Here is a 288,358-nt window from a genome sequence, read left to right as displayed (position 1 = left end):
AGGAAAGCGGGACAGAATACTGATCCCCCTGTGTAAAGGGGTCTCGAAGGAACTCTTCTGGGGGTGGGGCTTGTGTTTGGCCTGGCCTGGGTGGGTCCCTGAGGAGGAGCCTCTCACTCAAAGCTTTGGGGAAACTGAGGCCAGAGGAATGTGTTAAGACACGAGCTGAAATCCGAAGGCTGGACACCTTGGAGGGAAATCAGAATGGGTTGGCTGAGCGGCCGGAAGCAGGGGTCAGGGAGTCAGACAGGAGCCGGTGGTTAGACAGTGGTCCTGGGCAGGGTCTGGGGAACAGCCTCTGTGTGCTGGGAGGGATCCCGGGAGAGCCAGCTGGGCTGAAGGGTCACACACGGAATGGGCAAGTCGGAAAGGGAGCATGGCATTTTCTGAATCCCTTTGTGGATAGATTGTCTGAAATGGTCCAATATGAAGCAAAATGCCTGCGATTTTAGAGTTCAGGTTCCTGGGGGTGTCTGTGTGCGCATGCGTGTGCACATGCGTGCACTCGTGAGAGACAGAAGGAGATTGCTCTCCCAGCCACCACCATCAGCATTCCACTGTAGCTACTAACTGATTTCAGCGCCCACCACTCAAACTCAGGCTCGTCCTCTGAGCCCCGGCCACACTCCTTTCCCATGTCACTCTGAGCACATACACTGCATGTCGTTTATTCCCTGACCAACAGGAGCTTGGCACAGACCCCACTCCATATGCTTCAAGTGCCTCGATACTCATCATAACCTCCTCCCCTGTAAAACCTCAACCAGCCCATCTTGTCTGAGAGCCCCGTAGCGCACAGGTGAGAAGGAAGAGCCGCTTCATTGGTGGTGACTGCTTGTCCTGTCCACACCCGCCACTAAGGGTCCGCATCTTGTGGGCAGAGGCCTCAGAAGCTTGATGGACTGGGTGATTTAATGTGGCCCCAGACCCCAACCACGATGGCTTTAAGGGACACGTTAGAGGGAGATGTCCATTTCTAATAAACGCCCTGGAGGTTCTCTGTTGCATCTCTCAGGAAACTTCTCATATGAGTGTGAAACACAAGGGCTCTCAGACTTTTCAGCCCAGGACCTCCTTTCCCCCAGGAGCCCGCCACTCCCAATACCCGTTCCCACTGGGGCCCTTGAATCAGTTTCCGACACCTTCCTCCCCCTGCCTTTGGTTTTAGAGTTGGAGCTTCACTGAAAACCTCCCCTTTTCATGATAAACTAAGGTAATAATAGGTTTGTAATGGAGAACATGTGCTTTCCATGGTAGGTTTGACTCCAGTGAACAACAAAAGAACTACGTCACCTCCAAAGGAATCTCCTCCTTCTCTGTTTTCTTCCTCGTTGTCTTCTCCTTCATCTTCCCTGCCATCTTCTTCAGCCGTCATCCCAGGGAATGCTCAAGATGGTTCCCCCCCATCTCAGGTGAGTGCCCCTCAGGGCCCTGGGCAGGTGTTAGGAAGGTGGGCTTCCTGTCCTCCGCCCACTTCCACACCGAACTCTGGTTCTTAGCACTCTTAGGTCACCCCAAGTGCAAAGCTGGGGCCAGAGAGATGCTCTGTCAAGAGTCCAGCACGGACCTTCTTCATGTGTCCTTTTCGTGAAAGCTCATCCTGCTGCCTCTCAGCCACCCCTGAGGCCCCAACCACTCGCTTCCTCCCTCCCTCAGCAAACTTTATGGGGTACAGACTCTGGGCAGGACTGTGGGGTGCAGAGGTGCTAGGACATGTGCTCTGCCCTTAAGGACCTCACGGAGGGCGTTGAGGAGCTGCAGCCGAAGGAGGGCAGGCCCAGAACTCAGAGTGCCTTTGGTGGCAGCTGAGAGCCTTGGAAGCACAGCCCCCTTGAATAGAACATGGCATCAGGAGATCTGCCGGGTTGGACTGTTGCCTTCAGAATGAGTTGATCAAGCCTCTGTTACCTGCCAGGCCCTGTTCTAGGCCCTGGCAAGTAGAGTGCACAAGACAGAAAAGTGCTCGCTCCCATGAAGCTGCCACCCATGACCTGCCCTTGGGCTCCCAAGCCCTCTGCAGGGCACAGCCGCTCCTTCTAGAGTCCACTCAGTTCTTCCTTTGCCAAGGGCTGACTTCCTGCATGCTAGAAATGGCTACTTTCTCAACGGTGTGAGGCATGAGTCAGGTTTAGAAGGGTCGTTGGAATGTCCTAAAAGCCATCCTTCTGCCACCACAGCTCCAGCCCAGAAAGGTAACTGTCTCTCCTTACCTTAACAGTCTCCAAGGAAGAAGCCTTGGTTTCTTAGTTGTTGGAGAAACATACCTGTGGGTGGAATATACCCATTACTAGGGACGATGGCTGAGCCAGCCACAGGGGACCTGTCCTTCCCATGTGCCTGGCCACCCACAGGGCCAGGACAGCCCTGCCTCACTGGCCTCAGGCCATGTCAATTCCTTTGCCTTCTCTTCTGGCTTCCTACCCACCTAATCCAGGACCCAGAAAAGCCTATGACCAGTGGTAACATGGGGGCTCCGGACAGATCCCAGCAGGTCCCAAGGCGGCCACTTAGAATGGACAGCGACCCTCTAAAATCATCCTGTGCAGAATTCTTGACTTTCAGTACCCAGATCTGGAGAGAGAAAGGGAGAGGGATGTGGGCTCCGATTTGCCCTCCCCATATAAATAAATGCTGAGAATTTCTAAATCACTGCTGTTTTTTTGCCCATCCCTTCCAGGGGACACCTCACAACCGGCTCCCACAGGTCTCGAGAGGTCATTTCAGTCCTTCCACCCCAATCTTTCTGAGGCGAGCCAGAGCCCAAGGAGCACTCACAGAAATTCCCCTCTATCTGCCTCGTGGCCAAGTGCTGGAGCGGGCAGAATACTGCTTGGTGAGCCCTAGTGGAAATGGCCCCCTGAGTACCCCGCCACCCAGTCCTACAGAGATGGCTTCTGATGGATATCAGGAAGCAGAGGCCCCTCTTGAGGACTCCAGAAGCATCCACAGAGGCCTACACCCCATTGGACGGAAAGACTGGTACTTGCCAGACCAAGAGCTGCCTCCCCCAGCTGGAGAGGACCCAGGAGAAGGGCATACCAGACCCAGGAGGGGAGATGATGGTGGGTCGGAGCCTGCAGAGGGGAAGAAATTGGGCTTAAAGAAGTTGGTGCTCACTCAGGAGCAGAAGACCAGCTTGCTGGATTGGAATGTCTCCATCCCTCAGAGCTTGCGCCTGGAAGAGGGGGCACGACCTCCCCAGAAAAGTGCTGAGAATGGTAGAGGAAGCTGTGTGCAGAAACCAGTCTGCCCCTTGCTGCCCCCTCGGGCAGGGAGAGAGACCCTGCCAGCCCAGAGAGAGACTCAGAAGACGGGAACCCCAGCTGAACGGACTCCAAGGGAGCGAAGTGTGTCCCCACCCAAGTCCCCACTGCGGCTCATAGCAAATGCCATCCGAAGGTCCCTGGGACCCCTCCTCCCCAACTCTGAAGGTGGGAAGAAGGCATGGGCCAAGCCAGAATCAAAGACTTTGCCCACCAGCCAGCCGTACACCTCCACTCGCTCGTTCAGCCTTCGGAAAACCAGCTCCAGTAAAGACGGGGACCAGCAGTCCCCCAGGAGAGACATGGCGAGCAGGGCCTCAGCCTTCTTCTCCATGGGCAGCCCGACTGCCAGGGCTGCCCAGCCCTTGGACTCTAGCCCTCCTGACCCTGCCCTCTGCACCCATCCTTTGCCCAACCGGGCATCCACGATGTTTCCTGCACTCGTGTCCCCACCCTGCAGCAAGATTGAAGACGTCCCCACACTCCTTGAGAAAGTGAGTTTGCAAGAGACCTTCCCAGATCCTTCTAGGGTTCCAAAGAGAAAAACCTCACTCTTTTCCTCCCTCAGACTCAAAGACAAATCTTTTGAGAGTTTCCTCCAGGAATCCAGACAAAGAAAGGACCTTGGGAATGTCTTTAGCAGCCCCCAGAGCAAGGTGCTGCCCGTGGACAGTGCCCAGCCCCTGGAGAAGCTGGTGCAGCCTTACGGTAGTGCCGGGCTGGGCCAGAGGGGCCATCCTCCTCCTCCAGGTGGAGACGCAAGTAAGTGGCTCTTTCCTGACAAAAGTCTACAGTTCATGCTGGCCGGTTAGTTAGCCTTACTGGATTAACAAGCAAGCCCCTTTCACTTCATTTTCCTTCTCAAATTAAATTCTGACAAAAGTAGGAAGACTTGAATTTGAAAAAATCTGAAAAAATTAAATTTGAAATTATATTATAGAAGTTTTGAAAGAGACCAAGAATCAACCATAATTCCACCACTTTCCCACTCATTCTCCGTATGAATATTTTTTACTAAGTTGTACGTAAAATTTGGTATCTTTTTTTAGTCAACATTATATCATAAATATTAAGCTAGTTATCTCATAGTCTACAAAACTGTGATTTCATGGCTGTGGAATATTCTATGTAGTGGGTATGTTATCACTTAATGAACTATTTCTTATAGATATGTGTGTATACGTAAATGACATATATAAATATATTTATATTTTATATAGGGTACTGATGAACAATTTTATGCATATAGCTTTTTCTTTCCTTTAGAATTATCTTTTTTTAGGATAGGTTCCAAGAAATGAGGTTAGTGGGTGAAAAAATGTGAATATTTTTAAGATTCTTAACTTATACTGACAAATTGCTTTTTAAAAGAGAACAGTATGGGCAGAGGATACAGGGACTGTTATTTCTTATAACTACATGTTGTAAATTTCAATCAAAGCAAAGGAAGGGTACCCATTTATACTCTACCACTAATGTATGAGAGTCCCTTTTTCACCATTGTCACTTGCATTGAGTATTTTCTGAATGTTTCTATATTGCTAGTCAAAAAATGACGCCTTGTATTTTTTTATTACTAGCTTAAATATATTTATATGTATTTGGTTACCAATGGAACCTTAGACTTTTTAATATTTAAATCTGATTATAATTTTTTTAATTATGAAATTAATGAATACATCAAAGAATCAGAATAAATCAGCAATACAGAAAAACCTGAAAAAACATGTATAAATTCTCTCACCCCCTCCTCCGCACCAAAGTTTTGGGACATGTCCTTAGTTAAACGCTCCTGTGATTTCTTTTTTGTTGTTGGCATTCGTTTGATTGCTTTAAACAAACTGCAATTCTGCTATTCCTATGGTTGTGCAACTTTTTCTTGGTTTTTTTAACTTTTTATTTCCTTATTTAACTTTTATTTTGAAACTTTAGTTTTCAAGTAAAAAATTACTTCTCTCCTTTGGTGCCTTAATCGAAAAGCTATGTATATTAACATGAGACTTTGTTTCAGCCAAGTTCAGGATAAGCCTGGACAGGCTGGAGCGTAACTGTGCCCTTTATAGCACATCGTAGACTTTAATGTGTTGTGCATTTTTTGATAATACATTCACATGGTTCAAAATAAAAGGGTACAAAAGGCACAAAATGAGTAGTCCTATCTCCCTTCTCTGTCCCTGAGCCATCAGGTCCTAACCCTGGTGACAGATATTATTGTCTGCTTCTTAGGCGTTCTTCCAGACAACATTTATGCATATAAGAGCAAATTTGCATATTGTATTCTTTCCTTCTTTTTTACACAATTGGAGCATGCTAGCAGATCGTATGCACTTTTTGTTGTCCTTTTACTTTTATTTTGGAGATCGTTCTGTATCAGCACATAAAGAGCGGCCCTTTTTGTTTCACAGCTGCACGGTATCCTATTGGGTAGCTGTACCACAATTGACGTGGCCTGTCCCCTTGGATGGAAAGTTTACTTCAAGTCTCTTGCTGGTGCAAACAGTGCTGCCATAATTAGCTGAGGATGTAGGCCGTTGGGTTTACGTGTGAATTTCTCTGTAGGATAAATTCCTAGAAGGGAAATGCAGGAACAACAGACATAGGAATTGTGAATTTTGATAGATATTGCCAAATTGTCCTCCATCAAAGTGATGGCGGTTCCTACTCCCAGGAGCAAAGCGCGAGTGCTCTTTCTGTGCCTGCCTAACCAGTGTGTTACCCCACTTTTTTTTAATCTTTACCAATCTGATAGGTGATTGAGCATCTTTTTAGATATTAAAGAGTCACGCGTATTTGCTTTCTGTGGACTGTTGTTTCTGTCCTTTATCTAGCTTTCTGTTAGGTTGTTGGTATTTTGTTAATGATACATAGGGACTCTATTAAAAGGGAAACGAAGCCCTTTTTTTGGTGGTATGAATTACAAATACTTTTCCCAGTTTCTTGTTTGTCTTTAACTTTGTTAAACTTTGTTTATGGTGGTTTTTGTCAGATAAAATTTTCGTTTTTATACTGTAGTCGTAAGCAATTTTTTATTTTGCAGCTTCCAGGCTTTGTATTGTATATATGAATTCAGAAAGAGCTTCTTCCAAGTTTACAGAAGAATTTTCTTAGTTTATTTTAGTCCCTTGTTTGTTTTTGAGTTTTTTACGTTTAAATATTTACATCAAGAAATTATCCGAGTAGAAATGTGAGATATGGATCCAACTTCTTTTCGTTTAACAAGTCTCCCTGGTTATCCTACAATAATGTAGTGAATAATCCATCTTTCTCCCCTCTTATGTGAAATGACGTCTTTTATCGTATATCGCATTCATGTACTTGGACTGATTTCCATACCATCTATTATATCCTATTGAGTTCTCTGTTATATCTCAGTACCATGCTGTTTTAATTATTTTGCTTTATGTATTTATATCTTTTAAAATTTATATATTTTACTATCTGTAGGACAATTATTCCATTTTTGATCGTCTCTTTCGAAAATTTTCTGGCTCTTCCTGCTTTTTTTTTTTTTTCTTTTAAAGATTTTATTTTTTTCCTTTTTCTCCCAAAAGCCCCCCTGTACATAGTTGTGTATTCTTCGTTGTGGGTTCTTCTAGTTGTGGCACGTGGGACGCCGCCTCAGCGTGGTCTGACGAGCAGTGCCATGTCCCCGCCCAGGATTCGAACTAACGAAACACTGGGCCGCCTGCAGCGGAGTGCGCGAACTCAACCACTCGGCCACGGGGCCAGCCCCCTCTTCCTGCTTTTTTGATATTCTATGCGAACTTAGCATTAACTTGACTATGTACAGAAAAAATCCTGTGAGCACTTAATAAGTTTACAAACTAACTTGGCAAGAATTGACAACCTTATGCTATGAATTGCCTTTCCATTTGCTTTAATCTTTTTTCGTGAGCCTCTGGAATATTCTCAACTTTACATCATATAGGGCTTGCATGTTTATTGTTTATTACTAGGTATGTTAGATTTTGTTGCTGTTGTAAATAAGATCTTTTTCATTTTATCTTCCCACTGTTGTTTGTGTATGAAATTTATTGATTTCTATAGTAGTTTTGCACCTATCCATTTTCCTGAATTTTCTTTGCTTGTAAAAGCTTTTCAGTGGTTTCTCCTGGGTCCTCCCTAAATATACAATCATAACATCTGCAAATAATGACAATTTTCTCTCTTTTTTTAAGCTATGTACCTCTAATTATATGTTTTATTGGTTTCTTTGTATTCCAAAATCTCCAGAACAATATTAAATAAAAGTAGCGATAATGATTTTCTCATTACATTCCTAACCTTAATGAGAATGCATCTTATTAAGGAGAATAATGTTTTCCCACTTAAGCATGATGCTGGCTTCTGGGTTGACCCAGATATGTTTAATCATTTTAAGGAAATAGACATCTAGTCCTATTTTATTAAAAGTATTTTTAATCATGAATGGATATTGAATTTTATCAAACATCATTTCAGCACCTTTGAGATGATTGTATGATTTTTTTCTCCTTAGTTTGATTAATATTATAAATTATATAATAGATTTACTGATATCAAACCATCCTTGTATTGCTGAAATAAATACCACTTGGTTGTGATGTCTTATTATTTTTATATACTTTTCTGCTCTGTTGGCTAATATTTAAGATTTTTGCATCAAATTCATAGGTAAGATTGGCCTTTAGTTCATATATATCACATTTATTTGACTTCTGTATGTGCTGATTACAATAAGTTAGGGTAAACATGTCTCCTTGATTTTCTTATCATGGACAGCTGCATTCTTCTATGTTCGTTAGGAAATGGTGCGACTTCTTTGGCTTGGAATAGAATGGGAGTGTAGATAATGGAATTAGGTTAAGGCTGACCAGCTCTGGAAATACAGTAGTGCCCCCTTATCTGTGGGGCGTGTGTTCCAAGACCGCCAGTGGGTGCCTGAAACTGTGCATAGTACCAAACCCTATAATACCATTTTTTTCCTATACATACATACCTATGATAAAGTTTCATTTATAAATTAGGCACAGCAAGAGATTAACAACAATAACTAAAAATAGAACAATTATAACAGTATACTATAATAAAAGTTATGTGAATGTGATCTTTCTCTCAAAATATCTTATTGTACTGTCCTCCCCCTTGTTGTGATGATGTGAGATGATTCATTGCCTACCTGATGAGATGAAGTGAAATGAATGAGGTAGACATTGTGATGTAACATTAGGCTACTGTCGACCTTCTGACAGTACGCCAGAAGGAGGATCATGGAGCCATGACAATGTTGATGGTTGGATGTTAGGAGCAGACAATGTTTGTGGTTAGGGATCCAACAGAGGAATGATTCATGTCCCAAGGGGGACAGAGTGGGATGGCATGAGATTTCATACCACTACTCAGAACGGGGTGCAATTTAAAACTCATGAACTTTCTGTTTCTGGAATTTTCCATTTAATATTTTTGGACTTCACCTGACTGCAGGTAACCAAAACCATGGAAAGGAAAACCGCAACTAAGGGGGCACTGCTGTGGTGCGTGGGCCATCTCAGAGAAGAGCACTGTGTTGCCCTCAGGTGTTCTCAGGTCAGCTTCCTAAGGATGTAAAGGTTTTACCTACTTTATCAGATTAGGCCTATTCGTTTCCTTTTATTTCCCTGCCTCTGCCCAGCCCACAGAACACACACACACAAACACACACACCCACACACTGACAACTGCTCTCTCCACATTTAACTTGTGAGTGCACACTTCCATGCAATAGAGAGAGAAAACAGTATTCAGATTGAAAGTGACAAACTTTCAAAACTTATTCAAATGGAAATAACCTGGAGTTTATGATCACTTGAATAAAAGCAGGCTGAAATTTAATTTTTCTTATGGTTACAACACAACTTTCCAGGTAAATTAATAGTGTATATAAACTTCTCAGAGTTTGAGTTACTTAGGGGCATAAACTGATTTCAAGCACTTACCAGTGCCCATTTCATACAAATAAAATTTTAATGCTAATTATTATTCTTGCGTATAATTAAACAAGGCACCCTGAGAACCTCTTTTTAATTTTTGTGTAAACTTTTTTATTACGCTATAAAATACGTGAAGTACACAAATATTAAGTACGCAGCTGATGAATTTTTGCAAAGTCCACATTTGTGTCATCACCTCTGAAATCAAGATACAGAACTTTACCAGCACTCAGAAGCTGCCCTCATACTCCCTCCCAAATATACGTGCCACCCAGCAGAAGTGCTTACCATCTGCCTCCTATCTTCTTAGGTTACCTTTGCAGTTTTTCGACTTTATAAAAATTGAATCATTCAGTACTGTGGTAGCAGAATTCTAAGAGGGCCCCATGCTTCCTGTCCCCAGTGTACTTGCCCTGGTTAATCTCGTCCTCTTGAGTATGGTGGGAATGTGAATATGATGGATTTCACTCCTGTGATTACGTTACAGGATTGTGCAAATGTAATTAAGTTCCAAACCAATTGACTTTGAGTTAATCAAAGGGGAGATTACCCTGGGTAGGCCCAACCTAATTGAGTGAGCCCTTAACAAGAACTGGGCCCTTCCTGAAGTCAGAAATTTGAAGGTGAGAAGTACAGGATCCTGCTGGCCTGAAGAAGAAAACTGTTGCATTGTGAGCAGGTCTGTGAACAGGAGGCCTCTAGGAGCTAAGACTGACCTCCAGCTGACAGCAGCAGGAAAATGGAACCATGTCCTGCAACTACCGGGAACTGAATTCTGCCCACAACCTGAATGAACTGAAAGAGAACCCTGAGCTTTAGATGCATCTCCAGCCCAGAGGGCACCTTGGTTGCAGCTTTGCGAGGACCCAGTTGAACCATGCCTGCTCTTCTGACCTATACAACTGTGAGATAATAACTGGGTGCTATTGTAAGCTGCTAAATTTTACTTAGGGGCATAAACTAATTTCAAACACTTACCAGTGCCCATTTTATACAAATAAAATTTGTATAAATTGCTTCCACAACAATAGAAAACTAACACAAGTCTGTACTCTTTTATGCCTGGCTATTTTCACTAAACGCTATGGGAGGGGGCATTCAAGCTGTGATGTGCAGCAGGGGTTCATCTTTCCCATTGCCGCATTTTAGTCCATTGTCTGAATATGCCGCAATTGATTTGTGTGTTCTGTCGCTGGGCACTTAGGTTGTTTTCAGTTGTTTTTATTGTGAGTAATGCTGCTTTGAGCACTCTTATGCATATGCTTTCTGTTGGGTATTGTCAAAGATAAGCAAAGCTGGATACTAGTTAAAGTGGTAAGGACAGATTTTAACTGGTAATATGCTATTGCAATAGGAGAGAGAGTCCAGTGTGAACTGAACTCAGCTCTGATTTTTACAGAGATGGCTGAGTGTTTGACACGAAGAATGAGGGAGTCGGGCGGGGGGTGAGCAGAGGTTCAGTAGATCAGGGAGGTGAAAAATTACAAAGAGCGGTCAATGTAAGAGCTGTGTCTGCTGGCTGGCAGTTATTGGAGGTAGGTTTCTATCCTCCCACAGAGACTGGGAGACAGAGAGCCTGTCCTTCCTGATGATTGGCATTTTAAAGGACTGGCTTTCGGGTTCTCGAGAAAGACAATCCTGAGTGGTAGGAGATACGTATACATCTCAAGGGGACAGAGGGAGGATTCACAATTGTAAGCCCTTTTCAGTAACTGCCCCAGGAAAGGGTGATCTGGGGCCTCTGTCAGGTGTTGGCCAGAACAAACAGTGAATTCTGTTGTCAGCCTTGAGCTTTCTCAGGCCAGTGCTATAAGGGGGGGCGAGGGTCATCTTCGGGATGCAGCCTTGAGCTGCTAGAAACTATGTTAGTGGTTGAGTCTTCTAATGCAGGAAGATGTGGGTGTGCTGAATATTTGTGTTGAGAGCCTGTAGTTTTTATAGGCCAAGGTTGAGGCCGAGTCGAGGAGAGGGCTCCGAGGAGCTTGGCTAGAGTTTGTTCACGGAGAGAGCCTCCGTCTGTGTACTCCTGGGACTGAATTGATGGGTCCTGGGGTAGGTGCGTGTGGTTTACTCTGGTAGATATCGTCAGTTTTCCAAAGCAGTTGTACCAATGTATATCCCCTCCAGGAATACAAGAATACAAGAATACAGGAATACAAGAGCAGGAAACAAGAGCTCCCATTGACCCACATCCTTGCCAACACTTGATAGTCTCAGTTTTGTTTTGTTTTTTGATGTCTCCATTTTCATGGAGATATAATGGTATCTCGTTATGGTTTTAATTGGCATTTACCTGATAATGATGTCACTCTGGTTTTCACATGCCTATTTAGAGATTCTCTTGTAGGACGTCTCTCTCCAAGTCTTCCGCCCACACTTTCACTGTGTAGTCAGCCCTTATTTATGTGTACTCTGTGTGGATTCTGGATATAAGCTTTCTGTCAGATGAGTGTATTGTAAATGTCGTCTCCCACTCTTTGGCTCACTTTTTCAGTCTCTAAAGGAGTCTTTTGATAAACAGAAGTACTTATTTTAATGAAGCCAAGTTTATCAATATTTTCCTTTAATGTTATTGATTTTTGCATCTTGTTTATGAAATCTTTCCCTACGCTGAGGTCATAAAGATGTTGTTCTGCGTTACCTTGTAGAACTGTGCCATCCACTATGGTAGCCGCTGTTTCACACTTGAGATATGACTAGTGTGACTGAGGAACTGAATGTTTAATTTTATTTAGTGTTGATGAATTTAAATTAAAAACTGAAGCATAGTAAAATGTTTTTCTATTAAACAGAACTTTTTGCTTTTGATAGAATTACACCTCACTTTAGCCATTAAAAATTTATCATCTAGGGGCTGGCCTGGGGGCATAGTGGTTGGGTCTGCGTGCTCCGCTTCGGCAGCCCAGGGTTCACAGGTTCGGATCTCAGGCATGGACCTAGCACCACTCATCAAGCCATACTGTGGCAGCATCCCATACGAAATAGAGGAAGATTGCCACAGATGTTAGCTCAGTGATGATCTTCCTCATTAAAAAAAAAAATTACCATCAAAACAGGGATGTTCTATAAGTATAAAATATGCACCAGGTTCTGAAAACTTAGTGTGAATGAAATAATGTAAAATATCTCAATAATTTTTATATTGATTACGTGTTGAAATGATCATATTTTTGAAATTTGGGGCTAAAGAAAATATGTGATTAAGACTAATTTCATCTATTTCTTTTTACATTTTTTGATGTGGCTACTAGAAAATTGTAAATTACATATAGGACCCATATTATCTTTCTATTGGACAACACTGTTATAGAAGCATTATCATTTTACCTTTCACAATTAAGTCTATGACCAAACTAGGATAAGTTTTTGTGTATTCTGTATTTTGTGTATTCTGGTTTTTTCCCACATTGTTATCCAGTCGATTCAGCAGCGTTTATTTAAAAGGCCATCTTTTCCACCCACTTCGTTGTAGTGGTACTTTTGTCATAAATCCGGCGGGTCTGTTTTTGGACCTTCTGTCCTGTTCCAGTGGTTGGTTTGTCTGTCCTTGTACCCGAGTCACCCTGTTTCCATTATGCGGTTTTATGATAAATCTTCATGGTCTGGAGTAGATCCTCCACTTTGTTCTTCTTCAAGATGTCTTGGGTGTTCTCGGCCTTTTGTATTTCCATGTGACTTACAGAATCAATCCATCAATTTCCACAAAATTATTTTCTGGACATTTGATTGGGATTATATTGGATCTATAGATAAATTTGGAGAGAATTAACATCTTTGCAATACTGAGTCTTCAAATCCATGGACATGATAAATCCTTGATGTCTTCTTCAATTTCTGTCAATGTTTTGTAGTTGTAGAGATCTTGCACAATTTTCATGAGATGTATTTCCAGGTATTTGATTGGTTTTCGGGGTACAGTTATAAATGATACAGTTTTTAATTGATTAATGTAGAGACGTTTGATAGCTTTAGGATATTGAGTCTTTCAGTCTAAGAACACACAATAATCCTCCATTTAGGGAGAGCTCTTAAAAATTCTGGATATAAATCCTTTATCGGATACGGGTTTGCAAATATTTTCTCCCAGTTAGTGGTTTGTCTTTTCATTTTCATCACAGCATCTTCTAAAAAAGGAGAAGTTTTTAATGTGATGAAGACAAATATATTAATTTTTTTTCTTTTATGATCTGAGTTATATTTAAGAAATCTTTGCTAAACCCAAAGTCACTAAGAATTTCTCCTATGTTTCCTCCCAGAAGTTTTGTAGTTTTCAGCTTTCAGGCTTAGGTCTATAATCCAATTCTAATTAACTTTTTGTAGTGAATAAAAGTCAACTGTTTTTGCCTATAGACATCCAGTTGTCAGCACTACTCATTAAAAAGATTCTTCTTGGGGCCAGCCCCGTGGCTGAGTGGTTAAGTTTGCTCGCTCTGCTTGGGTGGCCCAGGGTTTCGCCAGTTCAGATCTGGGCGCAGACCTGGCACCGCTCATCAGGCCATGCTGAGGCGGCATCCCACATGCTACAACTAGAAGGACCCGCAACTAAAAATACACAACTGTGTACTGGGGGGCTTTGAGGAGAAAAAGGGAAAATAAAATCTTTAAAAAAAATAAAAAGACTCTTCTTCCTCATTGAGTTATTTTGGCACCTTTATAAACAGTGAGTTGACCGTATATGTGTGGGTTTATCTCTGTGCTCTAATCTGTCCCATTGACCTGTGTATAGGTTTATCCTTACACTAGTAGCATGCTCTCTTGATTACTGTAGCTTTAGAGTAAATCTTGAATTCAGGTAGTGGGAGTCCTCTGATTTTGTTCTTAAAAATGATTTTGGATTCTAGATCTTGTGTTTCCATATAAATTTTAGAATTACCTTGTCAATTTTTACCAAATAAGCCTGCTGGAATTTTGATTGGAATTGTTTTTAATCTATAAATCAATTTGGGAAGAATTGACACCTACTGAGTCTTTCAATCCATAAAGAGGGACTATCTCTGAATTTATTTAGTTTTTCTTTAATTTCTCTTAGGGTTTTTAGTTTTCTCTGTGTGGGTCCTACACTTATTTTATTAAATATATCCTGTAAGTATTGCATTTTTTTGTTACTGTTGTAAATAGAATGGCCTTCTTAATTCTGATTTTCAATTGTTTTCATTGTTGTTTTTTGTTTTCTAAAGATCGGCACCTGAGCTAACATCTGTTGCCAATCTTTTTTAATTTTTTCTTCTCCCCAAAGCCCCCCAGTACACAGTTGTATATTCTAGTTGCAGGTCCTTCTGGCTGTGCTATGTGGGATGCTGCCTCAGCATGGCCTGATGAGCGGTGCCATGTCCACGCCCAGGATCTGAACTGGGGAAACCCTGAGCACCAAAGTGGAGCGCACGGACTTAACCACTCGGCCACAGGGCCAGCCCCGCTCATTGTTAATATATAGAAATACAATTGATTTTTATATTGTGCTTGCTAAACTCATTACTCTCGAGCTTTTTTGTGGGATTTTTCTATGTAGATGATCATGTTGTCTGCAAATAAAGACGGTTTGACGTGTTCCTTTCTGGTTTGTATATCTTATATTTAATTTTCTTGCCTTTTTGTACTGCCTGGGACGTCCTATACAATGCTAAATAGGAGTGGTAAGAGTGTACATCATTGTCTTTTCCCCCAGTTTCAGAGGGATTATATTCCCTTCTATTCCTAGCTTACTATCAGTTTTTATCACGAATAACGATAAATTTGGTCATATGCTTTTCCTACATCTAGTGAGATAATCTTTTTTTTCTTTACTTTAACCAATAATGTACTGAATTACATTGAATTTTTGTATATATTTGAAAATATTAAACCATTATTGTGTTCCTGGAGTAAACCCAACTTGGTCATAATGTATTATCTTTTTATGTGTCAATGTATTGGCTTTGCTAATTGTTTTTAGTAGTTTTACACCTATATTCATGAGAGCTATTGGTCTAAAGTTTTCCTTTCTTGTGATATCCTTGTCAGGTTTTGTTATCAAACTTATGGTAGCCTTGTATCACAAGTTGTGAAATGTTCCACCTTTTTCTATTCTCTGGAAGAGGTTTTTGGTTGTTTGGGGTTTTTTTTAACATTGGTGTTATTTCTTTTTTAAACATTTTGACATAAATGAAGTAATCCAGCCTAGAATTTTCTTTGTAGGATGATTTTAATTATGGATTCAGTTTCTTTAATAGATATATAACTATTCAGATTTTCTATTTCTTCTTATGTCAGTTTTGGTAAGTTGTGTGTTTTTTAATGAATTTGTCTATTTTATCTAAACTTTCAAATTTACCTTCGTAAAATAGTTTATATAATGGCTCCCTTTAATACTCTGTAGGACATTTTGTCCCCAATATTGGTAATTTGTGTTTTCTGTCTCTTTTTTCTTAATAATTCTTCTTGGGGCGTTATCAAATTTATTTGTCTTTTTAAAGACCCAACTTTTGCTTTGTTAATTTTCTATTTTATTTCTGCTTTGCCTTTATTGTCTTTCATAATCTGTTCTTACCTTGATTACTTTCTTCCTTTTAGTGTCGGTAGGTTCAATTGGTGGTTCTTTTTCCGGCTTCTTGAAATAGATCTCAGAGCATTAATTCTCAACTTTTCTTTTGTGTAATGTGTACATTTAAAGCTCTAAATTCCCCTCTCATTACTGCTTTAGTTGCATCTTAGTCATTTTGTTATGCCATGTTTTATCATCTATCACTTTAAATTGGTTTTTTTTATTTGATCTATAGGCTATTAGAAAAATATTGCTTAATTTCTAATCTTTTCGAGATTTTCCAGTTATATTTTTTGTTATTGATTTCTAGCTTAATCTCACTGTTGTCAGATGACATACTATGTATATAACTTCAGTCCTTAGAAACTGGTTGATACTTGTTTTATGGCTTGGCACAGCACCAGTTTAGTAAATGTTCCATGTGCTCTAGAAAAGAATGTATATTCTCTAGTTACTGGTGGTGTTGTTCTATATATACTTATCAATTAGGTCAAACATATTAGTAGCGTTTGCTCAAATCTTCTATGTCCTTACAGGGTGTCACTTGTACTTATGACCAACCAACTATAAATCGGGGTTCCCATGGCCCCTCCTCAGGTTCAATAATTTGCTAGAATGGCACAGAACTCAGGGAAACACTTACGCTTACCAGTTTCTCATAAAGGATGTAATAAAGGGTACAGCCGAACCACCAGATGAAGAGATACGTAGGGCGAGGTCTGGGAGGGTCCCCAGCACAGGAGCTTCTGCCCCGTAGAGGTGGGCTGTACCAGCCTCCCAGCACGTGGGTGTGTTCACCAACCCCAAAGCTCTCTGATTCCTGTGCTTCAGGAGTTTTTATGGCGGCTTTATCACATGGGCATGATCAATTATTAACTCATTTTCCAGCCCCTCTGCTCTCTCCAGAGGACTAGGCCTAGGAACTGCAAGTTCCAAGCTTCATCACCCAGGGAGTTCCGAGGGATTTAGGAACTCTGTGTCGGACGCTCCTTTCACTCACGAAGTGACAAGGGTTGTAGGATCTCTGTGTCAGGAACCAGGAACAAAGACCAAATAGTAGCAGGCACAGGGGACAGAGACCAATATATAGATATATAGAGATATATACAGATATATATATATATATTTCTTATTATTTCACAGTATCTTACATTAAATAGTCAATTAAGTTATAAAGAAGTTAAAAACCATCAAGAAAAATTATGTTATATTTACCGTTTCTGGAGCTCTTCATTCCATCTGGTATATTCCTTCTGCTACAGAACTTCTAACATTTTTTGTATCTATGTCTGCTAACAGTAAATTATCCTAGCTTTTTTTTTCCCTAAACACATTCTTTATCTTTGCTTCCTGTTGAATGGATCATTTCACTGGATATAGAATTATGAATGACAGGCTTTCTTTCAGTATTTTAATGATTTACCCTTGTCTCTTGGCTTATTTAAGTTCTAATGAGATGTCCATGGTCATTCTTATCTTTGTTTCTCTGTATGTAATGTATCATTTTTCTCTGTCTGCTTTTAAGATTTTATCTATATCTCTGGTTTTCAGCAATGTTATTGTCATGAGCCTTTTATGATTTTCTTTTTGTTTGCCCTGCTTGTGGTTTGTTGAGCTCCTTGGAACTGTGGATTGATGTTGTCGTTAGTGCCTTCGAGCTTATTCTGACTCCTAGCGACCCGTGTACAGCAGAATGGAACGCTGTCCAGTCTTTTTGCACCATCCTCTCACCTTCCCGCACTGTATCAGACAATGCTCTGCGGCTATTTGTAGGGTTTTCATGGCCAATTTTTTTGGAAAGTGGGCGGCCAGGTCCTTCTTCCTAGTCTGTCTAGTCTGGAAGCTCCACTGAAACCTGCCCACCATGGGTGACCCTTCTGGTATTGAAACTTTCAGCATCACAGCAACATGCCACTGCCACATATGACAACCGCCAGACTGGTGGCATTCCCTGACCAGGAAACCAACCTGGGCCATAGTGGTGAGAATGCCAAATCTTAACTACTGGACCACCAGGGCTTTTATAATTTTATATGAATTTATAATTTTCATTAAATTTGAGTCATTATCAGCAATATTATGCCAACTACTTTTTCTGTTTCTGTCTCCCCCTATATCCTTCTGGCACTCCAGTCATGTGTATTTTAGATCACTTGATGTTGTCCCAGGTCACTGAGGTTCTGTTCATTTCTTCAGTATTTTTTCTCTGTGCTTCATTTTGGATAGTTTCTGTTGCTATTTTTAATTTCACTGAATATCTTCCTCTGCAGTATTTAATCTACTGTTAAGCTGATCAAGTGAAATTTACATTTCATATTTTGTATTTTTCATTCTTGTAGGTTACATTTGGTTCTTTTTATATATTTTTTTATGTCTGTCTTCATTCTGCTCATGTTTTCTTTTTAAATTCTTGAGCCTATTTATAATAGCTATTTTCAAATCCTTGTCTGCTACTGCCATCGTTTCTGAGTCTGCTTTTATTGGTTGATTTTTCTCTTGATTATCAAACTCATTATCTTGCTTTTTTGCATATCTAGTTATTGTTTACTGGCTGCTAGATTTTGTGACTATTACATCATAGAGTGTCTAGATTTTGGTTCTTCATTTAAAGAATGTTAAATAGGCAATAAAGAATGTTTGGCAGGCAGTCAAGTCATTTGCAGGTCAATTTCTTTCTTTCGGGGCTTGTTTTTAAGCTTTTCAGGTGAGTCTGTAATGACCTTTTCTCTAGGGCTAATTTATCCCTATTACTGAAGTGTAACTCTTCTGTGGTCTCTACTTTAAAGCTCTCAATGTTTGTTCTACTCTCTCTGAGTGGAACTTGAACTTTTCTCAGTCCTGTAAAAGCTTTACCAATTAGTTATCATATAACCCCAGCAGTTATTTGCCCAACCTCATGCAATATCTCTCTATGCATCTATAGTTCATTATTAAGCGATAGACTCCAGGGGACTTCTATGCTTATTTCTTAAGCTCTTCTTTTGCATAGCTCCCTCCTCTCCGGTACTTTCCCTCACACGTTCCAGCTGCCCCAGTTCTCTCAAACTCTGAACTCTGTCTTTTCAACTTGATGAATCTGCTGTGCTGTCTTTAGATCCTTTCTACCTGCACTCTGCCTGGAAAGAGCCTCCAGGCAGAAAGCTGCTCTGATCACAGGGTTTACCTCACTTACTTCAGTTCTCAACTTGATCACAGCTCTGCCCTGCCTGTTGTCCAATGTCTGGAAACAGCTGCTTTGTACATTTTGTCCTGACTTCGAGTTCTTTATGGTGGGAGATCAATCCCAGAATGAGCATCCATTGTGGCCAGACTGGAACCATCCTGCCAAGTTTTTTAAACTTTGCAAATGAAAGGTAGGCTCCTAGAATGGATGGTTCTATGATGGAAGAGGGTAAAGGGGCAGAGATTCAGAGGCAACCCTGTAACTTCATATAATTGTGCCAGAAGTTTAAGAAATGCATTATATTTGGAAACATTTTCTCCTCAATTTCAAAATGAAATTCAATGGAAATATTAGGTTTATTTTTGAGAGTTAGAAAAAGTTTCAACCTTACGTCATTATAGTTCTTCCATAACATGAAGGTTGGCTAGGCAGTTTTACCAATATTGCAGTATTGTTAGTTTGGATCAATGATAATGATGAAGCATTGGCTGCTGACAACATTTATTTAAGCACCTCCCGTGAACCAGGCACTGTGTTGGGCTCTTTATATTGATTATCTTCACCCTTACACAACAAATCTGCAAGTTAGAAATCGCGATCCCCAGAAACATATGGAGGTAAAGTCAATTCCCCAAGCTCACACGGTGAGAAGTAAATACTCAGTGACTGAAGTACTCAGTGGTAATTTAGGGGCTGGAACACGGAAACAATCTCAGCTCGCCACTAACAATGCCTGCTTCTGTAATTATGCTGCTCCCTGATCTGTCTTCACCTGAGCTTTCCCATCTGGCAAATTAAAGAGGAAAACAGTTAACTCCCTCCCCAGAGAGGCTGTGTTATTATATGGATGTTTTGCATTGTTTTGCTTTGAATAACAGCATATGTAAATGTGCTTCTGGAGGTTAAAATTACACTTACTTTTTAAACCTCGGCCTCTCCCACTGAGGCGAATGGTTGAAAATGATGGGGAGGCCAAGGCAGGCTGGAGAGAAGGTTAGTCGCCTTGGGATTGCTTCTCCCCTTTCCTCCCCACCCAACTCATTATTTTTATGCTGGTCTGAGCTGCCACAGCAGAGTAAAGATTAGTAAATTTCCTATCGTGGCGTCCTAGCTGGTTCTGACAGGCAGTGTCCAGAGTGGGTTAATCCAGACATTAATCATTAACTCTGCCTCAGGTTGATGTGTAGGGGCAGATGTTCTTGCTGAGAAGAAGAAAAGCCTCCTGTAGCACCTGAAAGACTTTATTGCACGTGGTCCCCAGCCAGATCACAAAGAGAGTCTAGTTAACACGGGCACTTCACTGCCTCCAACCACCTACCTCTTGTTCAGAGCTTGGCATATGCCCTCAACCTCAGCTCTCCCGCGGGCCCTGCATTGTTGAGCCCTCCCTATCTTAAACCGCCTTTCCTGGCATTTGAATCATCACTTCGATGATGTGATAATATCTGCAAGTTGGGAAAATAAAAGTGGCATTTGTTTAGCCATAATTAATGAAATATTTATGTTGCATGAGACTATGTGATAAAACCTTAGGCTTAGAGCCTTTTGCTTCTGATTACATTTGGGGTTTTTTTTTTTTCTATGACCAGACATTCTGACGCCAGCTCTTTTGCACTGAGCAGATGTCGTGTAGTAAAAATGGGTGCCAGATGCTGTGAGCCGCAGAAGGGCGATTTGTTTAAGAGCTGGCTCTGACTTTTTTGCATTCAATTAGTCTGCAGAACGAACCTTACAAAAGCATCTCGGTACCTCAGCTAACTTCAGACATGTATTTTCGTGATAGATGGCATCTCTGAATGCATTCTCAGCAACACACTGTATAAATGGTGTTTAAGGAATTAATTGATTTCTGCATAATGCCTTTTTAAAAAATATATGAAAAGAGAGCTACACAGCTCTTGGCAGGGACCCAGAAACGTAATTAACGTTTGCCCTTAGGTACTGCCACTTCATGCTCATGGCAGGTGCAGTGAGGGGAGGGCAGGGAGGAAGGGGGGAGGGGTAAAGGGAGAAGGGAGAGGCAGCTTTGGGTCATGAAGCACGAAAAGAAACTATGAGTTCAGTGACCTCTTCTTTTCCCAATTCAGGTCCCAAGCACATCCCGGTGAGAGCGCAGGTGACAGGGGCTGCCTCTTCCCCCTCCTCCAGTACCTCCTCCTCTGCAGATGAAGAATTTGATCCCCAGCCTTCCTTGTGGTCAAAGGTAACAACACTTGGCAAACCAAAGTGGGCCTCGGCTTTCAGGGGCTGTTTACTCTCCAGATTTCAGAGCCAATGTGGGCTCCAGCTGCACTGGTTCCATTAGGAGGATCGCGTTTCATTGCATCTCACAGCAACCACTCTTTCTACCTGGAACACCCCAAGAATTACCTTTTTTAAAAAAACGTTTAGAAGCTTGTCTTTCTCAGAGACTCAAAAGAGGGAGGGGAAAAACACCCCCAGACACATTTACTTGAAACCATTTGGTGACTAAAGCTCTTAAAGTGGGTTTAATATGTGGTCCAACAAGCAAACCATCGAAAAAATTACAACAAGCAGATGCATATTTCCCTGGGGGAAGCACAGCTTCATTTAAGGAGCACTAGAGACAGATTGCATGGAAAATGTTATGTTTATTCTAATCAGGAATACGAAATGAACCATGCAGTTGCATCTAGGCACGGATGCTCCCAGGCTCCCTGCTGCGGAGGGGACTAGCTGTGTGCCAGCTAGGGAGATGGCAAGCCTCCTCTTTGCTTAATGAACGTTAATATTTCTGAGGAACACTTTAAACAACTCCCATATCCGTAGAGGAAAAAACACAAACATTGTTATATGTCTTTAAATGTGTCTGTCACATACACGGAGACACAGATCCCATGGTCAAATCTCCCCATTGTTTTCTTTATCCACTGGGGCTGGAGCATTTTCACTGGGACTAGGGGCTGAATGGCTGGACCTAAAATGCTTCCTGGGTGGACAGAGAAGCAGTTCACTGCTCTGGCAGTGTTTATTTTTTGGAACAGTGAGGATCTGAAGGAAAAGGGAGAAAACCAAATTTATTTACTTAGACTCAACTTTTCCATATCTGGCATTAGGAGCTTTGGCATCTTCTCAAGTCACTCGGGGTTCCAGCTCCCCAGAGCCCAGCTTGGAGCAAGTCAGGAGGGGGCTGGCACATGGCATGAGTGCATGGTATGTGTGTATGTATGTGTGTGTGAGAGAGAGAGAGAATGATAATGAGAGACGGAAAGAATATGTATGGATTTGTAATTTCCAACTGTGGGCATCTCTGATTAGTTTGGTACTCAACACAAATGAATTCTGTGTGTTATGTGGATTTCTGGGGTTTCCTTACTGCCTCCCTCCCTCCCTTTAAATGACTTGGAGTTAATTCTGTCTTCAAATGAATACAGACATTCATCAGCCATTCCAACAGCCATTCCAGTCCTCATGGAGAAAGAAAGCATGGAGCGGCCCAAACACATCGAAATAGCAAGACCATGATATCTAGGGCAAGCCTTGCAAGTAGCTCCTTGTCTTCCTGCCGGCCCAGAGCAGAGCCAGTCATCACTTAAGCTCCCAGCATGGTAAAGCTTGCCCCCTTCACCTGGCTTCCGACGTGGCTGCTCTTATAGGCAGGGAAGCTGGCAAAAGGGTGACTTGTTTACGACTTCCCAAAGGCTCACCCTGAAGGAACGAAGGGAGTTTTTTCCCCTCTGGTTTCTTAATCTCTTCTGTCCCATACAGATATGTCCCCAGCCATGTGGCACAGAGCCCATGTCAGCTCAGATGAACTTTTGTGCAGGAAGCTGGAAACAGGACGTGCACACCCCCACCCCTTCCCTCTGCTCTACCCCATCCCGCTGCCTCTCCTCCCAAACACTGCCTGGATCTGAGACTGGACAGCAGCTTGTCCTCAGTCCTGCCAGATTTCTCCCTTTCTCTGTCCTTTACCTTTTTCTTCCTTAGCCTCTTTCCTTTCTTTCCTGTGTCCTCATTACCAAAACTGAGGATATAAGAACTGTGCCTGGCGCATTGTGAGGCTCTAGGAACATTTGTTAATAAGTCATCCTTCTTTTCTGTGTCAACATCTTTTAATAAAAGGCATTGAAGGAATTCTTTCCTCCTCTAGGTTCTGTTTTACTGATTTTTTTTTTCTGGTTAGGAAGATTGGCTCTGAGCTAACATCTGTTGCCAATCTTCCTCTTTTGGCTTGAGGAAGATTGTCTCTAAGCTAACATCTATTCCAATCTTCCTCTACTTTTATGTGGGATGCCACCACAGCATGGCTTGATGAGCAGTGCTAGGTCTGTGCCTGGGATCTGAACCTGCGAACCCCAGGCCACTGAAGCAGAATGTGTGAACTTAACCACTACACCACCAGGCTGGCCCCTGTTTTGCTGATTCTTGATAAAGCAGTCGGGGTTTGGCAGCTTTGCTACTAAGATGGCATGATGCTGTTGAGGCATCCCCCTTGAAATTGTATTAACTAGTCTTAATTTATGGGGAAAGTTTGACGTTTCTATCAAGCAGAGGTCCTCCCCTGCCCAGGAAAGGCAGAATCAACTAGATGAAATGTGGATGCTGGATTCAGGTTACTGCGCTCACCTTCTGGCTCTGCCAGTTACTATTGTGTCATCTCGGGCAAGTTATTTAACTTCTTTAAGTTTTGATTTCCTTATCTGTAAAATAAGTGTAATTGAGGAATAAATAAGATGATACATGTGAAGTGATCAGTACAGTATCTGGCACAGAGCGCTCAACCAACGCTGGGATTTATTATGTAGCTTCGTACAGTGGAAGCTCAAGAGAGGTTTGTTAAATGAATGAACTGGCTCTCCATATAGATTGAGATAGACAATCCCTGGATAACAACGGCCAGTGATCTCCACCAGGCCCCTCCTCCCAGCCTTTCCAGAAAGGTCCTACTTGCCTAACAGACGGGTTCCCCACCCAGATGGCTGCGAAGCTCGGTTCACAGCGGTGGAGAGTCAATCTGGAAGTCCTCCCCTGGAAATAGAGATGATACGATATGCACTAAGTTGGAGTTCTGAGAGCCAAAATTTCCTTCCAAGGATGAAGGAAAGGATGAAGAGCTTTAGGATTATAGATCCTAAGGAGAATTCTAGAAAAAACAAATTTCATCATTGAGATAAATGTTTTCACCAATGTTTTGTAGACAGTCTAACCCTGAAAGCTGGATGCTTTCCTAAGGAGAGTGACGGTCTCTCCATCAAATGGGTGACAGAATGACAAGGATCCAGAAGCCCTGGAAAGGCGCATCTTTCAAGGCACAATCTCTAACCTCTGTTATGGACCCAGATTCCTCTGGGATCAGTCCTGTTATGGCTATTCCCCACTTGTGGATTTATGGTCCTTTTAATAAGCAAGCATTCAGTTCAACCACAGTTGTTGAAAGCCCAGACACCGGGCTAGCTGTAACAATTTTTAATTCCATATTTGTTTTTCCAGCATTATGAAGTCTCCAGCATGCTCTAATCTTCATCCTAATGTAGAAAATTGATCTGTGTGCTCAGAGAAGGCAAACTCATAATAAAGCTAGCCCAATTTGAACATTTATTTTATACACATAGGAGCTATATGTATACTATATATACTCCTACACACATATATACGTACATATATATATGAAAAATAATATTAGTATAAAATTATAATCATGCTAATTTATAATACAATAATATAATAACCATGGTAATAATATTAAAAATCATGTATTTACTGAATATTTCTCCCATATCTTTTTTAAGTATTCTTCAAAGGGCTTGACCCACCTTATCTCATTTAATCCTTGTTATGTCCCTACAAGGTAGGCGTTAGGTCATTCTCATCGCTCTGAAGACAACCCTGAAGTTCAGAAAGTTGTGTGACGTGCTGAAGCTCACACAGCTCAGCGGAGACTTGATGCCAGCTTTGCATGGCTCCTGGGCCGCGTGCTCAACCATTGTTCTCTGCTGTTTCTCCAATCAGAAGTGTCTCCTGCACTTTCCGCTATGTGGAGCTGGCCCCACCACTACTTCTCCTGGTGTCTAAAACCCGGAAGTGACGCCATCCAGATCTAGATAGCTATTTTAAATGCACCAATTTTGAATGCTCTGTGTTTTATGAGCCCAGGCACACAGAACCCAGTGACATTAATGATGTATTTGTACCAGCAAAGTGAAGTAGAGAAGGGAAGCGATCTTATGTCTCTCTCAAGCCAAGAAAACTTTGAGTTGAATTGTTTAGATATGTTCCTCTATGCCCAGGTTTAATTAGGCAATGTAGACCCAACCTGAGGACTATGTAATGTTGTTAACTGGTTTTCAGGTAGTATCCTTGTGTGTGTGCGTGTGTGTGCATGTGTGTGTGTCCTGGGCTTGTCATCCATGGACTTTATGGAAGCACCTGTACAGAGTATAATTCTTGTATTATTCCTTCTTTCAACTGAACCAAGTCAATGCTCTATAAAGCCACTCTCACCAACATACCTGCATATCTATCCCCACCCACAAATACCAGTTTCCCAATCCAGCCCCTACTGGCCTCATGTGGCTATTTAAATTTACATTTACATTCATCAAAATGAAATAAAATTTAAAATTCAATTTCTTATATACACTAGCCTCATTCCAAGTGCCCAATAGCCACAGGTGGCTAGTGGCTTCCATATTTTAGACAGCACAGATATAGAACATTTCCATCGCTGCAGAAGGGTCCATTGGACAGCATTGTTCTAGAAGCTGAGCAGTGGTTTGGTTGAGAAGGCAGAAGCCTATGACAGTATTTTGTAAATTTCAACCCCCATTTTTCTCAGACATATTTTTTCTTCTCTGTTGGTTTTTGTAGGAGAGGAAGACACTTAGAAGAAGGAGGAAGCTGGAAAAAGCAACAAAACAATTGGCTAAGCAAGAAGAATTGAGAAGGCTTCATAAAGCTCAGGTCAGAAAGCACACCTGAGATGAGTGAGTGGGTGTGGGGTCCTAGGAATCTGCGTCTGAGAGCCCTTTGGAAATCTGTATGGCACTGGGGGAGGTGGGCTGGCAAAGGTCAGTCTCTCCGTCTGAGCGACTAGGTTTGTGGCCAGCCTACAGGCCCTGACCCCGTCGCTGGTGGGACTCTGGGGCCTGGAGAGCCCAGGGGTTGAGCTGGCCTGCTCCCAGCTGCCTTTCCGTTTGCAGACATGTGTCCTTCAAAATGAGCCTAGGATGACAGCCCACACATGGCCTTGGGCATCATCCTAAGCCCTGACTGCCACAAGGCAGTGGGCTTAGTTTTGTCCCCTGTGAGGACACAATCTTCCCCTGGCTCCCTGACAGTGTCTTTGCTGAACTGACAACAATTAGGGACTGTCTCTAGTCCAAGGTCAGTTGAAACATAAGCATCCAGCATTTTGATGGAGATTTCCTAGCTTGACTGTTAACTCCACATACTTCTGCCCAAGTTGATCTGCCCACCTCTGTCACAGAGGGGCAGAATGAAGCAGAAGGTCAAGGCATTCTCCTGCTCCCTGAGGACCCCAAACCTAACCTTGAAGAACAGTTGGGTTGTAGGACAAGAGGACTTAGAATGACCATTCACATTAATCCAATGTATTCTTATATCCCTTCCTGCAGTTATTCTTTTTATCTGGGCATGTAGTCCTTTAAGTTGTTTCTGGCAAGAAGGAAGTCATTTAACCCAAACTCCTTACCCTTCCCAGTGACTGACACAGGAGCTACCCCACCCTTCACCTAGTGAACAAGGAAAATTCCCACAAACTCCCTCTCTCCACTCTCAACTTCTGAAACAGGTTTCCTTGAAACATTTCAACTTTTCCTTCTGAGAACAAGATAAGTCTTGATGATACGGATTGGCAAACCCAGCCATTTCCCCTCCTTGTATTTTCACTCCAGATAGTAGGTGGTGATAAGAGAAGAGTTATGATGGCTTTTTGAGTCCTAATCTGCTAACACCCATAGCAGCCTTCTTTAGTCTTTAAGATTTTCATCCTTAGTCTACAAAGAATGACCGCTGTATTAGTTTGCTCAGGCTGCCATAACAACATTCCACAGAATACGTGGCTTAAACAACAGGAATTTATTTTCTCACAGTTCTAGAGGCTGGAAGTCTAAGATCAAGGTGCCTTCAGTGTTGGTTTCTGGTGAGGGCTCTCACCCTGGCTTTGTAGACAGCTGCCTTCTTGCTGTGTCTTCACATGGCTTTTTCTCTGTGTGTAGGCAGAGAGAGAGAGAGAGAGATCTGTGGTGTCTCTTCCTCTTTTATAAGGACCCCAGTCCTATAGGAGTAAGGCCCTACCCTTATGGCCTTATTTACCCTTAATTACCTCCTTAAAGGCCCTATCTCTAATTGCAGTCATATTGCGGGTTAGGGCTTCAACATACAAATGGGGGGCGAGGGGACGTAATTCAGTCCATAACAACCACACAGCCATAATGGCACAACAGTCAGTAATAAAGTCATTTAAATGTTTCTCTTCCATTAGCAATTCCACACCATGCCATCAGGAGATAGATTTGTAAAGATATAATTATCTCTAAGAGAGAGGCAGAGAGGAAGAGGGCATGAAATTATAGTAGTTTTCTGTAGATTTCCCATCTATTTCAGATTTTATGTTGAACACTGGGGCTGAAACACTCTTAGCTGGGACAAGAAGAACCAGGCGGCTCCTCGGGCCCCACCCCTCCTCAAGTCTCTTCATAGGCTGGAGGTACCTCAGCGATTGTACCCCAAATCCAGGGAGGCTTAGAAAGATGTGGAGTTGAGGAGGAAAGGGAGTGAGCCAGAGCCGGAGGAAGGTGCAGGGGGAAGAGCACACACTTACCTGCCCAGGCGGCTGCCAGCTCCTTTAGTAGACCTGGTCTGCTGGGTGCACAGTCTGTTCTGCCAAGAGAGATGCCTTTGGGCAGTAGATCAAATCGACAGGGATGAACAAAATGTACATAGGAAAGGCTTTCCCCTAATTTTCCTTCCTAATATACATAAGAGAGAAATAGCTAGTAGGGAAAATAAACGTGTAAATGCAAACCCTGTCATGACCCCAAACCTTAATAGGTGCCTTAATAGATGGTGAATCTGAGGAGGGTGTTAGGTTGTCCCTAAACGGGTTAAACATCTTGTGTCTTTTCTTAATAACCTGCTAGTAACAAAGCCACCCGTCTACATCCACAGTAAAAGGGCCCTTGGCATTAGCCCTGCGGTGTGGTGAATGAATAGGTACGATTTATAGCTGAGGACAGGAGCAGGACAAACACAGAGAGGGATACCCGACCCAGGAGTTGGTCCAGGTCTCCTGCTCCAGACCAGCTTCTGGGGAGGTCTCTGCTGGTTCTTCCAGGGAAATGGAATATGAGCATGCTCCGTCTTTGTCCCCGAGCCCCTGTCCTACCCTGAGTCATGGCTGCTGCTTGGGTGGCTATGCCATGACTGTAGTCAGAGGCTGAGGCTCCGAGGAGTCCAGGAGCCCTGAGGACCGCCCACACAGCCCACACCCTCTGCCCCAGAGCACCTGTGTGACTGGGTGGTCAAAGGGGGCTGTTTTAATGTCTACTTGGGGGAATTGAGCTTACACACAGACTCCTTGCTGTGTGTTTTCATACTAAATAAGGGAAACGCCACGATCTAGTTGTTTGGGAATTCAGAGGTTCTTCTCCAGTCAATCAAGGAGGGACACCCTGAGGGACAGGGCCTCTTCCTCTTGGAAAGTAAGTGGCAGACTCAGCCCACTCGTGTGACTGCACATGAGGAGTCCCCACGTGACATGTGATCCTGGTGTTGCAGGCCATCCAGAGGCAGCTGGAGGAGGTGGAGGAGCGGCAGAGGGCTTCCGAGATCCAGGGCGTGAGGCTGGAGAAGGCGCTGAGAGGAGAAGCAGGTAGGCATCCCAGCAGATCTGTGCAACAGATCTGTGCAACAGCCCCAGCGGGGCTGTGTCTGTGGTCTGAGAATACGCTGGTCCAGCCATCTGGGCCGAACAGCGAGAGTTTGCCACCCTCTGGGGATCTGTCAACATTGACACAGAGTGCTAAATCCACAACTGCTTCACACTTTCAAAATCAGACTGGCATTCCCATTTGAAATTCCTAGGGGCATTGGTCAGCCTGGGGGCATTGTAACTGGATTTCTGGTCTGCCCAGTTCTCCTCCGCTAGTGTGAATGTTCTTTGCAGTTGAGGGGTTAAGATAAATTCCGGAGGAATATTTGGGCGTTCAAGCAATGTTGGTGGTGAGTCAAAGTCCTGGTTTCTCCCTTTACTTGTCTTATGACCATGGGCCAATCCCTCCCTAAACCTTTACGAACTTTGTTTTCTCTTGAAAATGGGAATAATAGTGATTTTAGAACTCGTATAAGGACTAAAGAAGAAATTATGTGTGATGCATAAATTAGCACATGGCCTGGCACAAGGTAAAGCAATAAATGGTAACTATTCCACTGATGGCTTCAGATTCCTAGATTCCCAACAGAATTCATCAGGTGAAGACCTCCAGGAGTTGGGCATGAAGACCGTGGGTCTATAATAAGGAGCATGAGACAGTTTCAGCCTTTGAGAAGTTTATAGTCCATTGAGGGGCACAGATATGCAAAGAGATAAACTGCAAGACAGGAGGACAGGTGCTGTGATAGGAACCAGCATGAGGGTGGAAGGGGATCAGAATCACAAAGTCATGCACGCAACATTGTGAGGGCTGCTTCCAGAGCCTGGCAAGGGCCCGGGGGCCCTGCGGTGTCAGCTTCATTGGCTGTATGGTTAATTCCTCTCTGGATAGCATGGAAACATAGGGGTCTGACTTTACCCCCGTGCCTCAGTTTCCTTCTTTGTAAAGGAGGAGGGGTAATCACACCTGTCTCTTGGATTCGTGGTGAGGATCGGCTAAAACAATTTATGCAGAAGCCCTAGCACAGTGCCTGACGTGGAGAGCAGATTAAGAAGTATTTGTTCCTTGTCTTACTAAATTACAGTTTGCATTTCCTTGCAAAGATAACCCAAGTCCACTCATCAGAAGTAGATTTCATTACAGAACTCTTGACTGTGTCCTGCTGTTTGGAGTGACGGATGCTGCCTGTCTTTACAGCTGCTGTTGGAACCTTTGATTAAAATCAACCGTCCTTGTTTGATGTTTGGTCCTACTTCCAATCAAGAAGGTGCTGGCACTTGTCTTTAGGAATCTGCGGATTTCAGGGAGAGCCTTAGAAATGCAAAGGATGAACCAGCAAAGCGAGGGCATGTTTCATTTTGCTGGGGAGGCAGTATGGCATGGCGGGGCAAGTAGAATTACAGGCATCAAGGATCGTGTGCTCAAATTCTCTTCCACTGCCTTTAAACTGTGTGGTCCTGGGAAAAATCACTTAACCTCTCTGGCCCCCAGATTCCTTATCTGAAAAATGGAGCTAATAATCTCCACATTACCAGGTCATTTGGAGAATTAAGAATTTGGGTCGGCAAGGTGACTCTCAGAGTGTCTACCACACTGTAAGCATTCGACCAATGCTACCTGATACTATTTCACAAAATATTACTCAACATTCACATACATACACTTTTAAAGAATTGACTCTGTAATCTTTACTGCTTGAAATTTAAATTCCAGAAACCAAATTTTTAAAGCTTCTGAAACTCTGTCTCACCCCTAAATGTAAAGAAAGGCTATTCGAGTTATCAGCTGAAGAAACCCAGCCAGCCTGTGGTGTCTTCAAATGCGTGTTAACCCAGCCAGAAGATAGATTCCATCCATTCCCTTTATATCCTTGCTAATTTAATTCCCCTGTTAAGTTTATGGGCCTTTTTCTTCTTGATTGTCCTTGTGTGGGTGACAGATGCAGATCGACAAGAGCTGGAGCCTGTAAGAGTCAAGTCAGAGAGAGTGGCCCCAAAGGAAACCAAATGGAAGATTTGCAAACCAGGCATCAAAATTAATACACTCTAACTTGTAATAACATTGTGCAATAATAGTATTCCTTTGCGGTTTAATATTCTATTCAACCCCTTTAAGAGATTGCCCTGGTGCTTAATGAATGACCAATGCTTATTAGGTTAAGTTGTATTTGAGCTGGCCTGTGCTGTTCTGGTTCAAGTGATTTAATGGGAATTATTTAATAGGTATTATTAGGATAATTAGAAAATGATCACAGTTAGGCAATAATATTGAGCTATAAAGGTTGTGAATAACCAAATTTAGAGACAGGCCTGAAAACATGAGTAGTCTGCGACAGTTATGTAAGTCTCCTCTAATAATTATGTGCGCCAGCCTGAAAGGGTCTTTTGTTCCTAGGAGTTATTCATTAGGCGGCCATTGAATTAGAGGAACATGCGGGGGTGCGGGACGGAGGGCAATGATGGCTGATGAGCAAAATGAGGCTTTGATGAGCTCCTAATTGTCGTGACAACAATTCCTGCTTTCTTTCTTCCCAACAGTCAGAAATAAGCTTCCCCACCCCCGGGAAGGGTTTTTCCCCATTTTGTCAAGGAAAGGGAAACAAAGAAAAACCGAAATCCAACAATCCACCCCAGATGACATTATGTCATTATGTTCGGTACAGTGTATGTATGACTGTGTGTGTGCATGGTATGGATGGATGTCCTTGACAAAGGGAATAGATTCCCCTGGTGGTCCTGGCTGCCCAGAGTAAAGGACCAGGATATCTGGCAGCCCGATTGCCCTGGGCCCCCCCCTCTGTGAGGAGGCCATACGGAGCTCTGCCAGCAGTTTAGACTTTTCTTGATCAAGGCACAGTTAGCTACTGGTTTGTTGGTTGTCAGTGTGGCGGTCAGTGTTAGGTGCCGGGGCTATGGAATACCCCAATTTAGTAAGAGACCACCATTAAAATTTAGATGATGTGAATAATAGATTCTGCTCTTTCTTTCTACCTGGAGACAGGTGAAATCTGACGAAAACTGAGAACAGCTTTGAGGGAGAAAGGATTTGTCCTCAGGGGAAGTGTATGGGAATTGTTCCTCCCTTATAGCTTTACCAAATTTGGGGAAGGTTTGTCAGCTGGTTACCTGCATTGAGCTTCTTGCTTTCTTTTTTGGAGCCCGATGACTTCTTCACACAGATGAAGGGTTTACAAAGAAATCGCAGGGTGTGCAAGGCTGCCAGCAGGTGGCAGCAGGAGCACACCTTATGACAAGAGAAATCGCAAAGAAACATAGCCAGGAAGAGGGAAGTAGTTTGGCTGATACTCTGTGGTCTTCATCTTGACTGCTGCTGATAAACAGAAGGAATAATAGTTTCCTGGATAATGTAACAGTGAGGTGTCCTGAAAAGGACATAGATGTTAGAGTTATACGTTTGTGATTTTGAATCCCCATGCCATTCATAGTGAATAGCCAGCAGTAACAGGACTCCAAAGTTGATGACTAAGCAAGCAAAGAGACTGGGTCGGTGTGCCACGGTTCTGTAATTCAGTTAGAGTCACAGACTCCTGAGTTTGAATCCCGATGCCGTCCTTATACAACAATTACTAACCTCTCTGCCAAACTTTCTCATCTCTAAAATTGGACCAATAATACCAACCTGATGGGGATGGAATGAAGAAAAGACTAAATGAAATAATGTTAGTAAAGCACCTAAAAAAAAGTGCCTGGTATATAATAGGTGTTCAATATGATTAATTCTTTCTCTTTTCTTTTATATCCCTATCATGAAACAAAGCTCCATGGTCAATGATTTCTCTGATCGTACCTATTTATTTGTTCGTTCATTCACATTCGTTTATAGCTACACTCCCTAGAGGAGATTTAAGTTGGTTTCTATAAATATGTATAATTCATTAATTTAATGTCTGTATATAAGGATCTCAATGTAGACTCATACTGTCCCCCACCCCCCAAAAAAAACTACAATTCAGTAAAAGTGGTTCCACAATGAGAGCAAAACACCTTGGTTGTGAAACATGCCTCTCTGACACTCTGATAATTTGGGGTTAGTTTTCAAGGAATAGACAGCTTTAGGTGACCTTCCATAATTATTTGTTCCCTACATCCACTACTGAAAGATAGTGAGTCCAAGGCCATACCCTCTGGTCAGCCATTAGGAGTGGCCGGACGCTGTGCCCTCAAAGGTCAGCAGAGCAAAGGAAGGGTTGACGTCCTTCTGTGATCCTGGAGGAATCTGATTGTCTGAATACAGGGTGGCCATAAAATTAGAAGCACAAATAATATTATTTCCTCACATAATATAATGGAATATTGACAGGAAAGAGCTCTGGTCTCATAGAGAATGGCCAGGAGTAACAAATCTCCAAAGCTGATGGCTGAGCAAGGAGTTTGGATGGGTTTGCCACAACTCTATGTGCTGAAAGTAGACAGTGAAATTCAGTGCATCAGAGCAAGGAGTCTATTACTCACAGCACAGCGAACAGCAGTAATTGCAGCATAGTACCAGTTGTCCTGTACCCAAGTGCCATGGTGTGACCTGAGAGGCCCAGATGGCCACTCTGCACACAATGGATTGTGCCACAGCCAAGGAACTCAGCAGCTTTTATGGCAACCAGTAAATGAGCCAGTCCCCCTCCCCAGGAAACAAGTAGTTGCACTGTAGCCATGCTGTGGGATCCTGACCCACTCCTCAGAACTGTCTACCTGGCTAGTTGCAGGAATGGCTCTGGGTCAGAGCACGGTCAGGCTTTGCGGTTTGGCATACTCAGCAGAGACACGCAGGGATGCTCGAGGCCCAAGGCTGACTTTCTCACTCAACAAATATCCGTATTCCATTTATTACATACTCACTTCTTTTTCCAGCCTCAGTGGCCACCTGGTGGAAAATCAGTGGCCTTGTAACAGAGATGGGCCCAGTGTAGGCAAGGCTAAGATTCTCTTCCTGAGGAAGTCTTGAGTCTTCTCCATTGAATAGATTCCAGGGTCACTGAGGCCTCAAAGTTATGTGCCCTGGAGCATTACTTTACACAAAAATATTACCCCCACAGCGGCAAGAAATACATTTTATATCACAAGTTAGTACACGTAAGTGTATAACTGAATAAAATGTTACAAGAAATAATACTAAACTTTGCTACATATGAAAGACCAGTACTTTCTATTCTGTCTATTTTTAGTGCTTGTTATGACCCATAAAATTAATTTTGCAACCCTCAGTTTTGAAAAACACTGCCATAATAACTTTACCTGGAAAAATACTTGAAACTAAATAACCAAATGGCTGCCTCAGCCAAGGATACAAAATGAGGTTCCTAAGAATTGTGGAAGAGCTGAATGGTGGACTGGATATATAAAAGCTCATTTACTACAACAGGCATATTTTTAAAAACATTACTAGGCCCTTAAGTAAGTGAGATAGATCTCTCAGGGCCAAGAAAGAGGAAGAAGAGAAGAAGGAGAAGAAAGGTATGCTAAAACTTGCATGTACCAGGAGGGAAGCAGACACAAAACCAGACATCCAGGGTTGCCTTGGGGATGGATATCGGTGATTTTAGAGTCTAAGACTCGGGACCAACGAAAAGCAAGGGAGCAACCCTAAGATTGCCACATTAAACTAGGTCTCTAGCTCCTCAAAAAACAATTATAGATCCTCTATGAAAGAAACTATGCCTCAGTTTAGACTTTCAGGATTCAGACAGATTAAGTTCCAGAAACTATGAGCTTATAATAATAATTTTTTAAATCACCTGAAACACAAGGAAGCAAGCCACTAAGAATGAGAGTCAACAAAAACAAATTTAAATGGCCAAGAACTTCATCTCTATTAATTACTAGATATAGAATATCCTATGTCTAGGTGTAAAGTAGTTAAAGAAAGGCTAGACTACAGACAAAAATGAGCAAGCAGAAAAACACTATAAAAGCGAACAGGCAACACCACCTTAACCTTAACCTTAACCAACCATAAAAATAATCAAACTTAACATCATGAGCTTCCTGCTCTGATTTACTAAGAAAGATACATCTGCACTTATGCAGCACCTCAGCCAGAAATGCTTAACTTGAATTTAACCATAAGGATACAACCAGACAAATCCGAATTGAGAGACAATCTACAAAATAACTGACAAACGTCAATGTCATAAAAAAAGGGGTGAGGGGAGAAACTTAGGAAGATGTTCTAGATGAAAAGAATAGAAATAAATGTAACAAATATAATGTTTAATCCTTTAGGTTTAAATTTTTTTCAAATAAAAAATTGAGGGAAAAATGACCAGGAATATATTTTTTAAAAATAAAGTAAATGGAGAGTTGAGAAATGAAAAATATGTTCAATGAAACTAAAAACTCAGTGAATGCACTAATCGGCAGCTTAGACACAGCAGAAGAGAGAATTAGTGAATTGGACAGTCTATTTGAAGAATGCACCACAGAGATAGAAGGAGATGGAAAATATGAAAGAGTAGTTTGTAGACATAGAATGAGAAAGTCTGGTATGTGTTCAATTGGAGTTTCAGAAGGAGAGAACAGAGAAAATTAAGGTTGGGTATTATTTGAAGAAATAGAGCCTGAGATACTGTAGCAAAGTATTTAGAACAGGGCCTCGAACCAAATGCATGCTATATAAATGTTAGCTTTATTTTTTCCCAAAATAGGTGAAAGACATGAATCTACAGATACAGGGAGAGCCCAAGATACAGAAATCAGGATAAATTTAAAATAAATCCACACTTACCTAAGCACAATGAGGTGAAAATGTAGGACACCAAAGGCAGAAAGATGATCTTAAAGTGGATAAAAAGAAAAGATAATTTACCTTAAAAAAGCACAAAATTTATAGTAATAGTCCTCTTCTCCACAGCAAAAATGGATGTTAGAAGACAATGGAATAATAGTTTCAAACAGCTGAAAGAAAATAATTTTCAAGCTAGAACAGTGCACCCCAAAAAATTGTATTTCAAGAACAAATGCACAATAAATATTCAGTTAAAAAAAACGTTAACTGGGGCCGGCCCTGTGGCCGAGTGGTTAAGCTCGCATGTTCCACTTCTGTGGCCCAGGGTTTTACCAGTTCAGATCCTGGGCACAGACATGGCACTGCTCATCAAGCCATGCTGAGGTGGCATCCCATATGCCACAACTAGAAGGACTCATAACTAAAATATGCAACTATGTAGCGGGGGGCTTTGGGGAGAAAAAGGAAAAATAAAATCTTTAAAAAAAAAGTTAACTACAAACAAAATTCTGGAGAATAAGGAAAAAAATAATAAACCCGAAAGGATGCTCTGAAATATGCAAGAAGAAATGGTAAATGAAAAAAATAGTAGATATGTAAAATCAAATAAACATTGTCAATATAAAATATTGTAGTTTTTTTTTTTTTTTAAGATAGAACTAAAATACTGGACTAGAATAGATGTAAGTTTGGAGTTGAAAAATTAGAAGTAAAGTGTTCCAGGATCATTATATTGTTTAAAAGGAGGCTAAGGTGTTGATTAAGTTTAGACTTTGATAGGGTATTTAAAATACCTATTTAAATTTTAAGTGTAATCACTAAAAGAACAGAAACAAAGTATATAACTTCCAAATCAGTTGGGAGAAACAGAGGAAGAAGAAATAAGAAAAAATAATCAACCAAACCAAAATCCCGACTCAATTCTAAATAGAAACTTAAAAGCGTAGAAAAAGATACGAGGAAAGACAGTAGAAATGAGTCCAAATATCTCAGTAATAGTAATGGCAGTTAATAAACAAAACAACACCCAACTATATGCTGTTGAGCAGATACGAATAAAACATAAATAAACAGAAAGGTTTGAAGTAAAAGGATGACAAAATATACCCTAAGTAAATAAAGTTGGGGTAGTTATATTAAAAGCAGATAAAACAGGCTTTAATGCCAAAACTATGATTAGGAATAAACAGGTCACTCCAAAATTTTAAAATGATCAAACTCACCAAGAATATTTGCCAGTTTTAAATGTGTACATATTGACTATAGCAGGCTCAAAAATATATAAAACAGAAAGATAAAACTCCAGGGAGAAACTTGTACTCTCATGGCAGATTTTAGTGTGTCCCTCAATTAATGGTAGTCAGGCAGACAAAACATTAGTATAAATTTGAACAATGCAATTAATAGCTTTAATTTAATGGACGTGTATAAATCCTGTACCCTCACATTAGGGAACGTGTATTCTTCTCCAGTTCTCATGATGACTTACAAAAGTTGACTATATCACTGCATAAAGTAAATCTCAGAGAATCTGTATCATACAGACCACGCTCTATACTGCAGTGTAATTAACTTAGAAATCAATAACCCAAAGATATTTTTTAAAACCATGCATCTGGAAAGTAAAAATATGCATTTCTCATGGATCAAAGAAAAATCAAATAGATCTTTTAAAAAATACATGGAAAGTTAAAATATATGAAATATGAAAATGAAAACAGTGGATCAAAACTCATAGGATGCAGTGAAATTGGTGCTTAGAGATATTGTCTTAAATACTTTTATTAGAAAAGGAGAAAGGCTGAAAAGTAATGAACTAAGTGTCCAACTTAATTTAGAAAAAGAAAAAATAAACCTGAAGAAAGAAGATAATAAATATATGAGTAGAAGTAAACAGAGAATAAAGATAAAATAGAGAGAATCAAGCTAGCAAAGTGCTGTTTCTTTTGAAAGACTAATACAAGACCAAAGGCAATCCTCTTAAATTGGTTTTTTAAAAAAAGATAGAAGAGAAGAAATAAATAAATTAGGAATGAAAGGGACAGATGTAACCACTGATACAGCAAAGATTCAAAAAGATGTAAGAAAGAATATAATGAACATTTAATCCAACTAATTTTAAAATTTGGCAATCTAAGAGTGACTTAACAATCACCACATTACCAAATTAAAGGGGAAAACCATATGGTCTTTTCAATAGAGGAAAATATCATTTGACAAAATTCAACACTTATTTTGGATAAAAACTTTCAGCAAAAAAAGAATAGAACAGGATAGAACTTTCTTGATTTGAAGGATATCTTCCAAAACCTGCAGGAAACATCATTGTTGAATGGTATGATATTAGAAGCATTTCTTCTAAACTCAGTAATAAAAGAAGGAAGCCTACCATCACCTCTTCTGTTCAACATTGTCCAGGAGACCCCAGCCAGGGCAGCAAGACAGGGGAAAATAGCGTAAGGTTTGGAAAGGAAGAAACAAATTTTTGCTGTCTCCAGATGATAGAATTATCCACATGGAAAGCTCAAAATAATGTACAGATAAATTTTTTAAAATAATAAGAGCCTGTATCACAGTGATTGGATATAAGATCAAAACAGAAAAATCAATTGCATTTTTGTATCGCAGCATCCATTTCTAGAAAATGAAATAACACAGAAGTTATTACTTACATCAGCATAAAAACATAAGGTACCTAGGAGTACATCTGACAACAATGTGCACAACCTCTGTGAAGCCAATTTTAAATGTTATCTGAAAGCCACCAAAAGACCCAAACATAATCCCCCGTATGTGAAAACCTGACATAAGCCTGCAGTAGCATTGCAGGTCACAGAAAATCAGTGATTCTGGGGCAGTTGGTTTTCCATACAGGGAAAAATGAAATCAATCCTTACCTTACACCATACAAACAAATAAATTTCACAAAGATTAAAGACTTTAATATGAAAAACGAAACTTGGAAAGTTAAGGAGAATCTTCTTTTAGGGGCCAGCTCCATGACCTAGTGGTAAGTTCAGTGTGCTCAGCTTTGGCAGCCTGGGTTCAGTTCCCAGGGGCAGACCTATACCACTCATTGGCAGCCGTGCTGTGGTGGCAACACACATACAAAATATAGGAAGAATGGCAACAGATGTTAGCTCAGGGCAAATCTTTCTTGGCAAAAAAAAAAAAAAAGAAGAATTTTTTACCTCAAGTCAGCAGTCTGTAGACACTATAAAGGAAAAGAAAAGCCACTCATTTAGAAAATATATTTGCAATATGTAAATACATATATAGATTTGCAAATATAACCAAAGAGAATCAGGATTACAGAATATGTAAAGAACTCTTACAAATCAATAAGAAATAGGCAAACAACTCAATATAAAAATAGGCAAATGATAGAAATATACATTTCACAGAGGAATACTCAGTAATTAGGAAAATGTGAAGTAAGACTACAATGAGAAACTGCTTTAAACTGTTAAATTATTGACAAGTATTAAACATGATAATACTGAGTATTTGGCAGAATGAGGAACAAGGGGGCCTCTTACTCAATGTTAGTGGGAGTGTAAACAGTCACAACTCTTTGGAAAACAATTAGCTTTTATGCTGTAAAAGTGAACATTTGCATACAGTGCTACTTAAGGATTTCATTCCTAAGAGTATATTCCAGAGAAACTCTTGTGCACATGGACCAGAAGACACATAAAAGAATGTTCATAGCAGTGTCATTCGCAATAGCAAAACACTCAGAACAACCCAGATATCCATTAACAGGAGAATGGACAAATTATGGTATAGTTAACTGTGGCATATGCCACTGAATATTATATATACAGCTGTGAAAATGAATGAGCAACATAATGCATTTTAGAAACATAATATGGAATTTAAGACAAGCACATTACTGAAGGCTACATACAGTATGATATCATTTCAATAAAATTCAAAAGCAAGAAAAACTTTATTTATGATTAAAGATATGTAGCTATAAGCAAAACAGAACAAAAGGTATTTAAAAAAGGAAGGACCAGAATTTTTGTCTTTCAGCTGCAGCCTCTGGCTCCCAGAAAGGAATCGCACGTTACCTTCCACCATCCTGGCTTTGTCAAGACTGAATCAAACCAGACCCACAGTGCAGCTTTTCGGGTGATCACTATCATATGTAGGGAGCCTGTGGGAGGTCAGTGTACCCAGAGCGCTGGGTACAGAAGGCCTGGCTGGAGATTTAAATGAAATAGGCCTGTGGATGAGCGCAGGAGCTAAGAGCTGACCAGAGACAGAGAAGTAGAAGCGGGAGCTGAAACCCAGCCAGTGCTTCTGAGAGTTCTGGCTGGACTTTCTCTAATGCCCTTTCATGCCCCAGATCATCAGTGAGGATGTTGAGGACGTTGACAAAATTGCAACAAACACCAAATTAGGACATCTCACAGATTCTAAGGAGGTGGGAAATCACATCTGAAGAATTAGATCTTTGTGAACCAAGCAAGAACCAACTTGGAAAAACCACACGCTAATACACAATCGGAGAAGTATTCCACATTACCAGCAAAAGAAAATGGTCAAAGAGCCATGACCTTAAAGAATAGATTGTTCATTTATTCTGTTATTATTCGTTGAGAAAAATGTTACGACCTTTGAGTGCCAGTCACTCCAATGTGAGCAGGGACCAAGTGTTGCCACACTAGGTGGCTTGAACTTGGTTGTGGGAAGTTATTGAAGAATTTCAGTACAGAGTGACAGAATTTGCTTTGCATTTTGGAGAGCTCACTTAGGGAAAAGTGGGTCCATTTAAATGACTCCATTAATACAAAGTTGTTTTGTGTTGAGTTTTGATTATTTCTTTCCCCTGAGCAAGTGGAATCCTTGCATTATGTCTTGGAAAAGGCGTGATACAAGGGCACAGGAGCAAATGAAGAACCAGTTGATAGTGGACACAAGCAGACGTGGCAGTAAGGGTTAGGTAACGGCTATTCTAGTCACAGCTGGAGGCTGCTTGCCTTCCGGCTGCACCATCCTACCTGCATCCTGGTTCCCAGATATAGGAGTCACAGCCTTGCCCTTGTAGGGCCTCCTGTTCAACAGCAGCCGTGGGACCAGATGGAGATGTGGTTGAGCAAACCACCCGTGTAGGCACGGAGCAGTGTCAAGCCTTTCCAAGCAAGTGCTGGTGAGCCTTCCAGCCACAGGACCTTTTTGTTTACATGAGACCAAAAAAAAGAGAAGTATTTAAGAGTTTTTACTAACCTCACGTGAAGCTACAAGATAAAGTTTAGCCATGTCTAATCAAGTCAGGGATTACACTCTAGCTGAGTTTTAGAGATGAACAGAAAATAATCCATGTGGAAGTATAGGACCAGACACTGGAAGAAAGGACAACGTAGTAATAACAATGGCACATTGTTTATGTTTATGGAATGCTCCCTGTGTGCCAAGCACTGTGCTGAGCATTTTACACGCATCATCTCATTTAATCCCCATAACCAATTTATGAGGAAGATACTATCATCATCATCCCCATTTTTCAGAGGAGGAGACCAAGGGGGGGAGATTCCAGGTCACTTGCGCAAGGTCGCACGTTTGTAAGCAGCAGAGCCAGGTGTGATTGGTCTCAAAGCCCATGCCCTCTGCCACTTCACTCTACTGCATCTACAGGGAGGGACAGTCTAGACCTCGTCAGGACCTACAAGGAAGCTATCTGATGGGCGGCAATGAGTTGATGGAAATTGTGAAGTGAAGTCTCATTGCATTGTTGGGGTTGAGAGCAAGGCAGGTCTGGGCTGGGCACAGTCCACCAGTACCCAATGCTTTGGGAAGGCAGATGCCCTAAATTCTGCACATGATTCCGTGTTTGAAGATCTCCGAAGTGACTTGGACTATCGAGGAAAGGAAGACTCTAAAAAATTAACTGTAGGCTGTAAAATTGCAAATTATCCATTGAAAACAGACAATGAAATTGATTGATTCAGTTCAACCTGTGTTTGTTGGGTAAAGCATCAATAGAAATCAGTGTGGCTACACAGGGAGCGGTTTCATGGACCAGATTTTAGAAGGACACATAAGGTTGAAAAAGCGATATGTAATGCAGGATAAAAGTCTGACTAGAACCTGGGGATATGATTCAGCAAAGAGGCTGAATCTGAAAAACAACAACAAAAAATACTCTAAAGACAGCAAAATAGTGCCTTTAAAGCTGTTTCTTTTGGATTGGGAACAAGGAAAGGATAGGCCCAGTGCTGAGGCAGATGGTGTAATGTTACATGATGGGGAAAGACAGAATTTTCAACTCTCAGCTTTTTGTTTTCTTTGTCAAGGAAAATGATCCTCAATCTAGAAATGTTAAACAAATACCTAGAAGAGGAAATTGAATCTGGATAGGTGAGAAAAATAGGAGAAAAATGAATTCAACTTTCTAAGCCCAGGTGAAAGATGACACATTTAGAGTAGTGTCTTGGATGTGGCATTACTCAATCAGAATTTGTTGAATGAACTGAATTAACTCCCTGGTGTTGAAATAGCTTGCAGATATAACCTCAGTCTTTGAAAACTCATGAAGAATTCCAGAACCAGAAGACTAGAGATGAGTACATTTTCTACTTTTCACATGAGAAAGAAACATGAATTCCGATCCTTGTCAAAATTCTAGAAGGGATTATTAAAGAAATTGTAAATATTTAGAAAGAAATTTAGAGGTTACTGAGGAACCACTGCTATTTACTGAGAAGCTGTGAAAAACAAATGTCATTTCATTTTCTGGGTGGACTTGCAAGGTTGGTAGTGCCAATGGACACGGCAGACATGGTGAAACTTGATTTCAGGAAATGATTTTTTTTATCAAAGTTTCCTGTAACAGCCTAATGGACAAGATATAGAAATGAGGGCTGGATGATACCAGTTGGGTGCCTGCATTGAGCCCACAGAACAGTCTCACCTAAAGGCTAGAAAGGTCCCTAATGGGCCAGATGTCTCTGTTCTTGGTCCAGGCCTGTCTGACATTTTGTTTTTCAGTATCACATAAAGTTAGAGGATGCCCATTTATCAATTCCTCAGAAATCCCAAATCTAGGAGAAACGTGTCCAGATGGATAAGATATTCAAAAGATTTTCCTGTAATGGAACAAAACAAACAAGATGATATTTAACAAGATTCATATGAAGTCTTGAATTAGGTTAAGAAAAAGATCACTTGCACAAATAGAACATGAAGTCCTCAGACTTCACCACCACTGGTGTGGAAAGACCAGATTCGTTTGCGAGTTAGTAAGAGCCAGGTGAAGACACAGCTGCTAGAAAGACTTCTGCAGCCCCAGGGCACAGGCGGAAGGTGCTGGAGAGTCTCTCTACTCTGGGCTGTTGATATTTTGCTTGATTTGGGACTGTCTTCCATCTTTATCCTGGAAAATTAGAGGGCAAGCAGGGGTGGGCAGCCCTTTCAGGACAACACGATGAATGATGTGGAGGTGCTGACTCTGAAAAAAGAATACCTCAGTGGATGGTGAGACCTGTCTTCAAATATCTGAACGTCTTTCATGTAAAATGTGTAGTTTTGTGCTCTCTCTGTTTCCTCCAGAGGGCAAACTAGACTCAGTGGCTAGCCTCCAACCTATGGAAGACCAATAGAAAGAAGTTTTTCAATACTTAGAATACATGCCCTGCAGTGGGCTGCTTGGACAGTGGGGAATTCCACTATTACACGGGGAGTCATAGTGGAGGCTGGAGTGGCAGGGAGGTAGGGGGAATTCCTGCGTGCCTCCGTGGCTGGAATAAATGACCCCTGAGACTTCTTCCATCACGTACTTGTGTGGTTTGAATAATGACCATCACAGTTTACTGAGCTCCCATTATGTGCCAGGGCTGAGTTGAGGTCTCTTTGTGCACAAGCCCGCTGCATCTTCATAACAGATGAGGGGACTGCAGCTGGGGAGGCTACATTAAGCGTCCTAGCCCACATAGTGGTACGTAGAAGAGCGAAAGTTGGCTCCCAAGCCTGAGTTTAAAGCGTATGCTCTTAACTTCTATGTTATATATGAGATCTGGTCTACATACTTCATTCTTTCACTCGACAACTAATGCCTGGAATACCTTGTTCTTTACCTCGTTCTCTCCCTAGAAAACTCTTACTCATCCATTTAGATTGAGCTCACCTGCTGTCTCCTCTCTGCAGCCTCTCTCACTTCCTCCCCAGGAGATTAATTGCTTCCCTCCTGTGTTGCACAGCAAGGGGGCACGTTGTATTCTATTTGGCTACTCAGTGTTGGTTTCCCCCAGTGGACTGCAAGCTCCCAGCTTCCTCAAGAGCTGGAACCAATGCTTATTCATCCCTGTCCCTCAGCACCATAAACAATGCTTAGATGTTGGTACTCAATGTGTTTATAAGTTTATTCATTCATTCATTCAAGAAACCTAAGAAAGGATAACATCTTACTCATTCCCCTCCCTCCTCTCTCTCCCCACTTTAATCCTTACTATGACATTCCACATATCATTGTCCTATTCAACCACCATTAGTGTCCCCTTTGTGTTCTACAGCACAAAGTACTAGTCCCTTAGCATGACGTCCAGGGGTCTCTATGATGAGATCCTCATATACTCTCAGGCCTCATCGTCACCCCTCCGTGCCTCCGTCGCCCTTCCTAATGTCTGTCCCCGCCACCTTCTAGCTCATCCCCTCGTCTTTTCTGATGTTGCTCCTCTTCTTGGAAATTCCTCTCCCATCCTCTTATTTCCTCTCAGAGTGATGGCCATTCTTAAATGTCCCAGTTCATACCCTACCTCTCTCAGGAACCCCCCTTCCAACCTAACACCCTGACCAGGAAAATGGCTCCTCCAACCTCACCCTGACTAGGAGAACCCCCCTCCAACCTCACATGCTGACCAGGAAAACCCTCCCTTCTCTGTATTCCCAGAGACCTTTTCTGCTGCTTTGTTGTGGGATCAGTTTTCTAATGTTCTCTTTTATTTTAGCTTTTTGGGTCCATCTGAGCCAAAAGATTATGGAGCAATATCCTTTTTGGCAGGCACTATGCTTTACTGTCTCCAAATTTCTCATGAGATGTAGCATTATCTATCACTGTATCCCCAGTACCTAAGGCAGTACCTGACACCTATTCAATAAATAGTTGTCAATGGATGAATGAATGAGGGAATCCTCCAGAAGTCAAGACCTGCATAGTGGCACTCATCTGCCCATTAACTAACTAAAATTTGGATCGTTGCATATAAATCCCTCTGTGCCCCTATTTCCTTATCAATAAAAAGGTGGTCAAAGAGACAGTGAGAAAAGGGAACTCTTTTTGTGGATGACTTGACTTGCTGTGATGTGATGTGCCAGGGGCATTATTTGTCTTACAGGCCTAGAGAGGGAGGGAGAGAGAGAGGAGGGAGTGGTACACAAGCAGTGAAGAGCAGGGGCTTCCAATAAGACTCACTTGAGTTCAAGCCCTGGCTCTACCGCTTATTGACTGTGAGCTCGGGCAGTTACTTTCGTCTTTTAAACCTCTGTTTCTTCAGCTCTCAAGTGATGATAGTGAGGGAACCTACTGGTGAGTTTGCTGTAAGGATTAAATGAGATGCCGTGTAGAAGGCACATAGCCCATTGACTGGTATGTAATTGCTGCGTAATAAACAGTAGCTCATTATTATTATTATTGTTATATTGCCTGTGTATCTTATTGTTCAGTTTAACCAATGAGGAAGCAGAGGCTCCAAGAGGTTAAGCAACTTGCCCAAGCTCACACGTCTTCTGTCTGCACTGTTTTCCCCACTGCCTGCGGGACCCTCCAGTATAAATCCTTCTAGAATGGCCATGAGCTTTGCAATACAGCCTGTGTTCTCATTTCAGGGTGAAATACTAGAAAGCCACCTCTATGTTGCTCTTTCTCAAATATGCCCAGATTTTAACATTTTGGTATCTAAACATTTAGCATCTGACTTTGAGTGTCTGAAAGCAGTGTCAATTTTCTCATGGTTATTCTTCTGTTTAATAAAGGTCATTTTCTAAATTATAAGAATATATGGCTATAACTTTCTCCCGATGAGACTCAAAGCTAATAACATTTTTTTTTTCATCATTTGGCTTTTCTTTGTGCAAAAAATCAAAATGCCAATCACCACTCCATGACTAAACGTGGTGTGAGCTTCCTTGCTCCGTGAAGGGAGCTGCACCTGACCTGGGCACTCGGTATACACTTGATTTGCGGGGTGGAAAGGAGGAGAGGAGACAGTGTCCAGCAGAGTTACGAGGGTTTTCTTTGGTGGAGGATCTGAGGCATAAACGTACAGAAGTTTTAGGGAGGACAAGTGGGCGGGAGAAGTTTCATTTAAGGCAGGGCATGCTCAAGGGTATATGACCCTTGGTGATGAAGTATTCACGCCCTGAATGTCCAGTAGGACTGCCCCCAGGGTGTGCACAGGTGGGTTGTATTTGTCCTGCTCCTGACCTCGAGGCATCAACAGGCCGTCAGGGGCTGCTGCCTGCTGAGCTCTTTTTGCTACAAACACGGCCCGCTAAAGTGGTTCCAAAGCAGTTTGATCATGGAGAGAGAAATGCCAATCTCACCCATTTGCCTTGATTTCTTAAGCAGATTCAGGCACACAGGATGAAGCGCAGCTTTTGCAGGAGTGGTTTAAGCTGGTTCTGGAGAAGAATAAATTAATGCGATATGAGTCGGAGCTCCTGATCAGGTAAGTGAGGCAGCACAGAGGACTAGAGTCCTAAAAGCAGAGGGGCGGGAGGGGGCGGCTCCCCCTCCTCTGATGAAGTCCCGGGATTTTCTCTCCTTGTGCATACAGAATTGTGATTGAGGCAAATTGACAGTTAATGCCTTGCATATCATGCTGACATTAGCACAGGGAATTTCAGTGGTCTGTTTTCTCTGTCGAGTCCCATGGCTAAAATAGATCTCAGGTAATGGGTCTGGAGCTGGAGGGCGTTTGGATATGTATTTTCAGTCCATCCCTGTCCCCCAAGCCAGGGGGGACCCACCTGCCATCACACACCTGCAAACAGGGGCATGTGAGTGGCCTCTGAATGCGGATCGCAGGAAGGGCTTGATGAGACCTGCCTAGCCATCTCTTTGTGACTTTGATGCATTGAAGGACTGAGATCTGTCTGGCTGTCCTCTCTTGTCACATTCTGAAAAAGTTGAAGGTCACTTACCCGTCACCATTCTGGGGGGAAAGAAAGTAATGATCTGAACCCACTGAGCATCACAGGTATGCTGGGTGCTCTCGCTTATGCTGGCTCACTTCATTTTCTCCCCAACCCTGAGAGGTAATTTGGGGGGTCTTGGAAGAGGTCTAACAAATTCCATTCCTCTTCCCTGCCTCAGTTCTGAACTAGGTGAGAAATAAGACAACGAAATCAATAGATAGAACATCAAAATATTGCCTTTATTACCAGTAGGAGCTAGCTTGGCTAAATGTGAGAGCCCAGGCAGGCCTGCTAACTGTGTTAGCTTCCTAAGCTGGAGTAACAAATTCCACAAGCGGGGTGGCTCACAACAACAGAAATTTGTTCTCTCACAGTACTGGAAGACAGAAATCTGAAACCAAGGGGTTAGGACAGCCATGCTTCCTCTGGGGGAGAATCCTTCCTCATCTCTTCCAGCTTATGGTGGCTCCAGGCGTCCCTTGGCTTGTGGCTGCATCGCTCCAATCTCTGCCTCTGTCTTCTCTGTGTCTGTGTCTTCTCCTCTTCTGTCTCTTATAAGGACACTCATCATTGAGTTTAGGACCCACTGGGATAATCCAGAATGTTCTCATCTCAAAGTCCTTAACTTAATTACATCTACAAAGACCTTTTTCCAATTAAGATCTCATTCACAGGTTCCAGGGGGTTAGGATATGGACCTATCTTTTGGGGGTCACTATTCAACCCACTGCACTAACCAAACCCCAGAATTAGACATACTTACCCACACAAAAGGTCGTAGACCTACTTGCTTCTTAGGGGCACGGCTTTTACTCTAGACCAGTGGGTCTCAAGTGCAGGCAATGTCGCCCCCCAGAGGATATTCAGCAATGTCTGGAGACATTTTTGGTTGTCACAATTAGGAGGTGCTGCTGGTATCTAGTCAGTAGAGACCAAGGATGCTGCTAAACATTCTACAATGCACAGGACACCCCTTCTTCCCTCACCAACAAAGAATTGTCCAGCCTAAAATGTCAATAGTGTCAAGATTGAGAAATCTTGCCCTAGACCTATGGCGAGGCTCAGAGTAATCAAGAACACATCTGGTGCAGGCCAGGAGAGAAAGGGTGTGAGCTGAGTTCACCCAGTCATCCTCCCATGGGGAGAGAGTGAGTCAGAGTGGGCCCTGGGGGAGGAGGCCAGCAGTTGTACTCATTGAGCCCTGCTGACATGGAAGGAAAGGCCACGAGCGGGCAGAAGGGGTCATCTGTAGTAATTATTTGTTCTATCACTACTTTTTACATCATTGCACATACTGAGACTCAGAGCAACTGAGTAATTTGTCCACGTCCACCTCACTATAAAGCCCCTTTTACACAATCATACCATCTGCCTTTGGGCCAGGTCTGAATTGTAAAATTCATTCAACAAAAATGTGTCAGGCACATTCTATGTGCTAAGAGCTGTGCTGGGCACTGTGAAAATAAAGGTGAGTAAGCCCATGGTCCCTGTCTTCTAGGATCTCACGGTTTCAGGGGACACAGACATGCAAACCCAGATCATGATAGTGATGAGAAAACATGGCAAGAGTCCATGGAGGTTTGTAGAAGGAGCAGTCAGGGCATAGGGTCTACCCGTGAGAGCCAGGGAGGTGGCAGCTGCTGCCGCTACTGCTCAGTGACTGTGGCTTCCCCAGTTAGTACCCTGCAGAGGGACCTTCTCCAAAGAGAACTCAAGCATATGCGCTGGATGAAGGCAGGTAGGAGCTCTGTTAAAGGATAGGTTTTAGTCTGGAGAAACACCTGGATGAACAAGAAGAAATGTCTTAGATTGATGTGTCCATCTGGGTCCCTTGGGAAACAGATGCCAAGACAGAATTAGAAGTACGAGAGATTTATTGGGAAAATACCTGTGAAAGATAAAGGGGAAAGGAAGCAAGGAAAAGCGGGGAATCTACAGACAGTACTGTGGTCCCAATTCCTGGGAAAGGAGAGGGGAAGGGAGGAGAATCAGGCAGGGGAGCCTCAGACTGCAGTGTAGCCTGAGGAAGGCTCAGCCAGGCCAACGGGAGAGCAGACTGCCCACAGAGGAGGCCAGAGGAGGGCAGGAATGGTACTAGTACTAATGCTGTGTTCAGTCATTGGCTGGGACCTGCCCTGGGACATCAGGGCCTCAGCATGCCATTGAATGGATTCTGCAGCAGCAGCCAGCTAACTGCACTTCTCCTGGAAAGTTCTCTCTTAAAGGAAGTATGAGTGGCGCATCTCCACTGGTTACCACCATGGGCCTAGAGACGTTCACTGTCAATAGCAAAAGGCAGAATGTTGAACAAGGCAGGGACCTTGGCCCAAGTAGGAGCAGCAGTAGTAAAAATAATGACAACAGCAGCAGGGTAAAGCAACATGACCCCAACACTATAGCAGATGCAAGCACAGACTGCAGGTGGGGCTGGAAGGAAGGTCCCAAGATGCCAAACCCAGGGACTTCTTTTCAGCCCTTGCCCTTCAGTGATTCTGTAGCAGTGTACGCCCTTGAGTTCTCTCTTCTCTCAAAACTTTCCTCTGCACTTCTGCGATGCTGCATGTCTTGTTTTTTCCTTCCAACATTTTGCTTGCCTCTTCCCTGGCTCCACTTCTTTTATTTGGCTTCTAAATGTAGGCATTCCCAAGCTCCTGTCTTCAAAGCTTTCCTTTCTCTAGAGTCTCCCTCTTAGAGATCACGTGACTTCAATACCTATCACCTTGACCCCCGCCACATCCGTGTGTGGTCCTCCTGTCTTCTGGCAACTCCATAGCTGCATTTGCAAAGGTTTGGGGAACCTCCACATCACCACATGGCCTAGCGCAGGGGGAGCTTACATACACTCTGTGACATCCACAGGATATCCCCAGACATGGAAAGCTCAAGAAGTTCCAACCTGACCTTCACCAAGAACTCAATACACTTCTTGACTTTGCTGCTGCTATCGGTGGAAACACTGAGTCCCCAGCACCCCAGCTTCACTGCTCCAAAGCATCACTGGCTCTTCTTCCCTCACTCCTACAACCAGACACTGGAGCGGCCTGAGTTACATTGCCTCCACCTGGAGAAAACGTCCCACTCCTCTTTCCCCCTTGTTTTCCACAATCAGAGATTTGGGAGTTGTCACAGGTGATACTTGAGGTAGTATTGCCCCTAAAAGAGAGGAGTTCCAGATTGTCATTGCTTCTCCCTGGACTATTCGAGTCCTCCTTCACTATCCATCCCTGATGGGTAGCCTGAGTGGCCTTCTCAAAGCCTACCGAGATCCCATCACAGCCTTCAGCTGCTCCCCATCATCTCCTGAGTTCACCATATCTCAGCAATCCTTCTTGGCACCTCAGTGACCCCAGCAGCAGCAAAACCTTCAGTTTAGAGATGTTCCAAGACCCTGGTTTTAATAAGGAAAGAAGAATGCAGTAGCTACTGTCGTGGGCTGATTAGTCACTGTGTCTACTCAACTCTCCAGTATTTACAAAGTTTGAATGTTTTCCCATCCCCAGGGCCCAAGAACTAGAATTAGAAGACCATCAGAGCAGACTGGAGCAGAAATTAAGAGAGAAGATGCTCAAGGAGGGTGAGTATGGTGACATGTTTGGGGCCCTTGGAGAAGACGTTTTTCCCCAGAAAGACACTTGAGCAGAGCAGAGTGTTCCTCCCGCCTTGCACAACCAGCCTGGGAGTCAGAGAGGAGCACAAAGCCAGCCTGCCTTCTGCCCTCCGCCCCCAGCACAGCAAGTCCTCACTTAGCTTCTTTCACTTGGGCTGTGAGAGCAGTATTTTGCTCCATCTCGTGTTTGAAAAAAGGAACAAAGTCATTTATTCACGCATTCATTCACTTATCCGTCCATTCATTTACAAACACTCACTGAGAATCTAGTGCGGGCCTGGCAGACATGGAAGAGCAACCGTGCCTGTGGTCTTGCTGCGGAGACCGACACCCAGGCCAGTCCTTACGGTACAGTGGGATGAGGGCCACGACACAGGTACTTGGGGAGCACAGAGGAAGACAGGCCAAGTTCTGCCAGGCACTAGAGATGGTAAAGGAAACGTCCTTCCCAGCATGGGCTGGGCCAGGGCATCACACGTGAGAAAATTATTTCCACGGTGAACGAGGTAGAGTTGAAATGAACTCGGTGACACAATTTACTGATTTATGCATTCATTGGTTCCAGCCAGCCAGGCGTATTCATTCTGTTTTGTGCCTGTGTCTTTCTAGGGCCATATCCATGCATGGCTTTCTCACATTTTGACCTAGGTCGAAAAGAACAAGTTAAATAATTTCTTTATACTTCATGGACCAAACATTGCACCTACCTGTGGGTTGTCTGGTATAAAGGCAAGCACTTAGTAAATATTACATATCATCATGATGATCGTTCTTATTTAGGTATTTTATCCCTATTTTACATTAGAAAACTGAGTCTCTGAGAACTTAAAAAGCATGCTCAAGGTAAATGACGGGGCCAAGATTTAGGAACAGATCGCCACAGACTCTGGCTCTCCTGTTCTTTCCCACATAGTAGTGGTTTGTAGAGTGATCTCTATAGCAACAGAATTCTATTTCTAACAAAATCCTTATTGGATTTTGCACTATATAGAACAGATAAAAGTCTTTTTTTTTTGTCAGAAGGAGCTGAGATGGGTCGATTTGCAACAAGCTGAAAGTGAGAAAGGAATTCTTTTTCTGTGTTGATTATGAAATGTGGAGCACAATACTGGAGTATACCTAAATTAACAAACCATAGTATATAACTAATATCTGATTTATACATCTGATAAAAATTTTACATTTGCTGAGTTTCAGCATGGTAAAACAAATACCATCAAAGACTCCAGTAGCCACCTTTGATTCTTTTAAAAAAAATTCTTACTAAGAAATGATGGTCATGCTTCTTCTCACTCCTCTCAGGTATACAAAAAAAGAAAAAAGCCCACAAATGTAGCTTCTTTATTTTATCTGTACCTGAGCTCATCTTCCATGAAAGCTTCATCCTATTAGTTAGTAAGGAAAAAGACAAAAGGAAAGGAACTTTATTTATCCCTCTCTGGTAAACTCAGTCTGATGCAATAATTTAAACAGTCCCTATAGGAAATGCTCAGTCTCTTTGGGATGAAAATATTCAGTCTTGCAGATGGCTGCCCCTTCGTTCTGCTTTTCTCCCTAAGGTGACTGCCAGGCGATGGGGAAAGGCAGGTCTGTGTGACCTCACAGCCTTAGGAACCTGTGTGGGTTGCTCTGACTCACTGAGACCCCACACAGCTGTCTTCCATCATCCGGCTGCTGCTCTCTCTGCTGGCATTTGCAGCTAAGGTGTGCGGCCGGTGTGCTCCATAGCCTAGCCATTCTCTCGGCGTGCTTGGAGCCTGGTGGCCTTCCCTGGCTCACTCTCCTCAGCACATCCTCCATTCTGCTTGGCCAGACAGTTTCCACTGTGAAGCCGCTTCACTCCTCATCATGGGGGAGCCCCACGGCAGGCCCATGGCCAGCTACCTTTGGCAGCTCTGGGGCAAGTGGGCACATCTAGGCTCCACCTGTGTGTGCCACGCACAGCAGATGGAGATGTCGGGAGCCACACTCAGACCCTTCTTCTCTGCCCAGCATGAAGTACTGCCTCGTGTTTATACATAGGGCGCCCTTCCAGCTGGCTTCTTCCCAGAGTTCCCAACAAGGGGCAGGACAGGAGTTCTTGGGTCCCCACTGTTCCTGTCAAATAATATGACATTTCCTTCTCCACTGGGGGCTTCCGAGGCTGGAAGACTGGTGCCCAGGGCTCTCACCTTCTGCTTCGCCTGTCTCTGTCTTCTCCCTCCCATAAAACATGAGGTACCAAGGAAACGGTGCTCCTTTATTTATCTTTTGTCACACGTGCCTTCTTCCTGACCCGACTTCAGATCGAAGCCTGATATGAAATACCGTGGCAACTTCTCTGCTCCGGGATGGGCTCACGGCCCTGTGCCCGGTGTGTTCAATGCAAGGGGCTAAAGGAGTTTAGACAAGGCTCTCCCAAGGCAATAATCTGGTGGATAAGACTTAACTCTGGCTTTAAAATCCTATTTTCAGTATCCGAAAGTCATTATTCCCTGTTTCTTACCCTTTCTCTTTCTTTTATAACAATCTCGCTTCCCCCAGGTAAGCACATGCCTCAGGCCAATTGGGAAGAAGCTTGTGTACTCAGAAGGGGGAAAGGGAAAAGTGTTGTCACAGTCTGGAAACATCCTCCCATTGGCCAGCCACAGCCTCGCTTTGCTTCTGCCTGGTCTCTACCCAAAGGGCTGCAATTTGTCATTAACTGCCACTGAAAAAAGGCTTCTCGTCATCGAGATAGTAGCCACTGATGCAGACGGTTTACTTTGAAACTTTTCTCACAGGTTTCCTTGCTGTAGCTCAGACATGTTTATGGAAAACTTGCTTTCCTTGTTTTGTTGGTTTCTTTTTGCGGGGGAGGGGATGTTGGGGGACCTGGTGGGGCTTGGCTGGTATTCACTTTTTCTCACAAAAGGCTTTTCCCTGTTGCTTTATGTCTATTCTCCAGATGGAGACAGCTGACTGCAGCACAAAGCACCCAGCTTTCTAATCTGCGGCTTGGAGGGTGGTTCCCTGGTGTTAAATTCACTTCCTTGTTTTCTCCATGGAAATTAAAGGGCAGCATAAGTCCAGAGCAGTCAAGAATGCCCTTGCCAAGAGCTCCCCTGGGGCCAAATCTTACCTGAGGCCCAATGTTTTTCTTTTTCTCTTTAGAGAGCCAGAAAGATGAGAAGGATCTCAGTGAGGAGCAAGAAATATTCACCGAGATGATGCAAGTGATTGAGCAAAGGAACAAACTCGTGGATTCCTTAGAGGAACAACGCATCAAAGAAAGGGCTGAAGACCAGCACTTTGAAAGCTTCGTATTCTCCAGGGGCTATCAGCTGAGCAGGACATGAGAAGACCTGAGGCTCCTCCCTCGAAGCAAGCAGAGGACCCAGCAGGCCAGCGCACCTCACACACTCGAGTTCCTCTTGCAGGATTTGTCACACTGGGAACTTAAGTTATACCATACTGCAATTTTTTTTTTTAATTAAAATTCTCTTATATGTACTACAGCTGCCCAAGATCCTTCCAGAGATCAAAGACTCTTGAAATTGGCAGTCAACTTCAGCAGGTTTCTTGGACTTGAGATGACCTTGGCAGATGACCAACATTGTTTTCCCTAGAAAGTAACACAAAGATGGACTTTCCTGCTGCTTTTATCATTTATCCTCCCAATTCATTAAGTTACACATTGTAAGATTTTAAGAAGCCGCCTTTTCATTAGTATATCCGTATTTGCCTTTTTTGCATGGATGATCGGTTTCCAAATGTCACAAAGAAGCAGCAGCAGTTTAAAGATTAGGTTAATATTTAAATTGTGTTTCCAGAGAAAGCGGAGAAACCTTGAGATTACTGATTACATAAAGCAAATAACTCATATAGCAGGTGTTAATTCAATCCAGGGTGAATTTAATTTACCAGGTGTATTTATAAGCCTTAATATAATATACATAAGCAATGAGAGTTTAATAGAACATTTGAGCCTTAATTTTATCAAAATAAAAAGAAGAAAGAAAGAAAAAGGGAAATAAAACTAACTTCATACCAGCAGAATTGTTCATTTTCACCAAATACTGTCGGTTTAGAAAAGCTTATGTTCTCAGAGCACTGTCCTTATGGCCCCTGGAACATACTGAAAAGCATTTTTAGGAAATGAATAATTTTTTTTTTTTTTTTTTTTTTTTTTTAAAGATTTTATTTTTTCCTTTTTCTCCCCAAAGCCCCCCGGTACATAGTTGTGTATTCTTCGTTGTGGGTTCTTCCAGTTGTGGCATGTGGGACGCTGCCTCAGCGTGGTCTGATGAGCAGTGCCATGTCCGCGCCCAGGATTCGAACCAACGAAACACTGGGCCGCCTGCAGCGGAGCGCGCGAACTTAACCACTCGGCCACGGGGCCAGCCCCAGGAAATGAATAATTTTGAAGTGCCTTTTTATAACTGTTGGTAATGGCAAAAAGGGAAACTCTTTCATTTGTTGATAAAATATTGGTGAGGATGGTGCTGCTGTTAAAACCGAACACACTAGTGATCCAAGGCCAGAAACGCTTCACTGGTGGTCTTCTCAGGTCCAAACAGAGATGTGTCTCTGGGACTGTCTCCAGGGATTGCTCAGGAACTCCACAGGACAAGGACAAACCACTTCTGACTCCAAGGTGGAGCCGAGTACAGTGACCCCATTTACTAAATCCCAAATTGGGTCACAGTTGTTTGTTTTTTTTCTATGACGTTTTCAATGTGAAAGGAGAGCTGGGAGCTGGAGTTTGTGCACTGACGTGGAATTCCTGGGATGTTTTGATGGTTCATGTGGGAACCAAAGAGAAGATTTTAAATGGCGATCTGTTGTCATAAAGTATTTGACTGTTTTCCTTTAACAGGATTCTTGGGAGATTCAGTCTGTTGTTGACGAGAGGCAGACTGTAGAAGTCTTTGTTGGATGTCTGGCCTCTCTCATTTCTGCGTGTGTTTCAATGTGTCATTGGACAAAAGGTGCTTTGCCACAGTTGGCTCTGACGGGAGACCTAACTTTCCTCAATCGAAGTTCACCCATGAACCACTCTTGTCTGAGATGCTTCTGTGCACACCAATCTGGCCAGCTGACAAGCCAGAAATTACAAGTGTGACTGGATTTCCTGAGTCAGCCAGCGTTTTGGGTGGTATTAAAATGCAGCCTTTCCATGGTATACCAAGTTCTGAAGGTTGGAGGTCTTTTTTCTTTTCCTTTCTTCTTTTCTTTTCTTTTTTTTTAAGAATCAGGTCTTCTAGTGCCTGGATTCTGTTATTAGGAAATATGTACAGGCATCTTTCCATCTGTCTATCTATCTATGAAAACTGTGCCACTTATGGCTATTTATCTATTTTTATTTATTTGTATATTTAGTGGAAATTGCTAATATGGTTTCCTCATAATTCTAGTTCTCCTGTGTTATAATTTGGAGAAGACTTGTTAGCACTAAGGTATTAGTATATAAGCTATTTATCATTCAAATAACCCAGATGTTTGGGGCAGTGGGTTGTATAGTATTAAAGGTTTATGCAGATTGTCAACATTAATGTTTTCAGCAAACAGGCATTTAGAGATAAGACTACAGATGCTCAGGAATGTTAACTCACTTTAAGAAAGAGATATAGAACTTGTTTTTATTCTAGAATATGTAGAAATAGTCAAGTCCAGTCTTTTCTGTCAGTTATATACAAGTGCATTATTTGGGGCTTGCATACATTTAACAGATGATGCTCAAATGTGCAGTGTCTGGGTTGCTACTGTACAAAAGAATTAATTGCCACTTATTTTAATTTGTTCTCTTTCCATCTAAAAGAAAGATTCTCCCGAAAGGGCCAAGAAAGAAGGTGGTTCTTTGCCCTAGTATTCTGTTAATAGACGAGAGAAGAATTTGTTCACTTCCTTTCCCAAAGACTATGTTCTCTGGTTTAAGACTGAGTCTCACCTGGCCAAGTTAAAACATTAACCTCATACCAGCCTTCTACTTATCCTGGCTTTCAGTTTTACTAGTACATAAAAGTCATCTCAATGATCATTTCCAGAGAGACACAAATATTGTGGCTGTTGAGCTATTTTAAATGATTTCATTCCTCATTCACAACAGAGAATGTTCTAAGACCCTCAAAATGTAAAATATTGTACATTTTGAAGACAGTTTCTTTGTATGCAATGTGAGTAGGATTACGATGAAAACAGAGCTTTCACTGTCCCATAAAAGAACACTTGTGGTCAAGGCTGAACAATTTAGGACTCTGAACAAGACAAGAAGCCCCATCCAGTCCCAGGACATATTTCATAGTCGGTCTCACACAGCTTCTAAGTTAAACCAAAGGGCTCATGATAGTTATAAGCTCAGAATTTTACACAGGTTGGACCAAGGGGACAGTTGTGAAGCTTGCTGTCCCAAACCATTCATTTATTTGTTTAATAAACATTCTCCGAATACCCGTGGGGTTCTGCAACCCTGTGTTAGGTGCTGGGCTACAGAAAGAATAGTATTCCTCCACCCACAAATAAGTACAAAGATAAAAAAGGATCACTGCCAAAGAAATACAAAGAACTATTTTTATTATAAGCATCAACCTATTCTGCTCACGTTTGTTTCACACATAAAGACTTAGAGCCCCAAGTATTGTAGTGCCTCTTTGGCAATAAAAACATGAATAAGTTCGTGTTTCTAAAACTGTGAAAAATAACATCAGGTTGTACTGTTTCATTTAAACCTTGACGTTGGCAGCGTCAGGCTGCTTGGACTCAATCAATGCTGAGATGCAGCATGTTAATTGCAGCTGAGAAAGGAAGTGGCAGGTGTTTCCAGCTCTGATGAGCTGCAATGAAATTGATGTTTTCTGCATTCTGGAGGCAATTGACAATTCAGCAATGTCTGTCTTCCCAGGAAGCAGATTTACAGGTTTTTCCTTCCAAACTGAAAATGGCAGCGTGTCCCACCCAGGTGGCTGATCAGAGAAGTCCCTCAGCAGGCAGAGGTGGCAGGGGGCAGTGGGGCTGCCACAAGAATGGTGAGGGGCAGTCATCGGATGTGGTGAGCTCAAATGTGGGAGTTTATTGTAACAAGAAAGTTCACGTAAGGGGAGCGTGCGCTATTTCACCGACTGTTTATCTTCTAACCTCACCGCTGAGTAGCTTGTAAAAGATTAATTTGCTCCAACAATTGGGAACTATTCATGTGGATTGAAATGTGTTACATGTGCACTGCTATAAATACTGAAATGAACCAAAAATAAATGCTTTTGTGTCTAAGGCATCAAAACATTTTCAAGTGGGCCTGGTCTGGCACCTCTGAGGACAGCGTCCATTTCATTTCTTTCTTTTCAGTGAACGAAACTGGGCAAAGCTTTGATTTCATGTGGGAGCCTGTGAATTAACGTTCGATACTTTATTCCCACTGGGGCACCTGGAGGGACTTACCTGACCAGAAAATTGGATCCGGGAGGAGGTGTGAAGAAGGCTCACCTCAGGTGTATTCTCTCAACAAAGGAAGCTATTCTCAGAGCTGGGGAGGGGGAGAGACGGGGCCTATCCTAGTTCTGCCTCCCTGTTTCTCTTACCTTCTTCCCTCGTGCAGCTTGGTTTTGTATTTCAGTCACTCAACAGGGATGCTCCCATCTGCACAGAACTGGCCTCTTTCTTCAACTCACACTCTTTCAGGACCAAGGGGTTTTTTTGGTCTGTTTTTTCTGTGTTCTTAATCCCAGCGCATGCACATTTATGAAATGTGAGCACGTAATACACCAGAAATGAATGCCACATCAGGTTAATCAAGCAGTCAGTCTTCGTCATTCGCGAGTTCCCCCATTGTTTGAAAGATTTTGTGTGCTGTTGGAATGTTTGAAATGATTCATTTTTTTTTTTTCCATTGAATATCGACAAAAAGTAAACATTACTGCAGATGAGGGCTCCTGTTCTGCCGGTGATCACGTGCCAAAGGAAAAGCCCCAAGGAAAGGCCAGCCACCCTCCATGGCGCTTGGCAGGTTTCTTTGCGCCCTTGCTGGGCTGTCTGCCCTCCTGCTCACAGAGCCGCAGATGCGCAGCCTCCAGCACATCCCTCAGCGGCCACTCGCCATCCCTTCAGGGCACACTCCCTCTCCCAGCTCATTTCTAGAAATAAAAAAAGCAAACCGATGCTGTCACGGCTCCCCTGAGGAGCCTTCTGACCCTGGTAATGGTAATGATGCTGTGAATTCAGCTCTCCTCACCTGCCAGGTGCTGTCATAAGCCCTGTAAGTGCATTACTCCATTTAATCCTGTAAGTAAAATCCTTACGATTAACATTACCCGATTTTGAGATGATAAGACTGACACACACAGGCTCAGGGGCTTACCTGGTAGTCCAGGTAGACAGTAGTGACAGGAGCTGGACCCCAATGCAGTCTCCAGAACCCAGCCCTCGGCCACCAGGCTGTTTAGCCTCACTCTGAGTCCCCAGCCAGACTTGCACCTTTGCTAATCTGTTCCTTCCCTTCCTTTGCTACATCAGCTCCCACTGCCCCGGCCCCCAACACACCAGTGCCAGCCCTGCTCAGGGGGAGTCGGGGAAGAGAACCAAAGCTGCACTTGGCAGTGTGTGTGTCTCCTCCTATATTGCTATAGTCTATAGTCTCTCTATAGACTATGCCTCTATAGTTTCCTTCTAAATATACTCTAACACGAAACCTATCCTTTAGTACTTACCTAACTTGTGCCACCCCTCACAAAAATTGCTCAATAAACATGATACTCTAGGAAGATGCCTCGTGTTTATCCTGGGTGATCAAGTACCCCTGACACACTGTCACAGACCCCCAGGGAACATTTCTGCCCCAAATTGAGCAGCGTGGCATGGCATAATCAATCCCCACTCCCAGGGAAGGGAACCAGGAGCCCAGGGCTGAGGGAGTGGGTGAGGAAGAGGATGGAGGGAGTGATTTAGGGACCAGCTGAGAGCAAGATGGCTTTTGCAGGCCCTTAGAGAGACTGTGCAGAGGGGGGAGGAGGAGCAGGGAGGGTAGGGAGCAGGACAGGGGTCACTGAAAACGGCACTCATGGTCCTGTGTGAAACTAAACCTGACACTGGGGCACCGGGTCCAATACACCTGTGGCTCATGAATCCTGTTCCTTTCCTGTCTCCAGAATGATAGAAAACGTTTCCATAAGAATTTGGGGAAAGTGTGTGTGTGTACAGTAGTCCCCAAACCATAAGTGTATGATTTGAGAACAAATCAATAGCTAAAGAAAAAAGCAACAAATATAATCATTCTAAACACAGTAACCAGAGCTGAGTCACTGATTCAGGGCTCTAATTCCAGCTCTGCCATTGCTCTCTGGATGACCTTGAACTACTGAATTGTGCCTCAGTGTCTTCACCTGTGAGATGGGACTGACCCTCCCGCTCCCTGCCTCCCTGCCTCCCTCTCTTCCACCCTCCCTCATAGGCTCCTTGCAGGAGTCAGTCTGCTGTACATAGGCTCTATTTAAAATGGAAATGGCTAGACTAAAACTTTGTAATTAGAGTGGCCATGGTGAGTCCTGAACTGTTCAAATCCCAATAGAAACGGAAAACATCACCTCAAATCCCAGCAGAACAGGTAAGAATGGGCAGTTTCCACAACAGGAAAGGCCCTTCTCAGAGCACTGCCTCCTCCTCTTCAGGACGCTCTTTCTGCACTGGCCTCTGCTGACCAAATGTCCAGCCTCTTGCAGGCCCCTTTGGCCAATGGTTCTTCAAGCAGACCCTGAAGTCACCATCTGGCCCTGGTGACGTGGTTCCATCTCATTGTCAGAGGTAATATTTCCAACCTTCCTCCCGAAAAGAAAACATCTAAAGGATAAATAGCCTTAATATCTTCCCCAGCAGAGACGGAAGCAGCGACTCTTGCTCCTCCAGGCCACATGAGTCTGGAGGTGGGTGTGGGAGGAGGGTGGATGACAATTGTGACAAAGAAGACCCTGCTCCTTCAAGCACACTGGCCTGGGAAGGGGTAGGGGAGCCTTGGGAGTAAGTCAGTGCCTGTGACACAGACACACACAAATAGAGTCCTTGGGACTCCACGTATCCTTTCCTGTCTGGGTCTGAAGTGGCTGACCACTGCTCCTTTCTGTGCTTAAAAGCTTTGCTCCTGCTGCGGTTCCTCTGGAGTGTTCTCCATTCCTCTGCTAGATCACTTAGGTGTGAGCCACTGATCTTAGAGCGTCCCCTCTACATGCTCAGGTGAGGAAATCCTGCTACTAATGTCCACAGCTCCTTACTAGACTCCTGAAGGAGAGGTAAGCAGGTCATCTGTCTCTGAGAATTTGGGACACATTCCCCCATGGCCAGACCAGAGGCCATTTGAGTGGCGTCATCCTGTATGATCCTCAAAAACGTCCCCACCCTCAGTCCACCATGTCACAAAACAACTTCCCCGACCCTGATGCATTCCCTACCCATCAAGAGAAGCCCTTGCTCCCCCACCCCACCCTGCCATCTGGGCTGCCTTAACCCAGGCAAGTAGCACTCTTGAAGGACATGCTTCCTGGTAGCCTGGGCTTCAAAGACCACTGCTCATATCCCAGAGTTCCCAAGGGGGACATGGCGGGGAATTCTCACTTAAGACTCTCACTTGAGAGCCATTTTCTCTCATATATTCTTTTCAACCAGAGAGCACATCTTGCTTTCGGTGATCAAAGAGGTCCCCAAGAGGCTCTGGCTGGCTTCTCCCCACCACCCACCCCACCCCCGGGCTGCTTTAATGTGGTCAAACAACCTCTGAATACTCACTGGGATCCAGACTCTTTGTAAAACCTTCTTCATGATCCATAGGGACCTTCCATTTTGTCCTTTAGATGGTGTACTAGTTTCAAAGGGCTACTGTGACAGAGTACCACAAATTGGGTGGTTTAAAACAGCAGTTTATTTGCTCACAGTTCTGGAGGCTAGAAACCCAAAATGAAGGTGTCTGCTGGCCATGCTCCCTCTCAAGCCTCTGGCGGGGGATCCTTGGTCACCTCTTCCAGCTTCTGGTAGCTCCAGGCACTCCCTGGCTTGTGGCAGCATCACTCCAGGGGCCACCTTCCTCCTGTCTGTCTTCACATCGTCTTTCCTCTGTGTGTGTCTGTGTCCAAATGTCCCTCTTCTAAGGACACCAGTCTTGCTGGATTGGTGCCTACCCTACTCCAGTGTGACTTAAGATGCTTTTGAACATAACTAATTACATCTGCAATGACCCTATTTCCAAACAAGGTCACATTCTGAGGTCCTGGGGGTTAGGACTTCAACATGTCTTTTTTAGGGAACACAATTCAACCCCAAACTGATGGTATTCACATTTGATAAATGTGAAACTTTCCCCAGGCCTATTTCAGTTTGAGTTTTACCTAAATTTGATTTGAGATGCGTGGTCTACCTCTGTCCTGGGTTTTTAACCTATAAAACAAAAGAGAAGTCACGCAGCAAGATCAAAAGAGAACAGAATACAAAAGAAAAGTTGCCTTAACTACGACAGACAGAGATTCTAAGTACAGTTTATGAAACCTGTCTGCATGGAGCACGCAGACTCCAGTTTTGCCTCTTATCTTAGTAATTGGGGTGATTCTTTTACTGTTCTTTTAATGGTTACCCTAGAGGTTGCAACACGATTCTTTGGTTTATCAAAGTCCAGTATAAACTGTTACTTTTACTTCTTTCCAAAGCCTGGACCTTGGAACACAACTCCGTTTACTTGCCTCCCATGTCAAATGCTTTTGCTTTTGTGTATTTTAATTTGATGTGTATCTTTTTAAGCTCCATAAGACATTACTGCTATTTTATGTAGTTAACATTGTTTTACATGCGCCTATATGTTTACTTTTTTATTTGTTCTTTATTCCTCCCTCTGTCACCAAGTTTCCATCTGCAACGATTTTCCTCCTGCCATACTCTTTAGTGTTTCCTTTTGTTTGGGTCTGCTATTAACAGTTTTTCTCAGTTGTGTTTTTTTTCCTTTTTCTGAAAATGCCTTCATTTTCTCTTTGTCAACTGGAGTCGAGTCTTTTGGATCCCAAACCAAAGCAAGGGTGACTTACCAGGGGCCCCTCAGTTTGATGGCGCCTGAACTTTTGTCTTTGTATTCTTGTTAGGTTGGCACCTGCCCTGCTCAACCTCAGCTTCTCTGCTGCCTCTTCTGAAATGGGCAGATGCCCCTACGGAGAAAGTCTCATGTGACGGGCTCACCTCCCTGGGATCTTCCTTCTAGATCTTGGCCCTATAGGTGTTGTCAGCTTTCCAGTGCTCTCAAGCAGATGATTTTACATTCTGTTCAGCCTTCCAGTTTTTCTCAGCAGGGGGCTTGGCCTCTCCTATATAGTCTGATGGTATAAGTCCGAACATCCTTTTCCTGTCTATTTGTTAGGAAGATTCTGGAAGCCGTCACATAACACTTTGCTTACATCCCATCACTCAAAGTTTAGTCATGTGCCTGCAGCTAGCTGAAAAATATAGTCTTTCTTCTGAGGGACCATAATCCTAGCTGAAGATTGTGAGTTCGATGGATATTTGGGAGAACAGAATCTTGGGGCTATAGTATTAGTCTCTCAGTTATTGGCCATGTGATCTGAAGCAAGTTATTTAAACTCTCTGAGTTTCAAGTTACTCTCCTATAAAATGGAGGTCATGATATCATGTATGGGTCTCAAAGGAGATCCTCATAATCAACATTTATTGAGCTAAGCCTTGTTATCTGCTGGGCACTGAGCTGAGTAGTTTGTTTATACTGACTCTCTTGGTCCTCCCAACAACCTTATGAGGCAAGCACTCATTTGTTCTCATTATGATGAGAAAATTGAGGCACAGAGGGGTTGTATGACTTGTACAAGATTATACAGATATTTGGCTGCAGAATGGCATTTGAACCCATACCCTTCACCACTACATGGTCTTGCCTTGTAAATCGCAAAGCCATGACTGTTGGAATTGCTGAGGGGAGATGACAGGACCAGGATGGGAACGATGCTGGGTGGCACATGTTTAGCTAGAAAAATGGTCTCCTAAAGGAAGGTCTGGGGACAGAACTGGCCTAGTTTGGGACCTATGGATTTTTGAGTGATGTGGGCTACCCAGGGAGTTGGAGAAGGAGACCACAGAGATAGAAGGGACCCTACAGAGCATGTCGTCCCATGGCTTCAATTTAATCATTTTTGTGATAAATCTATGAACTTTGTTGAAGTACTTTACACATACAGAAAATTGCTCAAATTATTAAGCGCATGCTCCATGAATTTTCAAAGTGAATACAGCCATATAACCAGTACCCAGATCAAGAAATAGAACGTTACCAGCTCCAGTAACCTCCCTCATGTCTCCCCTCACTGCCCCTGCCCCCTTCCATTCACTGTCCCTCCCAAGATTAGTCATTATCCTGACTTCTAATGGGTTAGTTTTGCCTGTTTTTGAACTTTGTATGATTAGAACGATAGAGTATATGCTCTTTTGTCTGATTTTTTTCACTCAGAACTATATTGAGATACATTTCTATTGCTGCTTGTAGCTGGAAATTGTTCATTCTCACTGCTGTATAATATTCCACTATGTAATTATCACAATTTATTCATCGATTCAACTGTTAATGGGCATTTGAATGGTGTTACTATGAACTTTCTAAAACATGTATCTGCGTGCACAAATTTAGTCATTTTTGTTGAGTATAACCTAGAATTGAAACTGTTGATCATAACGAATGAGGGACGTTCAGCTGTAGCAGATACTGCCTTGGCTTTGCTTTACTGATGATGGAAATGAAAGTATAGGAAAGGCAAAGATTTGTCCAAAGTCACCCAGCTACTGAGCCAGGACCGGAAGCTGGCTAATTCTCTCCAAGGGCAGTTTGTCCAGGTCTAGATTTCAGGGAGAGACTGGCCTGGGGATTCAGCAGAGTTTCACAGCAACACATTTAACTCATGAGCTGTCCTTCTCATCTAACCCTTGCGTAACATGACACCAATGACCAAGCATGAGAGGGGCTGCTGAGCAGTGGGGCCGTAACTGTAAATATCCATTGAGATTGGGGAGAGCTGGCACATCTTCTCTGCATCTCATCAAAGAACAGCACGTGTGTGTCCCTGATTATGCTAGATTTAGATTCAGCCTACTTCAGTGCCAGGCCCTGTGCAAGGTGCTTTCCTGTATATTATCTCATTTAATCTCCTGAACAAACGCCAGATCAATTCATATCCATAAGGACTATGGAAGCATAACATCAAAAGAGAGTCTATACACTCTGTAAGCAAACCAGAGCAATTTAGAACAGTGCTTTTCAAATAATCGATGGCGAAGGACCAATCCATCATAGATCAATATTTTGTAAAATACAATAAAGAATTATTAGAAAAATAAAATGAAAAGACATTCAAAATATAAGCTTCCAATTTTTATCATTAGATTAAACAAATATAAAATTGCATTGTTAAATTGCTATAAAATTTTCTAAACACTCAGTTTCTATTTTTATATCATTGAGGACCAATAACAGCTTGCGGATCAATATTGGTTTCAGACTACACTTTGAGGAGTACTGATTTATAATTCACCATCCATTCTCCCTTGGACTTTCAAGAGAGACTGATAATTATCCTAGAGGCAGAAAGGTTTGAATAACAAGCCTTCTGCATAATACTGAGACTCTGGAAACCTCTCACACCCATACGATCATTTCCCCATCTTTATCAACATAACTTTATTCCAAAAAATTCCTGCAGAGAAAGACTAAACTTACAAATAACTTTATTGTTTTTTTCAAGAACTTCCCCCCAAATCTCATTGCAATTAACATAGAACCCTTAAACTTCTCAATAGATACCATTAAAAAGACTATTTACTCTCGTCTTGCCTTGCGTCCACCAATCCTATACTATTATATCACAATCCTTAGCCAAAATAAAACAAGCATCACCGCATGGAAAGACCTGCCTTAAACCAGATTCCAAAACTTTATAAATATCCCCGCTTTACCCTCCCCCAGTCTGAGATGCTACTGAGACTCTGCCAAGGCAGGGCTCTCTTTACCATGTATGATAAACTCAGCTTTGCCTTCTCTACAGCTTGTTTTGCTGGTATTTTCTGGGAGCCAGCATCCAACAGTCAAGTCTTTCCTTTGTTTGTTCCTCCTATTAGTCTTGTTCACTCGCTTTCCAACTTTAGCATGCATAAAAATTACCAAAAAGTGGGGGCCAGCCAGTGGTGTAGTGGTTAAGTTTGCACAGTCCACTTCAGCGGACTGCGGTTCACAGGTTCAGATCCCAGGCATGGATCTACACACTGCTCATCAAGCCACGCTGTGGCAGTGTCCCACATACAAAACAGAGGAAGACTGGCACAAATGTTATCTCAGTGACAGTCTTCCTCAAGCAAAAAGAGGAAGGTTGGTAACATAGCTCAGGGCCAATCTTCCTCACGCACGTACACAAAATTACCAAAGAGGGTTGTATATGCAAAAGCATGCACAAGCAATTTAAGAGATCTCCATGTACAATTTTGATCATGCCATATTTGGGACCTAAGCACTGCATAGAGATATCAGCAATTGGTGAAGAATAGAGAATCATGGAATGTTAGAGCTGAAAGTGGCTCTAGATGCCCAAATATCACTGCATGGACCAGCTACCTCAAAATCACCTGATATCATCCCTGTTAAAAAATACCCACCCCTTGGTTTTGCCTCAGAGGTACTGAATGAGAGTTTCTAGAGACGGGGCCTGTGAACGTTTGCAGCAAACTCTTTAGCAGAATGAGATGCACAATCGCGTTTGAGAACCACTGTTCTGTTCCACCACTTCATCTTGTAGATGAAAAAATGGAGATTCCGAAAGGGGAGTAAACTGGCCCAAGATCACCTGGCTATTGAGCCGTGTGTCTCTTGATTCCCTGGCACGAGTGCCCAGGGCTAGAGATCAGATTTTGGAGATGTCCTTATGTATCCAATATCTGAACAAGAATGATTAATGATGTAATCAAACCACAATTCTATTTTGGCTTCTCACCATTAGATTTATCAAGATGGTAGCTGGAGGAGGGGAAGAGGGTGTCGTAATCTTCCCCTGCTCCGGGGCGAACATTCTAGCAGTCATCATGACTTCTCTGCTTTCAATCAGGTAAGAGGCACCAGCTAAGGCATAATTTTCAAAAGAGGTAAACTTATGACTCTCAAGCAAGGATAAAATGAACACATACTCTGCTGAGAGTCTGAATCTGTTGACCCTCTTGTTTGTTCTGCTCAGGAATTGTCACTTGTCATTTTGCTGATTAGCTCAAGTTAAGGCAGATGGGTTATTAAAAGGCTTCAGGAACATGTCCTAGGAAGGAAGCGCAGCCAGCCCTCCTGGGAACTGCAAGGGAGCACCGGGAAGAGATTCAAGGTCCAGGCAGCTACTTCCCACAATTGTTCATTACTCAGACCACATGGCTTCTTGAGCAAACTTCTTTGCTCCATTCTTTCGTTTCTCTATTTATCAGCATGCATACGGCTAAAGATGGCCACCCCAGTCTTGAGTCTGCAGGATCATCACTAAGTGCTCAACTTTGGACAACAGTCTCTGGAGCTTAGTTCGGTTCTCCCTGGAGACCATCTGATTGGCAGATCTCCAGTCAAGTAGTAGTCCTTTGGGTCAGGTGATCACCCAGGGTCAACCAGCTGTAGCTGCTTGGAGGAAACAGTTGCCAGGGGGCCGTGTGAGTCTGTATGTGAACGAGAGACGGCCAGAAGAGCCAAGCGAGAACTTCAAGAGGGCAGGCACAATAAAACCTGCTGGTAATCATGTCTAGCGAGAGTCACTGAAACATTGGGGTTTATGCCACTCCCTGTTAGCCCGAATGAGTCTGGTCATCACTCTGTTGCTTTTATGTAGGTGGCATAAGTTTGGGAGGGGGTGGTCTCACAGGAGCCCATGGTGGTACCTTCCAACTCGTTTCCACCAGCATTTGGGATCCTCCTTTGCACAAGTCATTGAGCTCCAAGAAACTGGGGTGTTTGTAAGAAGCAGCAGCCTAGGCCCTGCGCTCGTGGACTTAAACTTCTCGGTCTTGGATGGGGGTGAAGAGGAGGTTGACAGCCAGGGAGAGGGGCAGGAACAAGTGGATGTGCCCCGCTCATGGGGCCTGAACCCATTTTGGTTCACTGTTTCTTCCCAGAGCTGGCTCGCTCTCTTTTGTGGGCACAAGACATGGGCCTCACAGCTGTCCAGGTGGAAATCAACGAGAGGGAAGAGCGAGCTCCTCACCAGGCAGCCGGGGCCAAGGCACTGGGAGACGGAGGAGCAGGTGGGTTCGGTCCAGCAATGACTGAACCCCCATTTGTGCCCGGATCTGTGCTGGGTGCAGAGCCAGGGAAAGGAGGCTCCCCAGCTGGAGGGTCACCACCCAGAAACAGATCAGACCCCGCGTCCTGCAAGGGGCAGATGGGGCATCCTCCCGGCTCGGGCGGGCAGACTCGGGGCGCGGGGCGCAGGCTTCGGAGCGCGCAGCTCCTGCCGGGCGGAGGGCGGCGCGAGGGAGGGAGAGAGGGAAGGGAAAGGCGAGCGCGAGCTGCCTCAAATGCTTGGAATAATTCCGCTTCCGTTTGGAAAGCCGCAGCCTCCGTCCCGCCGCCGCGCCCGCCCAGCGCCAGCTCCGCGTCCCCACCGGCCCGCGCTGCCCGCTCCGCCGCCATGGCCACCTCCCCGCAGAAGTCGCCCTCTGTCCCCAAGTCCCCCACTCCCAAGTCGCCCCCGTCCCGGAAGAAAGATGACTCCTTCTTGGGGAAACTCGGAGGGACCCTGGCCCGGAGGAAGAAAGCCAAGGAGGGTGAGTGCGGCCGGGCCAGCGAGCGGCGGGGGCCGGGGCCTAGGGGCCGGGGTAGAGCGGGGCCGGGCGGGAGCGCGCGCGGGTGCCGGGGGCGGAGGCGGGTGGCGGCGGTGGCGCGAGCGCGCGCTTCCCGGTAACCTGGTGCCGGGGCCGTGCGCGCCCCGCGGCCCCGTCGCCCTGCTTGTGGTCGGCCCGCGCTGCGCTCCGGGCCCGGGCGCTCGGGTGGCGCAGCCGGGGACTGGGACCAGGCGACGCCCGCGCTGGGCCTGGCGGCTCCGCGTGGCCCGAGGGCCGAGGAGGCGGCGGCGTCCTCCCCTAGGCCCCGAGTCCCCGCCTCTCCGCGCCCGTAGGCTGGCATTTCCCGAGTTAGTGCAGAAACTTTTCTGGGCGCCGTCAGTCTCACTCTTCGCCTTCATTGGTCTTTGCCATCACGTCGTTTCCTAGACCTGCTGAAGTCCAGATGCAGCGGTGGCCTCTTTGATCTTTTGTCCATTCCCAGGGCCCGGCAGGGCTCTATTAATGAGTAGATTAACATCAAATGCTTGTTGAGTGAATGAGTGAAAAGCTGGCTTTCCTAGTGGTCCCACCGTGTAATAAATGATCAACTGGCACCCAAGGGGAAAACCTGGATTAGACACACACACTTAGCATCATGGCTGCGACCCTTCTGTGAACTCAGGAGCTGAGGGCTCCTGCAAAAACCATTTCCTTTTTCCCACCGGGGTGAATTGAGGCGATCTTAGTTTTTTCCAGGACAGTCTGCCTGTAAAATATTTTGTCTCTTGGGCAGATTTCACATCCTGGTTTTTGGTTTGAAAAACGAGGTCTCACTTCTGAAGACGCATTAGTGATAGATGTGTAGAGGTTGTTTGGTTAAGAAAAGTTTTTTCCATAGTTTCAGTGATTTGGGACTAACCCTTCTGAAGGCCGTGATGCTGAGAGGGAAAATAAGTTTCACGTTCTGAGTTATCCTAAAGCGTAAAAAAGAACTTCAGTGTTGAGAATCACCAAACTTCATGCAAAGAACTAGACTTCTCTTCTCTGTTTTGATGTGAAAAGCAGCAAAACACATCCCCCAAAATGTTTTCCCCCAGTGTGGCTATTTTGGTAAAGCATTGTCTGAGTAGAGTGCTTTGGTACCAAATCATGAAATCCTGGCTTGGAAAGTCCTTTTCTAGACTCCCTTTCTAATTTTCCCTACAGTATTACTGATACAGGCTCTCTGGCTTCAGACTGGGCAACTCAGAATTTCTGAAGCTCGTGTCCTACCAGGAGAGCTCACCCCACCTTTGCCAACTCTTTAGAAAAGTTTACTTTATAGTAAAAGTAAAAAGCTGGTGTCTCTGTATCTACTGTTATTCTATTCATGGAACCAGGAGAATGAGTCTAAGGGTGGCCCTTCATTTTGTTGGTGTGGACAGCCTGCTTCCTGGAGTCTTCCCTTCACCAGCCGAAACATCCTCTTTTCTGGTAGCTGGGCCTCATAGACATGATTTTTTGGCCCGTCGGCATCCTGACTCTCCAGTTTTGGTCAGGGTTCCTGCAGGAAACAGAGGTCAATTTAGTTGGGATTTTGAAAATAATGTCATTAAGGGACTATTTACAGAGGTGTGGGCAGGATTAAGGGAACCCAGAAGGAATGATCAGGAACCTTCAGGCTAACAGCGGACGGGGGAAGCTGTTACCACCCCAAGACCCGAAGGGACAAGGGGACCCATTGAGTGTAACAGGAACCCATTGAGAGCTGGTGCTGTGGCAGGCGGGCTGCCTGACGGGAACTGTAGCTGCAGAGGGGCATAGCCTCTGTGGGAAACGTGCGGGTGGACAAGGGGGACAGTGGCACAACAGGGACTCTGCGTGTTCCCTCTCTCTTCTTAACCTTGAATCTCTTGTTGGCGTTTCCCATTGGCTGGACCCAGTGGGAAGTCACGGGGACAAGGGCATCTGGGTGATGCATTATGAAGGGGTCAGCTCCCTTAGGGCACAGAGCAGTGCGGGAGTAGATTGTAGTCAGGGAGGGGGCTTGGAGAATAACTGGCAGACCCTCTCAAAGTGAGCTGCCCAGAGGTCAGCATAGTGCATAGCAGCCCAGTCCAGCCAGCACAGGTGAGAACAGGACTGTCACCTCCTTTGTTCTGGCATAGACACCATGTTCTCTGAACGCAGCTAAGCTGCTTTTCTTTATTCTTCTGCCAGCTGCGTCACACTGTTATCTCTCATGGCGCCTGCTATCTGCTTACTTGAAGACATTTTTATGTTTGTTGCTCCTAAGCCATTTCCTTCGCCATCTCAGATTTCCTCCGTTGGGTTTTTGAAACCAAGTGCAAGATCTTATTTTCATCTTTGTTAAACTTAACTGCTAAGTCCTGATTGTGTCGTTCAGTCCATGAGCTGATCCAGGGGATGTAAGTGGGTGAGTTGAAGAGCACATGCTTTTTCTAATGGGGCCCACCGTCACCCAGCTCCAGCTGCTCGCTGCTGCCCGTGGTGGTTCTGTGAGCCCAAAGAAGGCAGTGGGGTTGGTCTGAAATGACTTGCTCTTGGTGAGTGTGTGCTGGGTCTCAGGAATCAAAGGCGCACTAACCATCACTTCAGTAACAGTATGGCTAGATCTTGCTCTGGATCCTGCAGAAATGTCCTAGCAGAACCTGCATAAATGTCTAGTGTCCTAGAACCTCCCATTCTTCATGATTCCTCAAGATTGCTGACATCGGTCTGTCCGCAGATTATCTCCGTGCTTTGGCATAGAATTCTCCTGGGCCCGACGACTACCGTTCATTCCTCTGAGACCTGTTGTGTCCCACTGTAGGACCCAAAGATTGGAAAAGCAGTAATACACGTTAGTTAGAATATTTAGGTCAATAATTTCATATAAAAATATATCTTCCTAAGAATTCCTACTATATGCATCATAGAATGACTTCGTCTCATAAAAATACATTAAAATTAGTCATCACTTCCTGTGTTTTCATAAGAAAAAATAGCATTAGGCAAGAGAGACTAGAGATTAAAAGCATCGTCTTGGCACCAGACACATTTGGGTTTGATTTCTGGTCTGGCCCCTTATTTATCGCCATGACTTAGGACAAGTTCTTTAATCCCTCCAAGCTTCTGTTTTTTCCTCTATAAAACGGGAATAAAAACTTCTTCCTTACATGGAGGTTTTGAGGCTTAAATGAGATGATGTATGTAATGTGCATAGCATGGTGTGAATAATGGTAGCCGTTAAGAATGACAGCTCAGTTTTAAATAGTCTTTCAATTTTGAAATTGTCTTTTCATTATGGACTGCAGAAGATTCCACAGGTTCTGCAAATAGCCTGTGGCACACGACTGTGTGAAGCCCTGGTAGCACTATTTTGGTCCTTTAGAAATTAGGGATCTTTCTTTGCAAGTCAGATCCTCTTCTTTCCCAAGATGTCCCATTTCAGCATTTTGAAATATCTGGGCCCATTCTCATGAGCTGTGGCTGAGTGGCTTTTGCTTTTCTCTATGGATCTTCTCTTTTCGGATTTCCAGTCCCTTTTCACACTGTACATGGCCCTCCTGTGTAGGTTCTTAGACGAGTCTTTCAGGGTCTCCTTGCCAAAGAGTCACTTTTCATCTTTCTTCCTCAAGACCTGCTCTTTCCAGGAACCGCACCTTGAATTGTATCTGCCACCTGAAGGCACCCCAAATCAGGGCAGCAGCAAGGGTCATTCCCATCATTTACCCACTGATTTAAGTTATATCTGTGAGAGTTTTACGTTTTGTCCATGTCCATGCCTGAAGTGTACAATGAAGGCTTTACCTTAATGATTCTTAGAGTAATACTAAGACTGACCTCTTTGGTTCTCGTTGGCTGTCCAGTGTTGCTGGGGAAAATCCCCAAACCCTGTAACAGATGTAAGGTTTCTAGAGTGAGCAGAGCCCTCAGCACTGCTGAGCAGTCCTTCTCTTCTCTCCTAATCAGCTTGCATTCTCATTTCCAAAGTGCCTTGTTCATACCCTTACCACTCAAGCTCTTCCCAGACCTTGAGACAGAAAATTGAGTGCCAGGGATGCACTTATTCAAATTCCCTTCGCTGTTAGTGCCCCCTGTATCTACTTCCATGCTTCCCTGCTCTCTTCCTGCCCCAGTCCCTTCCAAAAGATCCCATCTCCCCTTGCTTATGAGGCCATCATTTCTGCTTCCTCTCGGACCTGGCATAGCCAGATAGCCTTTCTCATGCTGCTCAATCCCCCTAACATTCGGCAAATACGCTCGGGTCTTTCCCACTTGTAGAAAATCTCTGAGGCTGGTTTCCTCTTAAGCTACTCACCAGAGGTCCTGAAAGAGTTGTGTGTCCTGGCTTCCCTTTTCTTATCTCCTAGTCACTTCCTGATCCACTATTCCCATTCTTCCACCAATTATGTATTGAGTGCCTACCATGTGCGGGCACTGTACTCAGTCCTGGGATACGGCAGGGAAAAAAACCAGACAAAACCTCTGCCCTCATGGAGCCTACAGTCTAGTAGAGGAGACAGGTAATAGACAAGATAAATTAGTAAAATGTGTGTGTTTTGTTAGAGTGGTAAGGGCTATAGAGTGAAATAAAGCAGGAAAAGGGGAAACAGAATGTTGTGCGATGAAGAGTGGTTGGCAGTTTTAAGTGGGATGATTAGAGAAGACCTCACTGAGAAGGGGATTTGAGTAAAGACCTGAAGGAAGTGAAGGAGAGAGCCAGATGTGTATCTGGGAGAACATGGCAGGCAGAAGGAATGGTGAATTCCAAGGCCCTGAGGTAGGAGTGGACCTGGTGTGTTGAGGACCAGCAGGGAGGTCGCTGTGACTGGAGGAGGGGGTGAGGACAATTGTGGAAGGTGGTGAGGTCTCAGGGTAATTAGGTAGGGTGGGGGCAGGTTGTGTAGGACCCCAGAGGCCATTGTAAGACTTGGGCCTTTCCTCAGAGTGGGATGGGTGGGTTTTGGAGGATTTTGTGCAGAGGAATAACACAGTCTCACTTCTGTTTTAACAGGATCACTCTGATGGTGTTAAGTGACTGAGGGGGCAGGGGTGGAAGCAGGGAGAAGAGCTAGGAGGCTGCTGTGATGATCCAGGTGAGAGATGGTGGTGGTCTGGAGCTGAGTGGTAGCAGTGGTGGGGGATGAGCATTGAATTCTGGATATAGTTTGAAAGGATAGCAGATAGGATTTACTGGAAGACTGGATGGAAGATGAGAGAGTCGAGTCAAGATGACTTCAGGGTTTTTGGTTTGAACAACTGGAAAGACGGAACTGAGTTTAACTGAGATGGAGAATCTGCAGGAAGAGCTGGTTTTGGGAGAAAGAGGAGGAACTCAGTTTTGGACCTGTTTAATCAGAGGCACCTACTGGACTTCCCAGTGGCGGTGTTGAGTTGGCAGTTGGTTTTAGGAGCCTGGTTCTGGGGAGGGGTCTGGGCTGGAAATGCATCAGTGCGGAGGAGTAGTAACAGCCATGAGACTGGATGGGATCATCAGGGAAGGGAGCATGGATGGAAAGTAGAAGAGTCCAGGGACTGAGCCCTATGGCATTCCAACAATTAGAAATTGGGAGATGAAGAAGGACCAGCAAGAGAGGCTGAAAAGGGGTGGCAAGTGTGATAGGAGGAAACCGGAGAGTGTGGAATCCTGGAAGCCACCTGGAGAATCCATTCTGTTCCCACTGTTTGTGCTTCGCTGGCTGAGGCCTCCAAATGCACTGTTCCTTTTTCAGTCCTCATTCCGCTTGGGCTTTTGGTGGCATTTGGATTATTTAACTTTTTCTTTTCCTTAAAATTTTCTTCTCCCTTGACCTTATCCCCTCTGAATTGTTCCCTATGTCTCTGACAACTCTTTGTCAGACTCCTCAGGCTTTTCTTGTCTGTTTTCCCCCTCATGAGCATTTCCTGGGGTTCTGACCTCACCAGCTTTGTCCTCTGTTTTTATTTTACCCATGGATTATCTCACCTACTCCCATGGCTTCAATGACCACCCACCCATTGAAGATTCCCGAATCCAGATCCCAAATTCAGATCTTTCACCTATATCCACATACATCCTTCCACCATCTCCTGGATGTGTCACAAGGTCCTCAAACTCAGCATGCCGTTGATGGAATCATTATTAGTTCCATTTGCTGAAATCTGCTTCTCCTCTCCCACCGTCCCACCAGCTGCCTAAAGTAGAAAGGTGCAGTCATCCTATATTTCAGAGATCGGCAACTTTTTCTTAAAGGGTGAGATAGTAAACATTTTAGACTTTGTTGGCCCTGCGGCCTCTCCTCAGCTCCAGCCTTGTTGCCATAGATGATAGGCAGATGAAGGAACATGTCTGTGTTCCAGTAAAGCTTTAGTTATGGACACTGAAATTTGAATTTCACGTAATTTTTATGTGTCACAAAATATTCTTTTGTTCTTTTTCAGCCATTTAAGAATGTGAAAACCATTCTTAAAGCTCGGGCTGAACAGGAATAGATGGCAGGCTGGATGTGGTCGTGGCCAGTAGCTTGCCCACCCCTTCTCCGTTTTATCCCCCACGTTAAATCATCTCTCATGAAGTCCTGCTGGTTCTGTCTTCTAAATATCACTGCCTTGACTCAGGCCTTGCGAGTACTACTCGTCTTCTTGAGATTGTTTATTTTTTAAAATTTGACCATCTTTATTTTCCACCTGAAATATTGCAGTATCTACCCCATTGGTCTCCCTATCTCTGGTCCTTTTTTCTTCAATCCACCCTTCATCCTTTGCCAATATGGCATTTTTTTTAAACACAAAGATAACGTCTCCCCAGGACAAACTTCTTAGCATGACATTTAAGACTTTTGCAATGGCTCCTTTATCTACGCTTTTGGTCTAGTCTCCTCTATTTCTCTTTTGAGAAGCCTCCATTTTAACCACACCAAACTGCCCTTCATTCCCCAAACATGTCATGTCCTTTCACATGTTTAAGCTTTATGCATGCTCTTCCATCTTTCTGGAATGACCCTCGTCCCTTCTCTATACAGCAAAGCACTGTTCAATCAGATATCCCTTTCTGCTTGATGCCTTTTATAGCTCCCCAGGAAGAGTGAGACGCCTCCTTCTCTGTGCTCCCACACCACCTTGTCCATACCTCTGTTGTAGGACTGGCCACATTGCATTGCAGCCATATGTGGGTGTGCAAGTCACACACTATGGTGAAAGCTTTCCTGTTGAGCATGATATTTAACACATAATGGTATTGGAGTTGCTGTGAATGAATTTCCCCGTCTTTACCTTGGTGCAAATAGCCTACCACCAACTGGTTGTGTAATCTTAGACAAGTCTCTTCGCCTTTGCCCATTTCCAACATCCGCAGATTAGGCTAAATAACCTCTTAGGCCTTGCAGCTCTGGTATTCTATGATTTCTGAGCTCTCATTTCACCAGGCTTCTCTCAAATTCAGTTTTATTGTCTGTGTAGTGTGGTCTGGGAGTGACATCATCTCAAAGACCTCTTTCTTTCCTCCACTAATGAAGGCACCTCTGTGTCGGGAGCAGGAGATGGAAACCGGGATAAGTGGGCCCTGACCCAAGGACACCTCCATATTAGGAATCGGGCTCCTTGTCTCCTGGAATATCTCTCTTTGGTTAACAAGCGCAGCTCGTAATTACGTCTTAGCCATTAGTACTGGAGAAGAGATGAAATCCTCATGTAAACATTTGTAAGCATCTAAAATCTCCACTCACTGTCGTGGAGAAAGGAACACGTTTCTGGAAAGCCCTGCAACAATTTCAGTAATAAAAGACTTTAAAAAATACTTTAAAAATAACAAAAGCAAAATACTTTTGAAAAAGATGTAAACATTCTGTTAAGTTTTCAGTCTGTTCTGCAGCCTGCCGTCAGTAGGAAATCCAAATGAGGGCTGGCCAGAGGACCGAGGTGGCCTCAGCCCTGCCCTTTGGTTTCCCCGTGGCCTCCAGGAGGACAGGAGTTGTGTCTGTTCTGCTCCCATTTGTCTCCCGGGTGCCTAGACAGCACCAGGCACTTCACAGGTACTCTGCAAAATGGTTAATGAATGGGCTGCATCAGCAATGGGCATCTTATTCCCACTGAGGGTGTCCCCAGGTTACTTCAAACTCTGTTCTAACCTCAGATAACTCTTCTGGTCCCCTGATTCCACCCAGGCCTCGACTTCTGGCCCCATGTGTACGTGTGTGTGTGTGTGTGTGTGTGTCTTATGAAACAGGCTTCTCCTCCCCCTAGGAATCTCTCCACCCTTTGTGAGAAGACATTACCACTTAACCCTATTATTTGACAAACACAGAAAGGGCCCTGAGACTGGAGGCTTGGGTCCTGGAATCTGTGGGCACTGACTGTGCAGGGTGGCAGTGAACACCCAGGGAGGCCCACTGGTCAAGGGTGGGGACCAGTATTCTTTGTTTTCATCCAGAAAAACTTACTTTGTGGCGACGGCACTGCACATATCACATTAGAGTGCTTAAATGAAGGGGAAACCGAGGTGAAGTAGCCTGTTTGCGAGGCTTGGGGGAGACGAGAGACGTGTGCAGACTGCAGCTCTGCAAGAGAGATTCAGAATTCCTTTAATTCCCCAGAGTCAGCCATTCCCCCTCCCCCGCACCCCTTCTTGCCTGGCTCAGCTTCATTTACTAAGTAGAGAGTGAAGGAAATCTGAACATCTGCCAGAGCAGGGCCACTATCGTCACTCCTCATCAAGAGAGCTCCATCACTGCAGCTCTCCCCACCTGAACCCACCAAGAAAAAGAACCTTCCAGAAGGAGAGAGAGGGCCCAATGCCACCCTTGCGCTGAGCTTTGCCTCTATCTGTTCCTTGTGGCTGCTTCATTTTCCTTCAGGCCTGGGAGAAATGTTTGCCTGGCGTGTGGATCATTATGGGACTGCCCTAAACTCTGGTTCTACTAGCTTTTACTAAGTGGTAATTCTCGTTGCTTTGCACATGCCAGCCTGACAAAGCCTTCAACAAACCAACTTTGTGACTAGTGTCATTGTCTTCCCTTCAGGCCAGCCTTAGGGAAATGTTAGGCTGTGGATGGAAGAAGCAGTGAACTTAATCAGTTTCAAGAGAAATATTCTTAACTACTGCACACGCTCTTGGAGGAACGAAGCATGGACCAAATCTCTTAGCATCTAATTTTTTTAATAAAAGGGTTTTTTTCTTCCCCATTATAAAACTAACCCATGCGTATGGGATTTATGGGAAAATAGAGCAAACAATCTTGCAGAGTTCCAACTTCCAAAGGCAATCACTGGTAGAATTTGGGTTTATTTCTTTCTATTCTTTTTTCTTCATTATAACTTTTTTCTTTTTTATAATTGTGAGTATACCATATGTATTATATAGATAAAACTTCTGTATCTTTTTTCATTTATTATTATAGTGTAAATATTTTTCATATTATTACCAATCTTATTAAATGTACTTTTTATAGGTGTATAATATTCCATTGAGTGAATGCCCTAATGTTTGCCTAACCATTTCTTTTGGTCCTCTTTATGGTTTTCTAGAAATAATGCTGCCTAAAGTTTTTTTTTAATATTCAGAATAATTTCCTTTGCATGGAGCCCTGGAAGTGCAATTACAGGATCAAAGGGCAACAGTTGGCTTGCTTATCATCAATACTTTACTACTGACAACCAAGGAGACATTGCCACCATCTGGGTGGTCTTCCTGGTAGATGGTTTGAAAGTAAAACCAACATTGTTAGGCTGGAAGTTTCTGTCTGCTCCTGGCTGGTGGGCCCAGGTCACTGGGGGATGGGGTGGGGTGGGAGGAGGATGCGTCAGGGGAGCACAGCTTTCCAGCCTGGCCAGGAACATGTTCAAAGTCAGCTCTACTGCAGGCAGTCTTTAGTTCACAACATTCTCTTATAGTCACCCTTCCATCAATATATGGCCTGGTGTGTCACCCCCAGTGCCTGTTCTTCCTTCTAACAGGGCCCAGGGTGTGGCCCCCTTGGGACTAGTCATCCTTGAAGCTCTCCTGGGAGTCATAGCTACCGCCCCTGTCCCCTTCTGAGTTCTCGCCACTCCCATGTGAGACCCAGTGGAGGTTTGGTCAAGAAGTCCCTCCTTCCCTTAATCATTTCCTCCCCACCTCCAAACTTCTGAACTCTTGGACTTGCCCTGGAACTTGGTAACCACAGACAAATGAGAGGGACTCCCAAGGCAGTGGGCTATGTGCTACGGCAGAGAAATCTAGGTGACGGGCTTAAGGGACCCCTTAGGAGACGTGGTGCTTTCAAGCTGGGTCTTCAAGCCCGAGGAAGGACTCCCCCAGGCTGACAAGAGAAGGGACAGGATTTGGGAGCCTTCTGTATTTCAGTTGAATTTGACAGAGTGGGCTGGCCTGGGCTGGGCTGATGCCTCAGGGGCTCAGGTTCCTCAACCTGTATTAGGAGGCAGGAGGCAGGTGTCTCAGTTCATCTCCTGAGAATGGATCTGAGCTAGTTGGAGCATGTAATTATCACACCCGGCACCCCAGGGAGTATTTCTGGGGAGTCAGTCATGGAGGCAGACGCCTCCATGGGAGTGATGTGTCAAGGGCATTTATTTCATTGTTGAATCATGTCCCATTCTCTTCACTCATTCCCTTATCTCTTTTAAAATCCAGAGGCAACTCCTCTCTTCTCTGCTGTGAAAAACACAGCCTGACATGGAGGAGCTGCGGATGATGCTCTTCATGAAAAGGCAGCAGATCTCCGGGGGGTGATGATGTTGGACTAGAAAGAGGCAAGGCTGCCGGCCTGCTTCTGTTCCCTCAGTGACGTAAACCGAGGTCACAGGGCTCCTGATTACACCAAGGGGCTCGATGGAGCAGGCTCTGCTCTTGTTTCTTTCCAGGATACAGTCATCGGTAGAATAATTAATCTGCCAATTGAAGGATTATGTTGACTTTGCAATTCAAAACAATTGTTCTTATAGCAGTTTTTGTCTTGGCCAACGTGGCTTTGGCTGTGGGGCGTCCTGGGAGCCCCTGTGGGGAGGGGAAATGAGAGGGGAGTTCAGGAAGAGGTTCTGCAACCCCAAGCACCAAGGGTAGGGGGCAGGGCGTTCCAAGTCTGTTGAGGTGGCAGGATGCGGAGATTCTTGGCATCTGTTTGGTGTCTGAGTCCCGAGTGAGGGAGGCTCATCCGAGTCCAGGTGGGATCTCAGGTTCAGGGTCTTGGGGATGGAAGACATGCTGCATCTTGTACTAGGCAGAACTTAGCAGGCAAGTCAGAACCCCAGCTGAGTAGGTGAGGAGTGGGGACAGTCTCCAGTCTCAGTGTGGACTCGGGATTCACTGGCCCCACAGAATGGAGGTAGGTTGGGGAGGCTGCCAACGCCCACCCAGGAACCCTGGGTCCTGCCTCACTCACCGTCCTCTATACTCCAGGCTTGGAAATAAACTTTCCTGTCAGCGTGGACGATTTTCTTATTTACTGTAAGGCTGAGCTACCCATGGCTCCCAGCCCTGGTGGGGCAGACCTGAGGATAACAGGGAGTTAATAATGACAGCTAAGAGAATCAGGGGCGGCAGAAACTGACAGTTTTGATGCTGTTTGCAAAACACAGAAGGAGGGTAACACAGTTCCATTTTAAAGCAACTCAGGATCCAGGCAAGTCCTGAGGTAGCCACTTGCAAAGAGCGGCAACTGCGTCTTGGCTGAAGGTGGCAAGGCCTTTCTTGGTGGGCTCAGTAGCCCCTCCAGCTCATATCCATGTGCCTGGAGAACAGAACGATCCCTTCGCCTGCTTTTCCTCCATGCCTGTCATTATGGTAAATTACAAGGCTCCCGTGATGACTTGGGAGAGGCAGATTGATTTGTTCCTTCTGATTGTCACTGTGCTGGACTTGGCCAGGGTGATGGGCACCCAGATTTCACACCTTGTAATGGTCCTGCCAGGGGTGGGTGTTAGCACAATTGGGACTTGACACTTCAGTAAATCTGAGACATTCTGCTGCAGAGATCAAAGTTCAGAATTGCTTAAATTGGTGTTGGAGCAGGTGGGAAACAGGAGTCCAGGGCCATGAATTGCATAGGTAGCAATTGCCGTTCAGTTTGTAAGGTCTGAATGTCGGCTTTTCAAATGATAGGACATCAATTTAAGTCATTTGGGCTCCCAGCTACCTAGCCCTTTCAGTAACACTGGTTCTTGGAAGTGTGATTCATATCTAGCGAATGTTCTTGTGTGGACAAAAGGAAAAAACCAACCTTGCTTGTATCTCTGGGGATGGTCAGTTATGTTTGCACAGGGTTGGTGTCATTGGGCTATCGGTTTTCACCGGAGTATGTATGACGATTTCATCTCCTACCTGGATGTGCCAGTAACTCCCCTGGCTACACTTCCAGCCGTGACCCCTCGCCTGAGCTTCAGACTCATTAGCATTTTTGTGTGATGGCACTGTCACTTGCAGACAGAGATGGACTTGGGTTTTAACACAGGGCACATCATTCTCAAGGCTTCTGATGAGGTGAGAATGTGCTCTGGTTTCTGATGACAGCTCAAGTCCAGAGGAGAGGGGGTCTGATCCATATGAAGGAGTGGGCCTTTTACAAAACATATTGCAGCTTTATTGAGATACAATTCACTCATTTAAACGGTATTATTCAATGGTTTTTGGTATACTCAAAGTTGTGTAACCATCGGCACAATCAATTTTAGAACACTTTTGTCACCCCAAAAAGAAATCCTATACCCATTAGCAATCACTTCCTCTCCCCATTCGCTTACTCCCAAGTAACCACCAATCTGTATTCTGTCTTCGTAGATTTGCCTATTCTGGACGTTTCGTATGAATGGAATTATGCAGCAGGCGGTGCTTTGTGACTGACTTTCTTCGCTTAGCATAATCTTTTCAAGGTTCATCCATGTTACAGCATGTATCAGTGCTTCATTCCTTTTTATGACTGAAAAATATTATATGAATTTATCACATTTTGTGTATCCATTCATCAGGTAATGGACATTTGGCTTTTTTGCACTTTTTGGCTGTCATGAATAATGTGGCTATTAATTTTGTGGACATATGTTTTCATTTCTCTTGGCTGTATATCTAGGAGTGGGGTCATAGGGTAACTCTGTGGTTAACATTTTGAAGATCTGCTAGACTGTTTTCCCAAGGGACTGCACCGTTTTACACTCCCACCAGCAGTGTATGAGGGATCCAGTTTCTCCACATCCTCACCAACACTTGTCATTATCTGTCTTTTTGATTATGGCCTGCCCAGTGAGTGTGGAGTATATCTCATTGTGCTTCTCGTTTGCATTTCCCTGATGGCCAGTGATGCTGAGCATGTTTTCATGTGTTTTTTTGGGCATTTGTAGATCTTCTTGGGCCCTGGTTTTTTAAATTCCATAGAACTGGGTGCACATCTCCTCAGCCCTGCGCGTGATAAGAGCTCTGGCTGCTAACCCAGAAAGATGCACGCTGAGGAAGTCTCAGCCTCCCGTTTTTTCAATGCCAGCTGGGAGCACTGGAGACATGCTGCATCTTGTACTAGGTGCATTTCATCTTGCAGAATGACTGTATTTCTGAAATATTTCCTGTTAAGCAATTGTCATAATCTTGTTATACCACTGACTTTCATTATTAAATTGGAAATTGTTTGGCTGGAATACAATTTTAGCCCCAAATTACAACAACAACAAAAAATTCATACCAAGAAAATAGCAAAGATTTAAAACTTGCACATTTCAGTGAAATGTGGGAATTTTTGGTGATATACTGTGACTTTTCAAATAATACTGCCAAGACCGCTGACAAAAACGTAAGTACATCAGAGGCAGGCTCTTATGCAGTGCTGTTATGGGTCAGGCAATCTAGTAGATGCTTTACGTATATTAACTTATTTGATCTTCCTAACAAGCCCATGAAATAGGTATTATTAGCATCTTTGCCCCTTTGCAGATGAGGAAAGTGAGGGACAGAGAGGTAACTTGCCCAAGGTCAAGGCTGGTGTCCTAGTTAAGGTAATACCAGCTGCTGTAACAGATAAGCCCCAAGTTCTCAGAAGCTTAACAAAATAAAAGTTTATTTCTTGCTTAGAACAGAACCCAGTGGCATCATTCTTGGTTGGATTGCCTTCCGTGTGATCATTTCATCTTATGGCTCTGCCTTCCTCCAGGTTCTTTGAGTCCTCACCAATTGATCAGTGGGTGAGAAAGAGAACGAGACTGCACTGGGAGGTTTATATGGGCCAGGCATAAACATGATGCATATCACTTCTGCCCACTTACCACCAGCCAGAACTCAGTTATGTGGCCAGACCTGCGTGCAAGAGAGGCTGAGAAACATGGTTGCCTGCCCAGAGGGAGAGGAAAGGAGCTTTGGCAAATACGTGCGTCCTTTTGCTAGCCAGTGGAAGACATGGGATTTGAACCCTGGCAGTCTGGCTCCAGAGACTTGCTCTTGACTGGCACATTCTACCACATCTCTGTGAACAGTGGCTCAAAGTCCGAGAAAATTGTGGAGAGCACAGGTTTTGATTCAGTTTTCTCCCACATTTGGTTGCCTGGATGCTGTCCTTGGGATTCTGTTGGAGTCACTATCTCTCAGGAAAGAATAACAATGGGAACTAAGATTGAGTGAGTGTTCGCGCGCTGTGCCAGCTACTGTTCTGTCCATCTTACCTCTTCTGTTTCATTTCATTCTCACAATAACCCCGTGAGATGGGGAATTATTATTATTCCCACTTTCCAGGAGAGGAAGCTGAAGCAGAGCTTGGTTGCTATCCAAGGCCATTCAAGCTGGAGTTGTCTCTGGGCTTCGGACGCCCTCACTGTGAAACCACTGTGCTTGGGGTGGAGGTGGGGGGTGGGGGTGGGGTTGAAGGGAAAAGGAGAGAAGATGAGAGAGCCAGAACCACCACAGGTACGATTCAAAACCCAGCCAGACCTTCGTTGGGACCCTGCTTCAACCAAATCAGCTTCTAGAAGTTATTTACGTGACGGTCAGGAAGATGTCAACACTCACTGGGGATCCGATGACTTTGAGGAATCATTGTTAACTTGGAGGCTATGAGAATGGTGTTGTGGTTCTGTTAAAAAGAAAATAGTCCTTATCTTTTCCAGATACATTCTAGAATGTTTATGGATGACATGATAAAATGTCTAGGATTTGCTTCAAATCATGCAGTGTAGGGGTTGAGGTGGACATGGGAAAAAAGCAGCCACGAGTTGCTCGTTATTGTAGAAGGATGGTGGGTACACGGAGGATTGTGGTACTAGTCTGTTGCTTTGGGGTATATTTGGAAATGTCTAGAATAGTTATAATAAAAAGAGAAGACTTTAGTGGATGGACTTTCTGTGGCCCCCTGGATGGTGAATGAAGGGAAGGGGGGTGGGCTCAGAGCACAGGGCAGGATTGCTGAAGAACAGCTGAGCGGCCTGGAGGGTTTTGTGACGCGGGTCTGCAGGGACCCTTCGGGAACCATAGGCTGGTTTTTGGGTTCTGAGTCTGCGATAGTCCTGGAGGCAGCGTTTAGTGCCTGGAGAACTGAGCGCCTGCAGATGAGCGCTGGGGCCTCCACAAGGCAGAAGCACAGGCTTCCTGGGTGAGGGGAAGACTGAGCCAAGGCCTGGCTCTGCCCTGGCCAAGTGGCCTCAGCACAGGCTGGTTGTGCAACCCGTGACGAATATCTTGCTGAAAGGTACAGCACAGCGCCAGGCCTCAGCTGCGCTTTAATTAAACAGTGAAAATCCATCAAAGACTCAGCCTCCTCAGCCGGCCAGTGCGCCTGAGTCCCAGGTGAAGCCAGCTCTCGGCTGGCCTCGGGCCAGGAGGAAGGTGGGCTGCCGGCCCTCCCAAGGCCCTGCCTAAAACCAACAGCCGACACTCGCGCGGCAGCCCCGCTTCGACCCGATGCAAATGAAGCCTGGCATTTGGACATGGGATTAAGTGTCCTAACCCAATATACTAGAGGCAGGATCAGAACAATTAAAAACCCTGTTTTCCTCCTCAGATTGTTGGAGTATATATGAATATAAGTTTTTCAGTTCACTTTTAAAACTCAGCGGGTTGAGAAAGGTGGGGGTCGGCTTGGCGGTGCTCTGAGCATCTTTTTCTATTTTTATACATGTCCAACATATGTGCCTGACATAGGGGCTTTCATTTATGATGTCACATTTAATCCTTGCAGTCACCCTGGGAAGTCCTGTCAGCCCCATTTTACAGATGAGGGCACTGAGTCTCAGAGAGGTGGAGTGCCTTGCCCAAGGTGTCTCAGCGACTCAGTGGTAGAGTAGCGATTTGAATCAGTTTCTTCGTACTAAAATCCAATGCTTTGCCCACTGTAACACAGCCGACTTTTCTGAATAGTGTTTATTTTTCACTTATCAATAATAATAGTTAACAATGATGAGTAAACAGTGAATAGTAACTGTTTAATAGTTTACGGTTTCTCTCGTCCTAAAAGATGTTGGCACTTTTTCTAGTTTGTCCATTTGCTCAACAAACGTTTATGGAGAGGCTGCCTCCTGGGGAGGTTTCTGGGCTCTGGAGCCCACCAGACTGCCTGGTCCCACCCCACACTGGCTGTGTGACCTAGGACAAGTTCCTCTGCTCCCCGAGGCCTGGCTTCCTCATCTGCAACATAGGATGTTACTAGGCCCACCTCACAGGGTCGTCATGAAGAGGAAAGGAATTGGCACTTGCAAAGTGTTGAGAGTAGGGCCCGGCCCTCACAGGGCTTTCCATGAACACCTGCCCCTGGCGGACACTGTCCAGGCCCGAGAGAAAGAGCTGTGTCTTTGCTGTCATGGAACTGACCTCCTATGTTTCACCAGTTGATACTGTTGCTTCTGTTTTTAAGAAGCTGGCTAAAAATGTTGATGGTAAAAAATTTAAAGAGGCCCGAAATATAAACTGAAAAATAAGGGTCCCCTTCTACTTTCCCATCCCCAGGCTTTTGAGATAATCTATAATCTATACATATTTATATAAATAATATATGTAATATGTAATAAGAGGGTAACATCAGAAATACTCTGTCGTGCAAGTGTATGTACTTGTTTTGTTTTTATAAAACCGGAATATCATTGTAAAGAGTGTTCACCAGTGTATATTTTTCCACATACCTATTTGTCTTGAGTACCTTTCATATATGGATTTACCTCGGTTTTTAAACAACTTTATGCATTGTGTGGATGTGCCATAGTTAAATTTGGCCAGTTCCCTGTCAATGGACATTTAAGTTTTTGTCGTGTTTTGCTGCTGCACACAATGCTGCATTAAACATGCTTGCAAACAAACACAAACATTCTGTACCTGTTTATTTGTACAATACGTTCTTAGAGGTGGAATTGCTGAGTCAAAAATTAGGTTTGAATTTAGTTGGAGATTACCAGACTGCTACTCAAAAAGGAAATACTAGGGAAGAAAAACGCCTACCCAAACTATAACTCTTATTTCTCGTTAAGAATTGTCTTGAAAGAGAAGGTGGAAATGGAAAGTTATCCAGATCTCTAATTTTAGTGAAAATGCTTTTCTTTGGCCACAGATTTTTAGACGTCAAATTCTCAGGTTCCTGTCTTCAGCACTTAGTACAGACAGAATGTTCTGGATTTCAAGGCAGAATCCTGTGTTCTTAACTGTCTCTCTACTCCCAGGCTCCCTGCCCCTGTTCTCTGAAGGAAGGATTTTGTTCTCTCCCTTCCACTTCCAGGATAAATATTTAGAGGTTTCACCCTCTTCTGGAATGGACGCTCTTTGCTGCAGAGGGCCCAGATTTCTCCCTGGAGGAAAAAAAAATCACAGAAGAGCATCCCCAAGCGAATGTCTGAAGCCAGCATCTTGCTAAGCTTTCCACAGGCCCAGCAGCGTAGGCCTCCCTGCCTCCCTCCAGGCCCGGAACCAGCTGGGTCCTGCCAGTGTCCTTCCTTCTGCCTCTGGTCCCCCTGGCAGGGAGAGATGGGGCTTGGTACCACACTGATTTCCTTTTAGGGGTGGCTGTTCCACCAACCCCCAGCCAACCAGGAGCAGAAAACCCAATGACGAAGATAATAAATCACGTCCAGGGACGCGGCGAGGAGGGGGAGCGGAATGACTCATGAGCCCCTACATCCTCCTGCTGCATTCCAAGAGCTGCCTTCCTCGAGGCTTAGATCACTCCCTAAGAGCAACTCCAACCAGGCTGCGGAGGAAGGCCAGCTGCTGTTTTCTGGCCTGGGTGAGGGGGACCCGGTGAAGGCCCTCGCTGGAAACAAGTCCTGGATTTTTCTTTTGGACTGGTTTTTGAATAGGCTGGTGACCTGGCTCCCCTGGGAACAAGACACAGTGCCTTTCTGTTCCCAAGCGGCTTTCAGTCTAGCCTCCAGGGACCCCTGTCCTCCTGTGCCTAGATCAGTGCCCTGGTGAGAAACAGACCTAGGTGACCCTGGGCAAGTCACTTCCTTTCTCTGAACCTCAGTTTTCTGCTCTACAAAATGGGGATGAAAAGAACTTAGTATCAGTCTCTAGTGTTGTTAATAATTAATGAGCTGTTTCGTGTCAAGTGCTTGCATGGAACCTGGCATACATAAAGCGCTTAATATTACTTGATGTTATTGCTACTATTTCCACCATTTCTCTTGACCCATTTTGCAAATAAAAAATTGGGTAGTGTGGTCTGGCTGTGGCTCCATGATTTATAATAATAATAGTAAACATTTATATGGAGCTTATCGTGTTCCAGGGCTGTATGTATGCTGACTCATTTAATTCTGCCAAACTCTGTGAGTAGCTGTGAGATAGGTTCCGTGATTATCCCCATTTTACGCATGAACAAACTGAGGCACAGAGAGGTGGAGCAACCAGCCCATAGTTAGTAAATGGTGGGGCCAGGAGTCAAACCAGGTTGTCAGCTCTGGAATCTATTTTCCTAACCACTTTGTCATCCTGCCTTTCAAGATGCTGGTACATTTCTATAGGAAAGTTTTCCAAAGGTGTAGCACTCAAGTGATATTTATTTTCCTCTTTTTGCTTGCATTTAAAAAAAATAAAATATGTTGGTTTTTCTTATAGCAATATAGCATTATAAAAAAATTTGGAAAATATAGAAGACGAAGATAAACATATTTATCTCCAGTGCTACCACCAAACCAGTGGTCTAGATAAAGGGCCAGTTCTTTTTTATTTCCAATCCTTTGTGGGCTGTGATGTCCAACTGTGTGTGACTGCTGTGCAGCTCGCATCACCTGTGACTCTCCATTCCAGTTTGCCAACACTCAGGCTGGTCTCTACTCTGTTCAATTAACTGTACATAATCCCATGGAACATGCACTTGGATGTCACAGCCATACCAAATCGCTGAAAGTTTCTAAATGCATACTATAAAATTGTTTCTTGTCGTGATAGACAGGTAACACGTTTCACAGACAGTCTGGTGTGTGAGCCACGCTCTGAGGAGCACTGACCTAGACAACGACTGTTTACACTTTACCACATTTACCCCCAGTACTCTTCTACATTTTTTTTTTTTGTTTATTTTTACTCTGTATCCACATTTCTTTTTCTCGCTCTATTTCCTGTTACAGTGTTACTGTCAGTAACTCTTGAGCATAATCTTTAGTGACTGTAACATAATGATAATATTCCATCTGGAAGATGCACCGTGGATTACCAACCCGTTCCATCATGGACTTTGGTATGTTTCCAGTTATTTACCGTGATGAAAATATGATGGTGAACAGTTTTAATATAATTATTTTCCCATTTTTATATTGTTTCCATAGGGTAGATTTCCTAGAATGGAATTACTGGTCAAACCATAGGAAGCCTTTTCAATTTCTTGATAGGTATTACCAAATTACTTTCTAAAAGGGATGTGCCAATATGCTCCAAGGAGTAGTTTATGAGAGTACCTGTTTAACTACATCTTTTTCTGCATTCATTGTTATAATTTAATTAATGGGAAAAACCTTAATTGTTTTTAATTTCTTTGATTACTGATGAGGTTCAGCATTTTCTGTGCATGTAGTCATTTGTATCTCCTCTTTTGTTTTATACTCAGTTGGGCACTAGAGTAAAATTTTACTACTTTGAACAGATTTCAAACTACTTTAGACTGGAAGCCAAGTCAGTCCATACATAAAGTCTGTCCATATTGACGTACAGTATCTCCGTTGTCTAGGTCCTTCCTCTTTTCTCTGCTGCCAGATTTGGGGGATGCTTTTATATGACCTTGATGGTCCTCATCTTTAGAAAAGCATACCAACTACTATGCATCGATAGTGGGCCAAGTACAGTCGGGCATCGCTTAACGATGAGCATACTTCTGAGAAATGTGTCATTGGGCTATTTCGTCATTGTGCGATCATCATAGAGTGCACTTACACTAACCTAGATGGTATAGCCTACTACTACACCCGGGCTATGTGGTACTAATCTTATGGGACCGCCATCATATGTATGGTCCGTCGTTGACTAAAACATCGTTATAAGGCACATGACTGTTTATGGGACTGTTAGGGTCTGAATCTTTGTGTTCCCCCAGAATTCATATGTTGAAATCCTAACCCCCAAGTGAAGGTGTTAGTTTCTGGGGCCTTTGGGAGTTGACTGGGGAGAGATTAGTGTCTTTATAGAGGCTGCAGAGAGAGCCATTGCCCCCTTCCACCATGTGAGGACACAGCGACAGGGTGCTGGCTATGAACCAGGAAGCGACCCTCACCAGGCACAATCATGCTGGCACCTTGATCTTGGACTTCCAGCCTCCAGAACTGGGAGAAACACGTTTCTGTTGTTTATAAGCCCCCTAGTCTATGGTATTTTGTTGTAGCCGCCAGAACGGACTAAGAGGGTACTTTTCTTGAGTATTTTCAATTATTTCCTCAGCCATATTTTTTTTTTTGTATGATTTAGGTCTTTTTTTAAACATTGCATTCCAGCTTGAATTAATCGATTTCAAAACTACTGATCCATTGGAATTTCTGACATATTTTTGTTAATTATGGGGAAAGTAGGAAGAATTTTTGAAATCCGGATGATTTTAGGAAATTCTAGATGCCTGAACACAGGTATCTAACCATATTCCTGTGTGCTGTCTTAGCAGTGAGGGCGCAGTGAGGCCTGAGGAGCCACAAGGGCAGTTTGGGCTGGGGTCTGGCACTAAATGTGGACTCACACTTCCCTTAAAGTGATTCAGCAAGGGCTTGTTCGCTCTTTAATAACATTAGGAGATATTTATCAATAAGACAATGATTTCTCAGTATGCCCCAAAGTACACCCTTTCAAAGTGTACGCCGACAGCGAGTGGAGCAGTGGTGGTGGGACAAGGATATTCCCTTGCAGTTGGCTCCCACCTTAACAGCCTCAGGTCCCCTCCCTGCGCTGGTAGATATTTTTAAGCAATGTGAAAGGCCCTAATTGGAATCTGTATTGACTTTACAGGCAAATAATTATAACTGGCTAAAATATGTGGATATTAAGAGAATTTAGAAAGAAAGTTATCTAATTTTATATTTAGGAAAGCTGTTAATAAGCATCTACCCAAAAAAAGTACCCTATGTTCAAATTAGTTCGGGAAAAGCTAGCTTAAAGGAGCTTCTTTTCTTGCTATCAAGGCTTAATATGCTCTAAATTTCAAAAGCAGAAGTGAAATGCAATACAGCGTACAGTTTTTCCAAAACTATTTTTGCCTATAGGATCCTATTTTTCAAGAAGCACCTATTAACCTCTTGCAAAATAGTGTTTTGCAGCACACAACATGCAATGGAAAATACTGGAGCCAGCCCAGCTTCTGTGGCTTTGATGCTCACATTGCTCATGAATCTTTAGAAGCTGGGGATCATTGTACTGAAGTAGAGAACCATCTGTGAAATGGGAATGATGGCCCCTCCTTTGTAAGAGTCGGTTTTTGAAATGCAGTGCTTCACTGCCAACTCTCCTCTGTGTCCAGTGGGAGACCAGTCACCTTGGGGAGCAATAGGGTTGGGAAACCATGATCACGGGTCAAGTCTTTGATGGCACTAAAAATATTTCTTCCTCTTGCTAAAATAGAACAATCAAGACAGCGTTGTAAGTGAAGACATTTCACACAGCTTAGGTTACAGGAGCAATATTGCAGTAGTTAAAGAGAGTAGAGGCATGGAGCATGACTGCCTGTGTCAAATCCAGACTCTGCCACTTAATTAGTTGTGTGACTTTGGGCAGTTAGTCAACCCATCAGAATTCTCAAGTCCCCCAGCCATACAGTGAGGATAATAATTTCACCCATAGAGTTGATAGGCATTAAAAATGCATGGAAAGTGCTCAGAGCCTCAGGTATCAGTTGAGGTCCTGATGGACAGTTGGCCCACTCTATGGAGTGATTGAGGACAGTAATGAAGGGACCCTTACAAAGGTGTGGGTGGAGTTGAAGGAAACCAAGGATGGCAAAGCTCCACAAGGGTGACAACAGCAGAAAACAGTTACTGCTCTTGGTTAGGCCTTAAGGGGACAGGCATTAACCAGCAGTTGGGGAGGAAGCTGTGGCTGGAGGAGTAGAGTAGTCACTGTCCACTCGTGGTCCCGCAGCGAGGGAGCCAAGGAGCAAACATCCTAACCTCATCCACTGGCCAAACTCTGCCATGGTCCAGAGCAGATTCGCAGCAGCAAATGGATGGCTCAGATGGTGAGGGCTCAGTACCTGCTAACTAATTTTGATGGGTACCACGCAGTTAATTTCTGTTTTTTCCCTTGGTCACAAGAAATTCTACAGGATTGCTCTGACTTACTATCTGTGTAACTTGTGGAAAATTGAAAATTACTTAACTTCATTGTGCTTCAGCTTTCTCTCTCTCTCTGCAAAGGGGCTACTATTAGTATGTTTCTTGTGATACGAGTAAGATATCGAGTTTCATCCATGTCGGGCACATAGACTAGTGCCTGACCCATAGTAAGCTCTCAGTAGATGGGAAGCAATGAGCTATTTCCCTTCCTCGCAGTTTCAAAGAGATGTCGACGTGTATGTTCTGCTTTGTTGCAGATCATACACACATAGATGTAAGGAGTTTATTTCCCTCCTGGGTCTGGTCCTCTATCTGAAAGTTGAATACCTGTCTGATTTTGTGGTTCAGTTGTTGAGTCTCCATTCTGTGGGCCTCAGTTCAGTTCCAGAAACCTGAAGACATTTTTCTGATGCTTATGGTAACTTTTCTGTACTTGGCAGCGCTGAGAAGTATTTCTCAATCCCTCTCTAGAACCCGTGGTTAGCTCTGCCCATTAAATCTTTGTGCTAAAGCATATGTCATCAACCCTGCTAGCACATGTCTTGGCGGCCTCCCTCCCTCCCCACCGAGGCCAGTGGGGGGCAGCTCCAAGATCCTGTCTGCTTTTCGGTTTCCTCTCTCTCACTCTTTTCCAAGGCTTCATTGTGAAACCCCTATTCCACTCTGCCTTTTCCTTAACCCCTACTCCCCTCCTCTTCCATTTCTGTTCACCGTAACGGCGGGAGGAGGGGGAGGAAGAACCCTCTTGCTTTTCCAATCTTGCCACGAGCAGCCTGAGTTCTTGGTTTTAAGGTCACCAGGATGGGGGACCAGGTGCCCTGATTAGTCCCCTAGCAGGCGATGGGACACTGTACAGCCCTCAGGGGGGTGAGGACTGATTCTCACCGGCTTTCACATGATGATAGGACCCCCCTCGCCTTCCTGTGCTCAGGCAGCTCTGAGCATTTTGACTATGTGCCTGAGAGGTTCTAATATGGTGGGACCCAGTGTTAGGCCAAATACTTGAAGTGTGTGTTCAACATTCAGGAAGTGGGGATGGGGAGAAACTCGTATTTGTCTAAATAGAGCTAGTACACCTGTTCCTTTATATTCAAAATAAGGGATTACATGTGTTTACTTCATGTGATTTTCTGAGCTAAGCAATGTTTTGGAAAATAGAGTAAAGAAGTTAAAATTGAGTTACTCAACACATCAGTTATTCCCACTAAATCACTTTAATGTCTAGGGTTTGTTTGGTTTCAAAATTTCTGCTGACCTGGACCTGCTGACTTCAGGTCCCTGTCAGGTGGTTGGTTTGGGGGTTGTTGATCTGGCCTCTAGTTACGCTTTGCAGCTTGCACATCTGGCCATGCAAACATGTTCATCCGAGATAGCTTTCAGAAAGGACTGCCTTTCCCCACTCCCACCACGTGCACTGTCTTCTTTGACAAAGTGACCATTTTACACTTGACCAGTTATGGGAGAAGCAGTATGTAGAAACCTGAGTTAACTGGTACTGTATTTCCAATTATTCCAGGGATGTTTTAACATTTCTTATAAACTTGTACCCAAGGCAGCTGCCCAGCTGGCTCACCATTTAATATGGCTTTTTTGGGGGGCTGGTCTGATGGCGCAGTTGTTAAGTTCGCACGTTCCGCTCTGGCGGCCTGGGGTTCTCTGGTTCGGATGCCCAGTGTGGACGTGGCACTGCTTGGCAAGCCATGCTGTGGTAGGCGTCTCCTATAAAGTAGAGGAAGATGGGCATGGATGTGAGCTGAGGGCCAGTCTTCCTCAGCAAAAAGAGGAGGATTGGCGGCAGATGTTAGCTCAGGGCTGGTCTTCCTCAAAAAATAAAATAAACAAAAATAATAATAATAATATCACTTTTTTTTTTTTTCAATCATTGCGAAATGCTTAGATACGAGACTTGCCAGGACCTCAGTTACGGCCTATCCGTAGTGTGTTGAGTCGTTTGTTCAGCAAACACCGGGTATTGCTCCAGCCTGGATTACCACTGGGTCTTGGGGGTGCAGGTTATGCAGGATCTTCTGGGGCACCAGCGCTTGGGCGTGAAGGGATCCTGATTTGGGGAGGGCAGCCCACTTGGTGCAGGGATGCTGTACAGCAGGCCCAGTTCCCTGAGACGCCAAGGAAGGTGTCAGCCCCAGGAAAAGTGTCCAGTCCTAAAGCAATTCAAGAGTCCACTTAGTCTGGGCAGGCCAGGAAGAGGGGAGGACGGAAGTTCTCTTGGTGCTAGAGCCCAGTCCGACAGCTTGGAGCTGCCGGCAGCGGGAGTTGCCCTTGTATCCTAAGTCTTCTGCAGTGGGCCGTCCCTTTACGGGCACGGGGATGGCAGCTGGCCCCGGCCTGGTGCCAATAATGAGGTAGGATCTGGAGAGGCTGCTGAGAGTAGAAAGAAAGCGCTGAATTTCCCCCATGTGGGGCAGTGCGGGTGGCCCTGGTCACTTCCAGCTGTGGAGCTTGAGTCAGCAGGGGCCCTGGCCCGGGTGCCTTGGACATGTGGCAAAAGCCAGGGCCTTTTTGGTGTTGGCACCTGACCCTGGCCATTCTCATCCTTCCTAGAGCTTAATGAGCCATTGTCTGAAGTCAGAGAAGGCTGTGGAAGGCCGGGGAGAAGACCCTGTAATGCAATTGACATGGTTCTCACACAATCCATCTGGGAACAGTAATGAAAATCACTCACATGTGCCTAGTTTTATGGTTTAAAAGGAAGGAATTTGGGCTGTGTCAACCATCAGCTGGGTGTCCATGTACAAACCGCTTGAACCCTCTTACCCTCAGTTTCCTCATTTACGAAACAGGGAAGATAAAAGTCATTGTCTTGCCCATTAAATGGGTTTTTCTTGCCAGGCAAGAAGGAAGGGGCGGGAGGCAGGATGGCACACAAAAAAACTGGGGCTGGAGGAAAGACCAAGAATAAAATTTTCGGCTTGAATAGCAGGTGAGAGGTAAAGAAGGGGTTTTCTGGTTTGAAAAGTGCACAGTATACCTTTTAGTGGACAGTGGAATTGCGCCGTGGAAGTCAGATCATATTGCAAGTATGTTTTCCCTGATTACAAAAGTGACACACGCTTATAGGAAAAAAGTTGAAGTAAAAATTAAGTACAAAGACAAAAATTAACATAAACCATAATCTTTTCACTGTTAATATTTGGATATGTTTTCCTCTCTCTCATTGTTCAAATAGCTAATAGTTTAATAGTAAAATCAGAATCATACTAGATATTCAGTTACGAGACTCAAGCTTTCTCAATGTAATTTATACATGAACATTTTTTTACAAAATTGGAATCATACTGCGTATCCGTCAGGGTTCTCCAGAGGAACAGAACCGATGGGGGGACACACACGTGCGCGTAGACATGCATTCATACATTTATGTATATGCACACATACGTATTTACATATGCATATCAAGAGATACATATACATGTATACGCATACATATCTATGCATTCATACATATATATACACACATACATATGCATATTAAGAAATACATATATATATATCCACTCTCACACATACATATGAAGAGATTTATTTTAAGGAGTTGGGTCATGTGATTGCGGGGGCTGGCAGGTCTAAAATCTATAGGTCGGTCCGGCAGTCTGGAAACTCAGGCAGGAATTAATGGCGCAGTCTTGAAGCAGAATTCCTTCTTCTTTGGGAAATCTCAGTTTTGCTGGTAAGGCCTTTAGCTGATTAGATGAGGTCTATCTACATCACAGAGAGTAAGCTCCTGTACTTACATTCAACTGAGTATAGACATTAACCACCTCTAGCCATACCTTCACAGCAACGTCTAGTGTTTGATTGAATAGCTGGGTGCCGTAACCTAGCCAAGCCAACGCATAAAACTGACCATCATATACCATATACCCCAATTTTGTGTTTTGACTTTTTCACTTCACATGTCATGAACATTCTTCCATAGCATCAAACATTTTATAAGAACTTGATATTTAGTGACTAGATTGTTTTTCTTCAAATGGCTTTACCATTATATATTTAGAAATTTCCCTGTTCTCAGATGTTTAGGTTGTATCCGTTTTTTACTGCAGATGTAACAATGTGATAAACATCGTGGGGTGGGGTGCATTTTCTTTTTAGGTGTTCCTTATTAGTCCCTACTATATATCATTAACAACAAATTACTGGGTCAAACGTTATGAAGATTTTAAGGCTTTTGACATACATTGCTAAATTTTCTCTAGGATGTTGCTTCTCAGGGTGAGACCCTTGCACCGATACCATCACTATAACCGGGTAGCTCGAGAGAAATGCCGATTCTTGGGCCTCACCCTACACTTACTGAATCAGAATCTGCATTTTAACTAGGTCCCCATCTGACTTGTATGAACACTACAGTTGAGAGGCACTACCTGAGAAAATTTGTGCCGATTTATGGTCCTACCAGGCTATGGGCTGAATGTTTGTGTCCTCTCAAAATACGCCTGTCGAACTCCTTATACCTGATGTGATGGTAGTAGTAGGGGGGACCTGTGGGAGGTGATTTGGTCATGGAGTAAAGCCCTCATGAATGGGGTTAGTGCCTTATAAGGGAGGCTCCAGAGAGCTCCCTGGCCCCTTCCACCATGTGAGGACACAGCAAGAAGGGGCCAGCTCTGAACCAGGGAGAGTGTCTGCACTGGAGAACTTGACCATGCTGGCGCCTTGATCTTGGACTTCCAGCCTCCAGAACTGTAAGAAATACATTTCTGTTGTTTATGAGCCCCCTAGTCTGTGCTCTTTTGTTATAGCTGCCCGAAGGGACTAAGACGCACCGGAAGTATAGAGAGACTTGTTTCTCTTCACTCTCTTCAAAACTGGGCATTATTTTGTTTATTTTGTTTTTCATCTTTGTTAACTTGCTAGCCAAAAAAGTGATGCTCTATTCTTTTGATTTTTATTTTATAACAAGTTTATTGAACAGACTGATTTCCATAGAAGTTCAATCAGGAGAAAGCCTTTTTTTCTTCTCTAAGCACCACCTTAAAATATGCTCTGTAACATCTTAGGCAGATCATGTGATTTTCTAGTCCCTTCCAACTCTAAGGACAGTCTCATTTAGGAAATCGTGACTCACTTGTAGGTATGGAGGTCTAGTCCAGTCTTACTTCAGTTTCCCACCCAATTCCATGCTTTTCCCCTCCTCCTCGCTAGGCCTGCGCGAGTGGGCGGTGGGCCTAGTGTGGTCTTTCTCTCTTTTTCTACGTCCTCCCCTTGCATCTCTTCGCTCTGGCCGGGGCAGGAAGGAATTACGATGAGGGGGCCAAAAGTCCCCCAACATTGGCACCGTTGTTTGATGTTCTCCTGGTTGTTGCTGGCTTGCTGGCTCATTGCTGATGTCCTGTACTTGGTTCTTCAGAGGCCCTACAGGGAGTGTTTAAAGAGTTCTTCAATGTGGTTAACTTGGTTGGGATATCATTCTGTGGAGTCCGTGATGCAATGGCCTCCCCTGTCATACATTAAAACAGTGACCCTCAGGGCTACTGCTGCTGTCACCCATAGAAAATGTGATGACATCTGTTTAAATTCCCCACAGATGACAGCAAAGTGGACTGAGAATTCTGATGTTTAAAATGTGTGTATCTGATTATTAGAATATGGAAAGATCAATGCCTTTGGAGGTTGGAACCATCTTTTTTCTTTTTGGGGGTTTATTTCTGAAGCCTCAATTCTACCTTGGATGTCTTGGGAAAAAATAGTGCATGAGTACAGTTTTCTACCGTAGGCATTATAGCTAGCACTGATGCTAGGAAAAGGCCATGCAAATATAGATTGTTATTCTTTGGAGTGGAAGCATAGCGGAGATAAACCATAAGGGGATATTTTTAAATGTTTTGTTTAAAACAGGCTCAGTGAATCAAAAACTCTCCCCAATCAGCTTTTCAATTTGTTTTCTGAAATCAGGAAACTAAATATTCACTCTGGGGGTTGGGAGAAGAGGGAATTGCTTTGGCTCCAGTTACAGGTCACGGTTCCCAATCTTTCTACTCTTGGCCACTTCTTACCCTCTCCCACGTGTTCCCAGCTGCCCACATGACCACCATCATAGAGGAAAGCAGTTTGACAGGCTTCTGGCCCAGAGCTGTTGGGGTCTCTCTGCATCGCCCTCTTGAAGGCACTTCGCTGGAGGACAATGCTTAACCCAAGGGAACAGAGCCCCAACAGCAGGCTTTGCGATGTAGCCATATATATGGTCCAAGGCCTTTTTGGCACCTACTCCACCGAGCAGAGAACAAGTCTTCCTGCCATCCAATCCATGCTGCCTTCCTCTGCTAAAATAAGTCTTTCAAAAACATGAGCTTTTCTCCCACTCAAGAACCTGCCATGACTCCCCATCCTTTTAAAGGATAAAGTATAGATTCTTCAGTCCAGCTGTTAAGGCATCCAGAGTCTGCTTCTCACTTGACTATTTTCGTCTCCTTCCTAATGTTCACCTTCTGCTGGTTGTCTCCCACACATGTCCTGCCCATCCTGGGGTCTACGTCTGTGCTTATGCATCCCCCTGTCCATCCTTCTCGCTGTGGCCCAGCAGTTAGACCCAGCTAGTGCGGCCCCCGTGTGCCCTCACACATCTGGTCCCGTGGCCTTCCTGTCTGGCAGCGAACCCTGAATCGTGTGCCTCCTGGTGCATCTGATTGTTTCATGTTTTGGGTTGGTTTCCCCGAGTTGATTAGGAATTCTTGGTTTGCAGTGACCGTGTCCTCTCCTGGTCTCATAGCCCTCCGAGCCAAGCACGCAGACCATACTCAGTTATGCTCGCTGATTGATTGGGACATGGCGGCCTGGTCGGCAGGCCCGTGTCACTGTTTCACTGCACTCCACTCAGCAGGGGCCTGCTGGAGAGCTCAACCCAGTGTTTTCATCCCTGCACCTCCCAGCTGGCCCGAGGGTCTCTGATGGTGAGCTTGGGGGTGGTCCCTTGAGAGGCAGAGGTGTGGAGTACGTCCTGTGTTGGAATCCCAGCTGACTAGCTCTGTGAACTTGGTCATATCATTTCATTTCCTCACTTACATAGCTTAGATTTCTTCATTTAATAAGTGTTTATTGAGTGAATACTATGTGCTAAGCCCTATTTTGGGAGTTGGGGATATAACAGTGAATCGGATAGAGATCTGAATAATGAGGGAGGGCCAGCTGTGTGAAGATCTTGGGGACGAATGTTCCAGAAAGACGGGTCAGCAGGTGCAGCCACAGAAGTTCGAGGAACTGAAAGGAGCACCACGTGGGCGAAGCATGGAGGTCGAAGGGGGATGTCAGGATATGGGGCTGAGAGTGGGCCAAGGCTGGATTCCACAGGGCCTCACAGGGCCATCAGAAGGCTGTGAGTTTTTCCCAAGGACATATGGGAAGCCCTTAGAAGACTTTAGCAGGTGAGTGACACAATCTAGTTTATTAACAGTGCCTGCCTCATTGAACATTAACTACAATTAAATAAGATCCTGTATGTAAGGTGCCAGTGGTGTGCCTGGTACACAGTAGATCCTTGCTAAGTGGCTATTATTTTTATGTTTTGGAGAAAGAATAGTTATCTCCTATGGTTTGACCTTAAAAGATGAAGTTTGTGATAGGCTGAATAATGGTGCCCCCAAAATGTCCATGACCTGATCCCCGGAACCTGTAAATATATTACCTTACGTGGCAAGGGAGAATCAAGGTTGCACGTGGAATTAAGGTCACTAATCAGCTGACCTTAAAATAGGGGGAGTATCCTGGATTATCCCGATGGGTCCAGTGTAATCACAAGGGTCCTTAAGTTGGAAGAGGGCGGCAGAAGAGAAAGGCAGAACTACGCAAGGTCAGAGAGATGCAGCGTTGCTTTGAAGGTGGCGTAAGGGGCCACAAACCAAAAAATGCAGGTTCTCGAAGCTGGACGAGGCAAGGGGATGGATTCTTCCCTAGAGCCTCCAGAGGGAGTGCAGCCCTGCCAACATTTTGATTTTAGCCCAGGGAGACCCATTTTGACTTCTGACCACCAGAACTGTGAGATGACAGATTTGTGTTGTTTGAAGCCACTAAGTCTGTAGTAATTTGTTGCAGCAGACGTAGGAAACGATACAAGGACTTTGTACCAAATATTTTAAACTCCAGTTTAGTACACTGCAATTTGACCTATGACCTGTGAACTTTTAAATATGTTTAGTTCACTGTCTGTTGACTGGTGCCTGCTACGTGCCAGGCTGTGTGAAATTGCATCTGTGCTTTTGGGGAGCTGGCTGGCTAGGAGACTTGCTGGTACTTTCTGTAACCTTTAGGGGCACCAAATTCCCTAGTGCCTTTCGGTGGCCCTTAGGAGCCTATCAAGCACGCTGGTGAAGTGAGTCTTGCTTTTCATTGATCAGAGAAGGCAGAGAAGCTCCAGAGCTCTCAGCCCCAGTCCGCTCCGGCTGGGTGACCCAGGCATGGGATGGCGGGGTGGGGGGTGGGGGGTTGGGGGGGATGTTGCCTTATGCTGGCCTTGGGCCCTGCCTGGTGTCCCTCCATCTGCCCTTCCCTAGTTTTCAGGACCCAACCCACCGGCCTCCTCCGTGAAGCACCCCGTCCTACCCCAGCCGGCAAGAAGCACCAAGACCCAGCTCCTCCCCTGGCAGGGGCTCCGGGCCAGCCTGCTCCATGGCTTCAGCTGTGCTCATTTTCCATTTGCTAACCGTGGGCTCCTGTCTGTGGAGGCGGCAGACAGGGAGCTCCTGGAGGCAGGCCCGGGCCAGGCACACGTTTAGGAACTCAGCAGTCCCCGTGGTTTGATGGGTTGGGGCTGGATAGGAAGTGTTCCTATGCAAGGGCTTTCTTTATCCTTTTAGGGAAGTTCATTCTCTCTGGCTGCTCCTCCTCCTTTTGGAGACATTGCTAGGAAATCTTAGCTGCAGAGACCCAGTGCCTGCCCAGTCCATCCTTCACACTGCAGCTGCCAGAATGTTCGCTGGAAAACACAGCTCTGCCCTGGCCCTCCTCCTACCCACCCCATCTATAGCTGTGGTTTCCAGTGTTAAAAAGGAAAACAATAAAATCGGTCCAGAACCATCTTTTTCAGTGAAATATCAGTATATAAAAGTCAGGAGGCAGTAAAGTATAAAGTCATCATTGAGCATCTGGACTCTGGCATCAGACAGACCTGGCTTCAAATCCAGGCTCTGTCACTTATACAACCTCAGGCAAGTTGCCTAACTGCTCTGTGCCTCACTTTCCTCATCTGTAAAATGGGGATGCTGACGGTTCCTAGTTCATGGGGCTGCTGTGATCAGATGGGTAAGGAATGTGGAGTACTTAGCAGAGTGCCTGGCCAGGCATAGGTACTCAATAAATGTTGGCTGTTGTTACTAGAGTATAAATTAACTTTCTAGGTTCTCATTAATAACATTTAATTATCATAAAGCCCATCAGGGACAATAGTTTGGCTGTTTGGATGAACACAGCCTATTTATTTGTTTATGTGTTTATGAACACATATTTAATTTTTTAAAAATATGTTTAATTTTTTTGAACAGTTCTAGAGTTACAGAAAAATTGTGAGGACAGTACAGAGGGTTCCCATATACCTAGCACCTAGTTTCCCCTATTGTTAACATCTTAGATTAATATGGCATATTTCTTACGGTTAATGAAGCATAATCATTAACTAGGATTCATACTTTATTCAAACTTCCTTAATTTTTACCTAAGAATGTGCTTTTTTCTGTTCCAGGATTCTGTCCAGGACAGCACATTAAATCTAGCTGTCATATCTCCTGAGGCTCCTGTCGGCCATGCCAGCGCCCGGACTTCCCTTGTCTTTGATTAGTTTTCAGGAGCCCTGGTATTTTGTAGGATGCCCTCTACTGGAATTTGTCTGATATTTTTCTTCTAATTAGACTGGAGTTGAACACATAAATTTGCAGTCACTGGGTCACAGATGGCTACTGTAGTTTTCTTCTAGCCTCAGCACACATGAAATTAGAATCAGATGTCAGTGGGAAGCTTCAAGTACAATTTGAAACATGATGATGGAGAAGATGAAGTCTACGCTCCTCGGGGTGGCCTACAAGGTTCTTCTCAGTCTGCCCTGACCACTTCACCAGACTCCTCTCCCCGCCGTGAGCACCCCACTTCACCACATTCCCCCAGTAGGTCTGGACTTTGGGGCGTAATGATTCTTCTACCTGCAATGCCTGCCCTCCTTTCTCTGCCTGGCTAATTCCTGGTCTCTAAGAAAAAACTCCTCCTCCCTGACGCCTTTTCCACTTTCCCCAAGGAGACTGTCCCCAGGCTTCCCACAAAACTTGGCACATCTCTTTTTGCGTTGTCCTTCATGGGTCCTGTCTCTGCCTCTTTCTCTAGGCTAGACGCCTCTTGAAAGCAGAGACTGAGTCATAATCCTTTGTATTACTCATGCCCAGTGTGGGGCCTGGCACACAGTAGGTGCTCAGGAGATGCTTAGTGAATGACTCTGACATTAGAGAGAGGTGCTGTTTCCATAGCAGCCTTAATACAAGGTACGCTGCCATGGTCCTAAGAGTGTGTGTGTTCCAGTGCATGATGGATGCCAGTGATGAACCGTTGCGTGGATCTTTAAGCTGCTTTCTCTCTCTGCCCCAAAGGGGTATGAGAACTTGATGTGAACATGGAAAGGGCCACCAGGGGGCTCCAGGAAGCAGTTCACCAGCCCAGCCCTAGAAGAAGGTTCGGCAGTGGCTTCAGCAGCAAGCCCTGGGTCCAGCAGAATCCACAAAGAAAGTGTGTCAAAAGAGAGGTCTGTTTTGCTATTGGTGTGCCAGGCTCTGTAGCAAGGACAGGATGTACCAGCCTGTTCTGAAAACATGTGTGGGCCCCAGACAGTATCTTTCCCCCAGAGGTCTCTGCCTGCAGAAATCAGGACAAAAGATACCAATAGCCAAGAAATACTATCTGCAGGAGCAAATAATCTGGTTATAGCTGCGAGCAGACCTTCATTCAGATTCCCCAATTTCTGCTTCCACTTCAGCGTTAATAGTTCTCCTTGGATCGTAAACTCTTAATGGGTATTCCTAAAGCCAAGTTTATCCCTGAGAAGTTGGAGCCAAAATCTCAGGGCTTTTTTTGAATTCTATGAGGAGGGGGAAAAAAATAGCTGAGTTAATTTGAGATAATGAAGCTTGAAATAGAAATTGCAGTCTGGGATCAATAACATCTATTATTTTGTTCTTGTAGCTAATGTTATTAACAGTAAAAATAATAAAAAATAGCTCTCGTGTCTTGGGTGCCCACTCCATGTGGCGCTGGGATGGAGATGTCTGCCCATGCCAGGCGTTTGCCCTTGGGCATCCACAGGGCATTAGAGCAGCATAATTCCTGCCCATTCTGCTACAGAGATATGAGCTCCATTTCCTAGATGAGGACACTGAAGCTCAGGCAGATTAGGTGATTTCTCAAGGCTGGAAATCTAATTCTCTCTGGCTTCAAGACCTGAACTCTTGTCAATCACCCAAACATACCCCAAAAGGATCTAAAAGAGTTGCCAGTCAGAAAACATGACTGTGCCCAGGAGAAGGGAAGGGATTATCACACAAGACAGAAATGTATAGGCGTTACAAGTAAATCCATCATTAATAATAATGATGAGGGGCCAGCCTGGTGGCGTAGTGGTTAAGTTTGTGTGCTCTGCTTTGGTGGCCTGGAGTTCATGGGTTCGGATCCCTGGCATGGACCTACTCACCACTCATCAAGCCACGCTGTGGTGGCGTCCCATATACAAAATAGAGGAAGATTGGCACAGATGTTAGCGACAATCTTCCTCACCAAAAATAATAGTAATAATAATAACAATGAAAGGAATGATAATATCTTACCTTGTGGGGCCATGAGTTTCCTAGCATTCGTGATAGACAAATGAAAATACAGAGGGATATGTGCTAGAATTTAATACTGTTTGTATTCAAAAGACTTCTATAGTTTACTGTAGAAGCAGAGTTAAGATGGAATCTCTAAACTCATACACTTTAAGAGGCAGACCCCTCCTCCAGAGGGTGTTCACCCAGAGGCACATGATCCGCACCCTTCCTCTGTTTGGCCCTTCAGACGTGAGTGTGGTCAGGTGAGGTGCCGTCAGGCAGGCTCCAGGAAGCTGGCACTGGCAGCTCCCTGTCCCGAAGGCTCTCTGGCCCCAATTTCTGAGGATGAGAAGGCAAAACGGTAGAGCCCAGAAGCAAACTCAGAGAACATGCGAGCCCCCAGCTGAAGGACGTTAATCACATGCACAGCTTTCTTAAACAGCAGAGAGTTTGTAACCAGAGCACAAAGCCGTTTCTGCGCAAAACCATGACTAATGACCTCTTGGACTTTCGTCCCACATAATAGCCGAAGTCCCCCCAGAAGGTCCGAGGTTCTCGGAACCCGGTGTGCGCCCTGCCCTTGGCCAGGCCCGGGGTGTGGGCCACACGGCGGCCGTGCCTGGCACATCCTCAGCGAGTTCACTTCGCCACGCTCCGGGACTCGCCCCGTGCCAGCACAGAGCTATTAATTATTTTTCTTTGTCAAACCTTTGTCAGCAACTTCATCCCAAAAGAAATGGTTTATTTTCCCTTTGGCAGTGTTTGTGACTCTAGTAAATACGAGATAATTATGCTGCAGTTTAAAATTAAAACCAAAAAAGCTCGAGATGCCAGTGAGGAGTTATTTACATTTTCCAGCAGCCCGCTCCCTAGTCAGAGATTCAGCTGACTTAGTTTGTGATGTTTCATGCAGACTCTCAGGGTTTGAGTGGTTTAGATGTTAAATTTTTAAGAGGCCCAAAGCTTCTTTTCTTTTGCTTCCAGTTAGTATTAAATAATGCTTCACATTCTTTTGTATTTTAGCGCCTCTGGAGGAATGTGAGGCTCTGAAACCGCAATTAAAATGTGAGCATTAAGGAATTGCAAGATTAAATGAGAGAATGTATCAGAAAGTGTTTGGAGATGTTTTTATTGCGTCATATTCTTTCTGTGTGCATAATGCTTTGATCTGGCGGGGGGCACTTGTGACTGCTTGACTCGTGGCTGCTGAGAATTTTTTCTTTGTCCCCTAGTTTGTACTTAGAAAGTGAAAATATATTCAGAGTCCTTACAGACATTTGATCTTGTTTTCACAAGAAGTGAAAGGAATTGTGCAAAGTAATTTTAAAAATGGCATTCAATTCTTATTGTTGTTTGGCCCATGCCCCCGTTGGTGGGGTGGGAGAGAGGAGTTCTGTGGGGTGTGGCCAGCCCTGGATGGATGTTAACAGACATCTCATGATGGAAGTTGGTGAAGCTTTGCTACAGGAAGCGTTTTGGGAGGAGAAGACGTCTTCTCGTTGTGTCAGAGGAAAAACACCACAGATTAAAGGGCCTTGTTCTTTTCAGAATGTAAGGCTGGACACAGGAGCCCGCCTGGGCGCTGGCAGGCTGGCTCACTTCCAAGCTTTTCACCCACATCCCCCTCCCGACTCCCACCCCCTGATGAAGTGATGTGCTGTGGGCAGTAGGGCAGCACTGGGGACTTGGGGAGAGTTTACTTCTGACAAGTGAGCTGCTGGCTGTACTTACACAGATGGGCACTGGGCACCGGAAATCTGTGAATACCCCCCAAGGACACTGTAGGGCCCACGGGAGCAAAGATGGAACGAGAAACTTAAAACAAGAATTCCAGTGTGGCAGAGTGGGAAGAGAGTAAAGTTTTGTGTGCTAAGCTTTCTGATAGGCCTTTCATTTCTGTAAATCAAGGGAGAAAGCCATGTTTTGACAACCGCACATTTAGCCACACCAACCACTTTGACTATTTGCAGTGGAACTGGACGCAAGATGGGGATGTGTCTGTAGACTCTGCTGTCTTAAAAGCACTCCCTGATGTCATCAACACTTCAATTTATTTGGAGAGATGAGGAGAGTTTCAGACAATGAGAAACGATGGCCAGTGTTTACTCTCCAGGGGATCAGCCTTTACATCATCTGAACCAGAGACGTTTTCTGGACGGCAATATATATTATCCCAGATCTTCATTTGAGGCATCGATGCTAGAATAATTTCATTTTGAAATATAGTGGTAGTAAAATTCATTATTAACATGAGCAGTCAGTAATTCAAACTTTTATTTGCTCTGATATCAAAGGGATATCTTTCTGCTCTCATCAGCCGGGGGGGAAAAAAACAGAGAGATTTAACATTTTACTGATAATAGTACTTTTTCAGCCCAATTTTTTTCTTAAGGGAGAAGCTTTATAGTTGATTTGTATGGTTTCTGAAGTCCGCGAGGCTCCTGCATAGCTCCCTGGATCTTCATGGAAAGGCGCACGGCCTTTCCGACTTGGCTGTTGACCTCAATGCCTTATCGGGGGCAGAAAGCTTGAAAACTTAGGAAAACTGTTTGTAATCTCCATTTGTTTCCCCTTTGACATCTTAATGTCGTGGTGAACTGGCTATTTTGGCGAAGAGGTCTAAAGCAGAATGATGGCGGCGCATTTTCCCCCTTGGTGAAACTGATTGATTAGCCTATGTGACTAGCTTTAGAAAAAATTTCATCTGTAGAATAATTTTGGCCATTATGAGCATAAATGGCTTTGTCACCATTTAGCAGGCAGATGGAGCATGTGTTTCACATTATTAATTCGAGGCAGCACTGGGGCTGGTTGAAGCAACTTTTAAGAAAGCACAGTCTACACGTCCCCATCTTGCTTCCAGTTCCACTGCAAAAGGCACTGTAAAAATTGTCCGGGGTTGTGGAACAGCCCCTTCTGATGGGAAGGCTGTGTGACATGGACCTTGCCAAAAACTAATGGATCATTTACAGGAAATAAGAAGTTAAAGAGGAGGATGAGTCAGTAGACTTCAAAGCTAACCCATTTCCACAGAACTTAAATAATGAATACCAAAAACTGAAGATTTCATGGACAGCTTATACAGCTCTCTGTGCAGCTGGAACCTTCGCCCAGCTCTAGCACTGTCTGCTTTGGTGAAGGGTTCCTACAGCTTCAGGAAGAGGAGACAAGGAGGAAGGAGGGAAAGAAAGGGAGAAAGAGAGGAGAGGGAATGGAAAAGAAAGAAGGGAAGTGATTTGAAAAGAAAGGGAGAGGAAGAAAGATGAATGGAAGGATGGGTGGAAGGAAAGAAGGAAGAAGGGAGGAAGAAAGGAGGAAGGAGGTAGGAAGGAAGGAGGGGGAGAGAGGTGGAGGGAAAGAGGGTGAGAGACAATAGAAGGTGGGTAGTTAAGTTTAATTTTACACAAATATATTTTGCGTGGCAAGTATCTTGGTGCATCTATCATGTGGGTCTCTGTTTAGCGAATTACTAAAGTCAAAATAAAATTGTGTATCTTTTTAAATGCCACTGAGTCCTTTATGAACTCTTAGACAACAGGTTTAAGGAGTTTTATTTTGGAACCACTTATAGTGGAGAACTGTGCTTGAGAAACCAAGGGCTGGTTCAGGTTATAAGCACGGTGCAAAGATCTGTCACTTTTTTTTTTTTTTAAAGATTTTATTTTTTCCTTTTTCTCCCCAAAGTCCTCCGGTACATAGTTGCATATTCTTCATTGTGGGTCCTTCTAGTTGTGGCATGTGGGACGCTGCCCCAGTGTGGCTTGATGAGCAGTGCCATGTCCCTGCCCAGGATTCGAACCAATGAAACACTGGGCCGCCTGCAGCGGAGCACGCGAACTTAACCACTCGGCCACAAGGCCAGCCCCCAAAGATCTGTCACTTTAAGGAAACTTGTGTATCAGTGAAATAGACTGATTAGGGAGATTTATGCATGTTACAAGACATTTTGAGCCAGCAATTCCACTTTTACGAGTTTATTCTTAAGATATAATTGGACAAAGTTGTAAACCCTGTGTGAATACCAGCATTGTTCACACTTGTGAAAACCTTGAAATAAACTATATGTCTAAGAAGAAGAGACACTAAATAAATCATCACATATCATATAATAATATACTATAATGTCACTAAAAATACAGTGCAGTTCTATATTATTGACATGGAATGATTTTCACACTATAGTAATAGAAACATTTTCCAAGAAGTATTTATGTATTTTTAAATGTGTATATATATATATATGCAAAAATATATGTTTATATTTGCATTGAACAAAGTCTGGAAATGTTTACCTAAAGTGTTAATAACAGTGATTAAATCTGGAAGGTAGTGTTTGGAGTGATTTTAATTTCTCTGTCTGCATTTTCTAATTTATTTTCTACAATGAATATGTATTACTTGCCTAATATAAAAAACAGTTGGTAGGAGAGGAGGGTTTTTCGCTCTGAGAGAGGATTTATTTAAGCTTTTTTTCCACAGAGAAGAGCCCAAGTTAAGTTTGTGTTTACAGAGCCCCTCCCAATGTTGAGAAGGGAAAAAACCTTTCCCAAATGTCAAAATCCTGTTTCTGGATGATTTTTGCTTCAAAGGCACCCTGGTGCCAAGCCTGCCTTCTTGCTTGCAGCCTGACCTGAGTCTTCTCGGAGGGCTGGAGCACCCTTTCCTCTGATTGGAGACCCCACCAGTAGCAGGCTCTGATGGGAAGTAACCGTAGGCCACACAAGGCCAGCTTGGTTGTTTTAAAAGGCTTGGAGATGGGTGGGGAGGAGAAATCATTTCTTTGAAAGAAAAAAACCCCAAACTGCAAGTCACTTTAAGGTTCCTGCTGGCACACCCCTCTGGGCCCGGAGGAAAACTGGGAACTGAATTCCTGCCCTGTTCTCAGAAAATTCTCCAAGGAGATCTGCATGGGCCCAGTGGAAGTCCAAGGTGGGAGTGTGGGCCGCTTCCCTGGGCTTTGTGCTACATGACAGATGCCCCTGGTCTCTGACTGGGTGACATGGGTTTTGTTTCCTCAGTGTGGGCTTGGCGAGGGTGCCCTGGAAGGCTCTGACCACAGGCGTCTGAGATCTCGCATCTGGATCTTGCTCTTCCATCTGCTGGGGGGCCGTGGTGACCTCTGGGACCAGCTTCCCACTTTTGTCTTATGTTCTCTTTGTTGGATCCAGCTGGTCTGGTCCCTGGGGCAGGATGGGTGTGGGAGGAGGATGAAGACAGTTGGGATTCTTTAGCTGGTGGGTTGTTGGCCTGGAGCAACGCCAAGCTTCTCAGCCATCCCCACCACAGCCTCCCCCACCCCTGCTTAATGGTTGGGACATAAGCTCCAGTTCGGACTTGATCTGGAGCCAGCATGATGATTGCTTACTTCTCTGTAAGGCAAGTGGACCTCACTGGAGCTATATTTCATCTTTATTCTGCCACGCACTGGCTTTGTGACCCAGGCAGATGACTTAACCTCTCCGAGCCTCTCTTTCCTCATCTGTAAAATTTCAGCTTTATTGGGAGTGGCGGTGGGGGGGTTGAAGACTAAATGCCGTAACATAGGAAAGTGCTTCAAATAGCGCTTTGCACAGTGTAATAAGTATTCTTATTACTGCTGTAACTCACACTTATTGAACAATTCTTTGTGCCAGGCACTCTTATCAACACTGTATGTGTAGTCATTGACGGTGCTCACAATGGCCTCTGAGGTGGGTACTAACTAATCCCATTTACAGATGAGTTAATTGAACCGTGGAGAGATTGAATAACCTGCCCAAGTTAGTAAGTGAATTAGTGAAGTAACCAGGCTGTGACCAGACTTCTTTTTTTTTTTAAACTGTGGTAAAATACACATAACGCAAAATTTACCATCTTAACCATGTTTAAGTGTATGGTTCAGCAGCATTAAGTACATTCACATTTTTGTGCAACCAATCTCCAGAACTCTTTTCGTCTTGCAAAACTGAAACTCTATATCCATTAAACAATAACTCCCCATGACCCTGGAAACCACCATTCTGCTTTCTCTCCCTGTGAATTTGACTACTCTATATACTTCATATAAGTAGAATCATGCATGTTTGTCTTTCTGTGGCTAGCTTATTTCACTAAGCATAATATCTTCAAGGTTCATCCATGTTGTAGTGTGTGTTAGAATTTACTTCCTTTTTAAGGCTGAATAATATTCCATTCTATGTATATAACACATTTTGTTTATCCATTTGTCTGTCAGTAGACACTTGGGTTACTTCCACCCTTTGGCTATTGTGAATAATGCTGCTGTGAACATAGGTGTATCTGAGTCCCTGCTTTCAGTTCTTTTGAGAATATACCCAGAAGTATTGCTGGATCATACGGTAATTCTATTTCTAAGTTTTTGAGGAACCGCCCTACTGGTTTCCATAGTGGCTGTACCATTTTATGTTCCCACCAATAGTGCACAAGGGTTCCAATTTCTTCACATTTTTGCCAACATGTGTTGTTTTCTGTTTTTTTGATAGTAGCCATCCCAATGGGTGTGAGGTGGTGTCTCATTGGTTTTGATTTGCATGTCCCTATTGATTAGTGATTTGAGCATCTTTTCATGTGCTCGTTGGCCATTTGTGCATCTTCTTTGGAGAAATGTCTCTTCAAGTTCTTTTTTTTTTTTTTTTTTGAGGAAGATTAGCCTTGAGCTAACATCTGCTGCCAATCCTCCTCTCTTTTCTGAGGAAGACTGGCCCTGAGCTCACATCCGTGCCCATCTTCCTCTACTTTATATGTGGGACGCCTGCCACAGCATGGCTTGCCAAGTGGTGCCATGTTCACACACAGGATCTGAACTGGCAAACCCAGCGCTGCCAAAGTGGAAGGTGCGAACTTAACCGCTGCACCACTGGGCTGGCCCCTCTCTTCAAGTTCTTTGCCTATTTTTTAATCAGATTTTTTGTGGTCGTTGAGTCTTAGGAGTTCTTTATGTATTCTAGATATTAACCTCTTGTTAGATATACAATTTACAAATATTTTTTTCCCATTCTGTGTGTAGCCTTTTCACTCTATTAATTGTCCTTTGATTAACAGAAGTTTTAAATTTGAGATAGTCCAATTTATCTATTTTTTACTTTTGTTTCCTTTGCTTTTGGTGTCATATCCAACCAAGGAATTCTTTTGGGTGATCTGTAGTTGAGGTAAGATGAAGGAAGAAGCAAATTCTACCCATTTTGTTTGGAAAGTAAGATGTGGAGATAGAAGCCACCATTCTGAGCGGTACTGAACAGTGCAGAGAAACTTAATAAAAAAGATAAGAAAGCTTAACTAAGGGGAGGCAATTTGGGATTGGATCCCAGCCCAAAATCGAGAGAAAAAGAGCCTGAGAATACTGTATTAGTAGACACTATTTGAGGCAGAAAAGAGAAAGAGTCTTAAAGGAGTGAGAGCCAAAAAGTCCAATAAGAATAAAAAATTAGGAGAAGATGGGGAAATGATGGGCCTTTGACGAGCTAAGGGGGGAAAATGGTGGCGGTCATTAGGGAAGGCATTATTGAGTAGAAATTTGAGCAAAGAAGTTGGTAAATTCGCCTGGCTGGGGAAAAGGGAGATTCTACTGACTGGGGTAAAATGGATTTTGCAACAGTATAGGAGGAAAAAGCAGGACAGGGAGGAAGCGAGGGTGCTAATTAAGAGAGAGGGAGGGCTTTTCGGAGACTCAAGGAAATGACTGCGGAGCTAAATTCTTAGTCCCTTTCAGCCTTCCCTGTAAGGGGTGGCAGTGACAATGAATCCAGCACAGCCGGAGTAGGCGAGGAAACAGGAGGAATGGGAGTGCTAAAGAGCAGGCGAAGAAATATCTGAAGCCCATGCACGTCCCTTGGTTTCTGTTATTTATTTAAAAAATGGAGAGAGCTGCACCTTGGCAGGAAAAACCCTGGCCAGGATGGCTGCTACAAACCCGCAAAAGGTGGAGGAAGTCTACACGTCTGAGGCAAGCCGACTTCAAACAGCCGCAGCACTACGTGAAGACGATTCTACAAGCCAGGGGAGAGTTCAGCTGGAAAGGACACTGTGCTGGGAGTCAACAGGCCTGGCACAGCCGACTTGGCTGTGCATTTACTCTGCTTCCGTGGTTCCTCACATCTTCATCTAGAAAATAAAGGCCACCGCTAGTTGATCTTTGTTTCCGAGAGGCAGAGAGTCTTAATCAAATGATCTCAAGTAATGGCGGGTTTATGTTAAGGATGCACAATGACGAGAGCTCTGAAGAAGAGGAAAGGCAGGCAGACCACAGGCTGGGCGGCCACCACGTGACGACTGGACCTTAAGGAGGAAGGAACATGAGAGGTGCTCAGAAGCTAAGGCAGCAGGAGAGGCCTTAGAGGTAGAAGTTTTTGGATTTTCAATCTTGTGTGCTGCCACTGAAGTGACTCTGTGCTCTTTTCCTGCTACTGGATGGCTTTCTGACCCTCCACTCCAGACCTATTCTCTCCATCTTTGCCTCTGCTTACCTATCATATCAGCTTGAAGTAAGGATTGTTCTGTGGGATGGTTCAGATGGAGAGCCCAAGACCTGTTCTTGGTGAATGACGGGGATGATAATGATAGCCAACATTTATTGAGTGCCTACTGTGTGCCAGCCACTGTTCTAAGCACATTACTGGTCTTAATCACTTAATCTTCTTACCGATCTTGTGGGGCAAGAACCATCCTTATTCTCAGTTTAGAGATGGAAAAAACTGGGCCCAGTGAAGCACTTTGCCCATGTCACAATGGCTACGAAGTGGCATGTCCAGGAACTAGGCTCCAGAGTCCATGCTCTCCATACTAGCCACTACCTCCCCACAAGGATGGAAGGAGTTAGCTGCCAGAGGTCTTAAATTCCTGTTTCCTTTGATGGTCACCCAAGCGGCTGTCAACCGTCTTCAGATCAACCCGTTTAGTACTTTTTTGGGGGTATTTTTCAATCTGTCCCAGCTCTGAGAGGTAGTACTAACCTGAATTTACTACATGGTATGTCTTGATGGACTCAGGTGCTTGCCATTATGGATTGTTTGACGTGAGATGGGCGAGGAGGTAGAGTGGCGAGAGGAGCCGCTGAGGATCTGGCACAGGTGAGGGCATTCAAGCATGGTGACAGAGGGATTACAGACATCTCAGCCCTCAGTAGACGTGTTTATGTTCTATCCTATTAGGAAATCTAGGCAAAGACGTGGGACTAGAATTCAGGTTGGGGAGGGGAAGTGGTGGCCATTAAGCCATAAGAAGGAATGAACTTTCCTAAAGATAGTGTATGATGTGGTAACTCCAACTGCATTTATCAGATTCTTTCTCTGCCAGCCTAAATACCAGATGAATCCCAACAACAGATTTTTTTTCTTTAATCTGCCTTTTAAACTCTCCTTCCTTTGTAGTAGCTGCAAAACAGTTTTGCTGAAATGGACTTCACTTTGGGGATATCCATCCTCCAGTGCCTATCTCAGTGGCCCACCTGATGATGTCTAACTGCCCAGGCCATGCTTTCTGCACAGGCTGGTGACGGGTAGTCACAAATGGTGTTCTATTGGCAAGGCTCTAATTGCAATGCTTTTAGTCATTTATGTGTTTCAGTGGGAAACAATGGCTTAAATTCTTCAACTGGAATTGCACAAATGTAGTTTGTATGCTCCAGTCCTTAATCCACAAAATAAAAGGAAAAACCAAAAGGATGCATTCCAAAAATATTGGGGCTGATCAAATCTTTTTCTGATTAAGTTTTTTTTTTTTTGAAGTTAAACGATCTAAGCTCTAGAAATATTGGAGCGGGTCAGGCCTGGAGCATTCTTGATTGAGTAGTTCAAGATCTAGTGATAGAATTCAAAGCCTTTGCAGGCAGCTGTGCAAGCCAGATGCTCTGCTTTTAACCCGACTTCTGCCTGCATTTGGAGGGTTTTCTAGCCGGGGAAGGATTTGGATTCACAATCATCATCGTCTATGTCTAATTTGAAATGCTTCGCATTGCTCTCCCATTTAGCACTCTCACGCTTGTTTTTTTTTTAAGCTTAAAATTGTTCCGTGTGTGCCTTTCTACCCATAGATCTACTCACATGATCACTTACAGTTTTTGATAACTTTTTAGAATGCCATTGAATTGCTATACAGAAGTTACTTACCTGTTCCCCTGTGGTTAGACAGTTAAGCTGATTGGATTTTGGTTCTCATTGATAGGCTGTTAGAAACTTTGTTCACATTGTTTACTTTTCTTTCTTTCTGTCTCTCTTTTCCTTTTGAGTATTTCCTTGGAAATATAGTCCCAAAGAAGAATTAAGGATCAAAAGGTTTTATAGCGCTTGTTCCATATGGTCAGACAGCCTGCAGAAACCCCTGGAGTGATTTACCGTGCCCCGGCAAGGGTTGCGTATGCTTGTTCCAGACAGCTCCACCAATGTTGTTCTATCGTTGTAGCTCACATTGTTTTTAAACAGGTACTCAGTTATTTTGATTCTGTAATTGTTAGTGAGAACGAGCGTCTTCCCATGTGTTGGTGTATCGGGGACATTTTCCAGTGTGCATCGTGTGTATATATCAAGTGCCTGACACAGGATCGCAGTTTCTTAACGTTCCTTCTCTCTCTCCCTCTTCAGCCATGTGTCAAATAGGGCCTTGTTACTGATGACAGTATGCTTATATCACAGTATAAGATGGCATTCCTATTTTGGATTGTAAATATTTATCCGTTATCTTTATCATAATTTAAAACTTTATTTCACCCCTTTGTATTTGTTTTGTTACTTTTTATTGAGGACACTTTAAATCGACTTTAAAATAGTTGAATCCACCTTCCTCCAGCCTTATAATGCTATTTCATTTTTCAGTAGTCATGAATTTCTTTCTCTGCTACAGCTGGGATAAATACACCATCCTTTCTTTTCTTTTTTTTTTTTTTTAATGCTCTCTGTGTTTAATTAATTCATTGACCAATTTGGAAAGTATTATCATATTTGGTGGGTTATGGCTATAATCCCCTTTTCTTCATATTGCTACCAGATTGTTCTACCAGCATTTATTAAATGGTTGTTCCTTCTTCCATTATTGTGATTCTTAGTTTAGTTTTTTTGTTTGTTGGTTTGCTTGCTGTATCCTCAGGGTTTATAAGTGCTTAAATCCATCTCTGGAATCACTATCTTATTAGAGTTTTTGTCCTGGCTTTGATCCAGCAAAATTCAGTTTTGACGAATATCACTTTATAATATATCCTTAAATTTGATTATTTCATCCTCCTCCAGTCTTCTTTGGTATGATTGTGTATTTATTTTTCCGTATTAATTTTGCCAGTGATTTATTATATGCTAGAGCATTCCAGCAGGAATTTAATTGTTCTTATGTTAATCTATTTTTGTTTTATGGACTAATGTCGCTGATATTACTCTAAGTTTTCTAAATCAGGAGCAGTGGATGTAACTTTGTTTGTTGAGGTATTCTTTTCTTTTTCCCACTATGATTTTATAATTTTCACTTCACTAGGTGTCTTATTTATCTAGATATATAAATTCTCAAGTATTTTATTTGTTTCAGTATTGGGAATAGCACCATTTTTCATTGCTTTTCTAGCTTTCCATCATTGGTATGCGTTTGGTTGATCTTGCATTTTCTATTTACGCTATTATATCATCTGCAAAAAAGTGATGTTTCTACTTCTGCCTTTCTTATATTTATTCCCTATTTCTTTTTCATCTTGCCCTTCAATATTTTCTACTATTACCTCTGATAGGAGTGCTGAGAGGAGCATCTTAGCCTTCTGCCTAAGTCCTAGGGGCTTAGTGAAAATTGAAATTTAAAATTCAATAACAGAAAGAATTCAGTTCCTCAGTCACACCAGCCACATTTAAGTGTGCAGTAGCCACACGTGACTAGCTGCTCCTGTACTGGACAGTGCAGAAATAAATATTGCCATCATTGTAGAAAGTAATAATACACAGCACTAATCTAGGATTTCCACATATTCAATATTATTAAAAATAATATTGAAACTCAGATTTAAATCTATACTCTTTTTTATCTTAAGGAGTAAATCCCCTCTTCCTGTTTCAAAGAGTTCTTACAAAGAGTTAGTGTTGGCTGTTGACAATGGCCTTCTCAGCACCCACCAAAATAATTCTTAGATTTAAAAATAGATTTTTTTCTGTCAAAGGGTCAAACTATCCTGATAATTTCCCCCATGTGGAGCTAGTTCTGGCTTCATAGAGTAGCTCATGCTTGTTTGTTTTTGAAACGTTTCCACTGTTTGTAGGATATTATTTATGATTTATTAAGCAATATTCTTGAATAAGATAGTCCTGTAATTCTCTTTCTCGCTCCTCTCTCTCAGCGTTGTCCTCAGTAGGTGTTTTAGAGCAAGATCCTGTGAGCTTCCTCATGTGAGTTATGTAACATACAGTCTTGTCCACGTTCTGACACCTTTCCTGTAAATGGTATTTGAAAACGTGGAGATGTTCTCCTGAGAAGCCATCAGAAGCTTCCCTTAGAAATGGATCCAGGGGACAGAGCTTTCCCTCACTGTTCCTCTGACTTGAGTCTATTTGTGCTTTTAATTTTTTGTTCAACCTAATTAGTTCAGCCAGCACCGTTGAATATAAACCTCCCGTAAGACACGAGGCAAAGTGCTGGATGACAAGATACATGTGACATTGGCCGTCAGAAAGAATGAGGATTTTCACATCCTCTCTTCACTGGATTCTTCAAGGCTCTCCCCACCTCTCTGTTTCCCCACTGTACTCCCAACACGAATCACCAGGTCAGGCTTCTCCTCCCTCCACGCAATACATTGAACTTATTTCTTCCTCCCCATTCCAGTTTCTCTTGCAGAGAAAGCCCTTTGCCCCTTCACCTCCCATTCACCCCGAGGACCCACCCAAAGTTCCCGTCTGTGATATTCCCTGAGTGATTTCTCTCTGCTGTCATCTTAATGTATTCCTTGAGTGTGTCATTCTTTTTGGCAAATAGCTCTTCACAGCCTTGTCATATTATCTAATTATCTTCTGTGTTATGTACATCTCATATGTCTAATAGCCCTATGGGGTGGGAGTAGAGGGGATTTCAGGTCTTGTATTTCATTTCTTTAGCAAACAGAGGCCTAAACAGAGTGCTAAGTGTGTGGCAGACATCAAGAGATACTTGTTGAATGTGTGTGTTGATAAATGAATGATCCTCACTTCATTCTCAGGCAAAACCAGTAAAATCTGTGGCCAAAGGAAGGTTTGATTAGCTTTAGTAAATTAGGATAACCTATTTTGAGAAAAAAGCAAAAGAGTTTCCGTAAAGGACCGTACTCATCTTTTAAGTTTTTTAATTCAGCCGCTCATTCCCATTGACTCAACAGAGAATTATTGAGTACCTCCCAGGAGCTCGATGTGGGAGATACAGGGCAGAATAAAATAAACATGGTCCCTGGCTTCATGGCATTTGCAGTCTAGTAGGGGAGATTAGTATTAAACAAGTAAACCAACAAATATATAATTACAAATTGTGGGAAGTGCTATAAAGGACAGAGAAGGATAAGGACAATTAAATTTAGTCTGGGTGGTCTGGCAGGGTTTTGATCAGATTAGGAAGTGACATTTAAACTGAGAGCTGAAGGATGAGTCATTAGCCAAGTGAAGCCAAGTGAAGAAGCCAGGGAGAGGGAACAGCATGTGCAAAGGCCCTGAGGTGTGAAAGAGGTTAGTGGGTTTGAGAAACAACCAAAGGCAGTTTGTAACTGGAACATGGTGAATAAGGGAGTAATTGATGTGGGTTGAGGCAGTTCCATATCCAAAGGTTTGGGTATCTGGGTTTTAAGCAATCTGATGTACATTTCCAGAGATTTTTCTAAGCCCATATATCTGGCTAATACTGCTCCAAACAATATAGATATATTATCTTATTTAATACTGAAAACATCCATTTGATGTAGGTACTTTTTTTGTTTTTGTTTTTGAGGAAGATCCACCATGAGCTAAGGTCTGTTGCCAATCCTCCTCTTTTTGCTTGAGGAAGATTTGCCCCAGTCTAACATCTGTGCCGGTCTTCCTCTATTTTGTATGTGGGTTGCTGCCACAGCGTGGCCCCCGATGAGTGGTGTGGCTCCACGCCCAGTATCTGAACCCAGGCCACCAAAGCAGAGCATGCCAAACTTAACCACTACGTCATGGGGCCAGCCCCATAGCTACTTTTAATATGCCCATCCTCCAGATGAGGAAACCAAGGCCCAGAGGTGTTAAGCAGTTAGCCTGGGGTCACGCGGTATGTTCAGGAAGGGGCCAATGTAGAACCAGGTTGTCCTGAGCCTCCACAGCCCAAGCTCTGACTGCTGGGTGGCCTTCCCGCAGCACTTGGCCACTGTGCGCTGATGAGTTGGGCGGTGGAGGAGCAGGCAGGTAAATTTGGGGGCGCTTTCAGGAGTCCAGGTGAAAGGTCACGGCCTGGACCAGGGGGTGCTGGGTAAGTGGAGAGAAATCGATACTCTGGGGTCAGGACAAGGAGAGAGAAGGGGAAAGATGATATAAGGGAATTAACATATATGATTTATTTAGACTTAAAAAAGGCTTTGAAGTCTCTTTTTAAAGAATTTAGAATTTAGAAGAGAAACAAAGCAATCGGCAAAAGCACAGCATGAAAAGGAAATTAAAGAATCAGAAATGAAATACAAGTCAGACTAATAAAACAATTTTTTTCTATTTTAATTGATACAGTGGGAAAAAAGAAAAGAAGTGAGAAAGGAAATACATATATTCTAAAAGAAATGTGTCATTTGTATTATGGAATATTATTTATAACTCTCTGCTAAATTAGCTAACCGAGCTGAAACAGGTAACTGCTTAAATAAAAGGAGATACTGAAATTGGTCAATAATTTCTTGTCATGAAATCTGATATGAAATCCCCTGCCTGCCATGGGGCCCTACCTTTTCCCTTCTTCCCCTCTCCTTTCCCTGCCTCTTGAAGTCTCCAGTTTTCATGAACCTGTTCAGATCCCTTCCTAAAATAGAAAAATAAAGCCATCAACATGAATACATGGTTATCTTAGCCCAAATCAACAATTACTAGCAATACAGATGGCCCTGCAGTAGTGGAAGCAGATTATGTTACGTTCGGCCTTTTCTGTTGAAAAGAGCAGGGATGGGTTAAATCTGGTCTAGCAACATTTTCTACCACAACAGACACATTTTTAAAAAGCAAGTTTGGGAGCATAAAGGCCTAAAAATTATCTAGAAATCTTTATCATGTGGATTACCAAGTGGGCTGAATAAAGTTAGAGGGAAGCAGCTGTGGGCGAATTTAGGTCGTCAGCTTTTAGGTAAAAACCTCAAATATAGCTGCCATGTTACTTTTATTCTCTTGCGAAAAGGTGAACGACAATGGTTAGAAGTAAATTACGGTCGGGTTCTCCAGCTGAGACGTGAGGATGCTGTTTCCAGTGAGCAGGTTTGCGGCCAGTCTGGCGTGTGCCCTAGGAGCTCGCATCCTGGCCAGCGCGAGAGAGGGCAGAAGAACTCCAAGTGTGGCTGCTGGTTCCACCTCACGCCTGTCTTCTCCAAGCCTTCCTCATCCTGGGACAGGGCTCCCTACCAGCCTATGCGACCTCCCCTCAAGAGCGAGCCCCCCTTGTAAATGGTACCAAGTGCTTTCTATGAAGGGACGGGGAAATTTGCAGAGTGATGGCAGAAGGTGAGCAGAGAAGTTGGGCAAAGGTGGCGTCTCAAGCCATGTGCATTAGGTGTTGCCAGATTACAAATCTTAGGAAGGCAGTCTTACTTTCATATATATCTGGTTCAGGCCACTCCAGTTTCCATTTCTATAACCCTAACCCTCATATGAAAGGAAGGAAAGGAAGGTAAGAAGAAGGAAGAAGAGAAGAAACAGGATGGATAACTAGGTGCAAATATTAGGCCACTCAGTCACTCATTCGCGCACTCATGCCTGCATTCGACATTACTGCGCCGGGACAGAGCTGGGTCTTGAGAACTGAGAGGACCGAGGCACAGACTCGAGGTACCTTCTTTGGCTAGTCAGCCACGTGTTCACAGGTGCTGGTGAGTCTAGATAGTCTGTACAAGTCCCTGGCGTAGCATCTGGCACGTACTTGTTGCTCAGCAAACCCTGGCCACCATCCCATCACCATCATCATTACAAGGCTGTGAGATCCTTGAGGACAGACGAGTTGTTCATGCATTTTGGAATCCCTGGGTTGACAAATGTCTGGTGCAGAGGTCAGACTCCATGAACATATGTTGACCCATTGACTAACTGAATGAATTCATTTTAGAATACCTGCTCCATGCAGGCACCTTTAAAAGGCCTGTAGAAGTCTGCTGAGACTGACCTTTGTCCTAACGCGAGATGGAGCATAAATTAAAAATGTTGTAAGTTGAAAAGCCAAAACGGGGGTAGCATTTGCTAAGAGCCAAATGAATAAAAACAGAAGGAGCTTCAGGAATTTGGGAGAGGAGTAAATTCTGTGGGGTGGTAGGGAGCGTGTGACATGTATTAATCCAGAATCTAATCAGGTCCAGAGTCTTTTAAAAGAAGTGCTAACCCTTTAACGCTGTACTGATATAAATGACGCATAGCACACGTTTCACAAATATTAATAAAATATCCAATACTCTTTATTGTAAATTCCATGTAGCCGCTTGATTCTCACAGAATGCATTTGTTGATTTCTGCTGAGCTCATATAGCCATAGCTAACCTGTGATTGCAATTCAACCACAATTTGACTAGTGGAATTTCATCCCAGTCCACTAACTCTTTGCCCCCAGATTTATTGCCATTAAATCTGATAGGTGATCTGCTAAACTATTTCTCACCCTTGTGCATATTATATTCATGAAACCGAAGCCTGTTTCAGCTTCAGCACCGTGCATGTCAGAATTTACTCGTTCATCAATGGCGTGAACACCTTTGCTGATTCAAATAATAGTTTTCAAATTCAGGAAGAGTATTTTCCTCTTTCTTTGTGTGTGCTATTCACAATGTAATGACTACAGACTCGCTTTTAAGTTTAATCTGCATTATTGACATTTCCTCCATCCCTTTCTTAAATCTCGATAATCAACCAAACAAGAATTCAAGCCCTGACTTGTAGTGTTTGCTGATTTCCAAGGTGTAAATACCCCCCCCCACCATGGCCAATTTTGTGATCTCCATGAACATGGAATTGCCAAGAGATTGCACACCATTATACAATAGCAATACCATTATATAGTATTTCTACCATATATATGTTGTCCATGTAAATAATCTCAAGAGCATAGACAATAAAATAGTGATGAGTTTTGAGTGTTTATTACCTTTGTTTTTAAGTATAATTTATTTAACTAAGTTTATATTATAAATTTTAATAATGGCCGTATTTAACAATGGCGCAATGAATTCCTGAAAATCTAATAATCAAGAGCTGGTAGGAGCCGGCTCTAACAGCCCCCGTCAACCTTCTTCCTAATGAAATGGGGAGCAAGTCTCCTGTTTGGGTGAGGAGGCCTGCTCCCCCCTCGCCTTGCCCCTCCCACACAGGCAGGCCCTGGTGCGCCTGCTGCCTTCAGCAGAAAGATTCATGTGGAAGCTGGTTTCTCTCCTGAAGCTGGCACCGGGCACGCTGTAGGGAGGGTGATGTGGCTCTTGCCTAGGCCTCATTCCTCACCCTGATCATGACGTTAGTGTATCTCCTAATACATTGACATGTCACACTTCTTTCCATCATGTCTTTCTTTAAAGATAAAAACAAGAAGGAAGGACCTCCTGTGGCCGTGACAGAGGATGGTCATACACAGAGCACTTGGCCAGCTGTCACATTAGCTGCCCTCAAGTGCTCCCCACAAGCTCGCTCCTGACCTCGCTCCTAAACAGGCTGGAGATGCGGGCGCCTCCCCGCCCTCCCTCTCAGCCTCACCACGAGAACGAGGAGACACAATTCCTAATATCAAAAGCACAACCTTTTATCAGCAAAGCAAGCTTTTATTGAGAAATCTGACAGAAACAAGCTCCCCCTGGCTCCACCCTCAGCCTTGTTTTCCTTTCTTGAGCAATATCCCTTTCACACAGATGTGGAAAAAACGGCCAAGTGGGAGGCGGGAATAACCTGTCCACCCTGCCCCCAGGGCTGACTCATGGCAGCTTATTTTTGCACTGACTGGTAAATAGCTGACCCCCGTCCCCACCAGCGCCCCCCACCCCCGTCAGGCAACCTTGTCCCTCCCCAGGCCCGGCGAGGCCCTCTCACGATCCAGCGACTGCCCCCACATCTGACTGGACAGGACCCGGATGTCACCCATTGTTCAGTACTTTGACTGTCACCCCTGTCACTGCCTGCATCCTCCCCACCACGAGGCTTGAGCCACAAAACACCCTGTATGCTCAGTGGCTGCCTCCAGATCCGGAGGCTGAGGCCCGCTTCGTGGCTGTGGGATCCATCTTGTTCTTCATAGAGAACTCAGCAGCTTAGAATGGGGCTAGAATCTCCAGAATGCAAGGCCCCAGCTCCCATGTGTCGGCCCTGCATTTCCAGTCCTCGACTGGTTCCCAGATGGCTTCACTCATTTATCCCCACATCCCAGGTCCTTTAAAACCAGGGCCCTGTGGGCTCTCACCTGCCCTGACGGGGCCCCCGTCCCCGCTAGCATCTTCCCATCTACTAGACCTTCCAAGGCTGACCCTCTGGTCCGCTGGGGCTTATCATGCCTGTGTCCAGACTCCTGAGGCTGAAGCCACCCACACCCCACCTCGCTCTCTACCGACTTCCCTGACTCTTGTCACTCTGTTGCCATCAACACTTAGTCACAGTGCCTCACTTGCCCGTGGGGACTTTTTCTTATCTTCTGTGTGTTCCAAACCTAAGCAATCATCTGAACCCAGCAGTTGTTGGAAACTCCCAACTTTCCCTGTTCTGCCTACAGCCCTGTCCTCATAGAGGTAAGGGCACTAGTTTACATTGGGGTCTCCTGTCCCTTTGACCAAAATCACAAAAGAGATGGGACATTTCTTCAAAGGGAAAGGTCTCTGCAGAGGAACTGGAATGTGATCAATATCCAGTCACAGAATCATAATACAATCATTATTTCAATTAACGTGAAATTTTTCCTACTTGCTTTGGGTTGTGAAATTACTACTACAATTGAATAATGATTAAATCATGGGTTTTTTTCTCATTTTCTTTCTTGCCCGTTGCTTTAAGAACATTGTTCACAGCTGTTTGAGAATTTTTATTGGGGCTGGCCCAGTGGCATAGTGGTTAAGTTCGGCACTCTGCTTTGGCGGCTTGGGGTTTGAGGGTTTGGATCCTGGGTGCGGACCTACGCACCACTTATCAAGCCATGCTGTGGTGGTGTCCCATATACAAAATGGAGGAAGGCTGGCAACAGATGTTAGCTCAGGGCCAATCTTCCTCACCAAAAAAATAGGGGAAAAAAAAAGAATTTATATTAAAAGTGAATTCCAGGGGCCTGCCCGGTGGTGCCAGTGTTTAAGTTCGCATTTCCACTTCAGCGGCCCAGGGTTTGTGGGTTTGGATCTCAGGTGTGGACGTGGCACTGGTTGGCAAGCCATGCTGTGGCAGGCATCCCACATATAAAGTAGAGGAAGATGGGCACCGATGTTAGCTCAGGGCCAGTCTTCCTCAGCAAAAAGAGAATTGGCAGCAGATGTTAGCCCAGGGCTAATCTTCCTCAAAAAAAAAGAAAGTGAGGGGCTGGCCCTGTGGCCGAGTGGTTAAGTTGGCACATTCCGCTGCAGGTGGCCCAGTGTTCCATGGGTTCAAATCCTGGGCACGGACATGGCACTGCTCATCAAACCACACTGAGGCAGCGTCCCACATGCCACAACTAGAAGGACCCACAACGAAGAATATACAACTATGTACCAGGGGGCTTTGGGGAGAAAAAGGAAAAAAATAAAATCTTTAAAAAAAAAAAGAAAGTGAATTCCAATAAAAGGCCTATTAATTAAATTATTCAGCTTGGTTCAGTAACTCTTTTTAAAAATCATGTGCATGTTTAGGACAGGAGTGTTTTCCAATTGTCATTTCGTGAGATAAATGTGTTGGGAAATGAAGAGATGTGAATGTCATTTTATCCAGTTGAAGATGAATGCTGAATTTGGGGAGCTGTCGGAGAATTGAGTCCTGGTTCAAACCTGCCTTGAAAGAGATTTATGATCATGGGATCTGAAGCTTTCTCTCCCAAGGGCTCTCCTGGTGACCATTAACTCCTTCAACTCAGTGCTCTGTCTTTGTGTGTCTGGAAGAGGCAGCTTGCAAGGTGGATGGGGGAGAAGGAAGGAGGTTGCAGATTGTTTGACAAGTCAACAAGACAGGACCAAACAAAAAAAAACAACAGCTTCCTCTGGGCCTGTGGAGCTTAATTGGTTTGAAAACTAAAATTCATCTTCTATCATGTGTATATTGTGCCAACTGACCATCCCTTGGGCTTTTAGATCTTTTTCTCTTTACGTCATTGAGATTTTCCAGAATGTTTTTTAAAAAGGGAAGTAGAGGTAGGTTTAGGACAGTTGGGTTTAGACATTATTGTTGAAGCCAAGCTTAGCCGTGCATTTGAGCTTGATTTCCTCCTTGACCTCTGAAAACCTTTTCCCAGAAAACTGACTGTTTAGGTCTGATCTGTGGTTACACACAAAGCAGATTGTGCTAGAAATGAGGGCTCTGTTGTGGCCGGGATACTGGAAGATGCTTTCCTGATAGAATACTGCAAGGCGTGGTTTAAAATATTAAGCGGTGTGTTAAATGGAGTTGTTTTGGTGGCTTGAATACCCTTAGAGGTTGCTGGGGAAAGCTCAAGCCCTTAATGACGGACTTGAAGAATGAAATGCACTTGAACCCTCCAGGTCAAAGGCTGAATTCCTTCTGCAGGTGGAAATGCTGCACCTTACAAGGGAGGCCAAGGCTCATTTTTGTGATGACCTTACCCGTTTGAAACTTTCCCGGAATCTCTTATCATTAGCTCCCCACCCAACGGATGAAAAACACCATCTGATTTCTAGTTTTCCCATCTCCTATTTGAGTTTGCAACTTTCTTGACTAACAGATGGCCAGAAAAATGTGTAAGCCCAAATAAAAGCAAAGCATGGGCTTCATGCGTCTTCACTGGTGTCAGTGCTTTTTAAAATTAAAATTATGTAAATGATCCCTTGGCTTTAAGTAGGAGAATCAGAAATGAAGGAAACAACCCCGGCACTTGAGAGTGGTTTAGTTTGGGTTGTGTATAGGGCTTTTTTCCTTTTCTTTTTTTAAAGCTTTTAATGTTTCCTTTTAAAGAAAAAGAAGAGGCATTTGGTGGAAGCATTTTGCAAGTTGCTCATTCACAAAGCTCGCGGAGTTTCCCCAGCAGCCCGCCTAGAATATCAGGGCTGGCAGAGACCGTGGAGGTCCTTGCTTTAATTGACTTGAAGATGGGGAAAAGGCACAGGAGGGCCCGGCCGCTCTGGCTTTGGCATCTTTCTTACCTCAAGGAGTTAACATTCTGGGGCTGAGCGTGATCAACCAGATGGTCTTTAACAGTAACATGGTTCATATTGTTTAGATTATCCTGTTGCAAGTACCCTGCCTCGTTTACCTTTTATGGAATAAAGTGTGGAAAATTGACCACAGATGTAAGTAACCAAGAATGACGGGGAAGCTGTTGTTACCAGGCCTCCTCTTTTCTCTCCAACACGCCTGATCCCGCAGATAAAAATAAAGAGAGAAATGGGAGGCAGGCCGAGAAGCAGCCTGCCTTACCTCCGCGGCTTGGGTCTGAGCACCGTTACTCCTCTGTTCCACGTTTTCATAAATCCACCGTTGGCCTCACGACGCATGTTGAGCCTCAAATTCTGATTTTCTAAGTGCCCTCCAGTTAAAATATCATACTCTGAGCAGTTTTTCCATCCTGGTTTGAAAAGCAGGGGTGCAAGGCCAACAGACTGACCTGGAGCGCTTTTGCAGCCCTCCATTCCCTGAAGGAGAGAAGTGAGTGGCATTTTGCAGCCCGAGGAGCGCGGATAAATTCTGCATTCCCGTTGCTTTGATTGCTATCTCAGCTGCAGGCTGGGCCAGATTAATTAGAACTAGGCCCTCGTGATTCCCGAGAATGTATTTCCGAGCTTTACAAAAGAGTTGCCTGCCCAGAATGGGCCCAGCGTAGGAAGGAGCTTGTTGAGACAGGCCTATGCTCTCCTTTATGGCATGCTTTTTAGGATTATAAAGGCATTTATGCCTTTTTAAACCCTCAGAGGAATATTCTCCAACCAAAGTAATAAACTAGGTTTTATGAAGTCCCTTTGTTTTCTCTCACTTCCTCTTCACCTTCCTCAGTTCTGTGCACTGTTGCCAAGGCCGCTCTGACTTTTTCCTCTCATCCTTCTCTGTGGCGCTTGCTGCCTCTGCTCGTGGCTATAACCACAGTCAGGTGACCGGACTTCTGCTTGCAGGTCTGCTGGAGGCAGTGAGGGTCAAAATGACCCCCTCAGAGGCTCTGGGCCTCTGGAGAATGGATGCCACTTCTCAGAGTGGTCTACTGGGTTGCCTTCCCTTTATGTGGGGTCCATGATGAGACGGGGCCCGCTCCTCTGGTCACATGTATTTTCTGCCTTCTCAGTCCCCTCTAATTCAGCTCTCCTTTCTCCTGCCAGGCCCCTCCACTAATTCTTTCTGCCAGGCTCTCTCTCTGCTGTCCTGATTCTACTGTCTAGAAACTCCCCAACATGGAACCTCCTTAACCCATCCCTTACACACTTTCCTGGAAACCTGGGCCTGTCTCCAGGACACGGCTTCCCTCCCAAGCTTCTCTGGTTTTCAATGCACACCTCCATGACCCCTTTGAAACCTCTCCTCCTTTTAAGCTGAGGTGCCTGGTTAGCCCACTCTCATCTTTTATGAACCCCAGGATGCTTCTTCATGCTCACTGAGGACTTTGGGATCTGCTGTTGTCACACACTCCTCCTTCTCCTCTGGTGAACTCAACAGCCTCCCTGCTGACCTGTCCACTGGCCACATAGTTCCTCTACCTTCTCTGCTTCTGTGGCTGTTCCCTCCACTCTATCAAGTGAGTTTGCTTCCATGCTCCAGTCTGGAATCGTGAACTTGCCCCCTGAACTTCCCCTCCCTAACCGCAACCTTCCATTTCACCCTCTCTCCTGCTCTGTAATTACCATGAAGATGTGATCATCAACCTCCAGCTCCTGACTCTGTTCTCCCAGAGCCTCACTCCCCTCCCACCCAGCCTAGTCAACTGTGGATTGCTTCAGCCACATCCTCCAGCATCCTCAGTTTCCACCTCCCCTACGCCAACTCCCTTTCTTCTTTCACTGTTCCAACTGAGTGATTCCCAGCCTGAATCAACTCACAAGGCCTTTTTCCTGAGCCTGCCACAGGTCTGCTAAGAGCTGCTGGAGATATTCACTTAATCTCCTAAATGACCTGGGACAAACCCCTGGTTTCTAACATTACCACCACCCTCAGTGCCACCCCCATCCGTTCTCCTCCATTAGCTCCGTTTCTTCCCTCGTTCATTGAGTGTCTTGAAAACACATCTATGGCATCGCTTTTTCACTTCCACTTGTTGGGGAGGGGAAAATTCCCTCCCTTCCCTTCTTGGTTCTTATAGCTGGTCAAATAATTAAAATGACATAAGACAGGTTAACAGGAGAAAATCAAATTTAATATGTGTGCATGGGAAATTCACATAAGCATGAAAAATTTCAAAGACAATCAGGCAAAATGAGGCATATATGCCTTTCTGGACTAAGTAAAAGTCTGCAACTTCAAAGGGAAAGAAGGCAATTGACAGGACGATGAAGAGAGTTAATGTTTGGTAAACAAATTTTGTTGGGCCATCCAGAGACGTTGGGGGCCCAGAGAGGCCTTGCTAGGTTCCTCCCTGTCTATCACACCTAGTTCATGTTATACTGGAGTTATCTATGATGATAGAGCCTTCCTGGACTAGGCCCTTTCTAACTTAAATTCTTTTAGGCAGTTTAGGGGAAGGTCAGAGGTTCTTCCTGAGCCTTCCAAGCCTTGATTGTTTTTAGCTCAAAATAATCTGCATACCAGAGTGGCACATCTTGGGGTGGCCTGCCCAAACCCCATCACACTCATGCCTCAAACTGCAGTCTGGCTTTTGCTCCCATGGAAATTGCTCCCAATTTCCCGATTTTCTTTCTTGCTCTTATGTGACCTCTCTCCAACTGTCTACTTCTTGGAGCCCTCCTCTTCCTCAGCTGTGGCAGGCATGTCTTGAGGTTTCCCTCTCTCTCTCTCTCAACACTTGTTCCGTTTTCCCCACAGACTCTCCCTTTTCTTTCTGCTTCTTAAAAATTATTACTCCCTGAGTTCCCATCCTCTGCCCCTTCTCTTCTCACTCTAGCTAAGACCCTGATCCTGAACGTGAGAAAAAGTGAAGAGGGTTGACCATAACAAAGCCACTTCTGAAGCATCCTTCTCATTCAACACAGGTGGGAAGTGCAACATCCCAGATGACTGATGACGCTTAACAGTCTGCTTCTGAGATGATGAGCATGAGTCCCAGGACTGAAAAGTATGAGTTCTGGTGGTGCTAACAAGTATCAGTGCCCATGGGTTCTGGATGTGCAAGCCTATGGCATGAGTGAAGGGTTTGTGCTGCCATGTTGGGTGTTAAATTCTTGTAGGCCGTCAGGGGCAATGAATGAGTGGTTCCTAGAACCTGGAGAAGAGCTGCCATTGCAAAACCTGGGGTGAACAGTGGAAACAGTGCAGGGTTTGGAATTAGACATTACATATATTTCACATCCCACTCTCCTCTTACCACTTGTGTGACCTTGGGCAACTGACTTCTTTCCTGGCTGTATCTCAGTGTTTCCATTTGCAAAATAGATAACATTATCTTCTTCTTCTGAGCATTAGGGATAATGCACATATTAGGAAGATATTATTTGCTAGACTTAATCGGTAGGATGATTGAGCTGATATAGTGATACTCTCCTGAGCCAACTATAAACCTGACAACCTTGACAACTCACCAAAAATTACCTAATAACCTCTTTGATGGCACTAGCATCAAGAGTCAAGGAAGAGAAAGAAGAGAACTGGTCTCTACTCTCAGACTGGTTGAAGCTACACACGATGCAATTAGAGCCCATTCAGTACCAATCTCTCTCACCCAGGTTTCATTGATGTTGGATAACAAGAGTTCTGGAGATGGAGAGATCAGTATGGGCCGGAGTAGATGGGACAAGTAGCCTGGGAGAATCTTGGCTGCCTGGAATAGAAATGTCATGTTAGTATAAAGCAAGTAATGAGTGATAGAATCATAGGCTTCTGTTAAAGTTAGGTGGGAGAATTAAAATTATTTCCAGAGGCCCTGGGGAGCCATTGAATATTTTTGAGTGAGAGCATGATAAAAATGGTGTTTTAGGAAGATTAGTTTAGCTTCCTCATATGTAAGACACTTTTGATTGGGAAGATGGGGTCAGGAAGGACATTGGCCAGACTGTTGCAGGAACTAGAACCTGATCTGAAGAAGTGCAGGATTAGGTTGGGAAGGAAAGGATGGCAATGCAAACTATTTCAAAAGAAAAAAACTATTAAAAGTATCAGTGATCATTTTCATATCAGAGATTCCAATATGGGTTTTTTTCAACACAGCCAAGCAGTTCTCCAGTTCTCAGCAGACACTGACCAGATGTCCTACAGTTTAACTCAATTCTGACACTCTCTGCCGGGCAATAGTGTCAGATCCTGCAGGTTCAGGGCTCAGTCCTACGAGACTGTTCCCCTCCCCCACTCCCACTTATGCCAGTCTCAAGTCCAGGTTGTTACCTGTGTTTCTGACTGACTGCCTATAGATTGAAGGCTCCCATGATCTCCTCCTCGGGTTCAATTAATTTGCTAGAATGGTTTACGGAACTCGGGAAAACAGTTTACTTACTAGATTGCCGGTTTATTAAGAATGTAAGCCAGGAACAGCCAGGTGGAAGAGATGCATAGGGCAAGGTCTGTGGGAAGGGGCACCGAGCTTCCAAGCCCTCTCTGGGCGCACCACTCTCCTGGCATCTCCACATGTTCACCAACTGGAAGCTCTCTGAACCCCGTTCTTTTTTGGGTTTTTATGGAGGCTTCCTTATGTCGGCGTGATTGATTAAATCATTGGCCATTGGTGCCCCTCAGAGGTAGTGGGGTAAGTTCCAATTCTCTAGTCACGTGGTTGGTTCCCCTGGCAACCAGCCCTCATCCTTGGGGGCTTTCCAAAACTCCCTCATTAACATAAACTCAGATATGGTTCAAAGGGGCTTGTAAAGAATATCAAAAGACACTTTATCGCTCTTATCACTTAGGAAATTCCAAGGGTTTTAGGAGCTCTGTGCCAGAAATGGGGACAAAGACCAAATATATATTTCTTGTGATAAATCACAATATTACAGAGATGAAAGTAAAAAATGACTTAAAAGTAACTCCAAAATTTCTACTGCAGATATTATGAAAATGAAAGAAATTTTTTGTGTCTGGTAAAATATACATAACATAAATTTTTCCTTTTTAACCGTTTTAAGTGCCCTGTTCAGGGGCATTAAATACATCCACATTCTCGTGCTACCATCACCACCAGAGGAGAAACTTTTACAGCAGTTTGACTTCGCTGCAACATCTGAGCACGTGATGAGTGTGCTTGTGTTTTGTATGCTTTGTTAGTTCAATATTTTCTAGTAATTTTTTTTATCATATATTGCAAAGTATCAGTCTGCCATGATTTGGAAATTTAAAAAAAAGAAACTGGTGCTTTTTGTCGGATTGCTTGAGGAACACTCTCCTCGAGGAACGATGTATAGGGGGTCTGGGAAGGAAGAGGTGAGGTGTGGGAAGAATATCCCCTCCCTCCTCTCGCAGGCAAGATCCTCTTCCTTCTCTACAAAGCTCAACTCTGGAGCCCCTCCCTCCCAGAAGCCTTCTCTTCCCAAGCTCCCCGTAAACTTTCAAGTCTCACCAGAGGTTAACCAGCTCTCATGTTGCCGCTGTCCAGTGGACATACTTCTGTTGCTGCCATCATGATATTGTACGAACTGGCCGTCTTGGTGGTCTCCCCCAGTAGAATATGAGCTCTACATGGAGACCATGGCTTTTCATCTCAGTGTCCACATTTCTGCACACAGTAGGTGCTCAGTGCAGTGTTGTTCACGTGAATTGAATTGAATTGACTTGAGAGAGCAGACTTGGAGGGTGGCTATAGAGATAATGATATGTCGGGTGAAGATAAAAGAGCATCAGGGCCATGCTCGGTATCCAAGTCTCCTTTGGGAAGGAGGAGGCCATTCATCTGCTATGAGTAAGACATGTGGGGAAGACACAGAAGCTGAAGCACAGAAACAGAGTTGGCCAGCCTGTGTGGGGAAGTGCTGGGGAGGCAAAGAGAGAAATTAAGAGGAAGAGATGGCAGTGTGGTGTCTGCTCCCATTCTTTGACCTTTGTACCTCTGCTGAAGCATTCATCATAGTTTCTTCATCGACATCCAGTCATCAAATATACTTCAAACCTTGTCATTCATTTATCCATTTATTCAACAAATATCCACTAAGGGTCTACTTTGTGTCCAGCTTTGTGCTGCAGACTTTACTTACATTATCCCTAACCCCTGAACATCCTTTTAAGGTAGGTATCATTGTCTCTGTTTCATAGAAGAGGCTCAGGAGGTTGAGTTATTTGCTCAAGTTAATGCAGCTAGTCGGTGGCAGAATCAGATTTTGAACCCAGGGCTTGAATCCCTCCTGTCTTGCACTATGTCACGAGGCTGGTGCTCAGTAAGTGTTTGTTGAATCAATTCCAGGTAAATTTGGACCAGGATGGGAAGAGAGAAGATGGGAAGACCAGTTCAGAGGAAGACTGAGGAAGAATGGGGTTAGGGTCGACAGCGTGGAGCCTGGAATGGTCATGTCTCTGTGAGGGCCTCATGACCCAGGAAAGAGAGGCTGCATGAGTAAGACTGTGTTTAGGGTGGAGAGTGGACAGGTTTGGGGATGTGGCAGAGGAGACCCTGCTAGTTCTGATCCCAGGGGCACTTATGAACAATAACTCTTCTGGAGTCCCTATCCTGATTTCTGAGCTGAATGTGTCCTAACACACTCTTCTCTCTAGGGACAAGAGGATAAATGGGGAATAGGACTGCTCCTGGGCCCATGGGTCTGCTGATTATTCTCCAAAACTACATGGGCAAGAGAGATGGAAGGAGGGCCCAGCTGTCTCTGTAGGGCAGAGCCTTTGGTACAGACATTCTCGTCGCATTTACCAGTGCCCCGCTACTGCCTGTGGACTTCACCCTGATTTAGTCCTCAGGCTTCCACTTGAGGACGTGGTTGAAATCCAATTGAATTAACCACCATTGGTCTTAGCTGTAATGGGGGCATGAAGCAGCCATCTAGCCTAACTCATCCATCACCCTTTTCTTTGGGAATCATGGCACCCAGAGGCCCAGCTTATGGGGCAGGCCATCCTCTAGACCTTATTTGGGTCTCTGACCCAGGACAAGCCAGTCCACGTCACTACCCTGCAGTCAACTCTCTAATGGTTTTCCAAAGTCCATAGCGTGGCCTGCAGGCCCTTCTTGTGTTGGCCCATGCTGCCCTCCCCCTCATTTCCTGCTATTCTCCCCTTGCTTCCACTGCTGCAACTCCGCTGGCCTTGTTCCCTTCACAGGCCAAGTAAATATCCATCCCAAAGCCTTTTCACTTTCTGTTTCCTCTTCCTGAATGTTCCTTCCACTATGTATCTGCATATTTGGCTCCTTCACTTCACTCAAATCTCTGTTCAAATGCTCCCCTCCCCCTCAGGCCCGTGACCATGTATTTAAAAATAGCACTTCCTGTTTCCCTTGATCCCGTTGCCCTGCTCTGTTTTCCTGTGTAACCTATCATTGCTGGCACAACATGTGTATTTGCTTGCCTTTTCATTGTCTCTCGTTCACCATGACGTAAACTTCCTGTGACCAGGAGTTTATCCTGTTCATTGCTGGATCCCCAGAGCACGAGAACAATTCTTAACACATTGTATGTGCTCAATTAATATTTGCTGAACAAATGAGTGACGAGTGACCTGCTTCTCTCTCAGGCATCTGAACTAAGGACACAGTGACTTCCTTGGTGGGTCATAGATCCTGGCCCTGTGGGGTGGGTCAGGCTTGGGGCTGATAGCTATGTTTGTCACATGTAAACACAGGAAGCTGGTCAAGATCAAAAGAAGCTGAGGGGAGAGTCCAGGTGTCCCTGAGAGAGAGGAGAAGATTTCACTGCCTGGGGCTTCTCTCTCTCCCTTTGTGGCCTGACTGTATTAGCATTTGGTTTTGTATTTGTTTTGCCCATGGACTTGTCTGGGAATCTGTACTAGCATCTCTTACTGCAGAACAAATTATCCCAAATCTAGCGGCTTAAAGCAACACTCATTTACTATCTCCCAGTTCTGTAGGTCCGAAGGCTGGGTGGGCTGGCTTCTCTCCTCAGGGTCTCACAAGACAGAAATCGAGGTTTTGGCGAGACTGGCCCCTTATCTGGAGGCTCTGGGGAATAATTTGCTTCCAAGCTCATTCAGTTTGTTGGCCATCTTCAAGTCCTTGCAGTCGCAGGACTGAGGTCCCCCTTTCCTTGCTGGCTTTTGGCAGGGCCTGCTCTTAGCTCCCAGAGGCCACTCTTAGCTCCTGGCCATGTGAGTCCCTCGATATCAGCATAGAGAGCCTCCCACACATCCAGTCCCTCCCACACGCTCTGATTTCCTTTTCTGCTACCAGCAGGAGAAACTCTCTTAAAGGGCTCAAGTGATTAGGTTAGGCTCACCTGAATAAGCTATTGATTAACTGAAAATCAACTAACCAACAACCTTAATTACGTCTGCAAAGCTAACATCGTCAGAGTGTGAGACCTCATCATATTCATGGTCGGTCTTAGTATTAGGACTGAAAATCTTTAGGGACTATTTTAGGATTTTGCCGACCACAGTATTTACTTTTTAAATCTTTATTAATTAATTAGCTGGGGGAGCGGAGGGTGGAAGGGGTCTGTTGCTTGCAACTAAAGAGCCGTGACCGTAATCCACCCAGGCCTAGCCTTGGGCGGGGGTGGGGGAGGGAGCTGCAGTTCTAAACTTTGTCTTCTTGACCTCTGCTAAATTGTGGTTCTTTATTTTTCCCCTGGAATAGAGTTCAGAATACAGAGATGTGAAAGATTAGACCATCTGCCATACTTCAGATGCCAAAAATAATGAAAATAGCCCCTTGCCTCTAAACGCTCTGGTAGAAAAGTTTTTTTTTTTTTTAATGCTTTTTCTTGTGGATCACTCTCCAAGTGAGATCACTGGTGATACTGAGCCTTTTCCCATGACTTAATTGACGAGGAGAGGACCGCCCAGCGAAAGCTCACAGAATACATTTGGGGGTAATTGGCTCACAGCCTCCAGGCTCTTGTTGAAATGAGTGGTTTTGGTTTATCCACACCATGAAGCTGAAAAGCTATTATGTATGTATATTTCCATCCTGAGGTATTATCAAGAAATTCCATATAGAAGGGAATAAACTATGGTTTGGGAACGAAAAAAAAATTTTTTTCTTAAGAAAAATGCAAGACCAACTCTATTTCCTACAGATGTAAATCAGAGCAAGTTTTAAAGCCCTTCGTGACTCAGAGAGAGGTCACCGACCAAATCTGCTGAGGGAGGCAGGATGAAACAAAAACGGCTACATTTTTATGATTTTTTTCCCCTGCTGCCGTTAGCTCTTCCATTTGCCCAATGTAACACAATTTTCCAGAACGCTGTAGGAAATCGGAGATGGGAATTGCTATCCAGTTCACTGCCTAGCTTCAAAAAATGTATAGTAGTAGTTAAGTGTCAAAACATAGCACATGTGGCAAAGTGGGGAGAATCGAGAGGGGATGCTTGCTTTGAGGAAAATTGCCACAGGTTGAAGGGCTGTAGATTAGAGAATCAGAGACGCTTAGAGCCGGGAGGAGCCTTGCCCCTTGTGGTCTAGTCCAGCCCTTATTTGGTGCATGGACCAGATCCACAACACAGAGACAGCGGGACATCAGCTCTGCCTGGTCCTACTTTTTAGAGTGAGTGCGAAGAAATAAGGAGGCAGCGGCTGCTGGAGGACCTGGCACTTTTGAGCCTCAGTGTCAACTGGAGATCATGATACCTAGTGAGCAGGGTTTTAATAGAATTAAAAATAAGATGCACGTGTAAGCTTTGCAAGCCATTAAGCACATGTAAGTGACTGTATTTTATTATCATGATTAATAGGAAGACGTTGAAACTCTCACCTAGGATGGTGGATGGTCGGTGCCTGAAGAAAAGGTACACGGCGCCCAAGACAGGCAGAGGAAATGCAGGGAAAGACATTGTGTCTTCATGGCCAATAAATGTAAGACTAAGGGCTTGAAGCTGCTTTAAAAAGGGAGGAGGGGACAGCCACTGTGCAGGGCAAGAAGACTCGGGCCCGAGACAGAAAAGCCCACGCTGCTCCGGTATGTGGAGGTACGGTGTCTATATACAGCAGCCTAAGAGCAGAGCTCTGACACGCTGCTCACCAGGCTCCCTGACAAACCAGTCGCCAAGCTTGAGCCTGAGGACCTGAGGGGAGAAGACCCAGCCCAAAGCTTCATGAAGGGAGGAAGTGTAGGGCGGCCACAGCCCCTAAATAAGATAAAGGCAGTTTCCAAAAGCCATAGGGCAACTTCGGCCGCTGTATCCAGGGGTGCTATGATGCTTGTTGATTTCTTAAAAGCATCGCTCACAAACTGTTTCCTCTTTTGGGAGACACTTGCCCCCCTGCAGATGTGGGATTGAAGATGTGAAGCTGACCTCTTGGCTGTTGGCAATAACAGGATTAAGTGGATTCCTTCATTTCTCTGTTAGACAAGGCTTTATTGATGCCTGCTCTTGCTCAACCCTGTTCTAGGCCCCGGGGAATCAGACGTGCAGCCTAGTGGGTGTCAGACAGGAGCACATTGGTGCTTAGATGTAAGCAGGTGTAGCATAATTTTTGCTTTCCCTCTCTGTGCCCCCAGCCAACAGTGATTTAAGATAGTTACCATTGCTGCTGATTTCTCTCCCTATGACCTTGCTTCCTCTCCTCTGCCTTCAGGTTCTAGGCTGACCCCTGCTTCTCCTCCAAAGCCTTACTGAATCTTCTCATGCATGTGGATCCGCACTTGCTTATCTGTGCCCCAGTTGTCTCATTCCTGTTTGCCTCTTCCTTTTTGCCTGGCCTGGTGGTCCAGAGCCTGACTCCGTGGGTGCTTGTGGAGCTGAATCTTGAGGTTGTCACTTCCGGTGCTGTGGGGAGGCGGGTTGGAATTTCCTGCTCCCCGACTCCTCTCTGCTCCTGGTTTCCCCAAAGAATGGGCATGTCAGTGTTGCCCCCAAGTGGTGTGGACTTGGCAGAAGTAGAATCCGAATTGTTAATGGGAACACACAGTAGGGCATCAGGCAGTGCCGTGGGTAAGAGTGGGTCAGTAGAAGGAGGAGGCATTGAGAGGTACTCCAGATACCACCGTGAGCTAAAGTTCAAGGGCCAAGAAGAAATGGGTCCCCACCAACAAAGGCATGGGGTCCAGGAACAGGCAGCCCCGATGCTTATCACCCGGTGCTTGTGGTGACTAAACCAACTTTTATGTACAGTGACACTCAGCCCAATGTGTCTTCAAGGCATCATAGGTCTCTGGCATTCTGCTTGCCCCTGAAGAAAGAAGCCACTGGCTGTTGCCACAAAGGTGAACCTTGAGGCACTCTGAGACCTTAGTCCTGGCCTGGGGAAGAGAAAGCAGCTGGGATAGAGAAGAACCGGGACCGGAAGTTCAGGATCTCAAGAAAGTATGAGCAGCTGGATTGCAGTGCCTGGTGGTCTGTCCAGGGAGGAGCAGTCCGGCCGTCAGTGGGTGGAGTTGAGCCATCCTGTCCTCCAGGGAAGGGGCTGGCACAGTTGTCAAGTAGGCTGTGGTGTAGGGAGGGCTCTGCTTCCAGAAGGAACCGAGGCTTTCAACCTTTGTGTACACAGAGCCAACTTAGTGATGGGTCTGGGGAAACTGACGCTGCAGTTGTACGTGTTCACTGAGCAGCCTGGATCCGGGGTACGTCGGTCAGTCCCTGACACTCAAATTGTGTAACTTGAGTACAGTTTAATGAAGGGCTTATTTAAAAGAGCTAAGTGTCCTTCATCCTGGGGCTTGTAACCGTGGGGAACTGTTACCACTCCTAGGCCTGAGTGGTAACTGAATTCCAGGGATAGAAGGAGTGGTGTGAGCGGGGCTACTCAACAGACAGAGCCCGTGACCTTTGGTTGTGGTGACCCCACAGCACGGGAATCAGGAAATAAATATCCCAAGCTCCTCTCTCCCTCCCAGTCTTCTTGGGGTGCTTCCCGTTGATCTAACTTAAGCTGAAGGCACAAGGCAAGGGTGCCCATTAATGCAGCCACTCCTGGGCAGGGAGCAGGGTGGGGAATGAACAGATGGTCTGCAGGGGCAAACAGGGGGCTTTTGCAACGTAACTACTTCTGGATCCTTCCTTCTGTGGGACTGACCCTACTGACACCCTGCCTGCCCTGGTAAGGCTGGGCTCGGGACTCGGGTGCGGTGGGCCTCAGGCTAGGAATCTCTGTTGCTTAGAGCCGACAGGAGCTGAGTAAAGAGGGCCTGGCGCTGTACCTTTAAAATAACAGCCTGCTCCATACATACGGGGGCCATATGTCCTCAATTTTCCAGGACAATCTCGATTTCAAATACTCTGTCCCATTTTGCCCATAATAGTACTGGCACTTGTCAGATCACATGTTCCAATTTTTGATTCAGAAAATATGGTCACTGTACCCCTACACCACAACAAATGCCAGATGGTTTAAAGAGCTAATTTTTTTAATGGGATACTTATCCCAATTGTTGAGAAAAGACAATTTTCTGACTATTGAAGCAATTGAAGAAATTATCAGTGACAAGTTTGATGGGTTCAATTACATTTAAAAAAACACCTTTTTTTTTGTTCAAAGAAAATCAACAAAACTAAAAGGTGAAAAGAGAACTCAACAGATTAGGGAACTAGTTGCAATAAACATAACAGCTAAAAACTTAATATCCAGACATTTTGGGGGAGTTTTATGTAAATCTTAAAGGGCACAATCAAGACCTTGATGGACAGGTGGTCAAAGGATATGAGTAGGTAATTCACACAAGAGAAACATTCACTGTAAACAAATCTCGCAGAGGTAGTTGAATAAATTCTAGTTAAAACAACTGTGAGTTACCATATCACACCTATTACATTATCAAAACTAAATAAAAGCTATAAAATATACGTGGGCAGAGCCTTGTGGAAACAGATATACAGTGCAGAAGGCATTATAAATTATCTTTTTTTCCTCCTAGAAAACTGTGATGGTATGGAAAGTAGATCAGAAAAGCAATCCTCTGCTCTGACCCATCAATTCCACTTTTCGAAATATATCCTAAGGACATAACATTAGGAAGAAAGAAATATATATATATATATATAGTTTTACCTGCACTGAAACAAATTGCCAGCAATTGTTTGCTGGCTTTAATATAGTAGGCTAGGACAAATAAGTATTATATTATCATTAAAATATCAAATATGTTCACCTTGTAAATATGAGGGAAGATATATTTCAGAATGTGAAGTGATAAAGAATACAATGAGACTCTGTGGCAGCGATGATGGTGGTCATGTGGAAGCTAGTTTTCTCCAATTACGAGGATTAGATAAGAGTCTAGATTGTGCAGTTCATTGTTTCCTATGGAAAAAGTGTATCCTGGCTCACTGTTTCATTATTATTGATTTTAGACATTCTAAATGTAACTAGATTTTCCATAAAAATAATGAGAAAAGTAAGAACATGGCTCTGACTCCTGTAGGTCTGTAGACCAAGTCTCAGGCATGAATGCTGGTTGCTTCCTAATTTTTTTATTTACTTATTTTTTTAAGTTTATTTTTGTTTTTTGTTTTTTGAGGAAGATTAGCCCTGAGCTGACTGCTGCCGCCAATCCTCCTCTTTTTGCTGAGGAAGACTGGCCCTGAGCTAACATCCATGCCCATCTTCCTCCACTTTATATGTGGGACGCTTGCCACAGCATGGCTTGCCAAGCGGTGCCATGTCCACACCCGGCATCCGAACCAGTGAACCCAGGGCCACCGAAGCAGAACGTGCAAACTTAACTGCTGCGCCACCGGGCCAGCCCCTGGTTGCTTCTTTACATGGTTCTCCATCCAGGATGGGTGGCTTCGTCCAGTACAGCATTGTAGTCATCAGTTGGGGAACCCTCTGTTCTCTGTCTCTTTTCTCTCTGTCCTAATGTGTCTGATAAATGCCTAGGTGTCTCGTTCTAGCAGGTAATAAGGTTCCTTCTATGTGTTACTCAAATCCTGAAACTTTATACTGGACCTTAAAATCACTGTAGGTCCATCCATGTAAAGATCAATCTAGTTACTCCCACTGCAGGGAAAAGCCAATATAATCTCCAGTGTATATATTTTTGTGGTATTTTTAAAGCTTTAAATGCTAATCTGTTGAAAATAAAAGGGGCAGAGGGGCTAGAGTTCATTGTGTGAATGTAAAACTTACAAATAGGGAACCCATGTCCCTCTTAAAACGTGCAGCCAGGGACCAGCCCAGTTGCACAGCGGTTAAGTTCACACTTGTTCCACTTTGGCGGCCCAGGGTTCTGCAGTTCGGATCCTGGGTGCAGACCTACACACTATTTTTCAAGCCATGCTGTGGTAGGCATCCCACATATAAAGTAGAGGAAGATGGGCACGGATGTGAGCTCAGGGCCAGTCTTCCTCAGCAAAAAGAGGAGGATTATGGGCTCAGGGCTGCTCTTCTTCTTCAAAAAAAAATATGCAGCCAGTGAGGACTGCTGTGTAGCTGACGGGGGGATCTCTAGCATACTTTGTGTCCCCAGCAGGGAGAGCGGGGCCAGAACACACTGCTGAACCCCAAGCCCTGCAGACACTGTGCCCGTCTGTTTGGGTGCCTTGACTTCCTCTGGGAATGCCAGGGCCCACTGGGGCAATGGCTCCCGTAAACCTGTAATAAATAAGTGCTTGTACACAGATCCCTTGAGGGTGTTTATGGAATTCCACATTTCATTTTCTGCGTGACCTCGAGTAAAGCACTTGACACCTGAATTCTCATAGCAGAGAAACCTGGGAGAGGAAGCCGAGGACATTTTCTATTAGTGCTCTGAGTTCAGTCCCTAGATCTGAAAGTAGATGCCATGTGTATTATGGAAATGTTTAGAGGCAAAAAAAAAAAAAGAGAGAGAGAAAGAAAGGATAGAAACCCTGTAGGGTTGCAGCTTCTCATCAGAAAGACTGCTGCCAGTGTCAGGGAAGGAACTCAGGTTTTGAAGCCAGCAGGACCGCTGTTCAGATCCCTGAGTGATGCCTCCTGGCTCTCTTCCTCATACGGAAAATGGTAATGACGACATTTAGCTCCTGGGGTGGCCGTGAGTTAAAATTAAATAATTGCATAAAGCACATAAATGAATGTCTGGTGCCAAGTAAACCTTCAAAAAGCGTTAGTTCTCCTCTCCTGCCTTCACCTGCCAGGCCCTCTTGCATATGGGAGTGCTCGGTTCATGATGTATATTCATGATAACTGAGTCACATGTGTGGCTTCAGTCTGATTTACCTGCCACGCAACAGAGATAACCAAATGCAGAGAACGTGCTTTGCTATTGGTCATATGAGGCGTGGGAGTTGCCTACAGCAGAAGGGGAAGGCGGGGAGGGATGCGACTCGGATGGGACTCTTCCTCAGGGATAGGATTGCGCTCAGATTCCTGGCTCACACACTAACAGTGAAGATGCAGTCCGTCCAGCATGGGATGCAGCAGTCTCAGATCACCATCCCAAATAATCAACAGCAGCAAAGAAGGCTCCGAGATGAAGTAGTAGGATGTCCCAGTGGGTGGATGGAGCACAGCAGCAGGAACTCGGGGGCATCATGCTCAGATGTGCAGAAAAGCAGGTGGCAGCCTCGGGCAGTCTGGTGCTTTAGCCCCAGGCACTGGGCGGTGGCACTTAGCAGGGCTCTGGGATGGTGTGCCAAGCAGATTCTTGGACACAGATTCATCAACAGGGACCAAGGCAGAAGGTCAGCAATAAGAACCTGGGTAATGGACTGGGACTCTGTCCGTTACTGGAATGAGGTACGGTATTGGGGTCTGATGATGATGCTGTTGAACCCAGGCCAGCCTCACGTCAAGTTGGATCCTGGAAACTGAGGCAGGACTAAGTTACAGATGAGGCTCAGATGGTCCCATCGTAGGATGGGATGCAGCAGCTGGGAGCCAGGCTGGGCCAGACATTGTCCGTCTTGAAGGCAGACTCACTTGTTGCCACCTGGTTAGAATTTGGACTTATCTCCACAGATACCAGTGGACATTGCTCCAGCATTCTTCAGGGCTGACCTGGAAGGTTCCCTTTCCCTGCTTCCTTCTCTTTTATCTCTCCCCACCTTATCTAAATCAGTGTGGGGTGACATTGAGCTAAAAAACTTGTCAGAATTTTGGTGAGAGGAGGGAACTGTATGTAATGGAAAATCATCTTCAATATATTATAGTTGCTTTGATTCAGGTTTAGTCGTGATGTTTGATTCATTTTGAAATCTTAGTAAAGTGGTTTCTATGTTTAGCAAAAGGGACCTAGATTTAAAATGATCAGAAAGTACCGTTTCTGGCCCCCTCTTCCATGCAGCCTTCCCTGGCCTTCTGTTGACGGGCTCCCTCTTTGACTTACTGTAGTTCGTTTCCTCTTGACCACAGATGCTAGCTCTGCGTTGTTCTTCCTTCCTCTCAGTACATTATACTTTCCAGCTAGACCAGTAGTTCTCTGTGGGGGCGATTTTCCCCCCAGGGGACATTAGGCAATGTCTGGAGACACTGTGGTTGTCATGCCTGGGGGGGCGGATGCTCTTGGCATTTGGTGCGTAGATGCCAGTGATACTACTAAACGCCTTACAATGCACGGGACAGCCCCCTGCCCCCCTAACAAAGACGTATGCCGTCCAAAACATCAATAGCGCCTCTGTTGAGAAACCCTCAGCTAGTGTGTAAGCATATTATGAGCTGACGTGATGTCTTAAGATTCTGGCAAAATAATCATCACCGCTAGCAACTAACATTTATCAAACTCTCACTGCCTGCCAGGCATTGTTTCAAACACTTTCTACGTATTAACTCATTTAATCTTTCTCGTCAGGAATTACTGTCATCCCATTTTGCAGATGGGAAACGTGAGAAAGTTGCGTCCCTTGCCCAAGGTCACACTGCCAGTAACTGGTGAAGCCGCTCAGCAGCAGTAAGAACAGTCATAACAGTGGCAATAGAATTTTTGCTAATTTGTATTAAGCCCAGGGCTTTGTACATATTGACTCATTTCATCTTTGCCGTGAGCCCACGAAATAGATGTTCGATACCCATTTCAGTGAGGCAGAAGCTAGGACTCGGTAGAACTTGCCTTGTGTTTATAGATTTGTGTATTTTTTAAGTTAATGTCCGTCTCCCCCGCTGCACTGTAATCCTAGGAAGGCCAGGACTTTGCTGCTCTTTTGCTCCCTGGAGTGACCCCCTCTTCATCTCGGGGTCTGCCAATAGGGTATACTCTGTAAGTGATGAAGGGACAAGGGAATGAAGTGGCAGGGCGTTAGATGCCCGTGGATGGACCTGTTGAGGCTAGCTGTGGCTTGGCAGTTGTGCCGTGTTTTCTCTGCCCTGGAAAGCACCAGAGCTTTCCTCTGCTCCTCTGGACCAGAGCTGCCCCATGAAAGGATCTGGTCCTTATCACCCTATAGAGCCCCCAGAGTGGCGGGGTCTGGTTGAGAGCATCTGCTCTCTGGCCTCTCCTGGGCCTTGTCAGAACAAGCAGGAGCATCTGATTATTTATAGCAGCTAAAAAATCGTGACCGTGTTAAACCCCAGATTTTCAGGCACCTTTGAAAGTCTGTACGACCTGCTCTCAAAGGAAGGATGGGCTTCCTTATGGCTGGATGCTCATGTCCCGGCCTAATGAAATTTGATGAGACATGAAGCCAGGGAGAGATACTTCTTTTCCTTCTGATATCTGGATCTTTTCAGAACTTAGATAATTTTATCCTATTTACATCAAACATGCAGGTAACTCTAGACTTTTATATCTGTATTATTTCTGGGGAAGTATAATATGATTATGAATGACAGTAATTGACATTACATGCTTTAATTAAATTTCCTTCGCTGTGAATCAAAACCTTTTAGTCCAGTCCTGCAGTGCTATTTCTAGGCTTCTCTTTCACATACTCTGATGCTTTAGGCAACAGGTATGACATACATCCATTTTTATAAATTCTGCATCCCGTAGGTTAAATGAGATAGTGTGTGCGAGGTCACCTGAATGCCAGTCACATAATAATTGTTAATCCAAAAATGTTAGCTGAATTTGCATACTTTGTGCCTTTTAGTTGTTGGCTATTTGAAGAATATGGTGCTTCTTATGATAATCCTAAAGCTGACACTTATGAAAAAGGCCCCTTTTTCAAATGATTGTGGGTAACATAGTAATTACATCCCAGGATTTCTCCTTCTAGGCCGTTAGGTGGTCTGTAGGGGCTTAGAGTATTATCCTTTCCCAAAAGAGAAAAGTAGCCCAGATGGCCTCCTGCTACCACCACCCCCAAAATGATGACAACAACAACAACAACAACAACAAAAGCTCATCCATCATCTGGAGCTGCCAGCCTGCTAGGAAGGACTGAAAAAGTGGATCTGGTCAGTTCCTCGAGCCTAACCCGCATCCTTTCAATCAAGTGGGCAAAGCATGTTACCTGGGAAAATGCACCTGTAGCCATTTCCAGGTGTCTGGCTGCTCCTGGGCTTTTGAGCATCCTTGAGCACCTCTGCAGCACAGTCTCCTGGCACGAGCTACACCTTGGTCGCTTGATTCTGCCCAAGGTGTCTCCTTCCAGCCTAGAGATTTTCCCTAGGTCCCCTTCTTGTCAGAAAGGTCATCTTGGTCCCCTTCCTCAGTCTCTCCCCACCCCTGGGATAGGGAGAACTGACCACAGTGGTGGGCATCCCTGCTGAGGCCCCCAAGATCCAGCATCTTGGGATCCAGTCCTGAAACTCCTCAGGGGTACTCTACCAGGATGCAGATGAACTGGTCCTGGCTTCTGAAGAATCCATCTAGTCCATGCTGGTGCTGGGTCACCTCCTTGTTTCGTACGCAGGTGAAATGGTGCACAGTACCAGGCTCCGCCTCCCCCAGCAGAACGTTGCATTAAACCAACCAGCCAACAAACCCAAAGGGCCATAGTGACAAATGTTCACATACAAGAAAGTTTTCTTCTTGTCCTTAACACATACCTAAGATTATAAATTCAGGCCTAGAAATGTGTGTGTGGATACCCTCACATCTTCACTATCTAACTGAGGGTTCAGGTTCTCTTCTGAAAGGACAGGTTCCCCCACAACGGAGAAAAGGGTTGAGGGCACAGCATGGCCACCATGTCCGGGGTTGCCTGGGGTCACCCCACTGTACCCACACCTTGCCTCTGCCTAAGGAGATGCTTATGACTGAATCTGGGTGGACTGAGAAATTTCAGATCCCCCCAGATGAGACTCAGTTCTCAGCAGCCCCCAGCAGTTGATCCCTTGAAAATACCCAGCCCAGCCTCCAGCTCTGACAGGTAACTTGAGTTGTGTACCCATACTGAGCAAAAACAAGCAGGCACTCCAGATTTCCAGTTGCCTAGAGGCGAGAGGCAGAATCCTGTTTGCTCTGCAGCAGGTCTATGAGTCTCATGTGGCATCATATTAAATTATATAGGCAGCCACTTGTTCTCAACTGATGCACTGAGCTGAGAGTTGTATCGAGCAGGCAGCATTCTCCTCAGGAAACCGTTGGAAAGATCCTATAGTTCTGAAAGCAGAAGTGTGTGGGCCACCGCAAGGAGAGGTCGGTTCTGGGCAGAAGATACCATGAGTGTGGCTGAAATCCTAGACCATGGGCTGCGGGGCACTTTGCCCTAAAGGTAGGTCAGAGCCTGGACAAAGTTGGACATGCTGCACTCGGGGTGAGTCTATTCTGGGGGTGCCCTGGCCAGCTCCTGGCTCAGCTCTGGTGTTTGGGCTTCTGAGATCATAGGTACCCCCTCCTCTTGCCTCTGAAGGTTTGTTATATCAATCTGATCCGCATTAGCCTAGCTCTGTTGTTAGAGATGGTGTGTGTGCACGTGTGTGTGTGTGTATAAGATTTTTAGGGGTCGGGGGAGGAGATGAGGATGAACAAAGAAATAAAGGGGCGAAGGACTTATGAAAGAAAAGCTCTGCCTAATTTTACTGCTTGCTGTCCTCTATTCCTCATAATGGTAAATCTAAGCGTGCGTTCTGAAAGTGTAGAAAGCAGCTTTTGGCCTCTGTGAGCTATTAGCCTGCTAAATGCTTTTCCTAAGACCTAACAGCCAGCTCTGCTCCGTAGCTGGAGCAGAGAGGGTGCTGTAATTCTCATTAGTGACAGTAATATGAACAGGACAAATATCTTACTTTAAGAGCTCATAATCAGTAATGCCTAATGGGCCTTTCCAATTCCCCCCAAATAGTTGGGAATAAATAGATTAAGACCGGAACTGAAATGGGTTTGATGGATGTGCATGCAAGACCTTAGCAAGACTTTCCACTCAGCTTCCACCCAGATTAAACATGGTTTGAAAATTCACATGTTTGGGTTTATGGCTGGGCTGAAATGCCTCCCCAAGGATTTTGACAGGTTAAAGGTTACATCAGTTTGGGTTCCTTGATCTGGGTTCTGAAAAGACCATAATTAATGAAGGAGTAAGAAGGGTAGCCATGAGCAACTTGCAGCCACGTGGGAGCGCGAGGGATGGCTGTGGATCCCCTGAATGCGTGTGGTTGGGAGACCTGGCTCCTCCCCGGAACCCACATGCTTTCATCACCGATATCAGCCCACTCCCAATGATGAACGCCGAATGCACTCATTTGCACCCTCTGGGAAGGCATTTGTGTTGAAGGTCCCAGCGGGGGAGAATAGCAACGCTGAGGGCAAAGCAGGAGACTTAGAGGGATCCAGAGGTTACAACTGACGCCTGGGAGCTCGTAAGCAGAGCTGGACTTGGCCCTTTGGTTGACTAGGGCAGTGGGTGAGCAGACACCAGAGGCAAGGGAAGTGCTGAGGGGTCCAGGCTGCTCCTGATAGGCATTTCCTTGTCGCTTCGCTTACATCTCTATGGATACCGATGGAGATGCATATTTCCCCAATATTTAGTTATTTATGTATTTTTTCTTTATATAAATTACCACTTAATGTATTTTATTAACTTTCCTTAGGGGCTTTGATAGACTGCTATTATGGATTTTTATAATGAAGTCATTATATGTTAAGAATACTAATCTATGCTTGCCACATTAGTTGCATTTTTTTTTCCAGATTGACCTTATTCTTAGTTGCTTGCCCTGATCTGCCTCCTTATTTTCCAAAACAAGCCTGTGATTTCCTTCTGCTCCCTGCACCCAGAATCTAATTCTTAAGTACTAGGAAAAAGACAAGTACTTCTTACTACAAAAAACTTCTAACATACACAAAAGTAGAGAGGATAGTGTAGGACACCCCCAGTGAACCCGTCACCCACTTCAATGATTAATCCATGGCTGGTCTTATTTCATGTATGTCTCCCAGCTGACCCTCAGCCCCCACTGGAAGATTCTTTTGTAGCAAATCCCAGATATATCATTTCAGTGTATGTGTATTTCAGTTGTAGCTCTTAAAGATAAGGATACTTTTTAAAAACACAATTTATATTACATGTAGACAAAAAATTAATAATTCCTTAACATCTTTGGCTGTTCAGTCTCATAATTTTGATTGTTTCATTTCTTTATTTTTACAGTTTGTTGGAATCAAGATCAAAATAAGGCCCATGCATTGCAAATAGTTGATATTCTCTCAGATCTTTTATTCCTTGAAATATATTGAAGAAACCCATAGAGTTTCCCACAGTCTAGATTTTGCTAATTGTATCCTGATGGTGTCAGTTAACATGTTCCTCTGACCCCCGCGTTTCCTGAAAATTGGTTGGTAGATCTAAGACTGATGGCGTGTGTCTCTTTGGGATGGGGGAAGGGGAGGCATGATATCTGGTTGTCCCTCATTTGTGAGGAGCTGTTGGTGATCATTGTCTAGAGGCATTAATTCATTAGGGGTTTCCAAATGGTTATATTCTAATTCATTTATTCCATCGTCATTGATTGACTGAAATGCTTTATAAAGGTAAACTTTCCCTCTTGACGTATTTAATCAGCCACAGGTACGGTTTCATTTAGAAAGATGGGATGAATGTTAGATTCTTCCTTTTATTTACCATTTTTCAAAATGAGTGGGTTCCCTAGCTTCCTCCGGAGGTGACTAGAGTGGTGTTGTGCTTTGTTTTTCTAGCGTCATTATTAACTCAAGGATTTAAATATATTTGATGTTTCAATCTATTGCAGTTCTTATTCTTATGGGTGCTCAAATTTTCCTTTGGCCAGTGGAAGCCTCTTTGATACGACTCACCTAATAGAAATTCATAATTTATTGGTTTCTGGCAACAAAATGTTCCAGGCTCACTGCCTCTGATCTAGAATCAGCCATTTCTCCCAGGAGCCCTGATTCCTTTTAGTGGGAAATGGCATTATAATTTAGAGGCCACAATCCGGGTGCTGTGGGTATTGAGTACCATTTGTTTCCACCTCTGAAAATTCACCCAAAATGCACTCACCACTATTAGTAGCACCACCACCCCTGAAAACCACCACAGCCGTCACCTCCGTGTCATCACCATACAGACTTCACCTTTCCCCAAGTCTGCATAACACCCATAAAATATTCCTTCTCCAACCCGCCTGGGTCGTTTCACTTGCTCCAGAATGTCCTTCCGCATTGTAAAGCATTTCAGCGGCCTTTTTCTACTCCTTTCACTATCCTCTCTTCGTCTGTTTAAGACCCAAGACAAGGGGATAGATCATAATTTCTTAAAGTTTCCTCCAACTTTGTTTTTGAGCTCTGTTGGCTGGCCAAAGTCATTCTTGTTTCATTAGATCTTCTCTGAGTGGTCCCTGTGTCTCCCCCAGGGCACACGTGTCACTACGCACACACTGAACGAAGGTGGGGAGCAGTAGATCAAAGTTGCTGAACGCTGACTGCGGCGTGTCCTACTATGCTGGGCATTTTGTATGTGTTTTATCATCGATGCTTCGTTACAAACCTGTGAGCTGTGTATTATCATCCCCATTTTAGAGAGGAAGAAAAGTTAAGTAAGAGGCAGAGCTGGGATTAATCCAAGGTCCACTTTTCGCCAGCACCCAGGCAGCTGAGACTGCCTTATCCTGGTCCATGCGTCCCAGGAAGACTTCTGCTTAGAGGGGTCCAATAGGGAGCCTTTTCCCAGCTGTCCTGCACACTTGCAAAACTCTGCGTTCCTTATCCTTCAGTGGCTCCCCATTGATTTTAGAATTAAATGCACCCTCTGTCTGTTCTGGCCCTGGGCTTAACTCCCTAACAACACCCTACAAACACATTACTTTCCAGCAAGCTTCCCGAAAACGTGCCTGTCCTCATGTCTCCTGCTCTGTTGTGTGCCCCCCACTCCCTCCTCACCTTGTAAACGTCTCCTTTAAGAAACCAGTGAAGCATCTCCTTGAGGAGGAGTTCAGTGATACTGCGTTGGCTCCCACAGGGTGCTGTGCTGTACTCTGGAGCCGGGTTTTACTCATCCGTTTGACCCTGGCCCAGGAAAGTTGCTCAGCAATGCTGCTGAATGCACATTTAAACAGAGCAATGAGTGCGTGGTACCAGCTCTCCCTCTTGCTCACTTGAGTAAAATGTTATCTTTGAAATAGTGTATACACTTTCTTGTGGCTCTGTCACTCTATGCTTCTGTTGTGCGTGTTTATTTCTGCCCATAAGTTAAATTATGCTCTGGGCCTGGAAGGCGCAACCGGAATGAGGCTCCCAGTGCATTGCCTTGCACGTAGTCAAGGCTCAGTAATTATCCGGGGAATTGACTCAAAAGGAAGGTTGTACAGAAAGAAGCCACAGTGAAAGTGTCAGGCATGCAATCAGCAGAACGCCAGACAGTTAAAGCATCTCCGATTTACTACAATTTCTTTTAATGGGTTCTCTGTACAGATTTGCTGTCAACATGGATTGTTGGTTTAGGAAAAAAACAGAGAGCTGCAATGGCCCTTGTGATGCCCAATGACGGGCAGCATTTTACCACTTCTAGTGAGATGTCCACAGATTTCCAGTTTGGGACAAGACTTCATCATTAATGCTGAGGAGGTCCAAGTGACGAGCAAAAATGCTTCCGAGTGAATGTCTCAGACCCTCACGCTCAGAACCAGCACCCGTGTGCCCTCTCTGCTCCCTCCATTGCTGCCTCCAGTTCCGTATCCTCCTCTTCGTAAAGCCCGGACCACCCAAGATTAATGTCTGGCTCTGATGTAGGAGGTGAAGCTGTTTGTTTGGCTGTGGCACCCTGCTGCAAGGGAGGGCTGCTCAGGGACCAGCGCTGCCATACGGATCATTCATTCATTCAGAAAATATGCGTTAAGCAGTTATTGCATGTCAGGTGCTGGCAGCGCAGTGGTGGGCAAGGCCTCGGTCCTCTTGGAGTGCTCAGAATAATGGAGGAGACGGGTGTTCTTCAGATATGCACACAGATGTCTAATTACACATGGTAGTAAGTGAGATGGAGGGCAAAACAAAGACCTAGCCACACAGGGTCTGGCACTGCCTTCTCCATGAAGCCCTCCCTGGTCCCTCCTGGCAGTGCAAGGCCAGCCTGCTGCTCCCTTTGTCACCTGGAACCATGCCTATGTCAGCCCTCAGCCCACTGAGACTGAGCGTGCGTGACCGTGAGCTCCTAGGGCAAGGGTTTCTTCTTTCCTAGAACAGTGTATGGCATACAGCAGGTGCTCAATAAGTGCTTAAGGGTGGGAGGAAGGGAATGAGCTCATTTTACAAGGCCCCACTCCATCAGATGAAGGAGCCGTAGACTTGCCTCACTCAGCCCCGTGATCATGATGGTGTGATGATGAATGAACTAGTGCCAGAACTTCAGCTCTGTCCCCAAGAAGAAGGCTTGTCTTCTCCAGAAGGATTGTGGGGATGCAATAATGCATGGAAACTCTCCATGCAGGGCCTGGCCTGTGGCAGGAGCTCAGCACAAGGGGCATCCCTTCCCTGCCCCAGACGTTTCCTCAGGATGCTGTCGTGCTCTGATCAAAGCCGCCTGCCCACCAGCATTACTTGGCATGCTCTCATCCTAGACCTGGGCAGGGGCAGGGGCGGGACTTGTGTCCTGCTCGTCTCTGAGTCTCCATCGTGGGCACAGCAGAGTCGGGACAAAGGAAACGTTTATTTTGAACAGCGCCAGCCTCTTGTCATCGTGTGAAGATAGGATTCTGCAGCCTGTCCATTGCTGTTTGCTTCTTCCTTGGAGAAGAAGAGTGTGTTCCCCTCCCAATCTTTTCCTAAAAATGTACCCTCTTAAGTCCTACCCAGTCTCCTGGGATTTCTCTCCTGGGGAGAGGAGACGGAGGACCCTGGCCCCCAGATTTCTGGGGGAGCATAGCAGATGCTTTTGCACTGCACATCACAACCCCCGGCTACCTTTTGTTTCAGCCTGGCTGTGGTAGACAGTTTGGCGCACCCAGCAGGGTCCTGCCTTAACCTGGCACCTCCACTGTCCTGTCCCAGAGCTCTAGCTTCTGAAGCCCCTCAACCAACACCCAGTGCAGCCTGAGGATATGGAGAGGCAGCACCCTTGGGGTAACCTCAGCTAAGGGGGCAGTCCGCGGAGACAGTCTCCATAGTTCCTCAGAGAACCCCCTTGGGGCGAGCCTCAGTGGCCCACAGGGAGCCGGCTCAGTAACGCATGCCCCCTTTGGGGGCTCTTCCTGGGTCTCTGTGTCATTCTCCTTGCCCCTCACCCCTTTCCCTGGCATTTCTTCCCACTTTCAAGTGGCTCCGTACTAAGACATTGGGAAAAGGAGATAGTGAACTGTCTGGATCATCCTCTAGGGGACTTTTCAGGGAAGTCACTTAACTTTTCTGAACTTCAGCTTCTTCCTCCATGAAAGAGTGAGAAGAATAGCCTGTGGCCTGAGACTCACTTAGGGCCCTGCATCTGGCTCCCCGGAGGCGCCACATTCTACTCTTGCTGGTCCCGCTGCCTGAGCACCCACTCACCCTTCATGGCTGGCGAATGACTCAACCTTCCAGACTCAGCCACCTCCCAAGATTGGAAACCACCTAAATGTCCAACAGTTATGGGATGGTTCAGTAATGTATGGTGTGCACCTTCAACGGAGATTAAGGAAGACATTTAAAGTGATTCTTTTGATGGCATAAGGAAAGGTAATGAGATTATGTGGTGTGATGAAAGCAGCCTATAGAACTATGTGTACCCAGCATGTTAATGTGTGTATGTGTGTAAAGCAAAGGAAAGCAGGTAAGAAAATATACCATGTTAACAGTTTTTCTCTAAGCAGTAGGATTATTTTCTTAGTTTTTTTTAATGTTTTCAAAGTTCTCTTAAATGAGCATGTTTTTCTTTTATAGCCATTTCTTTTATGCATTTTTTTTTTCTTTTTGGTGAGGAAGATTTACCCTGAGCTAACGTCTGTTGCCAATCTTCCTCTTTTTTTTTTTCTCCCCAAAGCCCCAGTACATAGTTGTCTATCCTAGTTGTAGGTCATTCTAGTTCTTCTATGTGGGATGCCGCCACAGCATGGCTTGATGAGCGGTGTGTAGGTCTGTGCCCAGGATCCAAACAACTGAACCCTGGGCTGCCAAAGCAGAGCACATGAACTTAACCACTCGGCCATGGAGCTAGCCCCCTAGCCATTTCTTTTTTGTTGTTTTTTGAGGAAGATTAGCCCTGATCTAACATCTGCTGCCAATCCTCCTCGTTTTTTTTTTTAAAGATTTTATTTTTTTCCTTTTTTTCCCCAAAACCCCCCAGTACATATTTGTACATTCTTCGTTGTGGGTCCTTCTAGTGGTGGTAGGTGGGATGCTGCCTCAGTGTGGTTTGATGAGCAGTGCCATGTCCGCGCCCAGGATTCGAACCAACGAAACACTGGGCCGCCTGCAGCGGAGCGCGTGAACTTAACCACTCGGCCATGGGGCCAGCCCCCCCAATCCTCCTCTTTTTGCTGAGGAAGATTGGCCCTGAGCGAACATCTGTGCCCATCTTCCTCTCCTTTTATGTGGGACACCTGCCACAGCATGGCTTGACAAGCGGTGTGTAGGTCCACACCCAGGATCCGAACCAGTGAACCCTGGACCTCCAAAGCAGAATGTGCAAACTTAACCACTACGCCACGAGGCCAGCCACTAGCCATTTCTTTTAAATTAACCCAGTACTTACAACAAACAAAAGTACTGCTCAAATATCACTTTGTTTTAATCTGTTCTCACAGAGGCTGAGCCTCCATAGACTGACCAGGCAACCTCTAGGGCTTAGCATATGCAAGATTTTTCCCTAATAAACTTTCTCCTGGCCTTACATGGGAACACAGAAGTGACCATGTTCTAGACATATTCATATAAGAAATAAAAGCCCTTTCATAAAACTGGGACAATGTATAGTATAGTGTTAAGGATGTGAACCCTGGAGCCAGCTGGCCTGGGATCAAATCTGGGTTCACTTTCTACTTGTGTGGCCTTAGTCAGGTTACATAACCTCTCTGGGCCTCATTCTCCTCACCTGTAAAATGGGGATAACAATAGTACCTACTCATTAGATTGTTGGCAAGATTAAATGAGTTAATATATGTAAAAAAAAAATGCTGCATCTACGGGCCTGGTAGAAAGGAAGTGGAGTGTGAGTGTGTGTTCTCTCACCATCATCATCATTGTTCCCTCAGGAGGGAGTTTCCACGAACTGTTCTCCTTCAGGGTATGCCACCGACTGACCTTCAGACAAACCTAGAAACTGCCCACGAGAACTGGTCCAACACAATGCCGTGTTCTCTCACCGGCCACTCCCAGGGCTCTTGTTTCAACAGAGGCCACCACTTGGGAATTCAAGTGGACTCGTAGTTTTGTGGCACTTTTTAAGCCGCATTGAGCCACTGAATAAGAAATGTCTGGCTGTTCAGGATTAATAAGTAAGAAGGATCTAGACATGAAATTCAAAGAGCCGTAGAAAATGGAACAAGGACACTTGACTCAGGTGACACACAGAGACAAAAGCAGGTGAGATGGAGAGGCTGCACGGGGCGCCTGGGGCCCTCCTGGCCTCCTGTGGCGTCTGCATCGCCCACTCACTCCTCATTTGCTCCCTCCCCTGCAGAAGAGCGCTCTGCACTCAGGACGTGGTTCAGAACTGCGTGGGGCCCTTGTCATTCTGCACTGTACTTCGTGTGCATGTCTTTCTCCTCCCTCTCCAGCTAAAGCATCCTCCAGCACCCACTGAGTGCTTATCAAGTGCCAGGCATTGTCTGGGCTCTGAGGGCCACCAAAGGTAGCTGCCCTTCAGGAGCCAACTGGCCCCAGCAGAAGTACTCGTGTATCTTTGTATTCATAGCTCGTGGCCCAGCCCCTGGCACCAGAGATGCCCGTACATTTTTACGAATGAAAGAGATCAGTAGTGCCGCTTCCAGGCTGGCTGCCCTGGGTTGCTCACAGTACCCACACTTCATATGCAATTAGCCAGTGTCCCAGATGAAGTTCTGTGGTCTTCCCAAGGCTGTTAGGAGTGCTCAGGGTGTATGAACACACACGGATGCACTCGCACACACAGTGGCTTGGTCTTTTCCCAGGATAGCACATCTATACCTCCTTCTGCTTAAGTAGGAGCAGACCTTTAAAACCAAGGAAATGGTTCTGGTTCTCAGTCTAAAGAGATAATGGGGCATGGCGTGGCAGAAGACAGAGAGCAGTGACATGCTGTTTCCCCTTGACCCTCGGTGCCTGTGCAGTATTTACATTAAATTCCCGTGGCTTCCTTGAGTCCCCCACCCATCTTTCAGCTCACATAGATCTGACTGCCTGAAGCCCGCCAATGGGACATCTCTCTCTCTGCCTCCGTGCTTCCTTGCAGTTGGAGGGCAGCTGTATCACATGCTTGGCTGAACAATGAATAAATGTCCAGGGGCCATTTGCTTGGCAGCCTTCCAACTCTGCAGAGACTATAAAACTGACCAACGTGAAGACACTGGTGGAAACCATAAGACTCGGGACTATGGAGCCCCTGTCAGCTCCCATCACGACACCATCCTCTAATTCCGCTTTTTGGCTGGGCTCCCAGGGCCAGATGTCAGACCCTGGTGCCTAAACAGCTGTGTCAGGTAGAGAGGAGCGTGGTGAGAGCCTGACAATCTGTTGAGGCCGCCACGAGCTGGCTCCCATGTTTACCTGATGCTTTGTATTATGTCTGCTGAAACAAGTATCCTTTTAGTTAAAAGTAATAAAACTCCTCTGGTTTAAGGGCTGGGGTGGAGGGGGTTGGGATTTTGCATTTTCTTTTGGCAATCTCACAGAGAGGAAAAGTGAACCCACATGTTGTAGGAAAGAGTGAGTATTAAGAACAGAACTTGTCCCCTTAACCAAGAAAGCTCTTGTAGGCAGAATAATGACCTCTCCCGCCAGAGGTCCGCACCCCGATCCCTGGACTCTGTGAATTTGTTGACTTGCATGGCAAGGTGAAGTTCAGGTTCAGGTGGAATTTTGGTTGCTCATCAGCCAACCCTAAAATAGAGAGATTGTCCTGGATTATTCTGGTGGACCCAGTGTAATCATAGGGTCCTTAAAAGTAGAAGGGGGAGGCGGAAGAGGAGGTCAGAGTGATGCAATGTGAGAAGGAATCTGCCCCCGCCCCCGACCCCCATTGCTGGCTTTGAAGATGGAGGAAGGGGCCACAAGCCAAGGACTGCAGGTGGCCTCTAGAAGCTGGGAAAGGCAAGAAAAGAGATTCTCCTCTAGAGCTTCCAGAAAGGAACGCTGCCCTGCCAGTGCCTTGGTTTTAGCCCAGTGACGCCATGTTGGACTTCTAACCTATAGAACCACGAGCATAATAAATTGGTGTTTTTTCCAGTCACCAAGTGTGTGGTAACTTGTTACAACAGCAATAGAAAACTAATGCAAAAGCCCACGGTGTAAAGACCCCCACTGGGGACCATGGATAGATCTGATTTCCAGAGCAGCTCTGGAGAAAAGCATTAAAGAGACCACTGTACCTTCAGTGATGGTTGGACTAGTGGGACAGACCCCCTCTTGGGAAAGCAGAAATGACCCAGCCAGTAGTCCTGAAGTTATGAGGGAGCTCTATCTTCTCATTTCAGCCCTGGAAAAAAACAAACAACGAGAAAAAATTTTTTTGTACTTTCTTCCTGGAAACTTGGGTTCTTGAGTACAGCTTGTGCTACGGGACTTTGAAAAGGTTCTTGCGCTTTCCCTGCTTTATAGATGCTTCCACAGGACTCAGCGAATGTGGGATAAATTACCACAGTCTCCTTGGTGATAGGAGGAAACATGTGTAACCCATAAAATCATGGATTTCCCCCCAGTGAACTCTGTATACATTTGGAAATAACAGCAAATTTAGGTTGAGTTTTTTTTTAATAGACTACTTTTGCAGTAGTTTTAGATTTACAGAAAAATTGCAAAGATGCTCCAGAGAGTTCCCATTTATCCTACATCCAGTTTCCTCTCTTATTAACATCTTATATTAGGATGATACATTTGTCACAATTCATGAACCAGTATAGATATGTTATTATTAACTAAAATCCCTAGGTCATTCAGATTTCTTTAGTTTTTGCCTAATGTCCTTTTTCTGGTCCAGGATCCCATGTAGGATACCACATTACACTTAGCCATCTTGTTTCCTTAGGCTGCTCTTGGCTGTGACATTTTCTCAGATTATCCTTGTTTTGAATCACCTTGATAGTGCGGAGGAGTACTAATCAAGTATTTTTTAGGATACCCCTCTATTGGAATGTGTCGTGTTTTTCTCATGATTAGGCTGGGATTGTGGGTTTGGGGAAGGAAGAGCGCAGAGGCAAGTGCTATTTCCTCATATCACATCAAATCCCGTGACTTACGACCGTGATGTTGACCATGGTCACCTGGCCGAGGTGGTGGTTGTCAGCTTTCTCCGCTGTAAAGTTACTCTTTTTCTCCCTTTTCATATTGTACTCTTTGGAAGGAAGTCACTATGCAAAGCCCACATTTAAGGAGTCGGGGGTTGTGCTCTCCCCCTTTGAGGGCACGGATCCATAAATTATTTGGAATTCTACCAAGAAGATTTGTCTCTTCTCCTCCATTTATTAATTGAATCAGTCATTTATGTCAGTATGGATTTATGGATATTTATTTTGTGCTTTGGGCTATAATTCAATACTACCGTATGTATTTTGTGGCTCAAATTCTTCCAGCTTCCTTACTTTCTGCTTCCAGCCTCTCTTGTGTATTTCCTCTCCAGTCCTAGAATCAGCCATTTATCCAAGGATCCCTGGTTCCTTTGTTGGAGAATGGTGCTAGAAACCAGGATCTGAGTCTTAGATCCGTTTATTGCTACTGGAGTGTCATTTCTTTTAGACTCTCTCAGCAAATAGAGCAAAAAAATATATGTGTGTGCACTAACTCATGTATATACACATGCCTAAATATTTCTGTACATAACCATCGGTATCTATATTAAGATAGCATGCGTTCTTACTGATGTCTCCAACTCTAATCTGTTCCCATGTGGATCATCCCAGCCTGGTTCCCTTGCTTATCTGTAAACTTCTACTCCAACAGTGAGAAACCTGGTTTTACCATCTACCATCCATTTACTTGATTATTCAATTCCAGTATTGTCCATGTATAGCAGTATCAGAATTATTAACCCATACCCCTAGGGGAAATAACTTTATCAACTAGTCTACAGTGCTTACATGCGGTTCTTTTTCCTTTGGTCTCACAGACTTCACTCATTTCCAGTGATATTTAGGTCAGCGCTATTCCCTTAACCTCCTTCAGTGAGGTTGTCTCTTGCACAGTCAGATTCTGTTGTCACGTCTGCATTCCATCCTTGGATTCCCCAACCTCCAAAATGGTTTTTTAATTTTGCATACATTAAGGTTTACTCCTTGTGCTGTGTGTTCGACAAATGCATAAAATCATGTGTCCGCCATCGCAGTCATACAGAACAGTTTTACCCTCTTAAAATTGTTCCGTACTTTGCCTGTTCAACTTTCCCCCAAGCTCCTGGCAACCACTGATTTTTTTGTCTCTATAGTTTCACCTTCTCCAAATATCATATAATTGGAATCATACACTATGTAGCCTTTTCAGACTAGCCTCTTTGACTTAGGAATTATACATTTGAAGTTCCTTGTGTCTCTTCATGGCTTTATTGCTAATTTCTTTTTATCATGCATAATATTTCATCATATGTACCACAGTTTATTTGCCTATTGAAAGATAGCTTGGTTGCTTCTGGCTTTTGGCAATTATGAATAAAGCTGCTATAAACATTCATATGCAGGATTTATGTAAATATGTTTTCAAATCAACTGGGTAAATACCTAGGAACACAATGGCTGGATTATGTGGTAAGACTATAGCTTTATAAGAAGCTACCAAACTATCTTCCAAAATGGCTATCTCATTTGGCATTGTCACCAGCAGTGAATGAGAGTTTCTCTTGCTCCACATCCTTGTCAGCATTTGGTATTATTAGTTTTTTTGGTTTTAACCATTCTAGTAAGTATGTAGTAGTGTCTCGTTGTTGTTCTATTTGTCATTCCCTAATGACAAATGATGTTGAACATCTTTTCATGTGCTTATTTCCCATCTGTACATCTTTGGTGACGTATCTTCACGTCCCTTGTTCATTTTGTAATTGTGTTGTTTGTTTTCTTATCATTCAGTTTTTAGTGTTCTATGTGTATTTTGCATACAAGTCTTTCATCAGATATGTATTTTGCAAATATTTTATCCCAGTCTATGGCTTATCTTTTCATTCTCTTAACAATATCTTTTGCAGAGTAGACATTTTAATGAAGTCCAACTTATCAATTTTTCTTTCAGGGATTGTCCCTTTGGTGTTGTATGTAAAAACTCACTGCCAAACCCTAAATCACATAGATTTGCTCCTACATTTTTCTCTAGGAATTTCATACTTAGGTATAAAGTGTTTTCTACTTAGGTCTGTGATCACTTTGAGTTACATTGTGTAAAGAGTGTATGGTCTGTGTATAGATTAATTTTTTTTGTGTATGGATGCTCAATTGTTCTCACACCGTTTGTTGATAAGACCATCCCTTCTGCGTCGAATTGCCTTTGCTCCTTTATGAAAAATCAGTTGACTATATTTGTGTGGGTCTGTTTCTGGGTTTTCTATTCTGTTCCATTGATCTGTTCTTTTGCCAGTAACATGCTGTCTTGATTACTGTAGCTTTCTAGTAAGTCCTGAAGTCTGGTAGTGTCAGACCTACAACTTTGTTGTTCTTCAATACTGTGTTTCTGCTCTGCGTCTTTTGCCTTTCTCTGTAAACTTTGGAATGAGTTTGTCGATATCCACAAAATAGCTTGCTGTAATTTTGACTGGGGTTACGTTGAAGCTATAGATGAAGTTGGGAAGAATTAACGTTTTAACAATATTATGTCTTCCTATCCATGAACACTGAGTATCTCTCTATTTATCTAGATCTTCTTTGATTTCTTTCATCAGAGTTTTGTAATTTTCTGCACATCAATCCTGTACATATTTTGTTAGATTTATATCTAACTATTGCATTTTTGAGTGCTACTGTAAATAATACTGTGTTTTTAATTTCTAATTCCAATCATTTATTGCTGGTATATAGGAAAACAATTGACATTTGTATATTAACCTTGTATCCTGTAACCTTGTTATAATTGCTTATTCTAAGTGTTTGGGTTTTTTGTTCTGTTTTGTTTTGGTCAATTCTTTGGGATTTTTTACATAGAAAATCATGTCGTCTACAAAGATGGTTTTATTTCTTCCTTCCCAATCTGTATACCTTTTATCTCCTTCTCTTATATTATTATACTAGGTAGGATTTTTAGTGGAATTTTGAATAGGCGGGTGAGAGGAGACATCTTTGCCTTGTTCCCAGTTTCAGGGGGAAAACATCTAGTTTCTCGCCGTTAAAGTGTGATGTTAGCTGTAGATTTTTGTAGCTGTTGTTTCAGGTTGATTTTTCACATAGAGGAAGATTGTTGGGATTTGCTGAGCAGACAATGTAGTTTTCTCTAGCTGCCAAAAACTTCTGGGGGGCCCCTTGAGCCATTTAGAAATTTAGGGAGCTTTAGTAGCTTTCAAGAGGACCAGAAATTAGTTATCCCGATAAGGCTCTAGAGCAGTCCAAATGTCTCACTGGGGCCCACTTGCACTGAAGGAGAGAGACATCCTGGCTATTCTCTTGCCCTTCCTGGTCTGTTTGGTTGGCTTGTTTTCGTCTGTAGGCACAGGGAGCATGGTCCTGGGAGTGCTGGCGACAAATGAATTTGCAACCCTTGATACTCCAGACCCCACCTACTTATTTGCTTCTCTATTCCTTCCCCCCATTTCCCCTCCGTGCCCCCAGCATTCCCGGTGCTCAGACATAATCACCATTCTCTCAACACCTGCCCCGTTTGTCCACACCTTGCTGTTTTTACACAAGATGTGCCTTTTGTGGGGCACCTGTGTTGGATAAAAATTTAGATTTTTCAAAGTCCAGCTCAAATATCCCCCTTTCTGGGAATCCTTCCCAGTCTTCTCCATCTAAAGTTAGCCTTGTTCCTTCCACCTGAGCTCCCACAGCCCGCTCGTTACACGTCTCCCACCCGAGTGCAGCGTGTTGCACATTGTGTTTATCTGCCTGCCTCTCTCACCACCTGTGAGCAGATTGAGGCAGACCCATGTCAAATCCCCAAACCCTTATCCCCACTGCTGGCACAGGGGCTGCTTCACAGGAAGTGCCCAGTAGTGTTTATTGGTTGAATGAACGAAATTACTTGCCTTGCATAAATGGACCCTTTTGTACTCTTAGAAACTTCTCTCCATTCTTCTCTTTATGCTTGTTTTCTGCTTGGTGTTCTCTGAGTCCCTGTATGTACTCTGGAGTGTAAGAGATGCCTGCAGCTATTCTATTTCTCATGGAAAAAAGGAAAAGAAAATTACCATTCATTGCAGACCTACTGTATTCATCCATCAACTTAATAATCTTAGTGTCCTATGTATCATTTAGGGAGTTCAGGCTCCAAGCTCCAGAAAAGGCCAACTCAACTGGCTTAAACAATGAGGGAACTTATTATATCTCTTATAACAAGATACATAGAGTTAAGGTGGCACTAGGGATGGTGGCTTAACAGTATCAGCAAGAACCCCCTTCTTTCTATCTTTCTTCTCTGCTAACCTTAGCTTATTAGCTTCTTCTTTGGGCTTACTCACCTCGTGGCTACAAAATGTCTGCAGCAAATCCAGACATAACATCCTGGTGCAATAATGGTTAGAAGGAGAGAGATACCTTCTCTTTCTTGGGCCTCTCTTTAAAACGGAGGAAGACTTTTCTAGAAGCTTCTAGAAATTTCCTCTCATGGCATTGGCCAGAATTGTATCACATGACAATGCTTGAACCAGTCACTGCTAAGGGGCTTGAGATTATCATGATTAGCTTAAACCAATCAGGATCTCACCTAGAAACATAAGAGGAAGGGGTGTGTACTGGCACCGTATGAGGCTTCTTTCAGCAGGGAAAAAGACAAAAGTATACAAGGGGAAGGAAACCAGCAGTGTCAGCTACACCCTTGTTTTATAGAGCATTGTTTTATATTGAATTTCAGGGAGGTTAAGTCACTTACATAAGGCTCCACAGCTGATACAATGGAAGTAAGGTTCAAATCCGGCTCCTTCAGTCTCCCATGTACGTCTTCTGCTGCCCAGCTGGACCCAGAGTCTGACTGCGATTCCCGGAAAAGCCCGAGCGCCTTTCTCGTGGCGAGCGCTTCAAGACTTGAGTCCATCACCCTGCTTTCCCAAGCCCGACCTCCCGCTGGGCATTGCCTCTGTTTATTAAGTTATGACTAACGGCGCTGCGAGACACCGAGGGCTGCACGTTCAGACCTAGTTTTAGATTGTTAGAGGAGATTTGGAGGATAAACATCATCTTCGTGTTCTATGCCGAGAAAATCCAATTGCAGCTCTTTCTCTTGCAGAGCGCAGGGGCTGGCGAGGGGCTTCTGCGGGGTCCTGCTTTGGTGTAATCGAAATGAAACCTCCAAAGCGGGCGGGCTGTTTTGGGAAAGTGGCCGCTAATGTGGCCCCATGGGGCGGTGCCCAGCCTGAACCGCGCAGTTTGCATATTCACTTTTACAAACAGTTGGCTGGGAGTCAGCAGTTAATGGGATGGGAATGGTGTTCCTGTACCAAATCATTTCCTGAAAAAAACATTTCCAATTGCAAACATATCTCAGCCTTTCTTCTTGGGTTTGTTATGTCTCTGTGAGTGAATTAAAGAGGCAGGGCAGAGGGGAGTTTTTCTCACTGGAGATTTTTCATCTGAAAACATTTTTAACAGTGATCTACATGTAAAAAGAGATCCTGTTCAGATCCACTTTTAGAAGTCCTGGCTGTGAATGTTGCATTTCTAGCCACACTTTAAAGATGCAGGTATCTCCATATTCACAAATTGGCCCTGGCTGTACAGAGGTCTGGGGACAGGTGCGGCTTTTCTCTCTGTACAAAATGTAAGCTGGAAATGCTGCCGCAGAAATGTGCACAAGCACAAACACACACGCACACACGTGCACAGGCACACAGGGTCAGGCCAAAAGGTAAATTTTTTCTCCCTAAGGATGAGCTGGAATCCTTCTTTGCATCCTATACACTACTTTGGCAGATTCTGCCTCAACTCATAACCTGTGCAATTGAAGGGTGGTTTTAACAGTTTTGATTATTCATTTATTCAATAAATAGTTCTTTTTTTTTTTTTTGAGGAAGATTAGACATCAGCTAATATCCACCGCCAATCCTCCTCTTTTTTTTGCTGAGGAAGATTGGCCCTTAGCTGACACCCATGCCCATCTTCCTCTACTTTATATATGGGACGCCTGCCACAATATGGCTTGATAAGCAGTGTGTAGGTCCACCCCTGGGATCCGAACCGGCAAACCCTGGGCCAGTGAAGCGGAGCATGCAAATTTAGCTGCTGCATCACCAGGCCAGCCCCACGATAAATAGTTCTTGAGTGCTTAAAATGCATGAGGTATTGTTTTAAGTAATAATAATAATAGCATAATAGCATATATTTACATAGGTCTTACCACGTCCTGGGCACTCTCCTAAGTGATTTTCATGTATTAACCCTTTAATCCTCTCAACAACCCTAGGAGGTAGGCAGTATTATCGTTCCCATTTTGCAGGTAAGGACACTGAGGTGTACAAGGTTGGAGGGTGATGAACTTGCCCAGGGCCGCACAGCTAGTCAGCGACAGATCCTGGATTCCAATCCAGACAGTCTGACTCCTCTTTGGGATCTAATAGCGAACAAATGGGAAAAAGTGCCTGCCTGCACGCAGTTTACATTCTGATGGGGGAGATAGATAACAGACATATAAACAAGAATTATGATGAGTGCTATGAAGATAATAAAACAGGGGAGGGCGGCAGGGCTGATGAGAGGGTCTTGTAGAGAGTTTATTGTGAGTTTGAGGGAAGCCAGAGGAAAGCTTAACGCAGGAGAATGTATGATCCTGTTTACACCTTTATGGAACGTTCTGACTGCACTAGGGGAAGGAGGGGGAAGCGGGGTGCTTGAGAAAGCAGTAGACCCCTTAGAAGGTGGTTCTGGTTATTCAGGTGGAAGATAGCAGCAGCTGAACCAGGATCATGGTGGTGGAGACAGGGAGGCAGTGTTGGAATCGGGTCCTGTGTTGCAGGTGGTGCCCACAAAACTCACCAATGTGTTAGATGCAAAAGGAGAAATTAAGGGTGATTCCTCGGATTTTGGCTTAATCATTGTATAAATTGTGGTGCCATTTACTGAGGAGGATAAGAGTAGAGAAAGAACAGGTCTTATTTTAGTGTTGTGACGGGTGGAGTGAGGGTGTTAGACATCAGAGTTCTGTTTTGGATGTGTAAATTTCAGATCTCTGTTAATAGACATGGAAGGAGGCATCGAGTAAGCCTGAGCTCAGGGTCAGGCCAAGGCTGGAGATTTAGGTGTGCATGTCATCAGCCTCTGGATATATCAGACCACCTAGGACAATGCCATCCAATTTCCTGGGGGAGCATGTGGATAGAGAAGGTCCTGGGCAGGAGCAAGTTGCTCCACTAGCCAGAAAGGCCAGCCCTGCTCCCACATGTAAGCCTGACTTTATTTCCACTGCCCATTGCTTGCCGGCAGTGCTTGTTAAGTAATGAAAATCTTGCTTCTTTGTGAGAAACAGCCTGGAAAAGAAAGCAAACTGCTAGTCCTAGGAGGAATATTAGAAGAAATTATAGAAGTGTAATGAAGCAATTGTTCTTCATTAGAGCAAATGCAATCCTATACTTACAGAATCCCTTAAGCCTCAAAGTTGTCGCTTATATTTTTCAGTTATATTTTATGGAGGAGAATTACATAGAGCAATGCATATCTGTGAATTTGGAGGTTTAAGATGGTGACTGGCTGTTATCCCATATGAATGTCCAGGGCCCACAGCAGCGGGACGAAATGCCAGCTTCATAATGCAAGTTGTGTCTCCTTAGGGTAGAGTGTGTTTCACTCTCTTTGTTAGGCAATCTCGTTCCCGGCCAACTGCAACCATCAGTGAGGTTGCTAATATGAAAGGAGTCTTTGTAAGAGACTGCCTTGTGCTTAAGAGTTCTTGCAAGTATATGCTGGCAATCAGCGAGGCCAGAGTCAATAAAAAAAATAATAAAATGGAAAGATGGGACATTGCTTTTATTAAGGTTGATTGCAGCTGCCATATTAGCTCTTTAAGAACCTTTTGGTGACCAACGCCTTCAGAGAGAATGGTCTTTCTGTGCTTAATTGGTGAAAAGTAATTATCCGAACTGGAACTGAACAGAGGTGAGCGGATTTAAGCCACTGCCTTTAGGAGAGGTCATCCAAGGTCAGCACTCAGCAAGTGTCCGTCACACAACTAGTTTTGTGGGAGGAATTTTTTTTACTAAGGCTTCACTTGGGGGATGGGTGCATGGAAGGGAGCAGGCAGGAAGTCTTTCGTGGTCGTTGAACTCTTTTTATTTTTCTTGAGGAAAGTGGAATTGTGGATTTCTAGGATGTGAAAATTGGAAAAGAACTTGCTGGTCTTCCAGTTGAGCTCTTCATGTTTAGCTGAGGAAACAGGCCTAGAGAGGTGAGGTGCCTGGCCCTGGGGCCCACAGCTCATTAGAGCTGAAGGGAAGAGGCCTGACTGAGGCATTCTCGAGCAGCAGCTGGGGTGGGATGAAGGAGGGAGGTGGGATAATCAGAAAATACTTAGGGAAGCCAAATCAGGAGGGAAGAGAGAAGAAGGTTGAACTGAGCATGGAAGTGGCTCACAGGATAAATGTAGCCTTAACTTGGTGACCTCATTCATCTAGTCAACAGTTATTGGGCCCCCACTGTGCACCAGACAGCAAGCCCCTGCAGGATGGGTGGCAGTGGCAAAAGGCAGAGACTTAAGAAAGAGTCAGTGCCCACCTCCCTTCTGTTTATTCTGAGATTGCTTCTGAGAGGAGGCAACTTTCCGTGTCTTCAGGACCTCCCTATTTCTCCAAGGAAAGCAGGTGAGGTGGCAGCCAGAAGAGTGAGATGAAGGGGACAATTCGGTCCTTTCAGCAGGAGAGGCAGGGAATCGCTTGCAGACTGAGTAACAGCTGTCACCCAGCCTGAGTGGTTTTATTTCTCGCTATCAGTATCAGACACGTTTGTTAGGGAGTTCCACGCCTGTTGTCTGGAGGCTGCAGTGTGACTCCGTGCTTCTTTCTTCTTGCAGTATCAGAGCTTCAGGAGGAGGGCATGAATGCCATCAACCTGCCCCTCAGCCCGATCCCCTTCGAGCTGGACCCTGAGGACACGATGCTAGGTAACTGGGTCTCCTGTTCTCTGGGGTAGTCTAAGCCTTCAAGTGGAGCCACCCCACTGACTTCCTTTTCTTTTTAAAGAGGAGAATGAAGTGCGAACGATGGTGGATCCAAACTCCCGCAGCGACCCAAAACTTCAAGAACTAATGAAGGTAAGAGGAAAGCAGGAGGGGCCCCCCCAGATTTACCGGGCATCTGTAGATCACCTGGCCTGTGCAGGTACCGTGCGAGCCACTGCAGAGAGAGTAAAAAGTCACGGAAGTCCCTGCCCACAGATGGCTCATGGTCCAGTAAGTGGACATCTAAAATGGAACAGAAGTGGGACATGACAAATGCCCAACGAATGGTGTTCATCCTAAGCGCCAGAGAAGTCAGTGAAAAGAAGCTCATTTTGCCAGGATCTGACAGTTCACTGCTTTCCTCAAGGATGCTCAAAAGCATCCTGTGAAGTAGGATTTAGTATCATTCCCATTTTACAGATGAGGAAAGTGAGTCTTAGAAAGGCCATTCAAACAGAAATAAATGAGATTAAATGAAATATTGTGCATAATGAATCTGGCACAGGGGCTAGCATGTGGTCACCCCTCAAAAAAATGTTCATTTCAAACTCCTTCTCAGTCCCTGTCCTGTGTTTTTCTTCAACTTCTCCAAGTTAGTCTTAAAACAAGACAAAAAGTCACTGGCTGCCAGAGCAACTCATTCACAGTGTAAATCTGAATATATCATTTTCCTGCTCAAAATTTGTGTGTAGTTTCCTATCACCTGCGGGTTGAACCCACACTCCGGGGGGTGGTATCTGGGGTCTCCGTGCTCTAGCTGCCTCGTCAACCTCAGGCCGTCTCCTGCTTGGCAACGCAGGGACTCTGGACCTGCTCGTGGTAACTCCTATGCACACCGTGCCTGCTTCGGGCACTCCCCCCGACCCTGCGTTTGTCCAGGCAGCCCCTCCGACCAGATGCCTCTACCTACCTTCCACCTGAAATCAGAGCGGGTCACGGTCTCCAGGAAGCCTTGTCTAAAGCCCTTCCGGTCGCTGAGCCCCTCTGTGTGCTGCTGTGGGCCCTGTACTTAGTTCCATCTTTGTAGTCACCACGTGATAGTGCAATATTCATATACTCATATACTCCGCTGTCTCCTTCACTACATGGGGAGCTGCTTGGGGTTAAAGACTGTCTCTGTTTTTCATCATTGTACCCCCAGGATCCAGCACAATGTGTGACATACAGCAAGTACTAATAAATGCTGGGGGCTGGCCCAGTGGCATAGTGGTTAAGTTCACGCCCTCCACTTCGGCGGCCCAGGGTTCACAGGTTCAGATCCTGGGCGCGGACCTACACAGCGCTCATCAGGCCATGCTGTGGCAGTGTCCCATATACAGAGTAGAGGAAGATTGGCATGGATGTTAGCATAGGGACCATCTTCCTCACCGTGAATGAATGAATGAATGAATGAATGTTCTATGAAGGCCCCAAGCTGCACCCAGGGATGGAAACCCTGCCCGGCTGCTGCCTCTGTTATAAGGCAATCTCTTTATGCTAAGTCAAAGAAGTCAAACACAAAAGGCAATGTTCCTTGTGAGTCCACTTATATGAAGTCGTCAAAGAGGGAAAACTGTAGTGGTTGCCTGAGGCCTGTGGTCAGGGGAGGGGATCGAGTACCAAGGGACCAAAGGAACCTTCTTGGGGTGAGGGAACTGTTCTGTAACTCGATTGTGGTGGTGGTTACACGACTGTGTACAATGACCAAACTTTACCAAACTATGTACTTAAAATTGGTTAATTTTATTGTATATAAATAATATCTTAAACAAAAAAGAGGAAAAATTAAGAAGAAAGGTGATGGACTTAACTTGGGCAGGCCTCAGTTCCATGCCTGAAAAAGGGAACGAATGCTCCCTGCCTCTCAGGGGTGTGGTGTAGATTGACTAAATGGCCCTCACGCGGACTGCCTCTGCCCGTGCCTGACCACAGAGGGCCCTCAGTAATGACCGCTGCAAAGATACAGCCGAGGATACGGCGCTGGCCCCGGAGAGGGAGCCTGGCACAGGGGGAGAACGTGAGCTTTGCAGTGAGGTGGACGAGAGTTCCATTCCTGTCTCTGTCCACTGAGCTCTGGGACCTTGGGCGGATATGTGTTTACTTCTGTGTTAGATTTCCCCTCCTGAACAGAGGGGTCACAGTAACCACCTGGCCAAATGTCATCCATGGGAGAGCACTTTATTTATTAGTAAGGTCTGCCTTTACTGAGCGTTTGGCCCTTGTCGTATACAATTCTTTTCTGCTACCTAATGTGGGAGGTATTTTCATCCTCAGTTTAGAGGTGCGGAATCAGAGGCTCAGAGCAGATAATGAGCTTGCCTTAGATTCATAGATCACGGAGGTCCACACCCACCCACACACACACACACACACGGACACACATACATGCATACACACATACACATACATACAGAGGTCCACGGATAACAGAGGTACACAAACCAGGTGGTGGGTGAAGCTGGGGTTTCAACCTGGTACAAAGCCACTCAGACAAACACTGTGTGAGTGTTGCTGGCCGTTAGAGTAAGGAATGGTAGGGGGCCAGAAGATATTAGCTGGGACACTGATGCCACCAGCACTAGAAGGGTTTGCATCTGAAAATTGACAGGACCGTTGGGGCTCACGCTCACAGCTACTTGTCCCCATAGTCAGTCATGTGGATAATTCTGCTGCTTTCCAAATCTGGAGTTTATTTAGATTCTAATTGTCCAGGATAAGAAAGCTGGTGAATAAGAAAATACTCCATGACTCTTCTCTTATTCTCTCTCTCTGTAGGTATTAATTGACTGGATTAATGATGTGCTGGTGGGAGAAAGAATCATTGTGAAAGACCTGGCTGAAGACTTATATGACGGCCAAGTCCTGCAGAAGCTTTTTGGTGAGAGGAGAGTTGAATGTTGCAGTGGATGTCTCTAATCTGCTGGCGGATGGACCACCTACTCCTGCTGAGAAGGAGTGTTCTCAATTCACAGCAGTTCACCCGGAGCGGAATCTGAATGTGTAGAGTCGGGGATGACACACAGTGGAGCCTGTAGATGTCCTCTTGGAATCTGTCTTATATGCGTGATTGCAAAGGGGGTCTTGATGACCAGATGGGGCCGCTCCCCCTAGCAGTCAAGGGTCATCAGCTGGGTAGATGAATAGACTTCACTGTCTATGGGAAACACGCCTCAGCCTCTCCAGAAAATTGTAAACTTGTGGCCTCGTAGGCATATTTACATGTGTGTAGGGGGGAGAGGTGCGTGCATGTGTGTGCACCTCTGTGATCTGTGGACTTGTGTGTGTACCCCTCTCTGACCAATGGGCCTGTGTATATGTGTGTGTGCCTCTGTGTATCCCTCTCTAGGTTGGGTGCAAGTATGTGGGAGTGTTGCCTCTGTGATGTCGGGCCTCTGTGTGTGTCTCTAGGTGTGTTGCTTTGAAAGGGATATAACCCTGCGCCAGTTCACACCTGTTCATGTGAAAAGGTAAGGCGGTGGCGGGGAGAAAGGTGAATTCAGGGTGATCTTAGTGTCAAATGGCACTATCTTATCTTGAATGAATTTGGACATCCCCTCACTGTTGCCTATCTTCTCTCTTGTCCAAACCTCTGCCCCAAGTGCTCAACTCTCGTTCTTAGCTGTCCACCTGCGGGCACGTCGCACTGAGCTCATCCACTTTCCTAAAGATGTTTCTTCCCCTCTGAGTCCATGGAACCCCTTCCCTTCTTCCTCACCACCCCCAGATCTGTGGGAGGTCTCTGAGGCCCATTTCTTCTTGCTTCCAAATTCTCTCTGCATCCATCCTCCCTACCATTTTCACTTGACTGAATTATTGAAACAACTTCCGGACTCACCCCTCTGCCCCCTATCTCACCTCCTCCAATCCATTCCCCACACAGCTGCAGGAACCTATTTAAATCCTAAGTCTAATCTTGCCAGTACTTGCTCTCCCCTACCTGTGGGCCAGAGTCCAGGCCCCTTAGCACAACATTCAAGACATTTCATCACCCGACCCCTGGCCGTCTTCTCAGCCTCACCTCCCGCCACTCTCACACATGTGGCTCATGCAATGGAAAGCGCTTAGAATAGTGCCTGACGTGGTGAGGGCCCAATAAATGTCTTTCATCCTTTTCAGCGTTGTTGATTTTATTATTTTTTGTGAATACCATTGCTACATTATTACGTAGGCCGTGCATATTAACACGTCTGTCCTTTTGCCCCTGCTCTTCCTTCTGCCTCTGAGGCCCCTCCTCCTTTATCCACCAAGCCAATTCATTATTTCTCATCCTTTCAGTCTCTAGAATCAATCGAATGTGCCTCCCTCTCATATCCTGACAATACAATCACACCTAGAAGTGATAGCCATGTGCCCTTCTGTTTTCCCACAGAGAGAGTCACACACACACACGCACGCACATAATACACATACATGCCTTTACTATGAGACTCTCCAAGTTGTTTATATAAATGTGTGTGGGCGTCTCAAGGGCAGGACCCATGTCTTATTTATCTATCCACTCTTCTCCAGGCCTAGCAGGTTGCCTAGCACTTAATCAATGTATATTGATTCAATGTGTATTGAATGCATGAATGAATGATATAAAATCTAGTAATTTCTAGGAAGCTAACCTGATTTAGTACTCAAACATCAATACTAATGAGTGTTAATATTTAAAGGCTTGTAAATGCAACTGAACACGGAGAGGAAATGAAAACGCTCAGGGAACAGGTAGATGTGGAAAAGCCTTGAGACTCCTTGAGCATCACTCCTAGTGACCGCAGCTTTTAACTCCTCCAGCAAATTCCTAGTCAGGATCTGAAATGATCTCCAAATGGGTGGGACGTGGCCATGGAGTCCCTGAACATGGCCCTGAGGTAATCTTGCCTCTGGGAAGAGTTGCAAACTGCCCAGCATCACGTGATGCAGCCCCGAGTCAGGCGTCAAGTACAGTCAGATTAGATCATGTCAGATCTCAACCTTCATGTTGAAAAGGTGATTCACAACAGAGGTGATGCTTCTTTTGTCAACTCAAATTTAGACCCTTTGTGGGTCTAGGGCTAGACACACACATTCAAAAGCTACAAGCAGGATCCCCACTGGAGAGAATTAGTTTGCAGTTAAAAATATACATCAGGAACTCGTGGGCGGAATCAGTCTGGAGGCAAGAGTTTCAGGTGACCCCTCTGACCTTGAGTTCCCCTCTGGCTGTTTTTCTGTCTTCCTTCTTCCCCAGCTTAAGTTTCTCAAAAGAATGTTTGGCACTCACATATCTGCTTCCCCACCCCTAATCATTCCCTTCAAGGTATGGGCTGGGTGCCACTCCCGTCTTTCCACGGCTTTTCCTTCCAAGGTCACCAATGTCAATTCTGACTTTCCCTGATGCTGTGGCGCTTGACCCTACTCAGCGTCTCATCCTCCTTCCCAGCCCAGTGATCTCTGTGATCTCATGCCCTCCTGGTTCTCTGACACCTGCTTCTGAGTCGTCTTCACATGCTCCTCTTCTTTCCATGATGGTGGGCATTTCACATTCTTCCCTCCTTGGCCCTCCTCTCTTTCTTTCCTTGTCCTGGGTGATTTTATCAACTCCTACCGTTTCAACCGTCACCTATGTGATCATCGCTTTCAGATCTATATCTCTGGAATGGCTTTCCCTTTGAAGCTGTATGGTTATCTTTTAATTGCCTTTCGAACTTGCCCACCTGGATGACACACAGGCACCTTGTAACCAACCTGCCCCAAACTGAGCTTATCTTCCTCCTCCCCACCAAATCCGTTCTGTCTGCCACTGTGCTGAATGGTGTTACAACCGCCCTCAGTTGCTCAGATTAGAAACCCGGGAGTCCTCCTGGATTGCTCCTTCTCCTTCGTCCCTATTCTGTGAGCCACAAATGTTGACAACTGTACCTCCCATGTGTAATGTATCAAACCCGTCCCATTCCTCAGTCAGTCTGTATGCAGGAAGCCCTTAGAAAAGTGCCTGCCTCCCTCAGTGCTGGGTAAGTGGACCTTTCCCCACTGTTCTCCAAGCCCACTACTGCCACCTTAGCTCAAATCTTCATCATTTTCTTAGCTTCTCTGACCCCACAATCCTTCTCTCTGTGTCATGCCGTTCCCTGCCTTGGTAGCACTCCGGAGATCTTCCAGATCGTCTTTATATTTCACTATGTGTCTTAATACTTAAACCCATAGGTCATTGATCAGGGTTTATTTTAACTTTTTCATTTTGACCTAATTTTAGACTTACAGCGGTTGCAGAGAGAGAACAGAGTTGCTGTCTGCCTTCCCTCTCCTCCTTCTAGTGTTAACCTATTACCCAACCACAGGAGAAGCATCAAAACTAAGAAATTAACCTCAGTGCGACGCTTAACTAAATTACAGAATTTATTTGGATTTCACCAGTGTTCACATTACTATCGTTTTTCAGCTCTAGGATGTAACTCAGGATCCCATGTGGCATTCAGTTGTCATCTGCTCCAATCTTCAGCAGTCTCCCCTGTGGTTCATGACCTTGGCACTTTGGAAGAAGACTGACTAGTGATTTTGTAGAATGGTCCCCAGTGTGGGTTGTCTGATATCTTCTCATGATTGGATTAAGGTTTTACATTTTGGGGAAGAATACCACGGAAGTGATGTGTCCTCTTCAGTGCAGAATATCAGGGGGTCCATGATGCCAGCGTGTCTTATCGCTGGAGATGTTAACCTTGATCGCTTGGTTAAGGTGCTGTCTGCCAGATTTCTTCATGGTAAAGTTAGTGTTTTTCTCTTTGTAATTAATTTATTGGGGGAGGGATACTTTAAGATTATGCAAATATCTTATTTCTCCTTCAACTTCTCCCACTAATTTTAATTGGTGGAACATGACTGACTCAGTTATTCCTATGATGGTCCAGGGGAGATTTCCCATCTCCCTTCCTCCTTCTATGTTTATTAGTTGGAATTCTTCTGTAAGGAAAAATCTTCCCTTGTTCCTCCTTTATTCAGTATTTATTGATATCAGTATGGTCACAGGGTACTTATTTTGTACTTTAGGTTATCTTCCAGTACTATCCTTATTCGTTGTTTTGCTCCTCTATTTCTGGCTTTGACCTTTTTTCAAGTTGGCTCCTCGATATTTTCAACATGCTGCCCCATATCTTTTTTTCTAGCATGTCCTTGCTTTTCTAGCATCATAAGATGCTGCAAGCTCGTCTTATATTATACTTACTCTGGCCCTGGAATCAACCACTTCTCCAAAGAGCCCTGATTTCTTTTATTAGAAATCAATATCTGGGCATTTTAATAGATGTTTCTAACTTGCTATCTGTAGCACAAATAAATAGGTATGGTACTATTACCTGGTGGTCCTAAGATGAATCAGGCATGATCATTTCCAGAAATTCGGCTTCAAATTGTCCTGGGGCTGGGCAGGGAGAATAGGAGGGAGCTGAGTTTGAGATTAGTAAACTATGAAACACTGGCACTTAGAAGAAGGTGGAGATGGCATAGGCACCTCCAGGAGTCCAGAGGTGCTGAGTCGTATCTTGGGAGCAGGATATGGATCCGGAATCTAGGAAGCTGTGTTGATGACATCGTGGAACAAGGACTTAGAACCTGGAAATCAGCAAGATGCCAAGGCAGGGATCTCTTGGCAAAAGGTTATATGTGTTTGTTGTTATGGTGATGGCTTGAATGGGTGAGCATCCCTAAGATGACAGGTGGACTCAGTGAAAAGCAGTGGCTAGGTGTTCTCTGATCATGAGCCCTGCAAGGGCAGAATTGTACCTGGTTCTCTTCTGTGTGGCCAGATAGTGCTTGCCCGGCAGCAGTGTCTGGTGTCCTTCTCAGTCCCTAAGCACGTTGGAAGGTTCTCCTGGCACAGCCTCCCCCGACTCCTTCTTTCTGAGCTGCCTAACCACCCAGCCACCCACTGCTGCCTCTGTTCTCTGGGTCCTCCCTCTTGCCCTGGCAGCAGATCTGAGTTTAGGTTTCCCTGAAAGCAGATGCTGAGACAAGGTCTTGGATGGAGGAAGTTTATATGGGAGGTGATCTTAGAAAGTACAAATACTCAAGTGGGGAATGTAAGAGGGGAAGAGAGAAATGTCAGCTAGGGTGCATTAGTAAGGATGACACCTCTGTGTGCAACTGGGGCTCAGTCCTGCAGGGGTCCTTCTGAGAAACCAGGTGACAACACACCTCAAAATCTCCCTTCCCAGGACAGGGAGGCAGGGGCATTTATCCAGTGGCTCTCGTCACCCTGTGGTTGAGGATTGCCTGGGTAGGAACTATGAGCCTCCAGGGTGAGCTCTGGGCAGAGAAGGAGAGAGCTTCAGGGCCAGAAATGAGAGCTGTCAGTGTGCTGGGAGCTGTGTGCAGCTGCAGGAAAAGGAAGGTGGGTCAGAGAGCCCCAGGGAGAGGCATCAGCATCATCCAGGCAGACCAGATGGTACGACTTCTGCTTTAGGGGCTGCCCCTCCGGACACGGGCTGTTTCTCTGTACTGTTGGTGTCACTGCCTGGGAAAAATCAGACACTGGCCCCTCCGTCTGCCTCTTCACGATGCCCACCCCCATCTTTTCATGGCACCGACTCCAGCCCTTTGCACACATCATAACAGAAGTTTCCCAACCCCTAGATTGAAGAGGAAGTTCCTCGTTACCCTGTGGCACCAACAAGAAAGTCACAGAATAGTCCAAAGTTGAGACACATTTCCCGTCGTCTTGGTTATGCAGCTGCATCCGTGCTCCCCTCGCTATCTCTGCACCCCAACACCGAGGCAATAGACGTGACTGAGTGAGAGAGGCAGGAGGTGAGGATTCCCGGAAAATGCCCACACAGGAGAACCGTCTCATTTGCTCTTGGGCCACTGCCTGCTTCTTATTGAGGTCTCCTGACCCGGGACAGCTATGCGAGTTTCCTTCTGGTATGTTTGATTCCACTGATCCTTATCTGTGAACATACGCACAAACCAGGAACAGAAAAGGCCTGTTTTGAGGCATGAAAGTCATAAGGCTCTTCCTTCTGGTTTTCACAATAGCATGTGCCTGAAACAGGATATTGTCTTCAGGCTTGGGGACAAAGAAGGGTTGCTTGGGCATAAAGGTTCTACAGGATGGTATTTTTGTTTTGGGAGGGTGTCTTTTTCCCTGATAGACCTTAATGAGTACATCTTACACTGACCTTAATCTAGTCAATTAATATTCATTAAGCAGCAACGATTTGATTTGCTTCTGCTAACTGCTGAGGTTAGGGATAGAGAAGTAAATGTGTCAAAGGGAGGCCCTCAGGTGACTCCCAGCCTGGTTGCACAGAGGCCTGTGGGGTATCAAGTGGGAGTTAGGAAAGAGGGGGCATTTTGAATGAGGCCTTATGGGAGGAGCAGAATTTCCACGAGACGAAGACAGGGAAGAACTTTCTCATCAGCACAACAAAAATGTTGCTGGTAAGCTCCTGTGGATTTCGGTGTGAGCGGAGGGAGAGTGTTGTAGAGACAAGGAGCGCATGGGTAGGTGATCATCAGATTTGGTTGAGCAAATGATGTGTGGCTACAAAGAAGATGAGACCCAGCACCCAGATCTTGGTTTTTTTGTTTTTTTGAGGAAGATTAGCCCTGAGCTAACTGCTGCCAATCCTCCTCTTTTTGCTGAGGAAGACGGGCCCTGAGCTCACATCCGTACCCATCTTCCTCTGTTTTACATGTGGGACGCCTACCACAGCATGGCGTGCCAAGCAGTGCCATGTCCGCACCCGGGATCCAAACTGGCGAACCCCGGGCCACCGAAGCGGAACATGCGCACTTAACCACTGCGCCACCAGGCTGGCCCCAGATCTTGGTTACTAACTCCATTCTCCAGTAATAGAGTCCAGGGCTTCTGGAGAATTGGCAGACTCCAGGACAAGAGCAGGACATATAGAAGGTGAACCTGGAGCATCTTGCAGTGCCAAAAAGAGGTGCTAAGAAAAGAGATATTTTTACGGGGCAGCATGACGAAACTGTCAGGATCAGCTTGAAAGAGCTCCCAGTGGCCAAAGGTGGAATAATTTGAGCAAAAAAAAATGAATAACAATAGTATTGGATTATCACCCAAAAGCTAAAATTAATATTTATAAGTCCATATTGATATAAATGAAGAGCTGAATAAATAAATGAGGGAGAAGAGACAACTCTTCCTTACAGAATAAATAATTTATGTCGTCACACAACCCCTACAAGGAGGCAGAGGTTAACTCCCCAGCCCATGCGTGGACCTCATTCAGTGACTGGCTTCCAGTGATGAGGGTATGGGATGGGAGCAGGCAAGCAGCGTCACAGAGGAGGGAGCTGGTATAGACACTAATTTGGCCAAGTGATCAAAGTTAATGTCACCAGTGATAAGTCATATTGATAGCATGTACCTTGATATGTTGTGATGAAAAGGGTACTTCACCTCTGGGTCTTCCTTCCCAAAACCCATAACCCCAGTGTAACCCTGAGAAAAACATAGGAAAAACCCAATAGTCCTCAAAACTGTCAAGGTCATGAAAAACAAGGAAAGTCTGAAAAACTATCCTAGAAGAGAGGAGACTAAGAGGACAATGATGAGTAGGTGTGAACAGAAAAGGACACTAGGGAAAAACTAGTGAAACCCAAATAAAGTAGGGAGTTTAGTTAAGAGCCATGTACCAATACTGTTCATTAGTTGTGACAAATGTATTGTAGTAATGTAAGATATTAATAATAGGTGAAACTGGATTCAGGATATGTAGGAACCATCTGAACTGTCATTTCAGGTTTTTTTATAAATCTAAAAAGCATTCTGAAATGAAAAATTTATTTACAGAAAAAAGATGAGGCCCCATTATGGGGGACCTTGAACTAAGAACTTTAGATATTGGTGGGCAGTGGTAACTGCTGCTGGCTTGTGGGCAAAGCAACATGATCAGAAATGGGACTTTAAGAAAATAACCTAGGGGCTGGCCCGGTGGCATGTTGGTTAAGTTCATGCACTCTTCTCTGGCAGCCCAGGATTCACCAGTTCAGATCCTGGGCGTGGACCTGCACACCACTCATCAAGCCATGCTGTGGCAGTGCCCCATATACAAAATAGAGGAGGATTGGCACAGATGTTAGCTCTGGGCCAATCTTCCTCACCAAAAAAAAAAAAGAAGAAGAGAGAAAATAGGAGCAGCAGAGCAGCAGGAGGGTTGCTTAGAGGCAGTGGAGGAAACTTCAGCAAAGCATCTCCTTGTCAGAAAATAGTGGTATTGAACTAGAGGAGTGCCAATATGGATGGGGAAAAGCTTTAGGAGATCCTAGTGATGTAGGGAATGAGCAGCTAAAGTAACCCAGGCTGACTCTGACTAGTGGGTGTTGAGTGGAGATGACTCCATGAATCCCAAGAGGAGCAGCATCCTGAAGGGTTCAACCATATTGGTTTTAAGAGTCACTTCCCCATACCAAGAAGTACATAGGCTGAAGTAGCAGCTAAGCCAAAACTGAAAGAGGAATGAAGAGAAAGATGGGCGATCTGAGTTCCAGTCTTAGTTCTACCACTAAAACATTTCTCTGCAGTTCAGGTCACTTGTCTGTAAAACCAGAAAGATGGCCTTTACTACCTTACAGCTGAGCTGTCCGATACAGTACCCACTAACCACGTGCAGCTATTAGAAGTAATTAAAATTAAAAGTTCATCTACTTAGTCACACCAGCTACATTTCAAGTGCTCAACAGCCAAACGTGTCTAGTGGCTACCATATTGGATAGTGGAGAAATGAGCACTTCCATCATAGAAGAAAGTTCTTTGGGACAGCACTGCTCTAAGGTCTTCCTGCTATAGCCATCGTTGATTCTAGGATAGTTGAAGATAATGTATACACTGCTATTCTTATACGGAAGGAGGCATTTTCTAGTCTCTGAAAAACTCAAAAACTGGATGAAAGTCTTTTTGCTGTTATTCTTTTGTTTTTAAGTAGTAGAAAAGCTCTCTAAAATGTCTTACTAAGTAAAACAAAAAGTGTGATGCAGAACTGTGTGTTAAGGGGCACATCTATTGCTTGAGTATGTGGAGAATAACCTCTGGTAATAATCACAATAAACTGTCATTATAGACTGGGACTGGGGAACTTGGGACTACAATGGAAAGAGGGGACTTAATTTTCACAACTTCAATTTTTTCCATGTTTGCATATTATCAATCTTATAAAAAGTGGTAGGGTGCATATGTAAATTTCAGTAGCAAAACTGAATTAATCTATTAGTATGTGTCAAATAATACTTGATACATTTCAACAGCTATCTCAAATGAAATAGATAGAAAAGGAAACAATCTAAATATAATAAAGACCATTATACGAAACCTAACAGTGAACATATTAAATAGTGAAACATCAAAGATATGGTATTAGGAACAAGTCAGAAATGATGGCTGTCACCACCATTATCAGTGTTTTGGGTGTACTAGTTGATATAATAAGGTGAGAAAATAGGTTTTCCTGTTCAACATTATGGCTAACTAGAGGTTCAGGCAGATCGTCTTGGTATTGCATGCTTTAAAAATCTAGACAAACCTTTAAAATATGTTTTCATACTGCATGGCTAAACTGGTATGGAAAGGAGGGAAATTCTTCTGATGCCAAAAACAAGGAAGTGTAAATCCAGCGAGATACATGTTAATTCCTAATGGCCAATAGCCTGAGATGTAATGGGTCACACATATAGGATCAACAGACAAAGCCTAAGTGGAGTCTCAGCAGGAAAGGGGGTTGGATCAGAGACCCCTGAATAAAGCCAGGGTCTCTGAAGAGCAACACTTTCAGTAGGTAAACTAGAAAATCTTGTCCCATAGAGAGAGGCAGTGATGATAAATGTCTGTCTCAGCCTTGGATATGAGTGGAACAGATAAAAGAAAAAGTCTGCCATTGATAATTCCTTATCAGATGTCTGTACTCACACAGATTTAGGGGTAGGATTCACACTACTTATTTGGCTTTAAAAGCCCCAAACTGAAAATGTAGTTAAAAGTGGTCCCAGGTTACTAGTGCTCCCCAAGGCAGAAGCGAACATATGTTCTTTTAGAGGAATGAACTTTAACCGTAGGCCACAAAGAACTCCCAGAGATAAAATTCCAAGAAAAATGAGCTCAAAATCATAAAACACCAAACACATGAGAAACAAGCCACCATGAGCATCGACAGAAACAGCAAACTGTAGATTCATCCCACAAATGCTATAGATACTAGCAAATGAATAGTTATGGAATATAAAATATGTTTAATATGTCAAAATAAAAGTTTAAAAAGACTATTGAAAGGATGATAAAAGCATATGTAACTATCAAAATCGGACAGGTAGATGTGAAAGCAAACCAGTAAAACTTCTAGAAATGAAAAAATGTAATAATGCAATTAGAAACGTCAATGGATTAGACATAGCCGATGAGGGAATTGGTGAACTGGAAGATGGCACTGAAGAAATTACCCAGAATGCAACATAGAGAGACAACAACAGTGTGGAAAATAAGAAAGAAAATTAGAAGACATAGAGATTATTCTACAAAGATCCAACATATGACTAATTGGAATTCTAACAGGAGAAGAGGAAAAGAATGGAGTATTGCAACATTTAAAGACATAGTGAATGAGAATTCTCTAGAATTGATGAAAGATATGACTTCTCCAATTCAGGAAGCTCAGGGAATCCTAAACAGGATAAATAACAAGAAATCTATAGTTACACACTTTATAATGAAACCTAAGAACACTGAAGACAAAGAAATGAGTAAAAGCAGAGAGAAAAGATAGATTACCTATAAAAGAACAACAAACTGAAAACTGTCTTTCATCAGGAACAATAAAAGCCAAAAGATATTGAAATGAAATCTTCAAAGTACAGGAAAAAATCGTCAACTTATAAGTTTATACCCATAAAAAACCCCTATTTTTTGAAAAATGAAGAGAAAATGAAGGCATTTTAAGCAAACAAACTGAGAGGGCTTACTACCAACAGACCGTCACTAAGGAATTCTAACAGATGTGCTCTAGGAAGAAGGAAAATGAGGGCCCAGCCCCGTGGCCGAGTGGTTAAGTTCGTGCGCTCCCCTTTGGCAGCCCAGGGTTTTGCCAGTTTGGATCCTTGGCGCAGACCTAGCATCTCTCATCGAGCCATGCTAAGGCGGCGTCCCATGTAGCATAGCCAGAAGGACCTACAACTAGAATATACAACTATGTACTCGGGCACTTTGAGGAGAAGAAAAACAGAAAAAAAGACTGGCAACAGATGTTAGCTCAGGTGCCAATCTTTAAAAAAAAGGAAAAGAAACTTGATGACACAAAGTGAGTCTCAACAAATTATTTTACAGACCAAATTCTCTATGATGCAGTAAAAAAAATTTTATTAACTAACCCTCCCTATAAGTTTGGAAAGAAAAATATAATAACTCAGGAATCGTTCATACTGGAAAAAGTATTTTATATATGCTAATTCTTTGAAGGGTGTTTACATTAATATAGTATAATATTTATGGCAACTGTGTTTGTTAGAACATATCAATTCTTCTACCATTCAGAGTAATTGAGTTTATTCTGCCCTGTCTTGATACTTCAGAACATTTTGAATAGTGTTTCATTGTTTTCTAAAAATAATCTCCCCCAAGGCATATTTGGGTGCTAACTTCAAAAAGAGCTGAAAGATTCACAAAATAACCCTACTGAGAAAATTTTCTAAATAGCATCCTATTTCTAAATTATGCCTACTACTTTATAGGAAGTTAAACTAACTATGAACAGTTTGCAGCACTATGGAAACATACGGCAAACTATTTCCTGGAAGGATAAAATTTCAGCAATAGAAAATTTTCATAGAGCTAGCTGAAATTAGCCCAATAAAGAACAAAAGAGGAAAACTAGGAGTCTTGAAAAAGAAATTATCTTTAAATCCTTAGCAACACTGAGTGAAATTACTATTTAACTATAGGAATATTCGAGTGGATCTCTTAAATCTTAAGGGGTGAATATTTTTAAAATAAAGTAGGGGGTAGGAATTGCAGAAGAGGTTCTCAAATAAATCTTTTGTTTTAAAATGTCATAAAATTGAAATAATATAAGTTTAGAAAATAGAGATAACCATGTCTTAGCTTATTTGCATACCTAGAGAATGCTAAAGACTCAGATAAACAATACTAGAACTAATAAGGGGGTTTGGTAAGATGACTATATTCAAGAAGAAAATCTTTAAGGAAATAGCTTTTCTTTTTATCAGCAATAATCTGTTGGTAATACACACATACACACAGAGGATGTTTATTGCAACTTTATTACAAATAGGAAAAGAAGTGAGATATACTCTGACTACATATCTACTGGGGAATGGTTGAATAAGTTATAAGTCCTATAGTATATTATGCAGTTTAAAAAAATGAGTTATGTTGATATGTATTGACGTAGAAAGATACTCATGACGTCTGTTTGAATGAGACATGTATCGTATAGGAACTAGAGAGGTAATAGAAAAGATCAGTGAAACTAAGAGCTGGTTTTTTGAAAAGATAAGCAAAATTGACAAACCTTTAGCTATAGTCATCAAGAAAAAAAGAGAGGACTGAAATAAAATCAGAAATGAAAGAGGAGATGTTATAACTGGTACCTCAGAAATACAAAGGATCCTAAGAGGCTACTGTGAATAATTATATGTCAACAAATTGGACAACCTAGAAGTGGATAAATTCCTGAAACATGCAGCTTACCAGGACTGAATTGTGAAGAAACAGAAAATCTGAGCAGACTGGGTAGTAGTAAGGAGATTGAATCAGTAATCAAAAACCTCCCAACAAACAAGAGTCCTTCACTGGTAAATTCTACCAAACATTTAAGGAAGAATTAATACCAATCCATCTCAAACTCTTCCAAAAAATAAAAGATGAGGAAACACTTCCAAGCTCATTTTACAAGACCAGTATTACCCTAATACCAAAACCAGACAAAGAAGCCACATGAAAACTACAAGTGAATATGCCTGATGAACATAAATGCGCAAATCCTCAGCAAAATTTTAGCAAACTGAAAATAACAATACATTAAAAGGATCATACATCACAAACAAGTGGGATTTATTCAGGGATGCAAGAATAGTTCAACATCCGCAAATCAATCAATGTGATACACCACATTAACAAAATGAAGGATAAAAATCATATGATCATCTCAATAGATGCAGAAAAAGCATGTGACAAAATTCAGCATTCGTTTATGATTAAAACTCTCAACAAAGTGGGAAAAGAGGGAATATACCTCAACATAATAAAGCCCGTATGTGACAAGCCCACAGCTATCGTCGTACTCAACAGTAAAACGCTGAAAGCTTTTCCTCGAAGATCAGGAAAAACACAAGGATACCCACTTTCACCACTTTTGTTAAACATAGTATTAAGTCCTAGCCAGAGCAGTTAGGCAAGAAAAAGAAAGAAAAGGCATCCTAATTGGAAAGGAAGAGGTAAAAAGTGATTATTTGCAGACAGCATGATATTGTATATGGAAAACCCTAAAGACTCCATCAAAAAAACCTGTTACAACTAATAAAGGAATTCAGTAAAGTTTTAGGATACAAAAAAAATCAATATTTAAAAAATCCTTTGTATTTCTATATACTAAGTAACAAGCCAACAGAAAGAAAAATTAAGAAAATAATCCCATGTACAATTGCATCAAAAAGAATAAAATACCAAGGAATCAGTTTAACCAAGGAGGTGAAGGACCTGTACACTGAAAACTATAAGACACTGACAAAAGAAATTGAAGAAGACGAATACATGGAAAGATATTTCATGCTCATGAATCGGAAGAATTAATATTGTTAAAAGTTCATACTACCAAAAGCAATCTACAGATTCAGTGCAATTCCTGTCGAAATTCCAATGGCATTTTTCACAGAAATAAAACAAACAATCCTAAAGTTTGTATAGAATCATAGAACACTCTAAATAAGCAAATCAATCTTGAGAAAAAAGAACAAAGCTGGAGGCAACACACTCTCTGATTTCAAACCATATTACAAAGCTATCGTAGTCAAAACAGTATGGTATTGGCATACAAACAGACACATAGATCACTGGAGCAGAGTAGAGAGCCCAGAAATAAACCCATGAGTATAGGATCAATTAATTTATGGAAAAGGAGCCAAGAATATACAGTCTCTTCAATAAGTGGTATTGGGAAAACTGGACAACCACATGCAAAAGAATGAAACTGGACCACTATCTTACACCAGCTTATCTTAGACTCAAACATAAGACCTGAAACGTTGAAAGTCCTAGAAGAAAACATAGGCAGTAAGCTGTATTGGTGATGATTTTTTGGATTTGACACTAGAAGCAAAAGTAAACAAGTGCGACCACATCAAACTAAAAAGCTTCTAAACAGCAAAGGAAACCAACAAAATGAAAAGGCAACTTACTGAATGGAGGAAAATATTTGCAAATCATATATCTGATAAGGGGTTAATATTCCAAAATACATACAGAACTCATGCAACTGAATAGCAAAAAAAAACAATTTGCTTTAAAAATGGGTAGAGGATCTGAGAACTTTTCCAAAGAAGATATACAGATGGCCAACAGGTACATGAAAAGATGATCAACATCACTGATTGTTAAGGAAATGCAAATCAAACCTACAATGAGATATCACCTTGCACTATTAGAATGGCTATTATCAGAAAGATAAGAAATAACAAGTGTTCGTGAAGATGTGGAGAAAAGGGAACCCTTGTGCACGGTTGGTGGGAATGTAAATTGATGCAGCCACTATGGAAAACAATATGGTAGTTCTATTTTTAATATTTTGAGGAACCTCCATATGATCCAGCAGTTCCACTTCTGGGAGTTTATCCAAAGAAAACAAAACCATTGGCTTGAATCTGCACCTTCATGTTCACTGCAGCATTATTCACAATAGCCAAGGTATAGAAACAACCCAAGTGTCCATCAATAGATGAACGGATAAAGAAGATGTGATATATATACACAATGAAACATTACTCAGACACAAGAAAGAAGGAAATCTTGCCCTTTGTGACAATATGGATGGACCTTGAGGGCATTTGCTAAGTGAAATAAGACAGACAGAGAAAGACAAATACTTTATGATTTCACTTATATGTTGAATCTAAAAACAAACAAAAAACTTGCTCATAAATACAGAGAACAGGTTAGTGGTTGCCAGAGAAGTTTGGGGGAATGGACAAAAATGGGCGAAAGTGGTCAAAAGGTAAAAAAATAAATAAATAGTTATACCCATATGTAGTGACATAGAAAGATACTCATGATATATGTTTGAATGGAAAAAAAAAGCAGTAGCAGAAAAATGTGCAAACTGTAATCTCGCTTTCGTTAACGGAGACAGACAGAAAAAAACCTCTTTCTGTTGTGTGTGTCTTATGAGCATGAAGAGATGCACCTAAAATTGTTAATAAGGGGTACTTCAAGATATTCTCTCTACTCAAATCTACGTGACACCAATGTCAATGCCTAAAATAAAATGTCCAACAACAAAACATTATAAGAAGATAAATCCAAAGCATACTAACCAAAGTGAAAAAAGTAAAGCAGAATTACGTTTTCTAAAGAATTAGTAATGCAAAAAAAAAATAAAATAAAGCAAAGCCATAAAAACTCTTCTGAATAAGCAACGCCAGATGCTAAAAAAACAGAATTTTTTTTTAATTTTAGGAAGAATGGCTTATAATTTTAGTATCATGGACTACTTAAAAATATTGGTGAAAACAGAGAAACAGTGAGCGTTCCAGTAGGTAATGTGTAAAATGCATTTTTAAAAAATGAGAACAAAATGGACATCAGTGCAACAAAAACATATTGACCTAGAAAACAGATACAGAGACCCACGCTATTCATTCTAAGAAGTCCAGTGTCAGAAGAAAATTATACATATGAAAATTCATGGGCAATGATATAATACAACAGGGCTAGCAAAAAAAGTGTTCCTCCTGCTCCCACTCCTTCCATCCTCACCTCCCCAGCCCACTCCTGAGACAGTTGTCACTAATGTATCTCAGCAGTCTTTTCCTCTGAGCCAAGATAAGGCTTCAGAAGTTTCCTGAACCTAGAGTTTGGGCCCAGCCTCTACCAAACTACCAAAATTGTAATTGCAATGTAAGATGACAACAACTTGTCATATCTTCAGTAGGAAAGGATCCAAGATACGAATTCACAGCCTAAGAATGGAAAAGGCACACAGGGTCTCTTCAAGGTTTGACATTCAAGAGGAAAACATTTAGATATATGCTTGTTAAATCCCTGAACTTTAGAAATAAAGAATGATGGCCTCAAGCAACTAAAGGGAAGAGAGAGATTAACATTCAGGCCATCACAGATAAGAACAGCTGGAGACCATCCTATGAAGGTTCGGAAAAGAATTCCAAAATCCATCGAACCTGCAGAAATTCCTTGTCTGGCAACCTCATCTGCAAAGACTTACCCAAGGCGCATTTAACTTGGATAAGCTACAACTATTGAAAAATAAAATAAATAATGTAAGCAACCCTTAAAAATGGGGAGAAAAGACGTTTTAAACATGTCTCAGAGTCCTATCAATCCTTGCATGAGTTGCGGAAAGTGAATTAGGTGGATCCAATAGCAGACAACATGTTTCCCTTTGGAAATCCAAAGTTGTTCTTTTTAAGAGGTAAAAATGTAAATCTAGACTAAAAAATGATTAGACACTTTTTTGCCTTTAAGTGTCAAGGGGTTGTGTCGTTGCAACAAGAACCACTGATTTTAAAACACATCCTTATGTAAGTGCCACTCAGAAAAAGAAAAAACACTTCAATTAAACTGTTACCCAGTGCTTTCTGATTGCTTAGAATTTGGACTTTCCGCTCTTTGAAAGTGTTCAAGTAGGCATACTGAGACATGGAAGTGACCTCACTACGAAGAGCTGTGACCAAGTTCACGCACAGGGAAGCAGTGATGACTTCTTTCTTCCCCCTGGGTGACGGCAGTTGTAGGATGCCATCAATTTTAAGACACAACCTGATTTCAGGGATGTTAAAATGTGGAAAAAATGTGCACCTTCGAATTGATGAAATAGGACACATGAAACAAGTTACCTTCCAGGTGGGTTTAAAAGAAAAGAAGGTGCTTAAAACAGATAAACGTGATCTGGCATGACATGTATTGTACTGCAGGAATGTACAAAATGCCTTAGATAAGGACTTGACCGCTGCCCAGGGGAAGCATGAAAGGCATTCCAAGTGGGGCACAGAAATGACCTTGGAGAAGGCAGAGTTGAAAAGAAGAGAGAAAAACCCAGAATGACAGAACAGAGTTCAAATTGTGACAGGCTGGGTTAAAGGCCCCACTTCTGCAGTCGGGATCTTATAATTTGGAGATTCAAGACACAATCATGAGGTCTTCACAAAACTGGCGCTGCCAGTGCCACCATCGGACAAGGGCGGGGAGCACAGTGTCCCTCACGTTATAGGTGCTCAGTATAGATTTGTTGAGCGAGTGAGTGAATGTGTGAGAGCGTGCGTATGGGTGAGTGAATAAATGAGTGCGTGAGTTAGGGTTGTCTGTGGCTGAAGATAACAGCTGGTCTCTTTTCCCTTCTCACCCCAGAGAAGCTTGAGAGCGAGAAGCTGAACGTTGCCGAGGTCACCCAGTCAGAGATTGCTCAGAAGCAAAAGCTGCAGACTGTGTTGGAGAAGATCAACGAGACCCTGAAACTTCCTCCCAGGAGCATCAAGTGGAATGTGGACTGTGAGTTTTACAAAGGGAAGTGAGACTGTTAAGTGACGCCTGTGTCCCTACCATGGGGTTTCCCCATGAAGCCACCAGTAAGCTGGCAGGCCCTGGGTGCGTGCAAACCCATTTATCTTTGAGTGTGAGGTGCCCTTCCTCGGAACGAAAACTTGTCATGCACACTGTTGGGGAAAATAGCAAAATGTCGAAATCCAGTGTGCCTTTCTGTAAAAGGCTGTCTGTAGAGGTTGGAAGGGGAGGGAAACTGATATTCACTGAGCTACTTCAGAATCCCAGCACAACCTTTTGAGAAAGCTGTTGTCTCCAGCTTGTGGAGGCTTCAGGAAGCGGAGATCCCTACGTTGGGGCAGCTGAGAAGCTGGGGGGCAAGGATTGGCTCTGTTCCAAAACCCACACCCTTGCTCTCACCCACTTATTTTCCAGAAGGAGCAAAGATATGACTAAGATTGTAGGCACTGTATTTCAAAATGCAGGTTTTCACAGCTAATACAGCTCAAGGGACTCAGAAAGTATAAACGGTTCATTCATATGCTGTCTCAAGGGCCTGGGTCTAATGGGACTCAATGAGTCCGTGTCAGAATCAACGTCAAATCAGCAGATTGGGTGAATCCAGCAGCAACAACATATTTCCCACGGGAAGTCCAAAGTTGCTTTGTTCTTTGTAACTGATAAAACTATGGATTTAGGTTATGGTTTTGCCCTTAAGTATTAAAAAGTTAAGTACTATACCTTACTGCATCCAACTTGTACAACTTAAAATGCACATCTCCACAGAACCCCCAACCCCCGAAAAAAAACACCTTTCAAACTCGGGAAAGAAAAGGGAATCTTCGCCCGTCATTGTAGGGCCCCAGTAGCTGCGAGCGACTATCTCTTCAGCAGGTTTCTAACATCCGACATTGGAGGCCGGACGCCAAGTACCCGCTTTAGGAGAATTACACCTTTGCACAGCGTGACCAGCTACCTTGCACGGCGCTGGGCACAGACATCCTGTGTCGGGCAGGGGGAGACACCTGAGCACGGGAGGCGGGGAGACCAGGGCTCTGGGCCCCAGATGCTGTCCCATGTCCCAGGAATGCGCAGAGTGTTCAGTGGGGGAGAGAAAAGAGGCTTGATCTCTAGTTTGGGAACTGGATCTGCATTTTGGAAATCCTCAATCGTCATAAGCACTAAAGTCCTCTAATGAAGTCCCCTGCTGAATGGTGTTTGACTCTATTTCCCACTCCTTTGATGAATATGGGCCATCTCCATGTAACCCTCCAAACACAACAAAACAAAACGTGTTTTAACTTATCGTGGAACCCTGTTTGGGAAAGACTGAGATAGAAGAATGGAATTTTTAAAGCCACACCAGGACCACTGTCTTCAATGGCTTTGAATGATTTGGTTTTGGTTCATGTTCACTTTCATTTTTGTAGGAAAATGCGTATGAGTAAAATAATCACTCATATTACCACTCTTCTCTGGCTATTTTTGTTTTTTGCTCACTACTGTCCATATCAGTGCATATTTTTACTTGATGAAGTCATACACACTCTTGTGTTTTGTTACTTTCTCATATTGTATTATACATATCTTCTGTATTCCCATGTAGTCTTCGTAGTTATAATTTTTGGTAGCTGCTCTGTCTCATGGGGTAGATAACCCATAGATAACTTAAACCCTTTGTTGACGTTCATCCTTTTAGGATGTCTGCCAGCCTACTGCTAATATCAGGTAGTACGAAGTTGAATGTCTTAGGTTGTATCTCTTTTTGCTTCTCTCAAATTATTCCCGGCAGATAGATTTCCAGAACTCAGATGAATTTCTAGGTCAGAGGGAATGATTATCTTGGTGGCCAGCTCCTTGCAATGCCTCCGGGCTTTGAGAAGCACTGGGCCTGTTTACAAGGCAGTGGTTTATAGGGAATGTGGCAGGCCCCACTCCTGGGGAGGCTCCGACCACTCCTCTCTGAGCTATCTTCCCTGGCTGCTGCTGAGGACGTGGCGTCATCTTGCTCATCAGGATACAGGTGGCCGGGACAGCTGCTGACTCACCAAGGTCCTCGATCCAGGACTTTAGGGAATTCTTCCTTTCTCTTTTTTTTATTCACAATAATAATTGTTATCATTGAAAATTTGGGAAATACAGATAAATTAAAAGAGATTTAAATAACATCTAATGTATTTATGACGCTTACTGTATCCCTTGTACTATTCTAAACACTTTACACATTTTGATCCTTGTACTCAGCACTCAACCATCTGACGTAGGAATCCTATTATCCTCGTTTTACAGATGGGAAAATCAAGACATGGAGAGGTTAAGAAACAATGAATGCAAGCTTCATGAGGGCAGGGATTGTCTCTTCACTAGCCCTAGAACCTGGAAGAGTAGCTGGCACATACTAAGCACAGTAGTATTTGCTAAAGGAGTGTCACTGTCCAAGGTCACACAGGTAGTAAGTGGTGGAGCCAGGGCTGAGACCCAGGGAGTCTGACTGCGTGGCCTGTGGGCGCTAAGCCTACACATTCCGCCCCCGTAAGCTGCCCAGCCAGAGACAGGCATTGTCAACCTTCAAGTCGTGTGTGTGTATGCTTATGAGAAATAAATAGATCCATAAATAAATAAAATGTGTAGACATACTTTATATGTAAAATATACATATTTACTTTTAGAAAAATGAGATCAACCTGTATATGTTGTTTAGAAGATGTCTTTACACATCATTAAATATTCTTCTATATGTCACTTTTATTGTACAATATGACATAGTATGGGTGTACCATAATTACTTCTTTAGGATAGATACCTAGGAGTGGTCGTTTTAGGGCCAAAGGATATGTACAATTTTAAGGTCATAATACATACTGTCAAGTTGTCTCCAAAATAATTATGCCAATTTCTGTTTCTACCACGATTCACGTTGGGAGGATTGTTTCTAACTTGGCAGCTCCTTTGAAACGGTTTTCCAGCCCTAGGGTGACGCTTCCGAGTCTTGGCCCTGCTCTCATTCTGCACGTTTCCATCCTGACTTGAGCACAGGAGCACAGAGGCCCTGGCTTCTGTCTAGCATCAGGGAGAAAACTCCCAGGAGACATGTTGAGAGATGGCGGGAGGAGGGTACCCAAATATGCAAAAGTTGTTAGAATTTTTCTTAACTGAAGAGATAACATATCTTTATTCTAAAGAAAATTTTGAGATAGGAAAAAAAAAAACATCTTTCCGCTCTAGAATAACTATTTTCATTTTTTTTTTATATTTCTTTCCAAGCCTTGGCCACAAGTACATGCTTGTGTGCATGCATGTGTGTGCATCCATATGTGTGCATGTGTGTATGTGAGCATGTGTGTATACATAGATGTATATGTATGTACATAAACACGCATGTACAAGTATTTATACACATGTGCATATCCATCCATATGTATATTTATATTATTTCTATTGTTTCTCTTTAACATTACATTATTAATATTTATAGCTACATTGTCTTTTTTTAACTTTTTATTGAGATTATGATAGTTTACAACCTTGTGAAATTTCACTTGTACATTGTCAGTCGTGTTGTAGGTGCACCACTTCACCCTTTGTGCCCACCTCCCACCCCTCCTTTCCCCTGATAACCACCAATCAATTCTCTTTGTCTATATGTCTAGCTTCTACATATGAGTAGAGTGATACAGAGATTGTCTTTCTCTGTCTGGCTTATTTCACTTAACATAATTCCCTCAAGGTCCAACCATGTTGTTGTGAATGGGACGATTTTATCCTTTTTTATGGCTGAGTAATATTCCATTGTATGTATATACCACATCTTCTTTATCCAATCATCAGTTGATGGGCACTTAGGTTGCTTCCACATCTTGGCTATTGTAAATAATGCTGCAATGAACATAGGGGTGCATGGGACTTTTAGAATTGCTGATTTCCGGTTCTTTTAACAATGATTTTCAATGCATGCGAACTATTCCATTCTCTAGGCATACCATAATTTATTAAAGCAGACACTATTAAACCATGCTTGGCCCAACTTAAAGATTTGCAAGGGAAAACTCAGACATCCTTGATGAGAAGAACAGCAGCTGTGAGGGGCTGTAGGTGGGACTCAGGAACCAGAGTGCTTGTACTTCTTTCATCAGTTTTGTCTCATGGCTTTTAAAACAAAGGGTTTCTCTGCATAATAAAAAAAAAAATTTGAAAGCCACTGGTCTAAACCACCCTCTTGCTATTGGATATGTGTTTCCCAAATTTTTAAAAAATGATAATATATTACACAATAATTAATATCTTTGAACATGTAGCATATGTGTGTATGAGAGAGAGAGAGAAAGAGAGTAACTGTATAATTCTTTCTTTTGAAAAACTCCCCAGGAGGACAGAGCTCTCCTTGAAAGAGTCTGACGTCTGTGTGGTGCTTATGCTATAGCTCTGTATTGCTTTACCAAGGCAGTTGAAATAACAGACACTGTCATCAGTGTGTAAGAACAACCTCTGTGAGCACAGCTTTTCCAGCATTATATTTTATCATTAAGAGAGGGAGAGGTAGCAAATGTCCTTACAAGCCTCAGGGCCTGGACCACTGGTGTGGCACTTCTGATCAGAGGAGCAGAGCTGGATTTTGCCTCTGTCAGTGAGCGCACCATGTCAGTGGGTCAGTCCCATGCCAGGAGCCTTTTTTAAGGGTGAAACTAGTTGACAGTGCCCAAAAGCCCAGAACTGAAACCTTCTTCTGGAAGGCTAGGAGATGGGAGCCGTTCATCTGCCATTTAATGGTGATATTGCACTGCTGGTCATGGTCGGTGGAAAGCCTTCTTTAAAGTAGTGATGATAAGGAGAAACTGTAAAGAGTTCCTAAGGAATGTCTGCATCATTTCCTTTTCCTAGTGATTTTTCAAAGCTTCCGTTGCAGCAGACTCATTGATCCTTAGGCAGGCAGAGTGACACCCCAATAATGGGCCCAGTTCATGCTAAGTACACACAATGGGCATTTTTTGTTCTTTCCTTAAATGCCCCCTGCAATGAAGAGCCACGAGGCTGGTAGGACTTTGAAGGCAGGTAAAGTATCTGGTGAATCTTCCCTTTTCTGAGAAAGAAAGGGGAGAAAGTAGTGGTTTAATTGCCTAAGTGCCAAGCACTTTCTCATAAGTTCTAATAAAAAATATCAGCCATTCCTAGGCAGCTGCTATGTGCTGGGAGCTTTGCCTATATTATCTCTGGAAATTCTTACAACTGTATTTCTGCATAGGTACTGTTAGCCCCATTTGTGAAGTTGAGCAGATTGAGGCTCAGAGGCTTGAGTAGCCTACCCAGGGTCATGTAGGCAGTAAAGAGATGGTAGAGTTGTCAAGTCGGAACTCGAGCTCCCGCCTGCCTGACCCTGTGTCAACCCCATTACGTCACAGTCTTTTTCTCCTCTCATCTACTGTGAGAACTTCAACCTGAACAGTTGCCTAGCCTTCTCTAGCTTAAGTAGCTTAACATCCAGCACATAGCTTGGTAGTTATAGAAGCCAACTAGGTCATGAAGGTCTCCTCCCAGCTATTCCCCAAGAGGCATTTTGTACATTGACCATACATGGCACTCAAGAAAGCAACAAAGCCCTTTAGATGTCTCTCAGACCTTCCTCCGGGGATCTTAAAGCCCTGAACAAAGAAAGGGGTCCAGTGTTCGTGGCTCAGTGTCCATTTGTTGAGGGCCTGCCATGTGTAGAGCCTTGGGACAAGGGTGGTGGTTATAACCCAAAGAGTTCACAGTCAGATGGGAAGTGAGAGGGGGTGCAGAGCAGATGGGCTCATGGTATTAGAAGAGAGTCAACAAGAACATGGAGTGGCAGAGGGCTGATCTGAGCTCAGAATTCAGCCATGGTCAGGGTCCCAGTGGGAACCTTGGGTTAGAGTGGAGAGGTACTACACTGGAAATCTAGCGATAACACGACCCAAGAAGAAGATCCATGGGACCCGGCCAAGGACTGAGGGGGCCTAGGGTAAGGCCTGTGATGACCAAGAGTGTCCCCTGACCCACAGGGGTGGGATGAGAGGGGCACTGGGTATGGTCCTGCTGCACTTTGAATATCTGCTTATATCTGCCTAGAACCTAGAAGAAGATTCTCTAAGTTCTAAATCATCTTTTCTTTCAGCTGTTCATGCCAAGAGCCTGGTAGCCATCTTGCATCTGCTGGTTGCTCTGTCCCAGTATTTCCGGGCACCAATCCGCCTCCCAGACCATGTTTCCATCCAAGTGGTTGTGGTCCAGGTAAGAGAGATACCACTGCAAACACCTATGCCCTTTAAAGAGGTGTGGAGGCTGAGTTCCTGTGAGAGCTAAGGCACACTGTGGGGCTCATTGGAAGGACAGCTGAACGAAGGCTGAGTGTCTTTGGCTGTGCTCTGTGTTGGACGGCATGTGAGTGAGCTTTCTGGTGCGTGGGGCTTATCCCAGATATGTGTGCAAAGGGGGGAAGAGTGTGTGCTTGTGTATGGGATGGCCCTGCGTGGGCATGTGTCTGGGCTTTACATGCCTTTGTCAGGAGGGTGTCCGTGTGATGGGTATTTGAGGGTGTGGTGTGTGTGTTTGTGAGCATGTGTAGTAGGATTGGAGGGAAGATGTCTCTGTGTGTGTGTATGCCCTGAAAGTCATGCAGAATCATCATTTTTTGGTTAAATGATACACAGGTACTGGGAAGAGATGGATATCTGTGCACATGAGGCATGCATGCGTGCGTGCCTGTGTGTTTGAGAGACCCTGACTGGCCGTGTCTGTGTTGAGGGCACGGCTGCTTTTCACCCGCCCGGAGAAGTGCAGCTGGGATCTCAAGTCATCTTTTCCAGATTGTTGGATGGAATTTCCATTCACATATGGCTGTGTAATTTCCACAATGAGGGTGTGCTCTCGCCCCGTGACTATCTCACTCTGCTCCTAACCCCATTAGATGCTCAAATTTAATTTTATTTTCCAACTTTATGCCCGCTTAGCAAAAGGTCATCATTTTGTTTGCTTCTTTCTGTTCTTTTCCAAATAAACATGCTGCAAGGGAGAATTCCTCTTATAAGCAGCTTGCTGGGTATCCAGGGTTATCCAGGGTTCCAGAAGAGAGAACAATATGGCAGCTCTGCCATCCCTTGGTGAGAAAGAGCCATGAGGTCTGGGTAGGCCTTGCTTGGCCAGGCCAGGCCAAGCCACTTTCTGGGACAAAAGGTCTTTGAGCTGAGCTTTCAAGGATCAGAAGTTAATGGGAGGGGAGGAGGGCATGGGGGTGCTGCTTAATCAGTTGCTCAGTTACGCCCTGATGAAAAAGTATTTCTTATACACCTTCTGGGTACTTAACTTGCTGAACGTCAAGGGTCTGTGGTAGGAATATGACACCTTGGCCCTGTCTCTCAAGAGATAAGGCTACACAGAAGCAGCAGAGGGGCTATCAGAAGCCCATAGTCAATGTGTGTGGTTCAGACACTAAGTGCAGCTGACTGAAAGGGACGAATTGGCCTCATTTATTGAGCACTCAGCTGTGTCAAGCACGGTGCTAAGCATTTCGTGTCTGCTATGGCTATGTGGCCAGCCCATAGCATCCCGGTCCATGCATCTTCCTAGTGAATCCAGGCCATCTCTACTGTGTTATTTTTACCAATCAATAATGTGTGAATCCATTTCATTATATTTTTTAAAACTATGATTCTAGATTTGAACAGGAGGGGAGGTGGGGCTCCTATTTTGAAACAGTGGACCCTGCAAGCCCACATCTCATGCCTTATTTTGAGCTCAATTATAGGCCATCAGAAGGCTGTTGCTGGTTTAATTTCTCCTGTAGGCAGTTTTGTTAGCTTGAGGGAGGAAAGAGGATGCGTTTCATAAAATAGCATCCATGCCTGTCAGGTTTTATGGGGTGTTTTTGCTTTATCAAGTCAAACAGGCACAGAAGCAGGACTCAGAATTGGCCGTGAGTCACTGACCGAGCGAGAGAGAGCTCTTTAGGGAACAGATAATGGATCGAGGTGAATCAGGATGCTGTGCGAGGGGTTATTTAAGCCAGATTTCTTTTCCATTCTGTATAAAAGCATTTAATTCTGCATGAAGTTGAAGATGAGGTTTTACGTCTGTGAATGGCTTTATAAGACAAGGACACAGATTCCATTAGCCCCATGTGAACATTTTGCATATGTTGAAGCTGAATTTGGAAAAAGCCCGGATTTATCCTCACTGGATCTCCTTTAAATGTTATCTTTATTTTTTTCCCTTACTTTCTTTTTGCTTTGATAGTCCATTCTTCTTAATCTAATCCAGATACACTCTTGGCCTTTATCCAGCTTTGCCTTTCCTTCTGTAAAAGTATTTTGCAAGGACACTAGATGCTATGGCTATTGGGAATGTGAAGAGAAGGTTCTAGAAGTTTTGACAGGAGGGTCAAGAAGGCAGGTTTCAGTTGAGACACCAATGCTTGGAGGCTCCTTCTTGACAATCATCTCAGCTTTCATGGAAGAGGAATTTTCTCTGACAATTGCTTTCCATGCCCAGACCGTCTAAGTGTCTGGTAACTGACTGTGAAGGGACCTAATAAAATGAATCTCCCTCCTTAGGCCCATCTGAAGGTCTTCCTGAATCCTAACACTCCTGTGTTGACTCCCACGCCTGCACAATGAGCTTTAAACTCCAAACCAGCACTCGATTGATTCCCCATTGACTATTGGCACCCTCCTGCAAACAGCCTCCTGAACACATTTGTGCTCTCTTGACTGTGTCTTTTTGCTCGGGCCAGTCCTCCCACTGCAACGGCCTCTGCTCTATGTCCAGCCAAGTCCTATCCTTTAAGTTCCAGCTCAAGGACCCCTTCCCTTGGAAGGGTTCCCTGACCATCCCGGCTGAAAGTGCCTGCATTCAGCACCTCCTCTCTGCATAGGGTGACCATGTAATTTATTATCCATGACACTTTTGAAAATGAAAGGAGATCCTACTAATAACTGAGCTGGGATATCAGGCATAAACTCTGTTTTGGGGAAAGCTCACATACTGCTTCATCTATCTGATTTTACTCTTAAGTTCCTCGAGGCCAGAAACTATGACACACGTTCCATAGTATTTGCTCCAAGTCCAGCACAGGGGCTTGTACTTAGAAAGTATTGATTGATAAAATAAACAAGAGACAGGATGAATTGACGGGAAGGGTTGGGTGGATGGGTGGATGGGTGGATGGGTGGATGGGTAGATGAATGGCCCAGGCTCCAAATTGTTTGCCCTTTTCTCAGAGAGTAAGCTAGTTACCTGAGGACAGTACTACTTATTTAAAAGCTCCTTTATTCATTAAAAAACACAACAGCTCTCCCTGTATTTGAATTCTCCAAGTTGGCCTCAGTTCCTCCACCCCAGACCCCCAGCTAAATGTGTTTCTCAGCTTGTCTCTGTGGCCCCAGCTGGAGGGCAGACACACCCTGGCCTTCATTTCCATTTGGTTTACTGTGGATTACTCCAGGAGGCAAACAGTTTGCTTCCAGCAGAATGTCTTCCAATAAAGAAAGAAAAGATTCACCATCCAAGAAACAGCCTACTTGTTTGGACTAAACACTAATTGCACTTAAGAACAAATGGTACAGTCCGGTCCCGGGAAATGAGGGGCCTCGTTTCCCTTCTAGCAGTATCTTGTCTCTGGATTCGTGTCTTAAACATCAGTTACTTTCTCAATAACAGGAATGCGAATACATTTTTTCTATTTTTTTAAAGCATATTTTTCTCTCCTCCTCCCAACCCTTCTCCCTACCCCCATTTCAGAAACGAGAAGGAATCCTCCAGTCTCGGCAAATCCAAGAGGAAATAACTGGTAACACAGAGTATGTCAACACCATTGTTGCCAGCGATTCTGTAATGGAACACAGATGTTTCTCCAAAATTCATCCATTTGCTGATATTTAGTTTTCATTTATTGGGATTGCAAGAGGGATTAGACTTCAGCCAATGATTATGGTTTAGCCTTTTCCATGCATTCAAAACATGCCTCTTGATGCTTAAGGTACCAACTTGGGTGGGGAAGTGGGGAGAGGGAATTAGCAGTGATTGAAAAATTCTAATTTTGTGGCAGTCCAGGAAAAAGTGTGCCCAAAAAAGCCAACCAGCATGAAATCGTCATGCCATAAACATGGGGTTGAATTTAAATTGTTAACCTTCAAAAGGACGTTTTTCTTCCTTTTCTGAATCTGATTTATTTGGTCATGTGCCACGACCCAGAAAGCCCCTGTCTACCTTCGAGCGGTGGAGTAGTGTTTTGTGTTTTTCTTCATTTATGTCAAGCAGTTGGAATATCAGAACCTGTAGGGTGTTTGCCATGGGGAAGACGAGTTTTGTTCTTAAGCAGAAAGAGCAAGATGGTGTGTGTGGTTTTGAGATCACTGGCAAGAGTTCCTTTTCAGCCTCCCATGCACCCCCAACTTCTGTGTTCCCTTGAACAAGAGCAAAGCGGGAAGATCAGGGACCTATCAGCCAGCCCGACTTGAGTTCAAATGCAGTCTCTGCCGCTTAGTCACCAGTGAGCCCCTTACGCTCTCTGACCTTGGTTTCTTCATCTCTGGAGCAGAGAGCATCTTCCTAACCAGAGAGATTGTGAGGATTCAAGTGGTAATGACCATCCCCCTTTCACTTGCCTTTCATGGCTTTCTTTCCTGACTTTTCCCCGTCACAGTTGACCTGCATCTTCCAAGCTTCGCCCAATCTCCAGGGAACTCATCCCCCTGCCCAGTCATGGCTGACAGGGGTCCAAGACACTGTCTGTCTGGACCACCCAGTGCATGTGACTTAAAAACGGCCCCAAGGTGGGGGGTGGGGGCAGCCCCGCAGGCCAGTGGTTAAGTTCATGGGTTCTGCTTCGGCAGCCTGGGGTTTGCCGGTTCAGATCCTGGTGCAGACCTACACACTGCTCATCAAGCCATGCTGTGGTGGCATCCCACATGGAAGAACTAGAATGACCTACAACTATGTACTGGGGCTTTGGGGAGAAGAGGGAAAAAAAAGGAAGATTGGCAATAGATGTTAGCTTAGGGCTAATCTTCCTCACCAAAAAAAAACTGGCCCAGGGGGCTGGGCATTTCAGGCCCAGGACAGGAGTGTGGAGTGGACCTTCCCAAGATGCCCCATTGATGGCCTGTGGAGACCCCATTAGGCAGCCTCTCTGAACTCCAGGTGCCAGTCTTGGCAATTGATCTACAAGACACACTGACCTTTGGCCTGGGATGTACCAGGGGCTGCCTGGGTCAGGCCTGCTGGGAGAGGAGCAGAGTTCCTCACCGTCCTGCCCTGTACCTCCCCTACCCTTTGCTGGGCTTGTCCGCGCTGCTGCCAAATCAGGGCAAGGGAAGTTTCCGTTTGTGGAACAAACTCTCAGCTGTATGTTGTGCCTTCTATGGTCTTTCTCTGCCATCTTGCCACATAGACATAAACATGGATGCAAACTCTTATAATGACAACATAGGGCGGTTTATGAAACCCTTTTATATCTACTGAGGTTCATAATAAACCCACGAAACAATGATTACACCTCCTAAAACCCCACAGCCCAAACACAGGTGGGGAAGGAGACCATTGTTGGTCTATCCAACCTTAATTCCAAGTTCATTATTCTTTCTAGTACACTCCCCACAAGTCATCATTTAGTGGGTAATAGATATACAGTTGGAATAAACCAATACAATAAGAACAAAAAACATGTTGAAAAATTCACTGAGCATTTACTAAATATTAGGAATTATGCCAAAATCTGTCTACGTATTAAATCATTTAATGCTCACAACACCCTATTGAGGTGTTTACCATTATTATCCTCGCTTTAGAGATCAGAGACCTGGAGCCCAGAGGGTCGGTAGCTTGCCCTCAGTCACACAGCAAGCAAACGGCTCAGTGGGGTTTAAGCCCCAGTGCTCTGTCTCTGATGCTGGTGCTCTTAATGCTTTGCTGCCTCGTTGCTCTGAGTGGGGTCCAGCTCCTGCCCTCTTTGAGAAAACCTGTCCTGGCTCAGCGGCGGTGCAGCTTGGTGGGTATTCCAGGACGGGCAGGAGAGATACAACCCTGACCTCCCCAAGCAGATGCCCACAGCAGCCTGGGCAGTGAAGTCCCACACTGGGGTGGTGGCCAAGCTCTGCTCCTGAAATGTGGATGGGAATCTTGAACCCCTGAGTCTGATATTCTTTCTCAACTGTAAGCAAGAGTGTGATTTTATTTAAGGCAGGAAACTTAAGATTTTTGTTTAAGGCATCTTTCTTTTATTCAAGAAAGATGCTTAAGTCCTTTAAGCATCATGTATACCAGGCTTTGCACAAACACCAGTATATCTGTATAGCAGAGGGAAAAAATGGGTGGTAATGTGGTAAAGACCACCAATAACTGGAGCCTGAGAGCAGAATAAAATGCCAAGGAAGCTTTTTGGGCTCTTCAACCAAGGGCGAGAAGAGGAGAGTCATGCTGTTTTCTTTCTCCCTTTCCTGCAGGGCTCTTTCTGGAAGGCATGGTAAGTTGCATAAGATTGTCCTCTGGTGCAGTGGCTGCCCCGGGGTCTAGTTAATTCTGCAGCAGCTGGAAAGAGCAGGCGCCCAGCTTGCTCCCTGCAGAGCGTCTGCACCAGCCTGCTGACGGGGCTGCTTGGCAGGGAGGATCCGCTTACTCGTGGGAAGAGGAAAGCGTACCACGACTGCACAGTCCTCTTGCAAGTAACCACACCATTGACATTGCTGGGCTTCCCGACCAGTCCTGGGCATCTGCAGGGCAGTCTTGGTCTAAGTGTATTGTGGCAGTAAAGGAAAAAGCGTATCTACACGCTGAGGACTCTCCCGACCCTGCCCAGCCCTTCTAGAAGCTGCCTTCTCCCTCTTCCCTCATCACACCTCCTACCTCTCCCATTTCTCAGAACTTTGGGTTTGTTTATAAAGTTTGTGAATATCGGAGCTCACAATCACCTTCCTGGCTGTCTCAGATTTACCCTTCGGTGCAAGAGTCAGAAAGGCAGACCCCAGGACCACAAACCCTCCCAGCCCCAGATTCCTCCCGCTCAGATCACCTCCACTGCATCAGCTCTCAGTTTGCAGAACATGCGGCTGTAGCACGGAGAATGCCTGCAGGGGGCATGGCTTTGCTACTTTCCATGATCCTGTATTTACTATGGATAATATTTTGAAATATTCCAATAGTGCTAATAACTCAGATCAACAGAAACTTCAGAGTGTACAGAGCACACACACATGTACATTGTTGTCTTTCATCCTCATGACACAACTGGGGGGGGGGTTCATTTTTTGAATGGCATTTGGTAGAAGAGGAAACCAAGGCGCAAAGGGTTGAGGTGGCCAGATCTCAGGAGGAGGCGCTCGCATCCTATGCTGGGCTCCCTGGTGCCCAGTTTGCTCATCTCTGCCCTCTACCAGAATGTTGGTCTTGGACGACTTGGTTTTGAAAATTAAAGGGTGAAGTGATTCGATATTTGGATAACATTCTACCTCCAAAAAGCTTCAGAAACACTTTAGAATCATGACTAAATCAGGATGTAATGGAATACAAATAGTGCAGAGATGACCAATCCGAAGTCAACCTGCCATCAGGGCCCCCAAACCCGGCCCAAAAGAGGGTTGACGTAGAGGGTGGGCGCACGCACGCACACACACACACACACGCAGAGAAAAAGGCCCCAACGGTGAGACTCAGCCCCAAATGTCTGCCCAAAAGCCAGCTTCCCGAGTTCCCAGCACAGTCTCATACTCCAAAGAAGTCCCGTCTAGAGCTGAGCACGTGGCCTTTAAAGGCTTGAGGCTGGGACCTGGGTGGGGTCCCCACCAGGAGTCAGCTCTCTGCTCCCCTTCACATTTTCCTCTTCAGAACGTGATGCCTTCGACACCTTGTTCGACCACGCGCCGGACAAGCTCAACGTGGTGAAAAAGGTGGGGAAAAGGGGCCTGGGAGGAGGGAGTTAGGGAGGGAGGGGAGCAAGATGTGGCAAAACATTAGGGAAACCCACACCTGCAGGTTGCAAGCTTCCTGAAACTGGTGTCATCACCAGATCTCTGCAAGCACGGGGCAGTCCCGCTGGATGTCTGTTTTACGTGTCTTGTTCCCACTGGATACTTTATCCAGTCCCTTTCTTCTCGCATCAGGATGAAAGTGTCCCTTGGGGGTTCCGAGACTACAAGCACCCTGTCTTCCCACCTGCACTGAACCCCTGGCCGTCCCTGCCTCCTCACACAGCCCTCCCTCTGTCTTCCCGGGCACAGGCACCTGCACCTAGGAAGAGCCTGGGAGGAGGCACCCAGTGGGTCATTTCTTCTCTGGCCCACTTCCTAATTGCCCCTCGGCCCCCTAACCCTGCACCTATCGTTCTGCCTCTCAGGACTCCCCGCTCCCATCACAGTCCTGACACTGGCTATTTGAACCACACAGTGTATGGGGCTGCAAATGCCAGGGCGCATCCTTTCCCGGGAACTCGGGCTCTGCAGGAAGAGCCCCACAGGCTGCTCGTCCTCTCAGCTCAGTACAGTGATCCAGGCCAGCCGAGAGCACTCTGTTCTCGCCGGTCCTTGTCCTCATGGTGGAGTTGCAGAGGCGGCTGCAGGGCCTGGCGTGGCGAGAGTCTCCATCTCAGTTCCCGGCTGTGCTTCTCTTTCAGACGCTCATCACGTTTGTGAACAAGCACCTGAATAAACTGAACCTGGAGGTCACAGAACTGGAAACCCAGGTGAGTGACAGCCCCGGGTGCAGGGTGGCGGGGCAGGGCCCTGCTGACAGCCCCATCCCCCCACTGCCCGCAGGGCTCTCCAGCTGACCCTGAACTTTTCTGGGGGGGGGGGGGGTTCCATTCTGCTGGGGGGGGGGGGGGGGTGAACTACATGGAATTTCTCTGAATTTTTTCCAATTTTTTATTTTGAAAAGTTGTAAGAATATTATCATGGATACCCATATACTCCTCACCCATGCACACCAATTGTTAACATTTGGCCACGTTTGGGGTTTTTTTCTCCCTCTCCACTCCTAAATACTTCAGTATACACAGTCCCCAACTTACGATGTTTTGACTTAGGATTTTTTGACTTTATGATGGTGCAAAAGCTATACATGTTCAGTAAAAACCGTACTTAGAATTTAGAATTCTGATCTTTTCCCGGGCTGGTGATATGTGGTACTATCCTTCTTGTGATGCTGGGCAGCGGCAGCGAGCCGCGGCTCCTGGTCAGGCACGCGACCACAGGGGTAAACGACCCATATCCTTTCAACCATTCCATACCTGCACAACCATTCTGTATTCACCTTCAGCACAGTGCTCAATGAATTACACGACATATTCAACACTTTATTATAAAATAGGCTTTGTGTTAGATGGTTTTGCCCAACCGTAGGCTAATGTAAGTGTTCTGAGCACATTTAAGGTGGGCGAGGCCAAGCTTCGGTAGGTTAGATGTATTAAATGCATTTTCGATTTATGATTTTTCAACTTACAATGGGTTTATCAGGATGTAACCAGATCGTAAGCTGAGGAAGATCTGTATACATCTCTTAAGAACAAATACATTCTCTTACATAGTCATAATACAGTTATCACATTCAGGCAATTTTAACATCAATACGAGATGTTAATCTGTTTAGGTTGAACCATACGAAATTGCTGATATTTGACTATTTTTGACCATGTCATGTGGTTCAAGGAAACTCAGCCTCCTTTCCTTCGTGATGAACTTCCGAAGTGCTTTTCTTTTGAGCTCGTGGGCATCTCCTGCTATTTTGAAAGGCACTTCCCGGGTCTGTGGCTGAACTCTACCTGAGTGTGTCTGGACGCTGCAGAGTGAGCTTCATAGACTCTTTTGGGAGAGAGGGAACGCTCTGGAAAAGTGATGCTTCCTCGAGGGGGCTAGAAGGAGCTCTGGAACGTTCACTTCAGTGTTTACAGGCAGGGAGTGCTATGACAGGGAGTCTCTGCTGACAGGCGCATCTCACATCCGTCTGCACGCTTTACCACCAAGTCAGGAGACCAGCAGTCGGGAGTGGGAGCAAAGTCAGTGGCTCTCAGAGCTGTCAGTAACACGAGGATGCCTGACCCTAACCCAGGGTCCTTCCCTGAGCTGACAGATTGGATTCCTTTATTCTCAGCCCATTCCAGCCACACCCAGAATGGGGCCCAGTTAACCAGTTCAGTGGGAGGGCCTTGATTTTGACGCAGACGCTGGGGCCTGCTCTCCCGGTGTCCACCCTCGGTTGAGTCATGCTCAGGCCCTGCCCGCCTGAGTTGAAGGCCAATGGATGGGAGCAAGGAGGAAGCTGCTCTTAGGTCAAGACCTCGCCCAAGGTCATCCTCCCATAACCAAGGCTGAGCCGCAGGCCCACCAGCCTGTCACCCAGCAGAGCTCCGACTCTAGACTCTGAGACCAGCCCACATTCCGGGCAGTTCAGTCTAGTTTTTGCTGTTTCCTAAGATGATTCCAAAAACTTTGGCCTCTTGCATACTCTAACAACTGCTGTTTATGCCCACAAACATTTGGTGGTCCCGCCTCCTTTGAAAGATTCTAGAATATCAGATGTGCATCTGACCTCTATATCTTTGCTCAGGCCATCCTCTGTACCTGGGACTCCTACTCTGTCCAAATTTCCCTCACCCCACAGGCCTCCGCTGCCTCCACAAGCCTGCCCCCATTGCCAGCACCCACCCTCCCTCGAGGAGAAGGCCTCCCCCCTCTGCTTAGCCCAGGAGTCTGTTGTCCCTCAGACCAGGGTCCCAACTGGTCCAGCCACCACTGTCCTCCATGGAAGGGACCAGGCTCTAAGCCTCTCGCCATGGCCCTCAGCACAGTTGTGCTTTGTCAACAAGAGCCAGGAAGTTGTGTCCTGATTGCTTTGTTGTTTCTCTGGATAGTAATAGCAACAGTGAATATTCATTAAGAATTGCCTACATGCCAAGTGGTGTTCCAGGCGCTTTACACACCTTAACTGGTTTAGTCCTCAGGATAACCTATTAAGTAGATACTATACTGTTATCACCCCCATTTTACAGATGAGAAAAATGAGGCCCAGAGAAGTTATGTAACTTGCTGGAGTCACACAGCTAGTAAGTAGTGGAGCTGGAGGCCCAGCTCTGGAGCCCACATTCATGACAGCTACGCTAAGCTGCCTCCTCAGCAGTAATACCCTGCGAGATGAGAAAGGAGAATGCCCAGGCCTGGTTGACACTAGAGTCTTTCTCCGTTCATAAAGCGAAAGCCACCTGAGTAGCCTCATGCCATTGGCCATGGACATCGCCTTTCGCTCCTCTAAGAGCTAACTCCTGCTCAATCTCAGGTCTCCATTCAGGCAGTGCCTCCTCCAGAAGCCTCCCCGGTGGCCTTCAGTGGGAGTGAGTGACCTCTGTCCTTCTCACGCAGGCCACCGTGCTTCCCTCCATCAGAGCAGCTGCTGCATTTCCTCTACCTCAGTCTCCCCACCAGACTGTGAGCTCCTCGAGGGCAGGGGCCACACCTGACCCCTCCCGATGGTCCCCGTGCCAGATCAGGGCTTGGTACGTGGTTGATGCTCAAGAAATGCTGGATCAGCTGAGATCAGGACCATGGGCTTGTGGCCTCTGTGCTGGACCAGCCAGACATGGGGCAGGCCAGCTGCAGAGCAGACCTTCCTGCCTCGGGGACTGCCTCCACGCCCTGCCAGCAGCCTGCCTGGGGATGTAGCCTGCGGCAGGTTGACATGGAAGCTGACAAGCCCCCTGGATGGGGTTGGACTGGGGCTCAGGGGCCCAGGGGCCCAGTGCCTTCAGCCGGCTCTCTCCCTCCAGTTTGCAGATGGGGTGTACCTGGTGCTGCTCATGGGGCTCCTGGAGGGCTATTTCGTGCCCCTGCACAGCTTCTTCCTGACCCCCGACAGCTTTGAACAGAAGGTAAGGAGAGGTGACGTCAAGGGAGGCGCCTAGTCCACATGCCCCGACTCATCTGCCCACACCTCTGCTAGGGCCGTCGGGGAAGAAGGCAGCAGGCATCCCATCTGCCCAGGGTCTTCACTGGTTGGATGTGGGGCCCATCCTGATGAGCAGCTGAGCTGGGAAGCAGCTACCTGCAGACCAGCGAGCATCCTGAGCCACTTTCCCTTCCCCTTGCAGCCTGGCGTGGTCCCCTAGGCATGCACTCCTGCCAGATACCACAGCCCAGCCTCACCTCTCCCCAGAGGTGACAGAGAAGGTGGCTGCAAGACTGGGCAGACCTGAGGCCCACACGCACCCTCGTTCTGATACCTTTCGTAGGCTGCCACCGCCTGCCCACCAGACAAGGGGCATTTGGTCCAAAGCAGAAACCCTTCTCTGCCTCTTGAACATGTCTTCCATCTTATCCTTTCAACTATGCGACTGACGTCCCTGAGTTTAAAGTCCTGGCAGTTGACATGGGAACACAGGACAGGAAAAGGCCTTTGAACTTCTCCAGGAGCGCCTCACCAACGGCAGGTCGGGGCCCGCCAGCTAACATGCCACATGGCCTGCCTGTTTTGGTAGCCTCGTTTCTCCAAATTAGGGCCTCATTTTAGCTCAGCCTCTGCCTGTCTGACTGCAGTGCTGGCTGCTTCACTTCCCAGGGGCCGGTCCTGGGGCAACTGCGGGTCCAGGAATGCACGTCCAACGCCACATACACTGCATTTCTCTTTCCAGGTCCTGAATGTCTCCTTTGCCTTTGAGCTCATGCAAGATGGAGGGTTGGAAAAGCCAAAACCACGGCCAGAAGGTAGTTTGTTCTTCCCCGGGTTTGTGACAAGACGGCGAGACCCTCTGCCTGCACACAAGCGCTCAGGGCTCAGGGCGAGGCTCCCGTTCTATAGCAGAGGGGAGACCTCTTCTCTGAAGGCTTTGCCATTGGCAGAGGAAGGCAGGACAGGGTGCAGCTGCTCAGTCCTGGGGACCCTTTGTGATCTGCAAATCACACGGCCGTGGGAAGAAAAAGAATCTGAAATCCCACACATGGGTTGGCGGGGGCAAGAGCTGAGCAGACGTGGCGCAGAACAGACGTGCTGCTGCGGGAAGTGCCCTGTGCCTGAATTCCAGGTCCTTCTGTCCCTGGGCTGAGTGCTGACCTGCCAGAGAGCTGTGGCCCAGGCAGGGAGGATGCAGGGTCATCGCAGGCAGCTCTGCTCTGAGCATAAATGCCTTTCGTGTCCTTTGCCCGCTCCAGCTCTGCCCCAGGACGAGGCTGGATTTATCGGGTCTGGATTGCACACACAGGACTGGAAAAAATGCCAAAGGAACGAAACGCTCCAGCAGCCCCTCGTGCTCACGCTTGGAGCCGTGGGTGCACATGTGCATGCAGGAGGCATGTTCTCCCCCGTAGTCTTCTTGGTGGTACAGATGTTTATTTTCTGCCGCTTACTGAGTGATATTCCATTTACCAGCGCTAGTTAGTCAACACTGTGTTGCAGATAATTTTCTGTTTATGTCGAATTGGGACATTGAGAATGCCACTCACAGGCCCTTGGCTTGCACTTTTCCAGTCATTTAAAGCAGGTGGACAGGTGGGGATTGTGTGCTTTCACTCCCCGTCGCTGCCTCTGCCCCAAGCCCCTCCCCCCAAACCTCCTCATAGAGGGGTCGTTCGGTGACTGTCTGGTTGCCTGAGACCCCATCGATCGTGACATGCCAGGTAGGGTGGACCGTCCCTGACCACAGGCACTTGCAACCAGCCAGGGGAGAGAAAAGGTGCACCCGTCACCAAAACAGAATGAGAGTCATGATAGCTGCGATAAAAGAGGTTGTGAGAACTGAGGAGGTGATACCACGTCTGTCTGCGGCGAGGGACGGTTTGATGGAGATGGTGACAGTTGAGCTAAACCGTAAGGATCAGGTGGGGTTTTGTGTTTGGAGATTAGGCTAGAGGAGTGGGCATCCCAGATGGGATGATGACGTGAGCAAGAGTCCCGCCTGGGGAATGGGGAGGGCCTCAGTCTGTGACACAGCAGAGCATGTGGCCAAGCCCATGACAGTCCTGGGTCCGGTCCCCAGCCCACGAGCTGTGTGGCCTTGGGCAACTTACTTACCACGTCTGAGCCTATTTTTCATGTCAGTAAAAATGGAACTCCTAGAGACATGCACATGACGAGACTAAATGTAATGCTGTCTGCTGCCCTAATAATGACTGTATGCAGTTACCTATTTGGCTAGAATATTAAGAATATTCGTCAATAATGAATAATGGTTGATGAGGGTGAAGCAAGCTGGTGTTAGGTCCTGGAGAGCCTTGACACCAAGACAGAAAGTTTAGACTTTATCCTGTAGGCAGTGGGAGTCATGGAAGGTTCTTGAGCAGGTAAGTGATGTGATCAGAGCTCTGTTCCAGAGAGGTCGTTTGGAAGGCAGTGTGAAGAACAGATGTTTAGATGTGGAGCACCGTCAGCAGCACTGGGGAACCCGGGAGGGAAAACAAGCTTGGGAGGGGACATGAGGATGTCAGCTTTGGAAACTTTGAGATTGACACCTAGGCATTGACCAAGAGGAACTGGAGTTCGGGGAAAAGATCGGGGCTGTGGTTATGTAACTGGAAGTCTTCCCCTTATTGGAAGCCGACACGCCAAGAGAGTGTGGAACAGCAGGAAGGCATTTAGAGAAAAGAAAAAGGTTAAGGACAGTATCTCGTGGGAATGCCTTTACTTATGGAGCTGGAGGAGAAAGCAGGAAAACCAGAGGAGAGAGGTGGATTGTGGAGAAATGGGTCGGCCCCTGTCTCATGACTCATTCCAGACCTCAGTAACTGTCAGTTCTGGCTTCTTCTCTTTCATGATCATGTTGGTCTAAGCACCTGGTGACTGCTAGGGGAGGACCGCGAGCAAAGCTGGCGTCCCTCTAGGGGCTCTCTCCCTGGCGAGGCCGCTCTAGCCATCCTAGTGCCATTAGGAATGGATCTGAGGGTCCTGTGGCCAGAGCGCCCTCCTGCTGGGTAGGAGAGAGAGCGGGAGAGTTCTGGCCAGCATTTCTGCTTCCATTTTCTCGAACTGCTTAGCATGAAACTTCCCAGTTACAGATTGGAAGCACTCCTGCTGCTGCTTCCGTTCTGAGGCATTTATTTCCCTCAGGACAGAGAGTTTTCCCAATATCAATTAGTCGATAGGGATATTTCGGCATATAGTTGACTTCTCTTGTGCAGTTACTGGACGCTTAATATGAAACTTCCTGACCAATGTGAATGGAAATACACATCTGTTTTATTTGTTGTTACCCTGGGCCTCATGCCCATGCTGGACGTTTTTCAGCGTATAAGGGAGAATTGAAATGGTATTTTGTGCAACTGTACTTTGTGAGAAGTGTACCCCAGCCCTCCCTCTGGTTTCTATGCTTCTACCTGGAAAGTGAAATTCAGTAGTAAATGCTGCAGACTTTACAAAAGGGGCCAATGTGGGTGATTCTTTGAAGGTGTTTCAAAATCAGATTGGCTGCGGTGGAGGCATTTTTCATGGCAAAAGGTTTTGAAGGTCAGGAAAATGCATTCTCGGTATGCTGTTTGACACTTAAAGCTCTGTTGTGCCTTGCAATCCCCTGGAAACTGGCTTTCTGTCTCAGATGACGTTTGCTGCCCAGGCATCATAACCTTGGAGTATCCCAACTGGGGTAAGTCAAGCGTGAGCATCAAGTTCATGGCCAATGGAGCAGTTGAAATATTGGCGTGAAGCTGGTGGCTTTTTATTTAGGACGTCATACCGTGTCTTCAAATGCACACACCTACCCTACTAGCATCATGCAAGTAGACTCGTCATCGAGTACGGTTAGGACCCAGCATCACAGGCAGGCAGGGACTCAGAAAGGATCTAGTACCAAGCAAGAACGAAGCCTGTATGTGGGGGAGCCAGCAGGCTGATGGAATATCTAAAATTTAAGGAGTCAGAGAGCTGGGACCAGACTACTTCAAGCAATGCTGAAAATCCAGACAGGTGATGGCAGCTTAGTTCTAGGTGATCAGTACTACTTGGGGAAGGACTTGGTCAGTGGCTGGAAAGAGGAAAAATGGTTCAACTTCCGTTCCCCGTTTCCTGAGGAGATAGTGTGTAGACCAGACAGTGGCAAACGTTTAAAACTCTGATGATATCAAGTGTTAGCAAGGATGTAGAGCAACTGAAACTGATGTCGGGGCCGGCCCGGTGGTACAATGGTTAAGTTCGCACGTTCCGCTTTGGCGGCCCGGGGTTCGCCGGTTCGGATCCCAGGTGCTGACGTGGTGCCACTTGGCAAGCCATGCAGTGGCAGGCGTCCCACATATAAAGTAAAGGAAGATGGGCACGGATGTTAGCTCAGGGCCAGTCTTCCTCAGCAAAAAGAGGAGGATTGGCAGCAGATGTTAGCTCAGAGCTAATCTTCCTCAAAAAAAAAAAAAGAAAAAGGAAAAGAAACTGGTGTGAATGTAAATTGATACAACCATTTTGGAAAATACTTTGTCCTTATCTAATATAGTTGAAGATTTCTAATACCTCAGGTGGTAGGCAGAATGATGACTCCCCAAAATGTCCATGTCCTAATCCCGGGGATCGGTTAATACGTTGTTACCTTCTGGTAAAAGGGACTTTGCAGATGTGACTAAGTTGAGGATCTCACGATGGGGAGGTTATCGTGGACAGGCTGAGTCGTTCCAGTGTAATCACAAGGGAAGGGGAAACGGAAGACTCAGTGTCAGAGCGATGCAGCGTGAGAAAGACCCGACCGGCCATGGCTGGCCTTGCAGTTGCAAGGGGCCGTGAGCCAAAGACTGCAAGCAGTCCTTAGAAGCTGGAAAAAGTACGAAAACAGGTTCCCCCTGAGGGTCCCCAGAAGAGAACACAGCCCTGCCGGTAGCTGATTTCATCCCAGTGAGACCCATTTTGGACTTAGACGTTTAGAGCTGTAAGATAACGAGTTTGGGTTGTTTTAAGCTGCCAAATTTGTGATACTTACAGCAGCAATAGGAAACTAACACACCCCCGACCCAGCCATTCCACCCATGGGGATGCACGTCCGTGGAGCAGGAGACTCTGCCAAGAACAGCCATGGCAGCTGGACCTGACGTGTGCGCCCCCAGCGTCCTGCTAACTAGGCTGGAGCATGTTCCGACCGTGGATTGATACACAGCAAGAGGTGGACTGAGAGACCAGGAGGGGGACTTCCAGCTACACAGCGTAAAGAGCTCAGTGATTATTCTGCAAAAAAGCAGGCATAAAACTGGACAAAATGGTCAAAAACAACTATTTCAGGGCGCTGAAAATTTATCCGAAGTAGACAACAAATTGAGAAGCATTTATTCTTGAAAACTATGGAATTATAGTTATACCTCAATTAAACAATAAGTTATACCTCAATAAAAGTGTTAAAAAATGAGCATTCATGCAACATGGGCGACTCCTATCAACATAATTTTGAACAAATAAGAAGAAAATCACAAAAGAGTACACGTAGTGTGATTCCATTTATATAAAGTATAAAAACAGGCAAAACTGAAATCTGCCGTGTGAGGGTGCAGATGTTACTGGCGGAACTGTGAGGAAGAGCGAGTCAGTCATCACGAGTCAGGACACTGTTACCTTTGCGGAGAGAGAAGGTTGTGACCAGAGTGTAGAGAGGGAGGGGCTGCTAGGTTGCTGGCAGCGTTCTAGTTTTACGTGGTGCTGGTTACGTAAGGGTTCTCTTCCAAGTGCTTAGAACTGCACACATATGTGGCATGTCCTTTTCTGGATGTTTACACATTAAAAAAACATTTTAAATATGGCAAAGAAAATGGCAAATTCACCAGCTAGAGTAGCAGGCCACCAATAAAATGACCCCTCTCCAAAGGATGGATTCTGTCCTGGTGGGGAATAGGGAGCACACGGGAAAGGGAGGCAGAGACTGAGGATGAGCTGGGTCCGTGGGGGTGGGGTGGAGGCCGGAACATGAGGGACACCTGGGGGCTGGGCTCACCCCCCCCAGCGTGTGGCCACCCAACTTATTCCAGCCGCCGCCACCTGGTGGCACTGAGCCACCAGGAGTCCTCCCACCTTGGTCAAGGGACTCAGGGACCCAGGGGAAGGTGGGGAGGGGGTGAGGGGGCTTCAGAGAAGGGGCCTGAGCAGCTGCCTCAGATTGGCGTGAAGGAGGCTGGAGGTGGGGGGCACATGGGCCCAGGGAGGGCCCCTCCACGTGGGACCATGTCCCCCTGTGGAGAGCCTGGGTTTCTGCCGTGAGGAGAGGTCCCCTCCGTCCTTTGACTTCTGCATCATTTGGAGAACATGAATTCGTTTTGGACGGTCTGCTGGCGGACAGGAAGACTCGCTAATGCCACCGGGGGAAAGGAAAAAGCATGGAGCCCTCTCCCCTTGGCCCGAGGCTGCTTTCTCCCTGGAGGGGCCTTGAGTCTGATTTCTTACTTCCTTGGCCCCAGACAGCCCGGCTCTGCTCTGGCTGTCTCTAACCAAGAGCCGAACCATTCTGACTGGCCGTTCCCAGAGAGGGGCCCTGGGCCAGCACACCACTGCCATCAGACCAGTAGTATGCTGCCAATCGCACAATTTATTAGGCCAGGGCCTTAGAGAGGCCCTGTGTATATAGTTTGGAGTCACAGTTCATTCCCAGGCATTCAAAGCCCCTCTCCTGCCTGAGACGGCCCACCTACTGGCCTGCCCGGAACTAGCTGGGTGGCCCGTGGCTTTCTTGATAAGAACAGACAATAAGCAGTGTCTCTGACTGCAGTCCCCACTCTTCATCAGGCCCACCGAGTGGTGATGGCCTGTAGGAAGGAGGAACTCAGATTTCCCAAGAAGCAGGACTTAGTATATGTGGATGGCGCCCCCTGGAGTTGTGCAGTGCACAGACTGCACTACTGTACGTAACAGCTCTGCTAACAGGCAAAGAAGGGAAAGCAGGGAGGCAATTACCATTTAGGGAGTCCTTCCTGTGTTCTGGGTGTTTTTCATAAAACCCAATTTTACCGGTGAGAAAAGTGATTCAGAGAAGTTTAGTGACTCTAACTGGGTCACACAGGTATAGTGAAGATGGGCTTCAAACCTTAGTGGGCCCTAACATTCAATAAAATGGTCCTCCCGTTGTGAACGTTTTCTTTCTCTAATGGCAGAACTCACCCATCTCTAAAAGGGGGGAACAAATCCTCCTGCCTCCATCCACATGGGGCCTTCATTGGGCCCCCAGATTCCTCCTTTGCGCCGTGCCTGCCACCTCCACTTCTCCTCTGCCCATTCTGCTGTGGACCCTGTGCCTGCCCCTGCACGTGACCCAGCTCTCTCTCACGCCAGCAGCTGGGACCGTGTCCCCTGGGACCTCGTGCAGCCCTCACCTCTTCACCCTCTTGGGAGCATGTGGCCGTGTTGGCCCCTCTCTCTTTCTGGAATTTTCTTCCTTGGTTCCCAGGACACTGGGCAATCATTCATTCACTTATCCGTTAATATCTGTTGAGGTCTGTGCATGCCACGTACTGGGCCAGGCACTGGAGCAAAACAAGACAGGCTGCCTGTGGTGAGGTTGCTCAGCGTCCGGGGCAGAGACAGATTGCATCAAAGCATACGAATCACTCATTTAGAGCTGGAGTGAGTGCCACGAAGGAAGAGCGTGGGGGCTTAGAGACATAAGCGGGTCGCCCTTCCCCAGGCCAGGGGTCCGGAGGGCTTCCCAGAGGAGGCGGTGCTCAGAGCTGAGGTCTGCAGGAGCATCAGCTGCTTGGGGAGAGTAATCTAGATGTGGCCACAGCATGTGCAGAGGCCAAGACGACAGAGGAGCACAGCCCATTGCGAGGTGGAGAGAGGAGCTGCTGTGACGGGTGCATAGTGAATGGGGGGGACTGCGGCGTGAAGTGAGACTGAAAAGGTGGGTGGGGTTATGCCTTGCAAAGCTGTGATTTAGGCTTTTGGACCGTATCTCAAATGAAATGGCTGTGGCCATACAAATTGTGAGCTGCACAACTCCAAGGGCCACCGTTTATGTTGTGGTCTATGGTAATGATGCCCTGGAAATGTGGACCATGTGCCCTGGTGTTGTGCAGTGCACGTCCTGCACAACCATACCTGGAGGCTGAATGGGCTAGCCATGTGAGTAGAATGGATCGGAAATGGCTAGAGGCTTTGAAAAGCCCAGTTAGAAGCCTGCTGCAGTGGCCCCAGTGCCATCCTATCTCCTCCTTCACGCTCGCTCCCTTGGTGAGTTCACCTCTGCCCTGCTCTGCCTTTCTAGCAATTCTTTCCTGGAGTAACTTCCTGTTCTTTGACTTGGGTGGAATTTAAGAAACACTCAACACCAAGCAGTCAGGAGAGAAAGGAATCAATGCAGACGGCATAGGACTTCCTGGCAGAGGGTGATTCAGTATGAGCAGGGCTGAGCCACCAGGCAGGGCCCCAGGTAGAGGCTCAGATGTGTGCATGAACCAACATGGGAGCAGAAAGGGAGCTGAGCTCCAGGCCTCTCTGGTGGTCCTTGGGAGCCCCTGGTCTATCAGCAAGAGAGCTAGGAGCAGAGTCCTAGCCCAGCTGGGTGGAGCAGGGTAGGTCTGCAACTGGGATAAAGCCTGGGAGGGGCAGAGGAGCTCAGGGGTGGGGAGAGTCCTAAGAAGGTTCCTTAGCCCGGGACCCTCAGCTAGTAGCCCAGTCGGTGTGGATCTTTGCGGTGCCTGGAGCCTGGGGTCTGAGGGCCCCTGGGAGCCATAGCCCGGCCTGCCGGAGCCTTTGGCCTCCTGCCCTGCTTGGTCTTGAAAGACCTCTGTTCCTGTTGAGCAGGGCGCTGCTAGAGTCCTGACGTCGTCCCCAGTCCCTCCTTTTCCAGTGGCTCAGCCTGATCTCTCCCACCTCTGAGTCCCAGAGCATTTATTATTTTCTCTTACATCATTGGCCTCATCTGACCTTCTGCACAGTTAGGTTTTTTTAAAATCATTTTTACCGTGAAAAATACCACATCTCCAGAAAGGTGCGTAAAGCGTAGATTACAGGCTGGTGAAATATTGTCCAGCAAGCCACCACCTCACCCCCACTTGGCTCAAGGACAAGAGTCACCCCAGCTCCTGAGAGTTCCCGCCAACCTGCTCTTTCTGAACAGAATCCTCAACCTCTCGCCTAAAGAGAACCACTGTCCCGACTTTCCTAGTCATCAGGCTTGTGCCTCTGGGATCTCTCCAGAGAATATAGCCCCAACTTCTAGTTTCAAACCCTGCTGCTTTGCTCTCTCCTCACCTGAAGCCGTCAGTCCCCTGGTGACGCGTTTCCTGAGTACTTTCTGCCAGGTGGGCTTCCTTGCTCTCTAGGGCCCTCGCTCCTGGATGCAGAGGCAGCTTAGTCCTAACTCAGCGCCTCTCCGCGCTGCACCCCCAGGCCCTTCCCTCCTCCACCAGTCAAGGCTGGCTCTGTGGACAGGGAGACTGGGGGGACAGAGTCAGGCTGGGGCCAGCACCCCTGTCACCTGGAGATGCTGTTTCCAGGGCAAAGGCTGCATGCTCTGGGGTCTGCTTCATTTTAGGGAGAGGTGAGGACCCTCCCCCCATGCCCAGCACCTCTGCCCCTCGCTGCCCACCCTGGCCATTCTTCGACGCCCACCTGGCCCTGGTCATCTCATGGGGTTGCACTTCTCTCCCAGCAGGACGTCCTGTGGGTGATGGGGATCCCACCCCAGCACGTGCTGGGCACGTGAAGGGGGTGGTGGATGGAAGGGGGCAGCAGATGCCAACTTTGGGCCAGCGGCCCCCCTGAAGCAAGGGGTGTTTTTTGTTTTCTCTGCAGACATCGTCAACTGCGACCTGAAATCCACACTGCGAGTGCTGTACAATCTCTTCACCAAGTACCGGAACGTGGAGTGAGGGGCAGGCGGGACTCTCCTCCCAACCGCCTCCGCCCGCTTCCTCGCCTGCTCTGTGCTCGCCCGCAAGTCCAGCTACAGCCCGGAGATCGCGGGAACTGCGATTAGGAAGGAAACGATCAACAACTCAGTGGGCTGACCCACACCTCCCAGGCCCTGGGGACTGGCCCCGCGATGGCCTGGGAAGGTTGTCCCCATCCTGGTCCAGGTCCAGGTTTCCCTCAGCGTGACTTGGAAACTGGCTTAGGCACAAGAGACCCCCCCCGCAAGAAGATGAAAATAAAGATAATAGTTACCACTCAGTGGGTGTAAACTATGCACCAGGCACCACACTAGGTGCGTGACGTACTCAGATTCATTAATCCTCGTGACTTCCGTTGAAGCAGGTGTTAGAAGCCCCTTTTACAGATGAGGAAACTGAGGCTCAGAGAGGTGAAGGGACTTGCCAGAAGCTGGCATTTGTTTTTTCTCTTTGAACAACATTTTTGTTAATAACTAGCCCATCACATCACATTCTTTGCACACTCTGGAGTTGTGTGTGTGTGTGTATATGCATGCACGTGCAGCCTCAAAGAAGACAGGAGCCCACTGAGCTCACCACCAGGCAGCTAGGTCAGGACTAAGTGATTCACACTAAAATTGGCACATCAGATTGAACCCAATTAATAGTGTGTGTGTGTGGCAGGAGTCATGGCCCTCAACTCCTTTGTACAAATGAAAATTACTCTTAATTCCTTCAGATTTGTAATAACCCCAGACTCTGGTTTCAGGGTGACATTTGGGAAGGATTCTGTTTAAAATTAATGGAGTGGCACATTTTGCAGCCTTTTTGCTTGATTGCATGTAATGGAAATGCCCTATATTTTCCTGCAAAATAAGTACTCAATTCATTATCGTGTGGCCAAGGGAGAGTATGCTCAGGCCCCGCAGAGAGCTGGGCGCAGGCCCGTGTGAGCATGGCTTCGGAAGTAGAGCTCTTCAACAGGGACCCTTGAACTTTAAAGAAAGGAACTCCTTTTTGCCTTCTAATTGATCATTTAGACCGTTTCTGACTAAGTCTGCCCACAGGCAATTATCGGCTAATTCAGGCGAGGAAAAAATGTCAGTCATTTAGACCCAAGCCGAGCAGTTTCATTGCGTGGCTGCCCGTGGGCTTGTGGTTACTTGTGTCCCCTCTCTGTGAACCTGACTTTGAAACCCAGGCCTCTAGGGCCCCAGGCTGCCGGGTCCTGGAGGAACGGGAAAGGGGCTGAAAGTGGGGGTGAGCACGGGGACAAGAAGCGTGGGGGAGATATTTGCATACTTAACGTCTAGGGGAATACAGACAAAGGGATGGGGCTTGTGGGGTTTATAATCTTCGTAAATGGACCAAGGCCTTGGCACAGTTAATAACTTTTACTGATATTATGTTTTCATTATAAAATTTTCCTAAATATGCCAGATGGACAGCAGCCTGGGTCCCGCCTCCGGAAGTCTGTGCCTGCTTTTGTCACTAGGCCATTGCACAAAGTCCATCTCTAGTTTAAAGAATTCATTTTGGTCTCCATCTACGCCACCCTGAATTAGGCCTCTCGTGTTGTCCAAAACATTTCCTTCCAACATTTCTTACGCTACGGTCTATCTGCAGTCACTCAGAACCCGTGAAATTTAGATATGCTACATATTTCTCTGGATATTTTGCTCTCAGAAAGAATTGTTACTCAGCAGAGTGAGCGTTTAAGACGTAGAGACAGTGTACTCTCTTGTGTCAATTTATGTGAAAGAATACAATTCTTTTTTACCTAATCAATGAAATATTCCTTTTTTATTAGGAAACGCTAAATAGTGTAATATTTCTGTTTGCTTTCTTTTAAATTGCTGATGGCAAATCAAGATAAATCATTGCTTTGTCCCCTTGAGCAATGCTGAAGCGGGTGAAATAAGAGAGATGCGTTCATTTAAACATGCTTTGCTGTATGAATTTTGTCTCCTTTTTTGTCTTTTTTTTCCTTCTCTTCAAGCTGCAAAGGTCCATGTAACAAGGGCCCTTATGAAGAGCACCCCTTTTTATATTTTATGTATACACAGTGTGAAAACACGTCAGAACACCTAGAAAATTGTTCAGTAACAGGTCTAATTATCAGAAAATTGTGTTTGGAGACTGAGGCCTTAGCCCCAGCCAGCATCCCCGGGCCCCAGCCTGGGTTTACAACCCTGTTGCCTCGCTCAAAGGGTTTTCTTTAGATTCTAGAATCTCCTGCTTATTACATGCCCGTGTTTTCAAAGAAGGGAAAGGCATCAAAACAATAAATAAACCAAACTTAACCGTCCTCTCTTCCCAAAAAAAGAAACTGAGACAAGAATCGAGTCTCGGTAAGTTCCCTGGGTCCTTTTTTTCCCCCCCTTTTCTCTTCTTTTCTAAATTTAAATTCATTGATATTTTTAATAGTTAATACATAAATGGTGCAAAATTTAAAAATCATGAATGGGTATCTAGTGAAATACCTGAATCGCCCTCCCTCCCCTCCCCCAGCAGCCAGCACCCCTCAGCAGGGGCAACTGTTTTGCTCTGTTTCTTAGTTTCACTTCCCAAGACATTCCAGTCATATAAAGCATCAACAAACATATAAAATCGTTGGGTTGGTTTTTTTTTTTACATAAATAGCATACTATACATACTGTCATGCGCATTGCTTTTTCCACTTAATGTTATCTCTTGGCAATGATTTTACACTGGGTATTAAAACCTTTCACATTTTAAAATGAGAATCTGAGCGCTTTGTAAAGCCAAATGCACATCTCTGGTCTGCTTGAGCGAGGCACTGGAAGCCCTCCCCGAGGAGGAAATGCTGCCTGGATGGTGATTTCAAAGACAGGACTGGGGTGGGGGCGGGGGCGTATTACCAGAGACATTCTCATGTGCCTGGAACCGAATTTCTTTGAAAGGCCTCCTTTGGGTTATTATGGGGAATTGCATGCACTTTGATGAAGCTTTTCATTTGTGCATATTACTAGGGCTACTAATTTGTAATCAACTAAGAAAGTCCCCAACGTGCCTGAGTCCCCAAGAAGCCCCGCCCCCACGCGCTGCTGGCCTCCTCTACCGGAAGGCTCCGGTTTCACATGTGCGGGCAGAGTTGACATTTCCAAAACCTGGGAGAGGGACTGTTTATCAGCACATCATCAGTGTCGCCTTGAATTGGTTGCGATTTGCAATTGCTGCTCCGGGTACTTTTTAATTATGAATTACTGTTAGCGTAGCTTTATCATGATCAGTTGACTTTGTTGTGGGTTGCTTGGCTAACACTACAGAATATACTGAAGTTTATTTGCATGAACAGTATTGTGGGGCTGTAATTTTCCAATAACCAGACTCTAAGCCATGTATACAGTGTGGTTCAAATATGAACCATCCGTTCTCCAGTGCTAGAGCAATGTATACATAATCCACTCCCCGACAATTATCACAAATTTATTTTTCCACTGGAAAATGAGACTAGATAGAGCCAGTAGGTAAAGCAGTTTTGCTCAAGTGTGAGATGGTCAAAAATAATTTGAGATTCACTGCCTTTAATACAGCCCCACCTCAAGAACCTCCCCACATAAAACATCCAAGATATGCAAGAGAAATAAGTCCCGAAACCCTCACTAATGCTAATATTGATGCAATCTCCCCCCATAAAATTCACTTGGGTCTATTGGAAAATTCAAGAGAGTTGCTGCGGATACTGAGAACAGGAAAACTGCATCGAGATGCAAATACTGGGTAATAGGTGGACTCACTCACCTGCTAAGGGGCTGCAGTCTACACACCAGCTTCCCAATGCTTGCAGATTCAGGTCTCCGCAAAAGACAGGTTAGTATGTAAGAGCTGCTCGCAGCCGTAACTACAGTCACGAGCCACATAACGACGTTTTGGTCAGTGACGGACGGTGGTCGCATGAGATGAGTATCATAAAGGCTAGGTGTGTAGTAGGCTTTACCATCTAGGTTTGTGTAAGTATATTCTATGAGTTCACATAACGACGAAATCACCTAATGATGCATTTCTCAGAATGTATCCTTGTCATTAGGTGACACCTGGCTGGACAAAGATTCTGTCTGCAAACACAAAGTTTTGGCTGTTTTTTCCCTCTTTTCCCTGAAAAATATAAATCCAGGCTAACTTCGAAATTTGCTCCTGCCCCCTGCTTTACTGCAGTGGTGGTTGCACAGAGAATACGTGCCTATGTGCTCTCGACAACGGCAAGGCAACCGTGAGGGAGGTCAGCGCAGGATGGGCGGCCCCCACACCAAGCCTGACAACCTTCCCAGGTCGGAAGCCACCAGTGAAGCATCTCTTAAGTACATTCTGCAGAAGGTTAGGTAAAAAAACTTCACATTCAAATAAGTTTGAGAGACATGAAGCTAAAGAAGATTAATCTCGCTTTCTTAGGTTCGGTTTTATCTTTTGCTTTGTTTTTGTTTTCTATTTGGAGCCCATCTCAGAGTTTCTTACACTAATGCATTATCCCTCTCTAAGGGGAGACAGAAGAGGGCACGCCCCGATGGTGTTTCAGCACGGGACCTATTTACCCCCTGAGACATTTGCAGGATGCAGACTCTGTGGAACTCGTCCACCCATTTAACCATTTGGCCATATGGGCCACGAGGATGTGCCGAGCATCTACAATGTGTCAGGGGTACTGTGTCCAGTGGCGAGTGAGCTCACCGTATAATGGGAGAGATGCCTGAAAAATAATCACAAATCGATGGTACTTACAAATTGTGATCACCGCTGTGAAGGAAAGTACAAAAAACTATAAAAGAGGTCTCACTTAGATTCTGAGGTCAAGAGAGTTCTCTGGCCAAGTGACGTTTTAAAGTGACACACGAATCGTCAAGCTACTCAAGTGAAGAGCTTGCTGTTCAAGAGAACAGCACAGGTGGGGATCCCGAGCCGGGAGACTCAGCTCCCTGGAGGAATTGACAGAAAGCCGGGATGGCTATTGTACAAAGAGTGAGGAGGAAGAAGATGTGTCCCATCAGAGGATTGCAGGTTTTATCATAAGAAAAATGGGAAGCAATTTTTGTTAGGCCTTTTGGCCACCAAGTGGGAAAACTTCGGGGAAAGATACGTTGGCGGTATGGCGGTCTGAGGCTGCCATTTCCCACCTACACCTCATGGTCATGGGTAGAGAGCAAAGAGGTTAGGAGAGGAGATAGAGCCTCTGGCCGCCCCTGCCGCACTCCTCAATCTGGCCCCAAGCACGAGCTGGAAGCCTAGGTGTGCTGTTCTAAGGCAGCACCTGCTGCGTGGTCCTAATACTCCATCACTGGGGCTGCTGAGAGGGCAGGAGCTCCTAGAGCATCCCCAGCCTCTCCACATTTCGGTCCTCTGCGAAGTGGTAAGGGACCGGCAGACTGGATGAGGCTGCTTATGAGAAGCAAAGGAAGGAAGAGGACTACCAGACGGAAAGCTGATCCCTGGGGACCAGTGCCTCCAACCTTCTCACCACGGAGGACTGCTGCTGTTTTATCCCTGTGTGGATTCAGTGGGGTGGGGGGGGGGGGGGGGGGCGGGATGCTGTCATCCAGCCTGTGGCAGGGCAAGGCGTAGGCTTCCTGGAGGCAAAATAATAATTTCATTTTCCCAGTCCATATTAATCAGCATGAATTAGTATTGTTACAATGCTTACCACGTTAGTGAGCCCCTTACACTTCACGGTTAGTGTCTTGTGAAACATATTCTTAGGAAGGTATAGTATTTTCACTGGGAGTTTTGAAATACAAGAAATATCCTTGGAAACCTCTGCTTGGGAGGTCCCGGGTTGGAGACCAGTCCAGCGGGTGTCTGCCCCAGAATGTCTCTTCTCCTTAGCCGGCGCCCGAGACCTGAGCGGTGTCTCGTCTCGCCTGACTCCCTGGACCTTCTGCACACACATGGGCACTAGCTTTGATGCTGGCATTTAAAAGGGCACTTAGGAAATTCTGAGACGCCCCAATGATTAAGATAAATGATGTTTTATCAGCGAAACAGACTTTTCATTTCTTGTTATCGATTTTCATGTTTTCACATCTTCAGATGCAATTTGTTAGCCCAGGGCGGCATTCCAAGACACACAAATGTCATTAAGTGAACCACTTTAAAGGGTGCCATGTTTTATTGAGGCGGACAGGACAATAGATAAATATTTAATCTGTTGCACGTTTGTTCGGTATGGGAGCGAGGGTTGGGGCTGCCTGACTCTCGGGCTCTTATATGTCTTCCTGGAAACCCTGACAATGGCCTCACCACTGGCCTGTAGAAACAGTGCCTGCCCTAGGCAAACATTTGCCGGCGTTTCTGAACAGCAGCCCCTGGAAGCCTGCTTTCATTCAAGCTTCACAGCTTACCCCATCTTCCCTTATTTGTCATGACATGGGAGACTATAAACTCTCATGGAACTGGGGACACGTTTGGCTTCAAATAATGGACAATGAGATGGTGACCATGCACTAAGCTAGGTTATCAAGGCCATGGACCCCCCCATCTCTTCTCTCTCCTGAGTCTCAGGTTGATGCTGTGTACTCACAGGGTAGTTGCATTCTCTGTGCTACACTGGAGCCTGCGCTTGCTGCGTCGTTGGTTCTCCCAGCTAATTCCCATGATGTCCTATTATCCTACATTGGAATTGCGTGCTGTCCAGATCCTTGACCAAGTCTGTCCTTGCCTGTGAGAGACCAAGCTCACCAGTAGCCACCCTAATCAAGGGATCTGCCAGATTGCTTTAGTTTTTAAAATTCACCCATCCACACGTCTTCATTTTGGGATTAAATGGCTTTCTGACCTGCATGCCTTCTGTGTGATTTGTCAATAAGATCCAGAGCTTTCTCTCCTGTTCCTTTCATGAGGATTCTAATCCCTGCATGAACTGTGGCCTGAGTCTGGCCTAGCATTGATGACTGGGATGCTTAACACCATGGGACAAGAAGAATCGCTGTCGGCTCCCTGGGTGGGTCCCAAACTGCGCATGAGCAGAATGTAATCAAGTCAGGGAATACTTGTAGAATGGCTGTTCTGGGTTCCACCCCTTTCTGTACACAAACTGGGATCAGAAAATGCAGGGTCCCTTCCCAAATGGATTCCTCCATCCTGATGGAGGTGACAGATGCAGCTCATTTGAAATAACTCAGTGACATGATGAGATAGCGCTAAATCTTTTCAGGGTCCCCAGTTAGATTCTCCCAGATAATACCCCAGCCGCCAGGTAATCTTTAGGGGCGTTTGCCCCTAGGATCAGCAATTTCATGTTCTGTACAGATTTACTGCTACAAAAACCACACAACTCACCCTAAAACCAAATGGAGATCTAGGGTCATTTTTCTAAAGTCTTACTTGTTGCTAGAAAATCACTGTCCCTATTCCACAGATTCCAAATAGCCAGCCAGGACCCCAAAGTCCAGCCTGGGCTCCTCTGCCAACCGTTTTGACTCTGTTCTCACACTCCGAGGTTCCTTGCCTCTCCAAACTCACCCTTTGGTCAGTCCCACCGACCACTAGTAGGCATCTCTACTCTTGTTCCCCAGCACAGAATTGCTACCGAAAATCACAGAATGGACATGCACCAGCTGGCTGCCCAGTCATCCTTCAGCTGCCACTGGGTGCTCCCTGGCTTCTGAGAGTCCCTCTCATCTCTCATGGATTGCCTTCAGCCCCCGTAAGCCTATTCCCTACCTTCTCCCCATGGCCTCCTCTCACTTTCTCCCCACTTATGTCTTCACCTCTTCTTTTACCACGAAATCAAAGCTCTTGCTTCTTGATCTTTCCACAGCATCTCAACATCTCTTCTCCCTGCCTCTCTTCACTTCTTCCCACCTCAATTCCCAGGCTGCCCCTTCCTCCACCTGCCTCCTCCAGGATGGGCTCCCTCATCCTCTTACAAACTCCAGCTTCCCTCCCCCTCTAGCATCTTGATTTTCACTCCAAACCACGCAGATCTCTAGGATGAAAAAGACTCGCACTTGAGCTGGTTCTTCCTGCAATTCCATCCTCTGTCCTGTTTCCATTTTTCCTTAAGACACTCTCCTGCAGGTGTCTTACTGATCCATGCTGATTCCTCCCTTTCTCCTTTCTTTCATGGACCCATAAAATCCACCTCTAGTTTTCCAGAAGCTGAACTTACTCTGAGTGGCCAGCTCTCCATTCACTGGGCTGATCCTGCTCCCTATTTCCCTGGCTTTGCAGCCTCTGACCTTGCTGTGCATCATCTCCTTCTGGGAACTTGGCTGCCAGGGTTTCAGGGCCACGACATTCTTCTGCTTCTCTCCCACCCTCTGGCTGCTGCTCTGTTTGCTCCTAGGTGCGCTCTTTTCCTCTCCTCAGCTCCCAAACGCGAGTGCTCCCTGGGGACGTCCTCCATACTCTCCTTACATCATTCCCTGGCTCCCACTGTGGCCTGCTCTCCCTCCAGCCCCCGGATCTCACCCATCCAGTTGAGCATGTCCAGCTTCACAACATGTCCTCGTGAATGGGCTACCCCAAGGCCAACTCGGCACACCCCAAACTGAATTCTTATCCTCCCCATACCTGCTCCTTCTTTAGACATCGTTTGTGTCTTCTAGAGGCGCTATCTGCTTCCCAGAACCCTGGCTCTCAGACGCACAGGGAGCTCTGAATTTTCTGCCCACCTCCCACCCCCCCGCCCACTCCCATCAGTTTCTATTGATTGCTTGTTCACTGACAACCTGTTTTGTATTGATCCCCTCCTCTTCGGGCCCCCAATTATTCCCTAATTTAGGGCTCATCCTCTCCTGCCTGATATTGCGATGGCCTCTTACTAAATTTCCCTTCGAGCTGCTCCATCCCGCACATGTTCGCTGCTTAAATGTCTTGAAACACGGCTCAGATAATGTCACGCCCTTCGTATAGTGTGCACTTTGTACAAAAATCTCATTTAATCCACTCAACAACCCTATGAGGTAGGTACTATTTTCATCCTCATTTTTCGGATGGAAAAATGAAGGCACAGAGAGATCTAGTGACTTGATACAGGTCACACGCCTCGTATGTGACAGAGCTGGGCTTTGAGCCCGGGCAGCCTGACTCCAGAGTTCAGGTTCTAACCTCTTAACCTCAGGACGCCATCCTCAGAACCTTCAGTGGCTTCCACTGTCCCCAGACCAGAATCCCTTGGCCTGCTCCACGCTTCTGGACTCTAGTTCCGTGCTGCCTGACCAGTCACTGACTCTGCATCCAGACAGACCCATCTGTTTGCCACAGAACCCTTGTTTCCTGCCAGCAGCTGTTCTCCTTTGCTTTGTTTTTAAGTGGAATTCCTGAAACAACCAGGCTCTGACTGATAAGGTTGTCACTCACTCATTTATTCTGCATTTGTTCCGTAAATATTTAAGCATTGCCGGTGGTGCCAGAGCCTGTGCTAGGTACAGGAGAATACCTCAGAGAAAGGACATACCGGCCCTCATCCTCATGGGTGTACGCTCTAGTGACTTCCAAGCCCTGCCACTTCCCTCTGACCCCTAATTCATACCCCACACGGGGCTGGGCTGCCTCTCCTCCCCGCTTCTCCTCTGTCTCACCCCCTCCAACCACAATCCCTGCTAGGACCCTACTGATCCCCTTGTCTCTGGGATCGGAGCCCCTTTGGTTGTGTCATATGTAACCTGTGCTTTGCCAAAGTTAAGGGTGTTGCCAGGGGACAGATGCTCTCTCTTGGGAAAGCTCAGCTCCCAGCCCTTTTCTGCTCAGGAGGCCGTGATCCAGTGATGAGCTCCAGGGGTAAAGGAAGGACTTTTGACAAACTCTTGTTGGACTGCAGCCATGTGCCAGGCACAGGGTTGGCGCCTACAGACATCTCGGCAACCCCTCAGGTAGGTGCTGTTGTTGTCCCTATTTTAAGAAGAGAAAACAGAGGTTTGCAGAGGGTCACCAGCTGGGACTCAAACGCAGCTCTGTTGACTCTGAAGTCTTCATTCTCTCCACAGTCCCCTGCTGCCTCCATGTTCCTATAATCCCGGCTACCCCAGGCCACTTGAGCTGGAGAGGGGGGTCAAGAGCAATGTCTGTGGGGTGTGGATCAGTGTTCCTTCTCACATTTTAAATCCTGTGTTTCTGTTTGACTTTGTTTCACATCTTTAGTTAGTTAGTTGATTGGCAGGGGGGCATGGTGGGGCTTTCTTTAACTGGTGGCAGGAAACTCTGAAATTGAGTGAAGAAAGTTTTAACAAGACTCCAAAGCATTCTTTGGAGGGTATGTTCTATGTCTTTCCTGCCAAACACTTGGTTATTTGGGGTGCTCTGGGAAGGGGCCCAGGTATGAACACCTGAAGGAAGCTCACTTCCTCGCCAGCAAAGAGATGGCCTGTCAATGCCCCGGAGTGGGGATTCGAGGGGCCATCTGGCTTTGGGCAGAAAGCAGGAGACAGGCTGAGCACAAGGCCTGTGGCTGGAGCAAGGGAAAGGGCCCAGGCCTGGGCAGGCCAGGCACGGGGCAGCTGAGCACTGCTGGGCCCAGGGAGAGCAGCCAGAACTGCCGATGGCTCACAGGCGAGGCTCCCACAGGCTGGACACAGTTCAAGCCAGTAAATGGTGAGGGAGTGGGGGTAAGGACTGCAGCAAGTAGGGCTGAGCCCCGGCAGTCCGCAAGGCTTGAGACGAGCGAGGTGGCACCTTTCGCAGAAGGCGCTGACCAGACCACCTTTTGAGCCCCAGTGGGCAACTGCGGTGCAGAGCAGGGGCCGAGGCAGGAGCTCAGGCCTGGGAGCTGGACAAGAGAGCCACAAAGAGGGCGCCGCCATCAGAGTGCCGGGTCCTCCAGCTGGACTCTGGGTCCTTCATAAGAAACCTTCCCAGGGCTGCTGAGCTGCTGTCTGCCTGCGAACCCTACGCCCACCCTCTCCTCTTCCTCCCCTACCTAGCCCCCCACAACCCGCCACTGCCCCGCCAGCCAGGGGGTTGGCTCCTGCGTCTGCAGCTCAGAACACCAGTGGACCCAGCAGTGGGGAGCTGAAGAAACACGATGACAGCAGTCCTGGCTCACAGTGTAGGCCCAGCCCAGCTGCCCTGCTGAGAGCACACTGCTCTCTTGTCATGGCCTGTGCCCATGTGTGAACAGACTCCATCGAAAGTCCCTGCTTCCTCCATCCACGACCCAGGATTACTCACACTGGCCTCTGCATCAATGCTGTTTGAAAAGTTAAAGGTGACGCATGGGTGCATATTCACAATAACTCTGTGAGATGATATTTCAAAATAGATTTCCAGGGGAAAAAAGAAAGCAAGCCGCACACAGTAACAATGTTCTTCTCTTAGGTTTTCCCAATGTGTCAGGGGGTCAAGTGACACTGACCCAGCGTAGACCTAGGGAAGAGGGCACAAGAACATTTTCTAGGTATAGCCAGAACCCCTGAAAACTTCTATTTAGAGCAAAGGACCTGGGTTCAAGGCCTGGCACTTGTGCGCTGTGTATTATTGGGCAAGTCACTTTACCTCTCTGAGCCTGTTTCTTTGTCCGTAGTGAGATGTAAGGGGGGCTTGTCACGTGTTGAGTATTGGGCTTGGTTCTGCTTGCCTGACTCAGAACGTGTCTCCCACCTCCCATCTTCAGGCCTCCCTTCTGAAGCTGTGCTCCGACTATGATAGGAACCATCACAGACGGAGCAGGACCGTCCTATAAGCCAGTGCTTGTCAAGCAGACTGAATGAGAGCATGGCTGTGGACATTTGGCGAAGCCAAAACTCCACGGCAGGCATGAGTTCTTACTGCTATTGTTATTCTTTCAAGCACAAGACCAAGGCTGGCAAATAGCAGCATGCTCCCTCTACTCATCGCATCCCATGGCAGACGTCACTAATCAATCCAGAACTCTTCCTCCTTAGACTGACTACTGATGTCTGCAGTGGAGCGGGAGGGAGGCAGGAACATAGAGAGGAAAGCTATTTGCCCTGTGGCACTGCACAGAATTTATAGCTTAGGATACCAATACAAGGCTCCACGTAAGTGCCTGAATGCTCCTCAGTGGCCCTGTTTGGGTCAGATGGCCCATCCTGGGCCAACTCACTGCAACTGGGGGTAGGGGCAGGCAGCAGAATTTATAAGAAGATAGTAGCTACCATTCAAACTCAAGAGAAGGAAACATCCACTAGAAGGATGTTGTTCTGCTTGAGTAGACCTACGGTTCTTTAGAAAAGGCACTCCCCTAGGTCCTGAGGGTAGTACCAAAACACGTGAGAGATGAGCAAACAAACCCAGAGTCATGTGGTGTGGCCAGGATGGCCCTCTAGAAAGGCCTAGAACCGTGGACTCCAGCCTCTGTGCCTTTCCCCTCTGGGCAGGCCACAGGGTCTCCAAAACCCCTGCCTTACCCAGAGGCCCACAGACCCAGCGCCAGAGGGCTGCCCTACAAAGTGAGGCCCAGGGAGCCCTCGGCCAGGTTCTCAGAGCTGAGAAGCCACCAAAATGAAATCCAGAAGGCTCTTTAGAGAAGCCTGCAGTTTGGGAACAATCCCGCTAAGTCATAAATGCTTCGAATTCCTCAGCCTTTGCCGTCAGAATTTCTGGCAGCCCCGGGCAGAGGGCAAGCATCCACGGACAGACACCAGTTCTCCTCTGCTGGGGAAGGCCAGGCCAGAACCAAGGCCAAGAAGCCAGCAGACCAAATCCCATCTCCAGAAAAGTCCAGAGGTGAGAAGGGCTTTTGCTGTGGACACTGCAGCACCCACCCAGATCCCCCTTGGGACCCAGCCACTCATTCCTCCCCTCTCCTGCCTTCCCCCCATCAGCTGCCTCCCACTCGGCCATCGGCCTCAGTTAAGAAAGCTGCTGGGTCCAAGCCCACGTGCCCTCCCTCCCCTGGAGACCCAATGACTGGTGATGTGGACGCAAAGGCCGGTACCTTGCTTCCACCCAGGACATCTCTGAAGGGCTGTCACAGCCTTGGAGGTGTGGGTGAGAGTGCTGAGGCCGCTCTTCAGCCCCCTCACAGTTCAGCATGTCTCCCAGTCACTCCTGCTCCCTCACGGCGATGTCCCTCGCAGTGGTTGGTCCCGTAATCTGTGCTCCCAGCAGGTGCATCTTGTTCCCTCCCGGGTGTTCCTGCCATCATGCCCCTGTATGCCTCGTGCTGGCAAACCTCCATCTCAGAGCCCGCTTCCCAGGACCCGACCTGCGGCAGCTTGGGAAGAAAAAGAAGACTTGTGGGGTCCAGCTGCTCAGAGCACCGAGAAATCATCTCCAGCCCCACTGTCTCACAGGTGCAAACAGCCTGCCCAAGGTCGCAGAGCCGAGAGGTGGCAAAGCTGGCCCCGGGGTCCTTTGATGCCATTACCCTCCACCTCCATGGGACCATATCAATACTGCTGACATGTTTGAACACCTGCTTTGTATAGAAGCATTTCCCCTAATCGTCACAACAACTCTGTGAGGGGGTGTAATTAGCTTCACATTTTACAGATGTCATAAATGAGTTGCCCAAGATTGCAAGCTTGGAAGTAATCAAGGCCAATTCCATCACAGGTCTGGAGTGACTGTGTGACTCTGGAGCCCGTCTTCTTTGCACTAGCCACATCGCCTCATTTGGGGAAAATGGGGTCTTCGGATTGTTCATGCCACATACGAGACCCGCGCGGGTCCTGTCCCCTGTGACCTCTGGGAAAGGGTCCCCTGGGGAGGCCCTTGTTGAAGAGGCATGTGCTCCCAGGCCTCAGCGGGCCCTGGCCCCAGTGTGGCCCATGGGTAGAGTTGCTCCTTTTGAAGATCAAGTTCCCACTCGTTCCTCAGAGCAGCCCTTTGGGCTGGCATTCCATCCCAGGGATGCCAGAGGTCGAAGAGTCAGGATTTAAACCAGATGCGCTGCTGCTCCCCAGGGATGTCCTCAAAGGTGACAGAAGTGTGTCACACTCATGCTCTATACACTAGACTGAGTCAGAATTGTCATGACTCAAGATGTGGGTCGTTGAGGAGGCAAGAGGAGCTTCCCAGGATGACCTACAACAGGGGAGAGACGGATATAAAAGCGTCATGGTACACCAGCCAGGAGACAGAATGGAAGCAGGAAAGGGAAATGGGCAGAAAACCGGGGGGGGGGGGGGGGGGCCAGTCTCCGAGTCCCTGTGGGCCCCCTGCCCTGCTCACACCTCTGCACACACACCCCTGGACCCTGTGCACCCAGGCAGTGAGGCCTCCCATGCAAGTTCAGCCTCCTTCGGGCCCTGAGCCCACGGGGGCACCCTCAGGGCCCCGGTGACATGAAGTTTACTCAGGCCTAGTGGATGGGGCTTAAGAGGCTGTGGATCTGAGCAGTGACCTCTCGCTGTTCCCGCAACACACCTGCATGTCTGCCTCTGTTTCCTTGCATAGCCCTCTTACTTCCCAAGGGAATTATTGCTGACCATGAGTCCAACCACTGGCTTTGGTCCTCCTCAAAGGGATAGAGTTCCCAGAACTCAGTCATTGTTGACGATGGCAGAGGGCTGGGGTCAGTAGCCCAACCATGGAGCATGGTCAAAGGGTGACACTACATGGCTTTGGAAGCTCAGACAAGATTTAGCTGGGGATGGACCTGAGAAGAAACAGTCCATAGGCAGACATGGTATCCAATATCCAGCATCGGCCAGAGGGGGGTGGTTAGGCCACCTGCCCAGCTAGTGACCAGGGGCTTGGCTGATTCGAAGCTTCAAGGAAACCCCTGGAGCCCAGGGCTGAGGCCAAGGCCAGAAAAGGCCTCAAGGGCTGGGCTCTGACCCCTAGGCTGAATGCCTGAGCTGCATCTGGGTCAGCAACGATAGCCCTGGAGCTGGGGCCAGCCGGGGTATTCATACCTTCAGTAATGTTTGCCTGAGAAGAGCCAAGAGAAATCAGTCTCTGAAGGCGACCCAGGGTGGGCGGTGGGGTACCCCAGGAAAGCATGTGTACCCCAGGAATACGGGCGAGAGAAGCTGTAAGGTGCTCGGTCTTGGAGCATCCCTGCTGGAGAGCAGGGCCGGCCCAGGTAGCACCGCGAGGTGCATCATCGGACAAAGAGTCCTGAGACCTGTGTTCAAGAACCAGCTCCACCCCTAAGTTGCTGAGAGACCTTGGGCAAGTGGCTTCACCTCTGTCTCAGGTGGTCCCTGCAGGAAGTGGACGGACCACTCAGAAGGAGTGAGGAAGATTAACAATGAGACCGTCAGTGAGAACTTAATGAGGGGACTATCTTCACAGTTGGGGCGGGGCTGAGGGAAGCAATGAAGCGCTGGAGACCAGCAGCACTGGGCAACGGGTCCCACGCCAGGGACAGGAGCGGAGGGGACTCACCAGCCCCAGCAAGATCTATAGGCACAAGAAAAGGCCTCTGGACGCGTGGGAGCTGTGGCTTTCAGTGGAAGAGTCTATCCCCAAGGCCTCCTGAGGCCCGGCAGGGAGGGAGCAGGAGTGAACACCCCTACCTTCTCCCCCCGCCCTCAAGTCTCCTGTTGGTGCCTCCCAGTGGAAAGCCAGAGGCCAAGGGAGCCCAGCTGTTGCAGTGTCCTGGGGCACAGAGAAGGGTGGAGAAAGTCTGCAAGCAGGCCTGGAGGGGCAGAGAACATCCAGCACACCCTTTCTGAAAACATTTCCTCATCCGAAAAAGGAGAACACAACCTCTGTCCTGCTAACCTCCAAGGAGGCCGTGAGGCACGGCCAGGAGGTCCAAGCTGTGGGGAAGGGGGCTGGGGGACTTCCAAGGTCCCTCTCAGTTCTCAGAGCCTGGGATTCTCAGCAGATAAAATCTAGACTGCAGGACTGAGCAGGGCGCCGCGGACAGAGACAAAAGTCTGGGGAAGCTCGCAGAGCCAGCTGGAGACACAGCAGAGTTCGAGGTTGAGTTTGGGTTCCAAAGTGACCCCACAGTCAGAACCAACTTCCTCTGGGGACAATGGGTGGATGTGGGTGTGCTGGGAAGGCCCCGGTTCAAATTCTGGCTTGGCCACTTATTAGCTGTGTAAGGAAAGGGACCAGATCCTTCTGTCTTACTATGCTGAACTGTAAAAACGCGAATAAACTCTCACAGGCTTGTTATAAGGATTAAATTCAGAGAGATGATGTGTCACTGTGCCTGGCGTACAGGACATTCCCGTTAAGTGGGAGATTTTCCTTTCCTTTCTTAGGGACACAGGACAGGGAAGGACGACACGGACTTAGTGAGAAGTGGTGAGAATAAAATTGAGAAAACAAGCGGGCTCGGTGTCTCAGGAGGCAGGATACCTAAGAAACTGTCCCCCTAAGGGTTGGGGAAGGCCCACGAGAACCCAGAAATGCTGTAGGACAAGTAACATGAGACCACAGAGTGACCCGCTGTGAATGTCCAGAGATGACTCAGCCTCGGGGCAGAACTGGCTGTTTGTGGTCCAAAGCACGTACCAGCCAAAGCCCCAGGTCCCCCTGACAGCTGACTCATCAAGTCTTGGTCAACGCATACCTCTCCAAAGGGCATTCAGGGATCCAGGTGCCCTGGTGGTTGGAACAGGCGTGTAGGGCAAACCCTGAGCGTGTGCTCTCCTCTGGGAGGGGGCTGGCCCCTTGCTAGTTGCATGAGGGATGGGAATTGGGTACTGAGGAAGAAGCCCTGGACCCAGAGCCAGCAGTTCTGGATTCAGTCCCAGCTCTGCCACTAGTTGCAGCTTCTCCTCGAGTCTCCTTCTCTCATCTGCAGAACAGGAGTGACAATAATCTCCACTTCACAGAGTTTCCGTGAGGATTCAGAAAGAACACGGAAAATGTGGAAAGTCGTACGCACCCATGGGTGCAGCGTGATCAAACAGGAGTGCCCTGTGCTCACTCTCTCCCGGAGGCTCCCGCTGCGCAGGAGAGAAGACACAGCAGAGAAATGACTCTTCCCCTCAAAGGCCGAGGAAGGCGAACCCTTCCCAGCCACACAGCAGGAAGCAGCATGTGCTGATTGGATTGAGAGCATGGATACCCAGGCCCCAAACTCTGAGTGCCAAGGTCATGGGGAGGGAAGTCATTTGGGCGTTTGGTATGGTACTAGTAGGGCAGACCGATGAGACAGAAGTGACCTCTTTGGCAACTAATTCACCAAGACGGCAGATGCTGAGAATTCCCTGCAGGAAAGTCAGCAGTGAGGCCCAAGGCTGGGATGACAGAAGCTGGAAGGAGAGGAGGCCTGCCTGAGTCAGGGCAGAGATAACTCCCCTGTAACTCACAGCCCTCGCCCACCCATGGTGCTCTAGAGCGCTGTGTAATCTGAGTAAGGTCCTCATTGCAGAGTACGAGGTCGGTCATTCCCAGCAAATCCTTCTGCTATCCTTACAAGAGCTCCAGGTACATGTGATGAGGGAGCCAACCTAAGTAGACTCTATCTAAAAGCTTAATGATGCTAGTAATCAGGATGGCCAATCAAAGAAGCTCCCCATTTCCTATTCTTTGTTGGAAAAAAATGACACCTTAGGTACACTGGTTCCTCTCTGGATATGCTTCCTGAGATGCCAGCTCCCAGCACAATTCCTGGCCCCCTTCTGGCACTCAGTAAATGTCCATGCTGTCATTCCTCTAGGGGATGCATTGCCATCCAGACCCAGGAAGACTGACGCTCAAAGTCTAACATTTGTGCCCAGCCTATTGGAGAGGACTCCTTCTGGAAGCAGCCTGGAACCAATGCCCTCGACAGCACCAAGGCCCCTGGCCCCAGCACATCTTAAAGGAGAGGAAGCCAAGCAACCCAGGCCTAGGAGCTCCAGAACCCAGCCCTATAGTCAGAAGGGGCAATCAAGGCCTTCCTCTGGCTGTGGACTCCTTGCCCCACCCCTCATGCCCCACCCCTCTTATTCCAGCTGTCTGGACCCAGTTGCCAAGGGTCACAGCTCCTCCTGCAGTTCCTGAACATCACATCTGCTCCAGATGGTGGGCCAGACCCTGGGGGATCTGAAAAGGCCTAAGAAACGATCCTTGCCCTCAAAATGGCTACCCAGAGACTTTTAAATAGGTCTGGGTGGGAACAGAAGGCACAGAGTAGAGGTAAGTGTTGAAAGAAGGACAAATGTTGGGTTGTGAAGGACCTCGAATGTCAAGCTAAGAGACTGTCTTTTGCCCTGCCTTCAGGAACCACAGAGGGTCTCTGAGGTTCTCTAAGCATGGAAGTGATACGGTCAGGTGTGACTGGCAAAGAGAGAGAAAGCGGGGCCCCACCTGCTCCCTGAGCCCACAGCCCCCTCACCACCAGAGCAGTGGCGATGGCCCCATCAGCTCCTCTGACCCAGAGTCCTGGTGCCAGCCTGGCCTCGTCCTTGCTCCTCGGCACTTCTCCCCTAGGCTCCTTCCTCTTCTTGCCAGCATGATCAGGGGCTTGGGATGGTCTTGTTGAAGGCCCAGAAGGCTCCCAGACTTCACAATGTAACACAAATGTTAGAGCGCTGGAGACAGAGGGATTGGGCTCTAGAACCACATTTCCTTTCTGGGTGACCTTGAACTGGTCGCGACCCCTCTCTGCCCTGGATTCTGTTTCTGTAAAATAGCTTTGCCCATTGCTGTGAGGAAGCAATGAGATCACGTGTGTCCAGACAGCTAGTGAGTGGCCTGGGGAGCCAGAAAGAGGTTATGAATTACTGCTCGCTGAGTGAGAACCTGCCTAGCAGTGCAGCCTGGGGTCTGCGTGCGGGAGGAAGCCTGCCAGGCCCAGCCCAGCAGGAAGGGTTCCCTAACTAGGAGAATTTCGGGGATCATAAGTGTTCTGAGACCATATCAGGCAGCGCTCTGACCCCTTTGCCTTCCCCGGGTGGGTGGGGCTGGGGCTCCGCTCCAGGGGTTTACAGGCTATTAATAGTCGGTGACAACAGAGCTGCAGGCTGCTGTCCAAGGGGCTCCTCTCTTCCCTCCTGCTCTCAGCTGTGTGGTTCTTTAGAAACACCCAGAAAGAGTTGTGTTATTCGGGGAAACTGGCGGGAGAGAGGGCATGGAACCTTTCCTAGAGAAGCCTACCACTCTCCCCAAATTGTTTGTTTCCCAACAAATGTCGGTTTATTTCAGCTCTCTTTCCAGCAAGGTAAATGAACGCCTTCCTTCTCTGCTCCTTGTTTGGGGTTTTCCTTTAGAGCAATTGTCTAGAAATAGGAGTTCATACTGTAAAGCACGTTGACATTTTCTCATTCAATCTTTATCCTGAGGTAGGGGCTACTTTTTTCCCCAATTTGCAAGTAAGAAAACTGAGGTTATGAGAGCTGGTGTGATTCAGCCAGCGCGGCAGGGCTGGCAATGGAATCGCCAGGATCAAACTCAGGATTTCTGCCTCCAAGGCCTATACTCTTTCTGGTGCCCTGACTGCCTCTTGTTTCCCTCAGGACCTCCCTCCATTGGCCTGTCAGAGCTCCTCTCTGAGCACCACAGGAGCAGAGAATTCCAGAGTTTGAAAGGACCTACTGTATTTCCTACACAGGGCAGGAACCACAACGCTCCTGGGGTCGGACATCCTGTTTCCCGGAAGGGGAAGTAACATGAGCCAGCCCGTGCTGGAGTGTATCATCTAGGTTGACTTCACCTGCAAGAAAGAACACGTTCTGACTTGATTGTCCTAAACCATAAGGAAAATTTGTCTATGTAACGGGAATTCTAGCGCTGGTTAATTCAGTGGCTCCACGATGCCATCAAGGACCCAGGTTCTTTTCCCAGGCTCTGCTATCCTCTGGGGGTCGGTGTTTCCCCACATGGGTTTGACTTGGCCACTTCCAGTCCAGGCTCCACAGGCAGCCTCAACAATAACCAGTGGAAAAAGGACAGATTTTTTTCTCCCTATGTGTCTTCTTCCTCTTTTTTAGAGCAAAGAAACCTTTCCTGACATCTTTAGTGACAATTCCTCATGTCTCCTTGGCCAGGACTGAGCCTCATGGCCACCCTTAAACCAACCACAGGGAAAGGGAAAGAAATCACTGGAATGAACGGCCTGAAATAGTGCAGATTGAATGTGCCTCCTTGAATCAGAGACAGGAAGCGCGGAGCCCCAAATACAACCGTCAAGGAAAAAGGGGAGAATGGTTGCGGGGGAGCTGACCAACAGTCTCTGACCCTGGTAGATGCTATTTTCTCTGACTTACAGGTGAGAAAAACTGAGATTGAGAAGAACTAAATGACTCCAAGCCTTGTCTGTTGGACTTTACCCAGCGTCTCACTCCCTTCTGTAACCCCAAGCATCTAGGACAATGCTTTGCAGAGAGGTGGTGCTCAACAAACTCACTCAGTTTAATGCAACAATCATTTGGGGGTTGCCTACTGTGTGCCAAGCAGTTTTCAGGGTGCTGGGGGTACAAAGATGAACAAGGTGGGGTCTCTACCCTTGAGCTTACAATCTGGTACCTTTTGGTTGTTATTAGTCTTGTTATTATTACCTAATATTTACTTAGCACCCATAACGTGCTAGGCATTTGGAGAATATATAATGTTCATGTCAAGATTCAGGATAATTTTTTGTATCCCCTGTGGCAGACAAGAAAGTGATACTGAGGGACAAGAAGTAATTTGCCCAAAGTCACGTGGCTCATGGGTGTCAGTCCCAAGAACAAACTGAGGTCCACCTAACTCAGAGCCTGCCCTCTTTCTGTCAATCACATTCTCTGTGCTGCTCACTCTACTGAAGGTTCTAGCTTACCAATAAAGAAAATACAGCATTAAGCCAGTATGCAGATATGTAGGTCTCAAAAGTTCTTGTCATGAGATCAATTTTTGTTTGCCGCTCCCTGTATTTTGGGGGATTGCCCTTCCCTACCACGAGATGCAAAGTTGGGCAGTTCCATCATTTTCTCCTAGATCTGAATGCCTCTCATTAAGTTTCCAACAAAATAATTCAAAATGGAAACGTCTCCCCACTTGTGCCAGGGAGAGCCCACAGTCAGGGAAATGGAGTGCTTCTTCTCTCTTTACTTTCTAGCTAATGAATGTTCCTCAGGTCAAGATCACTGCTGAGTCATTTCTAGGATCCGGAAGTTCCTCCACTTTGAATGTCAGACTTTCGTAACCACCAGTCTTCTCTACCTCTGGGCCTCTGAAGCTGCCTCACGATGATCCAAAGAACATGCTCTAAGATGTCGCAAGTGAAAACAAATGACATTTGTTGGCCAGCTTTGCTCAGAAGTGTGCTTCTTGACATGTCGTGTGGTTCAGGATCCCACCGGTTCCACTCTGAAAGCGTGCTCCTCTTCACCGGCACGAGCTGCTGGCCGCTGCTGAGGCACGCTCTGCTCCGTCCATCTCCCTCTCTGGGTTGTGCCCTAAAACAGACCTGCTGCCAGCCCCTTGGGAACCCAGAATCCAGGGGGGTAGGTAGTGAGCCACCCATCTGGCCCAGGAAGGCTGTTTTAAAGGAATTAGAAGAAATTCAATAAACATCCCTCCCTAAACCGCAATGAGTCACACTGCAGGCCTCAGCGCCCGGGGCTGTCGTGTCTGCACTCTGAACCCATAGACCACATACGTACTTCCATGTTGACTGCACCCGGGGAGCCTCACTCCTCTCCCTCGGGGGCAAAGAGTAGCGGGCAGCTGCTCAGAACCCCTCAGTCTCTGTGCTAGTTGCTGGAAGTTCTTCTCCTTAAATAAGTGCTTCCTGGGGAAATTTGGTCAATAACCTCCTTTCGGGTTTCCGGGACCCACAAGGTCTTCAGAGGTTGGGCTTGGGGTCAGCATGGGCCAGGCCTCTGCTATTTTTCCCACCTGCCTCTACCTCCTTCCACCTGGCTCTCAGTTGCCTCCCTCTTGGTCACCTTAGTTTTTCTTGTCCCAGTCTCTTTTCCTGGACTCGACATCAGGCCTTCTTGCTTATGGCCAGTGCTGTGGCATAGCGAAAACAAGCAGAGACCCGAGGTTCAGGCTACGGCCAGATTCAAATGCAGATGCTTCCACTTACCAGCTGTGAATTGTAAGATAAGAGACTCAAGCTGCCGGAGGCTCAGTTTTCTCTTCTGTAAAATAGGGTTAAAAATTCCTGCCTCGTAGGGCTCTTGCTGGACTGAGATCTGTCGTGCAGCGAGCCTGGAACGCAGCCTGGTATATTGTCAGATACGAAATCCGTGTCAGGCAGCATCACACCAGGTAGCCCACCTAAGCAGGCTCACTAGTGTTCAATACAGTCTTGAATTAACCCAAAATAAACATTTTCCAGATTTCTGGGCTGCCCTGGAACAGCTTCCTCCACCATTCCTATCTCAGTTTAAAAAAACAGACTCAGAAGCTTGAAGGTTGAGGAGGGCCTGGAGAGAGGGCCGTGAAGCCAGCCGGATGCTAGAAGCCCAGATCGCCTTTGGCTCCGTCTGGATTTGAGGGAAACCTGGAATTACTGCGATTTCATCACAGCAGCTGGTCCAAGATAAACCTGCCAGAACTGCTCAAAGGCCAGATCTGGATTGCAGTGATAGCCGGGGCCTGCTGAGAAGCAAGGAGAAACTATTTATCTGACATTTTTTCAACCCCAACCAAGAATTTTCTTTGGCTCCAGATGCCGTTGGGACCGGTTTTCATTTGCGTGGAGCTCACTTGAGGATCCGCGTCTGACAGCGGAGACTTCTTAGAAAGACTTCCATTCCCTTGCCTCCCTTCCACGTGTGCCTCTCTCGTGATTCAGAAATCATTATTCATCCAGGAAGGTTAATCCTTGGCTCTCATCTGTGCCTGGATTGTGCCAGAACTTCACATATAGGTCCTCTCCGATTCAGGTCCACGCACGGCCTGCAAAGATGGTCAACAGGGAACATTTGCCCTCCTTCCAAACTGGCGGCCTTCATCTAATTGAACCCATGTTAACTGATGTGGCACATTTTAATCCATTTCACTGATTCAAACTGTGGCATCTAATTAGAGTGTGAATCTTCTTAACAGCTGCTTCTAGAGTTGCGGTCTGGAATCTCTGCATCCTTGACTCTTTGGGGCCAACCAAAGAAAAACCTGTCCATTTATTATATATCGTGGAGGGGTTTTAAGACTGTCATGTCCAGACTAAAATGCCACCATTCTTGAAATATTATTACATAGACTCTACACTTTTCAAATAGATAGCATTTGGGAAGTGCTATGATTCCAGAATAGAATAGTGAGATGTTTTTTAAGAAAACAATCCAGGGGCAGGCCCGGTGGCGCAGTGGTTAAGTTCATATGTTCTGCCTCTCGGTGGTCTGGGGTTTGCCGGTTTGGATCCTGGGGGCAGACATGGCACCACTTGGCAAAAGCCATGCTGTGGCAGGCATCCCACATATAAAGAAGAGGAAGATGGGCATGGATGTTAGCTCAGGGCCAGTCTTCCTCAGCAAAAAGAGGAGGATTGGCAGTAGTTAGCTCAGGGCTAATCTTCCTTAAAAAAAAAGAAAGAAAGAAAGAAAGAAAACAATCCAGAATGCATCCAATCAGATGAGCATTATCTGTTTGCAACCAGTCACCTTATTCCAATGATACTGCCTGGGGCTGCCTAAGTCTTTGGTTTATCATTCTCAGTCAAAGCTAAGCATGAGGATGGTCTTTGCTGCATTGTTGTCACGGCCAAAGGTTAGAAACAAGTGCTCATCGATAGGAGACTGGCTAAATCAATTATGATACATCCAGTCAATGAAATGTCATAGAGTCATTAAAAGAAAAAAAAGGATGCAGCAAGAATGAACAAGGGTTGGTGTGCATCAATCTCCAAGAAATCTAGTTAAATCTGGGAATACCCAAGATCCTGGTCATACTGGTTATCTCTGGGGAGAAGAACTAATGGCAGAGGGCAAGGGAAGGCAGAAGTTGTCATTTTCACCATCTAATTTTTGTACACTTTGAATTTTGTACCTTGAATTACCCATATACACAATAACAAAATGATCGATTTTTCAAAAAGTGCATTCAGAATCTAGTCTGAAAAAAAGATGGTTGAACGAGCCATGTAATTCAAACAATTATAATCATAAAAGCTCTCATTTGCTGAGCAATTACTCTGTATCAGCCTCTGTGTTATGGCTATTTACTACACGTTTCATCTGATTTTCTCCTCAAAGCAATCCCATGAAGTAGATTTTACCGTCTTCATTTTAGAAACGAGGACAGTGACTCAAAGAGTTTAGGAAAGTTGCCTGAGGTTACACAACCCGCACAAGCCTAAACTGGGATTCAAACTGAGGTCGGGCTAACTTTTTCCACTGGCCCCTGGGGGCCTCCTTCGGTCAAACAATCAATGGGCCTGCCTCTCCCTCATCACTCTGTCCCCAGGACCTGGCAGAGCCCTTGGCACACAGGAGGTGTCTAATACGTGCCATGCCGAATGAATGATAAACAGAAAGCAAAACAGTGAAAGCAGGACTCAGCCAGTAATACCCTAAAAGGAATTTTACACATGTTTGAGCATCTTGGAATTGCAGGACAACATCCTACTGAGATTACTTGGAAGACAACAATTTGGATGGCTATATTCTGTTGTGTTTGTTTTAAAAAAAAGGTAGTCACATTGTTTTTGGTTGCACCTCACGCAGTCTCATTACTTCAAAATGGCTGCCTGTTAGAAGACGATTTCACAACGAGAAAAAAAACAGAGAATGTGGTTTTCATTAGGCAATCTTTAAAAATCACTGTTTTTCAGATGGGATCATATGAATAGATATGTATTTCTTTTTTATTTTATCTTCTGTTTTTCTTCATGATTCTTGGAAAAGTCCAAGCTTGGCCATTCATTTCAGGGTCACTTTGGGACCCAAACAGTTAAACAACCAGCCGATTTGGCTTCCTTGCTGCCTCCCAGCCAAGGAGATGAATGGAATGTTCATGAGGTCGGTTGGCAGGCGTCCACATTCCTATGGGAATGTTCCAGCAGAGAGAGCTTTGGGACACCAAGAGGCAAATGTGTGGGAGTTGTGGGGCAAACTGCAAATGAACCAAAGGCTCAGAAAAATGCATGGAGCGCCGTTGGCCCAAGGATGCTTTGCAGAAGACCAGCAAAGTCTCCGCCCTTGCTCAAATTGATGACAGAGACAGGAATCAGCACTGTCCAGTTCTCTCTGACAGCTGCCCAGGCCTTGAATCGTACAGGCCACTTCCAGCACTGCTGCGGATGTGCATTCATGAAAAGAATCTCATCAAGGAGTCCCACTCCTTCAGCCGGTCTTTGTACTCCTTCTCTTTCTCTCATACTCAAGAAAATGACTTTAGAGGAATGTGCCCAGCCCCCTCTTCCTTGTGCTGTTCCCCCAGCAGCTTTCTCTGTCCTTCCCCATGAAGAGGACTCAAACCCAATGCATTCTCATTTTCCTCAAGTGCTTTCCCTGCAACATTTGAAATGTACTCTGGAGACCGGAGGAGCTCACCAGAACACCGCCTTACGACTCCCTCCAGCTTTTAGGAAAGCCCACATCCACTCGACGATGATGGTGGAAGTTGGATTTTCTGTTTAAAATTAGCAATTGTGATCTTCACATTTTGCCCCAAAGAGCAGCTCATAAGAAAATGTCTTGTCAGCACACTAAAAAGAAAGCTCGAGCCTAGAGCTGTCCCACCAGAGACTTCTGTACGGACCCCAAATATCTCTTGTGCATCATACTGAGAAATGCCCCCTGCTCTGAGGAGGGAGCCCTGTATTCTGACTTCCTTCCCCCTCGGTGACATTGCGACCAGGGAGTCGTAAGCACTTGAGACAAGTTCTCCGTAGTAACTTGGGCTGTTAAGAAAAGCCTTTGCTCTATGCCAGCGCCATTAGCCTACGATATGGAGAGAATGGAGACACTGGGAGCTGTGGAGTTCATTTTTCTCTCTCCGTGTCACCTTATCCCCAGTGTTTGCAAAAAGACACCTTTCCATTCCATCTCGAAGGCTAAGAGATAAAGCAGAAGGTCACTGGCTTTGTTAGTGAGGCCCTACCCAATTAACACCCCTGAAGGCAAAACTAGCGGCCTCTCCCTAGGCCAGCGAGCCAGGCTAAGAAGCTTATGAGGTAGGGACCATTTTGGGAAGAGAGAAATTTCTAGGGAGGGAAACAGTATCCTGGCTTTGTTGGTACCACAGGGCACGGAAACCTTAGAAGCCTTTAGAACCAGAACAAAAAGAATAAAGGAAATAAGACAGCACTGAAATAACATTACAGAGCTATAGTGATGAAGTCATCTGCCCAGCCTTCCAGAGAAGCTGCATTCCTTTGGCCACAAGTAGCTCTTGGCTACAGCGTTATCTGAACAGATGCCCTGCTCCCCACCCTCGAGCTGACTGATCATAGGTGGACACCTGACCCAAACTGAACAGATCAGACTCTCTCTTCCAGGAGTTCAGATTCAGGATCCAGAGATGCTAGATTAGTCACTTGAATTGAAGAGATGGCATTTGGCAGTGGTGGGGGGGCCATCTTCTGTTTGTCCTATAGATAGAGAGGCCTGAAACCCCCTCTGTAGAGAGGAGGGGAATGAACTGACCAGCAAACAGAAACAGAGAGCGAGACCATTGGGGCCAGACAACCCCTGAAAGACCCTGATCCTGGCTCCTATGGCGTCTTTGCTTAGGCCCGGTCACATCCTTGGATTCTGCGAAATCCATCTACTCCTATAATGATACCAACCCCCACCACCATGTTCTCTTTGGTTAAGCTAATGTGAGTAGATTTCTGTTACTTACAACCAAAAGAACATTGGCTGAGGCAGAAGCACAGGAAGGTCCCCAGGCCAGGGACAGAGGGAGTTCAAGCAAGATTTATAAGGTAACATGGTCTACCCGGGCGTCAGGATGGGACTGCAGCTGTCCTCACCCGGTCTGGGCTGCCCTCCTACTCAAAGCCTGGAGGGTTTGCTGTTGTTGCTTTCTTACACAGTAAGTCATATATAGTCTCTTAGTAAAGTTTCAAGCAATACAAACGTATACAGAATAATAGAGAAGTCCCTCGTCATTCTTAGCCAATCACGGATCCTACCTCCAAGATCACCCTTGCTCATGCTCTACTTTATGCAACCTGAAATACCACCAATCGTAAGACACATCTCCACTTCAGAGATGTTGAAAGATGAAATGAGATACACTAGCGTGTTGGGTATCTTTCCAAATATTTTTCTCGGCATTCCATGGATCCATAGACTTTTGTATGGTTATTATTATTTTTTTGAAGAAGAAGATTAGCCCTGAGCTAACTGCTGCCAGTCCTCCTCTTTTTGCTGAGGAAGACTGGCCCTGAGCTGACATCCGTGCCCATCTTCCTCTACTTTATATGTGGGACGCCTACCACAGCATGGCCTTTGCCAAGAGGTGCCATGTCTGCACCGGGGATCTGAACTGGTGAACCCCGGGCAGCCAAGAAGCAGAACGTGCGCACTTAACGGCTACGCCACTGGGCCAGCCCCTGGTTATTATTTTTTTTATCGTGAATAGACTCATTCTAAGCTTATTGTTCTGCAACTGCCTTCTGAACATTTCTTGGAGCATTTTCCTTTTCAGTAAAAGACTGTTCTATCTACCATTGTATCTCCAGTGCCAGAACCACCCCTGGCGCATAGTGGGAACTCAACACAGCAAGGCTCAACTACTGAACGTTCAGCCGCTTTGTTCTTCTAATGCTGACGTGGTCTTGAATAGTATTTATTCAGCCTTTCCCTGTTGAAGTAACCATTGCAGTTACTTCCCATTTTTCACCTTTATCAATAATACTACAGTGAACATGCTGGCCCCATTGTGTTCACGTAACAGAGATGGTTACCATCATTGAGTGCTCACTATGTTACAAATGCTAATAGAAGTACTTTACAGGCATTAACTTACTTAATATTCACAGCAGCCATCTGGGGTTGGTGCTGTTCTTATCCCCATTTTTCAGATGACAAAACTGAGAAACAAAGAGGTAAATGACTTGCCCCCAAAATCAGCTGGGAACAAGTTAAGAGGCAAGGATTTAGACCTCAGGCAACCTTGCTCCAAAGGCAGCCCTCATGTCATGGTGCTCCCCTCTTTGCATGGATTTCTTGAAGTTGAATTGTTGTGGCTGAGGGCAAGGACATTTCACTCCAAAAATGCTACACCAATTTGATTCCCTCTGTCATTGTTGGAGAGTACCTCTTCCCGACACCCTTGCCAATGATGAATATTAGCAGTTTTTTAAGTCATTTAAAAATATAGTAAAAAGTAATATTTCATTCTTCATTTAATCTATATTTCCTGGCTTACTGGGACACTGAGCTTCTTTCCATCGATTATTGGCCATTTGTACTTTTCCCGTGAATCACCTGATTATTTTCTTTGCCCATTTTTTCCATTGGGTTCTTTGGCTTTTAGTTATTGATTTCTGGGAACACTAAATGTAATTATAAATATGGCAAAAAGTTTCACCTAGGCTGTCCCTTTGATATATTTTGTCACTCAAAAGTTTTTAAAATTTGAGGTCATCAAATTCATCCTTTTTTTTCTGAATGTGGCTTCTGAGTTTTGTGTCGTTTCCCACTCATAATGATAAAGTACTCTACTTTTTTCTTCTAACATTCTATTTTTATGTTCAACTCTGTAGTACTCCATCTGGAACCCATTTGGGGATTAACTTAGGCTCTAACTTTTTAAGTGGAAACCCAGTGATCCTATATCATTATTCTTTGATACACTGTTTATTGTATATTAAATTTCCATAAATACAGAGTCTGTTTCTAGACTTTCTACTATGTTTCATTGTCTTAATGGTCTATTCCTGAGCCACAACATGTGTGTAAAGCACAGAGGCACAGTCAGCACATAATTAATGTCAATTATCTCCTTTATCTCTTTTTTTTTTTCTCTCTAAAGCCCCCCAAGTACATAGTTGTATATCCTAGTTGTAGGTTCTTCCAATTCTTCTGTGTGGGACACTGCCCCAGCATGGCCTGATGAGTGGTGCTAGTTCCACACCCAGGATCCAAACTGGCGAACCCTGGGCCGCCGAAGCAGACAGCTCGGACTTAACCACTCGGCCATGGGGCCGGCCCCTCCTTTATCTCTTCTTAATCTTCCTACATTCTTTTCCTTTCCACAGTTTCAATCTATAGATTCATTCCTATATTATATTTTATCCCTTTAGAATGTTTCACCCTGAACGTTAGGGTACACATCTTGCTACCCTCAACTCTAACGAAATGAGATGATGTGGTCACTTGACCAAATACTTTTTAGAGATTTATAGCTATTTAACTAAGTTCCCTCCCAGTCCCATTAAACCAGCCAGTCTCTCCTCATTGGTCAAAATAAGAAATAGTTGAATTTCTTCAGGTCACTTCTTAGGGTTCCTGGAGACTAAATTACTCATAAATCTGTTTGTCAATCATTCTGCTGTTAGCTGAATCTGAGGTTTGGGGGAAAGATACAGAGAGACAACTCTTTGTGGTGGCTATATCTGCCACTTCTGTCATCTGGGTCTGATGGCATCATTCAATGCCTCCCCACAGCCGTGTGACCTGCCACAGAGTCCTACAGGTGTCCTCAGCACCCCCAGGCTCATTGATTCTGACTCAAGTGACCCCCATTCCATCCCTGCCCCTTCTCATGGGCTGTCTCTTGGAGTAAAGGTGACTCTTCTTTCCCCATATTCTAGTCCAGTTCCCATCTCCACAGTGTCAATGACACTATGAGATCCTTCTCAAGTAATGAATAACAATCTCAGATGTGTTCTGCAAGTTATTTACTTTCTACACTTTGGTGTTTTAATACTTGGGGCTGTAATAATCTAGTCCCCATTCCAACTGTTTCTCCATATAACACAGTACAACATCCAGTTACGAGCCTGACCCTGGAAGCCAGTCGGCTGTGTCTGAACCCAGCTGCTCCCTCAACCAGCTGTGTAACCTCAGGCCTCTGTCTACCTCAGTTTCCTCACTTGGGAAATGGGGGTAATGATGATAATATATCCATCTTTTAGGGTTGCTGTGGGACTACATGAATTTATAATTGTTAAGTACTTAGCGCCTGACACATAATAAAGCCTGGAACCCATGAAGCCTTTCCTACATTTTCATTAATCTCCCCATGTCATTCCTTCCACTCCACATTTGTTTGTTATTTATGTTTCTCCCTCTTTAACATTCTTGTGAAAATATTCTTTAAATATATCAACTAGGCTCAGAGTGTGTGTGTTTATTTCTCATCCTCCATAGAGGCCCTGCAGATTTCTGAGACTGACAATCTCGTAGAATTAATAGTTGTAAAAGTAGTATAACAATAATAGTAAGGACATCTGCAAGGCCTGTATAAAGAAAACTTTGAAACTCCTGAAGGAAATAAAAGATTTGCCTGAGTGGGTAGGCAGACTCAATATCATAAAAACGTCAATTATCCCTGAGTTAATCTATAAATTAACTCAATAAAAATACCAGTAAGTTTTTCAAAACTGGAAAAGGTGACTGTAAAGTTTATGCAAAAGACGAAAACAAAAATATTCTGGAAAAAGCTAAAAATGAAGAGCAGTGAGGAAGAAACTATGCTGAGCATACTTTAAAACTTTTTTATAAAGCCTCATGTGGTCTTGGTACATGAATTCACAGACTGACCAATAAAACAAAATAAGAAATGAGCCTTTAGTGGACGATAAAAGGGACACCTCAAATCACCAGGGAAGGTGAATCACGCAGCGGGGCGGTGGGGCAGTTAGCAGCCATCTTGAAAAACCATAGACAGTTGATTCTCATTCGCAGTGGTTACATTCTACAAAGATGCTGCAAACGCTGAATTAATGAATACTGAAACTTTTTTGCCAGGAGTTATATGGGGTTAGGTTTCTGTAAGCCGCTGGTCACGACATTTTCATCAGCTGGTCAACGCATACCTTGTTTTATGGGTGTTTCTGTTTAAAGACATTTTGTTTAATATATGCTGTTGACTCGTTAACATTGAACTCAAGGCCGACAGCACTATAACTCTTGCCTGAAGAAAACTTATCTAGCACACGTATTTTTTCCATAAGGCATATCGGAGCCTTCTTGTGCTTGAGAACACTACACGGCACTTCAACACCACACGTGGCGGCCATTTCAAAGTGACGTCACCAGCAAACAGCCCAGAAATGCGAAAAATGTGGCACCAAATAGACGCTCGTTTACAGCGCTAGAGCTGAAACAAGAAGGTGGAGAGCATCGCCTCGTTCAGCCTCAGCTGGGAACGCACACGTGTCAGGAGGCTCAAATTTTTGCCACCCCTTGTATGTGCACAAACAGTGAAAGTGCTGTGAGTATTGATTTGGGGGTTACAAATAAATTTTAACAAGTAGACGAATTTGTGAATGCAGAATCTGTGAATGATGAGGGTAGACTGTGGTTAGATCCATAACTCATATTGCGCACTAGGGTAAATTCCAAGGATCCAATTTTGAAACATAAAGTAAAATAATCACAAAGTAGTAGAAAAAATAGTGGAGAATTTTTATGACCTTGGAGAGGGGAAGACCTTTCCAATTAAAACATGAAATTGAAAAGCCGCGAATAAAGATAGCTAAATTTGACTGCAATGAGAAACAAACAAACAGAAACTAGTTCAAGACAAAAAAGAATTATGACAACCACAGTCAACTTTAACTTATTAAATAATCAAAATAGCAGAAGATAAATGACAAATCAGGAAAATATTTGCAATTCATAGGAGAGCAGAGGGCTAATCTCCCTACAATATAAAATGTCCTAGACATAGAAAAGAAAAAAACTAAACTCCATTAAAAAAGATGAAAAGGGATATGAAAAATTTACAGAAAAAATATGTAAGCAGCTCATAAAATGTATAAGAAAATGCTCACCTTTATTCGTAATAAAAGAAATGTAAACCAAAGCTATACTTAGCATTATTTCTCTCCCATCAGACTAGCAAAATCCAAAAGGTTTTAGAATGGTACAATGATGCTGCTTTGAGGAAACATGCATTTTCACACGTCTTTATTAGGAATTTTAATTGGTACAACCCACGTAGAGGGAAAATTGCCAATAATTGTCAGAATTCAAACGGATATAATCTATGACCCAGAAATTCACTCTCTGGAATTTATTCTATACTTAGGCACATGCAGAATGACCAATGGACAGGGTTATTTGTTGCAACATTGTGGACGTTAGCCAAAGATTAGAATGTCAATAAAATAAGGATTAAATACACTATGGTTATTTATACAATGAAAACCACAGCTGCAAAAACATATGAAAAAGCTCTTTATGGATTAACATGAAAAGATCACCAAGATATATCGTTAAGTGAAGAGCAAGATGCAGAAAAATATTTATGTTACCTCTTGTGTAAAAAGGGAAGAAGAAAAAAAATTACGTACACCAGCTTGCATATGCATAAAAATTCAATGAAAGCAATATTAAGAAACTAATAACAGTGGTTACCTATTATGGAAGTTGAGCAAATATAGGAATAAAGTGGGAAGGAGATTGTTTTAGAATTCCTGATATTTGATGATTAGGAATGTATTCCATATTCAAAAAATTAAACAGAAAGTTTTATTTAAAAATGGAAGCTGGATAGATTAGATTGTAAGATGAAAGCACATTATCGTTTTATCAATATAAAAACAGAAAGGTAATTAGAAACTGCAGGAGGAAAACGAACAAACGAAAAACTATACAAGAAAGCCCTGGTTCAAACTGAAAGCCAACTAATATTCATGATAATTTCTGTAAATGCTCTGCAGTACACGGAATGAACTCACTCAGCCTCAACGCTCAGGACAGTGCTCTTCAGGGCCCGTCTATTCCCTGGGTCCCAGATCCTTGAGCAGTCAACTCAGGTCAGTAGGTGCCAATTTAAAATTAATGATATTCAAAAGGGAAGTTATCATGACTGGAAAATCACTATTTGGGCCAGCCACCCTGTCTTTGTGTACAACTACTAAACTAACTTAAAATTAAAACTAAATCTAACTAATAAAAAAAAATTTCCTTAAAACTTGACCACTTCCCTATCTCACATCTAATACCCTAAAAATGTAACCTCACTTTAGGCATTCTACCAGTCACACCAGGCTCTGGGAAGGCAAGGATGAGTCAAACTTCCGTGGAATAGTATAACTATCTTTATGAAAAGCCTGCTGGCCAACACCAACACTGTTAGCTTCTCTTTGCAGTCAGGCTGTGATAAGAAGAGTTGCATGCCAGAGAGTTTCATCTCATTGTCTCTCAACATCTCCTGGAGTTCCAAGAGTTGCCATCCAGATTCTCTCTACCCGGATCAGCCCCTGCGAGTCCCACGAGTACAGCGGATGCCTTGGTTTGTGGATACGTTGATGTGATTATGGCATTTCATCACGGAATAGGCTCAAGAACAGAGCTCAGCAAACTACAGCCCATGGACCAAATCTGGCCCGCTGCCTGTTCTTGTCAATAAAATTTCATTGGAACGTGCCCACACCCATTCATTTCTGTATTGTTTCTAGCTGCTTTCATGCTACAACAGCAGAACTGAGTATTTGCAACAGGAGAACATGTGGCCTGCAAGCCAAAAATGTTAACTCTCTAGCCCTTTATGGAAAAGTTTTGCTGAACCCTGCTCAAGAGTGTCCAGGCCTGGCATCCAGCTGATTCCCAGCAACAAAATCAGACAGACATGATAGCACGTATAGCCTGAATCACCACTAAAAATCCTGCTTTGGAGATATAGATACAGACAAAATTATCATTATTGTATCTAATAAGTATATATGTGTGCATATCTGTATATATGTATAGAGATACATATATGTGTGTGTACATGTGTGTGTGTGTAGTGGCACATTCTTACTACAAAATAACAGTAAGATATTATAATAAATAATTGTATTTATTATATAAATATTATAATAAAGATATAATGGTGTCCCTGGGGACACTATTACCTTCCTTAAAGGGCGGATCAATGAGACCCACATGTAAGGTGCCCTGCTCATAGTTAGCACTCAATCCATGACTACTGTTGGTCTCACTGTACCTGTTCTTATCTGCCTGGATCCCACTCTTCTTGCTTTGTTCATTCCCTTGTCCCATTATCCAACCACTATTTCCTTTAATTACTGATCATATCTTTATGAATACCCTTTCTCTTATCTGTATTTAGGTACTTTTTATTTTTTGATGAGGAAGATTGGCCCTGAGCTAACATCAGTTGCCAATCTTCCTCTTTTTGCTTGAGGAAGATTGTCACTGAGCTAACACCTGTGCTAATCTTCCTCTATCCTGTATGAGGGATGCTGCCACAACATGGCTTGACAAGCGGTGTGTAGATCTGCACCCAAGAGCTGAACTCGTGAACCCGGGTCCTGGAAGCAGAGCACATGAACCTAACTATTACACCACCAGGCAAGCCCTTAGGTACTTATTATTTTTTTTAAAGATTTTATTTTTTTCCTTTTTCTTCCCAAAGCCCCCATGTACATAGTTGTATATTTCTCATTGTGGGTCCTTCTAGTTGTGGCATGTGGGACACTGCCTCAGCGTGGTTTGATGAGCACTGCCATGTCCGCACCCAGGATTCGAACCAACGAAACACTGGGCAGCCTGCAGCAGAGTGCGCAAACTTAACCACTTGGCCACGGGGCCAGCCCCTCTAGGTACTTATTTTTTAACGTCAAAGTGTTGAAGGCTGGAAGCCTCACTAAGTTGCCACTAACTAGTAATCAAAAAGAAAACATGTAGTTATCTGAAGGTATATATTTTTTATTCATATATATACTTTTAATAGTTAACGATGTAAGAAGTAAATAGAAATCTCCACATCCTGGAAGAGGAAACTGAAAATCAGAACAATAAATGTGGGCACTGACTCTGCGAAGGCCCTGGAGGGAGGGAGATACTAGTTTCAGTAATCTAGGGATTTGGGTTTCAACATCCATGTGAGGACAGAAAAGCCTCATGTAATGCCAGGAGTTACAAACGAGATAGCTACACAAAGTTTGGCACCTTCTAGGGGAAAAAAAACTATCCATCAACGCGCAAGGATCATAAGAAGGTTTGTCAGTCTTTTCCTAGGCTCCAGACTGAAAAAAAGAAATCTCTCTCCTGATCGTTCGAAAATGTGGGCCTGTACCATACGTGGGTTTGGACCTCGAATTTACACTCTCCATGGGATCTGAGGACACCGAAGATGTCCAATATCTGAAAACAATGATTTCATACATTTTGTGAGCTCATCTTCAGTGGGTTTTTATCTGTGGAAACACTGTGCAACTGAGAAATTAACAGAATCTGATAGAAGGAGCAAAAAACGACTCTAGAGGGACAAGCCTTCAACACAGGCTGCATAGGATTCTGACAGAAAAGATCCACCGAAGATGAGCTCATAATAAAATCTAACAATGTTAACATTTGAAAACATAATTCACCATGAGTGAATGACAGTATGCACCGCATAAAACACAATGTAATCACCAGGAATCTTAGATAGAGTCTGCATCCATCCATAAAGTAGATACTTTTAAAGTTATTAAAGATGAGAACTTCCACCTTGGGCCAATATGAAGGAACAGAGATTGGATTTGATCTTCCATCTGAAACAACCCAAAAAAAGGACAAAATCTATGAAACAATGGTTTTCAGATATTGGACATCAGACAATCCTGGACAGTGACACCTGAGAGAAAGGGAACACGGAAGGTGAGCCCAACAATTGCCTCAGCTTACCGCTTGGAGAGAATTTCCAGACCACAACGCCAGAAGGGAGAACGGAGGCAGAGGCTTGCAGGCTCTCTGAGCTGAGGAGAGAGAGCTGAAGACAGGGGGAGGCTGGGTGGCTAAGAGCTCACAGGACAGAGAGTCAGAAATAATAAAGATGCCTCAAAAGAGAGCTCCAGAGATCATCAGAGCCTCTGGAGTTTTCAATTGAATAGAGATCCGCGCATGCTTGTGAGGAAACTACCCAAGGATGGAGAAAGAATCAACCAAAAGGAGCAGAAAGAACAATCCCCAAAGCTCACACAAAGCCAGGAATAGTTCATTTTCCTGCCAGGCAGCATGAAAACCCTCGTAATTCAAGGACATTGAGTAGAATACTTAGAAGGATGTCATCTCATTAATAATATCAAGGTTTAGAACAAAAAATATTGTGATGAATAAAAAGAGACATTTAATAATAACAAAGGGATCAATTCATCCAAAGGAATTCCTCCTTGACTTGAGGAGATGTAGCTGGGAGCCTGGGGAGACCGAGGTGGCCAGGATTTGCAGGACGGAGTACAAGAGAAGATTGAGCATCACACAAAGGGAGCTCCAAGGATCTGCAGAGGGTCCCCTGGGGTTTTCAGCTGAGTATGAGAAGCACATGTGTGTGAGGAACCTGGCCAAGGCTGGGGAAAGAACCATCCAAAGGATTTTTAAGTGCTAGTGCCCAGTGCTCGTGCATAACTAGGAATGGTGCCTGTTCGCACCAGCCAGGCTGGGAAACCTCATGACTCTCAGAGTGTGAGGTAGAGTACACACAAGCCTCTTGCATCAACACAGGAGAACAATTAATTAGTCCTCTACCGAGCCCTCCGTCAGCTTTGCCTCGTAAATCTTAAAAGCCAAACCTGAACGTATCAAACTATTTCAAGTGACTTAACTCTGTCCTGGAAGAAAGGGCTAAAAACAAAAGTATCCAGCACCCCTTAGGGAAAAATTCACAATGTCTGAGATGCAATAAAAAATTCCCAGATACAACAAAGGAGGAAAATATGACCAATAAAGAGAAAAAATAAGTAAATAAATTGAAACCAAACCAGAACTGACACAGATATTTGAATTAACAAAGATAGTCATTAAACCGGTTACTATAACTATATTCCACACATTAAAACAAAGGTAAGTGGAGATATGGAAGATATTAAAAAATAACCAAATAAAACTTCTAGAGAAGAAAACTACAATGTGTGTGAGATAGAAAATATACTAAATAGGTTTAATGGCAAATTAGATTTTGTGGAAGAAAAGGTTAATGAACCTGAAGATGGAATGATAGAAACTATCCAGAAAAAGAAATGCAGAAAGAAAAGAGAACTTTTTACTTTTTATTTTTTATTTTTTTTTAGATTTTATTTTTCCTTCTTCTCTCCAAAGCCCCCCAGTACATAGTTGTATATTTTAGTTGTAGGTCCTTCTAGTTGTGGCACGTGGAAGGCTGCCTCAGTGTGGCTTGATGAGCGTTGCTCAGTCTGCGCCTAGGATGCGAACTGGCAAAACCCTGGGCCACCAAAGCAGAGTGCATAAACTTAACCACTCAACCACAGGGCCATGGAGCTGGTCCCCAGGAAAACTTTTTGAAATGAGCATAGTATTTGCAACTGGAGTCCCTAAAGGATGGAAAGGTGGGAGCATAAAAAATATTTCAAGAAATAATGACTATAATATTTCATAATTTGATGAAATGTATAAACCCACAGATCCAAGAATTTCAACAAACCCCAAACATAAGAAATATTAAGAAAACTATACAAAGGCCCATCATAACCAAATTCTTCAAAACCAGTGATTAAAAAAAACTTCAAAGCAGCCAGATTTTTTTAAAAATTAGGACAAAACAATGTGTTACATACACTTCCTGATTTCAATCTATATTACAAAGCTATAGTCATCAAAACAGTATGGTATTGGCATAAGAACAGACACATAGATCAGTGGAACAGAATAGAGAGCCCAGAAATAAACTCATGCATATATGGTCAACTAATTTATGACAAAGGAGCCAATAATACACAATAGAGAAAGGACAGCTTCTTAAATAAATCGTGTTAGGAAAACTACACAAAACTCAGCAAAAAGCAAGTAATTCTTTAAAAAATGGGCAGAGGAACTGAACAGATATCTTTCCCAAGAAGACATATAGATGGCCAATAGGCATGTGAAAAGGAGCTCAACATCACTAGACACCAGAGAAATGCAAACAATGAGCTATCACCTCACACCTGTTAGAATGGTTTTATCAAAAAGACAAGAGATAGCAAGTGTTGACAAAAACGCGGAGGAAAGGGAACCCTTGTGCACTGTTGGTGGGAATGTAAATTGGTGCATTCACGATGGAAAATCATATGGAGGTTCCTCAAAAAATTAAACATAGAACTACCATTTGATCTGGCAATCCCACTTCTAGATATATATATCCAAAGGAAATAAAAACAGGATATTGAAGAGATGTTTGCACTCCCATGTTTATCGCAGCATTATTTGCAATAGCCAAGCTATGGAAACAGCTTAAGTTTCCATCAGTGGATGAACGGATAAAGAAGATGTGGTAAATATACAATGGAATACTACTCAGCCACGAGAAAGAAGGGAATCCTGCCATTTGCAACAACATGGATAGAAGTTGAGGGCATTATGTTAACTGAAACAAGCCTGACAAAGAAAGACAAATACTGCGTGGTATCACTTAGATGTGTAATCTAAAACACACACAAAAAAAGTCAAGCTCGTAGACACAGAGTATAAAAGTGGTTGCCAGGGGTTGGGGATTGGGGAAATAGAGAGAGGGTAGTGAAAGGGTACAAACGTTCAGCTGTAAAATGAATAAAGTCTGAGGCTCTAACATAAAACGTAGTGAATATAGTTGCTAACACTGTGCTCTATAATTGAAACTTGCTAACAGAGAACTTAAATGTTCACACACACAAAAGAAAGATAAATATGTGACGGAACGCATTTGTTACTTAACTGGACAGTGGGAATCCCTTCACAATGTATGTGTACATCAAGTCACCATGACGTATACTGTAAATAACTTACAATTTTAGTCACCAGTTATACCTCAATAAATCTGAAAAGAAAAACCCAATATGTAACATACAGGGGAACAAAGATAACTTGCCTAGAAACAATGCGAGTAAGAAGACGACAGACAACATCTTTAAAATGCTGAGAGAAAATAAACTGCCAGCCTAGAATTCTATACCCAGGAATAATATACTTTTCAAAAATGAAGGTGAAATGGATTTCTTTCCAGATATTCAACAGCTGAAAGAATTCACCACCAGCAGACCCAAGAAATTTTAAAAGAAGTCCTTCAGGCAGAAGCAAGAATCTATCAGATGAAAATATGGATCTATGCAAAGGAAGAGAGAGCACGGCAAATGGTGAGTACTTGGGTAAATATATAAGATTTTTCTCTTATTATATAAATGCCTGTAAAGAGAATTGATTCTTTAAACAAAAGCAATAACTAGTTAGTTTGGGTTTTATCACCTATATAAAAGTAAAACATATAACAACAATAGCTTAAAGTTTAGGAGGAAAGATAGAAGCATACTATTGAAAAGTTCTCGTACTGTATACGAAGTGGTATAATAGCACTTGAAGGTAGAATGTAATAAGTTAAAGGTGTATGTTATAAACCCTAAAGCAACCTCTAAAATAAGAAGAAAGAGTTACAGCTAATTATCTAACATAGCAGATAAAGCAGAATCACAAAACATAGTCAATTAATCCAAAAGCAGTTAGAAAAAGAGGGAAAAGAGAACAAAGGATAGACGGGACAAATAGGAAAAAAAGGAAGCTAGATCTCAACTTAATCATATTATACGTAAATGGTCTAATTGCCCTAATTAAAAGGCAAAAATTGTCAGATTGGATAAAAAGATGAGGCCCCATACATGCCGGCTATAGGAAACTCACTTCAAATATGAAGTCTTCCCTTGTCTTCTTTCCAGAAGGAAAAGCTTTTCTCTGAGCTTTTGTTGTCCATCCTGTTCCAGTTCTGTAATCGTGCCACCCTTGGGGTAAAGCTAGGGGACAAAGGAGGAAACAAAACCAAGAAATTAATTCCCATATTGATTGTTCTTAAGATCAGACTTCCCTCCCCAATTTGAATATTATTTTTTCTTTTTCAGAGTCTTCAAGTAGGTTTTTTTTTTCAATTCCATTCAGAGCCATTAGTTGTCATCTGTGGGAAATAAAGGCTGTACCAGACTTGATCCATCCGGACCAGCGCCAGAAGTCACAAGTAAGTTTTTAAGGCAGATGAAGGTATGAACACACATTCGGCAGTGGCAGAGAACCGAAAACTCATAAACTCATAAACAAAAATTGACGTTCATTTATAATCAGGGAAATGGAAGTTAATGCAATAAAATTTGTACACAGCAGTTTGGCAAATTTTTTTTATCATCTGATAACATCAGGAGTGGAGGAAGATATAAGGAAACAGAAACCCGTTTACATTTTACGTGGAGCTGTAAACTGGTATAACCAATTTCTAACCAAAGACATAATAGAGATTAAAAGAATTAAGAGAGAATATTGCATGCAACCTCCCTAGCCACAAATCTGAAAATCTACAGGAAATGGACAATTTCCTAACAAAATAAAAATTGCCAACATTAACCCAAGAGGAAAGAAAGAAATGTTGAATAGACTAATTATCAAAGCTGTTGAAAAATGACAAGAAACCTATCGTTGAAAATGGCACTAAGTCCACATGGGTTCAGAACCAAGCTTCAGCCAAGCTATGGGACAAATTATCATAACTCTGTTTAAATTATTCCAAGCCACGTAAAAATATAGAAAACTTTCCAACTCATTTTACCAGCAAACATTTTAATAACCAAATTGGTTAAAGATAGTATAAAACAAAGAAGATCAAGCTCATCCATTTATTTAGAAAGAAAAATTCTAAACAAAGCATCACAAGTCAAATGCAGCAATATATAAAGTTATATACCATATGGTCAACTGAGGTTTGTTTTAGAGATTCAACAGTGGTACAATAGCAAAAGATTGATCAATATAATTCATTCCATAAAGAAATCAAAGGAGAAAAACTGTATCATCCTTCAGCATCTATCATCCATGTGTCAAGATGTTCAAGACTAATAAATATTAGGAAACACAGCTGAGAGAAAAAGAGATCTTCTGATTGTCTTTTAAGGCCCTGAATTGTAGTTATGTGTGATCAGCAGTTCATTTGTCCTTCTTAATTACATAAACTAATACTTTTCTCTTTTTCCTTTTGGCCAGCTTGAATCAGTAGGATGTCACTTGCAATTGCAAGCACATACCAATACAAGCATCAACAGAAAAGCTATTAAAAAAATAAAAGATTGTTCAATAAGATAGTCACATATTAAACAAATATTTGAAAGTGAGTAGAGAACCTTCATACACTGCTGGGGGGATGTAAAATAGTATGGCCACTTTGGAAAACAGTTTGGCAGTTTCTCAAAAAGTTAAATGTAAAGTTACCATACAACCCAACAAGTCCACTCATACGTCTCTACCTAAGAGAAATAAAAACGTATGTCCACACGAGACTTCACGTGAATGTTCATGGGAGCATTATTCGTAATGCTGGTGAATGGACAGACAACATGTGGGCTCAACATCCAGTGGAATAGTATTCAGCAGTACCAAGAAACAAGCCACTCACACGGGCTACGTCATAGATGAACCTTGAGAAACATTACGCTAAGTGAAAGAAAGCCAGACACGAGAGACTACACATTGTATGATTCATTTATATGGATTGTCCAGAAAATTTATAGAGACAGAAAGTAAATTAGTGCTCACCTGGGGCTGGGGATGGGAACTGGGATTAATTGTAAATAGGCATAAAAGATCTCATTGGAGGAAGGAAAATATTCTAAAATTAATTTATAGTGATAGTTGCAACACTTAGTAATGTCAATAAAATCATTGAAATGCACATTTGAAATGAGTGAATTCTACAATACTGTAAAGTGTATCTCAATAAAGCTGCTACAAGGGCCAGCCTGGTGGTGTAGTGGTTAAGTCTGCACACTCCACTTTGACGACCTGGGACTGGCAGGCCCGGATCCTGGGCACAGACCTAGCACCACTCCTCAAGCCATGCTGTGGCAGCGTCCCACATAAAATAGAGGAAGCCCGGCACAGACGTTAGCTCAGTGACAATCTTCCTCCAGCGAAAAGAGGAAGATTGACAACAGATGTTAGCTCAGGGCCTCACCAACAAAAATAATGATAAGCTGCTAAAAAATTAAAAACAAATCTCATAGATTTCTGATGGACAAACAATAATCAAGTAAATAATCACGTAAATGATAGAAGAAAACATTCCATTCACAACTATAGAAAATCATAAATTATCTAGGAATAATGTAACAGGAAATGTTGGGACTTATCAGAAACTAAAAAAATTCTACTAAGAACGTTAAATCTTGAATAAATTGAGAGAGATATCTTGTTTTTTAAAAGTAAATTTCACCATCATAAATTTTTCCTAAATTAAACTATAAATTCAACGTATTCATAATCAAAATCCCAGCAGGATTTTTTTAGAAGGAACTTGCAAAAATGATTCTTAACTTCATCTAAAATTATAAACATATGATAATAGCCGAGAAAATCCTTAGAAAAAAAAAAAGAACAAGAAATGGGAAGATGTCATACAATACGTCGTTATCATAAGCTACCATCCTTAAAACAGTACAATAGAATTTGTAGACATATCAATGGAACAGAATAAAAATGGGTAAATTAGCAAATAAATATGCAAATTTAATCTATTATAAATCAAATTTCAAAGCAAAGGGAGAAGTATGGAATATCCAATATATGGTGTTTGGACTGTTGTCAAGTCATTTGGAAAAACATAAAGCGTGGTTCTGACCTCACTTCATATGCCAAAATAAAATCCAGATGGATGCTATTTTTATAATAGCTAAGTAGAGAAGACTTTTCTAAGCATTTCACAAAGATCAGTGTCTGTAGAGAAGATGGTAAGTTGGATCGCGTTTTAGCAAGTAGTATCCGAGACTCACTCCATACCAGGCACTTTTCTACGCATGCTGCAATTAGTAACGTGTTTAATCTACACAACTACCCTGTGATGTAGGTACCCCCATAAACTGACGTTTTTGTGCACATTCTCAGGGTCTCGAAATCTCAACTGTCTCCTGGACTGTCAGCCATTTGCTCTGCCTCACTCGCCACCTCAGCCAAAGGACTGCATGCAGGTCCTTGTGGTCCTGCTGCCTGAGGCTGGCCAGCCCCTCACCTGGAGGCCCCGGCTCCTCCCACCACCTCCAGACGCCGATGAAATGCCACTCCACAGGGAATGGGATCTGGCTGCCCACAGCTACCAAAAAGCCTCATGGTGCAACTCAGAGATGAGGGAAAGTTAACTCCCAGTGGGGCAAATGTTGACCCCCAGGAAAAGACAGGGAGCTGGAGGGTAGACCCCCTCTCCATCCGCCAACCAGTGACGGCTCTGAGACCTGATTGTCATTCGGCCCATCTGGAGGCATCTTGCACCGCTGAGAGCCTCACCTGCTGAGCAGCGGGCTGTGTCTTGGTAGCTGGTCTTGAGACGGTGGCCAGGCCAGGAAGGCATCACCTCCATTGCTTCCCATATGCCCTGCCTCACTTTCCCTGTCGCTGATTCTTGCTGCCCTGGGATTACACCTCTCACGTAAGGTACTAGCCCTTAATCATTATCCCAGTCTCTGTTTATTAGGGACCTAGAGTAGGACATACTTTTTTTTTGATGAGAAAACTAACTCATGGAGACGTAAAGTAACTTCCCAAACACCATCCAGCTAGTTATTCATGAAGCTTGGCTTTGAACCCAAGGAAATTCATTAGTCTCATACAGGATAACCGCACACACACACAAAAACCCAACAGCAAACATCATCCTTACTGTTGAACTATGAAACACTATTTTGGGGATTGGGAATAAGACAAAACTGCCCACTATTACTACCTCTGTTCAGTATTATACTAGAAATCCTCGGCTATGCATTTGGCAGGCAAAAAACCAAAAGAAATAGAATGGATATTACCCACAGATGTTATGATTGTATATATAGAATTTTTATTTTGAAATCTACCAATAAATTATTAGAATTAATAAATGTGAATTAATGAAATGTTGCTGAATACAAGGGCAATATACAAACCTCAATTATATTTTTATCAGCAACAAAGCACAAATACTGCTTTCAATAGCATAAAAAATACCCAAGAATAAACCTTACAGAAAATGTGCAAGAGACTCTCAAAACCATAAAACATTATCAGGAGAAATTAGTTAGGACTCCTCCAAAAATGGAGATACATATTGCAACGAGGAATTGTAAGGCTCAATATTATAATGATATCATTTCTTCTTAAATTTGTCTATAGATTCAATGCCATCTTAAAGTTCTAGCAATTTTTTGTTTGGAGGTATTTGTGTGTGTGTGTGTGTGTGTGTGATAAATGTGTCCAAAGAGTCAAGAATAACCAAAATGCTCTTAAAGAAGAACAAATGGAGAAGGACCTGCTCTAACAGATGCTAAGGTACAGGAAATCCAGCACAGTGTTGGCACAAAGGCTGACAAATAATGGAGAAGAATAGAACCCAGAATCAAACTCACTCAGAAGGAAATAGGCCAGAATGAAAAAGACACTATTGAACCCTTACTTCACACCATATCTAAAATTAATTCTGGGTAGACTAAAGAGGAAATGAGAAAAGTAAAGCTATGTAACTTTTAGAAAATAATATATCTTTATTATTTCACAATAGGAAAGGCTTTCTTAAACAAGATACAAAAAGATAAAAACCATAGAGAAAAAGGTAGATAAGTTTGACTCCATTAAAACTTAGAACTTCCGGGGCCGGCCCAGTGGCGCAGCAGTGAAGTGAGCACATCCTGCTTCGGCGGTCCAGGGTTCGTCAGTTTGGATCCCGGATGCGGACGTGGCACCGCTTGTCAAGCCATGCTGTGGTAGGCGTCCCACATACAAAGTAGAGGAAGATGGGCACAGATGTTAGCTCAGGGCCAGTCTTCCTCAGCAAAAAGAGGAGGATTGGCAGCAGATGTTAGCTCAGGGCTAATCTTCCTCAAAAAAACAAAAAAATCTTAGAACCATAAAGAGAGGGAAAACTAAGCCACCCCTCAGGGGAAGCTGTTCGCAACACATATAACTGGCAAAGTTTTTGTATCTAGAATACCACATGTTTTGTTTCTATGACACACATTTTTCCACATTTTACCATCTCAGAAATTGGCTGCATGTCACAATCAATGGCAGGTTATCATTTAATTGATAATGTTCTTTTTTTCTTAATGTAACATAAAATATCAGTGCATTTTTTAATCAATGACACCTTAGATTTGGTGAAAAATTACATGTAAAGAATACTTAAGAATCATGAAATAAAAGACAAACAACTCAAAAGAAAAATGGACAAGTGATTTGAATAGACATTTTGTGAGGAGAAAACCAAAATGGTCACTAATCATGTAAAAAATAATCTTAGCCCCATTTGGAATCAGATAAATGCAAATTAAGAGCACAATGAAATTCTACATACAGGCAAAAATTTTTAAGTCTGACAATACCAAGTGTTAGCAAAGATGTAAAGAAATAGGACCTCTCATCCATTTTGGTCAGAGGGAAAATTGGTTAAAACTATTTTAGAATACAATTTAGATTACCTAGTAAAGACAAACATCTGCAAACGCCATGAACCAACAATTCCTCTCCTAGGTACATATAGGAAACCTTTCATACACTTCCACCAGGAGATGTACACAAAATTTTACAATACAGTTATTTATAGTATCAAGAAAACTGGAAACAATACAAATGTCCATCAACAGTCCAAAAGATAAACAAATTGATTTCTATCCATGCAATGGAGTATTATACATCAATGAAAATGAATGAGCTGGAGCTACATGCAGCAACATGAATTAATCTCGTTGATAATACCGAATGAAAGAAAGAAGCCACAGAAAAATGAATTCAGTGTTATTCTTTTCATATAAAGTTCAAAATAATCAAAACTAACCAAATATCGTTTAGCGATACATAGATAGGTGATACAAGCATGAAGAAAAGCAGGAGAATGCTTGTCACAAAAATCAAGGCCATGGCTCCCTGTGGAAGACTGCGTGTGATCACGAAGGAACACAGAGAGCTTCTCAGGCGCAGGCAATTTTCTACTTTTTAACTTGAGTAGAGGTTGCACTGGTGTACATTTAATTATAATTCATTAAAATGTACACCTCTACTTATATAATCATCTGCATGTGTGATAACATCACAATTTTTAAAAAAGAAAAAAACAAAAAAGCAGATTGCAGAGCAACACGATCTCATTTGATTTTCTTATAAATATGTGTTCCGTGCTAATGGATAGATAGAGTCTGGAACACTACATAAACTGCTTATTTATGGGGTATGACCTCTGGAGTTTTGGGTTGTGAGTTTATAAGATACTCATAATCTATGCTATTGAGTTTTTACAGTAAGTACATATTACCTTGTAATTAATGACTTTGTAATTAAGACTTTCAAGCAACCAGGAAAATCCTGCCAGGAAAAATGTACCAGGTATTGAGGAGACCCAGCTCTCACCCACATAATTCAAATTGAACATTTCCATAAATTTTCATGTTCTTTACCATATTGCCTGGGTTGCTAAGAATCAGATTTCGAAAGTCAGTGAAAGCCCTTATGGAAAACCGATTATACAAGCACAGCCAAAATTCTGGTGCTGACAATAGCTTTTAACTGAGTCCCACCATTGCATTATATCACAGTTAGCTTTACCTGTTATAAATAATTCTCGGCTTCTTCAGGCACATCCCAGAGCCTTTTCCAAATGTAACAAGAGCCAGAGACATTCCAAACTTGGCACAAAGCTCTCACAGCTTTCTGTCGTCATGGACAACAGGGCAGTAGCAGGACAGACGCAGATGTGGCATGTGTAAAATCTGTAAACATGGCTTAAACTTCACACCTCACCTCCAAGTTTAATCAGCTCTAAATAAAAAAAGAATCCTTCATCCTATCTATAACTATTTAATATAATGAGATTTTTCTAGCCCCTAAAAATTTTTCCAATGGAATTTGTATCAAAAGTGTTGAAATTCTATTCATAACTGCATTCCCATCAGCATTTTCCTTTTATTTTCTTTTTTAACTAAAGAACACCTGTACCAAATATTTCTATTTGTAAAATACCAAATCCCCGTTCCTAGGCCCCATGAGAGCTAGCTGTCCCGAATAAGAAAGGGGAACAGCCACAGGCTGCTGCATTTAAATCATCACTGTCCTTTTTTCTTTTGATATTTGGCTCTGAACCTTGCCCTTTCCCAGGGATTAAACCGATGGTGTCCTGATAGATGTTTAGCAACCAGCTTTTGGGAGGGTAGGGGCTGGTTTGTAGCATTAGCCAATGTCCATGGTGTAAACACTTCGCAATGGACCATTTCCAGCTACCTATCTGACGTCACTGAACACAGAGTTAAGAAGAGATGCAAGGTGGCACACCACTGCGTAGTATTTCCGCCATTCAGTTTCAACAGATGTAAACCATTCAAAAGCATAGATAAGAGTAAAATGTAGTGAAATAATTTAGGAAGTGATGAGTTTTGAGCTTGTATTATGTTCGTTTTTAACATAATTTTTTTTTTTGAGGAAGATTAGCCCTGAGCTAACTGCTGGCAATCCTCCTCTTTTTGCTGAGGAAGACTGGCCCTGAGCTAACATCCATGCCCATCTTCCTCTACTTTATATGTGGGACGCCTACCACAGCATGGCGTGCCGAGCGGTGCCTTGTCTGCACCTGGGGTCCGAATCGGCGAACCCCGGGCTGCCGAAGCAGAACGTGCTCACTTAACCACTGTGCCACCGGGCCGGCCCAATATAATTTTTAATTATGTTTATAAAATTTAATTTTTAATAATGGATACATCTAATAACCAGCTCGTGAAATCCCTGAAAATTTAACAGTCGGCTCTTGTGAGCTGGCACACCACTGGATCATGCCACACTTTCTCACGGCTCCCATTCGAACTTAACTTCCCGCCAAGACCTCTCTGGCTCTTCAGGGCTGGGAGATGTGTAGACTCCACACCCCAGTCCTCCGGGGCTGCCACACGTCTGCACAAACTGGTGCCCACTTTTCTTACCTTTTGCCCCAGCAGCAAGTTCCCTGAAGCCTTTATGCTGTTCACATCTTAGGTCATTTCCCAGCTTTTCCCTTGAGTTAGAAAAACGGGAAAAAATGCCTACTAAATTAAACTTAAAACTAGTTATTTAGAAGTTGCAGAAATTAGTTACATTGGTTGATAAAGACAGAAAGACGTGGGTCTTAATCCTGATTCTGCTACTTACGAGCTGAAGGACTCCTTCAAGCTGAGTTCCAGCATCCTCAGCAGTAAAATGGGAACAATAACAACCTCTTAGGTGGTTGTGAAGATTGAATGAAATAATGTCTACAGAACAGCACAGTGTCCGGCGTTGAGTAAGCGTTAATAAATGGGAACTGTTATTATCTGTTTTTAAAGGGCAGTTTTATGCGGGTACACATATGACACAAGTTGTGAAACTTTAGAATAGTATCAACTCCTGATTAACTAGCTTACTATCAAAGCAAAAGACCTTCCAAAAATCACCTTATTTCAATATTCATTCTCAAATTTTAAAATCAGGAATATATTCTTCAGCCACCAAAACACCCCACCTACTTTTTCATATTAATGCAATGAAGAAGTGCATGCATTTATTAATCTAGTTTTCCAGGCATGGAAAATCCAAATTTAACAAAGGAGACACAATTTTTACCGCCATGGAACTTATGGCCTACTGGGAGACAGGGACATGGAACTTAATCACACAAATACCTAATTTCATGTTGAAATTGAAGAGCAAGGAAAAGACGTTATGAGAAATTATTTCAGGCAGATCTTATGACATCTGGAATGTTAGGGGAGCTATCTGTTAATAAGAGATTCTTAAGCTAAGATCTAAATGATGAGCAACAGTTAATCAGCCACAAATTATGGGGAAAAGCATTCCGTGGTAAATGATCAGCCTTTGCTGAGGCCTTGCAATGGGAGAGAGCTTGGTGTGTTCAAGGCAAAAGAGAGGAGCTACATGGTGTAATAAGCATGAAAGAAAATCTGTGTTTGTTATTAATATAAACCACATTTGTTATTCCGCCTCACTTGCTCGCTACCCCGCCTCTCCAGCTCTTTCTGAGAGGGAGGATCCTATACCTAGGAAAGAGCCCTTTGTGATATGTTTGAACTCCATCAGTTTGGAGGCAGAAGTTGGACTCAATTTGGGATCGAGCTTAATTGCTCAGCATATTAAAGGAAAGAGGTTTAAGAGTGGCCGGAGGGAGAAGCCGAGGGGCAGTGAGGCTGCGTGCTGCACCATGGAAGGTAGTTTCAGCCAGAAGGAGGCGAGAAGCCAGGCCATTTACCTGCCTTCAGCTGGGCCTCTAGCAGCAGCTGCATCCCCACTGTAACTTCAGCTCCTGCCAGGCAGCCCCTCCCCTTGGTCCCAGCTCCCAGCAGGAAGGCCTGGCCGTGTGGCCAGATACCGCTGACGGCACCAAGTTCTAGGCTTTGGTCATAACATCTCCTCTTCCTTCGACTCTAAGGACGTTTGTGCCTTCCTGCTATTGCTCATCTCTGGTGGCCTCAACTTCTCCTATTTCCTTACCATTCAAGACATGGTTCATGGACAAGCAGCATTGGCTTCGTTTGGGAACGTCTTAAAAATGCAGACTCTCGGGCCCCACCCCAAACCTACTCAATTTGAAGCTGCATTTTAAAAAGATCCCCAGTGATTTGAATACGCAATAAAGTATGAGAAGTAGTGCCCTATTTGTGTCTTCAGGAAGACAATCCCCTAAGTAACAAATGGCCTGTATTAAATTCCCTGTGTTTGAAATGCCCAGGTGGTTTCTGTTTCCTGATGGGACCCTAACTGACACAGTTAAGTTTTTATGTCACATGTTCACTCGTTTTCAGTGTTTACCACCTATCCTATTGAACTACAATTCAACACTCCTGAATTAATTTAGCTTCATCCCTCACTTGATTTTTCTGACCAATACTCGTTCACATTTTTTCCTTCAAAACTGTGCAGATGATGATCTATTTTCTTAAGTTATTCAATATTACCAAAGAGAAGTCTGATTTTTCTTCCTTTAGAGAATCTGGGGGCTTTTTACATGGATTCTTATAGAATTCTTCGTTGTTGTTTTCCTTAAAATTAAAAAAAATATTATCAAGAAGATAAACTCATGTCACCTGGAACATAACAAACCCTATGAATGTCCAAATGCTGACCTTTTCTTCCACTAAAGAATAATTTCTTTTATTAAAACTTATATTTTTATTTTTGTTTTATTTATTCTAATCTTTTCCTCAGGAACAATTCAATTTGATAAAGTCATGTCCAATGCCAATATTGATATTAGTGTTGCTTTTGGAGTTGACTCGCCAGCTCCCTTTTTGTTTCATATCATTTCTGATAAAGGTCACTTACCCTTTTGCAGAAAGACCACGACTTCTCACATCTTACTGACAATAATAAGCACACTTCTTCCTTTTATGACTTCTATAATAAATAATTGTTAGAGTTACAATTGTCCTCTGAGCCTAGAGAATAATTTTCCATTGCCTCTATGCTATAATAATTTTTATAGGACATCTTTTTTTTACTGTAGGCTTGTCCTTCATCGAGTCCCAGTCTTTGCCAACAAGTAGAGGCCATGGGATCTGTTTGCTTTCTCTCCCTGTCCACTTGGGTGATGGAGTATCCTTCTTTAAAATCTAGACTTAGAATACAGGTGCATGTACATGGTCCCTAGTCCTGGCTGGGCAGGCAATCATCCCCCATGACTGTGCAAGACTGAGGTGAGCTCTCCTCTCCCTCTGACTTTTGTGTCACACATATTCATTAGTTCTTTTGTCAGAAAGAGCATAAAAGACCACATCCTTTCTCTTGCCTCTTCCTCCATCACTACTCTGTATCTACCTACTGTACTGTTCCCAGAACTCTACCATTTCCACTAGAATGTTTTCTTTTGGATAGCTACTCATTTCACGATGTAATACATCACATGTCCTGAGAATCGTAGCTTCTGGATATGTGTGGACTGGAATTTACGGGAATGATAGAATAGGACCACTTTGCCAAGCTCAAAGGATAATCCCCAAATGCAGAAGGGATGTAGCTGCATAGGGTTGTTGATATTTGGGGTCAGTTTAGACTCTTTCCCAAAAGGTCATTCCATGCTTTCTAAAGGAGAGTGTAATCCAGGATGTGTATCTTTATCAACAGCACAGCTGGAAGAAATTCTCCTCAGACGTTGGAGTACGGCCAGCGTTTGTCTTTTTGTGTATCTTCATGGATATTTTAATGGGAGGATATCAGACAACGTGTTGGCACTGCTAATGTGCTATCATTAACAACGACAGCATGGCTAACATTTGTTGAATGTTTACTATGTGCCAGGCACTGTGCTTAATATTTCGTATGTATGACCTCATACATCACCCTCACAACAACACTTTGCTGTAGGTGTTGGAGACAACCTCCCTTCCTCCGGCTTCATGTCTTCATGTGGAAGGACCTCCATTAGAGTAAAACTCGCCTTTTGCTCAACTCCTCATTCTCCCTGGAAAGGGTCACTCATCCCATTGGTTAGTTGGGAAGAAGGAGCTAGACACACTTGGTGCAGCCACTTCTAGGATCTCTCTTTGATCTGCTTGCTGAATCTTCCAGGAAGCTTAGTGGAGCAGATCTGTGCCAGGGAAAGGCCTGTAGTTTCCATTTCTGCCTGTGCCTCGCGAGCATGTTTAATGTTGGGGTACAGGAATAGGAAGACCGCCATTTCTAAGCATCCAAGTTTTTAAATACAGTTCTATTAGTAGTAAAGCAACATTTTGATATCCATCTATCTAATGTCTTCCCTTTCAGTCAGTTCCAAACCTAAATGGGGGAGATGGGAAATTATTTGTCGATGCCTTAAAATCTCCAAAGTAGGTATTACTAGTACCTGCAGGTTGGATGGTGTCAACACAGCACTGAGCCAACTTTCGCAAGGCTCCCCAGCTCCTCAGTGACACAGTGTGGATGCTCCCTCAGTTCTGCCTGAGGCCAGAGCGAACCCTGGACCACTGCGCCACGCTGACCCCTGTAACTCCACCGCTCCCCACGGCTGGTCCTCACAAAATCTCGTCACATCTTTAAGACTCGATGATGGCACCATCTGAGGAAAACCCAGCCTCTCCTTCAAGAACTTCTGGGGAGCCTTTCCTAATTCTCCCGGATAGAGGTGGTGATTCCATCCTCTGTGCTCTCTGTACAGCCTTCTACTGGAGAGCAAGATTCACTCAGTTACCTGTTTGCTCATTCGTTTGTCTCTCTAAACTTAGCGTAGGAGCCAGTTCAATTTCTGTCAAATTGTACTCACAGGAACAGATTAACCGATACCAAATTCTCCAAAGCAGCCACTTTAAGCACAAGGTCTACACAGATTCCAGCATGGACTTAGTTGTTCTCCAGTAATGTTTACCCCAGTTGTACTCCAGGGCCCCTCTTTGTTCCATTTAGTTTTGAGGGGGAGGGGGGTCTTTCAGTTTTTTAAGTTCCTTCTACCCTTGCCTTCAGAAGATGTGCTGAGAAGCAGTAAATTGGCGGCATATATGAGGCCCATTAGCGTTGTTTTACTGCACCTGGTTTAAGCTCACTCTGAACTGCCACAGGAACCCAAAATAATTACAACATTAGCAGAACATGAAATTGCTAATACTACCATTTATCAATCATGTGCCAAACACCGTGCCAAATAGTTTATGCACGTTGGCTCTAACCATCCTAAGAAGCCTGCGAGGTAAGTATTATTATCCCCATCTCACAAATGAGAAAATCGAGGCTCGGCGAGTTGAAGATTTTGCCCCCTGACACACACCAGTCAGTGGCAGAGCAGAGACTGCATCCGTGCCGCCTGGCTCCAGAGCTGGCTCTCCTTCCATTACTTGGTGCCCTCTGGAACATATAGCAGCTGTCGTGATGATTAGAAAAGAGATTGGGTGGGAACATGCTTGGAAAACTCCGCAGAGAGCTAGGCATGTAAGAGATTAGGAAGACATGTTGAGAGCTTTGGCAAGGGCACTGTAATAATAGCCTTGGGGAGGGGAACAAATTGATCTGGCTGGAGTTTAGGGACATTTCCTATTATGTAATTGCTCCAAATCCAGTATTTCTGAAACAGTGGAAGTGCAGACCCTTCTTTCTTTGTGAAACAGTCCTCATCTCTGGGAACAAAGACAGGAGAGGTTAGTTTGTTTTAAACCAGTTATTTTCTTTCAAGACAAATGAAAGGGTGGGGGCGGAGTGGCGGTATCGTCCACTTGCTGTTGGGTCCTAGACATTGATTGATTCCGGACCCGATTCTGAGTGAGAGCGGTAACTTACAACACATGCTGAACGTTTTTCCATTTAAAATGCATTTCAAAAACACAATAGGGCACATGTTTATTCTCTGATATATAGCACAACAGAATGCACAGATTGTTACATATGTTCTGAATGTTTCATCAGACTCCAGAGGCAGAGAAAGGCCTTTTGTTCTCTCGTTCACCAACAAACACTTATTGAATGATTTCTATATGTCAGGCATTGTCCTAGGCACTGAGAACAAGACAGGGGCCCTGTTGTCAAAAAACTAAGATGAGGGTAGGAGAGACAGACCTATAAACTAATTTTTAAATATTATGATACAATGTAAGTACAACAACAGAAGTACATGCAAGATAAAGAAACTGAATGAGAGCCTGATGCTCTCCACCAGTGGCGAACTCCTTCCAGGAAGACATGATGTCTGAGCTGACTTTCGATGACCAAACAGGAAAATTAAGCCCAATCTCTATTATGTGTACTGTCTCCCACTCTCCATATATATCTGGTGCATGGAAACACACTAAAATATTATTTGTTATTTTAATAATTATTTATTAAGCGCCTACTATGTGCAGAACACTATATCAATATTTGTGTAGGACGCAAAGAATAAGGTATGGTTTATTCCATCAAATATATCAAAACAGATTAGAGTAGAGAAAACATGACATGTTCCAAAATAATAAAAGAATGAACAATAATGGGGAAAATGTTTACACAATGCTGGCTATGAAAGATCAAGCTGACAAAATATAAACTCTGAATCAGTGGGCAGAGAATGGGTTCAGTGATCTAAGCTTCCACCTTAAGAAGCTAGAAAAAGAAGAGTAAATTAAACCAAAATACATGGAAGGAGAGAAATAGTAAAACCAAGAGCAGAAAACCATAAAATAAAAAGCAGATAAAGAATAGACAAAAACAATGAAAGTAAAAACTGCTTCTCTGAAATGATCAATAGAATTGAAAAAATTCCAGCTAGACTTCTCTAGAATAAAAGAGAGTATACACAGAATACCAATTCAGGAATAAAAGAGGGAACATCCCTATAGGTATTGTATATATTAAATGGATAATAAGGCAATATTATGAACGACATAATGTCCACAAATTTGACAACTTAGACGAAATAGACAAATTCCCTAAAAGTATACAATTTACCAAAACTGACTCAAGAAGAAATAGAAAATCTAACTAGATCTGTATCCTGTTAAAGAAACTGAATCAGTAATTAAACACTGCTACAGACTAAATGCTTGAGTCTCCCGAAAATTCCTGTGTTGAACCCTAATCTCAATGTGAGTAAGTGTGAAGCCTCCATGAGTGGGATTAGTGCTCTTACAAGGGACTGAAGAGACCAGAATTCTCCATTCCTGCCATGTGAGGACAAAGGAAAGACAACCATCTACGAACCAGGAAGTGGGCCCTCACCAGACACCGAATCTGTCAGTGCCTTGATCTTGGACTTCGCAGCCTCCAGAACTATGAGAAACAAAAGTTTGTTGTTTAAGCCACTCTGTCTATGGTATTTTTGTTACAGCAGTCCAAACAATCTAAAACAAACACCTTCACATGAAGAAATCTCCACGGCCAGATGGCTTCCTTGGTGAATTCTGCATTCAACGTTCAAACACTACAGGAAGAAATAATACAAATTCTACACAAACTCTTTCAGAAAATAGAAAATGAAGCCAGCATTTCCTGATACCAAAACCCGACAAAGGCACTACAAGGCAAGAAAACTACCAACCACTAGCCTTTATGAACATGGATGCAAAATCCTTCAAAAACAATTAACAAATTGTATCCAGAAATATTTTTAAAGAATAGCAAATCATAGTCAAATGGAGTTTATTCCTGGAATTCAAGCTTGGATTTATACTGTAAATCAGTTGATGTAACTTATCATGTTAACAGAATATGGTACATTTGCATAGATGTAGAAAAAGTATTTGACAAAGTTCAACATCCGTGATAAAAACCCTCAGCAAACTAGCAGTAGAAGAGAACTTCTTCAACTTGAATAACGGTATCTGTAACAAACCTATATCGAACAGCGTACTTAATGGTAAAAGACTGAATATTTCCCCCCATAAACTTCAGAACAAGGAAACATTATACTAGAGGTCTTAGCCAATGCAAAAAAGGAAATTTTTAAAAAAGTAACAGCATACAGTTTGGAAAGAAGCAAAACCATGTTTATCCCAAATGATATGATTATAAACCTAGAAAATCCTAAAAAGTCTTCCTACTAGAACTGATAATTAATTGAGTTTAACATGGTTGCAGGACACAAAATTAATGTACAAAAATCAACTGCATCTCTACATATTAGCAACAAAAAATTGAAAAAGAAACTAAAATATCTCTTATAGAGCATTCAAAAAGATGAACTACTTAGGGATAAATTTAATAAATTATGAAAGAACTATAAAACGGAAACTGTAAAATATTGTTGAAAGTAAAGAAAATCTAAGTAAATGGAGAGATATATCATGCTCATGGATTGGAAAACTCGATACTGTTAATGTATCAATTCTCCTCAAATTAATTTATAAATTTAACTCAATCCCTATCAAAATCTGAGCAGACTATTTTAGAAATTGATAAGCTTGTTCCAACATTTACAAAGAACATAGAATAGCCAAAACAATTTTGAAAAAGATGTAAGTTGGAGGACTTACACGACCTGATTTCAAGATTTATTATAAAGCTACGATAATCAAAACAGTATGGTATCGTAAGGACAGATCTGTAAATCAAAGGCACAGAATTGACTGTCCAGAAATAAGCCCACATATATATATATATGGTTAATTATTTTTTAACAAAGTTTCCTAAGTAATTCTCTGAAGAAAGGATAGTCTTTTCAACAAATGGCGTTGGAAGAAGTGAATATCCACTTGGAAAACATGACCTTGACCCTCACCTCAAATGTGTGCAAAAATTAACTCAAATTATCATAGATATAACAAAGACATTAAAACTATTAAACTTTTAAACATACAAGAAAATTTTTGCAAATGTGGGGACATCAAAGATTTCTCTGATGACGAAGACACAAAAAATGTAACTAAGCACAAAAGAACACAATTAATAAGTTGAACTTAATCAAAACTAACACTTCCTGCTCTTTGACAGACACCATTTTTTAATTATTTTATTGTCATAATAGTTTATAGCACCATGAAATTTCAGTTGTAAGTTATTATTAGTCAGTCACCATATAAATATGCCCCTTTACCCTTATGCCCACCCCCCAACCCCCTTCCCCTCTGGTAACCACTAATCTGTTCTCTTTGTCCATGTGTTTGTTTATCTTCCACGTATAAGTGAAATCACACAGAGTTTGTCTGTCTCTATGTGGCTTATTTTGCTTAACATAAAACACTCAAGGGCCCTCCGTGTTGTTGTAAGTTGGATGATTTTATCTTTCTTATGGCTGAGTAGTATTCCACTGTATATATATACTATATCTTCTTTACCCATTCATCAGTCGTTGGGCTCTTGGGTTGCTTCCACATCTTGTCTATTGTGAATAATGTTGCAATGAGCATAGGGGTGCATAAGTCTCTTTGAATTGCTGATTTCAAGTTCTTTGGATAACTACCCAGTAGTGGGATGGCTGGGTCATATGATAATTCTATTTTTAATTTTTTGAGAAATCTCCATACTGTTTTCCATAGTGGCTGCATCAGTTTGCACTCCTACCTGCAGGGGATGAAGTTTCCCTTTTCTCCACAACCTCTCCAACATTTGTTATTTTTTGCCTTGGTGATTATGGCCATTCTGATGGGTGTACGGCAATATCTCAGTGTAGTTTTGATTTGCATTTCCCTAGTATTAGTGTTGTTGAACATCTTTTCATGTGCTTATTGGCCATCTGTATATCTTCTTTGGAAAAATGTCTGTTCATTTCCTCTGCCCATTTTTCGATCAGGTTGTTTGTTTTGTTGTTGAGTTGTGTGAGTTCTTTATATATTTTGGAAATTAACCCCTTGTTGAATACATGATTTGCAAATATTTTCTCCCAGTTGGTGGGTTGTCTTCTCGTTTTGTCCCTGGTTTCCTTTGCCTTGCAGAAGCTCTTTAGTCTGATGAAGTCCCAGTTGTTTATTTTTTCTTTTGTTTCCCTCACCCAAGTAGGCACGGTATTTGAAAAGATGTTTCTAAGGCTAATGTCAAAGAGTGTACTGCCCATATTTTCTTCAAGGAGTTTTACGGTTTCATATCTTGCCTTCAAGTCTTTAATCCATTTTCATTTAGTTTTTGCGACAGACACCATTTTTTAAAATGAAAAGACAAGTTTCAGATAGACACAAATATAATGTATAGTTACATATTCACTCAAATATATGTATACGTGTGTGAATATATATGCAAACACACACACATCTGACAAGCAACTTATACCCAGAATATAGAAAGATCTCCTCCTACCGTGCATTCAGAAAAAGCCCAATGACTCAGTTTTTTCAAAAGGAGCAAAAGATTTGAACAAGCAACTTTACAAAAGAAGATATATGTGTAACCAATGAACACATGAAAAGTATGTTCAACATGACTAATCTTCAGGTAAATGCAAACTAAAATCACAAGATGTCATTCCACATGAACTAAAATGTAGAAAACTGACAATACTAAGTGTCAACAAGGGTGCAGAGCAGCTGAAACTTGAACAGTGCTGGTGGGCATGTAAATAGCACCCCTTTGAGAACCAGACTGGCAGTTTCTTAACAAGTTAAATGCTCAGGTTGGCCCAGTGGTGTAGTGGTTAAGTTTGCACACTCCACTTCAGCAGCCCAGAACTCATGGGTTCAGATCGGGGGAGCGGACCTATACACCGCTCATCAAGCCATGCTGTGGTGGCATCCCATATACAAAGTAGAGGGAGATTGGCTACCTCAGGGACAGTCTTCCTCAAGCAAAAAGAGGAAGATTGGCAACAGATGTTAGCTCAAGGCCAATCTTCCTCACTTAAAAAAAAAAAGTTAAATGCTTTGCATACAACTCAGAAATTCCATTCATAGAAATTTACCTAAGAGAAATAAAAACTTATGTCAAACAAAGAAGTGTACACAAATGTTCGTAGCAGCATTTTTCATAACAGTTCAAAACTGGAAGCCACGCAAACGTCCCTCAAGAGCAATGGTGAATACATAAGCAAGTTGTTGCACATGAACACAGTGGAATACTACTCAGCAATAAGAATAAATACACTACTGGTATATGAAACAACATGGATAAATCTCAAAAGCATTAAGCCCAGCAAAAAACCCCAGGCCCAAAAGTGTACACATTGTATGATTCCATTTGCATGAAGTTTTAGAAAAGGCAAAATTAATCTACAGTGAAGAAAGCAGGTTAGCGTTTACCTGGACTGGAGGTGAAATTGGCCACAAAGGGGCACAAGAAAATTTTTTAAGATAATGGAAATATTTTATATTTTGTTGTGGTGGCGGTTACGAGGTGTATACATTAGTCAAAACACATCAAACTGTACATTTAAAATGAGCTCATTTTATTATGTTAACTACATCTAACTAGAGTTGACTTAAAAAGAAAAAAGTTTTTAAACAAGAAGGAAGTGTGATGCAAGAGAGAGATCATAGGCTGATAGACAGATTGGGTTCAAATCTCAGCTCTTTATCCCAGAGGTGTGACCTTGGATAGGGCACTCCACCTGTCAGATCCTCGGTTTCCTCTGTACAGTGGGAGGACTGATACCTACGCCCAATAGTTGTAATGAGGGATAAATTCATAGATATATATTTCAGAATTTAATACTTAATAGTGCTCTGATAATGTTAATCCTCCTCTATTTAACTTCCACCAAGGAGATGAAAGAACCAGAAGGCTGTGGCATTCCTTTGGGATCTTTAACCAACCCTTTGGACCCAAATAGTTCAGAAATAATTATGGCCCTGAGTCACAGATCAGGCCAGCAGAAACTACTCTCTTCCCTGGATAATAAGACAAAACACAGGAAACTGTGGCTTGGCAGTGGTTCTTAGAAGAAAGGGAGGCTTGTAGGACAAACCATAGGGAGGGTGGAAGATGCGTATGAAGAGGGAAGGAGATGCACGCAGAACTGTGAGAATGAGGCTTTTCCTCTCTGCTGAGAGTCCAAGTTTCTCTTCAGTTGCATGATTGATGGTGTCTGTAGGTAACAAATAATTAGTGTGTTCAGTGCAGGGCAGCTTGTGGAAAGAAAACAGCCTTTGAAGTTCTCAGCCCTGGGCTTGAATGCCAACTTTTCCATTTCATGAGTGTGCGATCCTTGGCGGCAGAGGTGGGGTCTCTGAATCGCGATCTCTGCATCTCTAAGATGGAGACAGCAGAAGAGTCAAGCTCCCAGGGTGTCCTGGGGATTAAACAGCACAGGCTTCCATCGGAATCTGTTAGAGATGGGGTTCACAAAGACAGGAGTTTGTGTGAATGTATGACCAAGAATAGGCACAGGTGATACAGAGATCCGAGCCGGTCCCCCAGGGGCAGGTCCAGATTGGAGGAGAATGTTCCCTCAGCCTGTTGGTGAAGCACCCGGCCCTCAGGGGTGTGAATGCGCTACTTAAGACTTCACAGGGTCATAAAAGGCTTTGTCCTCCTCCACCCCGGTCCTCAGCCACATTCCTCTTGGAGGACCTCAGCGCCATCCCCTACTGCTGCTTATCCTCTTGGCCCCAGAGCCCACAGAGCGGAACGTGAGTGTGTCCTCCCCCTGGGGAAGCATTGCATCACGGCTGAGTGTGTTCTGTGAAGTGTTTGTCCTGCCCAGGCTTGGTAAATGACCCTCTCCTCCGTGGGCGCCAAGGCTTCCTGTCCCAGGTGGCACTGGGCGCGTCCCACCGGCAGCTAGGGGAAGCCTGGGCGGGAGCTCTGAGGAGCTAGACAGCTCTGTTGAGGTCCTTGTTGCAGCAGGAAATCTTGAGTGGCCTTAGGACTGTGCCCGCAAGGATCTCATTTTAAAAGACCAGTATTTGGAGAATATTTGAGAAGGGAAAATTATACAACGTTGAAGGAACAAGCATCAGGGAACAGCCTGTTATCGCCACGCTCTCCCTCCACTGGCTGAGAGGCTAGTGTGCACCCTCACCACGTGTCCTTTTAAGAGAGTCACTCCAGAAACTGTGTGTTGTTGTGGAAAGAGCAAGGGTCAGAAGTCATGGATTCAGGACTATTCTGGACTCTCCCAAGTTCTGAGAACTTTGACACGTCTCTACTTTTCTGAGCCTTTGTGTATTAATAATATCTATTACCATTCACTGGCTCTGTTCCACGTCATGCTTCCAAAAACGATGTCATTTAATCCTCACAACAATTATATGAGGACAGTGTTACTTATCCGCCATTTTATAGGTGAAGAAACCGAGGCCTACGAAGTCAGTTACCTGAGGTTTTCATCAGGTCAAATCGTTGAGATCTTTCTGACTCCAGAGTTTGCACTGACGCATGCTGTCTCCGGTATACATTCTCAGTTTTCAAATAAACCTTAGTAATAATCATGATCATACTCATATAATAATAATGTCTTTGTCACATATTTTGCCTTGCAAACCTTAAAATTATTCAAATGATTATTTATATGTAAGATTATAGTCAAGGCCACAGAAAGAGCCTCTGTTTCAGGGTCTGAGAGTCACCTCCACAGAGGGCGGCACACCAGGAGCACGAGATCCGTGGAGAGGGCTGAACTCAGGCCCGTGACCGTGAGCATGGCCAGGGCCTGATCAGAACCCGGCTCGGGAGCACACGTCTGACTGCAGCCTCTCCCCTCACCTGGCCATGCTGCTGAGGCGTGTGCGACAGCCCCACCTCTTCCTGGCCACTCCTTTGCCCCTGGGCGGAGGTCTCCAGGGCTTTATCCAAGAGTCTGACGCAACAGTCCCCTCTCCCTGGCTCTGCTATGCAGGCTTGAAGAAGCCCATCACTGACTTTACTCTTCTTTTGAAAGCTACTGCATCTCCCTCAAAATGCTGCCTTTCCATTTATCCACAGTTTCCTCCCTCCTGCTCCCCTCAGCCATGGGAGCTGCATGGCTTATAATAGCTACAACTTGAAGCAACTTAGACATCCACCCACAGAGGACTGATTACATAAGTTAGGCTACATCCTTACTTTCTTCACTAATCACCTACAGTTCAATTGTAGGTAAAATAAATACAACTCAAACTGCCTGAGGCTAAAATAGGGGTTTATTGGCTCACATAACTGAAGGGCTCAAGGATATATGGCTTCAGGTCCAGTGGGATCCAGGTATTCGAACAATGTTGTCAGGAACCTCCCTCCTTCCATCTCTTGGATCTGCTTTCTTCTGCCTAGGCTTCATTCTCAGGCAGCAAAGATAGCCAACAGCAGCTCAGGCTTTTATCCCACAAAATTCACCACCTCAAAAGGAAAAGAGCCTCCTGTGTACTAGTGTGAGTTATGGCTGCCCCTTTCTGGCCCAATCTCTGTGATTCAGACCAGGCCAAGTCTTAATCAAGGGATAGACGTAACATAAAGGCTAACATTAAACTTCTCAAAGAAGACACGAGAAAATCTTTACAGCCTTGGAATAGACAAAGGTTTTCTTAAACAAAACACCAAAAGAGCACTATTTATAAAAGGAAAAAAATCATAAATTAGACTTAATCAAAGGTAAAACCTGTTGTTTGAAAGACACCATTTAGAATCAAAAGGCAAGACAGCCCGAGAGAAAACGGTAGACGTCCCAGAAACTGAAGCAACTTCACCACTATTAAAAATAAATGACGTGTATCGATACGAAAAGATCTTTGGGGAAAGGGATTTCTGTCTGTTTTATTCACTACCGCATGTCTAGCACCTAAAATAGTGCACAACCCATACTCGTTAAGTGAATGAATTGCCAAAATATATTATTAAATGAAAAAAATAATGCTGTGTACAGGTTGATCTCATTTATGTTAAAAAAACAAAGTAGGTTGTATGTATGTACAAATGCATAGAAATAGGATTAGAAGGGGGAAGAGAGAGGTGACCTTTTACTTTTCACTCATTACTCTTATGTAGATGTTGGATTTTTTACTAAAATAAATAGAAAAAAATCGCAAGGCTATCTCCTTCAGGGCCTGGTCTTTACGCCGTCCGCCTGGAGCAGAAGAGTCATATCTAGTGGTTCTGGGAATTACTGCAGATTCTGCCTCTCAAGCCCACTTCAAAGTTTCACTCATGATTGATTTTTCAAGTTTTAGGCCAATTTGTACACAACTGAGCTTCTCTCTTTCGACCCAGCTCCTTTGAATTGACGAATCAATCGCCTAGCTTTTAATTTGCCTTTCCGTAAGATACTGTCTCTCAAGTATTCCCTCAGACCATCCGTCTCAGCTCTTGTGTGAAGGATGCTCCAACCTGTCATTGCCCCGTGTGCCCTGCACACTGCATCCCAGCCGGGGAATGTCCTCAGCAGAACGGGATGAGGAATCGACCTGGCTCTCCCTCCAGGGTGAAAACTGCGCCAGGTGCCTTCAAGTCACTGGAGTTATGTAAGATATAAGAGCGTAAAAAAAAATTACCTTGTGTGTAACACGGTTACTGTTTTCAAGGAATATGAGCAGAACAAGTTTTCTTTATTATTCTCATTTTAAAGAAAGGGGGTGACTGACCTCCGCATTTGAATAAATGCCCTGGCTCACACAGCGAGTGAGCGGCTCTGGCTCAGACTTTAGTCTCTCTGATTCAAGTTGATTCTCTCTTGTTCAGCCACACCAAGCTGCCACCAGGGACTGTGCACACACAGCAAGATCCTGCTTGTCCCCAAGTCTCCCTATGTAAGCTTAGAACTAAGAGAATTCACCCAAGGAGTGAAGTTTCTGCTCGAATCTCACTGTCCTGCGTGTCCCACAGATGCCACTGCTGTGAGAGAGTCCAGGTACGGCCATCCTGAGCAGAGGGACTCCCATCATCTGGAATGTGTCTCATGTTGGCCTCCTGAAAACTTTTAAGTCTGTAAAGGGAAGAAGCTGATTATCCAAGAGAACTTGATGGTTTTCCCACTCACCCAAGTCTAGAGGAGTGGTTTCTTTGGAAATATAAAGATTTCAGAACTTTCAAAAGTGCTTCAAGGAAAGCAAGTGAAGATGTGAAATGTGCCTCATGAAGGGTGTGCTCATAATGTCCCCCCATTCGATATCCTCTTGGAAAAATACCCTAGGCTCAGTGCCAAAGGGACAGCTCTATGTCCCATGTGACCAGGTCCCCACTCAGCTGATTGGGCCAGAAATGGACACCTGCAATTGAGCTGAGATGATCTTAACTCAGGGAGCAACTCAAGGAAGTGGCGAAGTACTGGCCTGAATATCAAAGAAATCAGTGAAAAATCATCGAACTGATTGGTGAGATTTCCCAGGACTTCGGAAGCCGGGAGTACAGCCCTGCTCAAGAGAAAGGACCTACATCTGCTGCCATTTTGATGTCCCCTCAAGGAAATGGCCAGGTTACCCCTAATCAGTGAAGTCTGCCTTCCTTTCTCTCTCTCTCTCTCTCACACACACTCATACATGCCTCCAATATTAGGGCCTTGTTTTTAAAATATATATTTTTAAAAAAAAACAAGGCTTATCAGACATTTGGAGAAAGCTTATGGGTTTTTTTAATTGAAGTCATAATAGTTTATAACATTGTGAAATTTCAGTTGTACATTACTATTTGTCAGGCACCATACAAATGCGCCCCTTCACCCCTTGTGCTGACTCCCTAGCCTCCTTCCCTCTAGTAACCACTAAACTGTTCTCTTTGCCTGTAAGTTTGTTTATCTTCCACATATGAGTGAAAGCATATGGTGTTTATCTTTCTCTCTCTGGCTTATTTCGCTTAACATAATACCCTCAAGGTCCATTCATGTTGTTGCTAATGGCATGATTTTATCTTTTTTATGGCTGAGTAGTATTCCACTGTATATATATATATATATATATATATATAACACATCTTCTTCATCCAGTCATCCATCAATGGGCACTTGGGTTGCTTCCACGTCTTGGCTATTGTGAATAATGCTGCCATGAACATAGGGATGCATAAGTTTCTTTTAATTGTTAATTTCAAGTTCTTTCGGTAAATACCCAGAAGTGGGATAGCTGGGTCGTATGGTGTTTCTATTTTTAATTTTTTGAGGAATCGCTGTACTGTTTTCCATAGTGGCTGCATCAGTTTGCATTCCCACCAGCAGTGTATGAGGGTTCCCTTTGGAGAAAGCTTATGTTTTAATGTAACAGACTGAGACAAAATGAAGAAACAGGAGAAAGAAAAAGAGAAAGGAAGAGAAAGAAAGAGTAATGTAGAGAAACTAGAAACAATTCAAGAAATGAATAAACTTTTAAAAAATTATGTTACACTCAAGCAGATGGCAGGTGAAATTATTGAATAATGTGAGACTAGATAATAAAATCACTCTTCTGCTGAGAATATCTATAGAAGCTGGATCAAAAGAAAAAATTAAACCTGCTTGGAGTCACTGAAGAACCAAAAAGATAGTGAAGAATTGCTGGACCAAGATGCAGGAGAAAACAGAAATATGGAGTTTCAAGGAACTTGGGGCCCCCTGAACCTAGAGACACTTACCAACTCCAACAGTGTCTAAAACAGCTGTTCATTCTCTCACAGTTCTGGAGGCCAGAAGTCCAAAATCAGTTTCACTGGGACAAAATCAAGATGTCAGCAGGGCCGCATTCCTTCCAGAGGCTCTAGGAGAGAAACTGTTCTGGCCTCTTCCAGCTTCTGGAGGCTGTTGGCCTTCTTGGGCTAGTGGTGACCAACCATCAAGGTCAGCATCTTCAAATCTCTTTCTGCTCCCCTTTTTTTTTTTTGAGGAGGAGGATTAGCCCTGAGATAACATCTGTGCCAATCCTCCTCCACTTTATATATGGGTCGCCACCATAGCATGGCTGATGAGTGGTGTAGGTCTGTGCCCAGGATCCAAACCTGTGAACCCAGGCCACTGAAGCAGAGTGTGCTGAACTTAACCACTCTGCCATGGGGCCAGCCCCTCTTTCTGCTCCATCTTAATGTGAGCTTCTCCCTGTGCGCCCCTTCAGATCGCCCTCTGCCTCTCATAAGGAGACCTGTAATGGCATTTTAGGGCCCACCCAATAAGCCAGGCCAGTCTCCTCACTTCAAGACCCTTAACCTAATCACATCTGCAACGACTCTTTTCCAACCAAGGTCACATTTACAGGTTTCAGGGATGAGGACCCAGCATCATGGAGGGTCGGGGGGCATTTTTCAGCCTACCAAAAGTAGTGTCAAAAACCATCAAGTATCTAGTAACAAATATAATGAAATCTGGGCAAGACCTCTACACTGAAAACCACAAAATGTTATTGAGAGAAATGAAAATAAATCTAAATAAATGGAAATATATGCCATTTTCATGAATGGAAGACAATATTTGAAAGATACTGATACTCTTCAAATCAATCTATAAGTTGCATGCAACCTTGATCAAAGTGTCAGCAATGTTTTATTGGGGGACATTGACAAGCTGTTTCTGAAATGTATATGAAAATGCCAAAGCTGAGAAAAGCCAAGACAGGCTTGAAAAAAGAACAAAGTTGGAGGAATTAAACAACTAGATGTCAATGAAAAGTTAACAACATAAATGAAATTATACGTCAGTTGGATTCTAACGCAGCATTTTAAAAATTCAAATATGAGGCTGGCGTGGTGGCGTGGTGGTTAAGTTTGCACGCTCTGCTTTGGCAGCCTGGGATTCATGGGTTCAGATCCCAGGTGCGGACATACACACCACTCATCAAGCCATGCTGTGGTGGCATCCCACATACAAAATGGAGGAAGATGGGCCCTGATGTTGGCTCAGGGCCAATCTTCCTCAAGCAAAAAAAGAGGAAGATTGGCAACAGTTCTTAGCTCAGGGCTGATCTTCCTCACCAAAACAAAAAACAAAAAACCTAAAATATGTACAGGGGGACCAGATAGGTATATCACTTAAATTACATTTTTCTCACTCACTGCCCCCTACTTTCCAGAGTAAGCCCACCCATTGCAGTGAGGGTTTTTGTTCATAATACGTGAAAAGAATAGGTGCTCAGGAAATATTTACTGAATTGACTTTAATAACCCGGTTCTCCTTGCAATTTTTAAAATAATAATTATCACATCAACAAAAGGACTAACACCTTCCCATATGTGTCCATTAGTGATTTGGGGAAATGATAAGTGATCGCATAGTAGACTCAGGTATCGGACATCAGATTAATCAGTTTTCTATGAAGGTTTTCCTCATAGATCTACATAGATCCAATGATCTACAGACCAAGACGATGGGACTAACTCTGTACCTCAGCTGATTTCTAGGAAGCACATGGCTCCTTCAGCAATGCGCCCAGGTGAGGTGTGTACTTTGTATCAGTGCCTTTATCTACACAGATGGCCCTGGGGCCTCACTCTATTGTGATCAGCAAACAAGACTTCAGAAATAGGCTGCCTGTACCAATAATGACTCCATGGGACCTTATCTTTCTATTGTGGCTCCTAAAATTAGTCTTTCTTCTGTTACCATTAAAAAAAAATAATCTCCATTGATTGCAAAAAGCCTAATATTACAGCATGATTACTTTCAGAGTAAATTGAATACTGTATTGTCCAGTAGCAATTATCAAGTTAAAGAGATTTCAGTCTGCAAGATAGGATGAAATCCTGTCAATTAGATAATATCCAATAAACCAATAACCCAACTGTGCCAGTGCATTAAATGTAATTAGCCTTAGATTTTTAAAAAATATTCAGAAGCAAAGTCGGGCCGGTCCCTGGGAAGATGTTATGATTGCCAAGTGCAGCTATAAGTCATCGTGTCTCTGAGGCCAGCTGGGGCCCAGAGAAGAGCATGATGTTTAAGAACACAGCATGGATAATGCTTTGACTTTCTATTGTCCTTTGTTCCCACTATAGTAAGCCTAGTTCAGGCCCTTGTCACTTAACACGTGCGTCTTAGTTTCTTTGGGCGGCTGTAACAAAACCCCACACACTGGGTGGCTTATAAACATCAGAAATCTATTTCTCACAGTTCTGAAGGCTGGTCATTTAAGATCAGGGTGCCCACGTGGTGAGGTTCTGTGTCCTCTTCCTGGTTCACAAATGACTATCTTCTCACTGTGTTCACACATGGCAGAGGGGCTAGGGGGCTCTGTGGGGTCACTTATAAGAGCACTGATCCCATTAGTGAGGACTCCACCCTCATGACCTGAGCACCTCCCCCAGAGGCCGCGCCTCTTAATACCATCACATTAGGCTGTAGGTTTCAACATATGAATTTGTGGGAGACTCAGATATTCGGTCTACAGCAATATGGTCCTATCTCCAGGCTGTGCTTCTACCCATTTATGCCACACAGCACCATCAATTCATCTAAAAAAACCTAGAGACGTCCTTTGCCAACCTGACATTCCTTGCTTCAATCAGACTTGGTTAGGTCATGTAAGGCAGTGAATGTCTCCGGGTCTTAGTGGCTCAATACAACGAAAGTTTATTTCTTGCTTATGCTGCCCGTGCATCGATGGTGGACAGTGGGGCTGTCTTCTGGGCAGACACTCAGACCCAGGTTGAGTAAACTTATAATGGGTCATGATCCTCGCAGCTGAGGGGAGGAAGGGAACACGGCAAATCACACACTGACTCTTAAATCTTCTGCCTGGAAGTGACATCCCTGATGGCCACTCACGTTTCTTTGGCCAGGGAAAGGCATATGGCTGTGCCTGACTCCACAAGGGGGTAGGAAAAGTCCATCCTAGTATGTGCCTGCAGAGAGAAATGGAATACGGTGAACAGCCCAAATAATGCCTACTTGTATAATAGGAGAATTTAAATAAGAGAAATGCACAACCTTATGGGAAATGTAGAGTGAGGACCATTAAAATATCTTGTAAACATTTTTGGACCTTCAAGAAAGAAAAGCAATTACTTCAGCACACTGAATAGCACTAGTTTTTTTAATACATATTAAATTAGCAATAAATATTCTATACAATCAGTTTCTTATTATCATGGTTTTCTCTCTGGAAAATTTAAAATTTTCCTCCTCAGTGTTTCCAGCACTAGCTGTATACTCGTTGTGCTTAGTATATACGATTCATGTGAAATATACTAATATACAAATTATACAAAAATAATGTAGGTGAAAAGGCATTTTTCTACTGTTTGGTATTCCAGCCAGATGTCTCGTTTTATTTTATTTTTAACTCTTCATAACAAATGAAAATTCACGTATTCTCAATCAGACATGTTCACAGTCTAGAATAATATACATACTTTTAACTTCAACAACTCAAATTCTATAGAAAAAATATTTGAGATAGGAAGGAGATATCTGGAGTGGTTTGTTGTTATTTCACTTCTCTGCTCAAAACGTTAAAATTTTCTGTTACCTGCCTGTTCAGATCTGAATTCCAAGGATGGCAAAGATGGCTGGCTCTCTACTCAAAATTTGAAAATTCCCCTTTCCCTTTCCAGAGTGTGAAGCTGTCTCTGGGAAAGAGCTGCCTAGCTCTCCTTGCAGCCAGGTATAACTAACGGAATGTGAGCAGGAGTTACTTTTTATGTTATTATCATTATTCTTATTATTACTTAGAAAACACAGAATATGTGTCAGGTATAGATAAGTGTTTGACAAACATTAACTCATTTACTGAACACAACAATCCTATAAGGCAAGTTGTATTATTGCCCCCACTTTACAGATGAAGGACCTGAGGGTCAGGGTCGTTGAGAAACACAGAGTAAAATAGCTAAAAAGTCACGGGGATCTCAGCCCAGAAAGTCTAATTCCAGAGTCCATACTCTTAACCACTGCATTATGCTTCCTCTAGGGCCATAGCCTTCAAAAAGCAGGTAGGGCTTCCCTATCTATTCTGTGGCCCCAGAGGTTGGCAGAGTGACACAATTATAGGATCCTGGGTTTTCAATCAGCCCAGGGAAGCAAGCTGCTCATTGACCATGAACTCCCACACTGGACTACCACATGAATGAAAAATAAACTTCTATGGAACCATGGCACTGAAATTTTGGCTTTGTTTGTTACAGCATCTGGTGTTTCCCCCAACCGATATACATGTAACCAAAGCCCACCACAATTTGTCTTGGTCCAGAGTCAGGAGACCTAGATTCCAGCCCCAGCACAGGCTTTGAGTCAATGTATGACCTCAAAGAAGCACTTCTTCCCTGAAGGCCACATTTCAAAAGTGAAGGGGTTAGATTAGGTCAACATTTTGCAATCTGTGATTCATGGAACATTCTCTCTTGACCATGTTGCTTGAATCTTCTTGAAAACAGGGCTCCATGGTCAAAGAAGATAGGGAAATTTTGGATACTACATGTCCCTTTGGAGATTCATAATGCATATTCACTTAATGGAGGCTTTGAGACATCCTTCCATAAGGACATTAACAGTATTCACCAGATGGGTTTCACCACAAGACCTCTTATTTTTTTAAAAGTAGGAGACATTTATTAATACTTAGAAGGATACTACCATACAAAGGAATGTGGTTGGAGGAATGGTGAACTACAATCCTAAAGCTATTCCAAATTCTAAAATTTCTCTTCATGGTTCCCTATTGTTCAAAATTTCCCATACACAGCTCAGTCAGCTTAGCTCTTCACTGCTACACATATGCAACATATATCCCCATCTAGGTCTGTGAACCTCTCACCTTGTTTTCTGAAATTCGAATGACTCTTCCTCTCCTCTGCACCCTCCAACTCTTTCTTATATTTCAAGGCTCAACTCAACCCTATGCCTGGTCCATGAAGACCTCACAGTGTGATCCAGCTCATGCCTTGCTTCTCTCTCATTAACACACATTAAACTGTCTGGACCCTCTACAGACTTTTAGGCTTGTATTGCCTCTCAGTCTCTTGAAAGGGAGCTTTTGTAGGGCAAGAAATAACTAGAAGTTGACTTCCTTGAACTATTTTGATATTCATTGCTTGAACAGAGATGAAATCAGACAAGAAATAGTCACAAACAAGAAAGATGTGTGTTGACGCCAAGAGGGAGAAACGGGAAACCAAGCTTTGTGGTCTTCAGCCAAGAGAACCCATAAGGATCAAACAAGGAGCGAGATGAAGTTCCAGCTGGAAGTTCTAAAGTGTCTGCGAACAAGAAGGGGTTGTGTGTGGAGATTCCCTTATAAGGAGTTGCTGTAAAATGGGCTTTTCTGTTTAAAACTGGATGAACATGCACTGACTGCATGGGATTGGCTGTGTACTCAGTTTGCCTACTCTGCATTATGATGGCATCTTCTTCAGCACTTTGAAATATCTGATCTGCCAGCATAAACACCTCGATGCCACTTACAAATTGCCACACTGTAGCTCAAAATAAAGTTCTGGCTTTAATGAAGTGCTGAGTATCAGAATGTACATCACTGATTTTGTAAGAATAAGAATAAAGGAAGGACCATTTATGAAAAATCAAGATGGCTTTTTAACTTAAAGAAGTTGGAAAATGTATATATCAAAATATCTGATCCAATACAGAACATTCCACCCCCCAGAAAAGCAGAATACACATTCTTTTTTAAATGCACATGGAAAATTCTCCAGGATAGATCACATGTTAGGCTACAAAACAAACCTCAATAAATTTAAGAAGATTGAAATAATATCAAGGATCTTTTCCAACCACAACAATGTGAAACTAGAAATCAACTACGAGAAGAAAACTGGAAAAGTCACAAAAATGTGGAGATTAAATAAAATGCTATTGAACAACTACTGGGTCAACAAAGAAGTCGGAGGAGAATCAAAAATACCTGGAGGCAAATGAAAATGAAAATATGGCATACCAAAATCTACGGCATACAGCAAAAGCAGAACTAAGAGGGAAGTTTATAGCAATACAGGCCTACCTTGAGAAACAAGAAAAATCTCAAATAAAAAAATCTAGCATTACACCTAAAGGAACTAGAAAAATAAGAGCAAATGAAGTCCAAAATCAGTAGAAGGAAGGAAATAAAAGCCAGAGCTGAAATGAATGAAATAGAGACTAAAAAGACAATACAAAAGATCAAAGAAACTAAGAGCTAGTTCTTTGAAAAGATAAGCAAAATTGACTAATCTTTAGCTAGACTCACTAAGAAAAAAAGGGAAAAGCCTCAAATAAATAAAATCGGAAATGAAAGAGGAAAAATTACAACAGATACCACAGAAATACAAAGGATTATAAGAGAATAGTATGAAAAGCAATATGTCCACAAATTAAATAACCTAGAAAATGGATTAATTGTTAGACTCACATAATCTTCCAATACTGAATCAAGAAGAGATAGAGAATCTGAATAGACCAATCACTAGCAGGGAGATTCAAACAGTAACCAAAAATCTCCCAGCGGACAAAAGTCTAGCACCAGATGGCATCCCAGTGAATTCTACCAAACATCCAAAGAAGATTTATACCTATCCTTCTGAAACTCTTCCCAAAAATTGAAAATGAGGGGACACTTCCTAACTGATTTTATGAGGCCAACATTACCCTGATACCAAAAACAGACAAGGAAAACAAAAAAAAGAAAGAAATTACAGGCCAATATCGCTAATGAACATAGATGCAAAAATCCTCAACACATTAACAAATCAAATATAACAGCATATTAAAAGGAACATACACCATGATCAAGTGGGATTTATTCCAGAGATGCAAGGATGGTTCAAAATCCACAAGTCAATCAACAAGATACACCACATTAACAAAATGAACAATAAAAATCATATGATCATCTCAATAGATGCACAGAAAGCATTTGACAAGATTCAACATCCATTTATATCAAAAACTGAATACATTGGGCATAGAAGGAAAGTACTTCACATAATAAAGGTCATATATGCTAAACCCACAGCTAACATCATACTCAATGGTGCAAAACTGAAAGCTATCCCTCTTAGAACAGGAACAAGATAAGGATGCCCATTTTCATCATTTTTATTCAACACAGTATTGGAAGTCCTAGCTAAACCAATTAGGCAAGAAAAAGAAATAAAAGGGATCCAAATGGAAAGGAAGAAGTAAAACTCTCACTATTTGCAAGTGACATGATATTATATATAGAAAACCCTAAAGAATTCACCAGAAAACCATTAGAAATAAGCAATGAATATAGTAAACTTCCAGGGTACAAAATCAAAAGTCAGTTGCATTTCTGTACATTAACAACACAAAAGCAGAAAGAGAAATCAAGTATACAATCCCATTTACAGTAGCAACAAAAAGAATAAAATACCTGGGAATAAATTTAACCAAAGAGGTGAAAGACCTGTACACTGAAAATTATAAGACATTGTTGAAAGAAATCAAAGAAGATACAAAGAATTGGAAAGATATTCTGCTCATGGATTGGAAGAATTAACATGGTTAAAATGTCTATACTACCTAAAGCAATCTGCAGCTTCAGTGCAATCCTTTCCAAAGACCCAATGGTGTTTTTCATGGAAACAGAACAAAGAATCCTAAAATTTATATGGAACAACAAAAGATCATGAATAGCCAAAGCAATCTTGGGAAGAAAGAACAAAGCTGGAACGACAGACTCCCTGATTTCAAAGTATACTACAAAGCTATAGGAATCAACACAGCATGATAAAACAGCAACAACAACAACAACAAAAAACACAAAAAGCAAAAAAGCCCCAGACATACAGATCAATGGAACAGAACTGAGAGCCCAGAAATAAACCTACGCTTTCATGGACAGCTAAATTTTTTGGCAAATGAGCCAAGAACATACAATGGAGAAAGGAAAGTCTCTTCAATAAATGGTGTTGGGAAAACTGGACAGCCACACGCAAAAGAATGAAGGTAGACCACCTTCTTACACCATACACAAAAATTAACTTAAAATGGATTAAAGACTTCAATGTAAGATCTGAAACCATAAAACTCCTAGAAGAAAACATAGGCAGTATGCTCTTTGACATCGGTCTTAGTGGGATCTTTTTGAATATGGCTCTTTAGGTGAGGTAAACAAAAGGAAAAATAAAGAAATGGGACTACATGAAACTAAAATGCTTATGCATGGCAAAGGAAACCATCAAAAAAATGAAAAGACAACCTACCAATTGGGAGAAGATATTTGCAAATCATATATCCAATGAGGGGTTAATAACAAAAATATATAGAGAAGTCATACAACTCAACAACAAAAAAACAAACAACCTGATTAAAAAATGGGCAGAGGATCTGAACAGACATTTTTCCAAAGAAGATACACAGATGGCCAACAAGCACATGTTCCCACCCTGTGTTTGGTAATCAGGAGTGTATAAAGCAGAGGGGGTCTTCCAAAAGGTTGAAGTGGTACAGCTAGGACAGTCCTGGACTGAATTATAAATTCAATTGACTTCAGCTTCTTCTCTAGTCCCAGCCAGGCAGCTGTCCTCACCTTCCTCATTCCACACCTTCCCCTATCACAAGCTTCTCCATCAAGGATCTAAGTCACTGTGAAAGAGGTTCTGTTGAGGACTTGTGAAAATAGTAGAAAAGGGACTTTGGTGTCAGACTAATCTGGATCTGAACCTCAACTCTTGGACACAAAAACCAAGGTTTCAAAAGAAAGAACTGGATTGAAAACAGAGATGTGGAGTCTTTGAGGTCCTAGGGAACCAGGGAATTTAAGGAGATTATTCAAGGAGAGTGAAGGAAAAGTGGGAACTCTTTTTGCATCTATTTGCTTTGGACCCATCATGTTCAAGTAGGCAATGTGAAGGCCTTGCCAGACTGGGGACACCTCCACTGGGGAGACATTCTTGTCAACATGCATCTCCACTAGACTATTTCACTGCCACTCTCCATTGTCATTTACTCTGCTGTCTATCCAGTTTGAGGAACAGGACAAAAAAAAAGAGAACAAAGAGAATGAAAACAGCCTCAGAAATCTACAGGACATCATCAAGTGTACCAATATATTAATAATGGAAGTCCCAGAAGGAGAGGAGAGAAAGGGATAGAAAGAATATTTGAAGAAATACTGGCCAAAAACTCCCCAAATTTGATGAAAAAACATTAACCTATACACCCAAGAAGCTCAACAAATTCCAGTAAAGTAAACTCAAAGAGATCATACCTAGATACCACACAAACTATCAAAAGACAAAAAACAAAGCGGATCTTGAAAAAATCAAGAAGCGATGCATCACTTACAAGGGATCTTCAATAAGATTAACAGCTTATTTCTAATCGGAAACTATGGAAGCCAGAAGGCAGTGGGATGACATATTCAAAGTGCTGAAAGACTCATTCAAGAATTCTTTATCTAGCAAAATTACACTTTAAAAATGAAGGATAAATTAAGACATTTCAATACGAACAAAAACTGGAAGAACTTGTCACTATCAGACCTACTCTACAAAAAATAATTTGAAATTCCTTCAGGTTGAAGTGAAAGGATACTAGACAATAACTTGAATCCACATAAAGGAATACAGGTGTACCTTGTTTTATTATGCCTTGCTTTATTGAGCTTCATAGATGCTGCGTTTTTTACAAGACGCTCCACCAGCAAAAAGACTATCAGATGATGGTTTGCATTTTTTAGCAATAAAGTATTTTCAATAAAGGCATGTACATTGTATTTTTAGACAAAATGCTATTGCACACTTAATAGACTACAGTGTAGTGTAAACATGACTTTTACATGCACTGGGATACCAAACATTCCTGTGACTCGCTTAATTGCAGTATTCACTTTATTTCAATGGTCTGGAACTAAACTGCATCTCTGAGGTATGCCTCAGGTCTCTGGTAAAAATAACTACATGGTTAAATATTAAAGAGAGTGTAAATGTGTTTTCTGTTTGTAGCTCTTCTTTTCTCCTATCTCAGTGACAACCACATAAAGCAATAATTATAAATCTGTGTTGATGGCCATGCAATGTATAAAGATGTAATTTATATGAAAATAGCAGCTCAAATAAGCAGTTATGTAATGGAACTACATAGCAGTAAAGTTTTTGTATACTATTGTAATTAAGTTGGTATTAATGCAAACTAGATTGCAATCAGTTAGGATGTTAATTGTAATACCGAGGGTAACCACTAAAAAAAAGGCAGGAAAAAAATAGAGTGAAAGAAACAATAAGGGAATTAAAATGGTACAATAGACAAAATCTATGTAACACAAAAGAAGGCAGTAATGGAAAGAAACAAAACAGACATAGCACATATAGAAAACGTATAACAAAATGGCATGTGGAAATCTTACCTTATCAGTAATTACATTAAGTATAAATGAATTAAACACTCCAATTTAAAGGCAATGATTGGAATTATGAATTTAAAAGCATAATCCAAATATATGCTGTCTGCAAGAGACACGTTTTAAAATCAAAGTCACAAATAAAGTCAAAGTAGAAGGATGGAAAAAAATATAAACTATGCAAACAGTAAACAAAAGAGAGCTGGAGTGGCTTTACTAATATCGGACAAAACAGACTTTAAGGCAAAAATTGCTACTGGAGATAAATAAGAACATTTATAATGATGGAAGAATCACTCCATCAAGAATATAAAATAATTATAAACATATATGCACTTAACAACAGATCCCCAAAGTACATGAAGCAAAAACTGACAGATTTGAAAGAAGAAATAGACTATTTAACAATAATAGAAGAGGAAGGAACATTTCCTGACTCATTCTTTGAGGCCAGCATTACCCTGATACCGAAAGGAGACAAAGAAATCACAAGAAAGAAAACTATATCCCTTACGAATATAAATGCAAAAATCCTGAACAAAATACTGGCAAACCAAATCCAGTAGCATGTAAAAAAGATTATATATCATGACAAAGTGGAATTTATCCTGGGAATTCAAGGTTGGTTCAACATATGAAAATTAATCAATGCAATTCACCATATTAATAAAATAAAGGGAAAAACACATTGTCGTCTCAATAGATACAGTGAAAGCACTGACAAAATCCAACACCCTTTCATGATAAGAATACTCAACAAAATAGAAACAGAAGGGAAATTCCTCAACCTGATTAAAGGTGTCTATGAGAAACTCACAGCTAACATCATAGTTAATGGGGAAAGACTAACAGCCTTGATCCTAAGATCAGGAACAAGACTGAGATGTCAAAGACCTACATATAAGAGCTAAAAATACGAAACTCTTGGACAAAAACATAAGGGTAAATCTTCATGATCCTGGCTTGGCAATAGATTCTTAGATATGACACCAAAAGCATAAGTAACAAAAGAAAACTGGATAAATTGTAGTTCATCAAAATTAAAAACTTTTGTGCATAAGAAGACACTATTCAGAAAACAAAAAGACAAACCACAGAATGGGAAGAGTATTTGCAAATCATATATCTAATGTGTCCAGTATCTAGAATATATAAAGAACTCCTCATCTCAAAAAAAAATAAGTAATCCATTTAAAAAGTAAGCAA

The 288,358-nt window shown here is 44.3% G+C and overlaps 2 protein-coding genes across 13 annotated transcripts in view; both read left to right on the top strand.

The window, feature by feature from the left end:
- MICAL2 (microtubule associated monooxygenase, calponin and LIM domain containing 2) overlaps positions 1-54,357 on the top strand; it is a 220,409-nt gene extending 166,052 nt beyond the window's left edge. For 8 of the 10 annotated variants that reach the window (XM_046685201.1, XM_046685200.1, XM_046685199.1 and 5 more), the window contains 8 exons: positions 1,258-1,412; positions 2,678-4,025; positions 20,982-21,097; positions 25,726-25,818; positions 28,657-28,750; positions 46,057-46,159; positions 50,129-50,202; positions 53,368-54,357. In XM_046685201.1, coding sequence (XP_046541157.1) covers positions 1,258-1,412; positions 2,678-4,025; positions 20,982-21,097; positions 25,726-25,818; positions 28,657-28,750; positions 46,057-46,159; positions 50,129-50,202; positions 53,368-53,552 — 2,168 coding nt within the window. In that variant the 3' untranslated portion in view covers positions 53,553-54,357. The remainder of the gene's footprint in view (positions 1-1,257; positions 1,413-2,677; positions 4,026-20,981; positions 21,098-25,725; positions 25,819-28,656; positions 28,751-46,056; positions 46,160-50,128; positions 50,203-53,367) is intronic. The other 2 variants (XM_046685202.1, XM_046685198.1) reach the window with 1 other exon arrangement.
- Positions 54,358-67,352: 12,995 nt separating this feature from the next.
- On the top strand, positions 67,353-213,882 carry PARVA (parvin alpha). 3 transcript variants are annotated; one of them, XM_046685190.1, is made up of 14 exons: positions 67,353-67,464; positions 67,771-67,986; positions 163,363-163,452; positions 163,532-163,602; positions 166,264-166,366; positions 184,052-184,192; positions 190,314-190,429; positions 193,934-193,992; positions 196,636-196,655; positions 198,014-198,075; positions 198,798-198,866; positions 201,942-202,043; positions 202,803-202,875; positions 211,847-213,882. In XM_046685190.1, exons 1-14 carry the CDS (start codon positions 67,368-67,370, stop codon positions 211,921-211,923), a joined length of 1,296 nt encoding a protein of 431 aa, XP_046541146.1. In that variant the 5' UTR covers positions 67,353-67,367; the 3' UTR covers positions 211,924-213,882. The 3 variants fall into 3 exon arrangements, with proteins under 3 accessions (XP_046541146.1, XP_046541145.1, XP_046541147.1); XM_046685189.1 differs by lacking the exon at positions 67,353-67,464 and having other exon boundaries at positions 67,585-67,986; XM_046685191.1 differs by lacking the exons at positions 67,353-67,464; positions 67,771-67,986 and adding an exon at positions 143,274-143,410.
- Positions 213,883-288,358: the final 74,476 nt, after the last annotated feature.

This window comes from Equus quagga, chromosome 14, assembly GCF_021613505.1.
Source record: "Equus quagga isolate Etosha38 chromosome 14, UCLA_HA_Equagga_1.0, whole genome shotgun sequence".
Taxonomy (NCBI): Eukaryota; Metazoa; Chordata; class Mammalia; order Perissodactyla; family Equidae; genus Equus; species Equus quagga.
The sequence above is the reverse complement of the archived record's forward strand: the minus strand, read 5'-3'. Positions and strand labels throughout refer to the sequence as shown.

Excerpts from the sequence above, each read along its gene's own strand:
- PARVA (XM_046685189.1), top strand. The coding sequence starts at position 67,602 with ATGGGGCATCCTCCCGGCTCGGGCGGGCAGACTCGGGGCGCGGGGCGC. Across the intron at positions 67,987-163,362 it reads GAGGAAGAAAGCCAAGGAGG|TATCAGAGCTTCAGGAGGAG; the intron begins GTGAGTGCGGCC and ends TTCTTCTTGCAG. Across the intron at positions 163,603-166,263 it reads AACTTCAAGAACTAATGAAG|GTATTAATTGACTGGATTAA; the intron begins GTAAGAGGAAAG and ends CTCTCTCTGTAG.